The sequence below is a fragment of the Protomyctophum bolini genome (genome assembly GCF_963924005.1).
Source record: "Protomyctophum bolini genome assembly, chromosome: 22".
Taxonomy (NCBI): Eukaryota; Metazoa; Chordata; class Actinopteri; order Myctophiformes; family Myctophidae; genus Protomyctophum; species Protomyctophum bolini.
Genome location: NC_137883.1, coordinates 29,178,352 through 29,466,709, shown reverse-complemented (window position 1 = coordinate 29,466,709; position 288,358 = coordinate 29,178,352). Strand labels below are relative to the sequence as shown.

The 288,358-nt window shown below is 43.0% G+C and overlaps 11 protein-coding genes and 1 long non-coding RNA gene across 17 annotated transcripts; 7 read left to right on the top strand and 5 right to left on the bottom strand.

Annotated features, from left to right (window-relative positions):
- Positions 1-19,412: 19,412 nt before the first annotated feature.
- spina (spindlin a) lies at positions 19,413-27,548 on the bottom strand (the record flags this gene model as incomplete). Its single annotated transcript, XM_080755675.1, has 6 exons — positions 19,413-19,682; positions 19,987-20,241; positions 22,617-22,734; positions 24,192-24,336; positions 26,135-26,183; positions 27,356-27,548. 6 exons carry the CDS (start codon positions 27,546-27,548, stop codon positions 19,480-19,482), a joined length of 963 nt encoding a protein of 320 aa, XP_080611801.1. The 3' UTR covers positions 19,413-19,479.
- A 1,067-nt stretch (positions 27,549-28,615) lies between these two features.
- LOC308309758 (uncharacterized protein) lies at positions 28,616-38,151 on the bottom strand (the record flags this gene model as incomplete). The annotated part of the gene is made up of 18 exons (XM_080755674.1): positions 28,616-28,720; positions 29,062-29,166; positions 30,171-30,255; positions 30,814-30,914; positions 31,146-31,239; positions 31,523-31,571; positions 31,733-31,820; positions 32,177-32,262; positions 32,590-32,671; positions 33,275-33,360; positions 33,914-34,014; positions 34,743-34,794; positions 34,928-35,074; positions 35,946-36,034; positions 36,570-36,648; positions 37,294-37,336; positions 37,841-37,913; positions 38,090-38,151. The coding sequence occupies 18 exons, from the start codon at positions 38,149-38,151 to the stop codon at positions 28,616-28,618; spliced, it is 1,527 nt and encodes a 508-aa protein (XP_080611800.1).
- A 15,023-nt stretch (positions 38,152-53,174) lies between these two features.
- mfsd14ba (major facilitator superfamily domain containing 14Ba) lies at positions 53,175-68,261 on the top strand. The gene is made up of 12 exons (XM_080756258.1): positions 53,175-53,558; positions 55,397-55,495; positions 55,737-55,799; positions 56,614-56,741; positions 58,078-58,192; positions 58,963-59,181; positions 60,204-60,317; positions 61,225-61,296; positions 61,622-61,734; positions 63,804-63,901; positions 64,567-64,733; positions 65,102-68,261. Exons 1-12 carry the CDS (start codon positions 53,448-53,450, stop codon positions 65,363-65,365), a joined length of 1,563 nt encoding a protein of 520 aa, XP_080612384.1. The 5' UTR covers positions 53,175-53,447; the 3' UTR covers positions 65,366-68,261.
- Positions 68,262-73,993: 5,732 nt separating this feature from the next.
- LOC308310370 (uncharacterized protein) lies at positions 73,994-99,123 on the top strand. 2 transcript variants are annotated; one of them, XM_080756712.1, is made up of 13 exons: positions 73,994-74,080; positions 75,268-75,387; positions 76,130-76,365; positions 77,574-77,751; positions 79,883-79,999; positions 81,547-81,953; positions 82,752-82,877; positions 83,291-83,405; positions 84,141-84,257; positions 85,024-85,491; positions 85,944-86,178; positions 98,738-98,868; positions 99,010-99,123. In XM_080756712.1, exons 1-12 carry the CDS (start codon positions 73,996-73,998, stop codon positions 98,835-98,837), a joined length of 2,304 nt encoding a protein of 767 aa, XP_080612838.1. In that variant the 5' UTR covers positions 73,994-73,995; the 3' UTR covers positions 98,838-98,868; positions 99,010-99,123. The 2 variants fall into 2 exon arrangements, with proteins under 2 accessions (XP_080612838.1, XP_080612837.1); XM_080756711.1 differs by lacking the exons at positions 98,738-98,868; positions 99,010-99,123 and adding an exon at positions 88,267-88,687.
- Positions 99,124-109,141: 10,018 nt separating this feature from the next.
- fktn (fukutin) lies at positions 109,142-120,106 on the top strand. The gene is made up of 10 exons (XM_080756713.1): positions 109,142-109,369; positions 110,626-110,682; positions 112,686-112,889; positions 113,474-113,620; positions 113,819-113,949; positions 116,565-116,697; positions 117,839-117,968; positions 118,466-118,599; positions 118,686-118,810; positions 119,360-120,106. Exons 1-10 carry the CDS (start codon positions 109,268-109,270, stop codon positions 119,571-119,573), a joined length of 1,377 nt encoding a protein of 458 aa, XP_080612839.1. The 5' UTR covers positions 109,142-109,267; the 3' UTR covers positions 119,574-120,106.
- A 146-nt stretch (positions 120,107-120,252) lies between these two features.
- ufc1 (ubiquitin-fold modifier conjugating enzyme 1) lies at positions 120,253-123,406 on the bottom strand. Its single transcript, XM_080756714.1, has 3 exons — positions 123,202-123,406; positions 121,921-122,074; positions 120,253-121,224 (listed from the first exon to the last, which is right to left on the bottom strand). The coding sequence occupies exons 1-3, from the start codon at positions 123,278-123,280 to the stop codon at positions 120,957-120,959; spliced, it is 501 nt and encodes a 166-aa protein (XP_080612840.1). The 5' UTR covers positions 123,281-123,406; the 3' UTR covers positions 120,253-120,956.
- Positions 123,407-125,533: 2,127 nt separating this feature from the next.
- Positions 125,534-143,725, top strand: ythdc1 (YTH N6-methyladenosine RNA binding protein C1). Of its 2 annotated transcripts, none has more exons than XM_080756415.1 (16): positions 125,534-125,760; positions 129,303-129,404; positions 129,558-129,778; positions 130,201-130,567; positions 131,727-131,798; positions 131,892-131,992; positions 132,838-132,946; positions 133,152-133,269; positions 133,444-133,528; positions 134,047-134,303; positions 138,895-138,974; positions 139,922-139,958; positions 140,359-140,398; positions 140,597-140,659; positions 141,532-141,774; positions 142,428-143,725. In XM_080756415.1, exons 1-16 carry the CDS (start codon positions 125,733-125,735, stop codon positions 142,671-142,673), a joined length of 2,169 nt encoding a protein of 722 aa, XP_080612541.1. In that variant the 5' UTR covers positions 125,534-125,732; the 3' UTR covers positions 142,674-143,725. The 2 variants fall into 2 exon arrangements, with proteins under 2 accessions (XP_080612541.1, XP_080612540.1); XM_080756414.1 differs by having other exon boundaries at positions 141,532-141,780.
- Positions 143,726-144,177: 452 nt separating this feature from the next.
- LOC308309757 (uncharacterized protein) lies at positions 144,178-147,255 on the bottom strand (the record flags this gene model as incomplete). Its single annotated transcript, XM_080755673.1, has 3 exons — positions 144,178-145,352; positions 145,617-145,746; positions 146,857-147,255. The coding sequence occupies 3 exons, from the start codon at positions 147,253-147,255 to the stop codon at positions 144,745-144,747; spliced, it is 1,137 nt and encodes a 378-aa protein (XP_080611799.1). The 3' UTR covers positions 144,178-144,744.
- Positions 147,256-152,934: 5,679 nt separating this feature from the next.
- Positions 152,935-198,820, top strand: apc (APC regulator of WNT signaling pathway). Of its 4 annotated transcripts, none has more exons than XM_080755415.1 (22): positions 152,935-153,109; positions 166,671-166,823; positions 171,702-171,786; positions 173,465-173,702; positions 175,661-175,769; positions 176,003-176,116; positions 176,907-176,963; positions 177,906-177,956; positions 179,175-179,273; positions 179,828-180,005; positions 180,812-181,012; positions 181,270-181,365; positions 181,805-181,944; positions 182,482-182,559; positions 182,715-182,831; positions 185,974-186,188; positions 186,339-186,675; positions 186,966-187,577; positions 188,215-188,598; positions 188,815-191,976; positions 193,080-193,276; positions 193,888-198,820. In XM_080755415.1, exons 2-22 carry the CDS (start codon positions 166,689-166,691, stop codon positions 195,971-195,973), a joined length of 8,691 nt encoding a protein of 2,896 aa, XP_080611541.1. In that variant the 5' UTR covers positions 152,935-153,109; positions 166,671-166,688; the 3' UTR covers positions 195,974-198,820. The 4 variants fall into 4 exon arrangements, with proteins under 4 accessions (XP_080611541.1, XP_080611540.1, XP_080611543.1 ...); XM_080755414.1 differs by having other exon boundaries at positions 173,462-173,702; XM_080755417.1 differs by lacking the exons at positions 152,935-153,109; positions 166,671-166,823 and adding an exon at positions 169,544-169,638.
- Positions 198,821-216,705: 17,885 nt separating this feature from the next.
- Positions 216,706-228,583, top strand: LOC308309756 (sterile alpha motif domain-containing protein 3-like; the record flags this gene model as incomplete). The annotated part of the gene is made up of 9 exons (XM_080755672.1): positions 216,706-217,472; positions 218,609-218,746; positions 219,145-219,237; positions 220,495-220,761; positions 223,928-223,945; positions 226,144-226,227; positions 226,711-226,857; positions 228,042-228,167; positions 228,566-228,583. Exons 1-9 carry the CDS (start codon positions 216,783-216,785, stop codon positions 228,581-228,583), a joined length of 1,581 nt encoding a protein of 526 aa, XP_080611798.1. The 5' UTR covers positions 216,706-216,782.
- A 669-nt stretch (positions 228,584-229,252) lies between these two features.
- On the bottom strand, positions 229,253-245,637 carry LOC308309916. Its single transcript, XR_013963434.1, has 4 exons — positions 245,528-245,637; positions 243,099-243,238; positions 241,486-241,613; positions 229,253-231,224 (listed from the first exon to the last, which is right to left on the bottom strand). It is a non-coding gene; the product is annotated as an uncharacterized lncRNA (long non-coding RNA).
- A 4,247-nt stretch (positions 245,638-249,884) lies between these two features.
- LOC308309755 (uncharacterized protein) lies at positions 249,885-261,380 on the top strand (the record flags this gene model as incomplete). Its single annotated transcript, XM_080755671.1, has 5 exons — positions 249,885-250,059; positions 252,143-252,243; positions 253,008-253,084; positions 260,117-260,503; positions 261,330-261,380. The coding sequence occupies exons 2-5, from the start codon at positions 252,147-252,149 to the stop codon at positions 261,378-261,380; spliced, it is 612 nt and encodes a 203-aa protein (XP_080611797.1). The 5' UTR covers positions 249,885-250,059; positions 252,143-252,146.
- Between the last annotated feature and the right edge of the window lie 26,978 nt (positions 261,381-288,358).

Sequence of the window (288,358 nt, the reverse complement as noted above, 5' to 3'; positions counted from 1 at the left end):
TGAATGAGGCCTCAGGCTTTTGGCAATTAGTTTGTTTATTTTTTCTGTATTGTAAAGCGTCCTTGGGTTTCTTGAAACGGCGCTATATAAATTCAAGTTATTATTATTATTATTTTATTAATTTGGGTCGGTGCGATGCACAAATTATTTCCACATATGGATACACGCAACTTTTTTCACCACTGCTTATCATATGCGCTCCGTCCTCTAAACTCGATCTCACGATTGTTTTGTTGTAACTGGGTTTTTCCTGTGTATTCTGGCTGCATTCACAATGCATAATATAACAGAACTAACTAGAGTGCTGAGCTCTCAGCCTACAGCCAGGCTCATCTACACATTCCATTATCATCGTCTGTTGAGAAAATCAATTTATTTATTTGTAGAATTTATGCAGTATTTGGAAACTTTAGTTCTTTTGCCAATGGTTTGCTTTTCTCCAAAGAGTCATGTGGATTTAATCTAATTTCAGGACCATTTACGGTTCAAGTTCAACCATAAAGTTCCACATTTTGTCAATTTTAATTTGGCAGTTTTATCATATTAAGTGTCAACAACATTTGGCACCATACTCTTAGGCTGTTGTTAATGTTTTGCTGCAGAGTTTGTAATTAGTTTTTGTCACTCATGTATTCAAACAGATAAAGCAGTTGGCACAGGCAACTGACTGTATCAAAGCACATGACAGTCTGTTTGGAACACAAAGGGAACACTTTCGCTCCCTCCCCACCCTAGTTCCTGCACTGTAAATCCTCTACTAAGGGCTCATCTTTACTTTGCTCAAAGGATACTTTCATGCTCATTAAAAATAAGGTTACCAAAGGGTCTGACCACCACAAGTTCCCAATCTGTCAGTCTTCCTCTGAGCAGATACTGTAAAAAGCTACCTTGCCTCCCAGGCAGTGGCTTTACTATTATTCAGGCTATGGGGGAATTTCTTCAACTAGAAAGGCAGTTCCTGTAGAAACTGCGTGGGCTCGCATAAATTGCAATGTATAAAGTTTTTGCCGTGTCAAGTTTGAAACTCGGGGACCGGAGTAATAGTGTTCCCATTGGTGGTCTAAATCCATAATCAAAATTTCGGGACTGTAGCATATTGTAAACAAAAGTAGAAAATGTATTAAAGCTGAAGTAAAAGTTTAAAAAACTATGAACATTTGGAAAAACTATAGTTTAAGCATAAATAACTGCATAAAGCGGAATAAAGTATGTGGAAGTTGTAGAAGTGATCAATATTTCGGGACTGTAGCATATTGTAAACAAAAGTAGAAAATGTATTAAAGCTGAAGTAAAAGTAAAAAAAAAGTATGAACATTTGGAAAAACTAGTTTAAGCATAAATAACTGCATAAAGCGGAATAAAGTATGTGGAAGCTGTAGAAGTGTTTTTAAAAGTTTTTCTTTAAATGTAAAAAAAATAATCTTTATTAAAAAAATTCAAGTTTTTTCTTTTTAAGTAAAAAAAATATATATATTTTTTTTTCATAAGTAAAAAAAAAAAAGGTTAAAGTTTTTTTTTTTTAAGTTTGCATTTTTTTCAAAAAATTTCATTTTTTTCAAAAAAATTCATTTTTTTCAAAAAAATTCATTTTTTTTCAAAAAATTTCATTTTTTTTCAAAAAAATACTTTTTTTTCAAAAAAATACTTTTTTTTCAAAAAAATACTTCTTTTTCAAAAAAATACTTTTTTTTCAAAAAAATACTTTTTTTCAAAAAATTACTTTTTTTTAATTTTTTTGCGTGCGTGCGTGCGTGCGTGCGTGCGTGCGCTTGCGAGAGCTGTGTAAAGGCCAGCCAATAGGAAGACAGGGTGTGTGTGTGCGTGTGTGCGTGCTCTTGCGAGAGCTGTGTAAAGGCCAGCCAATTGCACAAATAGCAGACCTACAAGCTCACAAGGTATCGCAGAGCAACTCATTGAGATCTTGTAACTTTAATGTCAGCCCTGTAATTAAGCCCTTATATGTCTCAGCTGTGGACGTAAAAGACTTCCAAGTTCTATGCCAGTACTATGACTGGGAGATTATAATGGCCGTGAATGGGGGGAAACTATGCCCCGAACAAATTGCTCTATCGCAAAAAGTAAAAGTCGAATGCAAATATTTTTTTCGCTGTGAGTGGCCTGAGATATTGAGGTACACCATGTGCGATTGTGGTGTTGGTACGATTGAAAATGTGGTTATAAGAGCGAGTTAAGAATTGTCAGCGCGATAATTTCCTCGTAAGAATTATACAATGGAGGTCAATGAGCAGATTGACTGTTTTTGTGTCACTTAAAAGGCCGTAGTTCACATTCTGTATGTCTCTGTGCTTTGGTGGTCACATTGTGTGAAAGAGGACATGTGTGGCTACAAAATGACAAAAGAACATGCGTGTAAAATGAATACTTTGGCCGGGACGACAATTTGTTTGGTAAATTTTCAAGGAAAGAATTTCAGTCTCCACACTCTAGTCAAAAAGGCCCGCACTCTAAAATGGCACTAATTATGCGAAACGGCCTGCGATTGAACTGCGATTTCGGAAAAACCGTTCAACGTATTCGAATACGGTTTGAACCGTCCAGAGTCCAGAGTCGTGTGAGCGTTCTAAAGTTTAAATCACGTTTCTACAACAAAGTATGCCAGAGTAATGAGGCTGCAAAAGTGAGGTTGATTTAGAGATAAATCCCATACAAAGTCAATGGCAGGAAAAAACTATAAATAAAGTTAAATATTTTAAAAAGTATAAACTTTTTCAAAACAACTTTTTCACCAATGAAAGTTCAAAGATAGATGAACATTATAAAGTTTGAATGAAGTTTCAAAGTGAAAGTATGACGGAGTAATAAGAGCTCAAAAAAGTTAACTGTGAAAAATGGGACCTTTCTTCCATCGACTCTCATTATAAAGGATGTTAAAAAAAGTTAAAAAGTTAAAAAGTATAAAAAGTATAAAACTTTGTAAAAATAAAAATACAAGCACCCATCACTGCAAAGAGCTGAACAGTTTGAAGTTTGAACTAAATTTCTAGCATAAAGTATGTGGAAGTAGTAGGGTGCCAAAAAAAAGCGGCGGAATAAATAAAGAATAAATATAGGCTGGCAATAACTAGTGTGTGCTCGCTGTAGCGAGCCCACAATAACAGCCTGCAGATGGTAGATGGTATCGTGCTGGAGTGCCCACCGGTGGCTCATGGGAGTGACCAGACACCAGTGTTGATTTTGTCAGCAAATTCAGTTTTAGTCTTAGGGCCCTATCTTAGGGCTGCACTACCCGCTATTCATTATGTTTTAGTCTTAGGGTCCTATCTTAGGGCTGCACTACCCCGCTATTCATTATGTTTTAGTCTTAGGGCCCTATCTTAGGGCTGCACTACCCCGCTATTCATTATGTTTTAGTCTTAGGGCCCTATCTTAGGGCTGCACTACCCCGCTATTCATTATGTTTTAGTCTTAGGGCCCTATCTTAGGGCTGCACTACCCGCTATTCATTATGTTTTAGTCTTAGGGCCCTATCTTAGGGCTGCACTACCCGCTATTCATTATGTTTTAGTCTTAGGGTCCTATCTTAGGGCTGCACTACCCCGCTATTCATTATGTTTTAGTCTTAGGGCCCTATCTTAGGGCTGCACTACCCCGCTATTCATTATGTTTTAGTCTTAGGGCCCTATCTTAGGGCTGCACTACCCCGCTATTCATTATGTTTTAGTCTTGGGGCCCTATCTTAGGGCTGCACTACCCCGCTATTCATTATGCCGACTGCGTTATTTGCCTGGAGGTGTGGCCGTGTTGTTACGCTTTCCCTAAAATTGCTATCTTGCCCACGCACCGTTGGGAAAGTGTCTTGCTCTGTCATTCTAATTAATATTGTCAATTCCTTGTGTCTACATAAGAAGAAATAAGACAATTTGTGCCACACATTGCCATGTGCTCAAATTACACACTTTAGTTAAACAATTGCATAGGAAATGAACAACAGATTGCAATAATATATTCTCCATAATTAGTAACATGTGTGACTGTGGCATGTGTGACTGTATCAAATGCGTGATTGATACGTTTGATTTTTGCTTGATATTGTTTGATAGAGAGATTTCACCGATTTACGGGTATATATCTGCATGGGTATTGAAAACCTCAAGGGATGCAACCGTGAATTATTTACTGTGCGACCACTTTGACTTGATATTTACAATGCTAGCACTTTTCAGTAGTATATTATAGTACATTGTGGGTTGTATATTGAGATGGCAGGTATGTGACATTGAAAAGGACAAATCAAACATATGAGACACTCTGACACTTTATTAGAACACAAAGAAAATCGCTACAGCCTCAGTAATGGACCAGTGAAATGAGGGATTATGATGGGATTATGGGGAGGGATTATGATGATTATGATTATGATAATTATGATGAGGGATTATGATGCCTCTCATAGGGATTGCATTGGCAGCTGCAGTACACCGTTGAAACGGACCAAAAGTGGGGCCGCAGTCTCATTTGGGGGCGTGAAATTTGTATACCCCGTGTGTCTCTATATTGCCTAATAAAGGGCGAGGTCGCGCATCATTGCGATGTCGGAACATCATTGCGATGTCGGAACAGGCCAGCTCCATATATGGAGCATCTAGGGGTGATCTGGATTTGGGCCCTGTCCGGAGCCTGGGCAGAGGCTTTTGTGCTGGTTCTGGACAACCGGCGATCCGACGAACTTGACACCGCGCATTGCACTCCCTGCGGTGGTGTGGAACGCGTGTGTCAATCACGATTTATACACCAAATCCAAATATATCCCAAATCAAATCAAATATAAATGTATTCCAACCCAATGGCTCTTCCAAGGGCAGAGGGAGAGGGCATACGATTGCAGTGGGGATAATGGCTTGCACAGTGTTTTCTTAAAGGCAATGGCATCTGACCACAGTAATTTGTTTTAATATTGTAACTCCCAAACCACACCTATGCTTAATGTAACAGTTGGGTGTTTTAGGGAAGATAGCAACTTTTGCGGGGGAACGCCCTTTGCACAATGCTAAATCCTCAAATAGTGGCTTTAGCAAACTCGGCCCAAGATGAGGCCCATATCTTTTGAATAAAAGTCTGTTTAGTTTTAGTCATATTTTAGTCATCTGAAATGTTTTAACAGGTCCATCAGCAGGCGCCCTGGGAGGTACTTTGTACACCGTAGTCGACACATTTAACAGCACGTTGTGTATAATAGTGTTTTGGTGTCACAATTACCATTAACTTTGTTTACCTGCCTTTAATGTGGTTTTAAAGTGCCTTTAATGTCATGTGATACACATCATTGCCCTTCATGTGGTGTTTTACTATGAACCAAATGTTCAAATGTCGTAATTTCCTCCGCTGTGAATCACTCTGTCCACACTCTTCACCACAGCTTTACTGACTGACTAAAAGGTTCAAAGAGGTTATTCTGCAGTACATAACAAAGTATAGCAGTTAGACCTGTGACTGATTTCTAAAAATGCCTTCTAAATAAAAGAGTTTTCTGAAAAGAGGCTGAGAAATGAATAAAAATATATAGCAACATCTAAAACGACCGGAATGAAAGGTACTGTATAACGCCGCCGCTCGCCTCCTCACCGGCACAAATAGTTTGGACCATATCACCCCAGTCCTCGCCTCCCTACACTGGCTCCCTGGACCCGACCCTGGAAACCATTTATATGTGCATGCATGTGATGTTTGAAATTAAAACAAATGAAAAAAGCAGTGCTGGGTGGGTATCTGCAGAACACGCGTTGTGCTCAAGAGTAATTTCTTTGAGTATGTGATTCTGTGCGTACTCCGGCCATCATGCTTGTGTGTAGAACTAACTATCCCTGAGCCCTCTCAACCTCCATCCATTGGATTCTGCTGCATGCAGAGCAGACCACGTGGCCCTTCTTTTGGCCATATATCTCTCACTCTCTGATGTATCTATTTATGACATTTTCCCCCTGCCTTTCTCTACTGTGTGTCTGTCTGTCGGTCGTCCTCGACAGTTTTATCTTCATTGACCTTTTCAAGCTGCTCTGTGGTCTTACACTTTTGCATTGACCCGCGGGCTCTCTGCCAGCAACTGTCAGCTTGAGTTTGTCACGGCGCGTGTTGACGCAGATAGACAGTGACTGCAGCAGATTAGTCACTGGTCCACTCTGCACTTCTATGCCCATTTGCATGATGTCTATGTAGGGGATGGAAGGATCTCTGGGGAGATGGGGGCTCTTGGGTGTTTTATTTGGGTATTTATAATAAGGCTTATGTGTTTCTGTTTTGCCCTTTTGTCCCGTCCACAGTTTAAGTTAAGTTTATTGAGAAAACAAATAGAACATATTTGAAACAGAGACCAACAGTATGTCATATTGATTTTGTGTTTTTTGGTAGCGATGGCTTTAGAAATGCAACACTAACATTATGAGCGTTGTGGATAGTAGTAGATCTGTAGTATGTGTACGGTGTCCACTTGTAACAACAGGTGAAATCCCGGGACACGAGTGCACTGCACTGCACAAACGCATCTGTTACATAAAGTGTCAAAGAAGAATCCCAAACACTTCACAATGAAGCAGTCTTTTGGAACATGGCTCACCTCACAATCAATTCAGCGTGTGTGAATTTCAACCTGAAAACTCTGCCTTTCCTGCAGGTGCTGTCAGTGCAGATGTGCGTGGTGAACGAGATCGAGCAGGAGAGAGAGCGCTGCAGGAACGTCACCTCCGGGAACGTCACTTCAGGTCATTTCTCTACTCTCCTTTTTCTCACACGGTTTAATGTTTTTAGAAAGTAATTTGGAGAAACTAGGGAGCTAGGGAGTATGTTTGTAATATTATTCATGAAAATATTATTTGACCCACAGTGAAATTAGCTTTTTTGTTCCCAAGAAAGCAAATATAGGCCTACTGGAGCAAAACTTAATTCTGGGAAATTTGCACTAATGAATTCAAATTCAGATTTAATTACTTTTTGTCCAATCTGGAGACTACAGTATATTTCCTCTCTCTGGTACCGTTGGAATTGTAGGTCACCAGAATTCTTTGGATCATGACACACCTCAGGCCAATGTGAAAAGGGTTCCATTTATTCATACGCCTATGATGGCAATTGGATGATTTGAGGCATTTTGTTCCAAATATGTGTTTTGCAAAAATCCACCCGGGATATATTCCTCAGCCTATAGTAAGAAAATGTGTGAAAGATTTCACGTAAATGAAATTATAGCCAATAAGGGCCTTTCTTGGCCCCACCCTTCTCCCTTTGTTACTTGCGCAAGCAGAGCGTGCAAGTAATGTTTTTCGTCATGCTACGATGCGTAAATCCCGTACCAGCATATGACGTGATGAAGATATGTACCAATGCCAGGGTATAATTGGTTTTTGATGGTGACGTAATGATGATATGTTTCAGTGTCGGGTGGATTATATTCTGCTACGGGACATACACATCAAACGACCCAAGTAACCACAGTATATACATAATATACATGGAGGCATTTCCTTTAATCAACTGACACCAAAACATATCTTTTATTACATCACCAGTTATACACTGGCAAAGCTACATATCTTCATTATGTCATACGCAGCCATGGCATACGCATAAAACGACCTTAATTGGTTATTAATCACGTAAGAAGTCAATGTTTTTAAATCATTTAAAATGAATTGCGATCATTTACAAGGATCAAAAGAATCAAGGTTCATTGAAGAGTTGTCAATAGAATAGTTTCTTTCAGTCTAACAGATAAACCTAAAGAAGATATAAGAATTGAAGATGGCCTTCAATGATACAGAACATTCAAACAGTGCAGTGTGAGTCTAGAGGCGTGGCAACAATCATGGACATTCGTAATACCAAATATACTACCTTTTAAAATAGTTCAAATAGCCGATCTACAACCTCACAAGGTGTAGATGTAGATCGGCTAGTTGAACTATTTTAAAATGGTAAGAAATGGCAAATAAGTTTAGGGATAAGGGTGTCGCAAGATAGAGCCCTATGTCTATTGTCAATGGGAATTTAATGTTTGTGTAGGACAAAGTTTGTGGACAGACACCAAAAGCTGGATATATGTAGGAGCGCCCCTCAAAAATGCTTATACGTCAAATATTGATATGCGATTCATTTTGATGAATTAAATAATAAAGCCTCAAATTAATTCGATATAGTCCCAGCCCTAATTATAACATTATTGTATTGATCTCAGAATGGATGTTACTCCAGTAGAGTTGTGAAAGGGAGTTTGGTCTATGGACTATCGCCCATCATGATCATTTCGCCCCCATTACCTCCTCATGGAGGGGGTGAGAGGAGTTTTCCAGGATTGCCGCCAGCTTCCTCCCAGCTCTCAACGTCCAGTTTAGCACCAATGAATGGCGCTGGCCTTCTCCACCAGCTTGTTTAAGGTATTGGAAAGAAGAGGTTTAATTAACTCTCAGAAATTGAAAACGGGGTATGTGATCTGGCACAGGGAGGATAAAAAAACACACAAAAAAAAGAAGATGCGCGCGCATCCACTTCCATTCTAAGCCCTGCATTCTAAGCTCTGTATCTCAGAAACGACATTGAGGGGGCCGTTTCTGGTGAATACAAGGGTTTTCAACGGGCTATCGCAGGCGCGCTGACACTCGCGGTCGGGTTTTCGCTCCTATGCCACCAAAATGTGGAACGCCCTACCAACAGTCATTAAGACATGTGAATCCCTTGACTCCTTCAAAACCGCTTTCAAAGGGCACCTACGGACGGCTACAATTCGAAACTGGCCCCCGTGATGAACATATATTCTGTCCTTTGTCACTTTTTGATTATGCCTGAAGAAGGTCAGTAGACCGAAAGCTTGCCAAACAATAAATGTGATTATGCACAGATGAGTGTGCGGAGCTTCTCTTTATTTTCTCTTTGTGGCTCCAGCACCTCCCTTAAGTTTTTTTCAGCAGATGAGCGGTGGTTATTTTTAAATTTGTCGAAACTGGCCCCCGTAAAATCTGAATCACCGCCCACCCCTTTTCCCCCTCACTGTATATGTTTCTTTTCCCTTTTTACCTCCTTTATGATGAATTCCTGTTCTGTTCTTTGACTATATAGAAGTGTCTATTTGTACGTCTCTAAATGTTTTCATGAATTGAACAAGGTGGACCCTCTTGTAAACAAGTGTAATGCTTAATTGTGTCGTCCAAAGTTAACAGTCTTTGTATTGAGTTTGTGCTTGAAATGTACTGTAATTCTGCAAACTGTTAATAAATATTTCAATCAAAATCAATCAATCATGTAAGTACACATTAGGGGAGAGCAGGGTCGGTTGACGCGCATTTTACTAATCCCTCCCTGCACAGAGATTAATTAATTTCAAGTAACCAAACTTTTTTGTGAACAAGATACACTTGTCCTCTCCCATTACCCTGAGTGTTTTTTAATTTTGGTGAAACGAGTCGGACGCAATCGGCAAGCAAAGAAAAAAAACCTTTCGTCCTGTCAAAAGCAAGATCAAGGACGAAAGACGCGGAAGTAAGAGCGAGATCACTTTGCTTGCCGATTGCGTCCGACTCGTTTCACCAAAATTAAAAAACACTCGGGATAATGGGAGAGGACAAGTGTATCTTGTTCACAAAAAAGTTTGGTTACTTGAAATGAATTAATCTCTGTGCAGGGAGGGAATTAGTAAAATGCGCGTCAACCGACCTGTCTCTCTTCCAGTCTCCGCTACTTAAAGCGTGCAAAAACACAAAAGGGTCTGTAGCTCCGTCAATATTAGGCGGAAATGGATAATTTTTTGTCTGCGAGGCTTTCGGGCACTGTGGAATCGAATGACGTCACCGGAAATATGCGACGAAAAGGCGTTGTATGGTATCCAGTCCGAGGTGCAACCGTCCTACCGCACCAACTGACCCCGCTCTCCCCTACATCACGTTGAACACCAGCCTAGCTTCTCAGCTATTATGGCGGGCAGTAGCCCTAGAATGTCTCCTGTTGTTACATACAGTTTGTACAGTATTCCACATACAGTAGCCATAGAACACCCTGGTGTATTTCTGGTCGCGGCTCAAATGCGCGGCATAAATGTGATAAATGCTCCGTGTACTCGCCCATTAAATAATTCCAAAGACGTGGAGTGAAATATTGTCCTCTAGTTTCATATCCATGTGAAAGATCTAGATCTTTAGTCAATTATCTCCACATTTTCACGAGATGCACACAGACGTCTTTCTCTCCGGGCAAAGGGGCCCAGCTGGACTTCATTTATCAAAACTTCCTCTGATCACCACAAACGTCATCACCAATTGACCAGGGAAGCACAAATGTTTGGGACACTGGGGTACTGGGTAATTAATCACACCACTTGCCAATTGTGTGACCCAAACTTTTGTGTTTCCCTGGTCAATTGTTGATGACGTCTGTGGTAAACAACAGGAAGTATTGGTAAAATCAGTCCATCGATCATTCTGGGCCCTTTTGCCCGGAGAGAAAGACGTCCGTGTCCATCTCGTGATGGACCCCCCCCCCCCACACACACACACACACACACACACACACACACACACACACACACACACACACACACACACACACACACACTTTGAGTTGTTATGCTGATGTTGCCTCTTCTCTCCTCCTTCTGTCTGTGTGTAAAGAGGAGAGGCACCCCAGTCTGTTCCAGGAGGAACCACAACCTCCACAGATAGAAGAGGAACATGAAGAGGAGGCTGATGTGTCAACATTGACCTCAATACACAGGAAGAGCAGATGTGACGCTCTGTCAGGTAAATTATGGATCCATTTATTAGTAATGTGTCCGGGTAGCTCAGTCGGTAGAGCACAAGGTCATGGGTTCGATCTGCCAACTTGGCATTTGAGTATTGAGTACCACGTCTTAGGTGCTGCAAGGTATGCGGTAAGTAGGGGTAGGGCTGTGCGATATGACGAGAGATATATATATATGGACGATGTCTATCATGAAAAATTTGCTCTATCGTTTATATTGTCGTGTCGCAAAACAAGCGTTACGGCAGTATTTTACATCACTGAGCCAAGACACACTGCTAATCTATGCTACTATTTCATAACAAACATCGGAAGGGAGATGAGCGGGGTAACGCTAAAGTAACCAGCCCTTCACTGTTATAAATGCAGGTTTCATGTTGGGTCAAATTGATATACTGCGTGGGTGACGCAGTTTTCCACAGTGATGTTGTTGTACAAAGACAGAGCTCGTGTGCAAACACTTCTACCTCATTACTCCTACCTGCAGTTCTGCTGCGTGTCTTCTTGTTTCATTGTTCAAAATAAATTATTCCATCTGAAAAGTCCTTCATTCAGCAACAGCTTCCAACAACAACAACACAAGACGCTAACTGCAGTTGTGATCATGTTAAAAAAAAAAAAAAAAAAAACCATCCACTCGACCCAGCTGTGCATGCAGAGTTGACGAGTGCAACGCGTTATCCAACGCCTGTAGTCAATTAAAGTTTAACAAACTACACTGAGCAACAAGTGTTAGCTTTAGCTTTATCTTTATTATTATATTAGTATTTTGTTAGGTGTTTCAGTGCAGTTGCTTCTGGTCTTGAGACTCTTGATGTAGTGTTTGAGTGTTTTGGAGAGCATCTATGTTTTGTTGATGTTTAATGTATTGTTTTGTCTATGTACTGTATTCATTGTGTTGTGCCCGAGGACCCCCTCTAAAACGAGATGATACATCTCAAGGGGCTATCCTCTAAAGGAAATACATTTTCAATATATAAGTAACATTTTGAATCCCAGACCTTGAAATGAACTGAAACAACTTTGGAGCAGTGAGTGACATGAGGTATTTTTATTTTTTTTAGACAATGTAATGCAGACATGGGCCCGTATTTCTTTGTTTTCTTTTTAATTGTCATAATAATAATAATATATTTTATTTATTTATTATTTTATATTGTATTATTTTTGTAATTGCTTTAGGCCTGTCTGTGCATGGGCATGGCATCAGTATTATATCCATATCATTAGACTGGATATCGTCTGTGATTTTGGATATTGTAATTGGCATACGTTTTTGATATAAGTGTTTTTTTTCCTCTGTATTGGTAAGTAAGTACACACAAGTAAGTACTCGGCCTGAAAAAAAGAAAAAATAATAAAATCTATTTTTTGGATAGAAAATTGGTATCGGAAAAATATGCCATATCGTCATTATATCGCTATCGGGATATATAAAATATTCTATATCGTGATATGAGATTTTGTCATATCGCCCAGCCCCAAGTAGGGGTGCTCCGATCACGTTTTTTGGGGCCGATCCCAATCACCGGTTTCTTTTTTTTATGGTCTGCCGATACCGATTTATTTTCAGTACAGTATATCAGCTTTTTTGCTTCAATATATCAGACAAAGTGTTGCATGAATAGAGGCTTGAATACTACTACAGTAACTGACTGATTGATTGATTGAACATTTTATTTTACAGTATGTAGAATGGGTACATTTCAAACGAAAGCACAAGTCAATACAAAAACGGCTACATTTCAGGACGAAACCATGAAAAGCACTAAGACTTGTTTACTTCAGGGTCCTCTAATAAACAAAATTACAGTACAAACAAAAAACTCTTGACCTAGGTCCTAGACCTGACTGAGGTATAGTAGGCTATAGTAAAAGAAAAATAAATTGGGACATTCCATATATAATATGGAATAACTAGTCCAAGCTATGTTTTTCAGTTTCAGAAAACACTATCTTTTCCTAGATGCATTTGCTTGCAAAATTAACTTAGCAACCGCCGCCCTGCGGTCAGTTTCACTTTAACAAAACACAATGTTTTCATAGACCCGTTTGCTTGGAAAACGAACCTGGCAACGCTGTGAGTACTAGTTGATGGAGAGGCCGAGGAGGAGGAGGTGACTTACAAAGCATGGCTAATCTGAATACCATGGTGATCTGATATTACTGTTGGACCGGGTCTAAATATATTATTTGCAGATTGTCGGCCGATACATCGGTGCACCTCTAATGAAGACACTATAGCTATAGCTGATGCCCCCCATGCCAAAGCGCCAGTGCTCGCCCAGCAGTCTGCCGTCAACGAGGCGGATGCGTGCACGCGACCTCGCCCTTTAAGGGCCAGGTGGAAGTGCTTATTATAATCATTATAGACTCAAGCTTATACCGAAATATCTAGTTATTATATATTAACATAAAAATATTGTGATATCAAATGTAGTCCATAATGTGTGGCATTAATGCGGACATAGGGAAGTCCCTACAACCCATGTGACATTCAAGTTCTTATTCATGTCCAATCAAAGTTTGTATTATTTTATTTTATTCCTTCATTCCAGACCAGTGTGTGAAGTCCAGCCTGCAGGTGAAGATGAGTACTCCAGCCAGGACTGTTTATATTCAGCCTGTAGCCAGCACCTCAACTCAACACTCGGAAACAAAAGCTCATGTAGAGGACTGTGGAACATCACAACCAACTAGTGACAACCAGCACTGTTCTGAATCTGACACTGATGACTGGGAGGAGACCAGGGAAGGTCAGTTGGCTTCAAACACTCTGAAATCACAAAAGACACAACATGTGGAAGGACAAAGATTGTCTTTGAGCAATAAGCTGCCCCAGGACCTGAAATCATCAAAACAAACTCACTCCATGAGGAGTCATATAGGGAAGAAAAGCTTTAGTTGTGAGTGTGGCAAAATCTTTCATCAAAAGGGACATCTGAAGAAACACATCAAAACTCATACAGGGGAAAAGCCCTTTGCTTGTACATTTTGTGGTAAAGTATTTGCTGAAAGGGGTACTCTAAAAAAACACACAAGGACTCATACAGGCGAAAAACCCTTTGTTTGTACAGTTTGCGGTAAAGGTTGTGTTACCACAAGTAATCTACAATCACACATGATGACTCATACAGGTGAAAAGCCATTTGTTTGTACTGTTTGTGGTAAAGGCTGTGTTAACACAAGTAGTTTAAAAACACACATGAGGACTCATACAGGTGAAAAGCCCTTTGCTTGTAGAGTTTGTGAACAAAGTTTCAGTCAAAATATTTCCCTACAATCGCACATGAGGACTCATACAGGTGAAAAGCCCTTTGCTTGCAAAATTTGTGGTAAAGGCTTTGCTAAAATGTTTACTCTAACAACACACATGAGGACTCATACAGGGGAAAAGCCATCCGCTTGTACAGTTTGTGACCAAAGTTTCAGTTTTAGTAGTAGTCTAAAATTACACATGAGGACTCATACAGGTGGAAATACCTTTGCTTGTGCATTTTGTGGTAAAGTATTTGCTGAAAGGGGTACTCTAAAAAAACACACAAGAACTCATACAGGGGAAAAGCCCTTTGCTTGTGCATTTTGTGGTAAAGTATTTGCTGAAAGGGGTACTCTAAAAAAACACACAAGGACTCATACAGGCGAAAAACGCTTTGTTTGTGCAGTTTGCGGTAAAGGCTGTGCTACCACAAGTAATCTACAATCACACATGATGACTCATACAGGTGAAAAGCCATTTGTTTGTACGGTTTGTGGTAAAGGCTGTGTTAACACAAGTAGTTTAAAAACACACATGAGGACTCATACAGGTGAAAAGCCCTTTGCTTGTAGAGTTTGTGAACAAAGTTTCAGTCAAAATGTTTCCCTACAATCACACATGAGGACTCATACAGGCGAAAAGCCCTTTGCTTGCAAAGTTTGTGGTAAAGCCTTTGCTGAAAAGGATAAACTAAAAAGGCACACAAGGACTCATACAGGGGAAAAGCCCTTTGCTTGTACTGTTTGTGAACAAAGTTTCAGTTCTACTAGTAATCTAAAATCACACATGAGGACTCATACAGGTGAAAAGCCCTTTGTATGTACAGTTTGTGAACAAAGTTTCGGTTTGAGTAGTCGCCTGAAAAAACACATGCGGATTCATACAGGGGAAAAGCCCTTTACTTGTACAGTTTGCGATAAAGCCTTTGCTGAAAAGGATAAACTAAAAAGGCACACAAGGACTCATACAGGGGAAAAGCCCTTTGCGTGTACTGTTTGTGAACAAAGCTTCAGTCAAAGTAGTAGTCTAAAAACACACATGAGGACTCATCCAGGGGAATAAAACCTTTTGTTGAAGTTAGTGTCACATGCTTTGGTCAAAATCCACATGTGAAGATAATGAGGATTCATACAGGGGAGAAGTTGTTAAATATGCTGCCAGCCTTACCAGAGTTTCCTCCGAGGTGGAAGATACATGCTGGAGGACAGTGTGGTGAGACCAGCGGTATTCTGTAGTGTCGGTAGGCCAATCAGAGGCAGGCGGGGCGTTACCATGTCTATGCTCGGACGTAGAATAGATATACGCCCTCATGTGTCCTTCATTTCCTTCAATGCCTGCAGTTTCTTGTTCTTCCATTTTGGATGACTGGCTTCCGTTAACCACTTAAACCATGCATAATAGTGAAAATAGCTGATCTACAGGCTCAGAATGCATCGGCTGGAATGTTGTTTTTTGCCGAATGTTCCCTATTTTTAAGACATGGCTAGTGGCTACAATAAAGATGCAAGGCTGCTGCGGTTAAACTAACAATCCAGATTTTGTGGTGGTGGTGTACACTTTCGTAAGCATGCATGGATGCATGTGCGCACATGCATGGATGCATGTGCGCACATGCACACTGCTAGGAATGGGGGCTCTGTCACATTAGACATTACATATGTCTAATACATAGTTACGTATTAGACAAATGCAGAATGGGAAATAATTGGGGCATTTCTTTTCTTTTTGGTATATAACTTGTTAATGCTACTGACGTTTGTGTGCAACATCTTGAAAACAAAGTATTGCATTGTGGGTTTGAGCTGGCAGGCCCTTTTTGATGTCAATCAATCAAGTCACCTTAATTCGATTTTTTTGGTCTATTTATAGATTGTTTTTTCTTTAATTTCCTTTTTTTCCTTTTTTTCTTTTTACACATTTAGGACGGGAATGCATCTGTGTCACCTTGTAGCTTAACCACTTTAACCATTATTTTAAACTTCTGTTGAAAAATAGCAGATCTACAAGCTTGAAGATCTGCTATTTTAGAAGTTAAATGTGGAACAACATATTTTCAAATGGAGGTTGCAGCATCAAAACGTTTGAGCACCAATGACATAGAAACATAGGTTTTTCAGAAAACTGTCAGGATTTAGAAGACATTTGGTAGAATCTGTTCTCTTCTCAGGTCTAAATGGGTACCCATTTTTGGCGGGAATCCCTTTTGGTGTTTTAAGCATTACATTATATTTTAGCTATTGAAAAATAGCAGATCTACAAGCTCGTAGCGCGCCACTCGGTGGCTTTTTTAAATCGTGAAAATGTGGCACAATTCTTTGAGAATTGAACATATATTCTTTCAGAAGACTTTTTTTATTTATTTCGACGTCAGGTCTAGTTAATGAAGACGGGGTCAGATAAGGTAACAGGCCGTGGAACACGTCCTGATGTGGTTATGTAAGCTGACAGTTCTCATTCTGTCCAGGCCTGTTGTTTCCCATACGACACAAGCTCATTGGTGGAAGAAGTACGCAGATCCTTTTGTCTTTTAACCGGTGGTGGGAATGGGATCAAGTAGGCTACTCAAGTCAAAATGTCAATACTGCAACATAGAAATACTCTTTTACAAGTAAAAGTCCGGAATTTAACATTCACTTGGGTAAAAGTACAAAAGTATTGGCTTCAAAATGTACTTAAAGTACTCATTTAACATTTTCAAATGTATAATCTTTTGAAAATAGCAGATCTACCAACTCACAATGTGAGCTTGTAGTTCTGCAGTGAAGTGAAGTGGTTAATGTATGTTTTGCAATCATAATCAAAATCTACAAATGGTAACTAAAATGGTCAAATTATAATTTGTAGTGGAGTAAAATGTACTTAAATGTACGTATTTGTCTCTGAAGTGTACAGTATAAGGTGTAGGAAAAAAGTAAAAGCATAGAAAATTGGAAATACTCCAGTGAAGTCCTTGTTTGCTTTACTCCACACAAGCTGAGAAACTGAAGGGAGATGTTTAGAAACAATTACATTACAGCAGCCTATAATTGCTACCAGTGCAGTAACGCTTTCCTGCTGTCCTGTGGAAACCTCATTATGTCCAAAAAGAAACATTTCATTAGCAAAAAACAGAAGACGTGCAAATCCCTCAATGCGTCGCCATACGACGGGCTGAGAGCTTGCACGACGCACGTCTTCTGTTTTTTGCTCTTTTCTTATTTGTATGTCTTCCATTTCTTCATGAAGAAGGGCGTTGATTTACGCCATTTAAAAATAAATAAAAAATACGTTAAAATATGGAGATAAGAGGTTTCTGCAACCCAACAGTGAAAAACAGCATGTATGCCAATCAGGGGCGTTTTCTTTAGAACTTTTATACACACCTAAATTTCAATATTTAGAAAGTAGTTGCTTGTTATAGCAACCCTTTTTAGTGATGCTCAACTTAAGTACCCCTACATTTCTTGTCAGCAGCAGCACCACTGAAAAGAATGAATGAATGAATGAATGAATCTATATTTTTGTGTCTTGTCGTAAAAAGAATTATGAAACATAAGATATATCACACGTTTCCAAATGTGGGATATACATTTTTTGATTCAAACCCTTAATTTTGTTGCCGTCTTCTCAAGAAAAAGAAACTACAGTAAAACTATACAGCGCTCGGGGGTTCTCCATGTGGCGACACAATAACAGTAACAAGCTCCATCTCAACATCCACAAAACTAAAAAGACCATTGTGGACCAGTGGAGGGAAGCAACTTGTAGCCTATTGTACTTTTCTTGACACACTTTTACTTGATAGTTTCAATGTGTTGATACTTAATTCTTCTTACAGTTGATTTAGTCAACTAAAATGTGTAATGCCTGACTTTACACTTGCATGCTGTTGCATGCTGAAAATAGCGGATCTACAAGCTCTACAAGTGAGCTTGTAGATTGTCTATTTTTCAGAGCGCAACCAAACTTGTCTTTTAGTTCTACCGGATCTCTTCTCCACTAGTCTCTTCCTAACATTTTTGTCTGTTTTTTATTTGTTGACAAAATGGTCGATATATTCTTTTTAGTGCATCATTAGTTTTAGTTAGCATTAGCTTATAGTTTTAGACCCTAAACTATTTTGTTATCGTTGGATAAGATTTTGTTCCATAGGTGAGAACAGGCAAATTTATTTTACATTCTCTAATCGTGTACACCAAATGGACCCATAAGAGTCCATTTGGTTTCATTTAACACTCTCAAGAGTTGAAGATATAAGGGTCAATTTTGAAAACCACTGTCTTAGGGGAGGTGTGCATCTTTGTTGTTTTTTTCAAACAACGAGTCTTAACGTCATTACACACTGGCGAATTGGCGACGCGATATATTCGTGCGAATAATTCGCATTTAAAAAAAAACAATTGAAGTCCATGCAAGCTTCCACATCAGTGGCGAATGTGCGAAAATGCGACCGTTTTCGCTCTTTATTTGTTCTCTCTGGTGTCGTATTTTGCAGAGATTCGCAGGCGAACTGCAACATGCAATATTTCGCATTTTCAGATCGCTTATCCGCATCACGTCGCTAATTCGCCAGTGTGTAATGACCTTTAGGATGTATAAGTCGAGGCATTTCATCATCATCACCTTTATTTATACTAGGAATACAGTTGAGGGCAAGCCCTCATTTTCAATGTAGCCGAGGTTTACAATACACAAAATACAGTCAAAAAACAATACATCAAACAACATTATAAATCAAGATAAATTACAAAGGAACTTTATACAGAACAACCATCTGTAAAATAGATCAATTGAAGCAGGAGCAATCATGGTGAAAAGTCTTTGAACTGACCATAGGATGGCAGGGAGCTCAGTTTTAAAGAGTTTTGGAGTTCATTCCACAAAGTTGGGCCATTGACAGAAAAAGCTGTCTTGCCCAACTCTGTCTGGGCCTGAGGAACCCTGAGCCTTAAGAAATCACTAGAGCGGGTCTGATAGGTGCTACTGTTCAGTTCCATCATGGAACAAATATAGTCAGGGAGCATCCCAGCAATGGCTTTATATAAAAATAGGTGCCAATGCTTATCTCGCCTCTCTGTCAGAGAGGATAAACCTGAGTTCTCATAAAGTGCACAGTGTTTTTTTACGTTCCTTCCCTTTGTATTAGGCTGGCATCTAGCTCTGGTCCATAGCTGGTCCTGATGCTTTGACAAGGTTTTCTACTCTACTCTACAGTCTAGGCCTACAAGTTTGTTTTAGAGAACTCCAGTTGTCTATGGTTTAGGTAGTTAGTTGTATTTCTAATATACGACACAAGTAAAATAACTTTTAAATCAATCCTAGTAAAAACAACCGGGAGCCAGTGTAATGAGGCTAAAACTGGAGTAATATGCTCTCTCCAGAGGTCTCCTTAATGCTATTGGACTTTCAAGCCTCTGTGCAACCCTCAAGGCTGCACAGCCCCAAAGAGCAAATTATGGACGCATGCAGGTGGCACTTCCTCGGCTCTTACAGGATCTCGAGTCTCAGGACGCCTTGACCAGGTCATAAACGTAGATGAGAAAGTCATCGTCAAACATAATGAAGTAAACGGAGGGCTTGGCTTCGACCTGGTGGATGACCATGCCCGTCCGCTTCCCTCCGTCCTCTTTGGCGTACTCCACCTGCTTTCCCACCAGGCTGTCCACCACCTCGCCTGGCTCCGGCTCAGCCGGCACACTGCCGTCACCTGCATGGAGGAGAGAGAGGGTGTCTTGTGATAAGTGGCCGAAACACCCAATGAGGTCGGGGCACACAACTGAAGATGTGTCGTACTGGTGGCACCATTGACAATTCCACCCCACCCAAGAGGTCATCTCCAATCCATTCAATTGTGCTGAATATTTAGGGATCATTTAAACAACCAGTCCTATTAAGAATCCTAGTCATCGTAGCTTAGTTTCCATTTACTTTGTATTTAGTTTTCGTTAGTGAAAAAAGGTAGTCGACAAACATTTTTCTGCATAGTTTTAGTCGACGAAATCAACACTCACCGGAGTCGGGCATGATCCGGAGGTCTCCCTCCCTGTAGTCGTCCAGCAGCTGGTACATGTACAGCACGGGGTCCTTCTCGTAGGTGATGTAGAACCATGTGGGGGTCACGGCGACAGGCGCCCTGGCCAGCACCGTGCCCCTCCACTCCTCCTTCGGCCCGTCCCCCTCCCGCCCCGTCTCGAACATGTGCTCCACCGCCTTGCCAATCAGTGAGTCCGCCAGGTCGCCGGCGGCGGCCGCTAGCCGGGAGCTGACTGCAGAGGGATGTAATGTAATGGATGTAATGTAATGGAGCTGACTGCAGAGGGATGTAATGTAATGGATGTAATGTAATGGAGCTGACTGCAGAGGGATGTAATGTAATGGATGTAATGTAATGGAGCTGACTGCAGAGGGATGTAATGTAATGGATGTAATGTAATGGAGCTGACTGCAGAGGGATGTAATGTAATGGAGCTGACTGCAGAGGGATGTAATGTAATGGATGTAATGTAATGGAGCTGACTGCAGAGGGATGTAATGTAATGGAGCTGACTGCAGAGGGATGTAATGTAATGGATGTAATGTAATGGAGCTGACTGCAGAGGGATGTAATGTAATGGAGCTGACTGCAGAGGGATGTAATGTAATGGATGTAATGTAATGGAGCTGACTGCAGAGGGATGTAATGTAATGGAGCTGACTGCAGAGGGATGTAATGTAATGGATGTAATGTAATGGAGCTGACTGCAGAGGGATGTAATGTAATGGAGCTGACTGCAGAGGGATGTAATGTAATGGAGCTGACTGCAGAGGGATGTAATGTAATGGAGCTGACTGCAGAGGGATGTAATGTAATGGATGTAATGTAATGGAGCTGACTGCAGAGGGATGTAATGTAATGGAGCTGACTGCAGAGGGATGTAATGTAATGGATGTAATGTAATGGAGCTGACTGCAGAGGGATGTAATGTAATGGAGCTGACTGCAGAGGGATGTAATGTAATGGATGTAATGTAATGGAGCTGACTGCAGAGGGATGTAATGTAATGGAGCTGACTGCAGAGGGATGTAATGTAATGGATGTAATGTAATGGAGCTGACTGCAGAGGGATGTAATGTAATGGATGTAATGTAATGGAGCTGACTGCAGAGGGATGTAATGTAATGGATGTAATGTAATGGAGCTGACTGCAGAGGGATGTAATGTAATGGAGCTGACTGCAGAGGGATGTAATGTAATGGAGCTGACTGCAGAGGGATGTAATGTAATGGATGTAATGTAATGGAGCTGACTGCAGAGGAATGTAATGGATGTAATGTAATGGAGCTGACTGCAGAGGGATGTAATGTAATGGATGTAATGTAATGGAGCTGACTGCAGAGCGATGTAATGTAATGGAGCTGACTGCAGAGGGATGTAATGTAATGGAGCTGACTGCAGAGGGATGTAATGTAATGGCGTCATCTGTGAGCTGAGTTGATTCAGTGGTTTTCAACCTTTTTCATATCATTATTCTTTCAGCATGCATTTGCGCCACGGACCACTATTGTGATGAGATTTAGACTTATTGACCCAAAACTGAAGATTTCTTTTGTTATTGTTGGATATGATTTTGTCCACAATTCCATTCTCTTATATGTATCCTTCTTGTAAATTGAAGTAATGCAGACCATGTTTAACAATTATTTAACTGTGTCATTTTACAGTAGGCTACACTCAAAAGTTAAAGACCTAATAAACATCCATTTGGTTACAAACTCTCCATCATTTAGCTGGGGACCACCTAGAACCCCCTCAAAAACCACTGGTGGTCCCCAGACCACTGGTTGAAAACAACTGCTAAACCTTTAAGGCTGCGACCCCACCCCCCCCTCAAAATAATCATATTTGAACTGAGGATGCCCAAAATGTTTGCTTTGTAAAAATCCACCATAGACATTATGAGCTACTTCCTGTCAAGAAATTCCTTGCAGGTGATTTTCTTGCAAGTGTTGGAATTTGGAAGTGCTTGTTGAAGTCACTGAACGGCCCTGCGTAGTGCGTATACTACCTTTGAATTAGCATGTAATGTACTAATAACGAGCGCTTCCAAACTCTGACATTTAGAAATATAATCATCTGAAAGATGGAAAGATTCATGCTTTTCGTACAGCTGCAATGTTGGTGTGTTTAACGTTGGTTAATACAATCAGATAGGACTTTTCTGTTTGGATGAATGGGCTGTCAATGGCAAATTGCACCTATAGTTACCACCTTGCTGGTGTGGCATTGCACGAAAGCGGGAATTGAACCCGGGGCTCCCACTCGCCAGACCAACGCGCAACCCACTATATAATGTTGGCAGGGCTGTTGTGGGCTGGGTCTTGGCTGGGGGCTACAATCCTGCAGACTACGCCAGATTGTAGCATTGCGCGGGGATTGAACGTGGGGCTCCCACTCGCCAGACCAAAGTGCAACCCACCGTGACAATAGGGCTGAGCCCTATTGGCAGGGCTGTTGTGGCCTGGGTCTTGACTGGGGGCTCCACTGGCAAGATGGACGTGGTCTGCAAATGGTCAATGGACACCTGTGAGCAGAGAGTTGACTGTAGGTTTGTGGTAATGGGTTGGTGGTTGATTTATAGTGACGCTTAACAGGCAGCCTTACCCAGCCTGTCAGGGAGGACCTCGAGGCCCTGGACCCGTGGGTCTTTGTGGAGCTCCAGGCCAAAAACGCAGTCAAAGCCATCGTACTTTATCAGGTAGAGAGACGGGTTCACTGTAACCTAGTGGAGACAGAAAGACGAGAGATTTTATACATTTTTTATCGTTTGTGTCGGATATATTCAACGACTCAAACTGCTGTGTTTGTGACACAAACACTAGTGGTTTTTAAAAACACCAGGATAGTGTTTTTAAAAACACCAGGATATTGTTTTTTAAAACACCAGGATAGTGTTTTTTAAAACACCAGGATAGTGTTTTTAAAAACACCAGAAAGAAAGAAACACCAGGATAGTGTTTTTTAAAACACCAGGATAGTGTTTTTAAAAACACCAGAAAGAAAGAAACACCAGGATAGTGTTTTTTAAAACACCAGGATAGTGTTTTTTAAAACACCAGGATAGTGTTTTAAAAAAACACTAGGATAGTGTTTTTAAAAAAAACACCAGGATAGGAAGAGGAAGTTTTTTCGGTCGCAGCCAGCTGCCATGACAGCCATGACAGTCTACTAGACTACTAGACTAGAAGTGCTGGGTGGTAGTGGAATAATAACAACAACAACATGCTTTTAGCCATGAAAACCGCATGCGTCTATGACTTAAACAATGTAGGCTAAACACGTTGGAATTACGTTAAACATGGTATATCCTCCGTGGCGGCGTCATTAGGTGAGTAGCCTACTAATGAATTGTTAAGTTTCATAGTACCATTCATCATCAACAACAGGCTGTTGTTGATGCCCCCCAGGTTACACAGCCTACAGGATTCTCATTATGTTACTGTCACTGCCTGCAAGGATGGCCGCCGTGCCATTTCTTATAAAATATCTAATTCATATACGTGGGTCGTCGTGGGTCCACGTGGAGTTGTTGTTGTTGTTCATGCGTCGTACTGGTGGCACCATTGACAATTCCACCCCATAGTGAAAACTATAGAGTAAGCCCCGAAATTTTAAAGTTGGACCGGGGGGTTACCAAATCACCACAATCACTGAATGCTCCTTTAAAGGACTCATTGTGCAGAATGTGCATATACTGGAGTTTAAATGGCTGGCCACAGAAAGGACCAGCTGCTTCGGATTGTCTTATAAGCAGTTGGGTAATTGCCTAATTGGACTGCACCATGTCCCCTTTGCATGGGGATGGATTTATGTTTGAATTTATTAGTATTTTGAAGAATATCTTGATATTTCAGTTTCATCTTATTTTCTTTTGTTAATATGAGTTAGTGACGTACGTGCTCAGCCCTATTGGCTGGTAGGTTGAGCATTGGTCTGGAGAGTGGGAGCCCCGCGGGTTCAATCCCTGCCGCTTAATTAATGCTACACTAGCGCCACTCAAAAATATTTTTTATATGACCGCCCCAGCTATTTTTCTCAAAATGGGTGTGTTTCGAAAATAGCAGATCGGTTTTCAACAGCTACAGGTTTAAAAATAATGGTTAAAGTGGTTAAAAGCTAAGGTGACACAGAGGCGTCCTCGGGTCTAAATGGGGTAATACAAGACAAGTCAGGCGTTACCTGGTCCAGTACGGTTCCCTTCCTGATCACATGTCCTCTTCCCTCCCTCCAGACGTGTTGTATCCGACAGCCCACCATGTTTCTCGTGGGATGAGAAGACAGGGACATGGTGATGGTCTCGAGCTCACACTTACTCTTGTGTTTCCTGACAAGAGAAATGATTCAATCATTAAATTGTATGTTTCATTTGACAGGGAATATACAAAATATACTGGTACTATATTAAACCCAAGGCCGAATCTACAAATGTGACCAGATTTGACTGAGAGTAACCTCCAGTGTGCAACCTCCAGCTTTTCACCAGAGGAGAAAAACTGAATTTATTTATTTTTTTATCCAAAATGAGTTAATAGCACAGGCAGACTCTTCACATACTAGAGCTTCTAAATCCTACACAGTTTTCTGAAAAACGTATGTTGCAATATCAGTTAGTGCTCAAGCTGTTTCATATTGATGTTTCTGATTATATGTATTTAATGGTATTTAATCTCAAAATATTTTGTTCCAGTGTCCTCACTACTACTCTATAGCTACTGTATAGCAATATGAGTTTTTCAGAAAACTCTTAGGATTTATGAGGCATTTTGAGAAACAGCGCCAGAGAAATGCGTTCGTGCCGCGTTTCGAGCTTGTAGATTTGCTGCTTTTGCTAGTTTCTTTTATTTGAATCCTGAAAAGTAACAGTTTTGGACATAGGTTTCCACCTAGTCTCGCTTAGCCAGATAACTATTCTCCGTTCACGAAAATATATTTTAAAATATCTTTACACCTTATTTTTTATTTTCCATTTCTGCTAAGCAGCAGGCTTAGGTGGTTTCTATTCATATTAGGATACATTTGCGCGGCTGTAAAGACAAAAACGGAAGTGGGGAGGGGTCTCCACTTCCACTTTATATTTTACTCATGATGGAGCTTCTGTTGCTGTTGAGGCAACTGTATTGTACAGAATACAATACTTTTTGTCAGGTGAAACCTGACATAATAACAGCTCATGAAATGTAAGCGACCTAGTCATCAATGGGAGCCTGACCCCCATGCCGCCTAAGCCAATGAGAGTCTGACCCCATACTCATTTTTTCACCCTGAAATACTGTAGCCTGTCAGAAACAGTGGGCATCTAGACTCATTCACAACGTACAGCAGATGGCACCAAATATATTTCTTGGGATCCTTGTTCCTTGACTTGTGCCTCATAATGTTTTAATAAAGTGGTGGCTTTGCTTGTAAACTTTCTAGTCTTTCATGAACGGTCCACTAAAATATATTTCTGTATGATCTGCAACTCCTTAGTTTGACAGTTTGATCATGTGACATCATGAGCTATGAGTGTGCCCGATAAAACGTGCATGGCCAAGACTCAGGACTCAGGAGGAGCAGCTGTTCATTTGAGTCGAAGCTACAAACATAGAAACATACAGTGGTGGAAAGGAACTAGGTACATACCGGTAATACATTTACCCAAGTACTGTGCTCAAGTACAATTTTGAGAATCTTCCTTTGCTGGAGTATACATAATACTTTTACTTCTACTCCACGATATCTCAGAGGCAAATGTTGTGCTTACTCCTCTACAATTATTTGAAAATGTTCGTTACTAGTTATGTAATAGATTTTGATTATTGTTACAAAACATACATTTACCACTTCAGCCCTACTTAAAATAGCCGAACTACAAGCTTGTAGATCTATTTTCAAAAAATGATAACTTGTGAAACGGGACGTTCTGCATAATTTTACTTAAGTTTTGACACTATAGTACTATAGGCCTATAGTATATTGTGATACCGTTATTCAAGTAAATAAATATGATAACCAGACTTTTGCTTCAGCTTCTGCACGGCAGTGTTGATACTTTTACTGAAGTAAACAATGTGAGTAAATCTTTTTTCCACCACTGAGTAGCGGTGGTGTCTATTCTCTAGTAGCATGATCAACAGACTTACTTGTGAGGATTCTTCTTTTTCATAATGTTTGCAGAAACACCTGCATGTTCTGGGGACGAATACGCACCATCACAGTATATTAATAATTATACATGAAATATAGTGTACGCAAGCACACTTTCTTCTGTTTTACAAACATGTCAACTACGTAAGACCAGTAATATTTCTCGTATGGTGGATATCGAAAGTAGCAAGATTAGATCGTTTATTTTTTTTGTCATTGTTTCTCTGTTAATTAGTAGCTCAGCTGAGAGCTATAGCGAGTCTACTTCTCGCTGCCGTTTGTCCGTTGGGCTGGGCTCTGATGTTTGATAACATTCTTTGGGTTATAAAAATGGTTATCTTTATTGACCGAGTAATTAAATCATCGGTCGTGCGGTACAGTACAGTATGTATTAGTACTTTATTCAGTCACGTGACTGTTTATTGGTCTCGATGGTTTGCATGGGACCAAAGGTCAACACAGCGCGCTCCCTCATTGAGAGTGAAACGCTGGAAAGGATTATACAAAACTGTTTAAGTTGATTTATAATAGTTTGTGTTATTTTGTGAGTTTTGTCATGTGTTATGTGTCAGCTTATTATCACACAGCTAAGTGTTATAGTTTTTATTTTTCTGTAGACCACACTTACTCATCTGTATCAAACCAGAGGTTTTTTTTTTTAAATCTTTTTATTGTTTTTTTTTTTTACATTTTCCCCCTCCCATGGGTCCTTGTTCATGTCAACATACATTTGTGTATGTATTGTAATGCATAAATATTAGACACCCCTCATGTCCCACCCGTCCACCCACTATACCCACCCACTCTTCCCCAATGCAGAGACAATACTAGAGAAAGGAGAGGGGGGGGGGGGGACTACCGTCAGAGTTGTTATTAAAAGACACTGGTACCAGTCAGATCAGATATCATCATAAAATGATCACAGACAAGCCCAGTGGTGAAAAGTAACTAGGTCCATTTACTTCAGTATTGCACATCTCAGAGGCAAATCTTGTACTTGATTTGTAACTTTTGTTACTAGTTACTATTTAGCTTTAGAAAACGTATATTAACCACTTCAGCCTGTACATTTTGTCCTTTTCCTTGGGGGTTCCATTTCAGGGCTTGTCGGGTGATGGTTGTCGCATGTTTTCTGAGGGTGTGGCCAATCCAACTCCACTTTCTCTTTCGGATTTGTAAATCACTGGGATCCTGGCTTGTTCTTTTCCATTACTTACTTAATTGTCCCTCCACGAGATGTGGAGGATTCTCCTCAGGCAGGTTTTTGTAAATGTTTGCAGCCTGTGTGTTGTGAGTGTTGGTGTCCTCCAGGTCTCGGCTCTGCTGCAGCGCCTGTTTCACACTGGAGTTGAAGATGCGCATTTTGGTGTTGATGGAGATGTTCTTTGAGCTCCAGATCTCCCTGAGCATGTTAAACACCACTCTAGCCTTGTTGGTTCTGCTTCTTATGTCCGGAGATGGGGGTCCGCAGCCAAATACAGATAATTCTGGGGTCCTTGGTTGAGCACCACTGACATAGAAACATAGGTTTTTCAAAAAACTGTTTTAGAATCGGCCTCACAATAGCTTCAGGGTGTTCCGGCAATAATCGAACCAAAAGACAAACACTATACTGTACTATGTGTAGGCCTACATAAAATGTCAGCATTGCATGCTGCCCGGACTGCCAGCCAGATAAACCTTATTGTATGAAGTCTGTAAAACACAAAACACTGGGGAGAATTCATTCTAGTGGATGAAATAACGCATGAAAACAATAATATTGATTGATAATATAATTTCTTTTGTTGTCATGCCAAGCCCATGTTAGAAAAAAAGCTACCAGCAATAATATAAAGATTTTATATAAAGTACACATACCTTTACAAATAACACAATCGTGGTTTATTCAGTCAACATTTATTAGAAAGCCACATGATCTGGAGCCAGGCAACCTTTCAGCCTGTCAGCCGTGTCAGTCAATTTGTCAGATGGAGATCTATCACTCTGCATAATCTGTCCGTGTCTACAATCCGAAGCTACAATACATGTCTATCTTTACTGTAGCTGTCTGTCTGTCTGCACGCCAATTGCAATTCCATGCATATACACAGCTAGAAAACCCACAAATCTGTACATATACTGTACTATAGGCCTATACTGTATACTAATATATACTACTACTGATGTAGGCGTGGCTTTCACAAACACGTACTGTAAGTGGCATTTCACTGTGGCTGGTTCGGGCGGGTGAATTTGGGTTTTACACAGATTTTACACCGGTTTTACACCGATAGGGCCAGAATAGTAAAAAATACTATTCTGGCCCTGGCTATTGGTGTACAACTCGGACGGAGCTGAATCGGCTCTACCGAACTTCGCAACACTCGACACGGCAACTCGCCGGCCACTCAGTGGTGTCTCACGTGGCTCATATATTCGGTAGATATATTGGGGAGGTATTTCAGTGTCATATATGTACTGCTCGCCTGCCTGCCTCACATGCCTTTGAACTGCTGCATAATGGAGAGCAGATGCTCGCTGCGTTTCTGGATGTTGTTGTGTTCCTCCTTCAAGCGCTCCTGCTCCTGCACCACCTCCTCCTGCATGGGGAGAGAGGAGGAAACGGGTGTTTCAATGCATACGGTGTACAGCATGAGACGGGTGTTTCAATGCATACGGTGTACAGCATGAGACGGGTGTTTCAATGCATACGGTGTACAGCATGAGACGGGTGTTTCAAATTTTCAATGCATACGGTGTACAGCATGAGACGGGTGTTTCAATGCATACGGTGTACAGCATGAGACGGGTGTTTCAATGCATACGGTGTACAGCATGAGACGGGTGTTTCAATGCATACGGTGTGTGTGTGTGTGTGTGTGTGTGTGTGTGTGTGTGTGTGTGTGTGTGTCTGTGTGTGTGCGTGCATGCGCGAACTGACCCTCAGTTTGCAGAGTTCTCTCCTCTCTCGGTCGTTCTCCTCGGCACGGGCTTTGAGCCAGGCTTCATTCTGCACTCGATGTCTCTCTAGCATCTCCTGCACCTCCTATAGCACACATATACGTACATACAGGCATGCACAATATTTCACACAATCATATTCCACTGGTATATCAATAAACATACAAATACAGGTACAGTATATTGCATCTTATATGCCATCTGGACAGTAGCATTTTAAATAGCATTTTATTTACTGCGCTGTGTTCATAGTATAGGTGGGGTGATGATTTACTATTGTGTGCCTATCGGAATGCCAAGAGAGCAAAATTAGTGGCATACAAGTAGGCCTCCAACATGGACCATCGCCCATCGCTACTGCCAGCAGGACGGTGCTTGGGGTATAGTTAGTTAGCTACAGTACTCACATTTGGCTTGTCATCAAGTAAAGGGGAATACCACTCATTTTCAATATTGAACTATATGTCATTCAAACTTAGAGTTGTTAACATTAACCACATACATCAATATCAGTGCCAGTGTAACTGTACCAGTTATGCATGTGTGCGTGTGCTATAGGAGGCCTTTGTTATGTTTCATAAGTTTCAATTGAAACGGCCCTCTCTCTCTCACCCTGTCTCTCTCGCTCACTCTCTGCCTTCCTCTCCATAGATATTTAAAAAATATAGATGCCTCATTGGCCGCTGCAGTTCGTTGGAGCGACCTGCCTGAATCTTGAAGGCCTCTGATTGGCCCCTTCCGTTCTTGCGTTTCGCTTCCGCTATGCTTCGCAAGGAATCTGGGGAAAGCTTGCCAATGCAATCACACATTGCCTCCCTGTTGCTTTCCATTGAGATACAGACGCCCCAGAGACCTTTATATGTCTATGTTACTCTCTCCCACGCTGTTAAGTTACACCTATTTCCTGTTAATAACCTGGGTAAAATGTGCGGCATTGGGAGGTAAAGGGGAGACGCTTTATTGTGAAGGGACGACAGGATGAGGAGAGGGGTGGGGGGCCTCATATTTGGTCTTGAAACGGGACTCCAGATCCAGACCCTAAGGCCACCCCTGTGTGCGTGCGTGCTGTGCCGTGCACTGACAGTGTACCTGTTCCTGATGTTGTCTCCGTGATTGGTGGACTATCTTTTCACTCTTTAAAGCAGCAGCAGCCTGGGCAAGCTCCGATTTAGCTCTAGAAGAAATAAGAACTTCAATCGATTGAACAATTCATTAGTTATTTATTCAGCAGTCAATCAGTGAGTCAGATATGACTAAAAACTGTATGTGTTTACAAAACTAAAACTGAAATGATAGACTTAGTTTTTGTCAATTTATTTATAAGTTTAATTTGTAACTGAATATTTTTTTTAAATGCTATCTTTTCTTGAGCTTTTATTACACAATACTTACTCTTGCCCTTTTCAATCCTGCACCTGACCATTTTGTCAGGTCTTGAAGGGTGGCTCAAGGGTAGAGTGGCCGGTAGAGCAACCGAATGGGAACTTAAGGTTCCCAGTTCGATCCCGGGCTCCCCCAGTGTTGAAGTGTCCTTGAGCAAGACTCTGAACCGCTAATTGCTCCCGGATGTGCAGGTGGTTTCCTCCGCCATAGATGTGTGAATGTAATGCACAATCTATGTAAAGCACTTTTTGGGTAAAGGCGCTATATAAATGCACTGTCATTGACTGACAGACAGACATTTAACTGAACATGACATGAAGAGTTAAAAATGTAATTGATTATATAGTACCGATCCAGTTTCTGAAATTCCTGGTCCAATAGAGCGAAGGCTGCGTGGATCATTTTCATGGCCTGATCTCTCACCACACTGAAGTCTCTGTGGACATTCACCTATAGAGAGAATACTCATTATTATTACATAATATTTATTATCTAGTATTTATATTTATTTTATACTAACAATATTTTGAGAATGCGATCAATGTGAAAGTGTTGTTTCTGTGTGTTAACCTACAGGTCCATTAGCACCGTATAATTAGCAGTAAATTATCGTATAGCGATCTCTGTGCACGAGAAAAATAAGAAAGGGTGAGTGCAGTGTGTTTGTGAGAGAAGACATACTTCTGAGGAAGTGACTGTCTTCCTGGTCGCCACCGGCGATGTGGCCGCGTCACTCAGTCCATATTTGACGTTGGGGACCTTTGTAGGAGCAAACCTGACACAATGACAAATATATATATATATATATATATATATATATATATATATATATATATATATATATATATATATATATATATATACACACACCATGAATTAAAGCCTCCATGGGGTGAGTAATCGATAGAAAAAAGTAAACTCTTGAGATATGTTTTACTTCTATACTCCGCTACATCTCAGAGGCATGTATGTAATGTGTAAGCACGCATGCACACACACACACACACACAAACACAGATCTGCCTTGCCAAGTTGCCTGTGTAGTTGATTGCACTCACCCATGGCTGAGCCCTTGGAGACCAAACTCGGACAGAATCTCCTTCATTACTGGAGAGAATACAATAATGAAAACCATTTATTACATTTTTCGGTGTATGGAAAGGTCTGTGACAGACAGACAGACAGACAGACAGACAGACACTGTGACAGACAGACAGACAGACAGACAGACAGACAGACAGACAGACAGACAGACAGACATGTAGTACCTGGCTGCCTCTCGGAGGGGTTGATTAGTTTCATCACCTTGATGTCATTAAACTCCTGTTCTTCATTCTTGCCTCCAAAAATATACAGCTGTCAATCAAATGCAGAACAAACATAATCTGTGTTTGAGTTAAAGGGTGCATTGTGCAACATGAAAGTATCTACCAATAAACAGGGTGAATCTGTATTGTTAATAACAACAAGTACATAACATACTTTCTTGAAATTAGCTCTCTGCATTTATTTTAAAGTGGCACTATATAACCTTTTTATGAATACATTTACATTTTGGTCATGTCAATTTCTCCAACAAATAAAAACGACACTAAAATGTTAGGGACTCGTATAAGATCCAATATAAGTCATTATTTCACACTTGGTTGCATGCTGAACATGTGGTGCAGCGTGATGCACGCACACACACACACAGTGACAGTTCTAATTACATGGCTGTGCAGAATGAAAGCAGAGTGTCCATATCTGCGAGCTGGAGGGATTCCCACGTAGAGAGGTACCTTCCATTTCATCTTAGCTGAAGAGAGAGAGGGAGAATGTGTGTGTGTGTGTGTGTGTGTGTGTGTGTGTGTGTGTGTGTGTGTGTGTGTGTGTGTGTGTGTGTGTGTGTGTGTGTGTGTGTGTGTGTGTGTGTGTGTGTGTGTGTGTGTGTGTGTGTGTGTGTGTGTGCATGCATGCGTGCGTGCACATATTTGTATGGCGTGCGTGTGTGTGTGTGTGTGTGTGTGTGTTGACAGACAGAAAGTGTGTACAAATCACCACTTTTTTCAGTTTAGTCGAAAATTGAGCATCAGTTGATGATAGTCTTGTAAGACAAAGTATAAATGAGCCTTATACAACTTACCAATACTAAGCTTATGGATCTCATTGTTTGACGTAACACTTTCATCATCACCAGTGATGTTTCCACCAAACAAGTACACATCCTACAATAACAAAAAAACACAAAAAGTTTGACAGACTTTGCTCCTTTTTCTTTTTCTTTTTTTTATCGAAATGTGGACACCATGGTTTATGTGCGGGTAATTTAATTGCAATGTAAATTGTGATATAAATCAGACAGACTTGCATGTATTTAATTCAATCTGACCAGAAGCATGGAGGGATAAAACATAATGACAATGAATGACCAGAGGGGATATCAAAGGCAGAGGCAGGCATGGACCATCCTCAACCTTTCTCAGAGCGTTAGTTTGTTATAAAAGATGTAGGCCTACTATATAGTCATATGACATACCCAAAGTGCAGAGTTGTCTTGTGTGGTGTGTACATGCATTTGTACTGCTGCACATCCCAAAGTAGTATAGTAGCAACTATTAGCACCATTCAGGTGAATTATTTTTACTTGTATTATTGCCCTCATATGATATCAGTATTCCGATTCCGCATTTAGTGAAGGTGGATGCGGCCCCCGGGCCGCCAGTTACCCATGTATGTCCTATACACAGTATCATGGTAGTATACTATTATCATGGTGCGTCCTACACAGTATGGTAGTAGTTATCATGGTGTCCTATGGTAAATACTACCTTATCATGATGTGCTGACAGGGTTTGTCCTACACAGGCCTGGGGACACTCTCCCTTCACCTCCCATTTCTGCCACACCAGGCTCTCTGAGGACATAATTATAATGAAGGTCAAAGAAAAAACACAGTCTCACTGCTAATCTTACCACTTAAACCCATAGAGTGTATAGTCGCCCTCCTGCATTTTCTGTTTTCTGTTATTGTGTAAAAAGTAAGGCTGTAGGCCTAACTAAGTTATTGTGTGGAAAGCTTCTGCTGAAAATAGCCGACCGACAAGCTCACACGTTTGTATGCTTGTCGATCTGCTATCTCTGACGATCTACAAGCTCACAATGCAACGCATTCCATTCAAGACTATTTTCAAAAGACCAAAATGTATATAGGCCTGAAGTGGTTACTGAATGTTGTGTAGGCCTAATAATAATCAGATCTACAAAATAACTAGTAAATAGGTTTTCAAATAATATTTTAGTTGAGTAAAAGTACAATAAGTAAAAGTATTGACAATTGGAAATACTCAAGTAAAGTAAAAATGCCTCAAAATTGTACTTATATGTACTTAAATGTACGCCACTGTTCACAAGTGAGTGCAGTGATGGCAGTAATGTGAACACTTATAATCATGTTTGGCTTATCTTACCTGTGTTCAGAACATGGACATCTTTAAAGTATTCTCCATCAACTCCACAACCTCCATACATTATCACCTGCTCAGCAACCAGGGCAAAGCTCTGATTGTACCTACACACACACACACACACACACACACACACACACACACACACACCCACACACACATCCATCCCCACACACACACACACACACACACACACACACACACACACACATGTACGCATACACACACACACACACGCATACGCACACACACGCACGCGCACACACACACACACACACACACACACACACACACACACACACATGTACGCATACACACACAGACACACACGCACATGCACACACACACACACACACCAACAATGATATTGTTGGGGTCACTTTCAGAGCAAATTGATGAAAGTAAATGCATCCGGAAATGTACATTCAAAATTAAATAAACAAACATTTTTGGAATATTTGCCTATAGGACCTCTTCTGAGTTCAATAACACTGGGATTGTATTATATAGACTCTGGGTTATCTCTTATCTCTTACCCCTTACCCGTACCCCTGATCCCTAAACTTATTTGCTATTTTTTTACAATTTTGAAAAACCTTTTAAAATAGTTAAAATAGCTGATCTACAAGCTGACAACGTGTCGATGTAGATTGGCTAGTTGAACTATTTCAAAAGGTTTTTGTAAATAATGGCACAAGATAGCGCAAGATAGGGCCCTCAACCTTTTTAGCCTTCACAGGTGTTACTGATGGTACTAATGAAGGCTGATCTGTTGCATTTAGTGTATAGTTGTTCTCAGTCGCGGGATTGTCATTGAGACGTATAGTGTTACCGTGCAGAGGGCAGGGATCCTGTAGTCTTCACCGGAGTCCAGTTAAGTGACACTGAACAGTGGAGAGGCAATGTTTATTGAGACAGGTGACACCAAAACAGTAAGATTAGACAGACAGACAGACAGACAGACAGACAGACAGACAGACAGACAGACAGACAGACAGACAGACAGACAGGTCTGACCTGTGTTAAAGACCTTGAGGTCGTCGCTCGGCACACCACCGAGGATCCCTCCATAGACGTAGATGTTGTCTCCCACGGCAACGGAGCTGTGTGACACTGTCCTGAGGGCCACGCCCCCTGTCGCTAGGAGTTCCCACGTCAGAGAGACTGGGAGAGAAGGAGACGGTATAGTGGAAGAACAAGTACTCACAGTTGTTACTTATACCGGTATGTAGCCTCTCTCTCTCTCTCTCTCATGCACGGCCAGCACGCTCCACATTGTAATTATCAGGCAACAGTGCAACACTATCTCTCTCTCTCTGTTTCTACTTCCTAGCACAACAGCGCCACTTTTGCCCCTATTGGTACCCTAAACATAGGGACATAGGGATGGACGGACCAGGGACATTGCTGTACCTTGGAGTGGCTGCACCATGCACTCAAAAAGACAAGAAACACTTTCCTGATGGGGTTTTTTATGTGGCTAATATTTGTTTTTAGATATTTTAGTATTTCAAAGTGTCTGTGATGTCACAGACACTGGTCTCACTTCCTTCCTGGAAGCCCTCCCCGACCGGGATGACTGGTGGGGTGAGTGCACCAAAGCATTATGGTCATTGTAGTAATCCAACAATCCAGTCAAACCCTAGTCAAATACACACAGACTACATAATTTTTCTGCAAATTTCAAATTGTGCTACTTTTAATCTACTACAAATATCTCATCATAGGCAATGACGGTATGTGTGGTTGCCCATACTGTAGTGTAGGCAGATAGATAGGCCTACATAAAAGCAGAGCAGATACAGTAACATACTGTAAGTTCTACAACAGTGGTTCCCCAAACGTTTTTGCTTAACAGCCAAAAGAGAAATTAGACATTTGCCCGAGGCCCAAACTAGTGAAAATATCAGATCTACAAGCTGCCTTCGAGCCGTGTTGTGAGCCGGTAGATCAGCTATTTTCACTACTTCTTAAACATTTTGTTTTCTAATTTATGGAATTGGCAAACAATATCCTACAATATTCCTTTCCTCACCTATGTCGAAGCAATAAACTCCTGGGAGACATTCTATGGCATGAGGTTTGGACACTCCTCCAAACAGATAAATCTTGCCTTTCACCACACTGTGGGCAGAACAAAAGAGGCATGTGACCAGTGTGTCCCACCCTCAGACACATCTGAGCAAACATGTCACATGGAAAAAGCATCGATATCTCAACGACTACCGGGCCTCAAGGTGCTCTTGAGCAGAGCCTGCGTGCATTGAGATTGAATAGGGATGGGGCGATAAGGCGTTATTATCGTTTATAGAGGCTATGTGCGTGGCGTCAACATCGTACCCGGAGAGGTTATGCGGGAACGCCTATACTGACTGAGTGGCAAAAAACTGGCCTTGACAATTTACAATTTATAGGCATATATAATCCAGAGCGATTTACAATAAGCAAGAACAACATAAATACACAATTGGACATTACTTAATTGATACTCATTGTATAAATCTACACACTCACAAAGCACTACATTTAAATACTGTATGTGCATTTTGTAGCTGTTACTGTGTGTGTGTGTGTGTGTGAGTGGATGAAGTCGCAAGTGTTTTTTACGGTACTAATAATAGAGCACTTTGTTTGCTTGTGCACTGCAGGTATAGTTTACCAGAGAGTGTGTCCTTCTCTCGCTGAGGGTACAAGTCCAGTTTGAGGCATCACCTCCCACGTCACCTCGTCAGGTGACACTGAAAACATCAGTATACAAGGTGAGTTAGTTCTCATGTCTGGTCTGAAAACATCAGTATACGAGGTGAGTTAGTTCTCATGTCTGGTCTGAAAACATCAGTATACGAGGTGAGTTAGTTCTCATGTCTGGTCTGAAAACATCAGTATACGAGGTGAGTTAGTTCTCATGTCTGGTCTGAAAACATCAGTATACGAGGTGAGTTAGTTCTCATGTCTGGTCTGAAAACATCAGTATACGAGGTGAGTTAGTTCTCATGTCTGGTCTGAAAACATCAGTATACGAGGTGAGTTAGTTCTCATGTCTGGTCTGCTCTTAGTTTTCTTGTATTAGAGAGAACCCACACTGTCAAATCCTCAGTGTTGATTTAAGACGGGTCCATTTGGTTCCATTACACGCATTACAGGTGAGGTTGCATTCCTGAGCCAGTCGTTTGTTTGTTTGATTGATTGATTGATTGATTGATTGGCTTAGGAATGCGACAAATACTCCACAAATTCAAGGCTTTCAGGGGTGTACAAAAATAAGTCATTTTTTTGGGGGGGGTTAACTACTCATATGAGAGTTAAATGAACACTGATGGTTTTACAGTGTATGTTCTTATTGTATTGTATTCCTTTCTTTGCACTGAGGGTGCACCACGTACCAGTGAGCATGTAGAAGTCATTCAGGTAAAATGGCAGTTCTTCCTAAACAAATAAAAACAGTTAAGACCTCAAGCCGATTCAACAAATGTCTTCTAAATCATAACATCTGAAAAACCTGTTTCTATGTCAGTGGTTCTCAACCCATTTCATGTCAAGGACCCCAAAAAGTATATGTAATTGGCCACGGACCCCCACCTGAAAATATGTTGTTCCAGGAACCCCCCCCAGAAGCAAATATTTCAGTTAAAAACGTTCGTTGGGAAAGAATATATAATCAAAGATTTCCACTCTGTGCCACCCTACGAGCTTGTAGATCGGCTATTTTTCATCAGCTAAAGTTTAAAATAATGGTTAAAGTGATTAAAAGCTATAAGGCGACACAGATGCGTCCTCAGGTCTAAATGGGTTAAAGGCGTACTCATTGGTGCACAAGACGAGGACTTGTATGTCTGCAGACTCTCTACACTGTAGCCTATACTGTCAGTGTGTGGACATTTGCCCGCTCAAGCTATGAATTGCAGGGCCTGAATGAAAAAGAGAGTAAACCCCTGTATCGATGGTACACACTCCTCCAAACAAGAAAGCGATGTTTCCGGCAACCGCTAAACCATGGCCATGTCTATAGGACAGAGGAAAATGGTAAATTGTCACCTTTAATTGAGCATGTAATGTTATTAGTTGACCTTCAAAATCATGCAAAACTATTCTAATGAGGTTGCGCACGCACGCACGCACGTACGCACGCACGCACACAGAGAGGTACAAATAATATATATACCAGGATTTGTGACCCACCTAGGACATGGTGCTTCACCTTTAATCTCCTTTTCCATCCAGTGACCACTGGCTAAGGCCATCCTGCTGTTACACACACACACACACACACACACACACACACACACACACACACACACACACACACACACACGCACACACACACACACACACACACACAGACAATTATTACTACTGTATGTTCAGACTGAGCCGTCCTATGCCAAAGCATGAACAACCCTTCCATAAACAACAATATCCACAAAGCTTCTCATTGTGACTTACTGTTATGGATTCTACAGCCGCGTACACTCAAGTATTGTCCTTTTGACAGCTCGGCCTGTACTCACAGTCTGACATCTGGGGAGGAATGAATGAATCCACAGGTGAACGTCACTTCAACCACCCGACAGACTGGCTGTTTGGCTAGCTGCAAAGGTTGCCTAGCAACACCACTCCAAACAGAGCTCCGCGAGGAGGATACACAGACACCTCCGATGGGTTGAAAGGTATAACTGACTTATTGAAATGGTGGAAAAAGTGTCAATACTGCAATATATAGAACTACTCTGTTACAAGTAAAAAGCCCGTAATTCTCCTTAACTCCTGGAGTTAAAGTTAACGGATCATCAAAGTTAACGGATAATGGTCCATTTGGTTCCTAACAATCAATACTTTACCTGCGGGGCAGTGGGTACTACCCCCTTGAAACCAGATTTGTGTTTTAGGTCATTCGATTTTCAGCTTGAATTTGCATTTACTTTACTAAAAAAAATCTTTCCCCCAATAATTGCATCTTTTGTACCCAAAAGACTCACACTATACCCAGTTTGTTCTGGATGGTTTAAGGCCCGCCATTCCTCACACGTACAGACAAGTGCGCATCGTTTCCTTAGCCACCCTAGAGTCTGGATCTAGACCGAACCAGCAGCCTGCAAAGCAACTCCATCCCAACCCAGTCTGTCATTAATAAACACTCAAGCCCACAGTATACCACCAATTAAGGCACTTTTGGTTACTTTTGGAAAATAGTATAACATATTATAAATAATTATTGCTCAAAATGTTAAGTAATTAGTTATATTAATAGTTACTTAAAATATGAATATAATATTACTTTAAGTAATAAGATACTTTAGTTAAAGGGCCACTTTAACTAAACTTTAACTTTTGCAACCAGATCTTATTTTAATATGTTTAGGGCACAAGTAACACTTTCCTGGGGTTTTTATGTTGATTTAGTTCATGACAAAATTTGTCATGAAACTCTGGTCTCACTTCCTTCCTGGACTACATGTCACATCTCTACGCAGCCTCCCCTTCTCCACAAGGAGGGGCCGTGCAACTACAACGCTACTACAAATACTATTAATATGGAGTGACTGCAGTTCCTTCCAGCCATGAAATGTCCCTTTACGTGTTTTTTTATTGCCACCCACGTCTTTTTAAACCTGTGATCATGCTGAAAGCTAACTGTAAACATGAACACATAATACATAATCCACCACAAGGACATTGGGGGTCCCCATGACAACCAATGCAATATATTATAATGTAATAGAAACAAAAAAATATCTAATTTTGATTAGTACACGCACAGTGTACATTCAATTCAACATAAATGAGCTTGCAGTGCTTGAGTGTTTGACTAGCCCTGGATGACTTGCTGAGTTTGCATTATTCATGTGCCACTTGCGTAACTCGACCCAGCAAACAGCTATACTAAAGCAGTCACCTGGGAACGTATCAGCAAATTAGACGGCATTTGCTATATACACGGAGACGAGAAAGTCGTGTCTCCAAACTTTCCCACTCTGGAAGGTGGTTTCAAAATTAGCCATTTAAGTCCCCCAAAACGCCGTCTCCGTGTGGCAAAAAGGGCAGATCGGCTAAATACTTGCCCAGGTAACTCAAAATGCGTCCTCGTCTGGATGGCCCCTTAGATCACCTCTTGCAATACCACGACGTATATACCTTCGAGTGCTGCTAATTTAACTGTGAGCGTGTGCTAATGTGACCATCATTTGCATACTCTCAGAGTTACAAATTCTCCAACACTCTCCTTTCATAGTGGAGGAGCTTAGGGAGAGATAAGGGTGATGCAAATTGCCCAACATATGCAAGTTAGCATCTGGCAGTTTCTAAATGCTTGGGGAACCATACTAGACATTTTTGCCTTATATGCACATGCACATGCACATGCACATGCACATGCACATGCACATGCACATGCACATGCACATGCACATGCACATGCACATGCACACGCACACGCACACGCACACACACACACACGCCATGCATCAGCCTGTTTGCTGGCAGCACGTTCAGTGTCATGCTCAAGGACACGTCAACTTGATGCCAAAAGGAGCCAGGATCACTAGACTATACCTCTGTAACCTCCACTGACTGCCTGCGTGTGTGTGTGTGTGTGTGTGTGTGTGTGTGTGTGTGTGTGTGTGTGTGTGTGTGTGTGTGTGTGTGTGTGTGTGTGTGTGTGCGTGTGCGTGTGTGTGTGTGTGTGTGTGCGCGCGTACGCGCATCGTTCGATCAATTCCAAGGGCACAGGTCACAGCAGTGTTTACGTGCATTGCACACAAATGTTTGTAATGGATGTTTTATAGGAATAAGCATTGTGTGCACAGCACCTTTCGATTTACAATTTCATGGGCGCTCTTAATCCAGAACGATATACAGTAAGCAAGGTATAAACACAAGATCCCAGCTAACATTTCCCCGCTAGCTACCGCCTCCCGCTGTCGCCTTCACAGCGTAGCACGCCCGGGTTTTTATTTCTCAATTTACTTCTATATTTGTAAAAAACAAAAAAAATGAATAAACAGAACATTTAAAAAAAAGAAAAAAGGGTGAGTTGTCTTGTTACCTCACATCAAGTGTGATTTTCTGTGGTCACAGTTAGATGACATGGAGACACACTGTTCACTGTTGAAGAAATACTATAGGAATATAATATAATATCTGAACTATCTGCACGGTAGGTACGATGGGTAAGGTGTATAATCATGTGACAATGATTGGAGGCATTGGGCACATTTCGTTCCATCAGAGGAGGTAAGATGATGGAATGACATTTTCCCAAGGCCGTCGTCAGACGAGCATTTTTGCCCTTCCCCCAGCTCGCCCACTGGTAATGTTGAGAGAAGAATGTTTCCTGTCATTACTACATACGCTTCATTTTCTGTGCACGGTAGGTACGAAGTGTGTAAGGTGTAAAATCATGTGACAATGTCCACTTAACTGTATTGTTTTCAGTAGCATATTTGATTGTGTTTTCCTGGGCTCTTTGTAATGTCACTGCGTGATCTTATAATCATCTCGTTGTGTGTGTGTGTGTGTGTGTGTCATTTTACAGGTAGAGGCTGAACTCCAGAAAAAGGGAAGACGAATGATGGAAGGAACTGAGTGAAACGCTGATGTGAAGTCTGTGGACATGAAGGTGGACATGAAGCTGGGGAGAAGCCGAGGTATCAGTTCGGTCTGGAGGCATTGGGAACATTTCGTTCCATCAGAGGAGGTAAGATGATGGAATGACATTTTCCCAAGGCCGTCGTCAGACGAGCATTTTTGCCCTTCCCCCAGCTCGCCCACTGGTAATGTTGAGAGAAGAATGTTTCCTGTCATTACTACATACGCTTCATTTTCTGTGCACGGTTGGTACGAAGTAGATTTTGCATGTTCTCCCCAGCATGTTCACTTTGGGTTTCCTCACACCAAACGACATACAGTGTGCAGTGGACAGAATCTGGAGGAGTAATATAAAAAAAATTGTTTTTCAAAAGTCAGCCTCCTGGTAGCGCTATAACAGGCCGTTCTCGAACATTTCGGGTTGGCATCCAGGGAGTGTGTGTGCAAAATTTGGCATCGACCGGGTTAACGGTGGCCGGAGATTAGCTGGTTTGTGTTGAAAACGTTCACTCTGAAAGAATATATATTCAAAGATTAGCGCCGCATTTTCACGATTTCTCAAAAATAGCAGATCTACAAGCTCATAGTGCCCTGCTATGAGCTTGTAGATCTGCTATTTTTCAACAGCTAAAGCATGAAAAAAGGAAAAAACAACGCACACTGTCTTCAAATGCAGTGACATTTATTAGGGAAATAGCAACGTTTCGGCCTATGCGGCCTTCATCAGGCTATCTTTATGAACACAAATGAGAAAGCATCCTTTTTGTAGGCTGTCTGGCCTAAAGGTAAGCCTATCAGAACAAACGAAATGACATGACATCACTCAACTTAAGGTCACTGACTGAAATGTGGTTAAATGAGAACAAAAAAGTCATATAAAGAGCTCAATACACCCATGAAAAGTAATAAGAAAAAATCATTATAATCCAAATTAATCATGACAGTATACAAATGGTAATATTGTTAAATATAGTATACAAACATCATGATCAAGCAAACATATTGCAGGTTGAAACTTCATGAAAAACTGTCCCTGTGAAAGAGAAAAGGGAACAGTTTACTGTTCTCTTTTCTCTTTCACAGGGACAGACAGCCTACAAAAAGGATGCTTTCTCATTTGTGTTCATAAAGATAGCCTGATGAAGGCCGCATAGGCCCGAAACGTTGCTATTTCCCTAATAAATGTCACTGCATTTGAAGACAGTGTGCGGTTGTTTTTTCCTTTTTCAATTTTGGGACACCGTACCCTCTCCTACGCACCTGTCGTTTGTAGGTGTGCAAAAGCTTTGCTTTTCAACAGCTAAAGCATAACATAATGCTTGAGTTGAAACACCAAAAGGGGTTCCCGCCCAGAATGGGTTAAGACATTTCAAGCCACCTAGGAATGTGGTTCAAATCTGATCACAAAATGTTTTATTTCCATGAGGATTTACACCTTTATAAAGCAACTCTGATTGGCTGATTTTTGAGTTGTATTATGCAAGCAGTCTTTTTAATAGTGTTTTGTAATTGTTTTACTAGGCTTCTGTGGAGAGACACATACTGGCCAAGTATCTCATAGTTGACGTTCCTTGATTACGCCATGGTTCACTACAGGCCCTCTGAGGTCGCTGCTGCTTCCCTCTGCCTCTCTCAGCTGCTGCTGGGTGGCCTGCCATGGGTGAGTTGAATAGAATCATATGTTGGCTTATTATTACAGATAGATAGCTTGACATTTTGTCTTTTGATTTGAGTAAGTTTTCAATGGCTTACAGACTACTATGTTAACAGACAGATTGCACCGCACATGATGATCCTAATGATTGTTTTTCATGTGTTGCAGACTCCTACAGACCAGCATTACACGACATATGATGAGGCTCACCTGAAACCAATAATGCAGCACATCGCCAAGAATGTCGTTGTCAGCGAGGGGAATACAAATGTCCAGGTGAGTTGGCACACAAAGGCACTATAGGGTTGGGAACGTTAGTATAAATGTACCGTAGGTTAGATGGCATGTTATTCAGACAGATGCTAGGTTCATTTGTTTGGAGTGAGAGCCTACTCAAAATGAAAGAGTGATGCAGTTTGGATGCGTGTGATGCAGGATCCATGAAGGAAGTTTTGTAAAATGTGTCTGCTCCTTCAAAGTTGTCGGCATTGTGCAGCTGAAATGTAATCCAATCATTCTCACTTTAAAGTTTACTTCAAAGTACTTGTTGTCAACAAAATCAGTTTACTTGTTGATCCTGACAATCTCACAGACCAAGCAATAGTATTAGCCTTTATATCAGAACTGTACACGTCTCCTGTATACTGCTAGTGTTCTTTGCACTTCTAATGGATATTTAATCCCTCCTCGTGGAAGCACACGACAGCCAGACATTCATCAGTTCTTTTCTCTTTTACGTTTTTAAATCACTAATTCTACTCATTCTGTTTGTCAATCTACAAGCTCATGTGTTGAGACCTTGTAGCTGATGTGGACATGAAACGAAACATGAAATATGACCTTATAGGCTTACATCAACTAAAAACTAAAAAATAGTGACATCAATCCCCATTCTCCATACCTTCTCTTTAAATAGAACATTATTGCCATCTCTTGGACATGTGCGGTTACTGCAGCATGAAACCAGTCAAGTTTCTATGTCAATGGTGCTCAACCTTTTTCCCTGTTAAGGACCCCCAGAATTATCTGTATTAGGCCACGGACTGATCTATCTGAAAATATCCATCCATATATATTAGTCTCTCACCCTGACCTGTATTTTCTTTTACACATCTTAATGGCCATACTTTTGTAATATCTTGTCTATATTGCAGTGGTGGACATATTACTCTACTACGTTGAGTCTTTTATACTGAGTTAATGAACTGGAGTACTGGTACTAAAAAAAGTTATCCAATATTCTAATTAATTGAAGTAAATAAGGAGACCATGTCAAAACTATACCAAAAGTAATTTACAAATTCAAACTGTCAGTGTAATCAGGGAGGCCTATTAATATATCCTTAAGTGATTGTTTAAAATGTAGGCTACATTTGCACTTAAGCTTGGTCCTGTTAAATGAATATAGGCTACAGGAATGCTATTTTGAACAGACTAAAATATGAATGTCTTGAGGGGTTAAGTGGTTAATGTAGCATTGTAGCCTATTCACAATGTACTTTTTCCTTTCTAGAAATGTAGTGTAGTCAAAAGTACTATATTTGTCTTTGATATATTGTATAGTGGAGTGATTCTTTTTAATGTAAAAATTAAATGACTGTGTGTGTGTGTGTGTGTGTGTGTGTGTGTGTGTGTGTGTGTGTGTGTGTGTGTGTGTGTGTGTGTGAGAGAGAGAGAGAGAGTTACAGTTCATGGACTAGTCGAGGTCTGAAATAAATACAAATATGACATTTCCAGGCTTAAGTAAACTCCCAAAGTAAGATAATGTAACGCACATCCTCCAGTCTTGGTGCTGAGCCAAACTGTTAAACAGATAACAAAGTACAGTAGGGCTCGCAACTCACTTTGTAATGCTCCAGACCATTTTTATTCACAAACACAGCAGGCAGGATGTTTCGACCAGGAGTATATACGTCTTGCTCAAGTACCATATACATGAACGCTGAACAAATAATATATTGTTAATAGGTTAGCCCAGCAGCATACAGTAGGCCTAATTGAAATCATTGTGTCAAAAAAGTGATTAACACATTAAATGTATTGTACTGTATGCTACTAATTCTGATGCCAGACAGTATTTTGTACATTTTTCTCAAGTAATGTTTTTAAGAGAAACTACTTTTAGCCTACTTAAGTAAAACATTATGAACACTTCTTACACCAGTGCGTTGATTGATCTGAACACCATTGGCTTGATCGCAGCCAATGGTGCCAGAGATTACATCCACTCTCCCTGGATGCCACAGCTGAACCTGCCCCAAAATGTAAACGTATAGAGCCACCAGGAGGCCGATTTCTGCAAAACTAATTTGACAGTAACACCTACAGATTTTGGGGTGCACTTTTTGGAAACGATACTGCGAAAAGGGTTTGACTCCATTTCTACCCGTGCAGGGATACCCCGATACGTACAGCAACCTCTTCTCGGAGCTAAAGCGTAGATATGAGGTTCCAAGTAGAGCTGCCACTGTAGACACTGAGCATAAGAATCACAATGAAATATAATTTGGGTGTTAATAATGAAGGTGTCAAAGAAGTTTGAGAGTGGTCACTTGCTTTATCTGCTACCAGTTTTATAGGAAGAGTTAAATGATCTTTGCTTCTAGTTGTGTGAATTAAAAACACTCGTCTAAACATTAAGTACATTGGCTGCCAGTCTGCCACATGACGCCACTTGGACTTAGTCCATAGACTTGGCTGCTTTGACAGAATTTCCAAAAGACAGACGTTGGAGCGGCTAGCACCCCCCCCCCCCCCCCCCCAAATACAGAAGGGAAAATATGTGGTCACATATTAAAACGAGCAATTTAACACTTCCAGAGTTAGGGCACAATATTTTTATTGTAATCAGTGGCATCATGGCATGCAAGTAAGTCAGTAAGCCATATAAAAGTAAGACACATAAAATTATAAAAGTATAAAAAGTATAAATACTTTACAATTAAAATCAATGCATTCACAATTGAGAAACTGGTTTTGAGTTTGCCTTCTTGAGTCTGTTCTTGCTGGTAGTTTTGAACACTGGAGAATGCAGGTATTGGGTGTCTGTGTACCGATCTCCACGCCTCATTTTGCTGGTAAAAAAGAAATCACAATTTAGGAATCTTGTGCATTATAGTTCATGGAAAACACTGTAGGCTACTCCTGCTCTAAATATTACTTTAATCAGTATATAAATACACTGCTACGCTACCCTTCTTTATCAATTTAGGTCCTCACTTTTTGATGGGATTAGATTATATATTTTATTTAGCACGGAACAGTCTAAAATGGACGAAAAGCAAATGAGACTAGAGTAGTCAGCCACCTACACGCTACAGTACATACAGTTCAGTTAGATGGCTGCATTTTTGAGGGGCGCCTCCTATATATGACTTTAATGTTTGTTTTTCAACATTTGTTTAAGAAAACGCCATATACAATACAATTTGTAAACAATTAGAGAAATCTAATGTTTGTTTTGAGGACTTGAACCCGTTGCTTCAAACATTGTTGCAAGATGATAAGAGTGCCCCTCACTTCACATGGGTGTGATTTTTTAAATATATGCCAGTGGGGCTAAAGGACGTGCAAAATGACCTCTAAAGTGCTCCCCACGCCTTCATAATATTCTGCACAGGGGACCCTTGTATGGTGCATAGTAGTTTACTTTTTGACAATCTCCAAAGAACTTTCCGACAATAATACACAACAACCTACCTGCTGATAGATGGTTCCTTGTAATTTATAGGGACATTTCTCCTCCTTGGGCGCAAGGCTCCATCATCTGTGGCAATATCCTCATTCTCCCTCCCTGTTGTAGCAAACAAATTCAAATAAGCTTGTCAACTGGAATCATATGATCCACACATTTGGCTAAAACAGACTAGAATATTTTCTAAATTTCATTATGCTTCAAGTAGCATGTGATGTGTCAAACTAAAGGTTTTTCATTATTCTGAATCCAGTCCAAGCATTAGATTTAGACGAAAAACAGTCCTTGGGCTAAATTCGACCCTAGCCACTTTGCCCAAATGTGATGACTTCATCACATTTGTGATGACGGCTATGTTTTTAGTTTTTAGCCCAAGGAGTGTTTTTCGTGCAAAACGAATGCTTGGAATGGATTCAGAATCATGAAAACCCCATAGTTTGACATGTCACATGCCATTTAAAGGATAATGACATTTAGAAAATGTTGCCATATGGCAACATTTTCAAAATGTCATGGATTGGCCACTGTGGCGACCCCGAAGGTCGCCGGCTTGGGTGTACTAGCTAAATCATTAGAGCATGCCCTGAGTGTAAAATTTGGCGCTTTTAGACAAAGTAGCGTGAACTAATCCCTAAGCTCCTCCACTAATGTGGAAAGTAATTTCTATTGCATTCAATGACTTATTAAAAGTTGGGGTAGATCGGATGCTGCGTTTTGGGCATTTCTTTGAAAAACAAAAACAGAACATTTGACATTTTTGGCAATCATAGCAGAATGATACACATTTCTTCGTAGTAGAGCAAAAGTGTTTAAGAAAATGGGACTGCATTTTTTCAGGCCAAAACATAAGTGAGATCCCGATGTCAATGTAAAGACTGAATTGTACTGTAGAGCTAGCCATCAAATGTATTAGACACATGTGGTGTATGTAATAAAATGAAAAACTCTGATGATGTTTGAGACCCCAGGACGGGGATCTAATGAATAAAAAAATATATATATATAGCACCACCAGTAATGCCGATTTGAAGTGTCTGGGAGTGTGCAAGTGAAGTTCGACACCGATCGGTCCAGTGGTTTGCAAGATTAGCTGCAAAAACAAAATGGGATGGCAAAATTGATCTTGATCAGTAAGGAGGCATAAGCTCACCTGGAGATGCTTCAGCTGGAACACTAGGGCCTTTATATACAGTGTCACTGGCTGAAGTGAGGCTCTTTGGGACAGAGATCGGACAGTCCAGTTCTGCAAAGCTGACATCCAAAGGCGTGCCGTCATGTGGCCCGACTCCTGCTTCAGCAGAAAACGTGAAAGTGTCCTGTGTTTCCTCTAAGGCTGGGAATGCAGGAAGATTTTGTTGTTGTAGTACACCGTTTGGAGAGGAACATCCATGGTTTGGTGAGACAACAAATCTTTCTCTGCATCCACTTCTTGAATGAGCTCCAGTACGTCTCCTCTCTCGTTTATCTCTGGTCGTAGTGGTGTTAGTTATAGATTGTAATGTTCTCTCTGCCAAGACACAGGATGAAAGAAGATTTTTCATGTTTTACATAATGCTATAAAATCACAAATCAAACAAAGACCAGATTGTAAAAATAAATATTTTTTTATCACTCCTGAAGTTCTAACTATGTACAGAATAGAAAGTAGTATTAAATAGAACACATGTAGCATACAGTATGTTACCACACCTGGAAATGCTCCAGCTGGAAGTGCAGCAGGCACTTCAACCACTGCTTCTCTACTGGGAGTGGGAATCGGCATACCAGAGTCCTCTAGAATCTCTCTCTCTGATAAGTGTTTAGCACTTTCTTTGGCTCTGGAGCTCTTCGTGACTGGGTCCATGACATCCAGCACGGGTATGACGATGTTTGTTTCAGGGTTCCTCGCCGCCCCGAGACCACCTTGATCCGTCAAAGTTTTGCTTTGCTCTCCAGAATTCCCCACTTGTGTATCATTTTTCTTGGACGCAGGTTCTACAGTGTGTGTGTATTCTATAGTAATGGTGTCAGATGCAGTCAGCTCCATGTCTGTGTCCTGGACCATTGTGTTCTCTTGTTCAGCAGCAGAGTCACTAGATGCAGACTGAGGGAATTTCTGTGACACCCTCCTTAGCCTGTTGGACTAAAATATAATAAATTAATCATAATTGAATTAAAACAATGCAAAATAAAATGCCGACTCCTTTCAAATTGGCCACCCTTGGCAACCCCCCCCCCCCCCCCACCCAACTTTAAAAACCTGTGATGTAGAAAGAATACATTTAAATATCCTTACGTCATCTGGGAGGTCTGTTGTCATGCCTACATCATATAGGGTGTTGATGTCTTTGAGGAAGAGCATCTGTGGAGAACATGTCAAATACAAAATATGACAGCATGAACAAAATATCTTGTCAATGCTGTGTGCCTATATCACATCCAAGAATCCTTCATGGGAGGCAGATTAAGCCATGTTCAATTAATTTACATGACTGTTACAGGCCGTACTGTACGATTAAACACAAGGGTGACTTCAACACGGTAACCTTGAAGGAAATATGTTAACATACTTGGATTAAATTTCAAGCTCATTTATACATAGAAATGGCTCTTAAGTAATTCCTCATATAGCACAACGATTGTCGAAAATCAGAATGGCGTAGTCGTGGATCTCAAAGTGGGGTCCAGATACGCCCAGGGGTCCTTGAAGTTGAAGGGGTCCCAAAGAAAATCCGTTTTACCACCATCTTTAACCCCAATACATATACCAGCGACACAATGCAAAGCATCATGGATTGCTTGCTGATTTGCCATTCGCAGACAAACCTTGAAAAAGGTTAAACAAAATACTCTTTAAAACATTTGAACAATCCTAGCACAAATTATTTGAAGATGGGGATTATGGGGATCCGTGGCCATATTTTGGGGGTCCATGACATGAAAACGTTTGAGAACCAGGTCTGAAGATGACCATCCAAACACATGTTTAGCCTGTTTGAGAAACACTAACCAGCTTTCTCTCCTTGTGCCTCATGGTGGCTATATCAAAGCCTTGAGCCTCGATGCGTTTCTGCAGTTTAACAACGTGCATCTGCAGCCGCCTGTTCTTCATTTTCTGGGCAGCCAATTCAACAGCCAATGCCTTATTGTTGACCTTTAGGGAAGCCTTGAAGAAGGACGAGTTGTCTGGTGTGGTTAAGGTAACAGAAAAAGCATTATTTAGACAAACGACACAATATAGCCTCAAATCAATAGCTTATGTTTTTACGCAGTAATAAACGGCACACTTACTGAAATGTTTAGTCTTGATTTTTGCTGCCGCTGCTTTTGCAAGACCCTGCTTCGAGTTGGAAGGCATGTTTCTCTTGATTGAATACTTCAATAGACAGATATGTAAACAGCACGAGTATTCTACAGTCAGACAGAGATAAAAGGATTTAATACAAAAATGTCCTGGCCTACAAGCTAACATAAAGACCTATTAAAGTAAGAAGTGCTAAGGAAATTGACCTTTACATATACTCTAAGAAATTGACCGTTAACGATCGAGTTCAAGTTCATTGAATACTTTTACTTCTCTGTTATGGATTTCTGCATCAAGACTGAATATCCTGGGGACTGAATTCACTAGATAAATAAATAACGGTATTTACCTCAAATCATATCAAAGTTAAATGATTAATGACGGATCGTGGCTTATGTACGCTGGCTACTGCGTTCCACGCCCACCGTCACAGCTGTGGCTTGTTGATATTAATTACTCGACCTGCACGTGAGACGAATTCAGTTAGTCCCGCTGTCACAGTGTGTGTGTGTGTGCGTGTGTGTGGTGTAGCGTATGATGTAGTGTGTGTGTGTGTGCGTGTGTGTGTGCGTGCGTGTGTGTGTGTGTGTGTGTGTGTGTGTGTGTGTGTGTGTGTGTGTGTGTGTGTGTCTGTCTGTCATCGGTCGATGATCTCTGGGTGTTGCTGCTTCTGCCTTTTCTCGTGATCACAACAGTTCGATTCGTTCCCGACTTACTTCCCGTGCGAGTGGACAGTGGACTGAGCTGAGAGAGTCTGAAGTCCTAAGTCCACAGTCAAAGACAAAGTCAACGTAGGGATGTCGAAGAAGACACACAATAGCTGATCAGGTACAGTTTTCATCTGTGCTTCAGTCAGTGGTAACAATTAATTGGCAACTTTGGAGAGAGTGAGAGTGAGAGTGATAATGCATCAAATGCATAGATATAGTAATCTAGGGCTCAGTCTAAAGTTTAGACTGAGCCCTAGATTACTATCTCGATGCATTTGTTTTTGTTTTATACTGTTTAGACTCTAAACAGTATAAAACTTTTTTTTTAAATCTATAATCTGTACATTGACCAGAAGGTCAACAACTGAACCTATCCTGTCTACACAGCTATCTAAATTCCATTTTAGTGCTATAGTGCCATACGGGCTATGGAGTCTGAAGAGGTGAGTGTCGTGAGTCTTCACCTCCTTTAAGCACTGGGACAACGGTCAAGCTGTTCTCTTGCTTGCTGATTTTTCCTTTTCTTCCCCTCGTTATGTACGTTTATTTTATTCTTTGTTTAAAAAAAATCGAATGTAATCTAATCGAGAGCAACAGACTGACCTCATGCTTCCCTCTATGCATGAGGAGTCCAAGCCACTTATTTTCACCTGACAGGGGGATTTTCCCCAGTTGGACCTAGTGCGTGTGAGGAACACATTATTCCAACCAGTTCCTTTATTACCCTCCATCAGCTGGCCAGGGAGAGACAGTATAGAGACCAGGATTACTGCATGTTTTTGTGAGGGTAGGCCTACCTAGTACCTACCCTAGGGTAGGTAGTAGTTGTGTGTCACCTTTCTGTGTGGAGTTTGCATGTTCTCCTTGTGTACACAGGGAGAACATGCAAACTTTTGCCAATCCCACGGTTCCCACCCCAAGGGTGGGCACAATGAATACTTTAACATGTAGGCCTACATGCATAGGCAGTGTACTGTAAGTGACACTGATGACCTTGAATAAATAAGCTTAATACAATAAGCTTAAAGCTATTATATGGCACTGAATATGCAGCAGTGTTATGTATATCAAATGGTCAATGGGATTATGTTGTCAGAGTTATTATGCATTGATAAATGAACACTGAGGATTTTACTGTGATATCACGTTTTCAACATGTTTTATCCACCGACCCTCACTGACTACACGTGAGCCCCCCCCCCCCCCCCCCCCCCCCCTCTCTCTCATCATATCCCTCTAATCCTTCTGTTGCCAGACAGTTGCACACGTGCATGCAATGTAGCAGCGTGTCAGCATCACAAATCCACGAACACTGATATATGGTTCAATGTCAACACGCCACAGCTGAGCCTGACCGCAGTTCCTGCCTTCAAAGTAAAAGCATTCAAGTGTAGGGCCTATTGGAACCTCACTCTCCACCATAGGCTATACTATTTGCAAACTGTTAATAAAGTATTAAATCAATCAACCAATGCAACTGAGCCTATAATGGTTATAACCTACAAATCGGTCTCCGGGTGGTTGAAATTAAAAGGTTTGAGAGCCACTGATCTATGTCCAGGGGTTATCAACCCGTGGGTCGCGACCCCTAGGGGGGTTGCCAAATTATTTTGGCGGGTCCCCAAATTATTTTCATTTTGCAACTGAAAATGGAAATGGGGGGGGGGGGGGGGGGCGGGGGTCGCGAGACATGGCCAAAGCATTTCTGGGGGTCCCCAGCCAAAAAGGTTGAGAACCCCTGATCTATGCAAAAGCTATTATTCAGTTCTTATCCACTAACTTACTTATTTTTAATAATAAAGTTCAATCACCAAATCAATACTTTTGTACCTTTACACAAGTATATGTAATGAATACCTCAAAGTTGTGACAGAGTATTCCTTTAGTCAAATAGAATCCATACTGAATGTCTGAACTGCAGACAGTGGCACCACTGGACTGGTAAAACCCAGTTGAATATCAATGTTGGATTTCGTCGACTAAAACAATTTTCAGCAAGTGTAAAATCAGCCATTGACACCATCAAGGCCTGCCAAAATACATTTTAGTCGAATAAATCGACTGTACATTTAGTCAACTAAAATCTTACGATTATTAGTCGACTAAAACTAGACTAACACTAAAACATTTTCAGGTGATTAAGATATGAATCGATTTGAAAATCAACACTGTTGAATGAACTTGAATATTCTCCATATGTCCATGTCCATGATGCGATTTATTTTGAAAGTCCAACAACAGGAATTCGCCATGGTGTGTGTGGTGGTGGTTGAGTTGACACACGTTCCTAACCACGAGCAGCGAAATCCGCGTCTGTCCGGCCGGTCGGTGGAGAGAGAGAGGGAGGGAGAGAGAGAGAGAGAGATGAGAGAGAGACATTTAATTGCCCCGATCGGATCGTGTGTGGTGGTGGTGTTGGTGTCCATCTTGCTGCAGCATTCAGTTGATCACAATTCAACAGCTGACTGACTTGGATCATTTGGCTTTTTTTTGGTCGAGATTGAGACTAGAAAACTACGTGTTTAGTTTAATATTACATCCTGGAAGGCCTGGCGGAACCAAACAAGATCTCAACGCAGTATGGATTCTATTTGACTAAAGAGGAGACATTGATGATGATGATGCCGGCTACTCCAGAAGAGCCGGGCTGCGCCCCCGCGCCCTGCCCGACCAGCAGCCGTGTGGTGGTCGTCAAGAAGATTATCATGAAGGATGGACCAGCGGTATGTATGTGCATGCACGGGGGGAAAGTTATAATAAAAAATAAAATAAAATATATCCTGGATGTGGATGTTACTGATAGATGTAGGCTACACTATATGCTTGCTTTATTATTATTCAAGATAGGCCTACATGTATTTTATTAGAATACAGATATACAATCCATTAAGAATAAATATTGTAGGTGAAAACAGACTATAGCCTATTTATAAATAGAATTTTCCATTTTATGCATTCCGTAATATAATTAATTACCCCCATGTAGAACAGCATTCGAAGGTGAAAACAGGCCATTTATGATAGCTATTAATAATAGTGGGTCTACATTATGAAATGCTTTTACAATATGATCATAATACTAATAAAACATAGTGAGGTTATAAGAGGATGGATCAGGATGTCATGAGGAGAGGATGCGATCATTCAGCACTGCTGTAGCCGGTGCGCAACTGCGCACAAGCTTGCACTTAATTGTTTTTGTAAAATGTCGACTCTCGGAAAAAATAATAACGGTCATCATTTATCAATCATCTCGTATCTCGATCCAACAGTAACTGAGCGGTTGGTTTTGTGTGTCCTAGCTCTAGATTCAGGCTCATATGCGGCTCATTGAAGCCAGTATAATGTCTTTATAGGATGGACGGGTCCATTATCCATCCATTACATAACCATAACACTGTGTGTGTGTGTGTGTGTGTGTGTGTGTGTGTGTGTGTGTGTGTGTGTGTGTGTGTGTGTGTGTGTGTGTGTGTGTGTGTGTGTACTATTCTCACTATATGCTCTATAGCTCTGGTCCATATCCCATTATGCCCTTTGCTGCCGTTGCAAGGCAGAATTAAGCATTAGGGCTATGGACCAGACCTATCACTATGCATAATGTTGTCCCCTTTCAAGTTTAAGTTTTCATGTGTATAAAAATCTTTTGAAAATAGCAGATCTATACAAGCTCACAATGTGTCGTATCACGCATGGTGAGCTTGTAGATCTGCTATTTTCAAATGGCCAAAATATATGGGTAATGTATGTTTTGTCAAAGTAACTATATAGTAGCCTATAACTAAAGTTTTCAAATAAATGTAGTGGAGTAAAAGTACAATATTTGCCTCTGAGATGCAGTGGAGTAGAAGTAAAACTATTGGAAATTGGAATTACTCAGTAAAGTACAAATACCTCAAATTGTACTATTGTACAGTACTTAATGTATTTAGTTACCTGGCTGAAAGCCTGTGTGTCGATTTAAGCCCAGATGCACGCTGCAGTGTTGCATTGCATGCTGCAAATAGCACATCTACAATACAAGCTCAGTAGAGCCAATATGAGTCCAGTATGAGCTTGTGGATCTGTTATTCACTATCGATAAATCAAGCTGTACAACGTCATGTGGCAGTTCACATAACGAGTTCATTTATCACTGAGATTTCTATAGCTGTGCCACCTTCAGATGCTGCTGCAGCTGAATGTAGCAAATGAGACAAATCCACAGAGGGTTGCCCTGGGCTTTGGGCCTTGCCATAGCTGAGGTGTACCATTAAATGAGGCACTGATTGCCTACACCTGGCCTACAGGGCACTGCTCCATGGATTCTTCTGAATGTGGTTCTTTGGGTACATGCTATTTTTTAAATATTGTGTGTGTGTGTGTGTGTGTGTGTGTGTGTGTGTGTGTGTGTGTGTGTGTGTGTGTGTGTGTGTGTGTGTGTGTGTGTGTGTGTGTGTGTGTGTGTGTGTGTGTGTGTGTGTGTGTGTGTGTGTGTGTGTGTGTGTGTGTGTGTGTGTGTGTGTGTGTGTGTGTGTGTGTGTGTGCGTGCGTGCGTGCGTGCGTGCGCGCGCGCGTGTGTCAGGTCCAGCAGGGCATTGGAAGGCCCAGTGTGTATCATGCTGTAGTGGTCATCTTCCTGGAGTTCTTCGCCTGGGGACTCCTCACGACACCCATGCTTACTGTAAGTGCTCATTTAACACTGAGTGTGTACAATTGTCCTTCAATTTACTTCCATTACACTCTCAGAGTTACAAGTGCAGTTACTGTGTGTGTGTGTGTGTGTGTGTGTGTGTGTGTGTGTGTGTGTGTGTGTGTGTGTGTGTGTGTGCGTGCGTGCGTGCCTACTCACTCAACATCTCCTGGTCTGTCTGTCTGTCTGTCTGTCTGTCTGTCTGTCTGTCTGTCTCTCTCTCTGTTTGCAGGTGTTACATGAGACATTTCCCCAGCATACATTCCTAATGAATGGGCTCATTCAGGGAGTTAAGGTAAGAACTTCACGCTGTGTTTACCTGGTATCCCAGAGAGTTATTTTTGTATAGGCCAACCTAAAAGTTACCTTCATCACGGTTCCTACCACAGATTTCCATAACGTATTTTTTCTTTTCCCTCACTTGGTCGTTCAGACACTTGTATTGCCACGTGATAGGAGTCAGTGCTTGGTATGTGTCACGTCCTGTCCTAGGACGTACCACGCCTGGACCGCCGCCCCTACCTTTGCCCCTCTGTTGCCTCCCTTAATCCCCTGGCTGATTGTGAGACTGTGTCCACCTGCGCTTCTAAACTGAAGCCCAAGAGTGGGAGTTTATGTTATATATGCCCTGGGAGGGTTTTCTGAGTTTAAATAAAAGTGCTTGAGTGCAAGTCGTTATTATTCTGCATATGGGTCCAAATACTGAGGTGTTCCTGACAGTATGGCTACAGTTTTTGAGCGGTGCAGCCGCTCCAATGCACAGTATGTATACGTCTGTCTGACTGTCCGCTTGAGCACGGAATGTGCTCACATGATTGATCTTTGATAAGCATGCAGGTTCACTCAACGTCCATCTTATCGTTTAGATGATCTCGGGAAGTGGATCCCACCTTTGGTGGACTTATTTTCTAACAATTACACCCCAGGAAGCCTTGAATTCATGTATATGTCTGTCACATTCTTAAGCCAATCATTTGATGACCGGGGCATTGGTCAATACGAGACAGTGCTGTGTAATTGATAGAAAATACGTAGTCTTTTGGGTGAACTACTCCTTTAAAAGCCTAATTATATATGTATTAAGCCACGCTTCATCTCTTCCCATCCAGGGTCTCCTGTCATTCATGTCGGCTCCCCTGATTGGTGCGTTGTCTGACGTGTGGGGCAGACGCTCATTCCTGTTGGTCACCGTCTTCTTCACCTGTGCCCCGATACCTCTAATGAGGCTCAGCCCCTGGTGAGTCTAAATCCTGTAGATCTTGCCATTTTTGAGGGGCGCTAGCCCCTCTTATGTCCAGCTTTGAGGGTCTGTGTAAACACAATCATCGAAGACAAAAGTGTGTAAACACAAAAAGACAAAAGTGAGGACGCAAATTGTGATCGGCCAGAATGAGATGATGTATGATGATGTACAGTATGATAATAAGAGCGCCCTTCACTTCACACTGGTGTGATTTCTATTAGGAAGAAAACGAGAATTGGATCTGTGGATCCGGACCTTCAAATAGTAAAGTCAACAGTCAGGAAGTTAACATTTTTATCCACACTTTTCCTGGGCTGTGTGTGCTCCAGTTCCAGTCGATTTGATCCAATGAAAGCCAATGAAACTGGTCAGATGACCAATGATATCCAATGAAATCAACAGGAACTGGAGCACACACAGCCCAGGAAAAGTGTGGATAAAAGGAAAAAAAAACAGTACTGGGTTTGGTGATGTTCTATATTGTCTAAATCACCATTGTTTGTGTTTGTTTACGTACTAAAAGAGTGACTTTGAGAGCTGTTTCAGTGAAAATGTATTGTTTAGTGTTTATTGAATGTAATGTAACTATGCTCTATGAGGAGCATAGTTTGCATAGTTTGAATCACTGAAGCAATTATTTTGGATTTCTTGTCTACATTTGGAGATACATCATGGCAAGGTAACTACACAACCCAAACCTCTACCAAAGTAGTCTTGCACTTTAAGTAAAAGTATCAATACTGCAATGTAAAAGTACTGTGTTACAGTAAAAGTCAAGTGAATTGAGTGAAAGTACTAAAGTATTAGTATTTAAAATGTAGACTACTTAAACTCCCAAAAGTAGAAAGTACTGATTATGCAGAATGTCCCATTTCAAGTTTTCAAGTTTTAGTAATATGAATCCACATCTGCAAAGTAACTAATAACTAGGCCTAAGTAAAGTAAAAGTAAAAGTGCCTCAGAACTGTAAATGTATAGTTACTTTACATCACTGGATTTTGTCATAATTATTAATTATGTTCAATAAATTATTTCATTATGTTTTTTCAAGGATGCATCAAGGAGTCCTGTATGTCCATGAAATCCATGAAATACATGCATTATCATTTATTAATGTCTCCCCATTCATTAGGACAATATCAGTCACCAGAAGCAGGGACATGTTTTACAATGAGTCTAATTTGGAGTTTGAAGTTGAATAGGCTTAACCATGGCAACCAATGCAAGATATGGCAGAGGGCCTGAATGCTTGCGTTTCATCTCCCTGTGTAAGGCCTGTAATCTTTTTGTGTATATTCATATACATTTTGTGTCTTTGTCTCTCTTTCAGGTGGTATTTTGCCATGATCGCCATGTCAGGAGTATTTTCCGTCACCTTCTCCGTCATCTTTGCCTATGTAGCCGACGTGACGGATGAGACAGAGCGGAGTACCGCGTATGGTCTGGTAAGGACTGATCGCTAACCTTATGTTTTCTTGTACAGCATAAGCCAGCGGAATTTTCATTTCCGATTGTTTTCGAGTCTTATGAGCGAGTACAACAGTGCGTGAACCGTGAACAGTAATCGATTTATATTAAAAAAGGCGTGAAGCGGCGATTGTTTGGGGGAATTATATTCTGAGCATTTCACTGTTAAATTAGAATAAATTAAGCAAGCAACCTCACACCAACAACATTGTTCCAAGGCATCCAATTGTATAGCTTGATACCAAACACCTACGCTCTGGTTCTTATTTCTTCACCTGCAGAGTCACATCTAGTGCGCTTAACCCATTAAGGACGGGACCACATCTGTGTCACTTTAGCTTTTAATCACTTTTAGCCATTAATTTATACTTTTGCTGTTGAAAAATAGCAAATCTACAAGCCTGTATATCTGCTTTTTTTTAATTTGTGAAAATGTGTGCAATTCTTTGAATATTCTTTCACAGCGAACGTTTTTAACTCAAATATTTGCTTCTTGGGGGTCCCTGAAACAACATGTTTTCAGATGGGGATCGGCTGCCAATTACATACCGGTACAATTCTGGGGGTCCTTGACATGAAATTGTTTGAGAACCACTGACATAGAAATATAGGTTTTTCAGAAAACTGTCAGGATTTAGAAGACATTTTGTAAAATCAAATAAAATAATTCACTCACTCACACTTTCTTTCTGTCTCTCTTACTCTCTCACTCTCTCTCTCTCTCTCTCTCTCTCTCTGTCTGGTCCAGGTGTCGGCTACCTTTGCGGCCAGCCTTGTGACCAGTCCCTCGATAGGGGCCTATCTGTCGGCGTGTTACGGGGACAACCTGGTGGTGCTGGTGGCCACTCTGATAGCGCTGGCGGACATCTGTTTCATCCTGCTGTTCGTGCCGGAGTCGCTGCCCGAAAAGATGAGGCTCAACACCTGGGGAGCACCCATATCCTGGGAGCAGGCTGACCCTTTCATTGTGAGTATGAGGCCTACTGACCACCTTGAATGGGTGGGTGGATGGATGGATGGATGGATGGGTGGGTGGGTGGGTGACAGGAAATGGGGAGAGAGATGGGGGGAAGACATGCAGTAAAGGCCATTGGGATCGGGAGTCGAACCCGTGGCACACTGCCAGACTGGATTACCAGCCAAGGTGCCTGGACCATTGAGCCATGGCCCAGGCCAGTTTTAGTCTAGTTTTAGTCGACTATTCTACAGTTGATTTTGTTGACAAAAATGTATTTTGGCGGGCCTTAATGGCTGTTTTTACACTGAAAATAGACTGTGATGCTTTGTGAGCTTGTAGAGCTGCTATTTTCCGCGCGCAACCAACCATAAAATGACTCATCTTTTATTTCTACTGGATCTTTTCTCCACTAGTCCCTCCCTAACATTTTAGCCTAAGTTTTATTTGTTGACAAAATCGTCATTTTTCTTTGGTTTTTGTCGGTGAAAAAAGGTAGTCAACAAATATCTTTAGTCCTGGTTTTAGTCGATTGAATCAAGTAATGGATTGACTGGATGATTCATATGTCATCTAAATCTTTTATTTTTATTTTTATATATAATATTTGTTTTATTTGGAAAGTGCACTGCAATACATATAGCATTTTTACATATGACACAAGAGCAGTTCCCAAGATTTCTTTTTTTTTTTTTCTCCACCCCTCTTCCCTCCCTCATCCCCCCTCCATGTGGCACCATCTCCAATGTCTCTGTATTGTCCTTTTTCTACATATGACATCAAGTCCACACTCAAACAGGGACAGACAAGGCAATATCACTTCAGGTTGTACATTTCAGGAGGACAAAAATAAAAGAGTGGGCGGAAAAAGACTGTCATCTAAATCTTATGCAACAATAACAAAATGATATTGTTTTGGGTCTGAGAGCAGTGAGAGGCTATCAAAGGGTGGTCCGTGGCTAAAAAAATGCAGAATAGATAATGGAACTTGACATGACAAGGGTTGAAAACCACTGCTTTACACCACCTTGCAGGCTCTGAGGAAGGTGGGCCGGGACAAGACGGTCCTGCTCATCTGCATCACGGTGTTCCTGTCGTACCTGCCTGAAGCCGGACAATACTCCAGCTTCTTCCTCTACCTGAGACAGGTAAAACTATTCATACCAGTGTTGATTTTGGTAGCAAATTTTGATTTTAGTTTTAGTCACATTTTAATCACCTGAATTGATTGTGTTAGTCTAGTTTTAGTCGATTAAATAAATATTTTGGGGGGCCTTGATGGTGACGAAATGGCTGATTTTACACTTGCCAATTTCTTTCGGAACGTGACAACTGTGTGCAACCAAACATAAAACGACTTCTTCTCTACTAGTCCCTCCATCAGATTTTTGTTTATTTGTTAACAAAATTGTCAACAAGTTTAGCCTTAGTTTTAGTCATCGTAGCTTAGTTTCCATTTAGTTTTTGTCAGTGGAAAAAGGTAGCCGGTGGACATTTTTTGTCATAGTTTTAGTTGACGAAATATTGTAATAAAAGTATTGGTATCAAAATGTACTTAAAGTTACCAAAAGTAGAAAGTAGCCTACACTAGTGCAGGGGTCTTGCATCGTGTTTCAGGCCAAGGACCCCTTAGCTGACAGAGACATGAAGCAGGGACCCCCCCAACTACTACAAAGATTGTACTACCAAAACACACAGATTAAACTTTTACTGGCCTTTCTTCAGTCATGCGAGTGCTAGGGGGTCCCAGACCCCCTGTTGAAGACTGTATTTGTTTGTTCGTGGTAGATGAGTTTCTTGGCGTTCATCATAACCTAGAGATGTCTCTCTAAACAAGCAAAGAAAACAGACAGACAGGCATGGCATGGGCTGTTGTTGTGGGCTACCAGTACGTACACCTGACACGCCTGGTAAATCTCTTAACCCAAAAATATATTTAAAATAACCGAACCAAAACAAAGCCCAAAATCAGCACGTGTATTTATGTTCAGCAGCAGATATCACATATTTTTTGAAAATGTAGTCTGAACAATATCTTTCTTCCCATATCTCCAGGTCCTTAACTTCTCCCCCACAACCATCGCTGTGTTCATTGGTGTGGTGGGCATCTTGAGCATTGTAGCACAGGTAGGAATGAACCACTTCAATCCATTAAGATCTGACACCAGATTCTACAAATGTTTCTATGTCAGTGGTGCTCAAACTATTTCTTGTCAAGGATATGTATTTGGCTGCTGACCTACATCTGAAAATATTTAGTTTCAGGAACCCCCAGAAGCAAATATTTGAGTTAATGTTCACTTTAAAGTGTCCCTCCCTTTTAAGGTGTTGAACTACCTATCTCAGGCAAATTTGAAATCTCTGAATTGGCTTTCATAACCACTGGCTTCCTTTAAAACTTTAAATGCTTGTATTATTATAATAATCTCCCTCTCTGTCCATCTCTCTCCAGACTCTAGTTCTAACTCTGCTGATGAGGACTATTGGTAATAAGAACACAGTTCTCTTGGGTCTGGGCTTCCAGATTCTACAACTTTTCTGGTATGGCTTTGGATCAGAACCATGGTGAGTCTTTTCTTTTTTTATTTGTGTGTGTGTGTGTGTGTGTGTGTGTGTGTGTGTGTGTGTGTGTGTGTGTGTGTGTGTGTGTGTGTGTGTGTGTGTGTGTGTGTGTGTGTCCGCGCGCGGAATATTCCACTGTCATATTACAGTAAATATGACATGATCAAGTTTTACATTTAATGTCACAAATTGAGTAAGCATCCACACATTTTGTGGATGCTTACTCAATTTGTGACATTACATGTAAACTTGATCAATCATTTTTTTAATGTGTAACAGAATTACGCAAGTGATACCAAACGTGTCAAATGGGCCTGTGACTAACTTACTGTACAGAGGTCAATCAATATGTCTGTGGCAAAGACATTTTAGTCAGAAGTCTTAGAATGAATCATGACAGTGGCCTACAATGACTGTATGAGGCTGCTACTGAGAGCTCCAAGAAGCTCCAGTGCAAGCCAAATGTTCGTCAGTGTTGGGGTCCCCACCTGCTCTGCTGTGCTACGCAATCTTATGTATACATTTATGTGAAGAGTATCTGAGTCAGTAAATGACATCATTGATGTCATTTACTAACCTGATACGTAGTTCTGTCGGGTTCTCCTCCAGACTGTGGAACCATTGGCGAACTTGTTTGTATGTTCGAAACTGAACATGGTGGAACTCTTTTTATTGTTTATTTCTTTCTATATTATTATTTTTAATCTATTGTATTGTTGTTTTGTACTGTGATATGGATTCCCCTGAGTCTGCAATAAAGATTGAATTGAAATCACCAGACCTTTAAATTGTTTTTCCTATTCACTCTTACTTATGTGACCATTTTACCGTCAATCATTTCAACTTAGTTCATGTCCTTTGATATATTGCACTGTATTCTGATAGTAATCGTTGCTATACAGTGTTTGTTCAGTAACATGTTTTGTTACTGGTGCCCAAATCGAAAAAATGCGGAAGTAGACCGTTCTTCTGGGTGCTTCAAAACGCCACTGAGCAACTTCAAATTGAAATGGATAGCAGGGGGGCGGGGCAGTCCTTTATAACTCTATGGCCTGGAGGGGCCAAGCCCCCTATAGGGCTTCTACCGTATTTTCTTCTTCCGCCACTTTTGCAGTTCTGGCAGTTCTGTGCTGTCACTTTCCACGGAATTCGGCAACATGGGTCATGGGAAACGGTCAAGAACTGAAGCTCACATGTCATTCGTCAAAGGACCTCTGACCTTTATATCTCCCAAAGGACCCCCTGTTACTCAAAGTGTACAAATGATCATTGTAATTTGACAGTTACAGACCTGTTATGGTCATTCGGGGCTAGATCGTTATGTGTTTATGTCATAGAGGTATAAAAGGATAGAGGACCGGAGCTACAGCCCCGCCCCCAAGCTATTAATTTCAGTAGAAGTTGCTCAGTGGCGTTTTGAAGCACCCGGAAGACTGCCGGAACTTAAGTACCATTATAACTCAATGGCTCGAGCGAGCGGAAGTTAAGCCCCGACCTCAAATTTGAGGTCTGGGTTTTTCGCCAGTAGGTAGTGGCAGCTTCAACGTTGGATAGCCTTACTATGGGGGCTTGGTTTATGGTAATAGTATTGTATGTGTGGCAAAATCCCACTGTGAGCAGTGGTACTCACTGCTCAGGCATGTCCTTGAGGCCACTTCCCCCTAGTGGCAGAGGAGAGAATGGCTGCTGTAGTTTCTGGGCTCCATGCAGTTACAGTGCATGTGATTCATCATCTCTGGTGCTCCCAGTTTGCTGCTGTGGTGGTGATGATAACGGGCACCTGTGATCGAGTGTTCCTTTTACTGTAGGTCTGCAAACACAGTAGGTGTGTAGTGACATCCTGCGTGTGTGCGTGTACATCAACTGTAGATTTAGTCGACTAAAATCTTATGATATTTAATCAACTAAAACTAGACTAAAATGTCAAATGTGCTGTCAAAATCAACACTGTGTGTGTGTGTGTGTGTGTGTGTGTGTGTGTGTGTGTGTGTGTGTGTGTGTGTGTGTGTGTGTGTGTGTGTGTGTGTGTGTGTGTGTGTGTGTGTGTGTGTGTGTGTGTGTGTGTGTTACAGGATGATGTGGGCAGCAGGAGCAGTAGCAGCCATGTCTTCCATAACCTTCCCAGCCGTCTCTGCCCTGGTGTCCCGCTCCGCTGACTCCGATAAGCAAGGTGAGGGAAATTGCACTTAATTTGACTGTACTTAAAGCACACATTGCAGCGGTCACTCGATCCTGTAGGTTTACACTCTATAACATTCGAAGGATTAGACCCTTCCTCACCCAGGACTAGGAGTCAGCCCATCTCCTTTATCCAGTCATCAGTCATATCAAAGCTTGACTATATACCATATCTTAAAAGTCTGATCGGACCCTACAACACAGTAGTTTCATTGTACAGATATTCTACTGTTCTTAGGTTCCTTCTTGGTGACAATTAGTTTTATGTATTTGACGTATTACCATGTGTTGTTCTTGCTTACTGTACTGTAAGTCTGCTAAATGCCTAAATTGTAAATTGTAAGTACCGTACTTGAGTTCTTAGTTACTTTCCACCACTGCTACTGCTACTACTACTACTACTATAATTACTACTGCTACTACTATTATTACTACTACTACTACTATAATTACTACTGCTACTACTACTACTACTATAATTACTACTGCTACTACTATTATTACTACTACTACTACTATAATTACTACTGCTACTACTACTACTACTATAATTACTACTGCTACTACTACTACTACTATAATTACTACTGCTACTACTATTATTACCATTTTTACTACCCTGTAAGCGTTGTGTGTGTGCGTGTGTTTTGCACCCAGGTCTTGTCCAGGGGATGATAACTGGCATTAGAGGACTGTGCAACGGTTTGGGACCGGCTCTCTACGGATTTATCTTCTTCCTGTTCAACGTCGACCTCAACACGGACGTCGACCCGATACAAGGAGAATACATAGTGGACCCCATTCCCATAGACAGTCCTACAGAGGTTAACGACAGCATCACACGCTATGGGCACATTTATAAGCACACGTTAGGACTTCAGTTAGACACGTTCGTCAGGAATAATCGTCTATTGCGATGCTATTGCGTTCAGTTTGGATTATTTATAGGTATAGGTATATACTAGTATAGGATTATTTATTTGGTTAATAATTCGATTTATAGTTAATTATTTTAATATTGTCTAATATGATTATATAATTTAAAATAAGTGTACTTTTTTATAATACCTCATCATTTCATTAATTGAATGCAATTAAAGCTCTTCTTCACCTCAAGAGTTAAAGATCCCCCCACCCACACCCCTCTTGCATTTTGCATCTCACAGTTTTTTTTCCTTCTCCCTCTCCATAGAGAGCTCTCATCCCGGGTCCTCCCTTCCTGTTGGGCGCCTGCATTGTTTGCGTCGCCTTCCTGGTGGCTCTCTTCATCCCCGAGAAGCCCTCGCCGCCGCCCACCTCGCCGCCCCACGACAAGCCCCACTCGGACGGCAAAGACTCCATGTCGTCATTGGCCGGCGTCCACGTCAACACGCCCCTTCCGGGAAGCGACGAAGAGTCTCCGCCCTCCGCAAGCGACGAGGACTTTGAGCCATTGCTACACGATAGTACAGTTTGACTGACAGACACATACTGTAAAAAAAAAAAGGGCCAATGTTCTCGTGCCAGTGGGCTGGTTTTGAACGGGAAAGCGGGGAAAAGGCCAACATCAGATTAGCTGAAGGTCGGAGGAAGATATAGGAATTCTTCGTCCCTTGGGAGGAACTACCACTGTTGCTTGGACAGCACGGAGGGAAGCCAACCCTAGTGAGATACAGATGGGGGAATATAACATTTCTTTGACCAAAGGGAGGGACCAAAACATGGCAAACAATAATGCACAGCATTCTTTCGTTCAGAAGGAGAAGAGAGAGGACAGGACTGCAGCACGCTACCAATGACCACCTTGTGACTGACAGAGAGACGCGTCAATTTGAGGCTTCGATCGCTTTGCAAAACAGCGAGACCAACGCCCTCATTTGACTCTTTGATTAACAAAGAGTCTGACCAGGGCCATAAATGTGTCCTTTTTCATGGCTTACGTGAGTGTTGCGTGCGTTACGCCCGTATCTCCAGAAAAGATTGTGATAAAGTTAATTTAACTCTGAGAGCGTACAAATGACACGTGCTCCCATAAGGTTCCACTTGCACACTTTGCAGAGTTGCAAACGGATACATGAACACTTTTTACTGTGAAGAGATAGAGGAGGAAATTTGATTTCCTTCCTGTCCCTGCAAACATACACACGTACGCGTCATACACATACAAGAATGTTGCACACTTTGAAGCTTCTGTTTTAGTAAAACAGGAAAGGATGTGTTTTTACCTTAAATCGTATCATGTGTATACTGTATTGATTCTGTATTTTTATTTATACACTTTTCTGTACAAATGAAGCAATTCTCTAAAATATTACCAGAAGATGTGTTTATACATTTGTTTTTGCTTTGTTTTTGTATTTTTTAAGACCTGAATTTCTACTCTCTTTGAGTATACACAGTACTGCTGTACTGTACCTTACCTCCAGTGACGGTAGAAGTAAAAAAAAAAAAAAAAAAAAAGAAGAAAAGAAGAAAGAAAGAAATAGCAATACCACAATGCAGAAATGCTCTGTTACAACTAAAAGTCCTGCATTCACATTTTTACTTGAGTAAAAGAGTACTAAAGTATTATTACCAAACATAAAAGTACTCAGTATGCGGAATCATGTCCATGTCATGTCCATTCAGGCTTTAAGATTTATCCTACTAGGGTGCTTTTTGTTGACTAGTGTTTTTCCTTTTGCAAGTTCACAACGTCTCGCAAAGAGCAAAATTACAAATCAGGATTTTATGGCTGCTGGGGACAGGGATTCCATTCTCTGTGCAGTGACTCGTGAAGCGAGAGGCTTCATTCGCTTCATTTGCGGCGCAGTTGTAAGAATTTCAATGATATTTAGTCCCATCAATATCTGTCATGAGGATTACACTTGAACCCTAATACCCCAAGGGCTCTATACTAGGTCCGCTAGTATCAACTTCTACATGAAATATCTTTGCAAAGAAATAGCCGATCTATAAGTAGTAGTAGTGCTATTTTCACTGAATGTTCGTGGCAGAATAGTAACGCTAGGGTTTGAATGGTTAAGCGATGGGAAGGGTTCAGTGTGTGTGTGTGTGTGTGTGTGTGTGTGTGTGTGTGTGTGTGTTAGTGTCTGTTCCAGATTTATGAGATGACAGACTAGAGAGAAAGGGAGCAGGAATAATACTCATACTAGTCTCGCGTTGCCAGACTGTTGCCTCTTTCATTTTTCGAATGCTTCTGTCATACAGTCTGGAGCAACGGAAGCTCTATCATGATTAAGCGATAAAGCAGAAGTGGAGACACTTTTTGAATGAAACATTACTCAGATTTCGGGAGGTGTAGTTCCAGACTGAGATTGTGGAATAGTTGTCTGGTTACGTGAGACTATGCTCGTACCCACGCACTTTGTTTTGCCTCAACATCAACTCAACTGCCATGCACGGTGCATCAGCCTGAATCAAATGGTTCTGAGGTGACACACCCACACACACACACAGGGCAGAAAAACGAGATTACAAATGTATAAAATAAATCATTGTCTATATGTGGAAAGAGTATATCAAAAGATTCTTAGTGTTTGTATTTTTATGAGATTTGTGTCACAGAGCTTTGCCGAACCTTTGTACCAATTAAGCCTGTCAGAGAGAGAGAGAGAGAGAGAGAGAGAGAGAGATGATTATTTATGTGATGATAATGTGTATGGTTATGTGTCTGCATACTATTGTAATATATTATGTATTTATGTATGAAACACTTGACTCCAGACATGTCTCCTTGACTGCCGAATTATTTAGGAGCAGCTGATGATCTTGTTGGCCCTACACAGAAAGGAAATGCACAGCCCTCTATGTAACCTTAGTTTCATTGCATACAAACACATTGATTTTTGTTTCCCACTGTGGCCATGTTATAAATGTTTATTGATTTATGGTAGTTAAGATGTAGTAGAGTAGAGGGTTGCTCGCAGAGCCATTCTGCTCACTCCTAAAATGGATACGATTGTGTCTAGTTTGGTATTGCGTTGTTTATGATCAACATATGGATGTGGTGTGTTATATACAGTATATATAAAAAAAGGATGACATGATAATTATTATGTGGTCATGATGATACCCAATGTGCCTGCTAGAAATTGGGCTCAGTTCAGTTTTAACTCAGTTATTTGGAGCAAATACCGTAGTAGATGACAAAGATTGTCATTTCTAATCCATAAGAAGTAGGACTGAGTTTAAATTGAATGGAATTAAATCAAATTCACTGCCGATTTCTTTTGGGCTGTTGTGTATAATGGCTTGTGAATAATGGTACTTGTTCTAAATGGTACCAATATTTGAAGTAGCCTAGTTTTACACAATTTAAGGTAATCACAGGATAATACTTTTACATGACTGACTATCGGAAATGCTGTGTGTGTGTGTGTGTGTGTGTGTGTGTGTGTGTGTGTGTGTGTGTGTGTGTGTGTGTGTGTGTGTGTGTGTGTGTGTGTGTGTGTGTGTGTGTGTGTGTGTGTGTGTGTGTGTGTGTGTGTGTGTGTGTGTGTGTGTGTGTGTGTGTGTGTGTGTGTGTGTGTGTGTGTGTGTGTGTGTGTGTGTGTGTGTGTGTGTGTGTGTGCTCCAGCCAGTATTAGGTTAGCCCCATATGTGCCCTCTCCCTACGCTCATTCTGTAGCTACAGAATGAGCGTAGGGAGAGGGCACATATGGGGCTAGTATTAGGTCTACTATACTCCACCAGCTGTTAACTGGTTCTCAGCATTGGTCCTTCAAGATAAGGCCAACTTCTATTCTGCTGGCCGTTCATTGCATTCACCTGCAGTATTCTGGGTACCCTGCAGGACCAGAATTGAGAACCAGTGATTATTTTATTTTGTGTGCCAATGTGTTATTCCGGTTTGAACATTACACAGTAGAATTATCAGTGTTCATTTAACAGAGAGTGTACAAATGGAACAGCAAAGGGTCCATTTGGTCCTATATATTTGTGCACTCTCAGGGGTAAATGAACAGGATTTTTACTGTGTAGACTGTAGTAGTGGAGAGGGCATGTTCAACATGTACTGTATTTTGGTAGTCATTAATGTGGGCAACACCCATCATTTATGGATGTTGTGATAACATGGTAAACAACATAATATTGTCTAAGAACTAAGTAGTTCAACAATTGTACATGAATTGGATGATGGGTTTTCTGAATTGAACTGTAAGTGTAAATAACACCTCTGTCATGTCGACTGGAAATATGAGCGAGCTGTTCACTGTCACGTTCTGTGACGTGTCATGTTTTCTTGTGTACCCTGTTCTTGGTTTTTGTTATTGTTTTACCTTTCTGTTGTCTTCCTGTGATCTTGATGTTTTGTATTTTCCTCGTGTCTTAGTTTTGCCTTGCACTGTGAACCTTTATTTTGTAGTATCTAGTGTCTCTTGGTTTCCTGTGTTGCCCATGTTTACCTGCCTTGTCTAACCCTGTGATTAGTGTAGTGTTCCCCACCTGTGTCCTGTTACTCTCCCAGCCAATCCCTGTGTTGATTTGTCTGTTGTATTTCACCTGTGTCTAGTCAGTCCCTGTCTATTTATATGCCCTTGTGTTTTCAGTTCTCCGTTGGTTCGTTATTATTTGTCACTGTGAGTATTTGTGATAGTATCTTGTTCCTTGACTCCTCGTTTGCCCTGTATTTCAGATCCCCTAGTTTTCCCAGTTTAGTGTTTCCCCTTGTACTCCTGATTCTATGTTTTGACTGCCTGCTCATCAGGCTTGATAATAAATATCTTCATTTGAACCGAGCTGCCTCTGCCTCTCATCTTGCACTTGGGTCCTCCTACACTGTCTTGACTCGAACCGTGACAGAACGAACCAACCAACATGGACCCAGCAGATAAGGCAGAGGAGGATGATTTCACCAAGGTTCTTCAGTCGATGGTCTCTATTATGGAGTTTTGCAATCGTCCATCAACCAGTGCTGAACAGAAGATCGAGGCTCTGAAGCAAGCTCTCCGGGTGGCCTACTCCCGTCCAGACCTAGCAGGCAAGCTTGATGGCATTGTAAAGGGAATGTGGGCTGCCATGTCCAATGCACCTACCAGCCTCCGGTCTGCAAGCCGTCAGCCCACTTGTCCCCCTGCTCTTCAGCCAGAGATCCACCCTCCTTCCCAGCCTGTTCAACAGCCCTGCTTACCCTTTACCTGGAAGGATTTTGGTGTAACTAGGGAGGTGTTTTATGAAGACTCCGACTTCCTAGAGTCCCTTCATAAATATTGGAGGGGTGACTGTGTATTTGCCAAGTATTTGGCTTTCTTCAGATGGGAGAGCCGTGGTGCTTTGTTTCCTGGTCCCCAGGAGGCAGTCACTCCAGTTTTCCTGCCTCCCATCACGCCGCCGCCCGGCACTCCGCCGCCCGGCACTCCGCCGCCCGGCACTCCGTTGCCCGGCACTCCGCCGCCCGGCACTCCGCCGCCCGGCACTCCGTTGCCCGGCACTCCGCCGCCCGGCACTCCGCCGCCCGGCACTCCGTTGCCCGGCACTCCGCCGCCCGGCACTCCGCCGCCCGGCACTCCGCCGCCCGGCTCTCCGCCGCCCGGCTCTCCGCCGCCCGGCACTCCGCCGCCCGGCGCTCCGTTGCCCGGCGCTCCGTTGCCCGGCTCTCCGCCGCCCGGCACTCCGTTGCCCGGCTCTCCGCCGCACGGCACTCCGCCGCCCGGCTCTCCTCGACCTGCAGCCCCGTCTGCAGCCCCATTTCCTCGACCTGCAGTCCTGTCTGCAGCCCCAGTTCCTCGACCTGCAGCCCTGTCTGCAGCCCCAGTTCCTCGACCTGCAGCCCCAGTTCCTCGACCTGCAGCCCTGTCTGCAGCCCCAGTTCCTCGACCTGCAGCCCCAGTTCCTCGACCTGCAGCCCCAGTTCCTCGACCTGCAGCCCCAGTTCCTCGACCTGCAGCCCTGTCTGCAGCCCGAGTTCCTCGACCTGCAGCCCCAGTTCCTCAACCTGCAGCCCCGTCTGCAGCCCCAGCTCCTTGGTCTGCAGCCCCAGCTCCTCCGCCTGCAGTCCCACCTGAACCCCCGTCGGCTGTCCCCGCCGACGTCCTGCCGGACCCCCCCTCGGCTGTCCCCGCCGACGTCCTGCCGGACCCCCCCTCGGCTGTCCCCGCCGACGTCCTGCCGGACCCCCCCTCGGCTGTCCCCGCCGCCGTCCTGCCGGACCCCCCCTCGGCTGTCCCCGCCGTCGGTCCGTCTGAAACCACGTTGGCGGTCCTCGCCCACACCATGCCAATTCCCTTGTCAGCTTCCCCTGCTGACTCACCCGTCGAACTTTGTGAACTGTCACCCTTTGTCATGGCCGAAGATGAGGAGGAACCCCTGCTGCTTGACCCCGGGCCTGACCATCGGTTGTCAGAGCCCGGGCTTGCACTACAGCAGCAGAACCTCGGGACTGCACTCCAGCCGCTGGCCCCTGACACTACTTTCCAGCCACCTGACCCCCGTTCTACTCTCCCTATGCCCACGTCTCCTTGTTCTCAGGTACCCCAGTTTCTGTGTCCCCAGTCTGTTAGGGCCCCCCAGTTCCACTCCAGAACGCCCAGTCCTGTGGCCAAGGCTGTAGTTGGTCCTCCTACAACCCTGTTAGCAGATCTCCCTATGTGTTTATCTGCCTGTCTCCCTGTCTGTATGTCTGCGAGCGTGTATGCCAGTCTACTTGTGCGTCTGTCTACCCCCCAGTCCTTTAGTCCCCCTGCTAACCTGTTTACCCCCCTGTTATGTCTGACTGCTTGTTTGTCCGCCTGTTTGACTGTCTGTCAGTTGATCTGTCTGTCCCTCGGTTTGCCCCACCTGGTGTCTGTGTGCTTGTCTGTGTGTTTGCCCGCCTGCCTGTCTGTGTGATTGCTTGTGTAGTTGTTTCTGTGTTTTGACTGTTTTGCCCTGCCCAGTCCCTGCCAGTCAGTGTTTGGTCCTGTGCCCCAGTTTTTTTTTCTAGCCCCTGGTCCCGTGTCCCAGTGCCCCTCCTTCCAGACCCCCACCACCCACCCTGCTCGATGTATTGGGCTGTGTTTAGGGATGTCTGGAAGCCATCCCTTGAGGGGGAGGCACTGTCACGTTCTGTGACGTGTCATGTTTTCTTGTGTACCCTGTTCTTGGTTTTTGTTATTGTTTTACCTTTCTGTTGTCTTCCTGTGATCTTGATGTTTTGTATTTTCCTCGTGTCTTAGTTTTGCCTTGCACTGTGAACCTTTATTTTGTAGTATCTAGTGTCTCTTGGTTTCCTGTGTTGCCCATGTTTACCTGCCTTGTCTAACCCTGTGATTAGTGTAGTGTTCCCCACCTGTGTCCTGTTACTCTCCCAGCCAATCCCTGTGTTGATTTGTCTGTTGTATTTCACCTGTGTCTAGTCAGTCCCTGTCTATTTATATGCCCTTGTGTTTTCAGTTCTCCGTTGGTTCGTTATTATTTGTCACTGTGAGTATTTGTGATAGTATCTTGTTCCTTGACTCCTCGTTTGCCCTGTATTTCAGATCCCCTAGTTTTCCCAGTTTAGTGTTTCCCCTTGTACTCCTGATTCTATGTTTTGACTGCCTGCTCATCAGGCTTGATAATAAATATCTTCATTTGAACCGAGCTGCCTCTGCCTCTCATCTTGCACTTGGGTCCTCCTACACTGTCTTGACTCGAACCGTGACACTGTTCATATTGATAATAAATAAAATTAAATAAATGAATACACTAGTCCGAAGTTGATTGGGCTTCATTTACATTAGGCTGCTAGCCTCGGGAACCTGGGTGATTTGGTTTACTAGGCTAAATGGGACATTTTTATATAATATAGCGCCATAGACTGTGCATTACATTCACCCTGGTCCCTCACACACCGATGGCAGAGCAGAGGAAACCATGCAAGGCACCAACCTGCACATCGGGAGCAATTAGGGTAATTTGAGGCAGCGGTGGTCTTGATATCGGAAAGGTCGCTAGTTCGTATCCCCGGACCGGCACGTTAAAATTACCACTGCTGAAGTGCCCTTGAGCAAGGCATTGAACCTCTACCATGAAATGTTCTATGAGCAGGGCCTGGCTGTAAACAAGTTATTGAGCTTAGTCCAGTTAACCTGGGTAAACATAGTACCTTTCCTTTCCTTTCTTGCTCAAGGACACTTCGACAGTAACTCTGGGGAAGCCCGGGTTCAAACTGGGAACCTTGCGGTTGGCCATCCGACTACTCTACCCCTGAGCTGCTGGTGAAGAAAAAAAGGTAGGTGGTGGCTAGCGCACGTAGTTCCTGTCTGGTGCTGGACTAAGGTATTAAGTACAGTGAAGAGAGGAGAGGAGAGTCCGCACACAGGTTTGCTCCAAGGTGTTTGCTTTTTATTCAATACACCATAAATAAGACACAACGTTTCGGCCGTGAACGGCCTTCATCAGGTGAAGAAACAGATAGCAGAGACAACAGAGGGTGATGCATATCGGATCATTGTCTTAGGCTACATACCGGTAATAATAATGATAATAATAATAATAATAATAGTAATAATAATAATAATAATAAGGGTAATAATAATAATAAAAACACATGTGAATGACTTTAAAACAACAATGTGTTTATAATATGTATAACACAATTAAATATTAATTAAATATCCAGCGCCTTCAGGTTCAAGGTTTTATAGTGAGCACGAGATTTGTAGGACACTCACCATTTTGGACAATGTTGTATTTATATACACAGTAAAATTCCTAGTGTTGTTAATTTGTGTACACATTAAGTGTACAAAATGTAACCAAATGCTCCATTTATACAGTTCAATTCTAACCAAATCTTTAATTTCGGAGTTGTCCCATTTCCATTTTCAACAGCAAGGTTTCAACATCAATGTTGCCAGACAATGAACCACCAACCAATCCCAGTGCCGTCCCTCCCTTCTTCCAGACTATGGGACCTTGACTTCTGCACATAATCGGTCCGGGGGTCCAATTCACTTGCAGCTTGCTGAGCCGGTCTGGGTCTAGAAAGCGGATACGGAAACACTGCATGCATCTATCGTGTATGTGTGGAAACTATCGCATGCAGTAGGCGGGCTCTAGACCGGATCAGAGCAATTCTTCGACTTTCTGCAAACCCTGGTGACGCGAGGTGGGGGGGGGAAACAAAAAAAAAACACAGCAACAATGGAGGAGGTCGCCCGTTGCAGCGTTGCTTCAGAGAGATACTGGACAGAAGAAAAAGAGAGGGCACTGATTACGTATTACTCGAGTAAGTCAAACTATTAATACGCCATTTCACCCCCCTCGGTTAAATATAACTACTCCTGACAGTACGCCGTGAAATGCCGCATCATTTGCTGCAACAATTGCTTCCTTGCTTACGACAGTCATCACCAGCAACGGGCAATGGCGTAATCATAATAATGAGCAACCACCGATATTAAAGGAAATCAAACTTCGGCCCGACTAATGGGCTTCGGGAAAAGAAGGTCATGGTACATATGTTGTTTAGAACACCGAAAAATCTAAATATCATCATATATGCATGTTTTTGTGGCGATGTTGGCAAAAAATTACTTTAAAGATCACAGAACGGTTCTTCTGACCAATGTCAAGGGAACCACAGTGCTAGGATTGTTGAACATCCGGGTGAGGGTTTCAAAATAAAAACCTTTTTTTGTAGCCTATTATAATCCCTGTTGGAAAAATCATTCTGTAAATAGGCCTATGGTGTTACAACAATCCGCCACTTAAGTCACACTGAAATCTAGCACCAGAGTTAGCTATATAACTAGCCTATTAAGTCAAAGTGTGTCATTTCTTTTCTTCTTTGTTTCACACTTGAAGTGACAGATGTTTGCGGACTCTATGGAATTCAGAACCATGGACAGCGCTGTTTGTTATTAAAGCAGTGGTTTTTATTCAATTGGCATTTGAGCCACGGACCACCATTCAATTACATTCAGCCTCTCAAACCCAATATTTGTCGTTGGATAAGATTTTGTCCACAATTCCATGCTGTATTGATGTTGGTACCATTAGGAGAGATAACAGGCAAACGATCAAAATAACAATTAGAATACATTCTCTAATTGTGTCGGCTTCTTGTAAATTAAGTAATGCAGATGTTTAACAATAATTTAACTCTTGAGAGTGTAAGATTAAACCAAATTTGGACCCATTAGGGTCCATTTGGTTTCATGTTACGCTCTCAACAATGGAGGCGCAACACTCCTAGTTTCATGTTTTTGGTCAGACCATCAGTTGCACATGCAAAATACACAGTGGTGGGGAAAAAGTACTTGCATGTTTTACTGTGTCAATGCTGCAATGCTCTCTTACAAGTAAAAGTCAGGAATATATTTGGTCTTAGTTTTAGTCATCATAGCTTAGTTTTCTCATTTAGTTTCTCATAAAGCTACTATATCCTATCCTATGAACGTGTCGTTTTCCCAGAACACACCTGTCTGTGGAACCACAAGTCGGAGGGCTACAAGAACCGTCAGCTCAGATGTAAGACTCTGGAACACCTGAGAGTCATCCTGTCTGCACACCTTCCACCAGCGTCCTTCACAGGTAAGGAATGAATGGCCTGTCTGTCCCCAACAGTGTTTATATTTGAGGGGCGCTAGCCCTTCCTATGCACAGCTTTGTGTGTAGGGTGTGTTTGAGCACGTGTTTGTAGCACGGAATGTGATTATTTGATTGGCTGATGTATGATGATAAGGGCGCCCCTCACTTCACACGAGTGTAATGTTTTTATTTTTATTTATGTATTCAGAAACAACCCTTTGTTTTTATATGTTCAACCATAACTCCCTTCCACCCCCTCCCCAACCATCTCCATCCACCCACCATCCTTCCCCACGAGGCCCGACATACAAACAACAATATACAGTACATGTATAAAACCAATTGGTACATAAAATGAAATACAATTATCTTAAGTCTTAGTCATATTTTAGTCATCTGAAATGTTTTACCTTTAGTCTAGTTTTAGTCAACTATATCTACAGCTTATTTGGTTGACTAAAATGTATTTCGGCGGGCCTTGATTGCATGCGTCGTCTTACACTTGGTTGCATGCTGAAAATAGATGATCTACAAGCTCACAACGCGTCACAGTGTGGCGCATTGTGAGCTTCAATTATTTGGGATTTCAACCATATTATTTTACTACCAATATTGGATTCATTGCTCGTTTGGATTCATTGCTCGTTTGGTTTTTGAAAACCTTATGCCCATACTGTACGTAACAGCATGCCAAAACATTTCAGTCGTGAGATTTTATTTTTGCTTTTTTAATCCATGTGCACAGTGGAGGACATCAAGAGCAAGTTCAAGAACCTCCGCACCACGTTCCAGCGGCAATACAAAATGGTGAGTGCCTGCGGCGGCGGCCGGGCGTCGCCGTCCGACGAGGTCTTCGTGTCGCAGTGGAAGTACTTCCATGACCTGCTGTTCCTGACCAGCTACTCCCAGCAGCAGGACAGGAGCTCAGATGACCTGCTGTTCCTGACCAGCTACTCCCAGCAGCAGGACAAGAGCTCAGAGGTACTCACTTTTTTCTTTTTTACTTAGTTTTTTTCAACCAAGGTTCATGTTTTAGTTTGTTGTTAGAGAAACTAAAAGGTGAGTGTTAATTTTCTTTCATTTGCTGCTTTCTTTTGGGTATTTTAGCAGTTTTTGACATGGGGGCGGGGGCATTCGAGCATGGGGCTAAGTATGTATTTTTTTACAAAATATTATGGCGATTTATATTTTTATTATTTACTATAGTCCTAATAAACCCAAGAAATTACATCTGACCACAAAAGATAACAGGATCTATTGAATGTGACAAACTGACATATTGAGCCTATACACACACAGTATAAGCCTTCCCCCAGTAGGTAGATCACATTCAGTAGATCCTGTGATCTTCTGTGGCCAGATGTAATTTCCTGGGGTATATTAGGACTATAGTAAATAATACAAAAATAAATCACGATAAAATGTTGTAAAAAAATACATATTTAGCCCCATGCTCGAATGCCTCCGCCCCCCTGTCAAAAACAGCTAAAATCCCTAAAACGAAAGAAAGCATCAAATGAAAGAAAATGAACACTCATCTTTTACTTTCTCTAATAACAACCTAAAACATGAACCTTGGTTGAAAAAAACTAAAGTTGTCCTTTAACCCATGACCTGAGGTAGCCTGATTAGACCTGAGGTCGATTCTACAAATGTCTTCTTAAAACGACCAAGATGCATCCTCAGGTCTAAATGGGTGAAGTGGAAGTATCAATACTGCAATGTAAAAATGCTCTTGTTACAAGTAAAAAAAGTATTCAAAATTGACTTGAGTAAAAGTTGCCATCAAAATATACTTACCCATTGGGTACTTTCAGTTTTTAAAATGTATGAAAATCTTTGGAAAATAGCAGAACTACAAGCTTACAACTTGTAGATTGTAAAGTGCGGTACTGTAGGGCTGAAGTGGTTAATGCATGTGTTTTGTAATAATAAGTAAAATCCGCAAAGTAAGTGAGTTGTGACTAAAGGTTTCAACCAAAACATTTTTAGTGGAATGATATTTGGATCTGAGATGTAGTGCAGAGTGAGATGTAGTAAAAGTATTGAAAATTGGAAGTACTCCAGTAACGTAAAAAGATTTTTGGTGCAGGATACACTTCTATAGAAGGCACGCTGACTTCTATATGGAATCCAAATGACTGAAATCAGTCGTGGCGACTAGCGACTGAGAACTTTAATTCACGCAGGCGGTTCCACGGCACGAGGAAGAGGTGAAGATGGAGAACGAGTCCGTCCTTCTCGTGCTGCCTGGCCTCCCAGCACCTTCTTCCTCCTCCTCCTCCTCTTCCTCCTCATTCTCGTCCAGCGGGGGAAGATGTTACTGGACCGAGGAGAAGGAGCGTGCACTGATATCATTCTATGCCGGTGAGAGGAAAAAAACAGTTTGTTGACCATTTAGACCTGAGGACGCATCTGTGTCGTCTTATAGCGTTTAACGACCATTATTTTAAACTTTAGGTGTTGAAAAATAGCAGATAATCTGCTAAAAATCGTGAAAATGTGTGAAAATCTTTGAATATATATTCTTTCACAGCGTTTTTAACTGCTCCCTGGAACAACATACATAGCACCACTGACATAGAAACGTAATTTTTTCAGAAAACTGTCATGATTTCATGGCATATGTAGAATCTGGTGTCATGTCTAAATGGGTTAAACCCATTTAAAACCGGGAAAGTGTAAATGGTGCATTCTGGGGCATATTCAATGATTTGCGCCACATTTTCATGATTTAAAAAAAAATAGCAGATCTACAAGCTCGTAGCGCTGCACCGCTATGTGCTATTTTTCAACAGCTAAAGTTTAAAATAATGGTTAAAGTGGTTAAAAGCTATAAGGTGACACAGATGCGTCCTCAAATGTATGACCACTAGGGGGCAGAAACTGCTCATTTTTCTTTACCCAATATCAGACTGCTGGGGATTATTGAAACCAATATCAGACTGTCTGGCACGAATGAGTTGTTGACTCATACACATACGTGACAGGTACACTTTCAAATGTGTATGTTTCTTTTTACAGCTGGAATGTGTAATAATATTAATAATGCTTCTCGTACACTGTGTGCCAATACATCAGTTGATATTTAATCAAGGATGGGTCACTTCTGTCTAATACTGTGTATTCATAATGTATACATTGTACACACAAACTGTCTAGGGTGCTCACAAAACCCTGAGTAGGTGTGCAAATGATCCCAAACATGTGAGTGAAAGTTAAAGGACAACTTTAGTTTTTTTCAACCAAGGTTCATGTTTTAGGTTGTTATTCGAGAAAGTAAAAGGTGAGTGTAAATTTTTTTTTATGTGTCAAACTGACATATTGAGCCTATGAAACAGTGTGGCTTCCCCCCAGTAGGCTACCTTCACATTTAGTAGATCCTGTGATCTTCTGTGGCCAGATGTAATTTATTGGGGTCTAGTAGGACTATAGTAAATAATAAAAAAAGAAATCGCTATAAAGTTTTGTAAAGAAATACATATTTAGCCCCATGCTCGAATGCCCCCACTTCCCTGTCAAAAACAGCTAAAATCCCTAAAATGAAAGAAAGCAGCAAATTAAAAAAAAAAGAACACTCATCTTTTACTTTCTCTACTAACAACAAAGACGCACCACCGGAAGAGGAGGTGCTGGAGGAGGGCTGACAGCCGGTGACGGTCTCTTCTTCTTCTTATCCTTTTTCCCCCCTACAGCGAATCATCTGCATCCATCTCACCCTGTCCTCTGCCTCCTCTTCTCACACACCAACTAACTTCATGTCCTCTTTACATCCATAAATCTCCTTCCTGATCCTATCCATCTTTGTTACTCCCTCAACATTTTAGTCTCAGCTACCTCCAGCTCTGCTTCCTGTCTTTTCCTCGGTGCGATCGACATTCTTTCTGATACTTTCCTATCACACGTTTTCTCCACCCGTTCCAACCTGCTTGCACTCGTTTCTTCACCTCTTTTTCCACACACTCCATTGCTCTGGAATGTTGACCGTAAGTACTTAAATTCCTCCACCGTCTTTACGTCTGCTCCCTGTAACCTCACTGTTCCACTTGGGTTCCTCTCATTCACACGCATGTATTCTGTCTTGCTGCGGCTAACCTTCATTCCTCTCCTTTCTACGTCCGGTCTCACAGAGAATTGGGCGGTGCCCCCAGAGGCAAATTCAGTTTTTTCTTTTTTCTTTTCTTTTTTTGGACTGTGGGTTCCCAGATTGGGCAGAACCTAAAGCAACATCTGAAGAATATTATTACGCTAACATACCAAACTCCTCCTCCAAGCTCAAAACAAATGAAAACAGCATGGGCACATGGACAGTTTATGCTAGAGTTGTAATGAGGTATATGAGGAGAGATGGAAGCAAATAAAATGGCTAATAAAGAAGAAGTAACAGCATTGTTTACAGCATTAAATACTGACCGAACAGAATAACATGAAAAATGCAGTACTCTGCCCTTCACTCGGCCCAGATTTGTGGTAATTTTCTTCATGTCCGGTTTCTCAGAGCACGGCTGTTTGTGGAACAAGAAGTCTGTAAACCACAATAACCGTCAGCTCAGACTGAGGACCTTGGAGATTCTCCACAACCAACTGTCTGAAGGGCAGCCAGTGCCTTTCACAGGTATTTTATTAAATAGTCTTTGATGTTTTATTCTGCCCTGATTGCTTGATTGATTAATTTAATACTTTATTTGTCAGAAACCACTTAATTTAAATAATGATCAGGTTTCTCGTAGTTTGATGTTGAAGATTTAGATTTAGTTACCACTTTTGTGGGTGCTAATCAGTGGTGGAAAAAGGGTAACCGGAGAACTCGCCGGTTTTCTGACTCGCTACGGTTTAGTGCATTTTAGTTTTACTTCACCTTTATTTAAATTGCATTGAATTGACAGAGAGAGAGGATAGTTGTTTAGATTTAGACTAGATGAAGTAGTAATGCTTAAGTTTAAACACCATAGTACCGAAAATTTTTATTCATTAGTAAACAATATCCTGAAACTGGTATTCATTTGCATTGGTATTCAATATACTCACCTGTTTATCATCATCTAGCTGACCATTTACTGTAATTGCACAAAATCATTTTGGAAATGAACTATAACATTTGTGGGTTTGACATACAATACTGATGAAGACGCCATGTTAGCATAACCTTTTGCTGCGGCGAGTTCTCGGTTCCCGGTATTCGGAAAAGTACTTGCATATTGCACTTAAGTAAAAGTATCAATACTGCAATGTAGAATTACTCTGTTAGAATTAAAAGTAACGTAAATCCCCTAACCTCATATCAGTCTTAACCGGCCATGTAAGTCAGTTCCATGATGTTTTTGCTTCGGCGGCAGTTAATTTCACTTCTGCATTTTGTATTTGCCTACTCACGGTAGTACCGGTATGTGTAAATGTTCATATTGGCTGCATTGCAGAATCAAACTTTGTCACATTACAAGTAACATGGCTGAAATTCTTGTTTGTGCAGGCTCATCATTGCAGTTAAAAGAAAAAGTGCATGACTAATCTACATGGTACAATATGTATGTATAAAAATAAAATAAAAGAAAGTGTTGTAGCCTATGTGTATATATAAAGTAGTCTCTACTAAAAGGAGACTAATTCAGTTCAGTCTGTGTGGCGTCACCAGTCCTAGTTCTTGTTCAGCAGTCTAATTGTTGACAAGTAGAAACTGTCAGTTTCTGGAGGTGCTGCTCTTGATGCTCATGTAGCTTTGCCGGCCATGGGTGCGGAAGTGGTTTGAACAGGCTATGGCTGGGGTGATAGATGTCCCTGATAATAAATGCATGGTCTAGATAAGAACATAGTGGTGATTATCGGTTGATAACATTCGAAGCGGATGTAGTACTTCAGTAAATGTACTTAGTTACTTTCAGGCCTCTTTCTCAAACTCTGCCCGAACCCGCCCAAGTCCGACCAGGCCCAACCGACGTTTTGGGGCCGGGCCTAAAATGTATGCTAATCAAGGTCTCCATAAAAAAAATTAAAAACATATCGGAAATAACCATAGATGGACATTCATTTCTCTTCGAATGGAAACTGACAGTTGTGCAAAAATAATGTAATAATGCGGTGCTGTAATAATTGTGACAGGCCCCCCCCCGATTGCAATATACGCATTGATTGATTAACAGCGTGTGTTTGCTTTGCTTTTCCCAGTGGAGGACATAAAGAGCAAGTTCAACAACCTGCGGACGGTGTTCAACCGCGAGGTCAAGGCCGTGAGTAGGACGGAGCGTGACTCGGACCGGCCCTACGTCTCCCAGTGGAAGCACTACGACCAGCTCATGTTCCTGCTGCGCGAGTCCTCCTGCTGCGACGACGACGACGAGACAGAAAACAACCCGCCACTTCCCCTCGCTGCACAGGAAGTGGAGGAGGAGGAGGAGGAGGACCTGAAACCAGGAAGCAGGGGGGGAGCCCACCGACTTCCTGACGCCAACCTTTTGTCCTCGTGCAGCACCCAAATGGAGATCAAGCTGGAGGAGCCGGACTCTCCTGAGCCTTCCGACTGCCATTATCTTCACCCTGACTTCCACCAGAGTGACACTAAAACCCATATTCCGGTAGGCCTGTCATTACATGATCGCCTAATCGCAATTGTTTGCTATAATCTGCATTTATCTTTGCATAATCATGTGGATTTGTACACAATGCAGAAAATTGGTCATGCATTTGTGACGTGTTGTAAGCTTAAGTTGTAGATCAGCTATTTCCACTATTTAAGTATACTGTATAATAGTATGTGTGAGATATTTGTCATATCGTCCCCTGTGCAATTTGTGATTGTGAAGTTGTATGCACATGGGCCAATATGTTTAGGCCTGTCATTACATAATCGCCTAATTACAATTATTTCATATAATCGAATTTATTTTACATTTTGTGCAGATCTTCTACACAATGCAGAAAATAGTTTGTGATGTGTTGTAAGCTTGTAGATCAGCTATTTCCACTATTTAGTATACAGTATTATTGAGTGGTGCAACCACTCCTATAGACTGCTATGTGTGTCCCTGCATCCCCTAATGTCCCTGGCTGGGTCTGTCGGAGCACGAAAAAATCTTTTTGACCACAAAGTGTCACTGTTGCGCAGACTAACACACACAGACACACACACACACACACACACATATTAACTGTATATATGCCTCGCCTGAACCAGGCCAGCCCCCTGGGCGCGTTCCTGGGGGTCTGGATGTTCTGTCATTTCTTTACCGTTTCGGACACGGGGTGGCTCGCCGGAAACGGGCCGGTACCCTTTGCGTTGTATGCGCATGGTTCAATATGTTCAATGCGTCAAAAACAAAACACTCAAGCGTAATTATTTTGTGTGACAGTACTGATTTGTGATGGGTTGACAGGCCTATATCCCAGCCTCCACCGGTCAGTGTCAGCTGCGCGCCTACGAGAGACAGGAGAGACTTGGACTCGCCGCTCCCACCGTCGCCACCCTCCTTCCTCCTACGTGTCTGTCCAGTTTCGCACAGGTAGTGTTGATTTCATCGACTAAAACCATGACGAAAAATGTTCGTCGACTAGCTTTTATGACTGAAAAAAAACAAAATGAAAACTAAGCTATGATGACTAAATATATTGAGAATTTCGTCAACAAATAAAAACTAAACTAAAATGTCCTTTTACACTGAAATCGGCTATTTTCATCAAGTGTAAAATCAGCCATTACGATGCCATCAAGGCCCGCCAAAATACATTTTAGTCAACTAAATCAACTGTAGATTTAGTCGACTAAAATTGTATGATATTTAGTCGACTAAAACTAGACTAACACTAAAACATGCCAGGTGACTAAAATGTGACTAAAACTAAATGAAAACTATTCAAAAGACTAAATGAAAAGACTAAAATCTAATTTTGCTGTCAAAATCAACACTGCACACAGGGCAACAACACCGGCGCTCTAAACCGAACCCTGGCCTCGCTCGCGTTCCCTGCGATGAACACACGCTGCCACTGGACAGAGGCCAAGGTCTGTGAGCTGATCTCCTTCTACGCTGGTGAGTGGGAATCATTCTTCATTGTTTTGAGAGTATGTTTTGCAGCCTGTCCTTCCGTCGTCCGTCTGTGTGTGCGAGTCCGTTCGTCTGTCTCTGTATAGCTAATCTCCGGCACCGTTGGCCCGGTCGATGCCAAACTGTGCACACACACACACACACTCCTTGGATTCCAACAGCGAACCTCAAAGTCGTACGATTAGTCACACACGTGACACGTCACCGCAGTGAAATTTGTTCTCCGCATTTGACCCACCTCTTGGAGCGGTGAGCGCGGCACACGCTACGCGCTCGGGAATCATTAATTGATTTGACCCCCAATCCAACCCATTGATGCTGAGTGCCAAGCAGGGAGGCATTGGGTACCATTTTTACAGTCTTTGGTACGACCCGGCCGGGGATCGAACCCCCGACCTCCCAATTTCAGGGCAGACACTCTAACCACAAGGCCACTGTCTGGTCCAAATGTTCCAGAAGGACCTGTTACAGCGCCTCCATGAAGCAGATTTTTACAAAACACAAAGTTTTACTTACGTACAGTACTTGAGTAAATGTACTTAGTTACTTTCCACCACTGTTAGGTGGTACAAACTCCTGACAACGTTTTTTCCACTCTGGTGGACAAATTTGACAGTGTGACGTACACAGACGATAACGCCTCATTGCAATACTTTTATACTCGCTGCTTTGCGGTTGTTTTCATGAATGCATTATTAATATTATTGAGCTGTTTCTCAGACCACAGCTGCCTATGGAACCACCGGTCAGAAAGCTATCGAAACCGCGAGCGGAGACAGAACACGCTGGAGGAACTGAGCCGACGGCTGTCTCAACATAATCCAGTCCCTTTCACAGGTAATTAGAATGCTGTGAAATTGATTGATTGATTGATTGATTGAATACTTTTAGTATTAGTCAGAAATGTTGAACAGCACGTGGTACAGTCAGACATTTAGGCTAAAAGGATAACACAAAAAGGGCCCCGGGCCTGGCGTCTGGGGTTTCCATTGTGTTCCTAACTTCCTATGTATGCTATTCATCAACATGACATACAAAATAACAAAAAATAATAAAAAACATATAATCAATAAATACAAAACACTATTACCGGTATGTAGAGAGGAGAATGTCATCTCTTGAGGGCACTGCCCCTTTGACTATTTTAAATTCCAATTAGGGATGGATTTTTATACTATTCTTTGTTATTCATTTGATTTCTTTAGTTAACCATTATTTTAAACTTTAGCTGTTGAAAAATAGCAGATCTACAAGCTCACGCTATGAGCTTGTAGATCTGCTATTTCTTTATAATCGTAAACATGGGGCGCAAATTTGAATATACGGTATATTCTTTCACAGAAAATGTTTTTATATTTGCTTCTGGGGGGGTGGGGGTGTCCCTGAAACAACATATTTTCAGATGTGGTCGACGGCCAAATAAGCCTACATATTATTTTGGGGGTCCTTAATTGACATGAAATTGTTTGAGAACCACTGATTTAGAAACATGTCAGGATTTTAGACATTTAGTAGAATCTGGTCTCATGCTGTCCCAAATGGGTTAATCACTTCAGTCGTTTTGTGTTGTTTAAAAAATAAAATGTCCTCCTTCAACTCCCAGTGGAAGAAATCAAAACCAAGTTCCGTAACCTTCGCACCATATTTCAACGGGAGCACAAGACCCTGATGACCCTGATGAGCAAGACCAACAAAGGCTCCGAGGACTTCTGCAAGCCCAAGTGGAGGCATTACCGCCAGCTGTTGTTCCTCTGTGACTCCGAGGGGGACGAAGCCCTCCCGGACCCCGATCCGGGCCCCTACATCGGACACTTGCAGGAAGACGGTCTCCTAAAACTGGTGGTGCGGTCTCCGAGCGACCGCACCACCACCTCCTCCATGACTTCCACTCACCTTTTCCACCAGTCAGACCCCAGGCTGAGCGCGGTGGCCCACCACCACCACCAGCACCAGGAAGGCCCTTCTTCTCCGACGCCTCCCGCCTCCTTCCACTCCTCTCCGTCCTCTGGCTCTGGCTCCTCTTGTTCCCCCGCGGCCAACCACGTGCTGTCCTCCTCCCTCGCCAGTGGTGGTAAGCAAACTACGTACATTTTAATTAAGTACAATTTTGAGGCATTTCTACTTTTACTTCCAATTTTCCAATACCTTTACTTCTACTCTGCCACCAAACCAGATATTGTACTTGTACACTCCGCTACATTTATTCGAAAACTGCAGTTACTAGTGTGAATTTGGATTAATATTACAAAACATACATTACCCACTTCAGCACTATATTTCGGCCGTTTTATGCGACGCATTGTGAGCTTGTAGATCTGCTATTTTCAAACGATTTTTATACATTTGAAAAAACATGAAATGGATCATTCTGCATATCGAGTGAGTACTTTATACTTTTTGGTACTTTAAATACGTTTTGATACCAACACTCGAGTGCATTTTGAATTTCCGAACTTTCACTTATAATAATAATGGAGTAATTCTACAATGCAGTAAGAATTGTGAGTACTTTTCCCTTGGCAGATGGCAGCAGAGGCCCGGGCCTAAAGCGCCCCAACAGCCACTTGATGGAGCTCTCCGCCGCCCCATGCAACGGAACGACGGGCTTGCTAGGGACCTGCTGTCACGGCGGTGCCACTTCGCCGCACGCAGGCTTTCTGAAGTACGTCGAGGAGTGTCTGAACGAGACGCCGCCGGACAAAGTGAAGAGACTCAAGAAGTTGATCATCGAGACGATCCACAGCACGTCAGAAGAGATGTAAGGTTTTGTCAGGTTTGCCTCGGGGGTCTCCTCCCAGTGGGACGTTACTCGAGGACCTCCCTAGGGAGATGCTCGAAAGGTATCCTAACCTGATGCCCGAACCACCAGGGTGCTTTTTTTTCCTCCTCACAACAATCACATATAGCGCTTCCTTTGTGAAACACATCCATGTGCATATATCTCTGCTGTCGGGCAGAAAACGGATGACTCCAAAATGTTCATTTTTCAGGGAATGAGAAAACGAGATTTCAGGAAAAACCTTTTATTTTTTAAACAAATCAATACTGCCTCATCAAAGTTGACTTTATATATTGTCAGATACTTGCTATTATCACCACTTTACCACAAAGCCATTCTCTGTAATCTCCCATCTTACATTTGCTCTAAATTCTAACTTGTCCAAAACTATCTCAACCTCAGGTCAAATGCTTGGCTGCGCTCTGTTATGCCCCCAACTAAATCTGAGGCTAGGAATGAAAAGACTTGCGTTTTTTGGAGCTACAAAGCACAGAGTGCCGTGCTACGAGCTTGTAGATCTGTTATTTTTCAACAGCTAAAGTTTAAAATAATGGTGAAAGTGGTTAAGCTATAAGGTGACAGATGCGTCCTCAGGTCAAAATGGGTTAAATGGTTAAAATGGAGTTTAAAATGGTTTCTGCCCGACAGTGACGATATATTCAAAGCAAGGCTCAGCTGGGCCATTAGTCTGTTTCTGAGTGTAGGACTCTATGAGCCACGTTGACAAAACCTGTTTTGATTGTACAATGCTCGTGCGAATGTTTCCACAATCATGATTCTTATGAAATGCCGCATTGACCTATGCAATTGATTAACAAATATGCGCATCCAATATGAACAAGTGGCATACATTGGCACACAAATCAAGGCTGTACAGTCAGATACGGAGGAAACTAAAACATCAAAAATAATTATTAAAAATAAATGAAAACCCCTCACGAATTAGAAGGACAACATCAGTCACCAGAAGAAAAGGACGGGTGTTTTCGATGAATCCATCATGGTTAAAAGGGAGTTTGAAGTTACAATGGGTTTGTATAGGAAGGGGGCGGGGCAGCTACAATGAATATCAAATATCTAAATACTGAATCAAGCAACTTAAAAAATGTCTGGAGTGTTCACATAAGCCTGAGTAGACGATAAAATGCCCAAAATATTTTTTGAAAGAGAATTAACTTTCTGTTTTGTGTCAAATGTCCTTTTTTATAAGGTGTTTATTTTTCTCTGTGTTTTAATGTCGTATTGTTGCTTAATGGTTTGTGTAATTACACTGTAGCACTTTGATTTGCTTTGTTGTTGAAATGTGCCGTACAAATAAAACTTGCCTTGAGAAGAGGACACATTTTAAGATTTACTTTTTACACTACAGTCAAATATAATGATGTAAAAAGCATTTGAGTTAAATGACAGATTTATAAAATGTCATTGGTTTTAGTCTTTAAAAAAATGTAAACAAAAGGGAAACTTTGCTATTTCTGAATCTCGACTGATCAGTGCCTAATTCTTTAAGTTGGGTTTCATTATGTAGTCGTGTTCTTTTTTATCTTCTTTTTTTATACACCGGTCCAGATTGATGTCATGGCTGGAAAATGCTGCCCAGAAACCATGTAGCTGCCACTATTCTGTTAAGAATTAACATTTGATAAAAAAAATGATCTTACTCAGCAGAGGGAGTATATAGTAATAGGTTGAGGCAGTAAAATCTACTTGTCCATCTGCGGGACAGGTCCCACTGGAGTAGACCAATCTATAAAAAAAATAATATTGGAATTATTGTTAACAAAGAAATATAACAAATGCAAATGAATGGAATCGCAGTCCTATAGGTCGGTCGGCTGGGAGGTCGGTCGGCCCATCCCGCAATCACCGGCAGCTGCACCGAGTTGGCTCCTCAGGTAAAAGCTAAGTCCTTCTCTGCGCTCGTGTCGGCTGGTTCACCGTGGGCGCTAGACAGGCAGCGTGTACTTGACCTTGCATCGGGTGGTGAGTTCCCTAAACTTCTTTCCCCTCGCACTCGCACATTTACTGCTCAAAGTTTGGATGTTCATTGTCGCCCTCCATTTGTAGGCTTTTAGGAGCGGTACTTCCGAACCACAGAGGACAATGGCACGCTTGTATTGAGGAGAAACCTCGTATCTTACCTACCCCTGTGAAAAGAGAGGCAGAGGAGAAACCTCGTATCTTACCTACCCCTGTGAAAAGAGAGGCAGAGGAGAAACCTCGTATCTTACCTACCCCTGTGAAAAGAGAGGCAGAGGAGAAACCTCGTATCTTACCTACCCCTGTGAAAAGAGAGGCAGAGGAGAAACCTCGTATCTTACCTACCCCTGTGAAAAGAGAGGCAGAGGAGAAACCTCGTATCCTACCTGGCCAGCCTGCAAAACAGGTCGTAGAAAACCTTGTATCTTACCCGCTTTAGTGTTTCATTTGGAAAGGCCCTCGAAAATAAGCGAAGGTTAAAGACTTACTCTGAAGAGCCCGTTTCCCCACTACGTACCTGGTACACTCACAGTTTGCATTGTGAGTGTCTTAAATTACCCATTTACAATTGAAAACACACATAGCATCCCTTTTCATTGTGAATGTTTACAAGAGATCATTCATCATTTAAAAAGTATAAAAGAGTTTATTATTTCACCACTAGGGAGAAATATGTTGCATTCTAAACATCTGCCTCTCCCTATACTCCTCATAAGCTATACTCCCTCCCACTTGATGCTCTGGTGGGTGAGGCATAGAGTTATAAAGGATATAGTGTGGACAGACCCACCCACTGTTGTTCATTTCAATAGAAGTTGCTCAGTGGCATTTTTAATCACCCGGAAGACTGCCGGAAGTACCATTATAATGTTGCGTTCACACAGGCAGATGAAACGATGCAGTCTACCATTCACTGTCAATGGAAGCCAGCGATGTGAAGCTACGAAGCAGCTATGACGTGTGAAGCTGCCGCAAATGATGCTGTGATGCGTTTTTTGCATCGTTTCATCTGCTCGTGTGAACGCACATTACGCACATGGCGTCACTGAACGTCCGTCCAACTCCATGAACGCGCTACAGTTCCAGTTTTGGCCAGTAGGTATAGTGGCAACTTCAACGTACTAAATTAGTATGTGCGGAAGAGTGTGGAAATGCAAAGCAGGATCAGTGCAGATTTATAATCAGCGTGTTTCTCTCATACTCGCATGTCCCTTTTAAAGAAAACATCCAAAAAACACAATGGCATTCTCACTCGGGCAACTATCTTTCGTGTCCGATATGCAGTGGTGGAAAAGGTACTCACATTCTTTACTTAAGTAAAAGTATCAATACTGCATGTAGAAATACTAAAGTATTGATATAAAATGTACTTTATAGCAAAAGTAGAAAGTATACTCCTTATGCAGAAGGTCCCATTTCATGTTAAAAAATATATTTTGAAAAAGATATATTTTCAAATGGGCGAAATGTATATAGGGCTGAAGTGGTTAATGTATGTTTTGTAATAATAATTAAGTAACTTGTAACTAAAGTTTTAAAATAAATGTAGTGGAGTAGAAGTACAATATTTGGATCCGAGATGTAACGCAGTAGAAGTAAAAGTATTGGAAATACTCAAGTAAAGTACAAATACCTCAACATTATACTACGGTAAGTACAGTACTTAAGTAAATCTACTTAGTTACTTTCCACCACTGCATCCATATTACTATTGTCTTGTGCGGTCTTACTCAGGAACTCCTCACGGGGGCGCTCAAGTCCGCCTCTGACTGAACCCCTGCCTTGTTAGCTGTGGCTTTAGATTCTGATTCGTTGTATAGTGTTGATTTTGACAGCAAATTTTTATTTTAGTTTTAGTCATAGGCTCTTGAATAGTTTTCATTTAGCTTTAGTCACATTTTAGACACCTGGAATGTTTTGGTGTTGGGCTAGTTTCAGTCGACTAAAATCTACAGTTGATTTAGTCGACTAAAATGTATTGTGTGAAAATAGCCGATCCACAAGCTCACATAAAGCGCCGCTTGTAGATACTGGATCTCTTGTCCACTAGACACTAGTCCCTTCCTAACATTTTAGTCTAGTTTTTATTTGTTGAAGAAAGTGCCAATAGTTTTAGTCTTAGTTTTAGTCATCGTAGCTTGGTTTTTATTTAGTTTTCGTCAGTGAAAAACATTAGTCGACGAACATTTTTCGTGATAGTTTTAGTCGACGAAATAGACACTAGTGTACTTTTGACCCGTGATGAAAAGAGCACGTGACCTTTGACCTGTGATGAAAAGAGCACGTGACCAAGCGTCAGTATGTGACGAATCGATCGAGTTGGGGGTGGAAAACAAATTACAATTGTAATGGGCTTTTAACAAAAATAAATAAATAAATAGAATAAAAACACTTCAACTCAAATAAAAATATCCTTATAAAATAATTTAATTATAATAAAGATTTTACGCAAAATAATAAATAAAATAAGTATACATCTACAGTATACTGCATGTGTCCATTCCAATGCATCAAAAAGGTATGGGAAATAAATAAATACTGTACATCAAACATCAGCAATACAAAATAAATAATCTGAATAAAGCCATTTTCAGATCCCCACGGAAGCTGATTCGCTATCAGCGATTGGTCCTCCCCTCCTTCCTGAACGAGTGGCGACCCTGAGCGCTTGAACCCCACCATCCGTATTGTGAGAAAGTCTTTTGCTGAAGATAGCCCATAACAAGACGCGGTATACGTCACATTGTTGTGTGCTTTGTTCAGCGCAAGCTTTCCTCACAATAACAGAAAACAAAAAATAACCTACAGGCCTAGTATAGAGCCCTGAGGGACTCCCGTTAAGTGGTTAATATTTAGACTTTTTCCCCCATGAAGGATTCCCCCCCTCCTTTTCTACCACCTCCCCCCCCTCTCCTTCCTCCTCCAGTGACGATGATCTGACACCCGCGAGTCATGTGACTCCGCACATTCTCCCTGAGATGCTCCACTTCCTGTTTCAAGATGGCCGCCGTGGACGCCAGGTCGCCGTTGAAGCCCTTGAGAAGCGACACCTTGTCCTCCAGCCGGGTGATTCTCTCCAGCTTGCGCTTGCGACACTTTGAGGCTGCGATGCGATTCCGAAGTTTCTTCCTCTCCGACTGGAGAGAGAGAGAGAGGGAGGGGGAGAGGGAGAGGGAGAGGGAGAGCGGGAGAAAGAGAGGGAGTGAGAACAGAGACAAACTGAGTCCAGACAGAGAGAGGGATAGAGCAAGTAGCCTATAAGCGGTAGTAATACTAGGAGTAGAGTTGTTTTATTAGTGTGGTTGATTATAGGCAAGCAGACTATTGTTATTGCACTCCATCACCAAATAAATCGTGCAATAACTCTCTATTCTCCCCATCCGATTGGCCAGTGATTCGGAACTCTTCCCAAGTAAGCTATTGTTTGTCAGCCAGTACCATGTTTTCCCAATGCAATCTTACTGCACATGCGAACAGGGGTTGACTGGACTACATTTTTATTTAAAGCCTGATTTAAATACATTTATTTAAAGTAAACCCCAGACATTTTTTTTTTACATGCCCGCTTTAAGTTTATCAATTTAAAGCCTTGCGGAATCAATACTGCGAAAAGGGTTTAATCCACAGTTTGTGGACCTGTGTTAGTGTGTAGGGATATCACGGGTTGGAACCTCATCTCAGAGCTAAAGTGTAGCAGCGTAGATATTGAGGTTCCAAACGGAGCTAAGACGAGTTGACGTCACACACCAGACGTCATTTCAGAGCCCCACTAAATGCATCTGTAGTCAGTGAGAGGCTAATGCAGAGACGTTGAGAGTGATACAACACAAGCACATGAGGGTAACTTTTCGTTTTGGACATTTTGGAGGGATTTATGCTTCCCCCGAATAATTAAACCCCAGACCATGGGATATTATTTGGACAGGGACTTTAAACTCCCTGCTAATATGACCTGTCCCACCCCCAGCAACCCATTCACTCACACATGAAATGCACTTTATAGACCAAAACAATCACACCCGTGTGAAGTGAGGGGCGCTCTTATCGTACATCATCATGATGTAAATAGACACATTTGCTCATGACGTAAAATCCTCCATTCATTGTCAATGGGAATTTAATGTTTGTGTAGGACAAAGTGTATGGATACACACCCAAAAGCTGGATATAGGAGGGGCTATAGCACCCCTCCAAAAATCATACAACGTCCACTGATTTTGCATCTTGACTGTTTGGTTTCATGCACTCTATTGGCCCTTTTATGCGCTACCGTCCGTCCATTTTCCGTTACAGTATTTTGACACATTAAATCTGTCGTCTAGTCCCGTAGTATAGTCGTATAGTATTAGTATTTTTCATCGATATAGTATTACCTTGATCCTCTCCTGGTCAACCGGTGACGGGGTTGTAGACGACGAGGAGTTGTGGAGAGGAAGGGCGGGAAGAGGAGGAGCGTGAGGCACCACCTGCAGGGTTCCGGTGTCGCGGCCTCCCGGCCCCCCGGCGGCGCCCTGGTATCCCGCCTGGTGGTAGCCCATGTGGGTCTGGGCGCCATAGCTGCTCAGGTTGGTGTAGATGGGCGCGTCGGCGCCTCCCGTTCCTCCTGGGCCTGTCACACAATTAGGACATCATCGTCTGATCGCAATCGTTTGATATCAACGCAATTATTTGTCGGAAAAATAGCGTTGTCAGCTTGTAGATCAGCTATTTCTGCTATTTTTACATTTATACAAGTATAAAATGAATACATATATGCCAGTAATTTCTTTGTATATTTAAGTTATTTGTCATGTGTAAACAATTTAATCGCAGTTGTTTGTGTGACAATCGTCAACGTACATTTTCTTAAGCACGACAGCCCCACCTGTTCCCGGCACACTGCCGCCTCCCGTTCCAGGTGCGCTACTTCCACTTCCTCCTCCTCCTCCTCCTCCAATCAGCTGGTTCTGTTTGTGGAGGTCCGCGAGAGCCTTGACGAAGCCGTCGGCGAAGCCCTCCTGCTCGTTGGTGGCCTGCTGTGTGGCGCGGTACAGCAAGTGGCCTCCGGGGGGCCCCCCACCGCCGGGCAACATAGGGGCGTGGCCAGTCATAGCCAAGCCGTGGTGATTGGTCGCTTGGACCAACAGGAGGTCGGCGTCAGAGGCGGAGGAGGACGGGGGGGCCTGCAGCGACTGGCCAGCAACGCTGGCGGGGGGGCCGGGGGGGAGCCCATGCAGGGCGTTGGGTTTGACCCCCCCTGCTGCACCCAGCCCCACCGCCGGGCCTGAGAAGTAGGACGACGTCGTTGCCTTCTTTGGCGTGGCCGCCGCCGCCTTGCTACCACTGCTGCTCGGGTAGCGCTCGTAGTCGCCATGGAAACGGTGGGGGTACGGGTGATGATGCGGCGTGAAGGCCCCACTCATGCTGTCATGGTAGAAGGGTGTGTCCATCTGTGTCGACCAATCGCAGGCGAGTAGAAGAAACGAGGACCAGTTGAATGGGAAGGGGGAGTAATATAATATTACCAGTGGCAGTAGTGAAAGTAATATACCGCTATAGTATAGTAGTAGTAATATTAATAGACGTATTAGCAGCAGTAGTCATATCAATAGTAGTAGTAGCAGTATAGCAGCAGTAGCAATAACAAAATAATAATACATGTGTAAGAGTAGGCTACTAGTACAGTAGCAGTGGCATTAATAATAGTTATAGAACTAGAAATGGGACTATAGTATACTGTAGCCTAATAATTGTAACAGTAATAGCACAATAACAATTGATACTTACAAACAACCCTTTTCCTTTCTTTTGTTTGGGGAAAATACGGATGACAAGAAATGAAGGAAGAAAAACAAAAAAACAAACAAGATAAATTCACGGAGGACTCAGACGAATAAATTCCAGTCTCTCTCTCGCTCTCTCTATCTCTCTCTCTCTCAATCTATCTCCTTCCCTCTTCTGTATTGTCCCTGTCTTTCCTTAAGCTCTTTGTATATTTCATTTCTTGCATTTACAGAGAGAAACACGTCTCTCTCCTCTCTTCCCTTTGAGGAACTGCCATCTCTCTCTCTCTGCCCCCCTCTCTCTCTCTGCAGACTCCACTGTTCTCTCTAGTCTTCCCTTCCCTCTCACTGAGGAACTGCCATATCTCTCTCTCTCTCTCTCTCTCTCTCTCTCTCTCTCTCTCTCTCTCTCTCTCTCTCTCTCTCTCTCTCTCTGTAGTCTCGTCCTTCTCTCTATTCCAGGTCTCTTGTCGTTTTCTCAATATTTCTCTTATCTCCCTCCTTTCTCTTTGCTCTGGTTCTCTTAGTCAATTGTCCTCTCCCTTTGTCTCTTTTGTCTCTACTCTTTTTATCTCTCTTCCCACTGTCTCTCTATGAAATTATCCAATATTGCTTAACAGATGTCTCTTTCTTCTCTCTCTCTCTCTCTCTCTCTCTCTCTCTCTCTCTCTCTCTCTCTCTATCCCCTGTCTCTATAGTCTCTATCTTGCACCCTGTCTGTCCCTTATTAGAACACAAACGCCCTGATCTCCCTCTCTACACATTAATCCAATGTGGCTCAGCTCGTATCATGTCTCGTCTCGGTTCTGATGACAGATCACCCACACGCAGTGACCACGGATAAGCTGACACTAACGTTGTCACTGGACAATGAGATTCACATTTACTGACAGTATAGCAACCGTCACTCATTAGCCGCCTGTGCTCAGTTCAGTTTATTTGGGTGCATATAGATGCAAACAAAGTGTTCAAAACCAAACAGGCCAATAAGAGGCTCTCCCATGTAAGAACTCTAGGGAAGGTTGACCTACATGTCCAACATGACCTATACAGTATGCCCTACATCATGGAACCTTTACCCAAACTCCCTTCTCTCGCTTTCTTTTCTTGTGCTCTGTCATCTCCCAATATCATACCGCTATATTAGTAGTAAGGCAGCACACATACATTCATAAAATTGTTAAGAGTAACTGAAATTATATCGATTTAGAGAGAGAGAGGGAGAGAGACGGAGTGAGAGAGAGAGAGTGAGAGTGAGAGAGAGTAGGGGGGATTATGCTAATCTGTTAACCATGAAATGTGTCAGGGTGTGATTAAAACTGCAGTTTCATTTCTGCTGTTTCTGGCAAGAAGACTAATGTTGTCCTATTTAGAATACTATGACTGGTGCTCATATTTTACTACTGCAAGTATACTGCTATTCTTTTATTTCCGCTGCCTTTTAATGAGTGGTTAATCATTCCTTCCACACTAAAATATCATTTTAAATTGTTATCCGACTGTAAATTAAATCTCTGTATGGGCAGCTGCAGCTGTAGTTCACGAATCGCGACAACAGTCTGTCCGACCGACGTTAAAATCAGCCTCGTGCATCACTGGGTGCCTGCAGGCGTCTAGTTGGTCGGATAGGCTGTTGCCCACGGTGTTGATTTTGTCGACTAAAGCTATGACGAAAAAGGTTCGACTACCTTTTTGTCACTGACAAGCTAAATAAAAACTAAGCTACGATGACTAAAACTAAAATATACAGACAATTTCACATCAACAAATGAAAACTATAGAGTAAAATGTCTGACAGAGACTAGTGGACAAGAGATCGAGTAGAACTAAGAGTCAAGTCATTGTAAGCTTGGTTGCATGCTGAAAATAGCAGATCTACAAGCTGACAACACGCCGGGAGCTTGTAGATCAGCTATTTTCAACATGCATGCAACCAAGTGTAAAATCAGGCATTACGATGCCATCAAGGTCTGACTAAATGCATTTTTGTCGATAAAAACCAGCTGTAGACTAAACAAAGACTAAACTAGATCATACGACTAAAATCGTATAATATTTAGTATCTAGATATTTCGTTTAGACTTAAACTAGACTATTTCAGATGACTAAACCATTCCGGCCAATATGCTCCTGATAAGGGCATATCTATATATGCAGGGCATATAGACTAATGACATCAGGGATGTCCATATATGGGAATAAAAGGAACACGGACAGATTCCTACTACTACTACTACTACAGTATTATACTATTATTACTATACTTTTACTGCCATTATTAGTACTCCTAAGAGAGAGGAGAAATGAAAGAGAATTACTAAAACAACCTGTAATCACTAAACTAATGCTAATACATGCTTTTCAGATTCATTCCATCACACACACACACACACACACACACACACACACACACACACACACACACACACACACACACACACACACACACACACACACACACACACACAGAGAGAGAGACATACTTAACCCACTTATGTGGCTAATCTTGCCCTGAAGGCGTTAGAGTTACAACTGTCAGAGAGAATTAGCCATCACTACTAATGTTATGCTCGTGCGTTCATGCGTGCGTGTGTGCGTGTGCGCAAATTGTCTCATCCTGGCAAGGGAGTGATGACTTTGTATATGTACTGTACTAATACTAGTTTTGTTCTGGGGTATAATGGCTAGACCAAACTGGGCAGGGAAGGAAATGTATAGGTTTGGATCAGCAGATATAGGTACAGTGAAATGGAATGAGAGACAACTGGACAGAAATGCAGGCAGAAGGATTCTGTTTGACTACAAAGGGTAGAACCCAGAACCTGAAACCTTAGATAACCATCGGCGGCGCCAGCGGATTATTTCCGGGCCAATGGGGCCAGTTCAGGGGCCCTTGACCACCAGGGGCCTCAATGCTCAAAGATTTACAAATTTACAAAAGAATATATATATAGTTTAAACTTTAGCCCATCAAGAGCTAAGGCCGATTCTACAAATGTCTTCTAAATCCTAACATTCTTTTCTGAAAGGGAGATGCACACACACAATCAACTGATGAAAAGGCAGACGGTCTGAGGGACACACATTTTATATATTTTTATTTCATTCCCTGCAGTGTGTTTTAATATTCATGTGATTATTATTATTCAAAGAATACAGAATATTTCTGACAGATCCACTTCGACGTGTGAGAGTGCAGAGAGAGAGAGAAATTGTCCGTGTGTGGCCCTAATCCTCTCTCTCACACACACACACACACACACACACACACACACACACACACACACACACACACACACACACACACACACACACACACCTCCTTCATTTGTAACATTGTAAATGTTCTTATAGTTTACTGTTGAGAATTTTCTTTTGCAGATTAAGCAAATTATCTGGGGAATTATCTGGGGACCCCCCAAAATTATTTGGGTCCCGACCATAGAAGATAGATGCCTCATTGGCCGCTGCATTTCATTGGAGCGACATGTCTGCAACGAAGGCAGGAACTTCCTAGCAGCGAAGGTGGAAGTCTCCATGTTGCCTTCAAGAGACACGCACACGCCCCAGAGCCGAAGGAGGCGTCTACCTTTTTACTCCCTTATTTTGAGGAGCCTGGGAGTCGATGGGCGCTGATGGGACGCTTGTTTTACAGCACCGGCTACTACTAGTAGGGCGGGGTTACGGGTAAAACGCTCTCGCCAGAACACGATTTACTATTCTCTGCCTATCGGGTCGCAAACTCGAAACGGCCCTGAGTCGACTAAGCGAACTTCGCAACATTCGACACGGCAGCTCGCTCAGAGTCAGTGGTGTCTCACGTGGCTCAAATTCGCTTGAGATCGCAGTCTAGTTTATATACAAACAAGCGCCCATCGACTCCCAGGCTCAGCACAAAAGGAAGTCCCACGTTTTTATGACTATGGTCCCCCCCCCCCCCCCCCCCCCCTCTCTCTCCAGTTTGGGAACCACCGATGTAGATAGGTAGACCATACCATACTGCTATGGTGGTTGTTGGTATAGGTAGATATAGTTATAGAGGGATGCTATATAGGCTCTACTGTGCCGATTTCGTCTCATTTAGTTAAATTCGTTTTTGCTTTTATGCTAATATAATTTAGATGTTAGCTATATGTTGTTCAGACAGATGCTATAGTTTTATTTTATGCCGGTATCGAATTGAAGCAATACATTGTTGCCTTTGCATAAAACCATGACCGTTGTTTACAGGGTTAGTGCCATGATCTATACCCTTCTCATAAGAGAATCTGCTAAATTGTAATTGTATTTATTATTATTATTAGTAGTAGTAGTAGTAGTAGTATTAATTTGACCCAAATGGCCATTGATTCATTGCTTACCATTTGTTTGTTTGCCATTCATCTCATCTTCTCTCCTCTCCCTTTCCTCTCCTCTTTTAATTTATTCTAATTATATCCATATCCGATTTAATAATCTGGCCCATCATGCAGAAAATCAAATTAGAAGTGAGTCATGATGACATAGATATAAAACCCTAAGGGTGTTCAAATGCATTTTATTTATTTATAACCTCAGGTTCGGGAGGCATGGTCAGGTCGGGAGGAGATTATGTTTTCGTCTCTGCAGTCTGTGTGTCCGTATGTCCGTGTCTGTGCATATAGCTAATCTCGCACACTGCATAATTATGTCATACAAATGCTCCCTTGCGTCTTGAAGGCCATGCAACCCATGATTACACAACCCAACCTGGTGGAGACATGCACTTGGAGGAGCACCCATATTTATTGATTTATTTATTGATGCCTTTCATGCAGGTTCGAACCCTGCTTGGGGTTGACGTCAGCAAGGGGATGCGGTCGCATGTGTTTCCTAATGCCAAATCAAATGGGTTCAGATCTGAGCCAAGTCTCCTGAGGAGGCGCGTCTGAAGCCTGTCCTGGACAAGGTATCTTAGACATAAAAACAAATGCATTCATCTAATCGCAAAGGTTGCACGATATATATCTGTGACCTCTGACCAGATGGTATTCCATGTGTGAATGCAATGAACTAAAGCTATAGAATATTTTATACCCTTCCATTTTAGGCCTTTCCAGACCAGGACAGTGATTAAACACCCTGAACGCCCGAGGTTATTTAATCCGTTAAATCAGAGCGCCCAGTGATTTATAGCAGCGAAGGACCGGATGCTATCCCGGATGTAGCTGAAGTAGCTTGATGTAGCCAAAACACTCCCGAGGCGAACGACATCAACGGAAGGTATGATTAATTCTAACGCGACTAGCGACGGGACCGCGATGGGCCGTCTAACACATAATCTTTGCTTTGAAATGGACGGGATGATTTAGATCAAGAGTTACTCACGTTTTAAGGTTTTCTTAAAGCTGTCTCGTCTGCAAAAATGGGGGGGAACATTTTCGATGACGTCCCACTGGAAAATAACATCGAATGTTGTGCAACAGACACTCCCAGCCTGTGGAGCGATGCGATCAGTTTTGATATCAATAATCTCCGTCCTGAGCGCTGGGCGTTACTAATTGATTGAACGGAGAACTCCTTCCTTGCCGCACAGGGTGTTAAAATGTTTGAGAACCACTGTGCTACATTAAATGGAACAAAGCCTTGTGAAGGAAGTGATTGATTGATTGATTGATTGAAAATGTTATTAACAGTTTGTAGAAATACAGGTCAATACTAAATCTGCTAAGAGAATAAAATCTGAAAAAACACTAAGACTTGTTTACATCAGCGTCTTCATCAGAACATTTAAAGACTTACAGATATACACTTCTATGCCAAAACAAAAAAGGAAATCATCATACACGGTTAGAAAATAAACCTATAATAGTCATATAGAAAAATTGTGGGGCCGGGGGGGGACCTTTTTTAATGTTTGTGGCTTTCGCCTTTATTTTTTATATTTTTATAGAGGGATAGACAGTAGGCTGAAATGGTGAGAGAGATGGGGGGGGGGTGACATGCAGTAAAGGCCGTCTGGATCAAGAGTTGAACCCACGTCGAACCATGGTGCCTGGACCACTGAGCCACGGCCCAGGCCAGAGTACAAGTTGCCAGTGGCGGAAACTCCGTGGGTTCAGAGGCGCGATTGAACCCCCTGGCATTTTGGCAAAGGCGCGACTGAACCCACTGCATTTTGGCAAAATATATCTATATGCACTGCAGTAAATTATGCACCCACTGACTGTCCACTGAAATGTCCCCTCCCCAGTGGTCATGTTGTCATACACGTAGTCACAAGTGACATACCTTTACGAGGGGTTACAAGATAGGTGTTGGGCCGCCGCGCATGCCGCATTCAAATGCTAATAAGGTGGCTTTTGTTCGAAAAAACAAAACTCGTTTTTTTTCCACCGCTGGGGGGGGGGGGGGGGGGGGGGGGGAGGTGCTTGAACCCCCTGCCGTTATAAGAACTTTCCGCCTCTGCAAGTTGCTGTATACTTTGTCGTCAATCCATTCCAACCTATCAAAAGGAGCGGGGGTGAGGACCGGTGGCTTCTGGGAGTTATAGGCCAAGTCTTACCAGTTTGTTTTGGGATGTCTGGAGCCTTGTTTTAAGGGCATTTGAGGTGTTGTGGTACCATGAGGTGCATGCATGAAGAAACCTTGTATGAGGGCTCGTGGCTGTTAGGGTCTTCAAAGTATTTTTGCTGACCAGTGAGGCAGTGAGGAGATCTAGTACAGGAATCTTGTTCTTTGGTTGACCATTTTGATTACATTGGTAGCCATTTTATCACAGAAAAGGTTTACCTCCAGGATGGAAACATAGGTAGGTAATTTTGTCCTTTCTTGTGAAAGACCACTTTTACTGAGAATCCGTCTGCCTTGCTGAGATTAATATTTGATCCAAAGAGAATGGATTGAGAGAAGTAAGCTGGGAAAATCCCTAATTGAGAGTGTAGGCCTATAGCACCACACACTGCAATGATCTTAGCAAGAATTGCCAACTTATATCTAGCCATGCTAGATTATTGATCTTGTTTTAATAATGATATACTAAACAAGAGAAAAATGTATACTCAATTAAGCATTACACTTGTTTAGTACAAGAGGGTCCACCATGCATGTTCAATTCATCAAAACATGGGCTTGCTTTTCTGTAAAGTTACATGTAAATATTGGTGGGTTGCGTTTTTTTGGGGGAGTTGTTTCTAAAGTGTAATTATTGGCCGGGCTTCCTATCTCTAACCTAATCTAATCACCTCTTCTATCACCTCCTCCACTAGGGGGCGAAAGATATTATGGGACGACAGCGCCTGGATTCTTTATTGAATATACCTGAACCACGCTGTCACCCGGAAGTAACTGCGTGTTGTTTTGCGTGGCGGTGACTGAGCAACAATCTTTTCTAGTATATATTCTAAGGCAACAATACAAGAGCACTGTGGAAAAATGTCTCATGAAGGAGGTCAAATGTTTCAAATGGAGTCTTTACGGCTGTCTATAAATGAATACATGACGTCGGTGGGAGAGGAGATACTGGGTGTTTTGGAGAAACAGCAGCAGTGTGCTGCTGATGTTTGTGAAGACGCGAAGCTTCATCATGTCAGATCGTTTGTGTTGGAGCGCCTTAGTGCCACTGCAGAGTCGATGTGCAACTTCTTCCAGAGAGAGATGGAGACACTAAAAACTCTGCTGGAAAGACGAGGCAAACTGCTGGACGTGATTTTACAGCCACACGTCAAACTACACAGACTCAGAGCAGGTTTGTTGTTTAAGGTGCATTTCATACACATAGCCTATGTATGATTGATTACTTTATTGGCAGAAATGTAAAGCAGTCAAAGTACAGTCAAAACACATCCAAATCATCCAATCAAATTTTACACAGGTTTCAGGCAGTAGATATAGTAGCTACAATAAGCTTAAAGGGGCATGGTTTACATCAGTGGTGCTCAACCAGTGGTTCGGGGACCACCAGTGGTTCTTGAGGGGGTTCCAGGTGGTCCCCAGCTAAATGATGGATTGCCATGGTAACCAATGTACCCTTATAGATGTTTAACTTTGAGAGCGTAAAATGAAACCATTTTACGCTCTCAGGTGTTGTTAAACATAATTAATTTACAATAAGTCTACACAATTAGAGAATATAGAAGAATTGTTATTTTGATCATTTGCCTGTTATCTCCTAACGGTACCACATCAATACACAGGGCCGGCCCTGACTAAAATACTGCCCCAGGCTAGATATTTCCTGATGCCCCCCCCCCCCCCGCCGCCGCCGCCATGGTGCCATGATGCACTCTTCAAATTTTGACGCTTCAAATTCTTACCAGTTTGTTGACCTGACCTGAGACTCCTTAATGCAAGATCATGTAGAGTAATGTTAAAAATACATATTGTTTCTGTTGGGATGGCAACTAGGCTCTTCCCGACAGATTGATTGATTGAAATATGTATTAACAGTTTGCAGAATTACAGTACATTTCAAGCACAAACTCAATACAAAGACTGTTAACTGTGAGTGGACGACCCAAATAAGCATTACACTTGTTTACAACAGGGTCCACCTTGTTCAATTCATCAAAACATTTAGAGACATACAAATACACTTCTATATAGTAACAGCAGACATATGCAATGGACAAGTCAACATTAGACACAGACTAAAGCTTCTATATTGTTATCCATTAAAAACAGGTATTTTTTTTAATAATACAAATGTAATATGTACTGAACAGATTATAAATTGGTGGTAGTATTAAATAGGAGAGTGTTCCACAAAATGGTTCTCTATTGTGATCCTCTCTCAATTCTAAAAAATAATATCAGTATCATAGCATATAATTTTAATCACTGTAAAAAATATATATAATAATTAAACCAACCACCAAATGAACCCTTACAGGACTAATTTAAATTCAAAGTTACTAACTTTGAGTGTACAATTTGTTGAGATTGAAATTGAAACAATGGGCTGGCTTTGCTTACTGGCTAAAAGTAAACAAAACCATTTGCCCTCAGGGGGACAAATAAAGTTGGGCTCTTGGGAAATTATCAAATTAACTTATTTGACATTATATGCCCATATATTTACTCATTCTCAACTAAATAAGCTAGCTTCTGACAAGTGACAATGACAACACAACATGCAGTAGCAGCTAGCTTGTTGCTTGTTTAGCTCAAATAACTAGACAGTTTATTCATGATTAAATGTTTAGTAATCACATTCATACCTTCATTCATACATTCATACCATTTTTTTCTTTCTTCCCTGATGACCAGAGGGTTGGTTTGGCCTCTTGGACATCACAACACCAACAAAAAAAACACCACGACGAGTGGACAACACAGTACTTTATTTGTTTATTTTCCCCATCAGTGCACCATGCCGTTAGCCTGTAGGTTAGGCTGGGGGCGGGGGAGGGGGCATTCCACCGGCCACACCCCCCACCCCTGGCTGGCTGGATTTAGTAGCAGGGGTGGGGGGGCAGGCAGCAGAGCAGAACAGCCACAGCAACAGCGTCAGCTCAGCTGTTTTGCTGCGCGCAGCGCTTGAAAGCGAAAGTATCTGTGACTGGGCTCTGCTGCCCCCGTCCCCTCCTGATGCCCCAGGCTATTGCCTGACTTGCCTGATGGGAGGGCCGGCCCTGTCAATACAGCATGGAATTGTGGACAGAATCTTATCAGGACCATAACTATTCTTAAGTTTTAGGTCTGAGAGGCTAAATCTAAGCAAATGGTGGTCTGTGGCTCAAATTATGAATAAATAATGGGACTTGATATGAAAAGGGTGGAAAACCACTGTTTTACATGCAACCTTTATCTACAAGTCCTGCCAACTCTCAACCTTCACCTACAAGTCATGTTATATTAAACTAATTAAAGTCCTTTATTCTATTCCGTTCCGTTCCAGACCAGTGTGTGGAGTCCAGCCTGCAGGTGAACACAACCACCCAGACTTCACCCAGGACTGTTTCTGTTAAACAGGAACCTGAAGACCACCTGGACAGTAAGTTTAATGCTCTCTCTCTCTCTCTCTCTCTCTCTCTCTCTCTCTCTCTCTCTCTCTCTCTCTCTCTCTCTCTCTCTCAATTCATAGGCCAACTCTCAACCTTCACCTACAAGCCATGTTATATTAAACTAATTCAAGTCCTTTATTCTATTCCTTCGTTCCAGACCAGTGTGTGGAGAAGGATCAGAGGCCACAGCGAGTGCTCCTGTCCCAGATCCTGAAGCAGAGGCCGCCGCAACGGGAGCTTCTCTTGTCCCAGATCCTGGAGAAGAAGAGGCCACAGCAGGAGCGGCTCCTGTCCCAGAGTCTGAAGAAGCAGGAGAAGAAGAGGCCACAGCAGGAGCTGCTCCTGACCCAGAGTCGTCTGAAGAAGCAGGAGAAGAAGAGGCCAGAGCAGGACGACCTTCTGTCCCAGAGTCTGAAGAAGAGAAACGAGAACATCCAGGAGAACAAAGCCATGGTGAGTGTGAGACTGTTTGTGTGACACTCACACTCGCGGCCAAGCAGTGTGGTTCTCGTCCACTTTCACTGACAAACTAAATGAACAAACTAAATGAAAACTAAACTATGATGACTAAAATTAAGACTAGATATATCGACAATTTTGTCAAAGAAATAAATACTGGACTAAAATGTTAGGAAGGGACTAGTGGACAAAGAGATCCAGTATGAGTCATTTTACACTTGGTTGCATGCTGAAAATAGCAGATCTACAAGCTCACAACGTGCTGGTGTAAATGGAGTCTTGAGTGTGTAATGTGTCATTAGTGTTGATTTTGGCAGCACATTTCTATTTTAGTTTAGTCATGGTCTTTGGAATGAAACTTAATTTTGGTTTTAGTCACATTTTAGTCACCTGGAATGTTTTAGTGTTAGTCTAGTCTTAGTTGACTAAACGTCATGCGATTGGAATAAATTCCAAACCTTAAGGATCCCTGGCTAATAAGACAAATATGCCTTAAATCATTATACTTGCCCTCTATGAATATTTTTCTTATTTTAAAACACCAATATTTTATTTCTTTCATAAAGAGAGAATTTTTCAATCAATAGGGACTGCTCCCATCGCAGGTTGATGATATGTCCATGTGTGGTCCAGCCCGAGCTAGTCCAGCCCTATGGAATGCATATGCTAATAAAACAACTTAATACTTAATAATATATAGAATAATATGAGCATCAAAGCAATATTTAAATACTTTTTTATTAGCATGTGCATTCCATACATTCCCTGGGGCTGGACCACACATGGACATATGTCATATGACATCCTCAACTTGGACAGGAGCAGTTCCTATTGAGTGAAAGATTCTCTATTTATGAAAAATATAAATATAAATATTGATTTATTTTTTAGATATAGAGGGCAAGTATAGTGTTTTAAGGCATATTTGTCTGGCCAAGGATCCTTTTAAACAAAGAGAGATAAATCCCCGTTGGGATTAAACAAGTGAAAACGTTTACAATATGTCCAAATTAATTATTTTTCCAAGCTCACAACGCGTCGCAGCGCGTCACGTTGTGAGCTTGTAGATCGGCTATTTTCAGCAAGTGTAAAATCAGTCATTACGACGGCATCAAGGCCCGCCGGTGAACCAATATTTCTCCAGCGCTTGCTCCACGCACGCCCGCCCCTCTAGACCAGAAAGCACGCTGGCCGGACCAGGCTACATACAGGAGAGACAATGCACATGTGACGCTTTTAATTCTATTTATTAGGAATGTACTATTCTACTACTACTGTAAAGAAAAGAGTACTTAATACTTTTGGTACTTTGAGTAAAAATGTTTATACCAATACCTTTGTACTTTATACTCAAGCAAATTTAGACTTCTGTAATTGTACTTGTAACATGGTACATCTAGAGTACAATTTGCAGTATTCATACTTTCACTTCAAATAAAAACACGCCAGTACTTTGCCGTTGGGTACAGGTGGACGAGGAGGGCGTGGAAGCCGGCGGGCGTAAGAAGAGGCAGAGGACCGGCCACGCCCGCAAGATCGGGGACAAGGAGAAAGTACGTATCTCTCTCTCTGACCCCATCCCACCGCGACTAGGGATGTGTAAATGTGTCTAAAATGAAAATCGATTTGTATAATTCTATATTAACGATTCATCGTTTATTTAAAAAATAATCTGCCTAATGATGATGTCACTGGACCTGCCCACAGCCCTCCTATGAGGCACAGACTGAGTAGAAACAAATCGTGCCATTTTATCGTGATTATTAGTGAGGACCTATTATATGAAGATAGGTTGAAAAGTGGTGAAGTGGTCCCTTAACTATAAACTGCGTTTTGGGATGCAGAATGCAGCCTATTTTAATCTGTGTGTGTGTGTGTGTGTGTGTGTGTTTCAGGGCAGCTCGTGCCACCAGTGCAGACAGAAGACTCTGGACACCAAGACGGTGTGTCGCAGTGGGTTCTGCTCGGGGGCCAAAGGTCAGTTCTGTGGTCCGTGCCTGAAGAACCGCTACGGAGAGGACGTGGGCACGGTGCTGCTGGACCCGGTCAGTGGAGACACACACACACACACACGCACGCACGGACACACACGGACACACACACGTGCGACACAGGCCATCTGTGCGTAAAGCCATCTGAGCGCCGCTGTCTGTAAAGCATAATCATACAGTATTGTGTCTCACCGTAAATGTCTGATTTTTACATATACTCGTGCTCATGACCACTGCCACTGCCACATAGGTGTACACGGACATTGCTGGTTGTAGGAGTGGTTGCACCATACAAAAATAACCGTATTGTGTTGACACCAAGGGCTGCACAATGAATTAAAAAAAAGATTGTGATCTAGATTCACCTATGAGATCTAATTTCTAATTATTTTGCATGAATGGTGCAGCCCTAGTTGGCTGCTGTCCAATTAATTTTAGTTACTCTTATCTTTTATCTGTTTAAAGCCACAGTAGTTATGGCTCCAGGTGTTGTTTTTCAGCAACTACAGCCTGAGCATTGAGTGCAAGCATTGTGCAGCACTACTTTAGACACTAAAGGTCATTACACACTGGCGAATTAGCGACGCGATGCGAATAAGCGATCTGAAAATGCGAAATATTGCATGTTGCTCTCTGCAAGATACGACACCAGAGCGAACAAATAAAGAGCGAAAACGGTCGCATTTTCGCACATTCGCCACTGATGTGGAAGCTTGCATGGACTTCAATTGTTTTTTTAAAAATGCAAATTATTCGTCTCTCTCTCTATAGGTGTGGTCGTGTCCTATCTGCCGCAACGTGTGCAACTGCAGTCTGTGTCGTAAGAAGGAGGGCCGCTGTGCCACGGGCGCCCTGATGGGCCTTGCGCGCGTCAACGGCCACAACAACGTGCACGAGTATCTGGAGAGGTACGTACGTGGCCCGAGCTGATGTGTGTTAAGGGCCTTGCAAGCGGGCAGCGATAAAACGCGCCTATAGTTAATTTTCAATGAGACCTGCGTTTTTGCTCGGAGCAGTCGCGGTGTGACAACGCAAGCGTATTTACGCGAGCACGGTCCCGTGAATCTTTTGCAAGCATGCTCGTTCCGAGCACACGCCCCCCCCCCGCGACTCACCAGACCTGGATTCTGTTTAGCTTTTATTTTACGCTTGCGTTGTTGCGCCGCTCTTCAACAGACCTATCCCAAGTGAGGCTTGCGGAACTCGACTTCGTCTCGTTCCTGACCGCATCCCTGTCGTGGCAATAATCACGTTAACCCACACCCTCTCGTGTAATATTGCTTGAATCTCATGTTGCGCAGCTGCCTCTAGATTGCCTATGCCATAGAAAGCATGGGTGGACCCTCGGCTACTATATCAGTGGTTCTCAACCCTCGGCTACTATATCAGTGGTTCTCAACCCTCGGCTACTACTGTATATCAGTGGTTCTCAACCCTTTTTATATCAGGTCCATTCTTTATTCTGCATTTGAGCCACGGACCACCATTTGATGACATTTTGCCATTCAGACCCAAAACTTTGAAAATAAATCTTTCTCGTTGGATAAGGTTTTGTCCACAATTCCATGCTGTATTAATGATACTTGGTACCATAGTACTTATGAAAGCTACTATGAAAGCAGTGCTTTGTGATGATAATAGAACAGGAAACTGAGGTTAATAATGATGCATTTTCAGTTTTAAATGCATTACATTTTTTGCCGTTTGCCTGGGACGTCCTCATGACCGGTGCCCGTGTGTTGAAACACAGTCCGGCCCTCGACTTGTACCAATTTCTTTATTTTTGGCCCACTGTGTATTTGAGTTTGACATCCCTGGTTTATACAAATGAAAAGGCTGGGTTTATACAGCACAGGGAACTGGTTAACAGCAGGTGGAGCAGGAATAGGGAAGGAGAGAGTGTAAGTCGGCTCAAATTGTCTTGCAGCCTCATTTCACTAGGTTCCACCGAAATGACTTGTAGCCCGTCGCTTGGTTGCTGCCAGTGTGAACGCCCGTCGCTTGGTCGCTGCTAGTGTGAACGAACGTACCTCAGACCACTTAACACAGTTGAGAGAAATCTTCTGCTTCCCTGATGGTGCTGTCGTGTTGAAACAACTAATGCCGACCGCCGGTGTCGTTGTTGTTTTTTTCTATCTAATTTACAGGATTGAGAAGGAGCTGTCGTAGACTCAACAGGACACCAAGGCAGCGCACAGAGCAGAGTGCCCAGTGTCGTGCCCTGAAAATAGCTGATCTACAAGCGTTTATTTACCAAAGGCCTACCACTTGTTTAAATGCATAACCGTAGCATTTTAGGCCATTTTAGCTGCAACTCCTTGGCAACAAGACAAACCACACCAGCTGCAACTCCTTGGTAAACAAGACAAACCACAACATCTGCAACTCCTTGCAACATGCAAATTGGGAATAATGGTTGCAAGTAGTTGAACGTTGCGAGGAGTTGCACGTTGCGAGGAGTTGCACGTTGCAAGGAGTTGCACGGCAACCGTCGGGTGTGGTGAGGGCTTTAGACTCGTCATTCTTCTTGTTTTAAATGCACAACTTTTGCATTTTAAGCCCAAACCACACCAATGCAATTCCTTGCAACATGCCAATTGGGAATAATGGTTGCAACGTTTTATCCATCCATTTATCCTCAAACTGTTGTACACGGAGCCAGCCCTGCAAGGCCACACATTTACTCTATCTCAGCATCCTTCTCTCTCTCTCTCTCTCTCTCTCTCTCTCACACACACACACACACACACACACACACACACACACACTGTTTTGTTGGGCTTTTCCAGAAGCAACAACAACAACATGCGTGCAGCAGCAGCAGCTGTTAAAGTGGCTTTTAGTTCTCTAACAATGCATCATCTTCACCTCCGTCTCAATACTTGATTTGGGCTCAACAACAAACACAGGGAAAATGCCTCGAATGAATAAATCGGTCATACTCGGATTGCTAGTGGCTACCAGTACCGTGTTTCTACTCTTCCAGTTGTACTATTACAGACAGTACTCATACAAGGTGAGACTGAGACAGTAGCATTCCTATATGTATTTTATCGGTTTTGACGTTTCAATTCAAAGGAGCATTATTGGCACGAGAAAACATAGCCATGGGCTAGCCCAAGATTTAGACTCGTAGAGTTTGTTTTTCCAATTCTGACGAATCTCGTTGTCAGAATCGAAAAAACTCTACGAGTGTCTAAATCTTGTACTAGCCCTGGTCCAGCGATATAGCGAGTCTATAAGCACTGGACCAGGGCTAGAGAAAACATACTTTTACAGTGCTAAATGAAGCAAGTGTGAAAATATATAATAACTTCAGAACAGTTGAAAATGGGGAAAGTATACATGTTGGAGGGGGAACAGCATTGTGTAAACAGAGCTATTCAGCTAATCTAGTCAGATTGTGTATAATTATGTTATAGCTACAGGGTATAAATAGCAGCACTTTTTTTATAGTCACTTTGGGACCAATAGCAGTAATTTTCAATACAAAATTTAAATAGCATACAAAAAATACTAATACTAAATAGGAAAAAATAAATCACACAATGATTTGGCTATCTAGTTACTGTTGTAACTCCAAGGACCCTCTAGGGCAATAGTTCTCAAAGTGGGGTCCGGGGACCCCCAGGGGTCCATGAGGGAGTTCCATGGGTCCCCAGCTAAATTGTAGTTGACTCAGAGTGTACACAGAGTGCGGGTCCATTTGGTTCCATTTGTAGACTCTTAGTTAAATTAACATTGATTTTACAATATATATTAGGATACACATGGAAAATGGAGGACCCTGATCTGATGTAAACAAGTCTCTAATGTAAACAAGTCTTTAACTGGTGGGTGGGTGGGGATGACTGGGAAAGGAGTTGTGGGAGAAAATGTAAAAAAACAAAGAGTCATATTCTCTGTCTGTGAAAATTGCATAATGTCATACTCTTTGAATAAAATTTACTTAAAAAAAAAATCAAGTCATTAACTGTACCCATTCTACAAACTGAATAAAATGTGCGTGTTCTTGTGTGAGAGAGCGCGAGCAAGTGCCACTTGCAGGCTTTTTGTTAAATTAGTGTCACCACACATCCAATATTAAAAGACTGCCCCCCAGAATTTCATACACTGTCCAGTCGGTGGCTAGAAATATAATAATCCCCAATCCCAGACCCATACTGTATTTATTTCTTGTAGTATTTGCAGTAACGGTGTAGTATTAGTAGCAGTTCTAGAAGTTGTACCGGTACTAGTACACTAACTATCTCTCTCCCCTCTCTCTCTCAGCCTGGTTCTCACTTCCTGGGTAGAACAGGACACCTGTCCTCCAATGATGTGGCGTGGGTAAGTTAAGAGTTAATTTGTCTCATGGAGCGAGACAACTATTCCACAATCTCTGAATGCTACAGTATACAGAGTCTGGAACTACACCTCGCGAAAGGAAGCCGTCATCTTCTCGTCATTTCCATTCATGGAAATAATATTTTAAAACATTTTACCATTTTATTTTTGAAATAAGGAAATGATAAGCTGCAAGCTATATTCGCTTTGATTATTTAGATACATATTTGCGTGACTGCAAAGACGTAATGGAAGCGATGAGGATGCGTCACATACGCTTTACCTCCGGATCATTTTCTACACTTTCTAGTTCTACAACCTGAAATTAGATTTTCAATTTAACAATATATACACAAAAACATAGATACCGTAGGCCTACTATACAGACCATGGACCAGTGGGTATGTGGTGTCTTTCAAATAAGAGTTTTCTGAAACAGTTAACCTGAGTAAAAATGGCACTGATATTTTGATCCAAATCCTGGAAATTATCAACAAACAAGTAATTTTGGGTTGAAATATAATAATAAAAAATAAAACAAGCTCACAATGTGAGCTTGTAGATTGTCTATTTTCAAATGGCCGAATTGCATATAGGGTTGAAGTGGTTAATGTATGTTTTTTTTGGTAATAATAATCAAAATTACAACGTAACTAGTAACTAAAGTTTTCTAATTGTAGTGGATCCATGAATGTGAATCCATGAAAATATGTCTTTGTTCTGTAGTGGCTGAACATAGCCTGGCTCCAGCCCTGAATCGCTACAACAAAATGAAAATTCAGACTGAGTGTCAGGCTAGGCTGAACATATACTACATTCAAAATGTGGCACCTGGAGCCAAAAAAAGTGCTTGACCTTACACCTCTTAAAGTCTCTCTCTTAGTAGCTAAAACATAAGAGTCACTAAAATGAATTGGACAGTCAATTTCTTGGTCAAATTTAGACATTAGATCACATAGGTGTCTGAATCTATATCTAAATCTAGATTTCAAATTCGATTAATCATGCAGCACTAGTAAGTAAGTACATTTTATTTATATAGCACCTTTCACAGAGAGGACTCACAAAGTGCTTTACATGATGCAATAAAATACACTAGTAAAAGTATAATAATTTGCTGAGATGTATATAAGTATAAGTATAAAGTAGACTACTGAAAACTGGAAATACCGGTAAAGGAAAAAAAAGAAAGTACTTGAGCAAATGTTTACTATACATAAGTGGTTTTCAACCAGTGGTCTGGGGACCACCAGTGGTCCTTGTGTCCCCAGCTAGATGGTGGAGAGTTGGTAACTAAATGGACCATTATTAGATCTTTAACTCTTGAGAGCGTAAAACGCTCTCAAGGGTTAAATTATTGTTAAACATCTGCATTAATTAATTTACAAGAAGTCTACACATTTAGAGAATGTAAATAGTTATTTAGATTTTGCCTGTTAACTCTCCTATGTTACCAACATCAATACAGCACATAATTGTGGACAAAATCTCATACAATGATAACAATATTCTTTAGTTTTGGGTCAGTAAGGCTAAATGTCATGTGTGAACTGAGTGGTGCAACTCCCCTCTCCCCCTCCTCTCTCTCTCATTAGCAGGCAACAGTGCTGCACTGTCTCTCTCTGTTTCTGGCACGTCAGCGCCCCTACTGGTACTAATAGTCATACTCGTGCTCACAGTAACATAGGTGCATGGGTGGGTGGGTGGGTTAACGTCACATAGATAGGCGGACACGGACATTGCTGTTCCTTGGAGCGGTTGCACCACTCAAAAATGGGCCTTGATATGAAAAAGGCTGAAAACCACTGCTTTTACTACACCACTGAGGATGACGATGATAATACATCTCTTCGTCAGAACACGGTGAAGAAGTTCCTCAGCCTGGCGCAGCACTTCAACCTGCCAGTGTTCCTGATGATAATACATCCATGTTCCTGATGATAATACATCCATGTTCCTGATGATAATACATCCATGTTCCTGATGATAATACATCTCTTCGTCAGAACACGGTGAAGAAGTTCCTCAGCCTGGCGCAGCACTTCAACCTGCCAGTGTTCCTGGCGGACGTGGCCAGCCTGGCGCTGCTCTCCCAAGACCAGCCGCCGCAGCAGGAGGGCCGGCGGAGCAGCGAGCCCCACTGCACGGTCCTGTGCACCGGGAGGCCCATCACCTCCTTCGCCCTGCTGGCCAACCTCTGGAAGTACGACGTAAGTACAGTAGGCCAGTGGTTCTCGACCTCTTAAGGCTGCGACCCCCCCCCCCCCCCTCCCCCAAATAATAATATTTTGAACTGGGGACCCCCCAAAATAATGATATATGAACAGGAGACCCCCTCTCCCCCACTCTGACAAGCATTTGAAGCAAGTTGAAGCATTACATCTAAAAGCTTGCAATGCCTTGTGTTGCGAGACGCGGTGAGCTTGTAGATCAGCTATTTTCAAAATGTTCTTTATTTATTTATTTTTTACAATTTGGCCAGTGTTTGACCAGTTTGTATAATATAGCCTGTTAACCTTTTGATGAAGTAAGGGTTTTTCATCATTGAATTTCTATGGTTTCATGTGAGTGGTGCATCCACTCCTGTGTGTGGCTGGTGTCCCTGGGTCTGTCCCTGTGTTTGTTCACCACCAAGTGTCACTGTTGCACATCCCAACACACATACACAGACACACACAGGCCAGCGAGGAGGGCCAGCACAGCACAGCACAAGTACAGTACAGAACAGAACCACTCACTTCAGACGGGTCTAATTTTTTACTAACATAGAGTACAATACTTTTCATTCGTTTAGCCATCTCTGCTAGCGCTGGCGGAGGAGAGAGGCTTCGATGTGCTCGAGGTGCGAGGTGAAGACCCACGATTGGCCAGCATGGACGACCTCTCAGCCAACCAGATTCCACTGCACTTCCTGTTTCGCCACCGTGGCTATGTTGTCCAGGTACGCTAATCTCGGTTAGTTTGTAGGCTGAATTCTGATTAGGTTACATTGAGCCAGGAAAAGTCCACAAGATTTAATCCATTTAATATCTTCATTTTTTTTTAATGATTTAATTCTTGACAGTATATGCAATGTGGCCCTCTGGAGTGACTGTGGAAATGTAGTGGCCATTGTCAAAGTTGTCCACCCCTACACTAGGTGACACTGCTGTATGAGCGAAGTGGGAACTACCTCTGGCACGGTGCGCTGCGGCTCAAGGCGTCCGCCGACCGAACGTTTGCCCCATTCAGGATGCTGGACTACGGGCGCCACGCCGGGGCATACGACAGGTCAGTTAGTGCAATGCTCCCAGGTTAACCCTTTAAGAATTATTTTATACTTTAGCTATTGAAAAATAGCAGATCTGCTATTTTTGAAAAATCGTGAAAATGTGTGCAAATCTTTGAATATATATTCTTAGTTGGTCTGATCGAGGGTAGCTACTGGGACGTAAGTCGGGACTTGATCACCCCGGCTGGGTCACCCGAGTGAGGGGTATGATGTCCGCAAGACCGGAAACCCTGATGACCTTGAGATACATCACTGAGGATACGTCCCAGTTGCATCCATGCAATGTATTTTCGTTCTGAGGTATTCTATTTATAGTGACTCAGTCAGGAATAGACTATGTGACAACCAGGTATAGTCTGGTGACCACCGGAGAGACGGGTGACAGCCGGAATGTAGACAGCACCCCGGGAGCAGTATGGGTTAGCGCCCCAGCCTGCATCCTCCGTGAGGCCTTTAGGAGGGCCATTCGAGCCGCAAGTGGAGCCTGCAGTACTACCATTGCCCAGTGGTGGAGCCTGCAGAACCACTGCGGCTCAAGAATCCACCACTCCTGAAGGAAGTGTCTGGTGCTGGGAGTCTGGTGCAACGCACAGGTCCTCGCTGTACTCCTGGTGAGAGCAGGAATGGACCTAGTGAGACGTAGGAGGGGCCCGGACAGGAGTCAACCCACAGAGCCTAGTCCCTCCACATACCAGAATTGTACCTCTCAGTCCCGGCATAGTAGTTCCGGACTGGTTCCAATGGATTGTGTGGCCCTGGTCTTTCCCTAGTGGGTCTGATCGAGGGTAGCTACTGGGACTGGGACCCCGGCTGGGTCACCCGAGTGAGGGGTATGTAGGGCTGACCTTCGATTCCGTATTTGATGATCGATTCAAAATCGATTCCCGCGTTTCGAACGTCGACGCTTCGAAACGTCAACGGGGGGGGGGGGGGGGGGGTGCGCGCGCGAGCGCAGTGACTCTTTGGCTTAAACAACGATATAGCGGAGAGAAAGGCATGCTTGTATTGGTCTCATTTATTTTAAACAATAAGCAACAACTGTAGCAGGCTTGCAGCCTTCATGAAAGCAGTGACGCACAAATAATTTGGCTTAATAAAACATCCGACCGTAACAAGTCAACTGCCTGAAACAGGCATTACCTCTCCATCAAATAAAAATATATATAATCCAAACTCCTCTGTCAATTGTAAACGAACGGTAACATGAATGAACTTTTCAAGCCTGACACTTGTCAGAAATAAAATCAACCACGGTTGATTTGATTGATCATAAAGTTAATGTGACTGTGAGTGTGCGTATGGGAAAAAATATATAAACTTCACAGATTATAGATCACTTGGAATTATAACAATCTGAGTATTGCCTGAATAATGCCACTAGTGAAATCCCATTTTTTTATCGACATGCGATGCCGATGGAGAAATCCCACATAGTTAAATTTACCTCATAGTCATGCTGCATGCGCTGTTGGTCGATGAAGAATTATAATCCAAGGTTTGTCAATCATATTATGGTTTATGGTTGAAAGTAAACCATAATATTAAAGTAAACTCTAAGAAGAGATCTGCAGACTGCAGTGCAGAATGCATGCAGCTCCACTTGCTAATTGAGTTGACATTTGCGCAACTTCACTGCATTACAGTAATTAGTTATTTGCCAGCACCTGCTCCAATATAGGCCTAAATCAAACTTTATTTATATAGCACATTTAAAACAATAAAAGCTGACCAAAGTGCTGTAGGCCTGCAGGCTGAAACAAGTGGAGCATCGCATCACCATCGGCGCAAAAAAAAAAAGCATAATTAAAAGACAAAACACAGGCAAATAGTATATGCTACATTATTACAATAATACGATCAGGTGCAATTAAATGCCAAAGAGAAAAGGTGTTTTGGTCTGGGTCTGTAGGAGCAAAAAATATCAATTCTTCGGTGCACTGAGCGCACTCACCATGTGAATCCAAGCAGCGTAATGGCTCATTGATAAAAGTTGAGATTTTATAGTGGCATTATTCAGGCAATACTCAACAGATTGTTATAATTCCAAGTGATCTATAATCTGTGAAGTTTATATTTTCATTTTCGTGTAAGTAATGTTTTTATATGACTTATCAAACAAGGTAGCCTATATTTAATGTCCACTGAGCTGTGGTGCATGCGCTTGCCTTCCTTGTTAACACGGGGAAAGAGGAGGCGTTGCGAGGTGCTGCGAGGCGCAAGCATGGCTCGCGGACCAAATGGGGCCGTCTCGCGGACCAAAAGCGGACGCTTTTTTTTAAATGACTATTCGATTCAAAATTTAAAAATCGATTCCCGTGCGTATCGATTGAACGTCGATTAATCGATTTTTTTGGGTCAGCCCTAGGGGTATGATGTTCGCGAGACCCAAAACCCTGATGACCTTGGGATACGTCACTGAGGATACGTCCCAGTTGCATCCATGTGATGTATTTCGGTTCTCACCGTGAACGTTTTTAACTGAAATATTTGCTCCTGGGAGGTCCCTGAAACAATCTGAATAAGCGTGTGTATTATTTAGTGTTCTGATGTGTTGTGTGTGTGTGTGTGTGTGTGTGTGTGTGTGTGTGTGTGTGTCTGTGCGTGTGCCACTCAGACCGGCGCTGGTCTTGACCACATTGGACGGCCTCGATGTTCGAATTCCACGCAATGTCTCACGCTTCTTGTCCGAGCGGCACAGCGCGCGCTACGTCGAATGTCGACACAGGGAGGCGCGTGACTTCTACCGGGTGAGTATAATGTTAGTTAGGCTTCTGCAGTAGGATTTTTTTAGGGGCTCTAGCCCCGCCTATATCCAGGTTTGAGGGTTTGTGTAAACGCAAACATTGAAGACAAAAGTGAGGATGCAAATTGTGATTGGCCAGAATGAGATGATGTATGATGATAAGAGCCCCCCCTCATAGCCTGTTTCCAAGATCACAGCGCACATCACATAGAGATGATCGCGACATGTGAGCTTGTAGGTCGTCTGTTTTCACACTGTTTATCCTATGATGAAGTGTCAATCAGGCATAAACTCAAAGTCGTATGATTTGTCACACACGTTACCGCAGTGAAATTTGTTCTCCACATCTGACCCATCTCTTGGAGCGGTGAGCCGCAGCCAAGGAGCGGTGAGCTGCAGCCGTGCTGCGCTCGGGAATCATTTGAATAGTTGATTTGGCCCCCAATCCAACCCAGTGCCAAGCAGGCAGGCATTGGATCCCATTTTTATAGTCTTTGGTATGACCCGGCCGGGGATCGAACATCGACCTCCCAGTTTCAGTTTAGACACTAACCACAAGGCCACTGATAAACTCAAAATACTCCCAAACAGTGGCTAAAGCATTTATCGCGTGCTGTATAGAGACGACTTAAATAGCCTGGGTACTGAGGCTGTGCTGTATGGTATGGTGACTGATGGTCTCAACCCATCTCGGACCGCCCTCTGGTGGTCAATGCCGTTCACTACAATAAATTGCATCAATACAGAATCTCCATATGGGTTTCAGTGGAAATATGAGCAATGGTGTTGAAGCTCATACTGTCAGGCTTTCGAAATACCCTGGTATAGCGCCCAATCCAAGTATATGTAGCTCTATTCTTACTATCTTTATTAGGTGTCTATCTATGCTAACTCTCTGGCCATTCATTGTGTATGGAGCTCTATGCTTAACAGACATTGTTTACCGGTATGTATGTATGTAGCTCTATGCTACCTCCATCTCCATTGGAGAGGGAGATTGTCCTTATTTATGAAAGAAACACATTTTTCCAGTGCAATCGATTTCGACGTGTTCAACAGCCTATGATACAAATCTCTCATTAAGTCTCAACTCATGTTCTCAACTCACTGTTGGGTTTTATTCCTCCCTTCCTTTTCTCCCCTAGCTCTACCCAGACGATGGCGGGCAGGAAGCGATAGAGTTTCGCAGACGAGCAAAGTCGCTCCTCCACCTTTCCGCCAAGACTCTGAACGATCTTTCCATTCCATTCTGGCTGAGCAGCGGTACTTGCCTGGGTGAGCTGGGCGTACTGCTAAAAGTATTGGACACACACACACACACACACACACACACACACACACACAGTTCTGGTTGAGTCATTGATTGTACTGCAACAATTACAACACGGTGATGTTACCAGGTACGATTTCTGCATGTCTGACGCATACAGAATCCATCGGAGGGTGCACCATATTTGAACTGTCTCATAATGCTTCATTGTGAACAGAAAATCTGTTCATTATAAAAAATAAATGAAACAATAATATACCAGAGATGATCGGCATTTAGTTTGACCATCTGCAAGATCTGTCATTGTGGCACTGCAACTGTGACCAAATGGGCCTTTATGGGTTAAATGTGTGAAGACATATTAAGAGGCATACCGTCCGCTCTGACATATTGTCATATAATACCTATTATTAGGTATTATTATTAGACACATTAGTACACACCGTACAAGTGCTAGTGATGCTAACTGCTCCCTCCCTCTGCTCCGCTCTCGTCCAATCAGGGTGGCTCCGGCAGTGTGACATCATCACGTGGAGCCGAGACGTGGACTTGGGCGTGTTCGCCCGCGACTACCGACCTGAGATCGTCACGGCGATGGCGCACGCCGGCCTGCCGCTCAAGCACAAGTTTGGAAAGGTTTGCATGCCAACTCTGAGCATTTGAAAGGGACTCTGCATTGGTTTGCATTGAAATCTCTCTCTCTCTCTCCCCCCGCCCATCAGGTAGGGGACAGTCTAGAGTTGTCCTTCCAGGGGCAGGAAGTCAAGTTGGACGTCTTCTTCTACTACGAGGACGGCGACATCATCTGGAACGGTGGAACTCAGGCCCGAACCGGCAGGAAGTTCAAGTAATAACTCTAGTAATTCTCATGCATGGATTCAAGTTCTTAGTCGCCACAACTGATTTCAGTCATTTGGATTCCATAAAAGTCTGCATGTCTTCTATGGAAGCATGTTCCACAGCAAAAACAGCCTATGTATAAGCTCACAACAAGTCGCGCGATTGGCTATTTTCGGTTATTAGTTATTTTAAGATTAAAGGGCATTTGAAAGCGATCAAACCAGCAATAGAATGCATGTGTATGAATTTATACACATTCTGGTCTGCAGTGCATTGTCTGTGTTTAAATGCTTCCAAAGTGGGGCACCCACTGGCCTAGTGGTCAAGGCACATGCCACATATAGGCTCTGGCCTGCGTCGCAAGTACCGTTCATTTCCATCTTTGCTGGGTGTCTCCCTGTCTCTTTTCCTGTCAATCTTCACTTGTATCTATAAGCCCAAAACAAATCTTTAAAAGAAATGCTTCCAAAGATAGGCCTTGTATGCACAGTGGTACTGTCTTCTAATTTTTTCTATCTTGTCTTCTCTCTCCTCTTCCCTGTCTCTCAATCTACAGGTACGTCTTCCCTCACTTCTTGCTGTGCTGGACAGAGCTCCTAGACCTGCGGGTCCGAGTCCCGTGCGAGGCGCACACCGTCATGGAGGCCAACTATGGCCCCGGGTGGCAGTCTCCCGTGCACACATGGGACTGGAAGACGTCTCCCAGCAATGTGCGCGACAACGGGCGCTGGCCGCCCGCCGAATGGGACGAAGTTGTCCAGGTGTACTGAACAGCCCCATTGATTTGAATGGGAAGCCTGGACACCCATGCTAACAATGATCATATTCCCGTCAGTTTGAATAGGGAAGGAAACTTTTGATGCTAATTGTCACTAGGGTTGGGATCCAGAACCAGCTCCAATATTGAGGAACAAGGAATCGGTTCCATCATGTTTGGGACCGTTCCTGGAACTGGGATTTATCACACTGTCAGAGCTGGCATGTGGACTTCACGGCTGCTATACAATTGCAATACTGGTGGTTCTCAAACTTTTACATTTTAAAGCAGTGGTTTTTCAACCAGTGGTCCTTGAGGGGGTTCCAGGTGGTCCCCAGCTAAATGACAGAGTTGGTAACCAAATCAAATGGACCCTTATTAGATCTTTAACTCTGCTTAATGTAAATTGCTCTGGATTAAGAGCGTCTGCTAAATGCCTAAATTGTAAATTGAGAGCGTAAATTAAACCAAGTAGACTTGGTTTCATTTTACGCTCTCAAGAGTTACATTATTGTTAAACATCGGCACTACTTCATTTACAAGAACTGTACACAATTAGAGAAACCTTTAAAGGGGGGGGGGGGGGGGGGATAATCCTCCCTACTAGAGTGTGCTGACCATATAAGAAGTTTCTCCCTGTCCCCAGTTAACCCCTGGGGTCAAACAACCTTAGGTTTTGTTTTTGGCTAGGGTTAGCCAGCCTTCATCCAATCAGGATATAGCGTGTCTACGTCCACATCTTGTTACCGGGGCGGACCAGGGGGTTTTCCAAATCACTGAATGCTCCTTTAAGTAGTCGGACTGTTAAAATACGAAAGGTTCCCAACCCTAATTGTCTTTGTTTTATATGGGGAGGGAGGAGGGACACTTAAACACTGGATGCTAATTAAAGAAAGGAAGCAAGTTTGAAGTTGGATGCTAATTAAAGAAAGGAAGCGAGTTTGAAGTTGTATAGGTATAAAATGGGTCAATGAGGTGCTAAGATTCAACATTTATTTTTTAATTGTCACAATGTAGTTGTTCAAATTCTAGAGCTGGAGAAGACCCATTGACATGCAACATTTAGTGTCATCTGACATTTTGGAACTGGAAAACGGAAGAATCCCAACAGAATTTTCCTCTCAACTTCAACCTTTCCATCAAGTCAGGAGCGATTTTAACATTAGCACCGATTTGAATGTGAGAGCTACTACAGTAATGGCCTTGACTGATAACTGGATTGTAAATACAACAAATACTGCAATATTTCTTTAACAATAGCAATGCTATAATTTATTTTATTTATTTGTTTGCATTTTTGTACATTGGCATGTTAGCATTTTAGCTGCTGTTAATGATGTGGTTTTGCAATAAAGCAACCTGTAAAAAAAGATCATGCTAAAGAGGTTCAATTCACTCATTGATCTTCCTTGTGGATAACGATTCCTCTAGCGATTAGGTCTGGGATTTCGACTGCCAGCCAGGGGCCAAGTCCGAGGGCCACCAGTTGGGCCAGTCCAAATTTGGGCACATTCCGGGCCCAGAGCGGTTTGAAGTGGTCCGTCAGGCAGATCTTGCCCCCTCTGTACATTTTGGCTGTTTTTCCGTCTAGTTCTGGGATGGCGATTTCGGGGGCCGTCGTGGGGTAGGTGACCGGTATCTCAAACTCCATGTCGAACTCATACCTGCGTAAAGCAAGGCAAGTTATTGATATTATAGCACATTTCAGATGCAAAGCAATTTGTGTTACCCAAAACAAACAATATTTGTGAAATAGTTCTATAGCCTATTTAGATGGCAATCATTGCTGTAAAGTGTTTGTTTAGAACAGCTCTTTAGTAAACAGAAAATAACAGTGATAAAAAATAATATGTACCAGTATAGACCATTGTTACCAGATAACTATATACCGGTAATATACTATGCCACCAACCATGTGACATACATACTCAATGGTGTAAAGTACTGAGTAATGTACTCAAGCAAGCAAGCTTATTTTTTTACTTCAGTATCTACAATTTTCAATACTTTTCACTCCACTACAATTATTTACTTTGTAGATTTTCACTTTGTAGTTTGTAGCCCACATATTTTGGCCATTTGAAAATAGGAGACAATGCGTCACATTGTGAGGTTGTAGAACGGGCGGCCATTTGAAAATTAGACATTTTTAACTTGTGTGGGCCATTCTGCACACTGCTGAGTACGCGTGGTACTTTTAAGTGTATTTTGATGCCAAACGATACTACACTTTTATTCAAGTACATTTTTAATACTGGACTTGTATTCGTAACAAGCCATTTCTACAACAGGGTATTGATACTTTGACTTTAAGTAAAGCATGCGATGCGAGTACGTCTTCTTCCATCTCCGACACGTACTTGAGAAGGTCGTGGATGTACCAGCACTTTCCGAACCAGCGCGTCCCTTCCTTGTTGGACTCCAGCCGGAACCAGTCGTTGTCGGCCACCTTGTTGTTCTCAACGTACTTGATGAGGGACATGTACTCCTCCTTCAGCCTCTGCACCCACAGCTCTGCAAACGTGCACTGTCAGTGTTTCAGTAAGACAACATATTTCCACACGTAACTAACAACACGATTGTGTACTGTACATTAATAATAATTTATATTGTGACTAGTCAACCTCGAAATTGGCTATTTGGTTCGTTTAAAAGTCTGATGATGATTAAAGTTTCTTTTATTAGGAAAAAGACCCCTTGAGATGTACCATCTCGTTTTCGAGGGGCTCCCAACACAGTTACATGTCACAACTTTTTTGTACATGTAAACAGTAAAACAAAACAAATTACATACACCTAACATGGACAGGACAAAACATTAAACATTTAAACCTTGAAAACCTTACAACCTCATTACGGCTTTGAATCCCATAATATAATGTAGCACAATATGAAGATTCTATGTCCTATACAGTGAGTGCAAAAAAATTAATAGATAAAATAAAATATAATTAAATAATGATAAGGTAATACAAAATAAAATAAAATAATTAAATAAAGGAATAAACATGGTGATATAATGGCATATTTACCGAAAGCAAGAACATAAGACTTTGAAGTAGGAAGACAATGCACTTTTGAAAACTGGGAATGATGAGATGGATCTAATGTTATTTGGTAAAGTATTCCAGTCTGACGGGGCTTTAAAGGAAAAGGCATATTTACCAAATTCAATACTGACCAAAGGAACATTAAAATAAACCTGAGTGGAGTGTCTGGTACGTTGTGTTGAAGGGATAGAAGTTAAATAACGTTTGAGGTAAATAGGATAATTGAAATAGATACATTTAAAAACCAGTTGAAGCCAGTGCATGTGTCTTCTTATATGTAAAGGTGTCCATTGAAGTCTTTCATACATTATGCAATGGTGTGTGAGAAAAGGACAGCCAAGGACAAATCGACAGAGTCTATTGTATGCAGTGTTAAGCGGCACAAGATCTGATTTTGAGGCATTTTGGTAAACCACATGATGATGTAATGCGTGTTCCAATCTCTCTCTCTCTCTCTCTCTCACACACACACACACACACACACACACACACACACACACACACACACACACAGCTGCCAACCCTCATGCAGTGTAAAGCACACCCTTATGTGTGAAATAGACCAAGTCTACAGTACTGTAATAATTATACCTTTATCTCTGGGACCAGAGTTGGTCTTCAGCAGAGGAATCTCAGACACCACTTTCCGCGTGGCCTCGTCGGCTGACATCCTTGGTTGTGTCTAATTTGAATAGTATATTATATAACTAGTATATTAAGCAAAGGAAAATAAGAATGTGAGCGTTCACTTAAGTGTCTGTACAGTTTATCTAGTCCTGACGTGTGTTGCAGAAAGATTAACCCGGAAGCGCAACCCGGAAGCAGTAGTGACTCTGTTTTTGTTTTTTCTTCCATTATCCATAGTCACTACTGGTTCCGGCCATAGATATATATATCTATGGTTCCGACCCCGACCCGAGGTTCCGACATCACATGCTACATTTTGTATTTAGCATTGATTTTAGCTGGTACATATCAGTCTGCTTTTCCAATTTCGGCCTAAATCCGTCTCCTCCAGCCTAAATCAGATCACACTGGAATGTCGGAGAAAGCCCCCCATCTTGTGACAAAGCGGAGGTACTACACACACGTTTCGTTTGTACTGTAATATTTCCCGAATTTAGTAATGCATTTCACGTGCTGCTTGAGTGGATACTAAGCCTTTAGGGCACATCAAACAGTCTCACACACAATTATGCCACATTACTGCCATTAGTATGTCTGGAAAATACTATTTTAGACAGTATTATGGAATTTGGGGTTGGCAGAGGACAGGGTAGACAATGAGGCGCGCTAAGTGACATCAGAGGCTCGAGGTGCATCCTGGGTGCAGTGTTGCCAGGTCTTCTTATTATAAGTGACTTTAAGTTTGGGCTTGTATTTGTGGAAAATTGCTTGCAGGTTTTTGGCCTTATGTCTAAAGCAGCTGTGGTTTTCATTTTCAACCGGTGACGGTGACCATTTTCATACCAAGGCCCATTATTTATTTGGATTTTATGCCACGGACCACCATTTGATGAGATCTAGCCTCTTACACCCACCAAAACAAAGAATATTACAAAGCACAAGAGTTCTTAAAAAGTTCTATACCTTGAGTCAATTTCACTGTGGATTCTGTGGAAGGAGGTATTAGGTGGCAAACTTAAAAGCGGGTCCAAGGCAGCTTTGTCCAGTTGAAGTAGAACAAATCCTTTATTTCATTCAATATTAAAAGCAAGGGTCATCAGGGTCAACTTCTTCCTTCATTTTTTTCTCAAATAATATTACTTGTCGTTGATGTTGAATATGATTTTGTCCACAATTCCATGCTGTATTGATGTGGTGCCATAGGAGAGATAACAGGCAAACATTGACACATTGATCAAATTGTGTAGACTTCTTTTTTTTTTAAAACAATAATTTAACTCTTGTGAGTGTAAAATGAAACCAAATTTGACCCTTTAATTTAACACTCAAGAGTTCAAGATCTAAAACTCTCCATAATTTAGATGGGGACCACCTGGAACCCCCCCAAGGACCACTGGTTGAAAACCATGTGTGTTTTTCTAAAGTAGGTTAGTTGCTTATTTGGGGTTTGATTGTTTCTAATGTTAAACTAGCACCTTTTGTATAAACTCGTAATACTTTAAGGCCGTTAATTAAAACAAGGCTCCAGACTTACCAAAACAAACTGGTCAGGCTACTACTTGGCCTCACTCCCTGAACCCACCTCACCCCTGCCCACTTTGACAGGCTGGAATGGCTTAGAGTTGATGACAGAGTGCTTCATCTTGCAATGGGTCTGGTCCACAAGATTCAATACACCACCAAGATACCCTGGATGTACCTGTCCAAATACTTCCTTAATGTCAACAAAGTCCACACCCACAACACCAGAGGGAGCTCAACAAACCATGTGCAACTCAGATTTGGCACAAACAAGGGAATGCGAATCCCTTGACTCCTTCAAAACCGCTCTCTACGGATGGCTGCAATTCGAAACTACTGGCCCCCGTAAAATCTGAATCCCACCCACACTTTTCCCCCTCACTGTATATTTTCCCTGTAAAGTTTTATTTTCCCTTTTTCCCTCCTTTATGATGATGATTTCCTGTTTGTTTTGCTATATAGAAGTGTATATTTGTATGTCTCTAAATGTTATGATGAATTGAACAAGGTGGATCCTCTTGTAAACAAGTGTAGTGCTTTATTTGGTCGTCCACTCATAGTTAACAGTTTTTTGTATTGAGTTGTGCTTGAAATGTACTGTAATTCTGCAAACTGTTAATAAATATCATCAATCAATCCACTGTCAAAAAATAAGTATTCAATCAATCACAATCTCATGGGCTTGTTTTCCTAGACCTGGTTGCTTATTTCTTGCACAATCTGGCAAGTGGCAACACTGATCCTGGGGTGGGGGGGTAAACTGCAGCAAGAAAAGAAAGGGGAGTGAAGAGAAGAAGACGGAACTCCCATCGAGGACCAGGACAAAGAAGAACACATATCTGATCAATTATTTAAACCATAATATTATCAACAAATCTAACAAATCAACAGAGGAGGTGAAGTCGGAAAAACACGACAAGAGTAAGAAGAAAGGAGGCAGGATAGCAGGAGGAGAGAGGAGAGAACGACAGAACATGGCGGTGGACAGGCGAGACGAGAAAGGTAATGCTAAGTTATGCTAACGGAGGCTAGCATTGTCGTCTTAATGCTGGATCTACGACGATCGACCAATGATGATCTAATCACCGAGCTTAATGCTGCTAAAATTACTGTCTGTAGACTAGTAGGCATACCCGCTTCTGCTTCTAATAACATGATGCAACCCGGAATTTGTTTTATTTGGTATATTGTTTTATCTGTATCGTATCTGTAATCTTATGTTTAGTAGAGCATCTTCTTAACACAATGTAACTCAACTGGCACATCTGATTCTACTGTGATTGGAGGTGATCTCTCTGTAGTCTGTACTCGTCTCTTCCATTGAAAGGTGGTTTCGGGTAGGACAGTGGTTCTCAACCTGTGGGTCGGGACCCTCAGTGGGCTCCATACATTATTATTTTTGTGGGGGGGGACGGGGGACGACGACGACTTCTAAGAACTTCTTAGATCTTTAATGCCTCTAAACTGCATCCGTAATCAACAAACTATACTGTAAAACTAAAAAGTGGTCAAACATTGGCCAAATTGTCTAATAATATAAGGAGGTAGCTTCAATGTGCAACACCAGCCATTGACAGACCATACATCCAGCGAGAAATAGCCTCTATCTGAATCTGAAACAATGTTAAACTCGCCAACATTACAGCTGTCCGAAAAGCTTGTCCCCTTCTATCTGCAAAGTGTTTGTTTAATACAAATCACACCTGTGTGAAGTGAGTGTCAATGGCATTTAATGTTTGTTAGGACAAAATTTGTGTTTACACGCACACTAAAAGCTGGACCCTGTAGACATGTTATGAGCTAGTTTCTGTCAAGAAATTCTGTGGAGGACAGGTGATTCTTTTTTTATTAAGTGTTGGAGTGTGGAAGCGCTCGTTTTCATTGATTGAGATCAGAAACTGCTGATCTGCTCAATGTGCGGAGTCAGGAGGAAATGCGAATCCTGAAAACAAAAATGAAAACTAGCTGTTGCAGGTGTAAAGAATACGGATTCCGCAATGTCATGGCATATTTAGCCCTAAAATGTATAAGTCGTTTACAATGCATGCTGCCAGAAACTAGTAGCCAGGGACTAATTTTCTCCTGCCCCGCTGTGAGCTCTTTCGCCGGGCAAGACTGCTGGGGGACACACTGTGCCTGTACGTTGTGTACTGTGCAGTGTGCACACACACACATGCTCACATGTGCTTTCGGCAGAGAAATGTCTGTTTCGAGAAGAGAACCACATAAACGCAGAAGTGAGTTGGTCTACGCAGCGGCAGAGTCTGGCCTGTTGGTGCGTTCACACTGGCAGACGCAACGGCGCAAAGACACCTTGTGAGTTGATTTGGAGCAGCTACATGCATCATTGCAACGTCATGTCGCTGGCTTCAGCCCAACACACACCGGGTGCGCAAAAAAATAGAACTGTGGCGTATCGGAGCATCAGGCGAGGCGTGAACGTGCGTCGGACGCCGCCGGTGTGGGATAGGAAAATAACGGAGGCGGCTCTTTTGACGCGCGGCGTTTCGCAGACGATGTGTGTAGGGTTCCATTGACAATGAATGGTAGACTGCATCTTTTACATTTGCCCGTGTGAACGCACCATGTCTCTCTAGTACTCATCAGCAATGAAAGAGTGGGACAGGGAAACCACGCCCCTAATACAAATCTATATGAAACAAACATAAATATTAATTAGATATGCCTACGTCACGTCGCAGAAATCTCAAGAGTAGCGCCAAATATTTATTTTCTGACCAGAAACCTGGAAATACACAGGTGGCTACAGAATAATATATGGCTACAGAATATAAACGCTTCTAGAGAGAGATGAGATGTGACAGCCCGAGGTAGTAATGGAAGATTTCACCTCCCATTTTTTGGGGGGTAAATACTAAATAGAAGGCGGGGGCTTTTCAGAGTAAATTCTGCCCATCTGCTTGGTACTCTAGCACCTTTTTTATTCTGAAATTTTCCACGGCAAAGTAAAGGCCTATTCATAGTCTGGATTTTCGGTGGTGAGGTGACCACCGCTCCGGTGGTGAGCTGACCACCGGAGCTGAAATAACGTTGAGCGGTGGTGAGTAAAAACAGAGAGAAGGGCTGGAGCAGTGGTTTGCTCTTCACCGCGGCTCGTGACGTCATGTTGTAGTTCGGTGGTCACCTAACCACTGAAAATCCAGACTATGTATGAGCCTTTAGTGTTAAGCAGTGATGTCATGTGACAGCCACAGTGGGCGCCCCTCACTTCACACAAGTGATTTATTTTTCTACTTTTAAAACATAATCACCTGGCTGGGTCTCCGAGGCTAACGGGTCTGTAACTTTGAGAGTGCACAACAGGTCTATTTGTATCTTTTATGGTGGTCTTTGAAATGAAAAAGTTTGAGAACCACTGATGTAGGAATAAATAAAATAATTTTGGGGGGGGGTGTGTGTGTGTGTGTGTGTGTGCATATATATATATATATATATATATATTAGGGCTGTCAGAACGAATTTCATAATATGAAAGAAATTCGAATATTAAAAAATATATATATATTCGAAAGCTAAAATTGCCATTCGAATGGAGCTTTTATAATTTATTAATTCTATTTAATATTTTTATTTTGTTTTATGTTATTTTATCCGCTCACTAAATGTATTGAGTAACGCATCTACCGCTGTGAAATCTCCCCGGCCGCTTCCACTGCATGTGAAAAGGTGCACGCCGGTCACGTCGCAGAAGAGGTCATTGATTGGCTAAAGTAGGGCCAGATTTCAGGGTAAGCCAATCAGAGACAGTCTACAGGGTGGGCGGGCTTACTGGCTGTAGCCCATTTATTCACAGACACACAAACCCTTGTAACACATACATAGATACTAGTATACTACGCAGACAGAAATCGCCGGTAGAACGAAAATCATAATACAGTTTCACGACGCAACTTTATTGCACATCTGTGCTTGCCTTTCATCCACGCTTCTATAGCCTTTTAAATCTCATTTCCCATCCACGGGCACAAGCAAAGTGATATCAGCATCTTCCACCCGATCTGTGTGGTGTTGTTTCTGACGAGGGCAGCAACTAGTTAGCATGGGAGCTAACATTAGTCCATATCGTTAGAAGCCAAGGAGTCCTCCTTAATAACACACTCGATGCTGCGTTTACACGGGCAGACACAGACGAATGCTAATATCATTTGGAGCAGGCCGAGCAGCTACTGTACACGTCTGTTTGCATCAACATGTTGCTGGCTTCACAATGAATGATAGATTTTATCGTTGCCTCTGCCCGTGTTTAATGGTCAGGATTTCACTGTCCACAGAAGGCAGACCTGTCAAAACTATGCACTTCCCAAAACTCACAAGACATGCCAGCCACGTGTATTATTATAGGCTAAATATGAGCAAAAATAAACAATGTAAATATTCGAATATATTCGAAAATTACAAATAATTAAGCAATGAAATTCGAATTGGATTATAGAGGTGAACTGACAGCCCTAATATATATATATATATATATATGAGGAAAGGTCCCATGGTATTAAATATACTGCTGTACTTTTTGCTTTCAGAGGGGGAGCTGAATGTCCTCGAAGACATTCTGACAGAAGCTCCTGACCAAGATGACGAACTGTACAACCCAGAGAGTGAACACAATGTCACTGACAAGAAAGGTACAAAACAAAAATACTTATTACTAAATAATAAAATGTATAGTTATAAAGTTATATGAATACAGTCTTTCATTTCATTTAAAATACTAATTGAATATTAAATTATTTAATCTTTCTCTCCCTCCCTCCCATCTATTTCTTTCTTCCTTGTAGTTTTAAAGAGGAAGTCAGACGGCCAACATTCTGACGGTCAGGAGCACAAGAGGGCCCGTCAATCCTCAGGCCACACCCCCCGGTCACAGGCAGCCAATAAGAGGGCTCCGCTCCAGAAGAAGGGCTATTACTATGAAGAGCGCAAGGGTCACGGGGGCAGGAGGAGGGGAGAGGAGCATCGGATTAAACCTCTCCTCCTCCCCTCTGACATAAAGACAGAGGTGAAGACCATAAACTAACTAGTATTAACTATCTTCTCCTGGTAATACTACTGGTACAGAGATGGTGCAAACAGCAAATGGTAATCTTTTTTTGTGTACCAGCTCAATGGCCTTGGAGTTAGAGAGTCCACCCTGAGATTGGGAGGTCAGGGTTCAATCCCCGGCCGGGTCATACCGGCATAAAAAAGAGACTATAAAATAAGAAAAAATGGGTCCCTCCCTGTATGGCACTTAGTAGCATCAAGGGTTGGATTGGGGGTTAGTCCCTGCAACACACTAGCGTCATGTCCCGGGGGTGTACTTTTACATCAAGCTGCCTCGCATTACAGGAACAGGAGATATAAATAAATGCGAGAACATTTTTAAATGAATACTAGTATTGATGATAATTATTAAAATTGCTTTTATGATCTTTTCCCCAGAAGGTTCGCCGGCCGAGTGCTGACGAGCGCCGCCCGAGTCCCGCCATCAAGCAAGAGGACAACCAGTCGGACGAGGCTGCAGAGGACGAGGACGGGGCAGGCGCCGCCTCGGAGGAGGGCGAGTCGGAAGGCTCGGCCCGCTCCACCGACGGCGAGGAGGAGGACGAGGAGGAGGAGGATGAGGGAGAGGAGGAGGAGGAGGAGGAAGGCGAGGAGGAGGAGTACGAGATCGAGGAGGAGGAGGAGGAGGGCCGAGTAGCGGGGGGCTACGACACGAGGAGCGAGGCCAGCGACTCGCGCTCTCGCTCTGGTAGCTTCTCCGACGGGGACTCTGTGAGGACTGATCAGTCCGACTCTGACGGCTCAGGTACTACCGGTAGTGATAGATTATTTTCTTTGGGCATTTGAAAATGGCAGATCATTCTGAGGCTATTTTCAAAATATACTTTTTTATACTTTTTGAACTTTGACATTCTGTACACATTCTGCACAATGAGTACTTTTACTTTTGGTACTATATTTTGATATCAATAGTTTTGTACTTTTACTCAAGTAAATTTTGAATTCCAGACTGTAACAGAGTACAAGGTCACGGTCAAGGTAAACTTTATTGTCCACAAGGGGAAATTTGTCTTGGGCTTTCACCCCAGCTACAGCCACACATAAAACATCAATGACAACAAAAATACATTACAGAGGAAGACACAACATTACACAATTGCACACATGATGTGGATAATCAGGCCTCACGTAGTTACCGCTGTTTCAGAGCCTCGTTCAGCATCTTAGTTGATGCTGATACAAACTATTTTTAAAATCTAATGTACTTCCACTTTGGTTCTTTGTATCTTCTCCCAGAGGGCAGAAGTACAAACTCGCCATGTAAAACATGGGTAACATCACTGACAATTTTTTGAGCCTGTTTTAATGTAGCCTGCTCATAAATAGACTGAAGAGAGGGGAGTTGTCTTACCCCTATGATCTTCCCTGCAGTCTGCACCAATCTGAACAATTTGGACCTCAGTTGCACTGAGAGGTTACCGAACCAAACTGTGATGCCAAACCTGACCAGGCTTTCCAAGACTGCTCGATAGAACACTAACATAAATCTTTGGTCAACACCATGAACCCTGAGACGTCGGAAGTGCAGTCTTTGCTGTAGTTTACTACAGAAACTGTCAACATGTGTATTCCAAGTCATTGAGTTGTCAATACAGATCCCCAAGTATTTATATGAGGTGACCTGTGAGATGGTCGAGTCATGGATGACCACAGGCCTGTGGTCACCAATACTCTTGGGGTCAAACACCATCTCCTGTGTCTTCTTAACATTAAGAGTTAGGTGGTTGTCATCACACCACTTAACAAAGTTCTGTACCTCTGAAAAGTAGTCAGCTACGTGTCCACTTTTACTTAAGTAAATGTGAGCAGTTTTTCCACCACTGGTAGTGTTGGTACTTGATTTAGTTCCACAACTACTTGAACCAGGCAGCACGACTAAAGTTTGTTCTTTTTGTAACTTCCAGGCTCCGAGAAGAAGCGGGAGAAGCTGTCATCGTCTGTGCGTGCCGTGCGTGCTGTGCGCAAGGGCCTGGAGAGTAAGTGTTCTAAAGTCACAGTTCACATGCACACTACACACTACACACTTGTGTTTGTTTACAAGTGTGTACTTGCTCCTCTCCTCTTTGCAGACCAGAGTCAGACCAGCAAACTGAAGTACATCCTAAGAGAAGCTCGATTCTTCCTCATCAAGAGCAACAACCATGAAAATGTATCGCTAGCCAAAGCAAAGGTTGGTGGCACTACTAGCAGAGTTGTACCGACACCAGTACCGGAAAAGCTGCCGATACGGCTTAGAATCTGTATCGGCGAGTATGCCTTCAAAAAACATTTTTCACATGATTTAGTCTTTATTTAGACTGTTTATATACTCTTACTGTACTATTTTACACTATACATTTACTAAATTGTAGCTGCACATTAATAATTATTAATGGCATTTTGATGTGGTTCTCAAACCTTTAAATTTCAAGGACCCCCATACCTCTTACCTACAGACCTGTAAGGGTGCATTTAGAACCCCCTCGAGGAACTCGGATGGTACCTGGACCCCACTTTAAGAACCACTGTCCTAGATTTAAATTATACACTGTATCGGTTCGTTACTCTGCATCGACCCATATGCAATTCATGGGTATCAGAATCCGTATCGAGAGAGAGATAATTGTATCGGTACATCTCTAACTAACTACTAGTTATCTCTGAGATAAATGGGACATTTCCTTTCCCTTATATTCCTTTGATATATGGTTCTCAAAGTGGGGCCTGGGACCCCCCAGTTTTATTAGACCTCTGCTGTCAGGCAGAAACTCCAAAATGTAAAATTTTCAGGAAATAGAAAGGGAATAGTTTACTGGAAATTAAGAATTATATACTGCCTCTTCAAAGTTGGTTTTGTAATTTGTGACTTTATATATTAAGTATTTGCATGAGAGGGGGCGAGGTGGTGGGGTTAGCTGCTTTCTCAGACAGTTTGATGGTCCAATGGAGTTAGGTGGTTTAGTCAGCACTTTTAATACATTTCATTGGTTCAATTATTTTTATAACCAACGACCTCTTTTCTCCTTCCCATCACAGGGCGTGTGGTCGACCCTCCCAATGAACGAGAACAAGCTGAACGCTGCATTTCGTTCGGCAAGGAGCGTCGTCCTTGTATTCTCCGTGCGGGAGAGCGGCAAGTTTCAAGGTACTATTTTTATATATGTACTTAGAGTGTGTGTGTGTGTGTTATTTATATACATACATACACACACGCACAGTTTAGATTTATTTTAAAAAATCAAATCACAACAGAGGTTACCTAATGGCACTTTTCATATTGAGCAGGCCACCAAGTACTAAATTGTTGATTATTGCTGTTTTCTTACATTAATTGTAACGTTGTTTTCCAGGTATGGCCCGTCTGTCATCGGAGTCACGCCACGGTGGATCTCCCATCCACTGGGTCCTGCCAGCCGGCATGAACGCCAAGATGCTCGGCGGAGTCTTCCGCATCAACTGGATATGCAGGTCAGTGGTTACTGGTTAGCTGTTGGTGTTTTCTAGTGTTTTCCAGCTTTTAGCCCTAAACACACACACACACACACACACACACTACTATTATTATATTGATATTGTGTACAGCATGAGTGGGGCTCCCTGCTTCATCACTCTCAGCTAAGCTTGTGCCACCATGCATTTCAGACGGGAGCTTCCATTCACTAAGACAGCTCATCTGTTCAACCCCTGGAACGAGAACAAACCAGTTAAGATTGGACGAGACGGACAGGTAATATCCTCCCTTCACTCCTTCCTCCTTACCGTCAGTGTTGTCAACTTTTGCGAGAGAAATTAGCAACCAGGCCTATGAAAACAAGCATACATGAAGCGACTAGGCTATGGCTAATGGTGGCCGACAAATACAATACTGGTACATTCATCTGAGTCCTTCACATGAAACTGTTTGAGAACCACTGGTTTTTACAACATTACACTGCAAGCCCAAAAGACATGTCATTTTATGCATGGTTGTATAAAATAAAAAAATAGCACATTTACATGCTCACAACGTGTCGTGTTGTGTGAGCTCGTAGATCGGCTATTTTCAGCATGAGATGCAACCAAGTGTAAAATCGGCCATTACGACACCATCAAGGCTTGCCAAAATACATTTTAGTTGAATAAATCAACTAGTTTTATTTCAGATTGCTAAAATATGTCGATCTATATATTTTATTCAAAAGACTAAAATTAAATCAACATTTTGCTGTCAAAATCAACACGACACTGGTCGTTTTCCCCGCCTAGGAGATCGAAGGAGAAGTCGGCTTCCAGCTGTGCACCCTCTTCCCCACCGACGACAGCGTGGACCTTCACCAGCTCATGCACCGCATCCATCGCCACAAGCACCACCAGCAGCGCCACCATCCGGCCGCCAACCCTGCCGTCGCCTCCGCCATCGCTCCGGGGGACGCCCCGCCCCCCCATAACCACCATCACCATCGCGGAGGGCGCCCACCTCCTCACCGCGGCACCGGTCCCGCCCCCCACGGTGACCCGGGAAGGTTAGCAGCGATCCTAAGATCCTATTGGACACCTAGGACCCTCCCTCTGTTTTCGAGGGGTTGCTGGCGGATAACCCCCAACCCCCCTCCAACCGCTGTTTTCGATCGGAGCCGCAGGACAACTTGGACTCCCCCCTTTAGCGTTCTGGGATTCCGAGTTGCCTCGGACACCCAGTGTTTCCAGGTTTTGAAAAGGCCCAGGTTTGAATGTGGTTCGAAGTCCATCCAGACCTAAGTAGGTTTGATCGAGGATATCGATGGTTCAGGTCTAACGCTTGGCTTCTGTTGAGTTACAAGTTATTGTGGACTCCTAAAAGTAGCAGCTGAAATGCTGAGTTCATTGGTTTAAACCCCCCAATTCAAGCCATGCTTCTGCATTTCTAAGGTAATCCAAACCCACTGAACTTAGCTACGGTTTGGTTTAGAGTCCATGCTAGACCTCTAAACAGTGACTTGAAGGACATGTGTCAGGCGGAGACGATAGTGGTTCAAATTGTTTTGTGTCTAAGCTTACCGAGTCAACTCGGGGGGGACCAGAGTCAATGGAGAAAAAAAAAAAACTACTTTTCGTTGACCGGCAACTATTTTTTCAGGTAAGTTTGGTGACGTTCAAACGACTGAGCGAATCCTAGAAAAAGAATATCAAACCAGTTGCTAAAGCTAGCTCCCTGTCGTGTTCTTGAGCTACCGGGAAGGGGAGGCTAGGCTAACCAAAGTTAGGCTAGGCCTCCGAGCGCTGCTCAGCGTCACTACCCCTAAAGAAAACGGTTAACTTCTTTTAGGTGGCAGGAAAGTTGTTTTCCGCACACAAGGTTAAGAGTTGTGTCCTGTACCTGCTAGGAGGTTAGCTAGAATACCTTTCCATTGCACCACTTTTCTTTCTCCCTCTTCTCCCCTTTTCTCTCATCTGTTACCTTTTATTCTTTCGCTCTTCCTCCTTTCCTTACCTCTTTATTCTCCTCTCCTATACTCCCCTCTCTCGTGCTCTTATCCCCCCTTCTTTACTTCCTTCCCTACCCTTACTTCCTCTCCTCTCCTATACGCTCCTCTCTCGTGCTCTTATCCCCCCTTCTTTACTCCCTTCCCTACCCTTACTTCCTCTCCTCTCCTATACGCTCCTCTCTCGTGCTCTTATCCCCCCTTCTTTACTCCCTTCCCTACCCTTACTTCCTCTTCTCTCCTATACTCTCCTCTCTCGTGCTCTTATCCTCTTCTTTACTCCCTTCCCTACCCTTACTTCCTCTTCTCTCCTATACGCTCCTCTCTTGTGCTCTTATCCCCCCTTCTTTACTCCCTTCCCTACCCTTACTTCCTCTTCTCTCCTATACTCCCCTCTCTCGTGCTCTTATCCTCTTCTTTACTCCCTTTCCTACCCTTACTTCCTCTCCTCTCCTATACTCCCCTCTCTTGTGCTCTTATCCCCCCTTCTTTACTTCCTTCCCTACCCTTACTTCCTCTTCTCTTCCTCTTTCATAACCGTTCTTTGCCTGAGTTCTTTATCTTTCCAGGAGTTTCCCACGGAGGCGTTCGGTCGCTAGCTGATTGGACGGTGGTTGTGAGGACGTTGACCGACTGATTATCCCATTTTCCCCAAATAAGAAAATTATTGAATAAATTAGAGACAGAAGGAGAGATGGTGGGAGAGGGAGGGGTCTTTCAGCTCTAAGCCCCTCCTAATTCCTCCTCCAAGCTCCTCCCCTCCTTTCAGTTCCACTGGCAAGTGAACGGGCCCTCCGGTTGGCCTGGTTTTGGACTACAGACTTTGGTTTATCAGGGACCCTTGAGAGAACGAAAGGAAGGAAGGGGCGTGGCTTGCAAAAATGAACTTGTGTTCGCGGGGCGGAGAGATGTTTTGAGGTGGGCTGCGTTTTGGGCCTAGTGAGCCAATCAGAATGTGGGATTTGAGGACTCATTGAAAATCCCAGATCTGCGATACCGCTTCCCGGTCCCACGAACTGAGAAATAAGGGTTGAACTGTTGGCGGGAGAGTTGCCTTATGGGAGATGAGGAATTTCGCAGGGTTTAACGTGCTTTAGGTGTGTAAGTGCTTAAGTTGCCAGTTAAAGTCTTTGATGACGTGTTGAACCCAACCCATCCACCCACCCTGTTTGAACAGTTGCATTGTGGGAAGTTAAAATATTGGGAGGGGTGTGTAAATCTCAAAAAACACGACAAAAGGAATGTCATAAGGTTTTTTTGCATACAAACTGAAAAGAGAATACGTAAAGGACTGAGGGATAAAAAAAAGAGTTTGTGCAGGATTCATAAAAAAAAAAAAGACTGAGGGGTACGAAACAAGGGGGGAAATGAAAGGAAAAAGGTTGACCTGTCATGTTCAAGGGTCAAGGGTCGCTCCACTTTGGACTGGAGAGGGGGGCTGTTTCCCGTCTCACAAACTGAGGGATTTCTCTCTCTCTCTCTCTCTCTCTCTCTCTCTCCAAAAAGAAGGGATGGAGGGGGGGAAGAGAGGGAGTCCTCCCCCCACCCCAAACACCCACCCACTGTCTAGCGATGAGCAAGGAACTGTGGGTAGCTTTTATCCACTTCCTGTTTTTCCATGAACTGAGAAATGCCCCCCCTCCCCTTTCTGTGTGAAAAGAAAGGGAAGGAAGGGGGAGAGAGAGAGAGAGGGAGAGCTCTACTGCCACAAATGGACTGATGTGCCCCAGCCCCCCTGTCTGGTTTTTGCCATTTATTCCTCTTCTGTTTTATCATTTTCCTTTTTTTTAATTTGATGGACAGTTGGCATCTCTGCTGTTGGCCCCTCCCCCTTTTCCTAAGCTCCCCTCAAAAAGCCACAGCAGTTGTAAAACCGGGTTGACAGACGGAAAAAGGGGGAGAGATTTGCTTAAAATGGACTTAAGGTGGTGATGATGTCACATTATGAACTGTTTCCTGTTTTTCTTAACGCAAAAAGTTGCAACAGGAAATGCGGTATGTTGTCACTTTTCAAAAGATTGTGTGTGTGAGAGTGTGTGTGTGAGTGAGTGAGTGCTGGGAAGTAGTTTTTTGAGGAGTGTGTGTGTGTGTGTGTGCACTGAAAAATGAGAACCTTTACAGAAAGTAAGGTTTTTGGATTTGATTTACTGCTTGTTTTGAAACAACAAGCAGATTGTTTTTAAAAGACAAGCAAGATAGAAATATTAGATTTTTTAAATTTTGGGTAAATACTCATTTGTCATTCTCTAGATTAGAATGTCTTATTTTGGAGAAGGGGAAAGATTAAAACTAAAATAGAATTAGGTTGGTGGGGGCAAAGATTTTAGATTAAACGTATACAGCTCCATCTCAATGAATTAGAATATTGTGTAAAAGTTCATTTTCTTCCGTAATATAATTCAAAAAGGGAAACTTTCATATATTAATTTATTGTGCATAAAGTGAAGTATTCAAAACCTTTTTTTAAATCTTGATGATTATGGCGTACAGCTCATGCAAATCAAAAAATCCTATCTCAAAATATTTGAATATTTTACGATACCACTAAAACATTTATTTTAAGTGAAATGTCTGCCATCTGAAAAGTATAATGTATGCACTTAATACTTTGTCTGGGCTACATTTGAACAAATTATTTCATCAATGGGGCGTGACATGGAGGTGATCTGCCTGTGGCACTGTTGAGGTGTTCTGGAAGCCCAGGTTTGCTTTGATAACGGCCGTAAATGTATTTGTATTCAGTCTCATGTCTCACAACTTCCTCTTGACAATACAACCTAGATTCTCTGTGGTTCATGTCAGGCCAGTTGGCTGGTCAGTTAAGCACAGTAATACCATGGTCGGTACACCAGTTACTAGTAGTTTTGGCTCTGTTGGCAGGTGCCAAGTGCTGCTGGAAAAGGAAGATCATCAGCATCAACGTAAAGCTGTCAACATAAAGCATAAATGTTTCACTTTTTTAATTGTATTGCGCAAGAAAATTTACTTTTACACAATATTCTAATTCATTGAGATAAAGCTGTAGATATACAATATGAAGCAGAAATATTTACATTTGTAGTTTTATTACCAAAACAAGGTTTAAAATGAAATGGTTTATTTGGGTGAGGAACAGGAAAAATCCTTGAGTGGGACGCACTCGGAAACAAAACTCCATAATTTATATATTTCCATATGTCTCATATTGACATGGATGGAAGAAACGTTTGTCATCCATGTCAATATGAGGCTTATGGAACAATAAAACTAATGGACTTTTATTTCTCAGTCCGAATGAGTTGAACACACCATATTGGAGTTGTAGTTATTTTGAGGAGGTGGTTGGCACAGCCAAAAGAACAGGACAGTTTCATTGGGTGTGTGGGAGGGGGGGGTGGGCATTCAGAAATGTCTTTGAAACCACTGTATTTTACCATTTACTTAAGGTTTGAAGGTATTTTAAATAACTTTGAACTTCAACTTTTTGAAGTGGTCCGAATGTAAATGGTGAAATTTTACTTTTAACGATAGATATTAATCATACAATTGCAGGTCAAATGGTTGTATTATGTGCATACCATGCTTGTAGCCTTGTACTAGGTGTTTGTTTTATTTTTTTGTCGGGAGTGTTGTTGTTTTTCTCCTTGTCTTACTTTCCCACCTGTTCACGTAGGCGTCGGCCAGAAGAGTACGACATTCATGGAAGGAAGCGGCCGCGTGTTGACTACACACCCGACTTCAACCCTAGACCAGGTACGGGAATACTACTTTGGACTAGGTCTATTGTAGCCTGGGCAAAATTCCTTTTCGTGTTCAGGCCTGATGACTTCAAAACAATGACTACAACATGACGTAACATCCACTCCCGACCGGATCACACAGCAATCTAGTAACACAGTACAGACCAGGCTTTCCTTCAAGGTGGAAAAGCCTGCTGACGTCAGAAGGTCTAGTGGTACGGCCACGGCCCCCAAAGGCATCATATTTGAACTGGGGACCCCCATCCTCACAAACACTTGGATTTGTGGGGATTTGGGCATTACATTTAGTTTGACTCTGTTCCACAGATAAATATTGTAGAAATAGCCGCTCTGCATGCTCGTAACACTTTGCAATGAGAGTCGTGAGCTTGTCCAGCTATTTTCTCAATTTGTGCCTCTTTCTTACATTATTGTTTGGCCATTGTTTCACCAGTTTTTATAGTATGGTTTGATTACTTTTGATGCCGTGATTATTATTATTATTTATTTAGCTATTTAAAAGATCTTAAATTGTAACTACTGTCATCTGGGGACCTCCCTGAGGGTCATTTTTTTTAATTGTTTTTACTTGGCACAGACTGGTTTAGTTAAACACTGTTTTATTCCTTTTTAATATACTTGCTGTTTAATGTATGTTTTAGTAGTTAATTTACTCAGGCCATTTTAATGTAAATTTTAACTTGACAGAAGTGGCTGACGGTGTTTTGAAAAACAAACGTTGAGCTGTGTCTAAAAAGTATTCCAGTTTGCTATGTCGCTAAATGAGCGTTATACTCTTGACTGGTTGCTATGCATATATGCCAGGGTAGATCAGAACCATTAACCACTCAACAGATCGCAGGTCTGGACTTGTGTATATATATATATTTATACTGAAATTGTGGACTGGTTTGCACACAGTTTCAAATCTCTCCCCCCCCCCCCCCCCCCCCCATCCAGGTTTCATCCCGGACCCACGCAACCCACCGGTAGACAGGTAAACACGCCTTCCACTTAGTATTTAACATTAACCTTAAGTTCACCACTAGCCTTTAACATTCAGCACAAAAGGTTAACCTCCAGTTATTGTTGGGAACTACTGTTGGGGTCTACTATTGGTAAAGGTCGTGAGTGACACGCAGCAAAGGTCGTCGGGATCAGCAGTCCAACCCGTAACACGCTGTCAGGCTAGGCGCCCACACTGCTACAATAGCCGCCCGGGCCAGATCTCTTCATCTTTTTAGGAAGAAAATGTCTTTTAGGAAGATCTCTTTATCTTTTAGGAAGAAAAGAAGAAAACATCTGTTGTCTTTTTAGGAAGAAAACATCTCTGTTTAGGAAGAAAACATCTGATCTATCTTTTAGGAAGAAAACATCTCTTATCTTTTTCTTTTCAGGAGATTCTCGGGTGTCCGACGTGACGTCTTCCTGAACGGCGTGAGTACCAACGTTCTAGCTTCAGAATCCGTTAAGACCTGTTTTTTTTTATGTTCAAAATGTACACGCTCGCAGCGTAATATAAAATCAAGAATTATGCACATACTTTCCCGGTTGAACGTTTTAAGTATGCATTTTTCTTTTGCATTTTACATCATGCCGTGTTAAGTGATATATATTGGTTTGTGTTGCTTTCAGTCGTACGACTACATGAGAGACTTCCATCACAACATGGGCCCACCTCCGCCTTGGCAAGGAATGGTAGGCCTACTCGCACTAAACACTGTACTCTCCCTAAAACCTCCACATTGGCAAGGAATGGTAGGCCTACTTGCACTAAACGCTGTACTCTCCCTAAAACCTCCACATTGGCAAGGAATGGTAGGCCTACTCGCACTAAACACTGTACTCTCTAAAACCTCCACATTGGCAAGGAATGGTAGGCCTACTTGCACTAAACGCTGTACTCTCCCTAAAACCTCCACATTGGCAAGGAATGGTAGGCCTACTCGCACTAAACACTACTCTCTCTAAAACCTCCACATTGGCAAGGAATGGCAGGCCTGCTCACAGTAAAGGTCCCTGCGCACAGAGCGTGTTTTTCGGATTCTTAGCTGCGTTTCTTCCAATTCTAAGCAAAGATTAGATGGCGCACCACGGTCCCGACGCTAGTCAGCCACATCCTCTAGAGTGTTTTGGCTACATCTAGCTGCTTCAGCCACATCCTCTAGAGTGTTTTGGCTACATCTAGCTGCTTCAGCCACATCCGGGATAACATCCGGTCCGTCGGTAAAAGTGCTCCGCTGCTATAAATCGTTGGGTGCCATTATTTAACGGATTAAATAACCCCGGACGTTCGGGGTGTTATTTACCAGCTGCATTGTTCATATCTTCCGGGAGTCCGCTATAACTGCCTCTGTCCTTTTCAGCGCAGTAGTTTAGGTAGGAACCAAAATTCTCTAAGGCAGAAGTATTGTGTTCTGAGTTGTTCATTTCTGCCTGGACATTTGCGGTGCGCACATACATCAGTCTAGCTTGCACATCGATGATAGACACAGCTTGCTATGCATAGCAGCAGGTAAAAATCTAAATGTCAAAATCAACACTGGCTCTCTCTCTCTCCATCTGTCCAGGCTCCTTATTCGGCGGTCGAGCCCCAAGCTCCACCCCCGCACCACCACCACCACCCCCACCACTCCTCCCAGTACTACCACCACCACCAGTCGGCCGTGGCCTCTTCCTCCTCCTCGGCCCCGCCCCCCCACCACCACCACCCCTATCCCCCCCAGGGTGCGGGGGGGCCCCTGGGAGCCCACCACCAGGCCTACCGGGAAAACAAGCGCTCCTCCGGCCCGAGGACCCTGTCCTCCAGCCTGGTGAGTGTGAGTGTTGTCTTTTTATTGATTTAATAGTTTATAAATGTACAGCAACAGAGGACAGTCAAACATAGTCCTTGCGGTCTTGTTTCCATGTAGGCCCTATACAATAAATTCATAGACATGACAAAATCAACATCAATGTGGTTAAATGTGCACAGTGGTTCAGTCGGTAGCGCTGTCGCCTCACAGCTTAAACCCGCTGTTGGTGCAGGGGGTATGTTCTCTCCTCTGCGTCATCAGTGCCCATACCCTGGGTGGGGTTGGCAAAAGGGCCTTTCTGTGTGGAGTTTGCATGTTCTTCCCGTGTCCCCCTAGGGTAGGTACCCTCACAAAAAAACATACAGTAAAACTGCCTCCCACTGGCCAGCCGGGGCGCCTGGTGGAGGGGAAAGGAACTGTTTGGAATAACGTGTTCCTTCCAAGCGCCAATTGGGGAAACTCCCCCCGGTCAGGTGCAAAGAAGCGGCTTGGACTCCTCATGCATAGAAGGAAGCATGAGGTTAGTCCGTTGCTCTCCCCAGGTTGACCGAGGGAGTGTAGAGCCCAGGATTACATTAGATAATTGACGTTGGGTGAAAAAATAGGTTGCAAAATCATGGGATAAAGAAAAAAGTGCTGTCAATATCAACGCTAGTTCTCTGCTTTTGCAGCACGACTACGACATGCGCGTGGACGACTTCCTGCGGCGCACGCAGGCGGTGGTGACGGACAGCCGCAGGTCCCGCCCCCGCGAGAGGGACCGCCCCCGCGAGAGGGAAGGCGGAGCCTCCTCCCGCGACGGCGGCGGGAGGCGCGACCGCGAGCGGGAGAGGGAGAGGAGGAGCGACCGCAGCGACAGAGAGCGAGAGAGGCCCAGGGAGCGAGGAGACAAGGAGAGAGGGAGGTACCGGAGGTAGGCGAGGAGAGTAGGGAAGGAAAATGGAAGACAGGCGAGCTTAGCCCATCAAGACCTGAGACCACATTCTACAAAATGTCTTCTAAACAGTTTTCTGAAAAACCTTATGTTTCTGTGTCAGTGGTTCTCAAACTACCCTATTGGCCTGAATATAAGACTATGTTTTTTTTCCAATGGAAATATCCTAAAAAAACGGGGTTGTATTATATATGATGTATGAAAAAGGGGGGTCGTCTTATAATCAGTGGTCATATATTCGGGGCAATGCGGTATTTCATGTCAAGGACCCCAAAAATGATATTTAATTGGCCGCCGACCCCCATCTGAAAAAATGTTGTGTGTCGTCGTCGTCCCCCTCCCACCCCCAGAAGCACGTTTTGCGCGCGTTTTCAACTGCTTTTTTTTTAATAGCTAAAAGGAGTCACAGATGTGTCCTCGGGTCTAAATGGGCTGGGGAAGGAGGCATCTTTCTCGTTCAGAACTGAACACACCTCAGAAGAATTCAGTTTTTCCAGGAAAAGCGGATTGGGCCGGAGTCAATTCTGTTGTTTCCCTATCCGTCGTTTCTGTGTTTTTCACGTTCTTTTCGCCACAACTTTTTTTTATTTTTTTTTATTTTTTTAAGCAAGCAAAGAAGGAAAATGTATGCAGTTCTTAATGTCTATATCCATACAAATAATGTCCATACTTTTAAAAATATTAATGGATCTGAGATCAAAAAGGACGAAGCAAGGTCTTTCGGTATGTTTGTGAATAGCATAGTTTCTGTTTGTGTGACTTTTTCTGGCGATATTTTTCAACGTATAATGAGCTTGGACAAACTTTCCCTCTTCTCGTTAATGGCCAGTGTCATTTCTGTAAAAATTACACCACAGGGTTTCTTCAGTCAACACTTTTAGTCGCATGTTTTCTTGTATTTGGTTCGTTCTTTTTTTGTTTACGATGGTTCTTAGCAAGTGGTTTAAAAACACAAATCAAGAGAAATGTAAAAAGTCAAGTTTTGTTTTGTCCATATGCTTGAATGTTGACATGAATAAAGTTTTTTTTGTATGGAAAAAATCATAGTCTGTTGTGGTTCATGGTTGGTTGCATTTTGTAGTTCTTTTTTTTGCGGCTTACGCCTTTTTATTGGTTTTTTGAAGGGTCGAACCCGCGGCACACTGCAACTGGATAACGGATAATAGTCGGGTGCCCAGACGGTTACACCACCGCCTGGGCCGCAAAAACTAATACGAGACTACACACAATTGTAGGGCTTATAGTGTTGGTACCAGTAGTAATTGTCTATTCACAATAATACCAGTAATAAAGTATTAGAAATAACATTTCTGAAACTACACAGACATCTTGCTCACACTGTCACACACACTATATCAATGATTCCTATAACATGCAGATGATGCTGTAATTGGAGCACTACTGCAAATACAAAGACAAAAGGAGAGGGGCCAGAGAGCTCTTTTTGCTGCATGAATAATTTTTTTATTTTATGCCATCAGGTGTCACCTTAAAAAGGTCCTCCAGGATCCCATGAGAAGATCTACACCTCACCCAGACTAGGCAGGATGAAGGTTTATACACTGAACCCATTATCAACACAAGTGAATGCTATTTCACAATACCATACACCTGATGAAAAATCATAAATGCAACAATTGAATTAAGTCAATGTCAGTATTTTTCTGTATTTTTATACATTGTATACCTTTTATTTGAAATAACGTTCATGTGAAGTGCATCATTTACATTAATTCAGGGGTAATTGCCATGCTGGCTTGTGGTGGACATTTGTGTAAAAAAAAAAACTATCCATGGTCATACAAAATGAGCGGACAATAATATAACCAGAAACACAAAGAGCTGTCCCTGGCTTAGGCTGTAGGTCACCTCCTGCCCCCATGTTAGGCTCCTTTCAGTCCCCCTACCCACCTTAAAACTAAAGGTGACCTCTTTCTGTTGTTGCGACTCTGGAACTAGCCTCAGTACACAGTCTTTTATTTTTGTACTCTAGAACAATCTTCCATCACAGGCAATTGACTTCAGTGACCAGGGAGAGGGCGGGGGGGGCAACCTTACTGTTCTTGTGCCACTAGAAGGCTAGCCTGGATCCAGCTCAAAGCTGGATCCAGGTCAGACAGTTCTGATTCTGTCAGCTGCTGACTCTGAAAACTGTCCATTTCAGTTTCTGTCTGACTCTGAAAACTGACATTAGACTCTTCTATGCTCTCCTGTGCTGTGGCAGGTGCTTCTCTTTGAGCTTTAAGCTCGTGTAGATCTTCTCCACGGATGTGTGACATGGCTTGTTGTTTAAGGACTGCATTGGCATGTGTGGTGGTGATGCCCATCCTGCTCAAATGCTCGAAGACCGTTTTTGTACCACCGTACTGCAGCACACTGTTGATGTAGTATGCAAAGGCTGAAAGATGGTAATCTCTCCCTCGAAGGGCAATAGCAGCAGCTGCACAGGCTTGGTTTGTTTGCTGTCCCGATATGGTGCAGATCATAGAGAACATGAACGGTGCCATCTGCTCCAAATCCTTCTTAAGGTTGTGTAAGGAGAATTTTTTCAATTCTTCTGGGGAACTCTTCCACAGCACGAAACCATTTCTTTGATGGCATAGACGCTGGCACTCCTTGTCAATAATGTCTTCCATCACAGGTTTGAGTGCACCCATGAGACCTGAATAGAATAGAATACTTTTATTGGCAATTTTAAAAATCCCAACAATATCAAAAATAAAATGCATTGCCCAAATGGCAGTTGCAAGGAGTTTGGTGTGGATTGACATTAAAACTGTTTTGTAGCAAGGAGTTGTGACTAGTTGCATTGGTGCGGTCTGGCCTAAGAAATAAGAATAGAATCCAATGCAGCCAAAAGGTGCAGGCTATCAAGGAAAACAATCTAACTATGACCAGTTAATGTTGAGATGAAGCCATGATTTACCTGCATGCTGCACCATCAGTCTGGCTGCTGTGGTGAAGTTGCTCTTTGCCAGATTGTTTATGACTCCACTGATGTCAGAGTCACATTTATGCTTCTCTGCGTTGGTCTTACTGGGGTAATTGATGTACACCTAAAAGGATGAAATAAAAGACAGACTTTAATAGGATCGTAGTCAGAATGAGTGCCACAGACGGAAAGACCCATACATTTAGCGGTTACATTTTAAGCATAGTAGGCTAGTATCAAGCCATCCAGGGTCCTGGTGAATCATGTCCATAAAACATTTGATTCTGTGGTGTCACCACTCCTTTAAAAGAGACTTGACAAGGACAACTCCTCACACTGATGAAGGCTGTATAGCCAAAACGTTTGTCCTGAAATAAACCTCTTGAAAATTGATTATTGGTGTGAGCAACCTCTTCACCTACTCTACAATGTTATTGTATTTATTACATATATAGTATAATACAATTAAATATTCAAATATTGAGTCACCACCAGGTGCCTGGATGACTTTGTTCCAGGCTTAAAATAATGTATCTAAATATCATTGGAAATCTCTATATACCACAACATGTCTGCCAAAATGACACTGCTAGAGTTTAGATATAACATTTACATATACTGTATCATATAATAAACTACCCAATTATGTATGTGACAATAATGACAGTTAATTATGGTTATATTAGGGATAATATAATTGTAAAGTGCTTGGGGACATAAAATGTGGATGAGGATTATAGAGGAGTAGGCAGAAAAGTCCACAAATATCTAATTTTGAATGAACATTTCCTTCTACATCAAAAGGTGGGTCTTTAAATACACAAGATAAAAAAGATGAATGGGCTAAAAGAGATGAGTTCTATGCATTTACTTTATTGTAATGTATACAATGGAAATCATAAAAAGGGTGGTTCATTATTAAAATGATGATAAACACTAGAAGAAACATTTGTACGTCTCAATGTTATGATGAATTGAACATGGTGGACCCATCACCCTATTGTAAACAAGCGTAATGCTTTATGGTGTCGTTCACAGTTAACAGTTTTGGCTTGAAATGTAATGTAATTCTCCAATCCGTTAGTAAATACTTAAATCAATCAAACAGTACGAGTCAACTACAGTCTCACATAGCCAGACCTTTCACAGCTCAATGGACGTTGAGAACAACTAAAAACTAGTCATTTATGTTGCATTATTGACACGTTTCAGCATGGCAGTGTGTTGTGTTTACCTCTGTTGTACTGACACGAGATTCTGGGTTGAGACTTTTACAAAGTTTCTTTTTGCGTGGGGTCTCCGTTGGTGTGTCACGACGACTGTCCCTCTTCTCCTCTCTGCCAGATCCTCCGTCTGTTTCGGTCCCGACGTTATGCTTCCATTTATTAAGAGTACTTATGGACTCTTCTACCCTGACAAGTACTCTGTAACATGCACTGCAGATCCTCCCAGAATAGATGCCGGGTCGACACTGGAGAACGACTCCGATATCTTTGAAACGATCGCTTAAGAGTTTCTCTGCCTTTACGCTGATAAATAACACTCGTGTGTTTGTTATAACCCCCTTAACTTCCACGTTTTTGTTACACAGACGGCACGTCTTCTCTACCTCCCATTTGTCGTTGTTCGCCATTGTTTTTATTCTCCTTATTTATACTTATTTAATGTTGTTTTGCCTCCACTCATAAATCCCTCCTAATTCAAGTGTGATTCACGCATGCGCAGCAATGTGGGCGCCCGTGTCGCCTGCAAACGACGTCAGATGAAGGTGGATCTGTGGCTATCATGTGATTGGTTGAGGGAAATTCTAATCCCCTCCCCCTTAAAATCGCTCAGACAGGAGACATTGTCAGACTGCGGCATTGCAACATGTATAGAGGAACCAGTTGCTTCTATAATCTCTGAGCTTTCAAAATCACAGCTTTCATGAATGGTTGTTAAATGTCAGAAGATGCCACACGCCACAGGATCACATCACAATTAACCCTACTGATTTAGATTCTATTCTATATCAGCAGTCTCAGCAGAGTTTGCTGGGGACCCCCTCAAGGACCCCACTTTGTGAACCACTATAAGCTCTAACAGGATAACTGTTTATATACCCAATATCTTCACTTTGTCAGGATCATTTTCAGGGGCGTTCAAGAGAATACATTCAATATTTGTATGTAATTGCATTAAGTAGTAGTTACTTTGTACTATTGAATACTTAACAATAACATACTGTAGTTGCATAATACACAATATATAGTAGGCCTATATACATATACAAACAACGTCAATCGCAATTTCTGTGAAGTTATATCCCCCAATTTGTGTTTGGCCGTTCACACGTATACAGTATGTGCAAAAACACATAGCAGAGTCATGGTTTGAGCAGGTCTGAGAGGCCGGCTAGAACCAGTTCACAGACAATGCACAATGTTTATCTCTATTTGAAATGAGGTCGTAATTTGCAACATTCAGGTATGAGGCCTGCATTGGAGATTTATGGGGTGGGGGGTGGGGGCAGTTTTTGTATGAGTCACAAGGTGAAACCACAACACCTTCTATGTTAACTGTGGCAGCGGAATCTGAAGGTTCCATGCAGGTTCGATTCCCACTCCTCCTGGCAAAGTGTCCATGAGCAAGACACGTACTGAACCGTACTCAACTGGTCCCGATGTGCAGGTTGGCCCCTTGCATGGTTTCCTCCGCCAGCAGTGTGTGCCTGGGTGAATGTGAAGTGCATTGTAATGTAAAGCGCTTTGGAGAAAGGTGCTGTATAAATGCAGTCAATTTACCATTGATGGTTATATAGGAGCCAAATGGACCCCCTTGTACCAGCCAGGTATGCAACTCTACAAATTGAACCAGTGTGTACACTTGTTAAATCAACACAGAGGATATGTTACAGTTACACTATAGATTGGGGTCCCCCTTCTGAACGCTTGCGAGTTGCAACCAGCAGGGCCCTGGTCTGACTCGGGCCCAGGTCTGAACTGCAGGGCCCAGTTCTAGGAACCTGGTAAACCATTCCGTTCTTGTTTCTTGTTCTGGCAGAACACACAACCGGGACGGTTTACTACCAGGCTACATGGGTTGAGCCCAGGGGTCATCGCCATGTTGGCTTGTGGTGAGTCGTGGACATTTTTGTCAAAATTCAATTTTTGCCACAGACATACAAAATGAGCAGAAACACATAGCCCTGAATGACCATAACAAGTCTGTAACTCTGAGTGTGTACACTCTCAGTCAGAGTTAAGGAGGTCCAAATAAAATGTTTGAGAACCACTGGTGGACTCTATATATGCCATAGTGTGGTAGTAATAGGTGACTCTAAGGTAAGGGGTCAGATTGGGCCAAACTGAAAGCCCACTGTGGCGATTGCCTTGATGGTGAAATTCCTGAGCCAGCCCTGCCCGGTAAAAAGCTACAACATTTGCTACGTGTTCTCTTACATGGCTCTCTCACACGTTACGTGCCCATTCGTCACTGAAAGTCATCTTATACTGTAAGTACTGGAGGAGGACTTGTCTCACAAACAAGTCTTCCAGTATCTTGCCTTAACGTTTCAAGCAGAGGAGAGCCAAGGTAAGAGCATGTTCTTACAGTTGCATGTGAACCTGTGATGTTAAAATTCTTCAGTTAGACTTTAAATGTATTTCTTTTATACTTTTACATTTTCAACAGGCTTGTGTGTGATGATGTACAGCATGCATTCCATGGCTGTTCTCATGGCATTCATTCCAGCTCCTGGTATGAATGTGGACGTGGTGTCTACCGCGTACAGAGGTAGGCCTACTGTCCCTGGTTATTGTTTATTCAATAACCAGAAGACTTGCATCAAACTTTAAATGCTGGCATAGTTCATAATTAGACAACCTTACTATTCTCTCATATTTGTCATGATACCACATTCTGAGCAGCATGACCATACCTTACTGTACAAAGAATACTGCATACATGTGAAAAGAAATATTGCATTTGGTGTACAACAGCTTATCCATGGTGTCTTGTGTTATTGGTTGGCAGCCTCGATAGATGCACCTCATGGGCAAGTGCACTTCTTCGGGTCCTTCCAAAACCAATGTAAACCTTTCCCACCTGGGGGTTTCTACACAGTCTCTGCCGTGTACTTCCAGCACATTGTGGAGGAAGTGGTTCCAACTTCCAACTGCTGTCGTGCTCTTGCTGAAGGACTGCAGTGGATTTGACATGACGGGACAATTAACCTACCTCCTTCGAGACGGGTAGGTCTATGTGTGTAGATGGCTTGTGTGTGTGTGTGTGTGTGTGTGTGTGTGTGTCCTTCCTTAACTATAGTAGTGGTGGACAGTAGTAGGCTACATTGATTTACTTGAGTATTGCAGGCCTACTAAAAGCCAGCATGTGACTCAAACTTTCACTATTTTTGGAAAATTCCTGAGAATCCTTTCGATACACATTGACGATGAAGGAAAAATGTACTTTGCAATTAATACTTTTTGAACACTTAAGTACAGACCTCTACATACTTTGTCTAATATAGAGTGAAAGAATGAAGGATGAAATAGTAAGGTAGCACGTGGGGCCCTGCCTTTCTTCTCCCCATATTATTTCTGGTGGACAACCTTTGATGTTATGGCAAATGCAGGTTTCCTTAAAAAAGGGTGGGTTTTCCCCCTGGGTACCATGCAGGTGTCCTGCCATCCCTGAGGTGACGGTGCTGGAGAATGGCGTTTCCCTCAGGCTCGTTTCTCTGTCCTGGCAAGCGTAGAGCTGCTCCAGCGCATCCCGGCAGGCCTACTCAACATAACCTGCACCTTTTGGATCTGTGACCCGGCAGTCTCCATCTGTTCTCCTGTAAGCTTACACACTGACAACACACAGTGAAGCACAGCATGTGAATATATTGTAGTAGTGCATGTTTTGAAAGTGTGTAGTGAATATTGTTCTCCATGTGTTCTCACTGCTCGCCAAGGTTATTATATTTAACTAAAACGAACGAAAAAACTAAAAGTAAAATAAAATAAAATACATTTTTGTTAACTGAACTAAATAAAAACTAGAAAAGGAAAAGAGAAGCGGTAACTATAACTGAAACTGTATTGTGTGTTTACAAAATAACTAACTAAAACTAACTGGAATTATGGACATGCCCTTAGTTTTCGTAGTGTTTACTGTTTACTTAATCTGTAATGTTCTTTTTTTGAACAGTTTTTTTATCTGTTCTTGAGCTTTTATTACACAATACTTACTCTGGCCCTTTTCAATCGAAAAAGGCTGAAAAAACTAACACTAAGCGTAAAATAAATAAAAACTATAGCAAACTCACTCTAAAAACGAACTAAAACAAACTGAATTAGAAAAAAATAAGTCAAAACTAACTAAAACTCAACTATAATGAAAAATCCAAAACTATTATAACCTTGGTGCTCGCTCCATTCACAGGTTTGCCCAAAGCCAAAGCGGACAGATGACGTCTGTGAGTATCTATACGTTAATATTGTGAAATACAAGGATGGATTTGAAATAAATTGTGAAATAAATTTTGAAATAAATTGCGTTTTCTCTCTTCTTCAGTGGTCAAAAAAGAGCTGTAGAGGGCCTGCCCTCCTGCCTGCCTGCATGTGTGGTGGAGAGGAGAGGGACGTGATGACGTCACCATTGCTCACCAGACCACTACCCAAATGGCCCCACAGATATCTTTCTTGAACTTAAGAAGATAATGTAGGATAATATCTACGCAACATTTTAAACGAGACCTCCCTCACTTTGGTGGTAAGAAGATATTTATATGGAAGATTCCAAGTCAATTCCCAGTTCAAGTTATTAACAAATCTGGACCAATGAATAGGATAGGCTACTACATATGAACTAATCATATTTTTCTGGAACAAAGTCTGTATGTACTTCTAGTGTTTCAGCTGTGTAGATGTCATTACAATCTCCCCTCCCCTCTCTACTGTACTCTCCTCTCTTGCTCCCCTCCCCTCCCTTGATGCAGTTTGTCTGTATTCTTTGCAGCAGAGGGCAGTAACAGCTTGATAGTCTGCATGGTTATTATTTGTTTATGGTTTCCACAAAGAGGAAAATCGCACAAACAAATAAAGGAATATACCACACAATGGGATGGACATTATCTGCATTCAATAACGTCATCATTATGCCTTAATATGCATACCAAACTAAATTAATATAGCCAAATCAACAGAATATATGTGAAAATAATAATTGTAGTATTGGAAAGTAATCAATTAGCAACAACTGTATATTATATGTCACTATGAGCTTGTAGATATGCTTTTTCTTTTAAAAACATTGTGACAAATCTTTGAATATATATGGCCAAATAGACCCCACATGTTGGGGTCCTCACATAAGTTTTTCAGAAGACATACATTAAATTATAGATTCTGCCTCAGGTGTAAATGGACTATTTCACAACATATTCACTGTTATGTGTAAGTTAATGATCTGTTCTCCTTGCCTTGCTTTTTATGGAATGTAAGGGAGAAAATGGTACATTTTTACATTCTTTTTGGGAATGTACAGTGGTTTTTCCCCTTATGGAAAGAGGTCCTGGGGAAACTTGGTGAATGCCCAAGATCCTGTCTCCTGGGAGATAGCACACTTTTGCCACAAGGTGTCACCAAGGCACAACATGCATTGGTGACTGCAGGCAAGCCTTATTATCACTGCAGCCAGGCAGTGGACCCAATTTATGAAACTGCAACTTATAAGTATTCAATTGCCAGAAAGAACAATGTTGAAAATGAAACTAAATGAAAGTTCCATTTCGTGTGGGACTACTTTTATTTATATAAAGGATTGGTGCATAATGCATTATTAACAATTTGTAAATATTACAGATATGACAATCACTATTGTTAACAAGAATGTAGAGGGGTGTTGTCCATTAGTTACTTTTGACTGCGTGCGTGTTGTGTTTTGTTTTTCGTCTTTTTATTTGTGTATTCTTATTTTATATATTGAAAAATCTATTATAAAAAAGACCAAATGCTTTCCATTAAAAGTAGGCCTATAGTATATATGCAATATGCAGGTGAAAGTGAAAGCCACCATGCACCCATGCCCAGCCCTGGATCAAGACAAGTAGGCAATGGAAACAAGACAAGTGCAAGTGATAAGATCTTCTCCACACACTTTAAACAGTAGCTGCTGACACTACAGCTACTGTGGCTACAGCATATTATTATTTATATACTGTGCAGTGTGCAGTAAACAGTTCCAATGGAGTACAGTACAGCATATTGATTGGAGAGGAGGCCTTAGCGGGCTTCTCGCGATGTCTGGCACCTCCCTCCCTCCCTGTCTAGAGAGTCACTCACTCATACAATATGGCTTCCAAACAGCCAAAGTAAAAATGAATAGTGAATACCCAATAAAGTAGAAATGAGAAAAGCTTCGTAGTATTTCTCACAAACATGGACTTTTATTGGGATTACTTTCGGATTCCGTGAAAAAGAAACAACCGGATTCCTTTCTCGGACGCACGTGGAAAGGTAACCTTTTTTACCCTTCTTTTTGTGCTTTGTTTTGTTTGTCTTTGTTTGAGAACATCTATCTTTAAAGCTTAATAAATTAATATATACAATTGTTTTTCTCTGGAAACGGCACAGTTCGCCTCTTTAAACTAAAAACGTTTTTTTACGCGCATATCCAATAGCTCTTATATCCTCCAAAAAGAGAGAGAGAAAAAAGAGGCGAGCACAGAGCGGCTGGGAATTGTTTCTTCGCTGTTAGCCTAGCCACTTAGTTTGCAACGATTACAAAGAACCAAAGCTTGTATGTTTACGTACATGGTTCATGTACGTTCTGTCCGCGTGGTGTGTTTAAATGGTCGATTTAATACGACAGCACACAAGTGTCAGCAGTACGAGTTTGGCATGAGTTGTTAGCCAGCCTAGCCACCGGCCGGTTAGCCTGCTAGCTAAAGGTTGATGGTTCCACTCCCGAGGGAGTGCAGTATCAGTGCTCTCCTCTGTGTCTGTCTGGCTGTCTGGTACACGTGTGGTGGTACCTGCTGTGCATACGTTCAGGTACCGGATGACGAGATAGTACATAAATAATTAGGAAGTGTGTATTGCTGCTACAACCACTTGACTACAGTACTATCACTACTGTTATTGTGAGTGGCTGCTACTATGGATAATTTGGAAGTGTTCGTACTGCTTTGCTGCTATAGCCTTTGACGATGAAGAGTGGAGACTATCATAGATGTATTTTTTATCGATTCTGGCTTTTGTTTTCAGACTAGATAAAATACATAGATAGCTTACTACTAGCATTACTACTATTACATTACTATCACTTCTGGTATTGTGACGGTTTCTACTTTACTACTATTACTGTTGTTATTGTGACTGACTACTATTACAATACTACAGTATTGAATGGTCTTATTTGTACTGTGGCCACGTTCAGGTGTTTAGACAGAACTGACAGTTGGGTCCAATCTCAAACGAGCCTTTGCGAGCAACCTGCCTGAAAGTTTTATTTACCTGCCAGAGGCAGGTGGGCAATCCTTATGGCCTATTCATACTCCAGCTTTAGGTGATAAGTTGACCAACGAAAACTACAACATGATGTCACACCGCAGTGGTAAACGCTTCACCGCTCGCCCAAACACATCTGTTTTTACTAACCACCGTTTCAGTGGTCACCTTATCACCTACAACTGGAGTATGAATAGGCCTTTAGTGTCAACGCCTGTGCTATTACTACTGCAGTTCTACTGCTATTACAATGGTCCTGCTACTGTGCTGCTATTACACTGTCCTTATTGTGACTGCTGCTGCTGCACTGTTTATACTGTGACTGCTAATACTACCACTATTACAATGTTACTACTATTTCTATTAATGTGACTCGTTACAATACCGATTGTTTCTAAACCCATAAATACAATGATGATGCTTGCCAATAGAATGTGGTTCCCCAATTAGCTTTCCCCAAGGGGTATGCAGTAAGCAGCATGCACTATGCACGCACAACGCAGATTAATTCATTCATTTTAGAATTTATGTAGATTAGAATTTAAGAGCTATTTGACAGTTGCAGAAACATAATTGCCTTCCTTGATGCATTAACAAGCATCAACAAGACACACACACACACACACACACACACACACACACACACACACACACACACACACACACACACACACACACACACACACCCTCTCCTCTGCAGTAAAGTCTAAAGTGACTGGAGTCTCATTTCTCTCCAAAAGCCATTGACTATGATGGAGTATGATTAAGGATGACTATGATTATTATGGTAATCTATCACACACACCATACTTGTAACTTTCACAAAAACAAAACAAAAAACAAAACAAACAATTGGACAAGTACAGATGGTCTCCCCCCCAGGCCGCAAATGGTCCGCATGCCGCCTATTGGAGAACCCTGCATGCATAGATGTTGGCTTATAGAACTTGTTCTTAATTTATAGATTTGTAGTACAACTGTGACACCATTGCATTATGTATTATGAAATATGAATAAGCTTTAGGATGGAAGATAGTTATCATTGATAACTAAACAAATGATTGTTGTGTTTATTGGTAACCATTACGTTTCATATCCCACACAGTATACTGCCCACAATTTACAATTCAGGCATTTAGCAGATACTCTTAATCCAGACTCCAGAGTGATTTACAGTAAGCAAAAACATGGTAATGCATCGATTCATATACATAAAAAATTTAAATAGTCATCATGAATCATACCAGTGGAATATCTACCGGTATATAATTAAACTATGCGTATATAGTATATACTATAGAGTCAGTGCTATGTCTATATAAAATGCTATCTAAGTTACATAAGTTGAGCCTTTGCATATGCCTGTAAGGTCGTCGAGGCTAGGGCAAGTGCTACATGGAGTCTGAAGAGGTTGGTTTTCAGACTACGGTGGAAAATTGGGAGTGACGGCTGTAACTTTTAACTAGCCAAAGAGAAATTAATTAAAAAATAATAATAATAATGAGAAAAAAGTGCACTCAGTGGGGCCCATAGCATCAACCCAAGTTAACCCAAACCATGTCCGCGCCTAAATCAGGCTGATCCGGTGCGTCTCAGGAGCGGACACAATACTTGAATAAAGAAGGCGCCAGAGCAACTCGGGATGATTGGAGCCTTTTAATTACTTTTAATAACAGGATGCAAAGCAAAATAAAACTACGTTTTAATGTCACGTTACATCTCCGTCAACATCGAAACATTGTCGCTTTCTTACTTTGCACCCTGTAATTAAAGTATAAGGCCCCAAATCATCCATGTTGTTGGACACTTGCAGTAAAATGACTACTAAGTAGAGCAGTGGTTTTCTACCCTTTTCATATCAAGGACGATTCTTTATTTGGCATTTGAGCCACGGCACGGACCACCATTTGATGACATTTAGCCTCTCAGACCCTAGACTTACGATCTTTTGTTGTCGTCCACAATTCCAAGGTGTAATGATGGTGGTACCATAGATGAGATATCAGGCAAACATTTATCAAAATAACAATTATTCTACATTCTCTAATTGTGTAGACTTCTTGTAAATTAAGTAATGCAGATGTTTAAACCAAATGGACCCATAAGGCTCAAAAGTTAATTTTACGCTCTCAAGAGTTAAAGATCTATAAGGGTCCATTTGGTTACCAACTATCCATCATGAACCCATTTTGACCTGAGATCAGATTCTATAAATGTCTTCTACATCCTGACAGTTTTCTGAAAAAGTTATGTTTCTATGTCAGTCGTTCTTCGATTAAAAAAAAATAGCAGACCTACAAGCTCGTAGCGCTCCACTCGGTGGCGCGCTATGAGCTTGTAGATCTGCTATTTTTTTTATAACGTATGGGTGTCAAGTCACAGATTCATAGAAAATAAAACATTAGATTTTAGTATCAGTGACTGGGGTAAACAAACGTACTGTATGAATCACAGAGATCGTGGGCAGACATATTGAGAAGACTGTTATTGTGCAAAACATGGCCCTTCAAGACAAAAGAAAAAGAAAATAAATTTCTCCCCTTCAAGTCCCAATTTATTATAGCCAATTCCCAATTCCCCAGCCTCTCTACAAGCACTCCATCTCTGCTAACCCCCACAATCAGTCATTGGGAGGGTGAAGAAAGCCTCAGGTCTCCTCCGATACAAGCCAACATCTTCTTTCCACCCGACAGTGAAAGGTCTCACTAGGGGGGCGTAACGCATGTGGAGGTACACGCTATCTCCCCCCACCTCCTCCCTCCCCTGAAGATTTGCAATTTTTCAATAGCTAAAGCATAACATAATGCTAACACCAAAAAGGGGTTCCCGCCCTAACTCGCTGAAAACCACTGAAGTAGAGGAACAATGTTAAATCCCTATATATATATATGAAGTAGAGTCCAGTCTACTTCATATATTGCCCTATTAATTCAATTAAATAAATGTATCAAAGGCACTGCTTCACACTGGGTGTAATTTTTTTATTTATAGCAAAGCATACCCTTCTGGGACATTCCTATGAAAGCCATATTGCCTATGAGTAATCGGGCGTGCTGTAGCAGCTGCCCGTCTTGGTTCTCGTACCTCTGCGCCTCCGGTTACAGCAACAACCGCAGCAGCACTTTGCTCCTCTCCTCTCCTCTATGCTTTTGTCCTGCTTCTCCTTCACTTCCACTGTTCTGGCGTCCACTCCTATCCGACTTAGTGAGTTTCCTTGCCTGACCGCCTGTCCTGTCCAGTTAGAGAATCGGTCAATGAAATTGTATTTAAAACCACTTTAAAAATGTCCAGTCCAACTCTATTTGGTCCCCATATAATTACACTTTCAGAGAGAGAGAATAACTCATGCTTCTTTACGGGAATCGTACATGCGCTAATGTCTCTCTGAGAGGGAGTCTGAATCTGTCAGTTGTCATTGAGATTGATAGCTGTCCCACATCAGTGTGTATAGTAAGGTCTGCCTCCAGGAAGAAGGCAGATTGCATATTCCTATGGTTGCTGTAACCTTAATGTGCGCCGATAGCCTATGTGAAGTTCCAGAACGTTTTCCCCTCCCTTCACGGAATGATACACCAGGATCTGTGAATCCTGCTGGCTTCATTGACATCTACCCAATGCTTGTTGTTAATGTGCTTGCTGACTGCTGACATTATCGGGTATCTTTTGTGAATGATGACAATTCCAATTGAACATTGATTCAACATTCACGTGACACAATGTGTTTGTTGTATCATCTATTTCTCATTGTCGGTGTGCTGTCTGGGGTTGAAGAGAATGTAAAGACTAGCTAGACAAGATCATCTGTGCCTTCTTGCAACTAGCATTGCATTATTGCCTGCTCTGAGTCTGTACACTACTCTGTGCCAAACGACAGTCAAGACATGAAGACAGTAACTGATTAAATAATGATTTGTAGTCCATCATTATGCTGATCTACCAGTTCTCAATGTGTTTCATTGCGAAGCAAGCAGCAACCTGCTAATCAGCATCACTTGAAGTTCGGGCCAAGGGGTAGACATTTGAGGACATTTTATTTTTATTTTCTTATTAGGGTTGCATCCATCATACAACGATGTAGCAGATAAAAAACTAGTAGATCTGCTATTTCCGGCCTGCAGCCTTGTATGACCAAATATAAATCAGGCTTTGGGTTTCAGATTAAGTCACAAGGTCCTGTCAGCTCATCATGATTGTGTAGGCAATGGATTCGATTAGCAATGCCTGGAGGAGGCTGCAGTCTGTGCACTAGTCTGTGCTTGTTATGTGTGAGCTGTAAAATTACTGGAGTTATCGTTTCTACGAAGAGGATATCTTCTGAAAACGCTACACCACTGACACTACATTAGCCTCTAGATCTGTCCTTTTTTAGCAAGCAGCACAGTTGTACTACTACTCACAGTTGAGCATAACTTGAGCTTACTTGCATACTCTGTTACACAGAAAATAAATCATCAATGCATCAAAAGTAATCAACAAAATACAATAAAAACTGGTCAAACATTGGCCAAATTGTCAAATATAAAGAGGCAATTGTTTTTAAAATAGCTGATCTACAAGCTTGAAGATCTGCTATTTTGACTATCTGTCTATGCCTGAGAACTGAGTGAAACTAAGTGTGTGTGTGTGTGTGTGTGTGTGTGATAAAGTGAAGAACTACAGTTGCACATGCCATGAGTTTTACACACAGAATACAAGTTCAAGTACAGCATCAAGAACACAAAGCACAGTTAATTTCACCCTAACTCACACTTCTCCTCTCCCCCTCTATCTGTTCCATCTGCAACTCCACCCAGTGCTCTTGAACTTGAACGTGTAACAGCATAACAGGGTACCTCTCGCTCTCCTCATCTTTTGCCTTTTTCAAGCCTATATATATATTTTTTAAATTTGTGCAAATCAGACATTTCTGTATTTCATAACAAAACAGTGTACAGTAAGCAAAAACAACACACGTTAATACATCAAATGCATAAAAAATAGTCGCCAAGAATCATGAGGAAGCTAAGAACCTAGCATTTGTCTAACCGTAGAAAAACTGTACAGTAAAGCTATAAGTATACACTATTCTAGAGTGCAATGTCTACATGAAATGCAATCTGAATTACATGAGGCTAGTGCAAGTGCTACAGGCTAAGATGGAGTCTGAAGAGGTGGGTTGTCAGTCTGCAGTAAATGATTGCAATGGGAAGTTCATTCCATAGTTTTGGAGCCAGAAGGGAGAAGAGAAAACGTGCATACAATGAACAGCAAGATGTCTTTTCTCTGCTGGAGGTGTAAAAACAGAGAGGGACTTTGTTTCATCCATATGCTCTGGTCATGCAGTGTTTGTGTCATCATTTTGGCACTAAATTGAAGATGCAGTCTCATCCTCCTTGGGGGTTTCTGTTTCCCATTCCCCCTCGCCTATGCCTTTTGGGCACTGGGGGAACACAACAGACACGAAAAGCAATACATTGACCTAGCTTCTATAGCAGCAAAGAAATGTATCACAATACTGTACATTGGACGTCTTCTATCCCTCCTCCTATTTCACATTGGTTAAATTAACTATCCAGACACACACCCCTCCAGATAATGCCCAACCCCCCAGTTTTTTTCTTGTCCCTTCTTTTGTGATTATCATTATTTATGAGGATATTGAGCTCTAGTTTGTGGCATTGTGCTAATTGTGGCTTTGTCCCCAACCCCTCAGCCCTCTGCTCTGTATACTTGCATCTGTTGTCTTGTGTGTTATCTTGCTGTTGTGTCTGTTGGGCAGCTCAAAGGGAAAAAAGAAAAGTGCACTGGGAATTTCATGTTTTAACAATTGAGCTGTCAGAATGTTTGCACTGTGAATGAATACATTATTAAAAGTAGTAGTAGTAGAAAAAAAGTAGTGGTAATTAGAAATAGGAATACTATAGTCTTAAGTCTTCATAGCCATTAAGTTCTTTGGAATAGTTTCATCCCTCTTCTATTTGCATGCAAGAACACAACCCTTTCTCTCATTCATTCCTCTCCACGACAATTAACATTCTGGTCATTTACTGGTAGCATCCACACAGACTTAGAACTCTATAGCAGTTGGCTACTTCTGGTTGTTATAACACTATTAGTAGTAGGAGTACTAAGAACTTAAGAAGTCATTAATAGTTGTACTAAAAGCAGAAACAATTCTGGTTTTCATTTTAACAGTCAGCACTATTTCTAATGCTATACTTAGTAGCAGCAGTAAAATAAAATGTATACTTATACAGATTATGGTATTAATGTAATTAATAGTTGAGCAGTAACATGAATATGCAGTAATGTAATAACAGTAGTTGCTAAATAGTATTAATAGAAAAGTACAAATCATTTGATTAAGATAAATGTCTAGAAATACTCATGCATTTTGCCATTTGTCATTTTGATGATAATAATAATAATTTCTTATCACTGTTACTTTTGACTATTGCTTCTTTTTGTTTTAGTTATGGTATTTGATATTGTTTGTAGGCTACTGTTTATTAGTTTATTTCTTTGCACTCACTGTATTATGTACTGGGAAAGCTTACTAGGAAAAAGAGGAAGAAACAAGAGTGCATTAAGGCTTGCATGTCCTACTCAGCTGTCAAATTGTTGTATTATATAATAACTTGATGTACGTTGTTAAATAAAAAAATAATCCCAATCCATTAGACTCTCCTCTCCTCTCCTCTCCTCTCCTCTCCTCTCCTCTCCTCTCCTCTCCTCTCCTCTCCTCTCCTCTCCTCTCCTCTCCTCTCCTCTCCTCTCCTCTCCTCTCCTCCCCTCCCATTGGCTGATCCTGTGGTACCACATGACCCCCGTCTCTCTCTGTGTGCCGATGGTTAGACTAGAGAGAGCTAGAGAGGGAGAGATAGAGAGAAGTGATGGATGCTGATCTGGCGATGGGGTAAGAGATCTCTTCCTCGTTCCTCGTTCTTTTTTTTATCGAATGCATTCCCGCCTGCTATGGTCCCTTCTTTGGGGAGGGATGGAGAGTCCAGTGGCGGACGGAGGAATAGACAGATGGTGCAAGCAGAGACAAAGGGATGAGTGGTTTCTCTCTCTCTGTCTCTCCATCTTTGGTGAAAGGAGGTTAATGGATTCAGGGAGGGAGAGACAGAGGGAGGGGTCGCCGTGGCGATACTCTCTGGGTTTTTTTCTCCCCCTGTCTGTTGCCGAGGAGAGAGGGATGAGAGAGAGAAGAGGAGAGAATCAGGGGAAGGGGGGATGGGTGGAAAAATGGTGAGTGTGGTGGGGGGAGGTGTGGATCCATTCACTCTGCAGTCTGATCGGCCTTTGCTGCACTGTTACTAAGGAGGTTCTCGGAAGCGCTTGAATGTGCTTGGGTTCAGTGGCGTTTGATTGGACAGGGTTAGGTAGTGTTGGATATAACACCGAAGGAAGTCTTTGAATTTGACATGCAGGGGCAGTGTCTGAGGCGGCGCCATTTGGTGTTGAAACCAGACATTTGAAGTGCTTGATTTTGTTTTTTTAGGGGGGGGGGGTGTTTCAGTCAAGCATTTAGGGCTGGGATGCTTTGAGGAAGTGCTGGAGAATGCTGGAATTTCATGGCAATTTTTTGGACCAGATGAGACATGACCTCTTCCTGTTATGTGCTCAAATGACATCACTAAGTGAAGGTGCTTGGTTAATTAATTTCATTACTAGTTGTTAGGCGGTGAGAAAGTGCTTGGCTGTTTTGCGTAGATGTTGGAGGTACTTGATTGCTTGTGCTTGTGTCTACAGTATATCATTGATGGAGGGCTCCTTGTGCTTTATTTACTCATGTCTTTTGCATCTAAATCATATACATTTCTAAATAATTAGTTTAGTCACGTAATTATATAAATATAACACTAAGTAAATATCTAAATATTCTGAAATGATGAATGTTATTATCTATAGGTTTTTATTGTATTCGTTATAACGTATAAAGCCTGACATCAGACAGACTCTATTTTCAACTGACAGCTGAGTCAAATTCAAAATGGCCGTTCTCTTCTCTTCTCTTCTCTTCTCTTCTCTTCTCTTCTCTTCTCTTCATATTTGTAAATTGTTACTATAGTATTGTTGCCACTACTAGTAGTACTACCACCACTACTGCTAAGTATTGTTGTTACTACCACTACTCCTGTTAACTGTTACTACAATATGGCTATTTTGGCAAGCTGTGAGCATTTATTCCCTATCCTTGGTATCAGATCTCAGTTTACTCCACTAGTTTGGTCAATGTCAGCACTAGTTTTTACTAGTTGTCATTGAACAAAACATCTTGCAGTACACTAGTCAGTCTTTTTCAGCAACTAGTGGCACATTTGCCCAGCACACTATTAACGTGAAAGTCCCACCTATTATTAGTCAGCTTGTTGATGTGCTAACCAGCTCAGTGGCCTTGTGGTTAGAGTGTCCGCCCTGAGACTGGTAGGTCGGGGGTTCAATCCTCGGCCGGGTCATACCAAAGACTCTAAAAATGGGACCCAGTGCCTCCCTGCTTGACACTCAGCATCAAGGGTTGGATTGGGGGTCAGTCCCTGTGACATACATGTGATAGCCCTAATTAAATTGACCTTCCTAGTTACAATAGCGAGGCTACATAAATGGGGACAGGATTGATTGATTTATTGATGGATTGATTTGAAACTTAATTAACAGTTTTCAAAAGGTACAGCTGTACAATTATACAAGAATGTGAAATGGACAGCACAAAAATCCCAGAGGGCTTGTTGTTTCCATTGTGGTCCTTTGCATTCAATTCAGGATAGACTAGTTAACGACGTATCTAAGGAACTTTGAGATTTGAGTATGGTTGTATTTTGTTCAAATACATAATAAACATACGGTATGGTAGGTCTTGTCATCCTTTTAGACCGTCTATCAGTTTCCCGCCAGTAGTACATTGTTACACAACTACTGGCGGGAAACTAACGTCTTTGATGTCAAGGATATGGATATTAAGACCTGAGGACGATTCTACAAATGCCTTCTAAATCACTCTCAAGAGTTTATTTAATTTTTTTGACAAAGTGATACGCTGTGAGCTTATTTCTTTTCAATCTAAAATTATACTTCATGGTTAAATGCTCAAACGACTTGTCATGCTACTAAAGATGCTACTACTAGAACACTAGTATCTAGTTTCCCAAACAATGGGACCCATTTGTGGGTCACAGACGCATTTTATGGGGTCCCTTATGTTTTGATTCTTAATTTCTTACATTATCTTTTAAAGGACCACTTTTCAACCACCACTGTTCAACCTATCTTCATATAATTGGTTGTCATGATAAAATGCTACATACCATTTGTGGATAGGTTGTTGAACTGCCCACAGCCCTCCTATGAGACACAGACAATTATTGTGGTATTCTTTTCATGAACATGACCAATTATATGAAGATAAGTTGAAAAGTGGTCCTTTGGTAATTATTTCTTTTTTTTTTCAAAAAGCGTTCCAAAAAAGGAAATTAAAAACAAATTCAATTCTTGTTTTCAGTGAAGAAATCAACGAAAAATCTAAAATTCCATAAATTAGGAAAAAAAATTGTAGTGAAAATAGCCGATCTACAAGCTTACAACACTGCGCAACTAAATAGTTTGGGAACCACTGTACTAGGACTACTACCAGTACAATGCAAGTACTAATAAGTTATAACCTTACCTTTCCTGCAGTTACTACCATACTGCTATTAGTACTACTACTATTCTACCACAACTTCATGTACTAAACTACTAACTTTCCAACACATGATCATCATACGACACATCACCACAAATCCTATGTAATTGAATCAACGATGCACCATGAAATGAATCTCTCTCTCACACACACACACACACACACACACACACACACACACACACACACACACACACACACACACAGAGATTCAGTGTTTGTTTTGTTCAAGGCCACTGAGAGCTCAAAACCAGGAGCCTCATGGCTCCCAGACGAGCACGCTGCCTCCTGAGACACTCCTAGTATTACAACATTATGTTCTATCATTATTATCATGTACAGTTTGTACACTGTATCTTAAACACTGGTGTGGGAGTCGTGGTACCCATTTGCGGGTCGCGGACACATTTTAACCCATTCTGACCTGAGATCAGATTCATACGAGGTTTCCACTGGACACACACTGGTCTGATTAACCCATTCTGACCTGAGATCAGATTCTAAAAATGTCAGTCGTTCTTCGAATTTTTCAAAAATAGCAGACCTACAAGCTCGTAGCGCGCCACTCGGTGGCGCGCTATGAGCTTGTAGATCTGCTATTTTTCAATAGCTAAAGCATAACATGATGCTAACACCAAAACGGGTTCCCGGTCAGAATGGGTTAAAGGCGTACATTTAAAAAATAATAATAATAACAATTTATGAATTAAAAATAAATTCAATGATTTTTCAAAATATTTACATGAATTCATTAAAATATAATATAAAAAAAAAACGATCTAAGAAATTCCATAAATTAGAAAACAAATGTTTAAGGAGTAGTCCAAATCTACAAGCTTGCGGTGCGAAGCTTGCTATTGTCACTAAACAATTGTTTCGCTATTTACATTGTTTTGTTGTTTTTAGTATTTTGCACATAATACTAGTAGTACAACTAGTATTACCCCACAAACCAGCAAGCGAACAGAGCCTTCAGTGCAGCAGCCCACGGCCCCCACCCTGTGCAACTCAGGGACTGCCTATAAGTCTGACCTACGAGGCCGGACTGAGGTCAGGGTTAGCGACCTACGTGGCCGGTTAAGACTGAGGTCAGGGTTAGCGACCTACGTGGCCGGTTAAGACTGAGGTCAGGGTTAGCGACCTACGTGGCCGGTTAAGACTGAGGTCAGGGTTAGCGACCTACGTGGCCGGTTAAGACTGAGGTCAGGGTTAGCGACCTACGTGGACGGTTGAGACTGAGGTCAGGGTTAGCGACCTACGTGGCGGTTTAAGACTGAGGTGTGACCGGTTAAGACTGAGGTCAGGGTTAGCGACCTACGTGGACGGTTAAGACTGAGGTTAGGGTTAGCGACCTACGTGGACGGTTGAGACTGAGGTCAGGGTTAGCGACCTACGTGGCGGTTTAAGACTGAGGTGTGACCGGTTAAGACTGAGGTCAGGGTTAGCGACCTACGTGGCCGGTTGAGACTGAGGTCAGGGTTAGCGACCTACGTGGCCGGTTGAGACTGAGGTCAGGGTTAGCGACCTACGTGGCGGTTTAAGACTGAGGTCAGGGTTAGCGACCTACGTGGCGGTTTAAGACTGAGGTGTGACCGGTTAAGACTGAGGTTAGGGTTAGCAACCTACGTGGCCGGTTGAGACTGAGGTCAGGGTTAGCGACCTACGTGGACGGTTAAGACTGAGGTCAGGGTTAGCGACCTACGTGGACGGTTAAGACTGAGGTCAGGGTTAGCGACCTACGTGGCCGGTTGAGACTGAGGTCAGGGTTAGCGACCTACGTGGCGGTTTAAGACTGAGGTGTGACCGGTTAAGACTGAGGTTAGGGTTACCGACCTACGTGGCCGGTTGAGACTGAGGTCAGGGTTAGCGACCTACGTGGACGGTTAAGACTGAGGTGTGACCGGTTAAGACTGAGGTTAGGGGTAGGGTTTGGGATAGTGTTAGTAATCGGTCAGACTAACGGGAGGTCGGAACAACTACATGTTACCTTGGGAGTTGGGACTCTCTCCCAATGGAGTCACAATTCTATTTTTTAACAAAATAAGATTCCAGACAAAATATGATTGCATTTTGACAAAAAATAATCTCTTTCCTCTTCTATATAACCACAGGTTGTAGTTAATGTATGTTGTACGGCAGTGTCGCACATTAAAATATATTTTCAGGCTTTGTGTTTGAGTTTAAGTTACAGGGTCAGACTCGGGTCATACTGTGTACTGTAGTCTTTTTGGTGACATCAATGGTGGTCATCCGTTATAATTGCCATCCCCAAAGGACCATTAAAAATAAAACAAAGCTGGATTTCGACTGCAGCTTTTATGTCACCGGAAGCAATTCCCCGAAACATGTTTTAAGCTGAGGAAAGAGGTGTGAGAAGGAGTGGTTCTGCAGTCCTGACTGAAAGGAAAGCGGTGATTCTAGTCATTCCACAAATAGATTTGCCAAAAATAGCAAATATACTGTACCAGCTCACGGATTGTAGATCGGCTATTCTTTTTACCTGCGTTCCCCCAGAATAGGGATGCTGGGGGATCAAGTGGTTAACAAAAGTGGCATTTACATATTAATATTTTGATTATCGTTAATCGCAATATGTTTTGCCACAATAATCGTAATTGTCATATACAATTACATTTTCAGAATAATGCATAATAATAGTATAATTGATCCATTATGGGCAGATCATATATCGGCCTGACATATATCGGTCATGCATCCATAAATAGGTTTGTATTTAAAATCGTTCCACCGCTCGCGTGTCATATCCCGAATGGAACCCATTCCGGTTTCTCTATGTTGGATCCGGTTCCTCCGGATCTGGATCCAACATTCCCAACTCTAAACAATAAACATACTGCATAGTGCATCAATCTAACTAACCAGTAACCTTTCTGTGTGCCGCAGGTCAGCAGGAAGTAGAAGATGTGTGCTGCGTCTTACGATCAGCTCCTCAGGCAGGTTGAGGTGCTGAAGATGGAGAACTCCAACCTACGACAGGAGTTGCAAGACAATTCCAACCATCTGACCAAACTGGAGACTGAAGCCTTTAATATGAAAGTATGTATACCTGGTGCTGTAATACTGTTGCTGCAGTACTATTACTACTGCTGCTGACACTCGTAGTACTGCTGTAGCCAATACAGCAGTGGTTCCCAAAGTGGGGTCCAGGGACCCCCAGGGGTCCTTGAGGGAGTTCCAGGGGGTCCCCGGCTAAATTATAGTTTGGAACCAAATATGCTTTCAAGTGGGGCTCCGCGGGCTAATTAGTGTCAATTTGGGGGTCCTTGACATGAAAAGGTTTGGGAACCACTGCACTACAGTACTATCACTACTGTTAAAGCTGCACTAAATAACTTTCCATATTTGAACCCGGTTTCCTGTGCAAGTGCTGGCATTTTCACCATTGAGCTAATAGAGCCAGCCTGCTTGCTCAGGGAATAAATTGAATCTTGACCATCAGGTGTCAGACACTGTCTGGCCGGGGAAACTCCCCTGTCAGGTGAAAAGAAGCAACTTGGACTCCTCATGCATAGAAGGAAGCATGAGGTCAGTCCGCTGCCCCCCCATGTTGGCAGAGGAAGTGTAGCGCCCATTATTACTTTTAGATAATTGACACTGGGTGAAAAAATGGGTTACGAAATCGTGGGAAAAAAAGTGGTGATGAGCTCACCCTAGCACATCTCTCTGTTTTTACTAACCACAGTAAGGTGATATTACCTAAACCTGGAGTGTGAACAGGATCCAATTTTAAAACTTTTCATTTGTTCAATATTTGTAAAACCCACACAGAGATGTTGAATAGCACTGATTTATATATAAAGACATTTGAGTTAGCTGGGTTTATGCCCGACAGCCACGTATAACTCATAGACTCTAGAAGTGTTACACGCTCATTCTGTTTTTCAAAGTGACGGTCAGCAGTTATCAGACTGGATTCGGCACACTGATTGGTTTTGCATGCGTTTTCTAACATGCAAACTGCTTTGATGTGTCGGCGTGATGAGTGATGCTGGTAGTGACTGAAAGAACCAGTTCTCAACAATCGCTGTGAGACGGACGCCAACGTCAACTTGTTGGATTTGTGTATCAAATATCCAATGTTGCTGCCTTGCTGGCATCCACAAAATCTATAATATGAGCCCATTAACCCATTCTGACCTGAGATCAGATTCATACGAGTTTTCCACTGGACACACACTGGTCTGATTAACCCATTCTGACCTGAGATCAGATTCTAAAAATGTCAGTCGTTCTTCCATTTTTCAAAAATAGCAGACCTACAAGCTTGTAGCGCGCCACTCGGTGGCGCGCTATGAGCTTGTAGATCTGCTATTTTTCAATAGCTAAAGCATAACATGATGCTAATACCAAAATGGGTTCCCGTTCAGAATGGGTTAAGACCTGAGGCCAATTCTAAAAATGTATTTTTTACTACATGTGGTGCTGACATGGTGTCAAGGACCCCCAAGATTATATTATGGCCACTGACCCCCCTCTCAATGGGTTTTATTAATCTAAATCCAGTAAGCTGAAATATTCTTTTTAATGCCTCATCTTCTGAAAAAAATAAAAGCCTTGCCATAGCCGATAGACATCGAGCAAAAAAAAAAAAACCTTAGCAGTGGAAAACATTTCCATAAAGAACGTGCAGCGTGCCATTAAACTTGTCCTCTCTGTCTGTAATGAGGAGATCATGGCTTCATTCACTACACTGCTGCTAACAGCAGTTCAGTTCCTTCTGTAATGAGGAGATCATGGCTTCATTCACTACACTGCTGCTAACAGCAGTTCAGTTCCGCTACATGTTATGATACAGTCGCTGTGTCCAATGATGTGCACTGCAATGTTAATTTGTTTACTCTTAACCTCACGGAACAGTTAACTGCATTAAACCATTCAACACGAGTACAAGGAAATGTGTAAACAAGTGTCCAAGAAAATGGCCCAACTATAGCAATGTGACCCATTATTTTAGCTGGGTTGAAGGGTAAAGCCAGCCACCATCATCGTGGCTGATGGTGAAAGAGGTTTTCAGGTTCAATTTAGTTTCACCCGTGTATGACCAAATGGTATAAAAGTGTTCAAAATGACATGCTGGTGGTGGAACTCAATGACACTCTCCCTCCCCGAAGGTCCTCGTGAGTTGTGAGACTCGTACAACAAGAGTCGTTGTTTGAGACAAGCGCACACGCATGCGCGCGCACACACACACACACACACACACACACACACACGCACACACACAATTAATGTGACTAGCTTGTGATTCATTGTCTGTGTGTGCGCTTGCGCCCGTCTGCCTGAGTTCGGCCATCCTCCTCCCATCCTCTTCCTGTATTTTTGTGTTCGAAGAGAAGAACTCAGTATTTATTGTTTTTCTTTTCCCTGTTGTGTTGACCTGGTGACATCATCAGAGTGTGTGTGTGTGTGTGTGTGGGGGGGGGGGTTTAAAGGTCTTACTACACGCACACAGACACACACAGACACACACACACACACACACACACACACACACACACACACACACACACACACACAGACACGCACATACTCATATTTGGTGTTAGCCTGTCACACAAGCTAGCTATTGTGTTTAAAATAGAAGGGAAATGCTTTTATTTCCGTATGTATGTGGAAATGCAGGCTTCCTTCCTCAGGGTGGAAGAGAAAGAGGGAGAGGTATCTGGTGGTGTTTTCTTCGGGCCGGTTGACACCAGTACAGAACTATAGTTCAGTAGAGTAGTTAGTTAGTAGGCCAAGAGACAAGAGTACGTTCACTCTGGCTCTCTGAATCACCAGAATGGATTTGAATCTTTACAAGAGATGCCGATTTATGGACTTGAAACTTTATAGGAGATGTCGATTCATAGTGGTGAGTAACGTTTTGATAACTCTTCGACCCATTAAAGCTGGGGAATCTGTGCAATTAGATTTTCACCACTTTAACCATATTATATACTTTTATATTCAAAAACAGCAGTTATACAAGCTCATAGCCGGTACTTTGCGCCACAATATAAGCTTGTAGATCTGCTACTTTATGTTTTATTATCATGACAATTTGTTCAAATCTGAAAATATTTGTAGAACAATAATTGTTCATGGGTTAAATCGATTCGTTTTAATAACCGTTTCATCTTCGATCGCTGGTAGATCAGAGGAGTACCTTTAGCACTAGTAGTTGTACTAATGCTAGTATATTCTGTATTAGTAGTAGTACTAGTGTGAAAGTACTAGTAGAACACAGTGACCCTTGATTAGATTCTTGGCTCCTGGCTTAGTGTAGAAGTGTCGTTGGTCCTTGAGAAAGACGCCAACATGTCTGCTTATAAGCGACTTTGGTCTTGTTTTTCCTGTAAAAGCACTGGTAAATATTGGTAGATGCGGTCTGCATTTCTTTGAGGCTTGTTTCTAAAGTGTAGTTCCTAGTGGCCTAATGCTATTTATTTTAACCAGTGGTTCTCAAGCATTTTCATGTCAAGGACATTATGTATCTAGTATTGCTCCTAATTGGTAGATCTAGACTAGAGCTTGTAGATCTTCTATTTTTGAAGAGCCAACGCTACAATTTAAAATTACACTGATGCTTCCCGGTTTTAATGGGTTGAATGCAAACGATGAATTGAAGGCATGTGCAAATCCATCCATCCATTACATCTTGATCCGCTTATCTGTAGTCGGGGTCGCGGGGGCAACGGCTCCACCAGAGAGCTCCAGACTTCCCTCTGTACTTGCAAATACTTAAAGTGGACACATTTATTCTTATTTTACTAAAAGATTGCTAATAAAATAGTTTTAGGGGAGTAGTTATGTTTTTAATTAAAAGTACTCTTAATACTAATGGGTAATACACAAGTTGCTATAGCACAAATGTAGTAATCGATATTTGTCTGTGTGTGTGTGTGTGAGGGTTGTAATGACCCCTCCTTCCTGGAATGCGACCCCAATCAGCAGCAGCTGCAGGGGTCAATAGGTCGTACTCAGACATGGGGACATACAGACAAACAGACGCACTCCATCACTTAAAGGAGCACTTGGCACCGCTCAAAAATAGGGACACCATGTTGAAAGTGTTTTAAGACTGCACTATGTAACTTTCCTGTTCTACTCCAAATTTGAACCCGCGCGCAAGTGCTGATATTTTCACCACCGAGCTAATAGAGCCTGCCTGCTTGCTCTCGGGAGGAATATACATTTCTAAACATTAAATAGAAGGGCAGGGAGACTAAATTCAGCCACCCCAATAAGGGCCTTTCTCGGCCTCACCCCTCTCCCATTGTATATACCGGTATTGTGTTTAGGATCCATATTTAACCAATTAAAAGTATTAAAGCTGCACTATGCAGTATGTAACTTTTCTCTTCTACCACCTGATTGAACCCGGTTTCCTGTGTAAGTGCTGACATTTTATTAAAGCTTTGAATAGAGCCGGCATGTGGCAAAGGATACATTGAATCGTAACCATCAGGTCAACATTCGTGTCGGATCCTGTGTGTGAGACATGACCTTTGACACGATTATATTGTATTGAGAGACAGATAAAGATTGGACAAAATTACATTTTATTCGTTATTATTATTATTATTTTTTTTACATAATGTTTTAAACAATAGGGTTTGACTAAATAACGACATTGGATCCATTGGAGTACAGCTTTTTTATTTGCCATTTGCTGAGAAGTAAGACATACAAGATTTCCACCCGATATTGACGATATATGCTTTTGTGTTTTATATTGTGTGTGTGTGTGTGTGTGTGTGTGTGTGTGTGTGTGTGTGTGTGTGTGTGTGTGTGTGTGTGTACTGTGTGTGTGTGTATATATATATATATATATATATATATATAATATACTGTGTATATATATATAATCTTGCATATACCGTACTTTATTTTATGATGCATATGATGCATCACTTCCTCTTCCTGTCATTACAGGAAGTCCTCAAGCAGCTACAGGGCAGCATCGAAGAAGAGCCAAACGAGGTGGCCGGCCAATCAGAGCTCATTGATCGACTGAAAGGTGAGTGCACGCCACCGTAAAATAGGAATATAAAATCTGCACTCTCTGTAGTAGTCTAAGGGCCGATTCATACTCCTATTTTACCGCTGTTTCGGCGCTGTAGTGCTCGTCAGAAATTTTCAGTAGCACCGAAGACCCGACTTCAGGACGGTACCCCCCCCCCCCCCCCCCCCCCCGAACCTCAAATGACGTCACATTGTAGGCTCTACAGCGCCGAACCGACTTTTATTCGGCTCTAAAATAGGAGTATGAATCGGCCCTCAGGAGTCTTGTTTAATATAATGTTTTAGAATCCGCAGCAGCAGTCTACCAAACAGAGACGTTTGGTCGCTTCGCGCCACATTGTGAGCTTGTAGATCGGCTATTTTTGCTATTACTAATATTTGTTCTAATCTATGGATTCTTTTAGATTTTTCTTTAATTTCTTCACGACATTACTTTTTTTTTTTTTTTTTTTAAACATATGTTTATTCATTTTCTTTATATTACAGAAGTATTTTCAACAATTGACATATATTTTTCCCCCCCCACATCCCTCTGGCAGCACAAATACAAACAAAATCTTAAAACGAAATGAATTGACAATAATAAATACAAAACAAAAATAAATAAATAATGACAAAACAAAAAATAAAACGAAAATAAAACACATTACATACAGTTAAACAGATTCACAATGTCCATCACAGTTCCCTACCCCCACCCCCCAGCTGACTACTCAGATAACCACTATACATCCAAAGCCTCTTCAATATCACCTCGCCTAATGAAGTTCAAGAAATTCTCCCATATCTTATAGAATACCTCAGGTTTCTTCCTAATTACATAAGTTAGTTTCTCATGTGCCAAACTGGTTGTTAAATTCCTCAGCCAAAAGCCGATCGTAGGGGCATTGACATTCTTCCAACATAGCGCAATTGAGCGTCTGGCCTGTAACAGGCAGAGGTCGGTCATTCTTTTTTCATTACTATTTAGTGTACAATTTAATGGATAAATACTGAGTATACATAATTTAGGACAAAGAGGAACTGGACCTGACGTAATCTGAGAGACATAATGGACCACGGACCTCCAGAATATTTTAATCTCCTCACATTCCCATAAGCAGTGGAACAGTGTACCTTTATGTTCCCCACATTTATAACATAAATCAGGAATGTTTGGATCAAATTTATTTACTTTCTCCGGGGTTATGTAAGTTCTCATTATCCAATTATACTGAATTAGTCTTAATCTAGTATTGATAGTTTGCGTTTGTGCCTTGGAACATATTAAACCCCAATCAATTTCTGAGATTTCCACTTGAAGATCTTGTGTCCATTTTTGTCTTATTTTCTCCGAGTCATCTTTATGAAACCCTTCTAGTATACCATACATTTGTGAGACCAACCCCTTTTCACGACATTACTGAAAAAAAAAAAAAAAACTTTGGATTTTGTCATTAAATTCATGAAAAGTTTAGGCTTTTTCTGAATGTTTTTTGAAAATGTTTTGAAATAATAATAATTAAAAACCAAATGTAGGAAACAAAAAACAAGGGGACACATAAAAATGTGTCCACGACCCACAAACAGGTCCCGACCCACTGTTTGAGAAACCACAGTATACACATGAAGATCAACAAATAAAGTACACCCAAATATATGCCCTAAATAAATGCCCTCTCTCCTCCTAGCAGAGATGAGCATGGACCCATCCGGAGGCTTCCAGGGAGCCAAGCTTCGCTCCAAGCCCCAGCTCGGTGCCTTGTCGTCAGGCAACAACCCCCAGGGCTCCGGGCCCTCGGCCACAGGCTTCCCCAGGAGAGGGATGCCTCTACCGCCGGGCAGGGAGGCTCGAGACCCCCCGACACCCGTGGTTAGGGACCCCAGAGACACGCCGCAGCCTGGCTATCTGGATGAGCTGGAGAAGGAGAGGTGAGCTTCACGCTGGGCCAGACCTACGCTGTAGACGGTATCGGCGGAAGTACCGCCCAAGGAAATGACGTTGACGCTTTACATCTGTTTACATTCTCCGTGGATGAAACAAGAAAAATATCGTATCCGGAGCAAATACATCTGATGGATGTTCCGGCCTAACACTTCCCCCAATACACTCTTTGCTTTAGGCTTTTCTCTTTGCAGATGAGTAAGACTGGGACCGAAATTCCAATGGTTCGGCCCATTCGACCATTTTGCTGCCCCTCTCTTCCTTTTTTTTTTACCAACTTTTTTTGTTTTTGTTTTTAAGAAACCCAACAGACATTACAGGGTAAAAAAAACATGATGTATAATTGTGTATATATATCGCACAATACATTTCTTTTTTACAAAACAATTAAATGGAAACCAAAACTAAACATGACTGTTATTGGACGCTCTCTAAACTCAGAAGGGAGGAAAAATCTCAATCTCTTATCAATCTCTGATGCAGAAGTGCATGTCCAAGAGAAGAACTCCATTATGTTCAACCTAATGGAGTTCTGATTTAACCTTCTGTGCCACAGTAAGTAAAGCTTGGATAGAATCCGTCCTCCAATCTCAGAACCTCATAGAAGGACAGCTTCCAACGACGGATACTGAGGTTATGAGGAGGTTTCCATCTCATTACCACCATCCTCTTTGCTGCCGTTAAACTGGCCAATAACACTCTTCTTATGAAGTGCTAGGCTTAGAGATGAATCATCATTTAGTAACAGAATGTGTGGTAAACAAGGTATTTGTCTCAGTTATGTCAGACAGGAATAATGCAACCTTGGCCCAAAAAGCTAGTGCTCTTGGACAGTCCCACATCATGTGTACGAATGTTCCCACTAATTAACATAGAGGACTTTGTACTATTTTGATTTGGCAGAGTTCCCTGGGTGTTGAATAAAATCTTTGCCTCCCTCTTCCTAATGGGCTATAAGCACACATGCCATTTTGGAAATAACTTGGGCCCCTTCCTTAATTCCTTCACAGTTGTTACTGATGATTCTAGTGAAGGCTCTGTTCCATTCTGGTCAAACAGAGTCAGGGTGCTGCTATTGTGCACGTTGGCTCACTGGAAACCCTCTGCTACACCAGTGGGAATCAAAGTGTCCTTGAGTGGGTTCCAAATGACCTCACACGTGTGTGTAACTCTGAGAGTGTACAAATGGAACCATTTGGTTCCATTTGTACACTCAGACTTATGGGGGGTCCTTGAAATTAAAAACGTTTGTGAACCACTGCACACTAAATGGAACAGAGCCTTAATTAGTATCATCGGTAACGCCTGTGAAGTAAGCAGGGAAGCGGAAGTTCCATGAAATACATGGCAGTGGATGGGACAAGCTCATGAAACACTATTTATGAACCATTGAGACCTTTGTTATATACTCTGTTCAGGAATATAAAAGAAGACGTATCGCATGTTGTTTTCTTATCACTTGCTTTTCGATGTGCACTACATCATTTTATTGAGGCATCTAAACGGGTATAGTTTCTGTCTCTGAGGTATCGCGAGATTTTGTTGCCAGACAGGAAACGGTGGATAGTCTTGCGATACTTGGCACGTTCAGAAACTAGTTTGTGCTTTTTAGATGCCTCTATAAAATTACACAGTGTACACATCGGAAAGCAACACAGCAGACAATAATGTGCTACAGTATGTCTTCTTTTCTATTCCTGAGCCGATTATATGACAAAGGTCTCAATGTTTCATAAATAGTGTTTGTTCATGAGCTGGTCCAGCCGGCTCCATTCACTGCCATGTATTTCATCGAACTTCCGGTACGAGGTTCAGGTTTGTCACCGAGAGCGTCATGGCGCAGCCCTGTCACGTGACCATGATTTATCCTTCTGTAAGCTGTTATTCTGTGTGCATAGAGTCCATTGGCTAACATCTGTGTCTGTATGCGCCCCCCATCCCCCAGGTCGTTGCTATTGGCCGAGTTGGACAAGGAGGAGAAAGAGAAGGATTGGTATTATGCTCAACTGCAGAACCTCACCAAGAGGATCGACAGCCTCCCTTTGACGGAGAACGTACGTCACAATTATTACATGACCAAATATTTCAAATATTTCAAATCGCAATTATTTGAGATAATCAATCATAATTATTTTGTCATTGTTTCCATGTTGAAACATTTTCATACATTACAAAAGCAGAAATCCTTTCTTGTCTGCCTTCCTCTTCTCCTCTGCTCTCCTCTCTCCTCCTTATCTCTCCTCCTCCTTCCTTCTCCCCTCCTTTCCTCTCCTCGTTACTCCATCAGTTCTCCATGCAGACGGACATGACTCGGCGGCAGCTGGAGTTCGAAGCGCGGCAGCTCCGTGCTGCCATGGAGGAGGAGCTGGGTACCTGTCAGGACATGGAGAAGAGAGGACAGGTAGGAGAAGAGTGCTTCATTTCGTCAACTGAAACTAGGCTATGATGAGTATAGCTAAATAAGCGCCAATTTTGTCAACAAAGACAATATGGATTTAGTTTATCAAAAAGAGAAAAACCTTCCAAGGAAGGGACTGCACACTCCAGGGAACAGAGACGGACAACTTACTGCATCAACTTATTTATTAGCACGACGCGTTTCGGCGTGAGCTTCGTCAGGTGCTATGATAGATTTATTTATAGATTTAGTTTAGTTCAGTAGAACTAAAGGTCCCTTACAGACTGCTGCTTTTTCAGAAAAAGAAAAAGAAAAACTCAGAAAACCTTGGAAAAAAAACGCAGCAGTCTGCAAGGTTTAGACGAGTCATTTTATGCTTGGTTGCATGTAGGTTTCTATGCACTGCCTACGGAACTCGCCTATCGGCTCGTTCATGCAGCAATGCAGGCGTGCCTTTAATGACTGTAAAGCACACCCTCTCGTGTAATATTGCTTAAATATACAGTACATAGCATGCTGAGTGTTTAACACACTTGCCTATGTTCTTTGTATTATTGTGTAATCTTGTGTACTTTTGTGTATTCTGATCTACCTTCATCTGTGTTTGTGCACTCATGTACTGTAATCTACATTACACATGCTTTTGTGCCATTTTGTTTGCACTCGTGTACATTTGTTACTCATGTGTGCTGAACCGCACCCCCATACCCCACCACCCCCATACCCCACCACCCCCATACCCCACCCCCATACCCCACCCCCATACCCAACCACCCCCATACCCCACCACCAGGCCCGAGTGGCTCGCATCCAACACATCGAGAAAGAACTCCGGCAACACCGACAAGAGGTAATACTGGGCAGAATGAGGAATAGGGCAAAACTGAGAATAACTGAGAGAGTGGAAGATTGAGAGAATGTGAAAGAGAGAGATTAGAGTACCTGAAGTCCTGACGTCACTCCTTCATCTCCTGGGTCGTGGAGGTTTTTCTCTATGGAGAATAACATTCGGTCATCTTAATATCATCTCATATAAGCATCATGGTCCAAAAATAAACTGTCTCTGCGATATTGTCGGGGAGGTGGCTCTGTCACTCATATTTGATACAGTCTGTTTCTAGTGAAAATGTAATTTGGCGGCAGTAACATTAGCAGGTTTTTTTTATGAGTGAAATCACCGGGATCATTCGTTTATTTTTGGAACACATTTTTGGAACACAGTACATGCGATATAAGAAAAGTCTGTGGGAATTCAGAATGGGGCAAAAAAAACATGACCCAGGTAGGATGTGTAAATTATGTCAGACTTCGGTGCTCTATAGAGTGTGACTGTGAAGTGATGATTTTTGACTAATACTGACAAAACATGTTCGTCGACTACCTGTTTTCACTGATGAAAACTAAATGAAAAGCTATGATGACTAAAGCTAAGACTAAATATTGACAATTAATTAATTCATGAATTAACAACGTTAACAAATAAAAACTAGACTAAAATGTTAGCAAGGGACTAATGGACAAGAGATCCAGTATAATTCATTTTACACTTGGTTGCATGCTGAAAATAGCTGATCTACAAGCTCACAACGTGTCGCAGCGCAGATTGTAGATTGGCTATTTTTAAGTGTAAAATCAGTCATTACGATGGCATCAAGGCCCGCCAAAATACACTAAAACATTCCAGGTGACTAAAATCTGACTAAAACGAAATGAAAACTATTCAAGGGACTATGACTAAAATCAAAATTTGCTGTCAAAATCAACTCTCTCTCTCCATCAATCTATTTTCCAGTCTCCTTCCAGTGCTACGCTACAGGTTGACGGAGTGAATGCAGACTCTCAGGTAAGATCACTGCTATTCAAGGAAAATGTTTTTTATACAGGATCATACTGGAAATTCCTATCAATCTACTATATACTAGGTGCGTTTTGCATGGACAGGGAGACCCTCTCTACTAGGTGCGTTTTGCATGGACAGGGAGACCCTCTGGAAGCTACCTGCTGCGTTATTCAATTAGCCCTTCGCTAAGTCCCTCACCAGCTCAGTGGCCTTGTGGTTAGAGTGTCCGCCCTGAGACTGGGAGGTCGGGGTTCAATCCCCTGCCGGGTCATACCAAAGACTATAAAAATGGGACCCAGTGCCTCCCTGTTTAACACTAAGCATCAAGGGTCCCTGAGACATACTAGCGTCATGTCCAGGGGGTGTACTTGTACATCAAGCTGCCTCACGCTACAGAAACAGGAGATAGGCTCCTGCCCTATGGGCTACTTACTTAAGTCCCTCCCCAACCTGTCCTTGTCCAATAGGCCCGTTAGCAGTGAGGATACATGGCAAGCTGTCCTTCTCCCCTATAGAGATGCATGTTAAATGACGGGATTTCTCCATATAAATAATGGATAATTTCAGTAGAAAAACCTTCATAGCAAAATGCCGATGCACACCTCAATAGGCTGGTGCGTAGGGCAATAGAGCATATGATGATCTTTGACAGACAAAGAAGAGGTCCTGCACTCTGTCAGACACTTGCCAAAAAAAGTTGCTCTTTATTTGGTCGCCGTTTCGGGCGCTTAGAACTTCATCAGGACAGACAATGATTGTCTGTCCTGATGAAGGTCTTTCAAAAATACCCTTTTCATTAGTAGCAAAACGTTCTAAATCTAGTCAACCAGGCCTGGAGTAGACTTTATTTCAATAACTAGAAATACGAGGAAATGACAGTGTGAGAAACAGTATCCAACAATCAACTTTAACGACCGGCGAGAGTTTTCATGTTGCACGGTAAGACTATGGTCATTAGTATTATTGCCATCACCTGGGAGACTTTAAGACGTTAAGCTGTGTATGTGTTCAACAACACAGCCATGCAAAATAACACTGACAGCTATAAGGTGACGAAAGCTTGCCCAGCTTAGCAACGGTTGCTAAACTATCTGGATTGGCATTGGAACAATCACTTTTTGGGGTGGGATTTAACGAAGGGCTAATTGTGACTAATATCCGACAATTCAGCGTTCATTTCAGGACATTTTAAAATGTCTGTTATGCTTTCTGTCCGTCCAGGTTGCTGGCAGCCGATTGGAGCATGAGCCGTCAAACGAGATCAGCTGTGTGGGGGGTTACCCCGCCCCTCGGCGACTCACCAGTCACCTGGGAACCAAGGTGATCATTGTAAACCCTAGCAGGCTTCTAGCTTTTACCACCAACAGCCCCATCTGGTGTCTGAATTGTGTACGCCAGGACTGCCACACATTAATTTTCTATTGTGAACACCTTTATTTTGAAAGCCGTTTCACTCAGAAACCGAGAGTCAGGAAGTCAATAATCGTTATGTAACGGGTCCCGCGAATGTTATTTCATTCTCCCAAAACCATCCCCGGTTACATTTTGTAACCGAGGATCGTTTAGAGAAATGAGGCTCAAATCAAGCTTATTTTGAGCCAAAAAGAAGAATCTGAGATTCTAAAAACTGCGTCCCCAAAGACTGCATAAGCCAGTGGAATTGTGACTTTTATTTTTTATCACACCCGAAACCAGGGTGTTACGAGCGCATAGAGAACACAGTTGTGAACCGTAATCACTTAATATAGGCATCAAAAGGCGATGTCGGCCGGGAGTTAGTTTTGACCAGGAGGCGTCAAATGGGCGATTTCTGTTGTACATGTCTCCATTTACTATAGTAGTAGAAGTACTAAGTAATAATAATGTGTTACCAGGTTGAGATGGTGTACAGTCTGTTGTCCATGTTGGGGACACATGACAAGGACGACATGTCTCGCACTCTGCTGGCGATGTCCTCGTCCCAGGACTCGTGCATCGCCATGAGACAGTCAGGATGTCTCCCGCTGCTCATTCAGCTCCTCCACGGCAACGACAAGGACTCCCTGTTGCTAGGTAACGATCCATTTACAGCAATGCTAATGATATAATCAGCCAGCATGATTGCGGGAGAAATGGGTGTGCGCCTTTTCTCTCTCTCTCTCTCTCTCTCTCTCTCTCGTCTCCGACGCATTGAGAGCGTGTAGATTTTCTTGTATTATGTAGGAATAGAAAATGGGATTTTTACTTGAGTCGTGACCCATAACAATTGGTCATTGACCCACAAATGGGTCCCGGCCCACTGTTTTAACGGTGCCCCAAAGTGTGTAAATCTAGCCTGGCTTGGCCAGCGTGGAGTCACTGAAGCTTTCTCCCCGCATATGAGTCTGGACTTCGGCCCATAGGCAGCATGAAAAGTGGGCCTTAGTAGTTGCCTTGACAGACGGACCCATCTAGCCAATCAGAGTAACACACAGTGTGCTAGTCTGCTCCTCATGCATGAAAGATACCACGCTAAAAACAACACGGTCTGTTTAGTTTTTACTTTCTACGTGAGCGAGATATGTGGGACCTATGTCAGAGTCTATATCTGAAATGACTGCTGGTCTTATCGTTTCTGTTTGAAAGTACTGCAGCATGAATGTTACGTCACCATATACACATGAACCAATCAGAGTCTGCTTTTCACTGTTGTACGGAGAAGCCGTTTGAAACGCAGTCACTGATTGGCCCTGATCATTTTCTGATTTCTCTAGCTTCCGCATGCTCTCTGCCGAAGTCCAGACTCATATGCGGGGAGAAAGCGGGGAATCCCCCCCCCCCCATTTTGAAAGTGAATTTCAGGTCCCCACCTAACCACGCCTCCTCCTTGTCCAATCAAGGTAATTCCAGAGGAAGCAAGGAGGCGCGTGCGCGCGCCAGCGCCGCGCTCCACAACATTGTGCACAGCCGTCCGGAGGACAAGCGCGGCCGGAGGGAGATCCGTGTGCTGCATCTCCTGGAGCAGATCCGCGTCTACTGTGAGGCGTGTTGGGCCTGGCAGGACGCCCACGAACAGGGCCTGGACCAGGACCACAACCCTAGTGAGTTCCATCAATTCAGAGTTTTTATAAATATCTCTGACCTTTCCCGATCGCTAGTACAGCTCTGTGACCCTCTGTAGAACACGGGAGATTTATTACTTTCGGTTCAGACATGACAACAACAGCTCTTCTTCTCTGCTTATTTCGTCCATTTCTCTGGCACTTTCTACCTACCGCCCCCTATGGTAACCGGTGTCCAAAGTGTGCCATGATTGAGTACTTTTTCCACCACTGTCTGTCTGTCTGTCCTCTTTCAGTGCCGTCTCCGGTGGACCACCAAATCTGTCCAGCAGTGTGTGTCCTCATGAAGTTGTCGTTTGACGAGGAACACCGGCACGCCATGAACGAACTGGGTACGATGTTACAATTATTACATAATCGTCTAATCGTTGTTATTTGAGATGATCACAGTTAATTTTGCATAATCGTCTGCCATTTTCCGCTATTTTGAATTTTTTGGGAAAGACAATAATATTACATGCGTCAGTGATTTCTTTATTTGTGTTGTAAAGTGTAAAATCAGCCATTACGACGTCATCAAGGCCCGTCAAAATACATTTTAGTCGACTAAATCAACTGTAGATTTAGTCAACTAAAATCTTATATTTAGTCGACTAAAACTAGACTAACACTAAAACATTCCATGTCACTAAAATGTGACTAAAACTAAATGAAAACTATTCAAGAGACTGACTAAAACTGAAGAAAAAAAAAATTGCTGTCAAAATCAACACTGCTTGACCGTACCTTCTCTCCCCCCCCCTGGCTCATGGTTGTCCCATTGATCCACAGGCGGTCTGCAGGCCATCGGCGAGCTGCTCCACGTGGACTGTGAGATCTACGGACTGACCAGCGAGCACTACAACATCACGCTGCGCCGATACGCAGGCATGGCGCTGACCAACCTCACCTTCGGGGACGTGGCGAACAAGGTTGTAGTCCTATTCTGCTCGGTTCTCAAAAAGGGTTCTCAAACCTTTTGGGCCACGACCCCTCAAAATAGTCATATTTGAACTGGGGACAACCCCCCCACACACCCACCCACCCTGACAAGCACTTGGAACTGTAGGCATTCTTACATTTAGTTTGACTCGTTTTCACAGATAAATATTGTCAAATTAACTGCGCTTAACAGCGCTATGAGCTTGTAGATCGGCTATTTTCGCAAAGTCTGCCTCTTTTCTTACGTAATATTTGACAATTCGGCCAATTTGGTATTGAAACGTTTGTAAAAGTTCTTAAATTCTCACTTTTAGAAATGTGCAGATACCCTGTATACACTTACTGTATACTGTATGTTGTTTTGTTAACGGTTGAGTGAGAAAACAATGTCATCTGGGGACCTCCCAACATAATTTGGGGACCCCCAGTTTGGGAACCACTGATCTGTCTGAGCCGTGCATCCATCCATCTAGCTAGCTTATCCATCTGTCTAACCTGTGGTTTTTGTTCTGCTTTTTCCCCATCAGGCCACACTGTGCTCCATGAAGGCATGCATGCGTGCGATGGTCGCTCAGCTCAAGTCGGAGAGCGAAGATCTGCAACAGGTACTCTATGCACGAGGCTAATGGAGCCTAATAATCTAACCCATTGAGACCAAGATCAAAAACACTTCCATAGAAGACACACTGACTTCTATGGAATCCAGATGACTGAAATCAGTCGTGGCGACTGAGAACCTGAATCCATGTGTGTCCTGCAGGTTATTGCCAGTGTCCTGAGGAACCTGTCCTGGCGAGCCGACGTCAACTCCAAGAAGACGCTGAGAGAAGTCGGCAGCGTACGTGCGCTGATGGAGTGTGCCCTGGAAGTCCAGAAGGTAGGAATGTGGCGCCCATAATAATAATTAACAAAGAGGTAGGAGTGCACACCAATATAGTGGCTGACCCAAGCCCCCAGTAAGGCTATCCGATGTTGAAGATGCCACTACCTACGGGCGAAATGTGGAATTGCAGCACTTTAATGGAGGTGGACGGACGTTCATGAGTCTATGACGTCGCGTGCGGAAGTTTAGCCTAGCCCCGGGGCTAGGCTAAACTTCCTGCTCGCTCGAGCCATTGAGTTATAATTATACTTCCGGGTGCTTCAAAACGACACTGAGCAGCTTCCACTGAATTGAATATCTCGGGGGTGGGGCTAGCGCTCCGGTTCGGTCTCCTATCCTTTATAGCTCTATGGGCTGACCACGGGAGACAAAACTTGGACAGAGAAGAGAGGTCACACAGCTCGCAGTCACGATGCAAATATACTTTATCTTGGAGTACCAACGTTTCGACAAAAAATGCCTTCTTCAGAGTATATCTATTCTTCTTCTTCTTATTATTATTATTATTATTATTATTACTCTTATTATTATCATCATCATCATCATCATCATCATCATCATAATAATACAGAACTGTTACTATCTTGGGTATATTGTATTGCTGATGTTGAAGTCTTGCAGAACATTGTCACACAACATCTCACTGCATGTACGTGTAACAAAACATCAGAAATCAATACAAACTAAATAAATAAAAAGGCAGGGAGTACCTCAGTCTCTTTTGCAAGTAGCAGTAGATATTACATTTGTATGAAGTGGCTAATCCTAAGCAGCTCCCAAACTGGTATTCTTAATGTGTCCACAGAAAAACAGCATTTTAACACTTTCTGTACACTTTTTATTTTGAAAGAATCTTCCTTCATAGAAAATAATAGCCAATGATCATTATTTAGGAGGAAATAGGATGATGGCATTCCTCCAGGCCCTGTAAACACTTTCAGACCGTACAAATTGGATCTTTTTGAGATGGACATCACTGCCGGTTTCCGTGGCAGGCAGGCTTAACACGATTTAAATGACAGCGTTGCCTCATATGCTGTGTCTGTTTCAAATTATTCCTTTACTTCTACCTAAATCTATGTTCCGATATCTTGACAGTCACATCTCTTTATTTTTGGTGGAATATATCCAACACATGATGATCTAAAAGAACCCTTCTAGAACTGGTCAGCAAATAGCTGATATAATTACTGGATCTCCTTTAAAAAATACAATAAAAGCCCCACCTGGGCTCTTATGGAGAATTGGAGATGCTGTCTAATGCCAATATTTATCCAACCTCCATTCCATATTGAGTTCTGCACTAACCAGGGAAACTATCAAATGAGGATAATCCTGTGTAAAAAAACAAGCAAAACATTTGATGCCAATTTACTTAATTTCAATACTACATGTGGCCATTTACACATGACTACACATGGCACATAGTCATCTTTATATCTTATCTGGTATGGGAATAATGTTATTGAATGACAAAGCAGAGGAAGCCTGTATCTCCATACAGTGCATTGTATTGTTTGTTAATACAGTAACCTTTGCGGATTGTTCTTTTCATTATTTTGACCGTATATGCTCCCAAAGTGAGAGAAACCGTCAAAATGTATGACCTGTATTAGGTGCCACTTTGAAGCCAGACACATTTGTCCATGTTTTGTAGCTTCATTCCTCTTATAAGCCTGAATCATTTCACAAATCAAATCAAAGAAGTGTGATTCTTTATTCCCTCACAAAAACTGAGACATTAGCCTGTCCCAATTTTTTTATATATATAATTCACTCTTCTACCTTTTTCCTAAATTCTATATCAAATCTGGTAATTCGGCCTGGGTGAGGTTTCACTTCCACTCAAAACAGGCAGGTGTACTGCACTGCTGCACATAAAGGTTTTGTTTTACTGTCTACACTGCCCTCTGAAGGCTGATCACAGTAACTACATTTTAGAGTATACCTGCTATGCTATTTTTGTGGTATGCATTAGCATTGTTATATTAGCCACACGTTTAGTTACTATAATCTAAAAGAAGCACATGTTACTGTTTTTGTTGCTGTTTAATTCTATTTAATTTCAGCCTTTATTTAATTCTCAGAAAACACACTGAGAGGGCTGGGACCTTCTTTTCCAGTGATGCAGAGATCACAAGTTGGAGAAAAAACACAATACAAAATAGAATTACAGGATTTAAAAGAAACTTGCATCACATGATTTATCAATTAAAACGGGTGCAATTTAGCTTTACCAAAGTTGATGCATCCAACTGAAAATGACCAAGAGGAACAAGAGAGTTGTACATGAGCAAACCCTGTACAAAACTGAAAAGCAGACTTTCTGAACTCACAGCATGAAACAGTCCCGACATGTGTGTTAGGTACTCGTTTTCCAATTTCAAAAGGTCATTTAAGTAAGGGTATAAACTACCAATTCAGACTTTATAGATGAATAAAAACGGGGCCAACCTACCCTATTGTCCGTGTTGGTTTCGTCGACTAATACTAGGATGGAAAAATCGATTACCTTTTTTCACTGACAAAAACTAAATGCAAACTAAATGAAAACTAAGCTATGATGACCTAAAAGTAAGACTAAATATATCGACAATCAACAAATAAAAACTAGACTAAAATGTTAGGAAGGGACTAGTGGACAAGAGGTCCAGTATTAGTCATTTTACACTTGCATGCTGAAAATAGCAGATCTACAAGCTCAACGCGTCACAGTGAGCTCGACTAAAACTAGACTAACACTAAAACATTCCAGGTGACTAAAATGTGACTAAAACTAAATGAAAACTATTCAAGAGACTGACTAAAACTAAAATCCAAATTTGCCACCCTCTCTCAACACTGCTACCACTGCAAAGTGTGGTAGCATGCACATACATCCCTAGTGTACAACATACATACCCATGTCTGCCAGTATTTAAAACACCCTTGGCGTGGTTTAAATCCCTGTTCAATAAAATAGATTCCTAAAATAGATTTACAGTACCTTCATTGTCATTTAGTATTCCAGTATATACAATACTGTTGGGAATAATATAGTAACTATACATGTATAAAAATAAAGAATTTACTATGAAATCTCCCTCTTTCCCTCCTCTCTTATCCTTTTCTCTTCCTCTCCGTCCCATCGCCACAGGAGTCCACCCTGAAGTCCGTCCTCTCGGCCCTGTGGAACCTGTCGGCTCACTGCACCGAGAACAAAGCGGAGATCTGCCGGGTCCTCGGAGCGTTGGCCTTCCTGGTCGCCGCCCTCTCTCATCGTAGCCATAGCAACACGCTGGCCGTCGTGGAGAGCGGAGGCGGAATCCTGCGAAACGTCTCCAGTCTCATAGCGACCAATGAGGACTACCGGTAATAAATGCCATTATAGTTTTACGACCAGTGGTGGAGAAAAAGTATTCACATGCTTTCAGAAATATCATGATTTCTTCAGCTGGTCGGCCCTAAAACATCATTACATTTCCCAGTCTTGAGATTTTATTTTTGCTTTATTCCATGCAGCCAGATCCTCCGCGACCACGACTGCCTTCACGTGCTGCTGCGCCACCTGCGCTCCCACAGCCTCACCATCGTGTCCAACGCCTGCGGCGCCCTGTGGAACCTGTCTGCGCGCTGCGCCCGCGACCAGGAGGCGCTCTGGGACGCCGGTGCCGTCTCGGCGCTCCGCAACCTCGTCCACTCCAAGCACCGCATGATCGCCATGGGCAGCGCGGCGGCGCTCAGGAACCTCCTCGCCAACCGGCCGCCCAAGTACAAGGACGCCAACGTGGTGATGTCGCCGCCGGGCGCCGGCGGCGCTGGCGGGGCGCCGCAGCCGTCGCTGCATGCCAGGAAGCAGGTGACTGAGAACGAACAATCCTCATCCATAAGCGCCTATTAACCTGAGGCGGAGAATACAAATGTCTTCTAAATCCTGTCTAAAAACTGTTTTCTGAAAAACTTGTTGTTGTAGATCAGTGGTTCTCAAACTTTAAAAATCACGATAAAAAATCAAGAGTTGGACAATATTGGAAATGTGGATATCGACCAAAAAAGCCAATATATTATCGAACATCCCTAATTTCCATCCTTTCCATTTCCTCTCCCTCTCTCTCTCCAAATGTCCCTCACTCCGTTCCTCCCCAACAGAAAGCTCTCATTGAGGAGCTGGACGCCCAGGACCTCTCCGAGACCTTCGACAACATCGACAACCTGAGCCCCAAGATGCACCGGGGCAAGGCGGGCGGGCGGACCGCCAAGCCCGGCACAGGCGGAGGAGGCGGCGGCGGCGCTGGAACGGGGGGCTACGGGGATTACGAGGCGGTGACGGGGAGCCCGAATGGCCCCGGCGGGGGACGCTCGCCGTATGTCAACACCCCTGTCCTGTCGAGTCCTTCCTCCCGAGCGGGAGTCGCAGAGAGAGACCGAAGGGGAGGACGGGGAGGAGGAGTGGAGAGGGAACGGCGAGCGGGGAGCGGAGGAGAGCGACGAGGCGCGGGGCCGTTCCACATGGACCCGGACGCCAAGCGGAGCGGCGCTCCGCCGGACCAGACCAGACCACCTCCTGCACCGGTCGCCGTGACCTCTGCGTATGCCCGCGCTTCCAGCGACAGCCTCAACAGCGTCACAAGTGCCGACGGCTATGGCCGGCGGGAGCGGGCGGCGGCGGCCGACTCCAACTACTCTGAGGACGATGACGCAGGTTCCACGTCGGGGAGTCGCCATGGCTACAGGAAGTACCCCCCAGACCTGCCGCACAAGGTAGGTCGAGTTATGGGTAGGACTAGCTGTATGAATAGCAATACTAGTAGCACTAATGCTAGTAGTAGAAGTGCTAATTGTGGAAGTAATACTAAGTAGTAGTACTAGTATACTAATGGGAGTACTAGTGATAATAGTTGTACTAATTGTTCTAGAAGCAGTAGAACTAATGCTTTCTTTTTGTCTGTTTTTAATGTGACAAGCACCAGGAGTTACGGAGAGCGCTATTTTGCTCCCATGTATGCTAAGTATGTATTATTATGGAAGTGACAATAAAACACATTCAGTACAGTGGACTTTTCAGCCTAACCCTAACCCAAAAGAGAGATTAGACGTTTACCCAATTATTATTGTTTATTTGTTTTGAAATTTATAAAAGTATTAGAATATAGCTACCGGTGTATATATATATTTAATCATATAATATTATTTTTTTTCTTCAAATAAATGGGATTTTTACTCGAGCCGTAACCAATAATTATTGGTCCGTGACCCACAAATGGGGCCCAGCCCACTGTATGGGAAAGTGCAGTAGAGTATTAGCAGTAGTAGAAGTATAATACATAGTCCCATTAACTCCCATATATGACCGTGTTTTCCCACATTTCCTCCTTTATCACCGTCTACTTAATTCCAGGACGACGAGGTCTCGGCGTCTTCCGGCTCCAACGCCTCGAGCGGCGTCCGCTGTGCGGCGTCCTACCGGAAGTACCCGGCCGACCTGGCGCACAAGATCCACAGTGCCAATCACGACATGGAGGCGGGCGAGGGGGCGGAGCTGGACACGCCCATCAACTACAGCCTCAAGTACTCGGACGAGCAGCTGAACTCCGGGCGCCAGAGCCCGACCATGGACCACCCCGCCGACCGCTGGGCGACAGCACCGCCTGCTGGGGGGAGGGCGCCGGGCAGCCCCGGGTACCGCCCCACCGCCCTCTACCAGGACAACGGCGCCAACGGGCCGACAGTGGCCAACGAGGGCGAGGAGAAAGTGCTGCTCAAGAGGAAGTACCACCTCCAGGTTCTTAACGATACTTTTCTTTCTATCGTGATGCTATTAATCTGTTGTTTCAGTAATCTGTTTCCGTTAATCTCTTGTTCCTTTACTCTGTTACATTGACGTATGCGAGAGTTAAGACCATACAGTCATGTTGAAATAAGATAATAAAGTCACGAGCAGAATTTAATTCCATAGATTATCATTAATCAGTGACACGTTTCACCCCTATACGTCCAGGCCCCCTTCAGGTCCTCGGACCCCAAAAAGACCTCGCCGCAGACCCTGACCGCCTCCTCCTTCGACGACGATGACGACGACAAGCCCATCAACTACAGCGAGCGCTACGACGAGGAGCGCCAGGAGGGCCGAGACGCAAACAACCCACAGCCCATCGACTACAGCCTGAAGTACAGCGACGACCACGGTCACACCGTGCCTTCCCAGAAGCCCCAGCTGTTCCTCCGTGGCGGAAAGCATCCGCCGCCTCCTCCGGCGGCAGGCGCCGCCACCGTGACCTCCAAGGAAGAGGCCTCCATAAAGAGCTCGGCCAGGAGGCCCAAACAGCCTCCTCCTCTTCCCGGCGGCCAGGGGGGCGGGACCGGCAGGCCAGCGGCAGCCAACCATGAGACCCTCCAGACGTACTGCGTGGAGGACACGCCCATCTGTTTCTCCCGCGGCTCGAGTCTGTCGTCGCTGTCCTCGCAGGAAGATGAGGACGGCGAGGAGCCGACCGTCCGTCCCCTGGCTCCGAAGGACGGGTCCGCCAACGCAACACCCTGCCCCGCCTCCTCCTCCTCCAAGGAGCACGGCAGGATGAAGGCTCGCCACCATCACCATCACGCTCCTCCCGGCTCTGGCCACCCGCACTTGGTCCTTCCCCACAAGACCAGCCCTGGCTCCCAGACCCCGCCTCATCCGTTGTCGGCCACATCCGGCGGCCCCCCTGCGTCTTCCCAGCCTCCTACACCTCTGGCACCTTCCGCACACGAGCACGAGACGCCGCTCATGTTCAGCCGCTGCACCTCCGTCAGCTCGCTGGAGAGCTTTGGGACGCACTCCATCGCCAGCTCGATCCCGTCGAGCGGCGATGGGGAAGACGGAGCGGGCGGAGGCTGCTGCAGCGGCCTCATCAGCCCCAGCGACCTCCCCGACAGCCCCGGGCACACCATGCCCCCCAGCCGCTCCAAGACGCCTCCTCCGCAGCCCGCCTCCCCGCCCACGGGGGCCCCGGTCGGTCAGTCGCATCCCTCTGACCGCGGCCCCGAGGGCTACCGCGACCACCTCCCGGTGTGCCACAAAGGCATGCCGAGGCCGAGCAACAAGAAGCCGGCTGGAGGCGGCGAGCGGGCAGACCGGGAGTTGCTCCCGTCGGTCGGCGGCGGCGGGCCCCGTCTGCTCCATCTCCAGGAGGAAGAGGGGCGGGGAGGAGGTGTGGGTGGAGACGCGCTGCTCCACTTTGCCACGGAGAGCACGCCTGACGGCTTCCTGTCGCGCTGCTCCAGCCTAAGCGCGCTCAGCCTTGACGAGCCGTTCATCCGCCGCGACCCGGGGGGCCTCCGGACGCCGCAGCAGGTCCGCGAGGCGTCAACAGCTCCTCCTCCTCCTCCCCTCCGTGTCCAGGAGATGAAGCAGGCTCCGCCCCAGCCACCACCGCCCCAGCCTCCTCCTCCTCCTGCCCCTCTCCTCCAGGAGCCCGATCACCTCCTGGACGATTCGGACGGCGACGACATCGAGATCCTGGAGGCGTGCATCAACTCGGCCATGCCCACGCGCTCCTCGCGGAAGCCAAAGAAACCCCCTCCCGCCAACAACTCCTCCGCCGCCGCCTCCACCCGCAAGCTTCCTCCTCCGCCCAGCCAGCTCCCTGTATACAAGCTCCACCCCTCCTCGCGGGGCGGCGGACCCGCTCCTCCCTCCTCCACCTCCATGGCGGCGGTTTCAGGAGAGGAGCTTCCCCGCGTGTACTGCGTCGAGGACACTCCACTCAACTTCTCCACGGCTGCCTCGTCGCTCAGCGACCTCACCATCGAGTCGCCGCCCAACGAGCGGATGCACGCCGTGGCCGAGGGGACGGAGGAGGAGCGGCCCTCGCTGGGCCCCGCGGCGCACCACCACCCCCGCCGGCCCCGCCCGGACAGCGAGGCGGCCGGCCACGATGACATCCTGGCAGAGTGCATCAGTGCCGCCATGCCGAAGGGCCGCCCTCCTCCTGCCGCCGCCCACAACCTCCCGAGGGGTCAGCCCACCCCCTCGCTCCCCCACCACCTCCACCACCACCACCACCACCCGCCCTTCCACCGGCCAGAAGTGCGGGAGGAGGACCGGCGGCGAGGCAAGCCCACCTCGCCGGTCAAGCCCATGACCCGGCCCCGCCGCGACCTTTCCCCGCCGACCCACCCGCATCCGTCCCTCCCTCCTCCCTCCTCCTCCACGCTTCCTCCTCCCCCTCCGGGGGGCGGGGCCAAGCGGAACCCGACGGCCGCCGGCTTCTCCCTGGACTCCCCGCACCGCTACACGCCGGTGGAGGGCACGCCCTGCTGCTTCTCACGCAACGACTCGCTGAGCTCGCTGGACTTTGACGAGGACGAGGAGGACGAGGGCAGGGCGCCGCGGGAGAGGGAGGAGCGTGAGGACAGGCGGGCGGACCCTCCCTTCATCACGCAGGTCTCGAAAGCGGACGCCCGCCCCCAGCAGCAGCCGAGCAGGGAGGAGGCGGGCACGGACGGGCCCCACTTCTACTCCCCCTCTTGTCAGCTGAGTGACGTGGACCAGGAGAACAACAACAGGGAGTCGTCTCCCGGGTCACGTGGGCCAGCGGCGAAGGAGGTGGACAGAGCGGACTCCTCTCCTCTGTCGCCTCCTTCTCCCTCCGCCCTTCCTCCTCCCGACAGCCAGGCCCCGCCCCCGGCCTCCTCATCTCCTCCTGCTCCTCCCACCTCCTCCTCGGCGTATGCCCCGCGGGCGTTCAACGTGGAGGACACGCCCGTCTGCTTCTCGCGCAACTCGTCGCTGTCGTCGCTGAGCGTCGTGGACTCGGAGGACGACCTGCTGCAGGAGTGCATCTCCTCGGCCATGCCCAAGAAGAAGAAGAAGACGGCGGCCAATTCCGCCAAGGTGCCGCCGCCGCCGCCCAAGCGAACCACGCCGCCTCTTCCTCTCGCGGGAGACGGGGCGCTGCCGCGGGGCGCCGCTCCTGGAAGTAAGGAGGAGCAGGAGGCGGAGAAGGAGGACAAGCGAGCACTCCGGGACGCCGGGACGCCGCCGGACGATAGGGAGGCAGAGGAGCAGCAGGAGGAGGTCCGGGCAGAGGACGAGGAGGAGGAGGAGGCGACGGAAGGGGAGGAGGAGGAGACACGGGCAGAGGAAGAAGGGCCTCGGGAGACCCAGGAGCACCTGGAGGTAGGCCCGTCACAGTTAGTACATAATCGCCCAATAGCAATTATTTGAGATAATTGCAATCATTTTTGCATAGTCGTCAATCGTTTCCATGTTGAGAAATAACCATGCATTTAAAAAAATTATAATCAAAAATATCACTTCGTAAGATTATAGATCAACTGTTTCCGCTATTGTACATTTTTGTAACGAAAAACAATTAAAAGCTATTAAATGTGTCAGTGATTTCTTTATACGCTCTTTGTCATATCTGCCCCTGTGCAATTTGTGATTACGAAGCCCTAAAGGGCAAACAGAAATACAAAGTAACGTTCCAGAGTTCAATGCAAAAACAAAAACAAAACAAAAAACACAATTCATAATCTTCAGTCACAATTATTTGTGTGACAATTAATGGTCAACTTAACCATCTATACCTGTGTCGCCTTATAGCTTTTAACCACTTTAACCTTTATTTTTAACATTATTTTTCAGTCCACAGGAAAATCAGAGAACGTGTTTGATCCTAATTATTCAGAAAACCCCAGACCACAGAAAATATACTGAATGTCCAATGTTCAGTTTTTTTGGGTGCAATTGAGCTCAGAAAACCTAAAAAATGAAGAAACTTGTTTTTATGTCACGATCCCTTTAACCGTTTCCCTGCGGTGATTAAACAACCGTGTTCCAGATCTCCCATAGTTTTCACTAACCTTAGAAGAGCCACTGCGCCGACTTGATTGTTGCTTGTCATGAAAATCCGCTTTGAAGCGGTGTAATCGATTGTCGTAGTGTTGAGAAATATTCCAAAGTAGCGATCACAACAACAGACCGTGCGCTGCGTGGCACTGCCGCCATTGTAATGCATTGGGCCTCAATTTCCCAGAATCCTTAGCATGCTTTTTTTTTTTCAAGCTTTTTTTTTGCGATGACGTCATCAAAACACGTCACCTACCAACTCTGTCCGATGGAAACTCAGTATGACTTAAAAACGTATAAAAAAATGCGGATTAAACAATAAAAACATAACTTGTGTAGCATTATCGGGAGGGAAGCTGTTCTACAGTCAATGAACTGGTGTTAGAGAGGGAAAGTGTTAATGTGTGTAACGTTGTGAACCGTGCCAGGCGTACGTGGTGCATCTCCAGGACGATGAGGAGGCGTTGGACTGGAAGGCCATCCAGGAGGGAGCCAACTCTGTGGTGTGCAGCCTGCACCAGGCCGCCACGGCCACCGTGGGGAGCCACAGGCGCACGTCTCACCGCTCCTTCACCGACTCCGTCTCCTCCTCCGACGAGGACTCGGACTCGGTGCTCTCACTCAGGTCAGTGTTTTCTTTCAGACTATTTTTATTTAGTCTTAGTCCTATTTAGTCTTCTGAATTGGTTTAGTCTTAGTTTAGTCTAAAGAACAAAACCACATCAAAGGGTCGCCATGCAACTCCTTTGATGTTTGATGTTAACAAGATTAACTCTGCCTCAGGTTAGGGGTGGTGGGGACCTTTTATTGCAAAGGATTTACGTTCATATTCGGTCGTGGAGAGCGACGGATTCCGGGCCATGTTACACACTTTGGAGCCACGCTACATCGTCCCATCTCGGGCCACATTTCACAGACGGTCGATGGTGTGAGTTTTATCGAGTTCTCGTGTCCCCTCAACCTCATACAATCCAAAATGTTCCCTTTCTGTCATCTTTTTTTCTCTTCCCCTCCACGTTGGTAACTCGTTCTGTTTTGGTTGTTGAAAGCTAAAGCGTGTGCGAGCGCTGTGTGTGTCACTAAACGGTCCGGTACGACGCTGCAGTGCATCGATGAATTATCGTCCATGACGGCATCGCTACTACCACTAATCGTGATACTGCGTGAAAGAATATCATGAATCGTGGTAACATATGGTGATATTATATTTTTCCATTTCGCCCACCCCTACCTCAGGTCCTCCATCGGCTCTCCCTTTCACCTCCCCTCCTCGTCCAGCGGCAACAACAACGCTGCCCAGGAAACCTCCAAGCTCCCGCCGCCGCCCCCCTCCTCTCTAACCGCGGCACCGCCTCCAGCTCCTTCTAAAGCAGGGAACGCGGGCGTGACGGTCGGCGTTCCGGGAGCTCCCGGATCGGTGGGAGGCCCCCGCATCCTGAAACCGGGCGAGCGGAGCTCCCTGGAAGCCCGGCGGGTCGAAGAGAAAGATAGTGCCGCCGCCGTGAAAGGAGGGAAGAAGGTCTACCGGAGCCTGATCACCGGGCGGCCCCGGGAATCCGTGCCCACGACGGCCCCTCCCCTGCTGGGGCCCCGGGGCCGGAGCAACGCTCACCTCCCCGGCGGAGCCGGCCGGAGCTCCTCCCCCAGCACCTCTCCCGTTCAGAAGAAGCTTCCCGTCAAGCAAGCACCTCCCGCCGGCTCCCCCTCGGCCAATCAGAACGCCCTGAGAGCCGTGAAGCCCATGCCCGGGCCTACGGGGCCCGCTGGCGGCAAAACCAGCCTCCGACCTTCCTCCTCCTCCGCTTCCCCTGGGCGGAACCAGAGCCTCCTCGCCCCGCCCCCCGCCTCCACCCCGGCCTCCAAGCTCTCCTCCACTCAGCTCCCTCGCACCGCTTCCCCGGGAGGAGGGGGCGGGAGCTCTGCCTCCTCCACCAAGTCCCTGTCCTCCGGCCGCATCTCCTCCTCCTCCTCCACCCACCACCCCTCCCCCGCCCGCCAGACCTCCTCCCCCTCCATCGGCAGCACCGCCTCCTGCAGCGGGATCCCGCGCAGCGAGTCCACGTCCAAGGCCCTGGGGGGAGGAGGGGGAGGGTCCAGGAAGACCTCATCTTCCGCCGCTGGCTCGGCCACTTCTTCGGAGCGCTCGGACAGCAAGCCCCCCGGCCTGGTGCGCCAGTCGACCTTCATCAAGGAGGCGCCCAGTCCCACGCTGAAGCGCAAGCTGGAGGAGTCTGCCTCCGTCGAGTCGCTCTCCTCAAGCCCCTCCCTCCCCGACATGTCCCCCGTCCCCTCGTCCAATAATCAGCAGCCGCCGCTCCTCCCCGGCGGGACCAAGCCCTCGTCCACGTCCAACCAGGAGAAATCGGGAGGAAGCAGCGGCGCTAGGAGAGGAGGTGGAGGAGAAGGTGGTGGCGGTGGCGATCCCAACCGCTCGCATTCGGAGAGCCCCTCCCCCCGACCGAGGCCCCTGGCGGGAACCTGGAAGAGGGAGGGGAGAGGCAGAGGAGGAGGTGGTGGCGGCACCAACAACCCTTCCTCCTCCACAACGTCCTCGCTGCCCCGCGTGGGCACGTGGAAGCGCGCCGGCAGCGCCTCGTCCATCCTGTCGGCGTCCAGCGAGTCGAGTGAGCGCGGGGTGCGGAGCGAGGAGGAGGAGGAGCGCAAGAAGCAGCGCAAGGGCACGTGGCGACGGAAGACGACGACGCGGAACGGCCACGCCGCCACCTCGCCCATGGACACGTCCTCGTCCTCGTACAACCGGGAGGACGTGTGGGTCCGCATCGAAGACTGCCCCGTCAACAAGCCGCGCTCCACCCCGGCGGTGACGACGGGCAACGCCCCTCCGGTCATCGACGGCGTCTCGTCGTCCTTCTCTGAGACCAACCTCAATCACGTGCTGTCGGAGCGGCGCCGGCTGGCGCGGAGCAACCCCTGCATCGTCTCGGACCCGCAGCCGCCGCAACAGGTCCAGCAGCAGCAGCAGCAGCGCTCCAACCCGTTCGCCGCTCCAACCTCCTCCGCCGCCTCCTCCTCCTCTTCCGGAGGCGCCAGCCAAGCGCTCCTGGCCGCCCGGGTGAGCCCGTTCAATTACACGCCGAGCCCCCGGAGGGGAGCGGCCGCCACGGGAAGCGACGCCGGTCCACAGAGCGTCGCCGGTCGGCCCTCGCAGATCCCCACGCCTATCAACGCGGGCGGCGGCAAGAAGCGAGACGCGGGCAGCGAGAAGGCCGGTAGCGGAGGAGACAAGGGGGGAGGGGGGGGCAGCGGAGCGGAGAGCGTGGCAGGTGGCGAGAGCGGCTCTTACATTGTGACGTCGGTTTGACGTCACAATGTAGGGGGAGAGAGGAGAACGGGTTTGGAGACAGTGTTGATTTCCTCGACTAAAACTCGGACGAAAAATGTTAGTAGACTAGTGGAGAACTAAAATACAAGTCACTTTATGTTTGTATGCGCTCAGGTGAAAATTCCAGATCTCTTACAACTCTCTCACAACGGCTTTTAGCTATTTCCAGCATGCAACCAAGTGTATAATCAGCCATTACATTTTAGTTGACTAAACTAACTGTAGATTTAGTCGACTATAATCTTATGATATTTAGTTGACTAAAACAAAAACTTTTCAGATGACTAAAATGACTAAAACGAAGGAAAAAAATTGTCAAGACTATGACATTTGTCGTCAAAATCAACACTGTTTGTAGAAGAGGGTAAAGTTTGCAGTGAGAGTATTCCATTATTTATTTAAGTTGTTCTTAACTCTCCGTCTGCCAGAGGGCGTTCCCGAACAGCCTGTCATCGCACTCCTCCCCGTTTTATTTTCATGTAGTATTATACATTTTCAAATAAAACAAGATGGAATATCATCGGTTAATAACTATCATCAAACATGGCGGACCTCCCATTGTGCTTATTTTGAAAATGGTTTCCCGTTACTTAAATCGGCGGTGTATCAGACCCCTCCCTGGAAGACGGAACAGTTTGTAAATATTAATACAACAGCCAATCACTGCTGTGGGACGGCCGAATGGATTTGGGGTGAGGTAGAAACTCTCGGACAGGAGAGGAGTTCCTCATGTATGTAAAAAAGAAAGAAAATAAAAAGCAAGCGATATTTATGCTGACCCGTACATGGGAATCGTTTGCTGTACAGACATTACTTATTTAAAAAACCACAACTCCCACAGTCCTCTTTTGTTCCCCCTCCATATGCCCTTCTTTTTCGTTTTTCGCTCCCTCTCTGAACTCACTTTCTGCAACGTGCGTGTGTGTGTGTGTGTGTGTGTGTGTGTGTGTGTGTGTGTGTGTGTGTGTGTGTGTGTGTGTGTGTGTGTGTGTGACCCCCCCAACAGCAGTCTCTCACTGTCTTTCTCCACTTATTTTTCTTCGTAAGAAGAAGGAAAAAAAAGTTTGGCCAATGTAATTTCTTTGTTTTCTTTTTTCTATATATATTTTTTTTAGGGAACATGCGTCATGGACACGGGCCAGCTAGCTCAGTCTCTTAATGACTTGTGTAAATAAATAGAAATATTATGCCGCATGACAGGGAAGGATTTAGCTTTTGCCAATATTCCGACATTAATTTATTTCTGGCGTTTCCGTTTTCTTTAGGATTAATTCATAGCGTTATTGGAACAATCCTAAAATCCATGTACTTGCTAGCTTAGATCCCACTTGAGTAGCACATCTCACAAGACTGTCATCGCTTGTCGATGACATCGGGACGTCCGCTGAATGAAATCCTTCCCCCTAAAAATGACCGATCGTATCCGCTGCCTTGTTTTTCAGTCACTTTACTGTCTTGTCTGAAATATTTTAATGAAGCCAAAATTTGTCTAACGTCTGTCAAGAATGTTTTCAGCTTAATAACACCCTGTTCTGTAATTTACCCAGAGTTCAACAGTAACAGTAGGAATAGTAGCTAACCCACCACCACCCCCTCGTCAAGGCCAAAGAGCAGTAACCACCTGAGACAAATAATTATCCTACGTATAAATATGGGGTCTCATTTCAGGGCCTAAATTGTTCTGAATTGAGGTGAAATCCCCCGACCTCTAACCTTTTTCTTAAAAACTAGTGGTTACCGCCATTTTGCGGAGGAGGGGCAGAATTTGAGGTGTTTTTTTATATCTTGAGAGTATTCATATGGTAGACATGAAAGTCGTATGAGCGCACGCTATGCTAGGCTAAAGCTAACAATTGCAGGAGGAAAAAAAACGACGTTAACGTAGTGTTAAAATAATGACTTGTAAAAAAAATAACTTATTGCTCGTATAAAAGTTTTGAATTTCTTTCGTAAACACTTGTTACACCTTCTTTCTCCGTCTGTCTGTCTCTCTCTCTCTCGATCACTGTTAAAATTTGCAAAGCACATGAGAGCAGTGGGGTGTCCAAGGGGTGGCCTAAGGTGGCACGGGCCGTCCCTGGAATCTGAACAATTCATGAGTGTTGCGCTCTGGAGCAGCACACAATGACCACTCTGAGCAAAAAGCCAGGTTGTCTGATGTGCGTCTGAACATTTGTGATAACGGTGATGGATGACATTGCAAAATGTGATGTTTGTGAGTTCTTTGGTCCTCTATAGACTAGAGTTTTCAACATGCATATAGTATGTGTAACGGGTTAAACCGGTTGTAATTATGTGTATAGATGGGATGACTTTATGTTCATTTGAATGCATTTCAAAAGATGGAAATGGCAACGTTGAGCATCGACTGACTGTTGGTAAATTAACATAACAGAGCACTCTATAACGTCAACACCAGAGCACTATGGAATCTGATTCAGAGCATATGAAACTTGAAACACAGGAATGTAAGACACTGTAATGTTAGTAATTAAAGTAGAAATGGGTTGTGGAGACAAAATAATGGTAATAATGCGGCGCATGTGTCCACTTATGTGCGTGCGTCTATTTATGCACATGTGCTCGTACTTCATTCCACCCCGCATACAGAAGTCAGTGCCTCACTTGGGCCACCCCAGTCAAAAAACTCTGGACACGCCGTTGCATGAGATTAGGAAAAAAAAGGAACTGACTCGTTTCCTTTTTTCTTTTTTTGCCAAAAAAGGAACAACAAAAGGTCTCTTATTTTCTTTCCCGTTTGCTAATTTTAAAATGAATAAATGGTGAGTTCGTTTTACCAAATGTACAAATAAATAAAAGTGGTGGTTGAATTAATAAACGTTGGTTTAAATAAAGGTTGGTTGAGTCATTGTTACCTTGGAAACATTTATTTATACCTTACGCACATGTATAGGTAACCCTTTTTACGGTACGGTAATTACCAGGTAATTACCTGGTAACTACATGGCAATAGTAAATTTTACATGGTAAGTACCCAGTAACTACTATGTAGTTATGCGGTAATTACTAGGTAATTTACCTAGTAATTACCAAGTATTTTCCTTGACAACTACTAGGTAATTACCCTGTATGTATAACAATTTACTGTATAATTACCTGGTAATTACATGGAACTTACCAATAAGGCAACTAGAAAGGTCGCAATTTTGAAAAATTGCAGAGTGTGGTTGCCGCGGCGGCTTACATGTATACCCCTCCCGCTGATCTCGCCGGCCTGCTACGGTTTCGAGTCACGTCTCAGGTCGCGTTATTATTCCACACCTGGAGTAAGACAAAGTTTGGCGCCCTACAACAACAAGAAGTTTTGACTGTACGCACTTGAGCCATATGTCAAATTGACTGGAAAAATCGGGAATCGACCGCTTGTACTGTGCGAAGAGAAATGTTGTATATTTTATTTGATATGAATTTATTAGTGAATTAAATTTCCCCATTGACATGAATGGGGAAATGCAAAAAAACACATTCAAGTATTTTTCCCTCTGAGACTGTAAGCACTATAGTTACAAAACTTTCAGGGATATTTCCTAATTATCACTAAAATTAATTAAAAATATATTTTTTTAGGTCGGCCTCATGGTGGCGCTATAACATCCCACTTTACCTTTTGGCTCATAACTCTTGAACCGTAGGTCGTACAATCACAATTATTTTCACCCTGGATTCCTTGGGTCATGACGCATCTCCCCATATAGGCCACGCCCTTTTCCGCCATGATGGATTTTCCGCCATTTTGAATTTTGTCCAAAACACACTTTTTGCTTTTCCCACTACAGATTTTGTCCAAATGTCACAGAAATCGGCACACGTGACCTCTGGACCCACACGATTAAAAAACCGACTTCGGAATTTAGATAGTGCGTATCGTTCGGCCGTAACCGTCGTCCGAAGTCAGTAGGAGGGGCCTATATCACGAAAAACACCATAAATCACGAACGGAACGTCCAATCCATCCGGAATTCGAATCGCACGTCCGGGGTGGTTCGTTCGACCGAGTTCCGAAAGCAATTCCATTTTCATCCACAGGGGGCGCCGCAAACGTGATATATGTAACCGTCTGTCGGGAAAACATGAATTTCGGGGGTCACATCCCCTCAGAATTACTTACACGCGACCTGAGACGTGACTCGAAACCGTAGCAGGCCGGCGAGATCAGCGGGAGGGGTATACATGTAAGCCGCCGCGGCAACCACACTCTGCAATTTTTCAAAATTGCGACCTTTCTAGTTACTATTTTGACCCTATGGGTCCATTTGGTTTAATTTTAAATTGTTGTAAAGCATCTATTTACAAGGAGTCTACTAGTCTAGACAATTGGAGAATGTAGCAGAATGGTACCATATTACTATGGTACCAAATCAATACAAAATCTTATCCAAACAAAATATCCCGTTTTGGTTCTGCGTGAGAGGCTAAATGTCATCAACAGGTGGTCCGTGGCTCAAAAGCTGAATACACGATGGGCCTTGATAAGAAAAGAAAACCTAATAGGAATGCCCTGACGGATTCGTAACTCTTTTGTTGGTTGGATGTGTTTTTTTATGTTCCCTATATAGCCTGCTTGCTGCGACTCCCACAGCAGCTGTTGATCTGCATAGTGGCGATGGAAGGGAATAAAGGAACACAATCATTTTTAACGGAGACGATAAGTTGTGCCCTGGCACCGGTCCTTAGCTGCTGACAACTGATTTGTAGCCTACACAGAGAGAGAGAGAGAGAGAGAGACACACACACACGCACACACACACACACACACACACACACACACACACACACCTAAAGATATGCAGATTAATATGCATACAAATGTACAGATGCAATCTCTCTCACACATGTGTACACACACACACACACACACACACACACACACACACACACACACACCTACAGATATGCAGATTTAGATGCATACAAATTTACAGATGCAATCTCTCTCACACAGGCGCACACAGACACACACACACCCTCTCTTTAACAGATGGAATGACAGTCACACAGATAATGGTGCTGGCGTCATGCATATGAACACACTTCCTTAAAGATGCAGTCTCACATACGCAGCGGTTCAAAGAGACACATCGGCTAAACTTCCTGTCTTTAATATGTTCATACAACAAAGTCCATTGTGGACAGAGAGAGCGAGATTGAGGGACAGAGAGAGAGTAGTCTGGGGAAAGGGAGTAGTCTCTAGGCCCTAGACTACTCTCTCTCTGTCACTCCCTTTCTAGGGGAAAGGGAGGGACAGAGAGAGATAGAGAGAGAGTAGTCTAGGGGAAAGGGAGGGACGGAGAGGGGGTGTGTGACATGAAAAGTCTAATTCTGGTGCTATGGTTTTATTTTAAATCGATTGACATATGCCAATATGGCAAGTATATGCAAAATATAGCCTATCCTGCATATATATATTCCATATTCAGGTTCATATATGTGGATAAATAGGAAATGTATGTCTCTATATAGCTTATGCAATTTATATTTCCATGTGGGGGGTGTGTCAGCTAGTTCGGGAGGTAACAGGGGGTGCATGGCCAAAAAGGTTTGGGAACCGCTGGTCTAGGGGAAAGGGAGGGAGAAGAGAGTGATACGAGGACATGAGGAGCGCTGACATGGCAGACTTTTTAAAGTCAAGGTTCTTTCTGTCCTATTAACTGTTTTTAGTCATCTGTCTATTTCAAGCTCTCTCTCTTTGGCTCTCTGTCTTGCCACCCGCCGGGTGCAGGGAACCATTCAAGGTACCAACCTGCTCAACGGGAGCAATTTGGTGTTCAGCAGAGTTTTGCTCAAGGACACTTCGACTCTAACTCTGGGGGAGCCCACAGGGATCGAACTGGGAATCTGGCTGCTCTACCCCTGAGCCACCCCCATTGTGTAGATAGATAGAATACTTTATTGGCAGTTTAAGAAAATTACAGAAAATGACGCCAAATGGACTTAGACACAAAAAAGCTTGTTTCCATTGTGGTCCACTTTGTAACATGAAACTATACACATACATACTGTACAGACAAAACAACCATGGAACATATAAGTGCATACTTGCTTGTTGCACACTAGTAGGCCATAAATGGCATTTGCCTTTAGCCCACATGATATGATAGATAACAATTCTTGCCACCACCCGGTGTATTCAGCGAGCCTTATTGGTACGTGTGGTAAGTATGGGAGCTGATGGTATAGGGTCATTGTAAGTTCTGAGAGCTGATGGTAGGGGTCATTGTAAGTTCTGAGAGATGATGGACTGGTAGTGGTCATTGTAAATTCTGAGAGCAGGGGTCATTGTAAATTCTGAGAGCTGATGGTTGGGGTCATTGTAAAAAGCTCATTTCATACTCTAGTTTTAGGTGAGTAGCAACTCACTGTGTGTAGTTTTCAACAATTGATTGATTGAAATTGATTGAAATATTTATGAACAGTTTGCAGAATTACAGTACATTTCAAGCACAAACTCAATTAAGCATTACACTTGTTTAGTACAAGAGGGTCCACCATGCATGTTCAATTTTAACATGGGCTTGCTTTTCTGTAAAGTTACATGTAAATATTGGTGGGTTGCGTTTTTTTGGGGGAGTTGTTTCTAAAGTGTAATTATTGGCCGGGCTTCCTATCTCTAACCTAATCTAATCACCTCTTCTATCACCTCCTCCACTAGGGGGCGAAAGATATTATGGGACGACAGCGCCTGGATTCTTTATTGAATATACCTGAACCACGCTGTCACCCGGAAGTAACTGCGTGTTGTTTTGCGTGGCGGTGACTGAGCAACAATCTTTTCTAGTATATATTCTAAGGCAACAATACAAGAGCACTGTGGAAAAATGTCTCATGAAGGAGGTCAAATGTTTCAAATGGAGTCTTTACGGCTGTCTATAAATGAATACATGACGTCGGTGGGAGAGGAGATACTGGGTGTTTTGGAGAAACAGCAGCAGTGTGCTGCTGATGTTTGTGAAGACGCGAAGCTTCATCATGTCAGATCGTTTGTGTTGGAGCGCCTTAGTGCCACTGCAGAGTCGATGTGCAACTTCTTCCAGAGAGAGATGGAGACACTAAAAACTCTGCTGGAAAGACGAGGCAAACTGCTGGACGTGATTTTACAGCCACACGTCAAACTACACAGACTCAGAGCAGGTTTGTTGTTTAAGGTGCATTTCATACACATAGCCTATGTATGATTGATTACTTTATTGGCAGAAATGTAAAGCAGTCAAAGTACAGTCAAAACACATCCAAATCATCCAATCAAATTTTACACAGGTTTCAGGCAGTAGATATAGTAGCTACAATAAGCTTAAAGGGGCATGGTTTACATCAGTGGTGCTCAACCAGTGGTTCGGGGACCACCAGTGGTTCTTGAGGGGGTTCCAGGTGGTCCCCAGCTAAATGATGGATTGCCATGGTAACCAATGTACCCTTATAGATGTTTAACTTTGAGAGCGTAAAATGAAACCATTTTACGCTCTCAGGTGTTGTTAAACATAATTAATTTACAATAAGTCTACACAATTAGAGAATATAGAAGAATTGTTATTTTGATCATTTGCCTGTTATCTCCTAACGGTACCACATCAATACAGCATGGAATTGTGGACAGAATCTTATCAGGACCATAACTATTCTTAAGTTTTAGGTCTGAGAGGCTAAATCTAAGCAAATGGTGGTCTGTGGCTCAAATTATGAATAAATAATGGGACTTGATATGAAAAGGGTGGAAAACCACTGTTTTACAACCTTTATCTACAAGTCCTGCCAACTCTCAACCTTCACCTACAAGTCATGTTATATTAAACTAATTAAAGTCCTTTATTCTATTCCGTTCCGTTCCAGACCAGTGTGTGGAGTCCAGCCTGCAGGTGAACACAACCACCCAGACTTCACCCAGGACTGTTTCTGTTAAACAGGAACCTGAAGACCACCTGGACAGTAAGTTTAATGCTCTCTCTCTCTCTCTCTCTCTCTCTCTCTCTCTCTCTCTCTCAATTCATAGGCCAACTCTCAACCTTCACCTACAAGCCATGTTATATTAAACTAATTCAAGTCCTTTATTCTATTCCTTCGTTCCAGACCAGTGTGTGGAGAAGGATCAGAGGCCACAGCGAGTGCTCCTGTCCCAGATCCTGAAGCAGAGGCCGCCGCAACGGGAGCTTCTCTTGTCCCAGATCCTGGAGAAGAAGAGGCCACAGCAGGAGCGGCTCCTGTCCCAGAGTCTGAAGAAGCAGGAGAAGAAGAGGCCACAGCAGGAGCTGCTCCTGACCCAGAGTCGTCTGAAGAAGCAGGAGAAGAAGAGGCCAGAGCAGGACGACCTTCTGTCCCAGAGTCTGAAGAAGAGAAACGAGAACATCCAGGAGAACAAAGCCATGGTGAGTGTGAGACAGCGCGTCACGTTGTGAGCTTGTAGATCGGCTATTTTCAGCAAGTGTAAAATCAGTCATTACGACGGCATCAAGGCCCGCCGGTGAACCAATATTTCTCCAGCGCTTGCTCCACGCACGCCCGCCCCTCTAGACCAGAAAGCACGCTGGCCGGACCAGGCTACATACAGGAGAGACAATGCACATGTGACGCTTTTAATTCTATTTATTAGGAATGTACTATTCTACTACTACTGTAAAGAAAAGAGTACTTAATACTTTTGGTACTTTGAGTAAAAATGTTTATACCAATACCTTTGTACTTTATACTCAAGCTAATTTAGACTTCTGTAATTGTACTTGTAACATGGTACATCTAGAGTACAATTTGCAGTATTCATACTTTCACTTCAAATAAAAACACGCCAGTACTTTGCCGTTGGGTACAGGTGGACGAGGAGGGCGTGGAAGCCGGCGGGCGTAAGAAGAGGCAGAGGACCGGCCACGCCCGCAAGATCGGGGACAAGGAGAAAGTACGTATCTCTCTCTCTGACCCCATCCCACCGCGACTAGGGATGTGTAAATGTGTCTAAAATGAAAATCGATTTGTATAATTCTATATTAACGATTCATCGTTTATTTAAAAAATAATCTGCCTAATGATGATGTCACTGGACCTGCCCACAGCCCTCCTATGAGGCACAGACTGAGTAGAAACAAATCGTGCCATTTTATCGTGATTATTAGTGAGGACCTATTATATGAAGATAGGTTGAAAAGTGGTGAAGTGGTCCCTTAACTATAAACTGCGTTTTGGGATGCAGAATGCAGCCTATTTTAATCTGTGTGTGTGTGTGTGTGTGTGTTTCAGGGCAGCACGTGCCACCAGTGCAGACAGAAGACTCTGGACACCAAGACGGTGTGTCGCAGTGGGTTCTGCTCGGGGGCCAAAGGTCAGTTCTGTGGTCCGTGCCTGAAGAACCGCTACGGAGAGGACGTGGGCACGGTGCTGCTGGACCCGGTCAGTGGAGACACACACACACACACGCACGCACGGACACACACGGACACACACACGTGCGACACAGGCCATCTGTGCGTAAAGCCATCTGAGCGCCGCTGTCTGTAAAGCATAATCATACAGTATTGTGTCTCACCGTAAATGTCTGATTTTTACATATACTCGTGCTCATGACCACTGCCACTGCCACATAGGTGTACACGGACATTGCTGGTTGTAGGAGTGGTTGCACCATACAAAAATAACCGTATTGTGTTGACACCAAGGGCTGCACAATGAATTAAAAAAAAGATTGTGATCTAGATTCACCTATGAGATCTAATTTCTAATTATTTTGCATGAATGGTGCAGCCCTAGTTGGCTGCTGTCCAATTAATTTTAGTTACTCTTATCTTTTATCTGTTTAAAGCCACAGTAGTTATGGCTCCAGGTGTTGTTTTTCAGCAACTACAGCCTGAGCATTGAGTGCAAGCATTGTGCAGCACTACTTTAGACACTAAAGGTCATTACACACTGGCGAATTAGCGACGCGATGCGAATAAGCGATCTGAAAATGCGAAATATTGCATGTTGCTCTCTGCAAGATACGACACCAGAGCGAACAAATAAAGAGCGAAAACGGTCGCATTTTCGCACATTCGCCACTGATGTGGAAGCTTGCATGGACTTCAATTGTTTTTTTAAAAATGCAAATTATTCGTCTCTCTCTCTATAGGTGTGGTCGTGTCCTATCTGCCGCAACGTGTGCAACTGCAGTCTGTGTCGTAAGAAGGAGGGCCGCTGTGCCACGGGCGCCCTGATGGGCCTTGCGCGCGTCAACGGCCACAACAACGTGCACGAGTATCTGGAGAGGTACGTACGTGGCCCGAGCTGATGTGTGTTAAGGGCCTTGCAAGCGGGCAGCGATAAAACGCGCCTATAGTTAATTTTCAATGAGACCTGCGTTTTTGCTCGGAGCAGTCGCGGTGTGACAACGCAAGCGTATTTACGCGAGCACGGTCCCGTGAATCTTTTGCAAGCATGCTCGTTCCGTGCACACGCCCCCCCCCCCGCGACTCACCAGACCTGGATTCTGTTTAGCTTTTATTTTACGCTTGCGTTGTTGCGCCGCTCTTCAACAGACCTATCCCAAGTGAGGCTTGCGGAACTCGACTTCGTCTCGTTCCTGACCGCATCCCTGTCGTGGCAATAATCACGTTAACCCACACCCTCTCGTGTAATATTGCTTGAATCTCATGTTGCGCAGCTGCCTCTAGATTGCCTATGCCATAGAAAGCATGGGTGGACCCTCGGCTACTATATCAGTGGTTCTCAACCCTCGGCTACTATATCAGTGGTTCTCAACCCTCGGCTACTACTGTATATCAGTGGTTCTCAACCCTTTTTATATCAGGTCCATTCTTTATTCTGCATTTGAGCCACGGACCACCATTTGATGACATTTTGCCATTCAGACCCAAAACTTTGAAAATAAATCTTTCTCGTTGGATAAGGTTTTGTCCACAATTCCATGCTGTATTAATGATACTTGGTACCATAGTACTTATGAAAGCTACTATGAAAGCAGTGCTTTGTGATGATAATAGAACAGGAAACTGAGGTTAATAATGATGCATTTTCAGTTTTAAATGCATTACATTTTTTGCCGTTTGCCTGGGACGTCCTCATGACCGGTGCCCGTGTGTTGAAACACAGTCCGGCCCTCGACTTGTACCAATTTCTTTATTTTTGGCCCACTGTGTATTTGAGTTTGACATCCCTGGTTTATACAAATGAAAAGGCTGGGTTTATACAGCACAGGGAACTGGTTAACAGCAGGTGGAGCAGGAATAGGGAAGGAGAGAGTGTAAGTCGGCTCAAATTGTCTTGCAGCCTCATTTCACTAGGTTCCACCGAAATGACTTGTAGCCCGTCGCTTGGTTGCTGCCAGTGTGAACGCCCGTCGCTTGGTCGCTGCTAGTGTGAACGAACGTACCTCAGACCACTTAACACAGTTGAGAGAAATCTTCTGCTTCCCTGATGGTGCTGTCGTGTTGAAACAACTAATGCCGACCGCCGGTGTCGTTGTTTTTTTCTATCTAATTTACAGGATTGAGAAGGAGCTGTCGTAGACTCAACAGGACACCAAGGCAGCGCACAGAGCAGAGTGCCCAGTGTCGTGCCCTGAAAATAGCTGATCTACAAGCGTTTATTTACCAAAGGCCTACCACTTGTTTAAATGCATAACCGTAGCATTTTAGGCCATTTTAGCTGCAACTCCTTGGCAACAAGACAAACCACACCAGCTGCAACTCCTTGGTAAACAAGACAAACCACAACATCTGCAACTCCTTGCAACATGCAAATTGGGAATAATGGTTGCAAGTAGTTGAACGTTGCGAGGAGTTGCACGTTGCGAGGAGTTGCACGTTGCAAGGAGTTGCACGGCAACCGTCGGGTGTGGTGAGGGCTTTAGACTCGTCATTCTTCTTGTTTTAAATGCACAACTTTTGCATTTTAAGCCCAAACCACACCAATGCAATTCCTTGCAACATGCCAATTGGGAATAATGGTTGCAACTTGCAAGTAGTCGCTAGGAGTTGCACGTTGCAAGGAGTTGCAACGTTTTATCCATCCATTTATCCTCAAACTGTTGTACACGGAGCCAGCCCTGCAAGGCCACACATTTACTCTATCTCAGCATCCTTCTCTCTCTCTCTCTCTCTCTCTCTCTCTCTCTCACACACACACACACACACACACACACACACACACACACACACACACACACACACACACACACACTCTTGCTTCTGTCTGATTTACATTCATGCCAAATCTTTCCTTGATCTGCCTCCTTCTCTCTCTCTCCCCCTCATCCCATCCTTCCTCTCTTTCTCTCCCAATCCTTCCATCTCTCTCACTCTCTGCTGTATAGTCAGAACAGAGCTGCACGGGGCGAGCAATTGATTTAGTTTGAACAATTGATTCGTTAAGCAATTTATTACAGCCATGCATCGAGTGGCCTGAAGTTATGCGACGTGGTATCCCTACACCTATAGGACTAAAGTCCCAGATTAACGATGCATCTGGTACTTAATTAGGTGATCTTCATTCAGAGACAACTTTTATATACAAATCTAATTACACACAACAATGTACTTTCTTATTTTCTGCTATAATCTGCTGGTCTGTGTTTTTCTATCAATCTGCTGGGTTATGTGTTTTTCTGAATGAAGAAAAAAGTGGAACGTCCGCACACAATATAATTCTGTTCCCTGTCTTTTTTATTTCAACCTTTTTTTCAACGTTTTGCCCCTCCAGGCTTTCTCAAGTTCTATGTGTTTTTGAGTGGTGCAACCACTCCTACAACCAGCAATGTCCGTGTCTACCTACCACCTATGTGGCCATGAGCACGAGTATGACTTATTAGTACCAGTAGGGGGCGCCAGAAACAGAGAGAGGGATAGTGCTGCTAATGAGAGAGAGAGAGAGGGAGAGAGGGGTGGGGGGGGCACCACTCGGTTCACACGGGTGTGATTTTTCTATCTTTAAGAAGCCATTGAGTTATTTTCCACGTTCATGATATGGCTGTGGTACAGGCTATTGGTGTGAATCTATGAATACCAAACGAGTCTCCCCTTTACCAACTTGCCCCGGCGTACAGTCGGCGGAACTGCGTGGCCTGGTATTCCTAAAGTAACCTAAGTAAATTATGCTTTTACAAATTTGTAAAAAATAAATAAATTGCGAGTACTTTTTCCACCACTATCAGTGATTGAGAAGCCCCGCCCCAAGGCTCACCTAGGCTGATTGAGTGATTGGCACTCAGAATGTTTGTGCCAGCTGGGGTGTGTGGAAGAACAACGGAGACAAGAACACGACGATGGTTAGACTTACCACTACTTACACATAATTTGGCAATTGACCTTATGCACACCACCTCTTTCAATCTGTAATGTTTTAGTTTAATACAAATCCACTTTAGACATGCATGTTATGAGCTACTTTGTAAATTTTTATTATTATTACAAAACATACATCAATCACTTCAGCCCTATTATTTCGGTCATTTGAAAATAGCCGATTCACAAGCCTGCAAATGCAGAGCACTGAAGATCTTTTTATTATAAACAGGTCGTAAAATCAAAATTATTTTTACCCTGGATTCCTTGGGTCATGACGCATCTCCCCATATAGGCCACGCCCTTTTCCGCCATGATGGATTTTCCGCCATTTTGAATTTTGTCCAAAACACACTTTTTGCTTTTCCCACTACAGATTTCGGAAGAAATCGGCACACGTGACCTCTGGACCCACACGATTAAAAAACCGACTTCGGAATTTAGATAGTGCGTATCGTTCGGCCGTAACCGTCGTCCGAAGTCAGTAGGAGGGGCCTATATCACGAAAAACACCATAAATCACGAACGGAACGTCCAATCCATCCGGAATTCGAATCGCACGTCCGGGGTGGTTCGTTCGACCGAGTTCCGAAAGCAATTCCATTTTCATCCACAGGGGGCGCCGCAAACGCGATATATGTAACCGTCTGTCGGGAAAACATGAATTTCGGGGGTCACATCCCCTCAGAATTACTTACACGCGACCTGAGACGTGACTCGAAACCGTAGCAGGCCGGCGAGATCAGCGGGAGGGGTATACATGTAAGCCGCCGCGGCAACCACACTCTGCAATTTTTCAAAATTGCGACCTTTCTAGTTGTGGGCTCGCTACAGCGAGCACACACTAGTTATTGCCAGCCTATATTTATTTATTTATTCCACCCTTTTTTTTGCCACCCTACTACTTCCACATACTTTATGCTAGAAATTTAGTTCAAACTTCAAACTGTTCAGCTCTTTGCAGTGATGTGTGCTTGTATTTTTATTTTTACAAAGTTTTATACTTTTTATACTTTTTAACTTTTAAACTTTTTTTAACATCCTTTATAATGAGAGTCGATGGAAGAAAGGTCCCATTTTTCACAGTTAACTTTTTTGAGCTCTTATTACTCCGTCATACTTTCACTTTGAAACTTCATTCAAACTTTATAATGTTCATCTATCTTGATGACCTTTGGGATTCTTGTTGTTTAGAATGTGGGCTACTTGGTGTCAATTTGGGGGTCCTAACATGAAAAGGTTTGGGTACCACTGCCGTAGGTAGCCGCAATTTGCAACTCTAGATTTTTTTAATAATGGGATGAATCTAGAGTTGCAATACCCTCCATTGACTCCCCACTCATCTTTTTTGGTTTGCTATCTGCTTGTCTCAAACAACGTTAAACTCACCAACATTGCAGCTGTAGTCCAAGCTTGAATTATCCTCTTTCAATCTGCCGAGCTTGTTTTTCATAAAAATCCACCATAGAGATGTTATGAGCTACTTTCTGTCAAGACATCCTCTGCAAGTGATTATTTTTCTAAGTGCTGGAGTTTGGAAGCACTCGTCGTACGTCACTGAAATGCCCTGCGTTCCACCTGTTTCGAATTTGCACATAATGCAGGAGGCAGCAGCGCGACCCGTTAACAAAAACGAGTGCTTCCAAACTGCAAACTTTCGCTGTGCTGTACTTGTACTGTACATTGACAATAAATGTAATCTCATCTCTCATCTCATTGTATGTACTGTAACAGCAGCAACACAGGTTTTAGAATGACATCATCTTACAGACTGTGTTCATTGTGTATTTAGGAATGACAATACCTAAACATCCACATACTACATCTTACATACTCTGTTCATTTTTTGTTTCACTAATCGGATTATGGGACAAAAGCGGTCCGTTGTTGAAAGTCATGAGGTTTTCTGTTGCTTCTGTTCCATGTGAAGATGCTCCCCTGTCAGCACACCTTCCACCGGCGGTGCCTCCAGGAGAAGGTGCTGAGCTGCAGCCAGCCAGCCTGCCCTGTGTGCCGCACGCCGGTGGAAGGTGTGCTGGACGCCCTCCCACAGAACCTGCTTTTGGGCCAGGTGCTGGACTCAGGTCTGTACTGCTTTTATATATTATATATATATATATATATCTTTTTAATTATATTTTAAGTTTTAGTTACATTTAGCCTACTAGACTATATATTTTTTTTTAAACAAAACCTTTTAGATTGGCTTTTTTGTACTACTTATTCATAGAGGTGATTCATATTGGATTCAATTTGGGGAGAGCTAAATCGTTTTGGGAGCCCCTCTTGATGCTTGATGCTTCCTGATCCCAGGAAGGATGATCTAATTCTAGGGCCATGAGTGTCTATTTCAAACGGAGTGTTTTTTGACTGGGGGGGGGGGGGGGTGCCTGTCATAATTAGACCCCCCCTGTATTAGGATGTTGATATTCATTCATCAGACAACACTCTCCTCTCCCACTGACAGGTAGTCAGAGAGGACTAGGGTCATCGGTAGGCTGCCAGACGGAGGGGCTTCGTAAGTACTGTTTTATTTACTGCTGGCGTAAACCTGTAGTCAAGTTGTACAGGGTAGCAATAGTGTTTTTATTAAATACAAGAATGCTCTGGTAAAAACTCTGTCACGGCGCAGCCCATGCCCTATACACACACACACACACACACACACACACTCACACACTCTGATTAAGGACATTGCACGCACGCACACACCACACAGACTGTGGGGCAGACAGGTCCTAGCATCGCTGACTGTTTTTCGAGACTTGGCCCTCGGGCAACTTTACACACTGATCTGTCCTTCACTGGCTGTAAACCTGTCCATCTGTATATTGCACTTAACCATTTACTTATGTCCACACAAAGGAGATGCATACAAGGACATAAATAATACAGTTACACTTATCATGGCATGTGTTTTCATGTTACAATAGGCACATGCCACTCAGCATCTATATACACCGAGTGGAATAGTAAGAGTGGAGACATGCCGCAAAGCGGGTGCCTTTGGGCTATAGTTCCAAACATTGGAACTATCCCATTGAGATAGAATGAGCACTTCCGCATTCCATAATTGTTACAATGGGAGTCAAGGTTCAAGGTGTTTATTGTCGCACAGATGTACAGGTACAGCATTGTGAAAAACTTTGGTTGGTTGATGCTCCACAAGTAAAAAAGTAAATAATTAAATAACGATACGAAGTATAAAAGTTTAAAGAACTCAGATCAGTATATCTGCTTGTGTTGGCTTTGATACTCTGGTACCTCTTCCCCGAGGGCAGCAGCCTGAAACAAACTGTATGGGGGTGTGTGGGGTCCTTAATGATCCTCAGGGACTTCCTGAGGCATCTCTGAGTGTACAGTTCCTCCATGCTGGGCAGCCGACACCCAGTGATGCGCTCGGCTGAGCGCACCACCCTTCTGAGGGCCTTGGGTGGTGCGCTCGGCTAGTGTCGCCACTCTCTTACTAGATTACTCTGGGTATACTGTAGGTATGGCTGCCAATTATAACAGACACTACAATGCTAGGTCATAAAGGCTTCCTCTAGGCTGTGGTCAAACACATACTGTGCGCTAAAATACATTAATACTCTATATAAAAAAATCACACCTGTGTCAACTGAGTGGTGCAACTCCCCGCTCTCTCTGTTTTAATAAAGTCTTTATTCCTGTCACATCAAAGTCGTTATTATTAAAGTCCTTATTGTATTCTTTCATTGCAGACCAGGGTGTAGCAGAGCCTGTGGCCTGTGGCCAGTCATCACAATCAGACTCTGATACAACAGACACTGACAGTGATGACTGGGAGGAGGCCAGGGAGAGTCGGTCAGGTAGTCTGAAGACACACCAGCGTGTCCACACTGGAGAAAAACCTTTCGGCTGTCAACGGTGTGACAAGAGTTTCAGTCGGGCAAGTCATCTGAAGACACACCAGGGTGTCCACACTGGAGAAAAACTTTCCCCTGCCAACATTGTGACAAGAGTTTCAATCGGTACGATAGTCTGAAGAGACACCAGCGTGTCCACACTCGAGAAAAACCTTTCGGCTGTCAACGGTGTGACAAGAGTTTCAGTCGGGCAAGTCATCTGAAGACACACCAGGGTGTCCACACTGGAGAAAAACCTTTCCCCTGCCAACATTGTGACAAGAGTTTCAGTCGGTACGATAGTCTGAAGACACACCAGCGTGTCCACACTGGAGAAAAGCCTTTCGTCTGTCAACGGTGTGACAAGAGTTTCAGTCGGGCAAGTCATCTGAAGAGACACCAGCATGTCCACACTGGATAACCATTTAACGATGGAGTGCTGTGATTTTTTTCTTTTTGAGGGATGACTTTTCTGTTTGGATGTATGGGCTGTCAATCAGATAGGACTTTCCTGTTTGGATGTAGTTCTTAGTGTCCCTGGTGCACAAGTCGGATAGGACTTTTTGGTTTGTCTGATTGATGATATAGCCTATTTTACAGCATACAGTATATATGGTGTGATTTATTACCATTATATAGTATGGAGTGATATTTATTATTTGTTTGTCAAATTACCAGAATCTAATTATAGATTAATTGTGTTTGTTACTGCAGAACTGCTGAATATAAAGACTGTGGAATACTGGAAGTCAAGTCTCTGTCCATTATTGCATCCTGACTAGGGATGCACCGAAAAGGGAAATTCTTGGCCCGAAACCGAATATAGGAAACAGTCGGCCGAAAACCGAATATCCGAATATGATTAATATTATATATATATTTTTTCCTACCATTGCTGTCATGGCCGTACCTTAAAGCTACCTGATTTATGGCAAAATAAATGGTTATGGCAAAACGTAACTTAAATAATAATCACTTATGGGTCCATAAAACATTTATTCAGCTCTTTTGAATGCATAAATTGCATACACTATTCGGTGATATATTTTCTGCCTATTCGGGCCGAAACCGAATAGGCCGAAAATGCATTTTTTAGCCATTTTCTGCCTATTCTTTTCTGCGGCCGAATATTCGGTGAATCACTAATCCTGACCGATGCACCATCTTGGGTATTGCTGACAGACATATAAGAACCAGTACTCGGCCTCATACTAGTATTTTTCAATGGTACTGTGAGCATTTAAGATCTTACCAACTTGTCCTCAGCGTTGAATGAGTTTTTCCCATTATCTTCATACATTTTTTTGAGTGGTGCAACCACTCCATCACACAGCTACGTATGTGTGTCCCTGGGTCTGTCTGTCTGTCTGTCTGTCTGTCCATGCACGAAAATAGCTTGTTTGGTTTTCACCATTACTCAACCATTTCGGACGTGGGGCGGCTTGCCGGAAAGGCGGAAACGGCCCCCTGGGTGCATTCCTGGTGGTCTGGATGTTCCGTAGACCCCCACACGGGGTCAACTATTTCGGACGCGGGGTGGCTCGCCGGGACCGGGCTGGCACCCTGTGGGTCTGGAATCTCCGCGGGCTCCCCGGGGACCCCCACACGGACTTGCACCACTCAATTCACACGGGTGTGATTTTTCATGTCAAGGATGTATCTGGCTGCGGGGCTCCTACTCAAATATGTACTGTACACATTTATTTTGTAAATTATTGAAAATGTTACAAGCCAATCTAGAAGCTCAGTGACACATTGTGAGCTGGCAGATCTGCTACTTTTTAATATCCTAAATAGAAAATGGGGGTTGAACAGAACGGAGTGTGCCGTTATATAAAATAATGTTTTGTTACTTGGACCCCCAGACCTCACTTTGAAAAACCCTGTGCTAAATGACTTATTTCTTTCCCCCCGCAGATGCCTGTACGAGACCCTGTCCCCCCGCAGATGCCTGTACGAGACCCTGTCCCCCCGCAGACGCCTGTACGAGACACTGTTCCCTCGAGGCAGATGGCCGTACTAGGCCCTATCCCCCCGCAAAATCCTGTACGAGGCCCATTTACCATGAGGATGTATCTCTCGGCGGGAGATCTACGGAAGCTGACGATGACACCGGGACCCGACACAGTCGGCGATTTGATTGGCTGGCTCAAAGGCATTCTCCAATTGAACAACAACTTCTCCTTGCAATACGACGACCCCGGTTGGGGACTGTGCAACCTCGACGATCTCAAAGAGCTGCCAGAGAAGCCGACCATCCACGTCATCCCTATACTTGAGCTGGAAACGATACCAACGGCCAGTGTACAGCCTGTTTTTGATCATCCAACCAGTGTACAGCCTGTTTTTGATCATCCAACCAGTGCACAGCCTGTTTTTGATCATCCAACCAGTGCACAGCCTGTTTTTGATCATCCAACCAGTGCACAGCCTGTTTTTGATCATCCAACCAGTGCACAGCCTGTTTTTGATCATCCAATCACGGCACAGCCTGTTTTTGATCATCCAACCAGTGCACAGCCTGTTTTTGATCATCCAATCACGGCACAGCCTGTTTTTGATCATGCAACCAGTGCACAGCCTGTTTTTGATCATCCAACCAGTGTACAGCCTGTTTTTGATCATCCAATCACGGCACAGCCTGTTTTTGATCATCCAATCACTGCACAGCCTGTTTTTGATCATCCAACCAGTGCACAGCCTGTTTTTGATCATCCAATCACGGCACAGCCTGTTTTTGATCATCCAACCAGTGCACAGCTTGTTTTAGATCATCCAACCAGTGCACAGCCTGTTTTTGATCATCCAATCACGGCACAGCCTGTTTTAGATCATCCAACCAGTGTACAGCCTGTTTGTGATCATCCAACCAGTGTACAGCCTGTTTTTGATCATCCAACCAGTGCACAGCCTGTTTTAGATCATCCAACCAGTGTACAGCCTGTTTTTGATCATCCAACCAGTGTACAGCCTGTTTTTGATCATCCAACCAGTGTACAGCCTGTTTTAGATCATCCAACCACTGCACAACCTGTTTTAGATAATCCAAGTCCAACCACTGCAGTACCCGTTTCATATAGTCCAATCGGTCAGAGACGAGTTTTTGTAATTCTCACGGGGAACCGCACAGCCTCCCGCACCCTCCCCGCCCCCCCCACCAGAACAGCATTTGACTGCCTGAACTCCAGAAATTCTTCAAGGGGGCCCACGACCAACACCCCCCACATGCGTGTCGTCCCTCTACTTCAGCTGAAAAGAATACCAACACTTCAGCTGGAAAAGATACCAACAACCAGTACAGGCCCTGTTTTCAATAATCCAACCAGTACAGGACCTGTTTTAAATCATCCAACCAGTACAGGGTCTGTTTTCAATAATCCAACCAGCGCAGGGTCTGTTTTCAATAATCCAACCACTGCAGGGTCTGTTTTCAATAATCCAACCAGCACAGGACCTGTTTTAAATAATCCAACCACTGCAGGGTCTGTTTTAAATCATCCAACCAGCACAGGACCTGTTTTAAATCATCCATCCACTGCAGGGTCTGTTTTCAATAATCCAACCAGCACAGGACCTGTTTTAAATCATCCAACCAAGGAAGAACCTGTCTGCGATAATCCAATAACTGCAGAGGATAATTCCAGTGACATGTACAGCCAGGAAGACGGAGATATCTGGTCCAACTCCCCTCTAGTTAGAAACTCGGCGTGGCCAGAGGTATTTCCGATTCCCTATTTCGGTGTGGATGTTGAGTACAGACTGAGAGAAGGTAACCTGCAGTACATGCAGGATCAAACCTGCCTCAAAATGCAGAAGGAGCTGAAACACAAAATCCTGCACACACTGGCTCAGACCATGTATGCGTTTGATCCGTACCCCGGCCAAAAGGACCGCAAGGCGGTTGCAAAGGCCTTACTGGAAAGACACCCGTGTCTTGGAAAGTGTAGCTGGATGTCATGGAAGTTCAGTCTGGACTATAAGATGGGAAATTACAGAACAGACATGCGACGGATGGGTCGGGTTGATGTGTCCGTCAATGCCGGTAAACGTGGGAGAAACGGAAGCGGAAAGGGCCGTGAACCTCCCCACAAAGGCATCAAGAAGGCGAGGAAAGGGGAGCTGAATTTCCTGCCCCACTATGAAAAGAAGCACGAGCCAAAAATGGAAGAAATTCGCCAGGCTGTGTTCGGTGAAATGATGACGCAAAACCCAAATGGGAACCTCGTTAAGAAACAGATGGACATCACGTTTGCTTTCAGGAGAAAAGACATCGTCAAAGACGAGCCTGACATCAGCCAGGTGTTACAGCGATGGCCAGCTCTCTTCACAGAAAGCCAGGTAAGTTTTTTTGTAAATGTTTTTCAAGATTCCCTCTGCAGTTCTCTCCCGCGGGCCGGCACCACTACAAGCACTTTGGTGTGCGTTAGCATCTTTGTACATACAAGTTTTTAATGTTTACAAAATAAATAGACTGTGTGGCCTTGTGTTTTTGAAATATAATGTTCAAAATGCATTTGTGCATCATGGTACAAAATACATTTCTGTTAAAGGACCACTGCATCACTTTTCAACTTATCTTCATAATCTCCCGGTCGCTGCCCGCACAGAATACAAAACTCTGATGCTGGCATTCAAAGCAACCAAAGGTATGGCTCGCCCATATCTTGCAAGTATGATTGAACCCTACAAACCCTCCCGCGCACTCAGATCAGCCAACGCAGGGAAGCTGGAAGTACCCTCACTAAAAACGCCGGGACAACGCTCCACACGTCCCAAAGTCTTCTCCCTTCTGCCATTGCAGTCAGAACTGCAGCATCACTCCCAATCTTCCGCCGTAGTCTGAAAACCCACCGTTTCAGACTCCATCATGGCCCATAGCACTTACCCCACCCCCTTAGATAGCATTTCTGTAGACTTAGATAGCATTTGATACAGACTTATAACATGTTATGTAGACAGCACTATAATTGCATTGTATGTAGTCATAGCACGTCATAGTACATATGTATAGCATAGTAGTATATATGTATAGTTTATATGTATAGTTTCATTATATAGATATTCCACTGTTACTTTCTTAGCTTACGCATGTTTCATGATAAATGCTTTTATGTGATGTATTCCCATGCTTTTATGTTCTTGCTTAATTTAAATCGCTCTGGATTAAGAGCGTCTGCTAAATGCCTAAATTGTAAATTGTTATAATGTTGGTCCGATGTCACTGGTGGACGGGTTTCTGAACTGCCCACAGCCCTTCCATGAGGCACAGACTGAGTAGAAGAAAATTGTGGCATTTTATCGTGAACATTAGTGAGGACCAATTTATATGAAGATAGGTTGAAAATTGGTGAAGTGGTCCCCTTTTAATTAAGTACTGGTTTTAGCTTTTGCCAATTTACTATCAGTTGTAAATCTAGTATCTGAGGGTTACAGGTTTCTATCCATGGGCTCATACAGTATGTTTTATGTTTCAGATTTGGTGCGAGTTTTCCAGGCTGGTCGGGAGAAATCTCCAAGAAGACTTCTTTGCCTCGCTGGACCAGCTGTCCTCGAGGCTGATCGACCTCTTCGGGAACAAGAAACGTCTGACTCACCTTTTATTTGAGACCAAGGTGAGTTGTCTACACTAGTCTACTTCCTCTCTTCCCTCCATCTCTGTTCCTTTTCCTTTTATCATTTGAAAACGTCAGACTTCTCATGTCAACTATTCTCATATGTCCTCTATCCTTATCATTTCCCCACCCCCGTGAAATCGTACATTTCCCGTCAGTCACTCAAACTCCCCATACATGGGGACGCCCCCCAGATCCCTGATGATGTCATAGTAAATGTGACGTGCTGTCGCAATGAATCAACATGAGTTAAGACATGTTCGACATGTTAGACAAGAAATATCAGTTTGTTTTGGATACGTTTTCTCTGTTTTGTGAAAATCCTGTCTGTCTCCCTGCCTGCCTGCTCTGCCTACTGCCTGTCCTGCCTACTGCCTGCCTACCCACCTGCCTTCCAGGCCACAGAGCCAACAGCTGTCAGGTCTCTTTGTCTTCGCGGACTGCCAGTCCTCTTGGGGGACGATCCGACTGTCTTCTTCAAGTTTTGCTCCGTAAGTAACTTAATTTGTCGTAAATGCTGCAGGTGTTTTTAAGAATAAAAATATCAGATGATTGATTATCTTAGATACCAAGTTGTAGCAAACCATATTTCTCATTTCATAAAAAAAGTACATTTATTATCGGTATTATCAAATCAAATCAAACTTTATTCATAACGCACAAACGACTGTCATCGACCAAAGTGCAATACAATCAAATAAAATCAATACATCAATGTCAAGTGGGTACATATGAATATATTAGACACTACGGTAAGAGGTGCTCAAAAAATGGGTTTCAAGCAGAGACTTAAAAGTCTCAATGGACTGTGCGGATCTGATGTAAAGAGGAAGGCTATTCCACAGTAAAAGCACGGTCTCCCCTGGTTTTAAGTAGGGCTGTTTTGGGGGTCAATAGTGAGAGGTGCGCTGACCTCAGGGCTCTGACCGGCTTATGGTGTTGAAGTAGTTCTGCCAAGTAAGAGGGGACCCAGTCCATTGAGGGATTTAAAAGCAATTATCAAGATTTTAAAATCAATCCTAAATTTGACAGGTAGCCAGTGGAGTGAGGGCCAAGACAGGGGGAGATATGGTCACGCTTTTTTGTGCCTGTGAGGAGGCAGCGTTTTGGACTAGCTGCAGTCGTCTGACCAAGGACTGGTCGATGCCAGGGTATAAGCCATTGCAGTAGTCTAATCTAGACTAAATAAAAGCGTGAATTAATGTTTCAAGTTGTCTTTTTTTCAAGTTATTATAGTCCTTTTAATAATGAATGTGCCGTGTATATTGTGCAATTCTTTAGATTATATATTTGCACAGCATTATCTAACGCAGTGGTTCCTAAACCTTTTCATGTCAAGGACCCCCAAATTGACACTGATTATCCCGCGGACCCCCATTTGAAAATACATGCCTGCAGGGACCCCCATAAGAGAAGATCTTTACATCTCTAGCAGTGATTCTCAACCCGTTTAATTTCAAGGACCCCCCCAGTTTTGCATGCATTAGTCTATGTATTTCTAGCTCTGGGACCCCCAATTTGTATTATAAAATCAATGCTAATTTTACTCTGAGAGTGTACAAACGGGTCCATTTGGTTCCATTTGTACACTCTGAGTTACAGACCCATAAGGGTCCATTTGGTTCCAAATTATCATTTAGCTGGGTCCCCCCCCTGGAACTCCCTCCTCAAGTACCCCTGGGGGACCCCACTTTTGGAACCACTGATCTAACGGTATGATTATGTCCTGTCCTTTGTTTTTCCGTTAGGATGTGAGTGAATCTTCTCAATACAGTGAGACACCAGTGGGAATCCTCAGCATCGATTCTAAAAGTCCCCAGCCCGGCCCATCCAAAGTGGGGATCATCTTGGAAGGGAGTGTGGTGATGGAGGTGGCCGACCTGCCTCAGGCCTTCTGTCTTCTCTTCGGTCTGATTTATGCCCTCAATCTGGAATACCCGACGCGCATGAAAAACACATGCCACTTCGTACAACAGGTGATGCTCAACCTGGGTAGAAGTGCACTGCCGCCCAAGGTTCAATCCTTGAAAGAGCAGCTAGAATGCGTTTTCACTTCGACGTCGAAATCCTCGACAGTTTTCTGAAATACCTCATGTTTCTGTATCGGTGGTGCTCAATATTTCATGTCCACCGACCCCCCCCCCCCCCATCTGAAAATTATGTTATTCCAGTAACCCCTCGGAAGCAAAGATTTGAGTTAAAAACGTTCGCTCTGAAAGAATATATATTCAAATATTTGCAACACATTTTCACGATAAAAAAAAAAAAGTAATTAGCAGATCTACAAGCTCGTAGCGCGGCACTCGGTGCCGCGCTATGAGCTTGTAGATCTGCTATTTTTCAACAGCTAAAGTATAACATAATGCTTAACTGTTATTCACAGATCAGCTGACCGTGTAAAAGGGCTTGTAAATAGTTCTACACAAAGCACTTTATCTTTAGCAGTAGTTTACTGTTACGTTTATAATATTTGCTGTACTGTCGGTGTGCTTTTATTTGATATACTTTTATATAAACACACTGTTTACACACTGTTCATACACCAAGTACACACAAAGTATATACTCATACAGTATAAGTCTGTTACATACGCATTGATGGGAGTACAATATGAAAAGACAAAATGCATCGTAGTACCCCAAACCAATTTGACATGGAATCCGGTCTGTATGTATGCGCACTATTTATGCTCGTCGTCACTTATTACTGTAGGCTCTTACAGTAGGTGGCAGCATAGGCTGCAGCATACTGTATGTGTGTATAAACGTGTTTGTATTTGGTGCACCTTTTTAAAGTTTTATAAGCTTTGTTGCCTTTTAGGCACGTTCCATTTGAAGTCACACTGAAGTCTGTGCGTGTAATGTATTGTTGCTGTCGGGCGGGTTATATCCTTGTATCTTCATTTTCCAAACCTTTACGTTTTAAGGCCATATTTTCATCGTAGGAAATTGTCACGCAAAAGTAGTGAAAATACCCGATGTACAAGCTCACAACTTGTCACATCCGCGCTGTGAGCTTGTAGATCAGCTATCTTTTAAAAGCAAAAAAAAATTATAATAAAAAGCAAGCATTTTGAATATTATGAGGCCTCCACCTGATAGCAACAATATCAAACCAATGATGTATTTAGTGTTTGTGTATTAGGGTCAATGAATCACACAGTGTACATGTATATGTGATTCATTGAAATATTGACCCTAATACGGGCTTTAGCCTAGAGTGACATACTATTGGTCCGACTGTCATTAGACCGACAACCTACTGTACCTCAAACCCTAACCGCACGCACGGGAGCGGCGCATGTTCGAACCGCACGTCCGTTGTTTCCGCAACGGTCCGTTGGTGTATCTGATCTGCGCGCGCATCACCCCTGATAGGTAAAAAAAGAAGGAAAAAAATGTAGCTGTGTGCATTTACATTGTTTACAATAAAATGTATTATAGATATACTTGTATATCATTGCTAAATAAAGATAACCTCTAGACCAGACAGTATAAGAAACATCTATATCCTAGGCTGCATGTCATGATGCTTACTGCTGTTGCTGCTACGACACCAGAAGAAGCTGACTAAACACATTTGGGGGAGGCAATATGTAATATAACATATAATATAATATATTACTCTTCATTCTAAGTAATAGAATATTATTACTTTTTAAATACATCAAAGCTGCAATTATAGTCCATTTCTAATGGCTGAATGCATGGAATAGAGGTCATCAGGTGGTCACCAACCTTCTGTGAGTATTTCAACCCTCAGCCACTACACTCTCCAGTTGGCGGGTCAGCAGTGATTGGCTGCCGCTCTCATCCAGGATATAGATTAATCCAATAGGGAAGCCACAACCGAGCCAAATCTGGGTTGCACGTGGTTTATCTCAGGGATACTCAAATAGATTTACCTGTGGGCCACATTACAAAAATGGCAAGGGGCCAGGGGCCAGTAGATAAAATTACGACATTAATGATACTTGATAACTTCTCTCTTTCAATTGCTTTATTTTCGCAAAATGTATCAAAGTACAATGTGCATGCACACAATATGTAAATAAATAAATGTGTTACATTTTCTTGCATAAACACAAAGAGCTGTTTCCATAACTGCACAAATTATTGCACATAACATGAGTAGCTGTTATAACATAACATGAGTAGCTCTTTGCCTGCCTGCCTGCCTGCCTGTCTGTCTGTCCATGAGTAGTTATTTGTCTGTCTGTCAATGAGTAGCTGTCTTACTGTCTGCCTGTCTATGAGTAGCTGTCTGCCTGCCTGTCTATGAGTAGCTGTCTGTCTGCCTGCCTGCCTGTCCAATTGTCCATGAGTAGCTGTCTGTCTGCCTGTCTGAGTAGCTGTCTGCCTGCCTGCCTAATTGTCCATGAGTAGCTGTCTGTCTGCCTGTCTATGAGTAGCTGTCTGCCTGCCTGCCTAATTGTCTATGAGTAGCTGTCTGTCTGCCTGTCTATGAGTAGCTGTCTGCCTTCCTGCCTGCCCAATTGTCTATGAGTAGCTGTCTGTCTATGAGTAGCTGTCTGCCTTCCTGTCCAATTGTCCATGAGTAGCTGTCTGTCTGTCTATGAGTAGCTGTCTGCCTTCCTGCCTGTCCAATTGTCCATGAGTAGCTGTCTGCCTGCCTGTCCAATTCTCCATGAGTAGCTGTCTGTCTTCCTGTCTATGAGTAGCTGTCTGACTGCCTGCCTGTCCAATTCTCCATGAGTAGCTGTCTGTCTGCCTGTCTATGAGTAGCTGTCTGCCTGCCTGCCAGCCAGCAAGTTGGTTAACAGAAAATAAATTGTTATGGCTGAGTAAAATAAAATACAATTAACACAATTTGCCTGAAAATAGATTACCCAGCTATGACCTTTTTCATGAAAAAAATGAGTAGTGATATGGCTGACTGAGTAAAATAAAACAATCTACCTGAAAATGAGAAGTCCCGTCTACTACATTGTGCAAAGGGAGATCAGTAGAATGATATTTTAAAGCTGTGCGGTAACCTTTGTGTTCACGTGAAAAGTTTGCCACCTGCTGGCGTGTTTTGATTTGCAACTCACTCATTTTCTTAGCAGCCTAATTAGTTGGATAATTCAGCTTGGTGTGTTTCAGTGTGCTGCAGTGTGTGTAGTCTCTCAAGACAGACATATTGTCTTTCACGTGTCTTTTCTGCCTTTCTCTTGACCAGAAGCAGACGGCCACATCTGTAAGTTTATTGTATAATTTTGTGATTTTGTGTCATAGTGTGTATGTAAATGCTATATCATTTATTCTGGGTGCCTGCCATGCAATGGCAGAAACACAGTTTGAAACGCGCAACCAATACTTAATTAATTATGTTCCAAAAACTTTGACCGCTATGGCCGGCCGCACGGTTTACCAAAGCCCCACAATATATACATCGAAACGTGCGGCTCGGCCGGGAATGGTGTGCTTGTGCTTTTCTTTCCATTTCGGGTTACCGTGCCGACGTAATTCGCAATAAACGACGCGAAAAATGCCCCATGCAAAGTCAATGGGGAAACGCGGGTAAAAACAGAAAACGACACGTTACTTTGGAGCCACATTGCTCTGGCATACTGTTACGTAGAAACACGATTTAAACCTCAAACAGCACACGAGGCCATCGACTTTGTCGTGGTTCAGACGGAATTCGAATACGTTTCACGGTTTGCCCGCTATCAAAGTGTGTGTGGTCTGAGCAAAAATCTCGACTTAGAGCGGGTCAGAGTGAGACGCCAGTGTGAAAACTGTACCGAAATTCTCCGAAAAAATCGTCCTCACGGCCAAAATATTAACTTTACACGCATGGGTTTCGGTAATTTTTGTATTTTGTATTTGTTAGTTTTACCAATTTGTGTAAATCTTCAAGTAAAGATGAAAGTCGACGATGCGCCCGCATGGTTTGTCTTCTTGAACCTTTGAATGGTTAAAGCTGTTGGATCACCTGTGTAAGGAGGCCAATAACACAACACGAGTTGATTCTATTTTTTTTAATACATGCTTGACTTGCTATTGCCGGTATCAAGTCGGGCAAAACGGGCTGATACCAGTTTAAAATAAGCTATTGGTGTTGATTATGACACTCCATCCATCCATCTTCAACCCCTTATCCGTATTCGGATCGCGGGGGCAACAGCTCCACCAGAGAGCTCCAGACTTCCCTCTCCAGATCCAAGGACACATCATTTCTGTCTTCTTCCCACTAAATTGTCTTTCAATATGGATTATATCTATGAAAAGTCAGTCCTTTACATTGACACTGGTCTAATATTGTTCAGAGAAAGTAATGGACCATGGCAATTCAATTTCATTTTAGTATTTTTGTTTTAAACATTTTATGAATACATGTAAAAGAAGAGCCAGAAACAGCCTAGAATAGATATGCTATTTTCTCCCTAGTCACTGGGTGACTAGGCTACTAGTTGTGTGATAGATCACATTTTGTGGTGTCACTTAATGTGAATATAATATCATATTTTTGTGAATATTTTATTATGTCCCTGGCTGTGTATGCCAATACTCACAAGTTCTCTGTGTTCAAAAATGTTGCCATTGATGAGTGCATTGTTGTTTTTACTTTGAAAGCGAGATTACAGGTTCTACCTTCTAAACTTAATCTCTCCATCTGGTTTCCAGGCAATCATGCTCCTCACTATCCATCATGGCCATGAACAAATAGCTGAAACCATGTCCCACATCTTAAATGGTTGCCATGTTTACAGGGGCCTTTACATAATTATGTAGGCATGACAGAATAGTGGATTTGATATCGAAAGACATCTCTTCCATTTTCAGGTCCTCCATCATGCTTTATAAGCATTCTACTGTGAAGCCGAGGATGTTTAACCTGTGTAATGATGATTCTGTGTTGTCTAACATTTCAGCTAACACCCCTGATGTTATTGTTGTAAATGAAAACCATAGAGGTGTTTATTCTCGAGGTCGGCTGTACCTTTGACTATAGCCTGGAAGAAGCCTTTCTTTTTTTCTTTTCTTTTTTTTTTTGCCTGGTTGAGTCACCATTATAAGGAAATGTGCCCATAATTTATTAAATGTGTCTGCTTGCTCATACATACAGTAAGTTACAATGAACAGCAACATGATTTTAATATGGAAGGTTAATTTTCCCCCCACACCACGCCCATATCCCCCCTCCCAACACAACAGTGGTCCCCAGGTTGATTCTCAGTCAGGGTGGTGGTCCCTGGTTCATAATCAGTTGAAAACCCCTGATTTACACGTTATACTTATACATGCATACAAGGATTGTAAAAATAATAATTTATATAGTACAAAGAACGTGACAGAGAATATACTGTAGTTTTGTGGTTGCCATACTGTAAATATAATAATGACAAATAATAATATTAAATGAACACAACATCTTCCTGTATTCTGCAGCGCTGTTTCACCTTGATGGACAGAGGCTTTGCCTTCAAGCAGATCAACAACTATATCAACTGCTTTGTGCCTGGAGACTCTAAGGTACAGTGAGAAAGAGCAGTTAATATAAGGAGAAACACATGGTATAATGTTTTGTAAAAAAAGAAAAACGTGTTTTCAGAAGTAAAGAAAGGTTGGTCCCAAATATTTGGGGCCTTGATGGGATTACTTGATGGGATTACTTCTTGAATGATCTTACACTTGATGATGGAATTCATTGTTCCACTGCTGATCTGACCCCTGCATGGATGTGTAGTTAGCAGAGATACAGTATGAGTTGATTCAAATTTTTATTAAATAGCTTGACATACAGGTATCAAGTCGGGCTAAACGGGCTGATACCAGTTTAGAATAAGCTATTGGTGTTGATAATGACACTCAATTCTATTACGAAACCAAAAAAAAAAGAACTTTTACGAAAATTCTAATTAATTGAGATGGACCTGTATATGATGAATTTATACTTTTATCAAGTTTGAGGAATGTCCTATAAAGACAGGCTCTTTTATTTCTCCTTTCCCACAGACGCGCAAGATGTCTTCAGCCGCCTCTTCCTCCTCCTCCTCCTCCTCCAACAGCACCGTCCAGCAGGGCGCCCGGCCACTCCCTGCTTGGCTGGAACCCCTGCTGGAGTGTGCCGTGTGCCTGGAGCAGAACGACAGGACGGCTAAGGCATGTATTAAAGTTCTCATCATCATCATTTTTCATCATTTATTTAACTCACGAACATGATCACATGGTTTGGAGCACAGATTCATAAAAGTATACAATCGAAAGTATACAATACATTACAGATTACACGATATACATAGACATATCGGAAGGCTTCCCCTATTTGTACAGTGGAAGAACATTTTTCAGAAAAGCACCCAATTTATAGATTTTTGTTTTTCAGATTTTAGTAATTAATTTAAACATAGAAGGGTAGGTAAAAAAATAAAGTGGCAGGTATTTTTGCCTGAAATTCATAATGCCAGTATTCTTATATTCCAACAAAACATGATACTCATCTCCAATTCTGGCTTCATTACATAGGTTACAAATCCTCTGACTTCTTTCCAATCCTTTATATCTACCGATGACCTTTGGGATTCTTGTTGTTTAGAATGTGGGCTACTTGGTGTCAATTTGGGGGTCCTAACATGAAAAGGTTTGGGTACCACTGCCGTAGGTAGCCGCAATTTGCAACTCTAGATTTTTTTAATAATGGGATGAATCTAGAGTTGCAATACCCTCCATTGACTCCCCACTCATCTTTTTTGGTTTGCTATCTGCTTGTCTCAAACAACGTTAAACTCACCAACATTGCAGCTGTAGTCCAAGCTTGAATTATCCTCTTTCAATCTGCCGAGCTTGTTTTTCATAAAAATCCACCATAGAGATGTTATGAGCTACTTTCTGTCAAGACATCCTCTGCAAGTGATTATTTTTCTAAGTGCTGGAGTTTGGAAGCACTCGTCGTACGTCACTGAAATGCCCTGCGTTCCACCTGTTTCGAATTTGCACATAATGCAGGAGGCAGCAGCGCGACCCGTTAACAAAAACGAGTGCTTCCAAACTGCAAACTTTCGCTGTGCTGTACTTGTACTGTACATTGACAATAAATGTAATCTCATCTCTCATCTCATTGTATGTACTGTAACAGCAGCAACACAGGTTTTAGAATGACATCATCTTACAGACTGTGTTCATTGTGTATTTAGGAATGACAATACCTAAACATCCACATACTACATCTTACATACTCTGTTCATTTTTTGTTTCACTAATCGGATTATGGGACAAAAGCGGTCCGTTGTTGAAAGTCATGAGGTTTTCTGTTGCTTCTGTTCCATGTGAAGATGCTCCCCTGTCAGCACACCTTCCACCGGCGGTGCCTCCAGGAGAAGGTGCTGAGCTCCAGCCAGCCAGCCTGCCCTGTGTGCCGCACGCCGGTGGAAGGTGTGCTGGACGCCCTCCCACAGAACCTGCTTTTGGGCCAGGTGCTGGACTCAGGTCTGTACTGCTTTTATATATTATATATATATATATATATATCTTTTTAATTATATTTTAAGTTTTAGTTACATTTAGCCTACTAGACTATATATATTTTTTTAAACAAAACCTTTTAGATTGGCTTTTTTGTACTACTTATTCATAGAGGTGATTCATATTGGATTCAATTTGGGGAGAGCTAAATCGTTTTGGGAGCCCCTCTTGATGCTTGATGCTTCCTGATCCCAGGAAGGATGATCTAATTCTAGGGCCATGAGTGTCTATTTCAAACGGAGTGTTTTTTGACTGGGGGGGGGGGGGGGTGCCTGTCATAATTAGACCCCCCCTGTATTAGGATGTTGATATTCATTCATCAGACAACACTCTCCTCTCCCACTGACAGGTAGTCAGAGAGGACTAGGGTCATCGGTAGGCTGCCAGACGGAGGGGCTTCGTAAGTACTGTTTTATTTACTGCTGGCGTAAACCTGTAGTCAAGTTGTACAGGGTAGCAATAGTGTTTTTATTAAATACAAGAATGCTCTGGTAAAAACTCTGTCACGGCGCAGCCCATGCCCTATACACACACACACACACACACACACACACTCACACACTCTGATTAAGGACATTGCACGCACGCACACACCACACAGACTGTGGGGCAGACAGGTCCTAGCATCGCTGACTGTTTTTCGAGACTTGGCCCTCGGGCAACTTTACACACTGATCTGTCCTTCACTGGCTGTAAACCTGTCCATCTGTATATTGCACTTAACCATTTACTTATGTCCACACAAAGGAGATGCATACAAGGACATAAATAATACAGTTACACTTATCATGGCATGTGTTTTCATGTTACAATAGGCACATGCCACTCAGCATCTATATACACCGAGTGGAATAGTAAGAGTGGAGACATGCCGCAAAGCGGGTGCCTTTGGGCTATAGTTCCAAACATTGGAACTATCCCATTGAGATAGAATGAGCACTTCCGCATTCCATAATTGTTACAATGGGAGTCAAGGTTCAAGGTGTTTATTGTCGCACAGATGTACAGGTACAGCATTGTGAAAAACTTTGGTTGGTTGATGCTCCACAAGTAAAAAAGTAAATAATTAAATAACGATACGAAGTATAAAAGTTTAAAGAACTCAGATCAGTATATCTGCTTGTGTTGGCTTTGATACTCTGGTACCTCTTCCCCGAGGGCAGCAGCCTGAAACAAACTGTATGGGGGTGTGTGGGGTCCTTAATGATCCTCAGGGACTTCCTGAGGCATCTCTGAGTGTACAGTTCCTCCATGCTGGGCAGCCGACACCCAGTGATGCGCTCGGCTGAGCGCACCACCCTTCTGAGGGCCTTGGGTGGTGCGCTCGGCTAGTGTCGCCACTCTCTTACTAGATTACTCTGGGTATACTGTAGGTATGGCTGCCAATTATAACAGACACTACAATGCTAGGTCATAAAGGCTTCCTCTAGGCTGTGGTCAAACACATACTGTGCGCTAAAATACATTAATACTCTATATAAAAAAATCACACCTGTGTCAACTGAGTGGTGCAACTCCCCGCTCTCTCTGTTTTAATAAAGTCTTTATTCCTGTCACATCAAAGTCGTTATTATTAAAGTCCTTATTGTATTCTTTCATTGCAGACCAGGGTGTAGCAGAGCCTGTGGCCTGTGGAAAAAAAAAAGAGGGCGGCCCAGGCGGTCCTTAAACATCGCCAAAAAATAAGGGCGGATCCTGTCCTCTGGGAGGCAGCAAAGAGAATTGACCGGGACAGGTCAGAAATACTGTAATATATACTGTATTATCCTGTCACATAGTGGATAAGAGATGCCATTGGTTCTCAAGCGCCTCTAGGCTTGCTGACGATGGGTCAGTTTTCATAGCACTAATTTGACGGAGATTATCAATCTGGGCCGATCAATAAAGGCAAAAACAATATCTCTAAAAAGGTACGAGGGCATTGAGTGCAAGGCTGCAGGGCTAGGGCACCTCCTCCTGTGTATTCATCTATAGTTGTTGCACTGAGCTTTGTGTTGACTGTCCTACAATTAAGTGTTTCTGCTTCTCACTTGCTGTTATATCATAATTACATATTGTTGCCAACATGTTCAATTAATACAATGTTTTATTAAGTTAATGATTAAAAGGAAAACAAAGTTGACTTGTTAACCATGCTATGGAACTATTCAATTGTTTGATTGTAGGAAAGGGAATGGACACGTACCAGCAGTGTCAGTAGTAAGTCTGGAGCCTCAAAAGAAAGTTCCAGAGAAGAAATCTAATGGCTTAAAAGAAAAGCCTGCCCCTTCTAAGAAGTTGGTAAAACCAAAGTAAGTTTAAAAAAAAAGAAAAAATCAAATGTCATATGGTCATTGATTGAGTGGCCAGACCACTGGGGGATATTGTTGTTGACAATATCCACCGACTACAGCTTTCTTTTTCGGGGTGTTCCGTGATTCAACATGATCTGGAATAGTTTTGGGCGCATTGGAGGCTTGCTTGTTGAAAAGGCAATCTCCTGTAAAGTATAACAAACAATGAGTCATTAAATAAATTCTCCTGACTCCTCAATCTCTATTACGGTTGGCACAGCTTTTTAGAAATGCTGCAGTTGAGTTGATGTCTCCGCCCTCTTTCACAACATTATCTTGTCATAGAAGTGCAGGGCTGTGTTATGATGTCATGGATGGTAAATTGGTGTATTGCTTCCTTTCCCACAGGGTACAAGGCTTCATAAGTGGACCATCCTCTATGATTGCACTGGAAGCTTATGAGGATACATGTACGTTTTAAGTATTGTAAAAAAATAATTAACTTATTTATCTACCATGTCAAACAATTGCTAGACATGCATGTATCTACCTTCTGAGTTCTGACATAATTAATGGAAAGGCCATTTAACACGGTTTTGCTTCTTTCAGGTCTCCCATCGTCTGTGATCCATTCAGCCTTGTCTGCCACAGAGTTGTGTGTGTTTCCTCTTGCACCGGTGGCTCTGCAGGCCAGGGATGAGGAAAACCTAACCAAGTGGTTCAGCATCTGCTGGCCTGCCATTGTGAAGAGTAAGCAAATGTGTGGTTGTTATTCAATGTCCTGACCTTATTATTTAAGTGATATAAATGGCTTTGTTGTATAATGGATGCAATTAACTACCAATACAAGATTTAATTTAGCGTAAAGTTGCAAGGGTATGTTCACACTTAAGGAACAGATGTGTGTGTGTGTGTGTGTGTGTGTGTGACACAATAATTTGCATATAATCAGATTACGAGTGTTTCCATAAACATATTATTATTATTAGCTGAATTAGTTTGTTGGTACACTCATGTGCCACGTATATGCGTTGATTGCATTTGGAAATATACTATGAAGCCACACAGAAGGCCTTATTCTCTATGCAAAATCTATTCCAGTAGTGCCAAATGTTAAACCAATTGCATCCAAAAAGTGTTGCAATATCAGTGTCGTTAGCTGCATTGTCCTGCGTCTGATTATTCCAAAGGGACGCTTGCTATTGATGTGTCCCCTGGATGCACAATGTTTTAGCCCAAAACTAATTTATACCACAGATTAGAGATGAGACTTATTTTATTTTTTTAAAGATGGAAACACCCGTGGATACAACTTGACAAAATAATGCGCATTCGGTTCAAAATAATGAGAAAGAAGGGATGTACTTCTAGTTGGGAGGGGGCGGTGCTCAATGCCTGTTGCAGCTGAGAAAGACACTGTACACAGGCTTGAGGGCATACCCTGTATATAAAATGTGTTTCCTTTTTGGCTTTGACTTCTGATAGCTGCACCCCAGATGAACACGGACGTGTTTCGGTGGTTTTCCTATCGATACAGGATGATCGGCGTATGCGAAGACCTTCTCCACGACAACTGGTGTGTTGGGAAGATGATACTGGGCTCCCATGCGCAGAAGCCCCTCTGGGTTGATCACAGTGCTACAACGGTGAGAAGTCTCCCTGCCTCCTTTGTTTTTGTACTTAACGGGTATTAATTACTAGAATTTCGTGCGCGCTACGCGCGCACTCATCCCAGAGCGACTTTGCCACGCACTATGGGAAGAAATAAATGGCGGGAGTTGACTCCACATGTAGTAACGAATGGGTTATTGGAAATGTACCATTGTTTTGTCCTGAATATTTCCACAGCCTAAGTACTAAAGGATTGTGACTGTGGGACAGACATACAGTCTGACATACAATAGGCTACACGTGTGCACAGTGAATAAACAATGACCTATATGCCCAGAGTTCTTAAATTAACATAGTTGGATTTTAACAGAAAGACAATGCCATAAATCAGTCAAAGTAAGTGACAGACTCAACAGTAGCACACAGCATGCAAGGCAGCGATGCATGCATGCAAACATGTTTGTCCAGCTGAGATTTAGTGTCTCCATCTCTCTGTGGAAGAGGTTGCACATGACCTGTACGGCCACACTGAGGCGCTCCAACACAAACACAGACACAAAACAACACCACGCTGTTTGTCCAGTTGACCCAAATCAACACCAATACCTAGCCTGTTTGTCCAAAACACAGTATCTGCTGGCCACGTGTCTACTTCGCCACAACCTAATGTTAGTAACAAATGTAGGGGAGAGCCGCCAAGGTTGTAACGCTTCACGGTTGTAACATGGACGTTATATCTTGATTGGTCAACGCCACCATGACGCCATCGCGTCAGTATGTGTACAGCAACGTACTCTACGTGGCCAGGAGTTTGAAGTTTGAAGTGTTTACCTTCAAAATGCGTCTAATTTTACACCTGGAGTATATGTGTGGTACAATTTTTGTCTTTGGTGTTGGTGAATAAAAATCCACATGGATGTGTTCATGCTTATGTTCTTCATTAGTTTGCATCGTGTTTAGACGGAATTCACGTTCATTCTGGTCTGTAAGCAACTGCAAAGAAAACTTGCAAAAGCGGGTCATTTGTAACATGTGTTACAAATGGTCCGCTTCCATTCAATGCCATTATATGTAATATTTACATATTTGACATATTGGCCAATATTATATGTTCTGAAATGGTATTGTATCGTGTAGTGTATTCTGAAATTAGTTTAGGGTTGTATAACGTTGTACAACTCAATCAATCAAACGTTTGTTTAATCAATGTATTGCCCCATTGAAAAAAAAGAAATGGCCAAACTGGTACTGGTACACCCGATACTATTTAATATTTCCCTTATGTTTGATACATTTTCTTATCACATCCATGGTATAAAAACAATGCTAAGGAGTTGCTTCAATGAAATGTAATTGCTTTAAGCTGAGAACGATATGTTTAATGGTGTTTTTTAGCGTTGTTACATTTATCATGCATGCCGTTACAATTGATCCGATATGCGCAGCAAATGTAACACTGAAACAGCGTCCACGTTCGGTTGAATAACTCCCGACCTGTTTTATCAAAAAAATAACTTGAAGTGGTTTATGGTAGCTGACATGTGTAGGTCCGTTGCCTGAAAATATTACATGTGTAGCTAAACGGATCTCTGAGTAAAAGAATGAAACGTGCAAAATGTTACATCCTTGGCGGCTCTCCCCTATTAGTTTACTCACAGCACAGCACCGTCACTCCTGTCAGTTATTTCGTCCTAATAACTTGAAGTGGTTTATGGTAGCTGACATGTGTAGGTCCGTTGCCTGGAAATATTACATGTGTAGCTAAAGGGATCTCTGAGTAAAAAAATGGAACGTGCAAAATATGTTCTAAAATTGTATTGTATTGTGTAGTGTATTCTAAAATTAGTTTAGGGTTGTATAACGTTGTACAACTCAATCAATCAAACGTTTGTTTAATCAATGTATTGCCCCATTGAAAAAAAAGAAATGGCCAAACTGGTACACCCGATCCTATTTAATATTTCCCTTATGTTTGATACATTATCTTATCACATCCATGGTATGAAAACAATGCTAAGGAGTTGCTTCAATGAAATGTAATAGCTTTAAGGTGAAAACGATATGTTTAATGGTGTTTTTTAGCGTTGTTACATTTATCATGCATGCCGTTACAATTATTCCGATATGCGCAGCAAATGTAACACTGAAACAGCGTCCACGTTCGGTTTAATAACTCCCGAGCTGTTGTGTGTATTGCGTGGTGAAAAGGCCGTGTGTTTGTGTTGTAAACAACTCATGTTATGTCTGCGCACACTGTATGTTGCTATGGCTGCTGACGTTAGCATGTGTGCTATCAGGCAAAAGCTGAGATAGATATGCAACTACTACTGGGGAAAATGCCATACAAAACACAACACCTAATTTCGGAATGTTATTGTGACCTATTGAGCACAATCAGACCATCATGATTTGCTTGCTGGACCTATAATTAATTTATTAGCATTAAATGTCCACTCGCCCATCCAAAAGAAAAGCAAGATGGCTGCGACAGATTGTGAGCGCGACGGACTACGGAGGCCAGGAGGAGCAGAGCTGGTGACGTAAGAGGCAGGCAGTGTTGCCAGGTTAGCGAATTGTAAGCGAGTTGCAGTGTATGCAAGTAGCGTGGTTAAATTCCTTGTTTCTCGGCGTGTTGTGGCACCCGTTTATCTGCTGGCTCGATCGTGATTTTCATAAAAGTAATATTTGCAGAGTAAATAAGAAACTTGAACGGCTAAAAAATAGGCTATGTCAGTTCGGGGAGGGTGGCGAATTTATTTTGCATATAGAGATGTGTGGTAAAAGTGTGGTTCGGTCGGAGATAGAGCATGAAGAATGAGTATGGGTACACCTTTTCACTTGTATATAAGATGTTGCCTGTTTTACAAACACATGATATGATGTTATTATCCAAAGTGCCCTGGACTCTGCATGGCAGGGGCGACCTCCTCCCTGAGCCAAGCTTGCGCCTAACCGCATACCTGAATGGGACTGGTTTATAACATCAGAAACCTTATTTTGTCGACCCATGGGACTCATGATTTTTTATTTCTTTCTTTATTTGACAGGGACAAAGCTCATTAATCAGCAGATATGTGCAGTTTTCACCTCAATGTAAATAAGCCAGAGTTAGCCAAAGCTACATTTTATCTGTAGTCCCTAAGCAGGCTCTTAAAAAATGAATGATAAAAGAAAGACGGTGTATAGTGTGCCAGCACACAACATCATGCGTTGATGCCATGTGCGCATATGTGCAGGCACCCAACACTATGTCCATACAAAAACACAATACAATACAGGAACAGATCAACATGGTACAGGGGACAGAACACAAATGACACCGGTGATGAATACTAAATAGTGCTGATAGTTACTCATGATTACATATTTGAATTGTTTTTAGCCACCTTTTCAGGTTGAATTTGAAGGTCAAATAGTTGGAGGTCTCTCTTACTTCTGTAGGGAGACTGTTCCAGTGATGGGAGGCTCTAACAGAGAAGACTGTTTTCATCCAGGTTTTCATCAATCATAGCATGCATGTTTTAGCAGCGTCTGTTGTGAGTTATGGTCGTATTGTGTCTGAAGTTAGATAGATTGAATTTGATTTTATTGGCTACATTTTTTATCTGTTTTTTTCAATCACACTAGTTTGAGTCTAGTGTGATTCCAAGATATTTAAATTCTGATACTACCTGAATGCTGTTACCCTCGATAAGAATGTCAGGGTCTGTGATTCATCACAATTTGAATGTGTGTGGTGTCATTCCACGGTTTACAGATTCTCAATAATTATAATACTGTAGAAAAGGTACATTTTCACTTCAGAAAGTGAAACTTGCATGTATTCTAGATTTAATTGCGCAAGTGAAATATGTAAAACCTCTGTTTTAATCTTGATGACTATGGCATACAGCTCATGAAAATCAACTCAAAGAAATGAGTGGAAATGTTAATGTTCTATTATTTTATGTCGACCATCTGAAAGTATGTTAATTCATGCACTCAATTATTGGTCTGGGCTACTTTTGAACAAATTAATTCAATGGAGCCGAGCGTGTCATGGAGGTGATCAGCCTGTGGCACTCTTGAGGCGTTCTGGAAGGCCAGGTTTGTTTTCATAGCCTTCCTTGTGGCAATGCAGCATAGATTACTTGTCAGGCCAGTTGGCATCTCCATAATTCTTGTCTACCAGGATATTTTAGAGCACATTGTCAAGTTTGTCACTGTGATTTTGGGGTGCCATCTGCTGGTGTTGGTCTACTGTTTTATCAAGTCCAGAGCCAATACGGGCAAGATATTTTAGAGCACTTTGTGGTTCCATATATTGACGAGCCAACTGTTCTGTACCCTGACTAACTTGTGCATTTTCTTTCTGCATTAAGGTATATAACGTCTTGACCAGCGCTGTGAGTGTAAAGATTGATGGCGTGGTCTCCCAGTACAACCCTGGACTATCCTTCGCTGTGCCATGTGGTAAGCATAACAATTCATGGCATCACAGTAATTATAGTTTTCAGTGACACGGTAATTGCATTTTATTTACCAGTTCTTGCAATACTTATATTTCACAGTGGTTTGTTACAGTGATGTGTTATTTACTAGTTCCTTATTGTATTGTTCCATTCACACAGGGCATGCACACAGCATCAACAACCTTACTGTTGAGCCTGCAGTTCTCACCTTTAACAGGCAGCGCAACCAAAATGCAGATTAAATTTGTCAGGGACCACTTCCCATCCTACAAACAGTGTGATAGAAGGGGGCTGATTTGTTGACCGTCGCCAATTCATTATTGTATACATTTTTTTATATATAGATTTGCTTTGTATTGTTTTTTAATAAAGATTGAATTAATGCATAATACTAGTAGGTCCTCAATGCTATTGTTACAATAGTTTAGCATTATTGAATAATGCACTTTTGTAAATTGTGACACATTTGTATAAAGATCAGGCAGTTTTAAAACATTATTGACAAAGTGAGGTGTTTTTTTTTACGTCCAAAATTGGCTCTGAATTGGTCTTCTGTTTAAATGTCCTCAAATTGGATGTCCGTTTAACACTGGTTTCAAGGCTGTTCCACTGTGTGGCGTCTATATAAATGTGCCTTTGCCCACTTTACTTTTAAAAGCAGGGAGCACCACATCTGCAATACTGGCTCTGGTCATTCTAGCCATTGTAACCTTGGGTTCTACTGGGAGCCAGTTCAGCTCTCTGAACTGGTTCCTTCCTATATGGGTTCTGGGTTACATCCCTAGTATAACCCTGATCAGTCTATTTTGAGCTGACTGTAGCTTTGTTTTAAAATACTTAATCAAGCCCTCGAACCACGATGTACATGCGAAATCAAAGTGGCACAGGATAAGGGAGTTGGCCACCACTAATTTTGTCTCCCTATCCATGTATCTTGCTGTTCGAGCTATAGACCTTGAAGGTCTATATGCCTATTCAAACCATTGTGTATCTCCTCTCTGGAATAATCCTTATGCTTTCTTTCTATGCTGTAAAGAAAAAGGAGTCCGTGTTGCAGAACTGGTGAATGAATAAACAAAAAATAATTCAAAAGAACAAACATGATCAGCCAGGGTTCTAATTCTGTATCAACTCTCAGTAGCAAACAAGCAAAAATAAATATCTCTCTTCCTCTGAATAGCACAGAACTGAAAGTAAACACAAGATATCCCATAATACTGTATATACCTTAGGGTTACACCGTTGGTTCCATGACTACCTAACGCTAAAACCCTTCCCCTAACACACTGGCGCCTCCCCTTTAGGTAGTCATGTAACCAACGGTGGGCCATATTAACCAGAACGACATTGTGCTGCTAGACTGGAAAAGAAGCACTGGTCAGACCCGCTCAAATGACTGGCTTACACTAGAGCAGTGGTTTTCAACCAGTAGTCCTTGAGGGTGTTCCAGGTGGTCCGCAGTTAAATGATGGAGAGTTTGGAACCAAATGGACCCTTGTTAGTTCTTTAACTTTTGATAGTGTAAAATGACACCAAACAGACCCTTACGGGTTCATTTGGTTTTGTTTTACGCTCAAGAGTTAAATCATTGTTAAACATCTGCATTACTTAATTTAGTCTACATAATTGAAAATATAATGGGCCTCGATATGAAAAAGGTTAAACCACTGCACTAGAGGTCCCATCTGTATAGTCTGACCTGGGAAAATCTGCTTTCTACTTCGATGCCCCTATTTCATACATTCTACAACAAGCTGTTTTGACGCGCGGCGTTCGCAGACGGTGTGGGAGGCCCTTCAGTCAGTCACTGCTATAATGTCTATCTATCTATCTATCTATCTATGCTCAGACCCAGCCAGCCAGCCAGCAAGCCACACACAGTGCTCAGACCCAGCCAGCCAGCAAGCCACACACATAGTGCTCAGACCCAGCCAGCCAGCCAGCCAGCCACACACAGTGCTCAGACCCAGCCAGCCAGCAAGCCACATACATAGTGCTCAGAGCCAGCCAGCCACACACATAGTGCTCAGACCCAGCCAGCCAGCAAGCCACACACATAGTGCTCAGACCCAGCCAGCCAGCCAGCCAGCCAGCCACACACAGTGCTCAGACCCAGCCAGCCAGCAAGCCACATACATAGTGCTCAGAGCCAGCCAGCCACACACATAGTGCTCAGACCCAGCCAGCCAGCAAGCCACACACATAGTGCTCAGACCCAGCCAGCCACACACACCTCCGTAAGGGAGTGGTTGCACCACTCAAAACATCTTCAAAAAACTGAAGAGGCTACTGGAGATTGGAGAACCTGATTTGGACATGATCTGATGCAGGACAATGTCACTATGACAGAAAGAGAAGATGGGTCTTCACACATTCTCACACACACACACACACACACACACACACACACACACGACTTTGTCCTATGCACGGCACCGTTCTACTTCATCATATCACGCAAGAGACGCCACACACCAGTATGGAAGAGAGATAGTCACTTACTCACTTGTTGTAACTTGTAGGGATGCCACAAAGTGAACATCAGCCAAATTGAATAGTCGACAGCTCTGCCGATTAATAATCGATTAATTGAACCCACCCCCCATATTAATCAATATCAGATAAAACGTATAAGATTTTATATTATGCACATGCCATGGTCACATAACCATTATGTTGAGTGCATGCTTTGATGGTTACAGTTATATAATCAGTTTTGATGAGTAAACCTTTGTGGAGATCTTCTCAGTTCTCATTGTATGCTAGTTACTGCCATTCAGGATGGAAAATGAAATCCATTTGGATTTGGGGAGAAGTAGTTTCATAAGGGGCTGGTATGAAGTACTTGATATAAAGAGAACATGTTCAGTTCACTAGTCTACACTCTACTCTACACCTGCCTTCATTTCATCTGATTGTCTGTCTGGCAGGCACTGTGTCTGTTAGAGAGAGGGGCAGAGAAGAGTGGCTTTGCTCAACTTGATTTATACTTATATTCTCCACTCTGATGAAGGTACATGTTCGATATATCATGCAGCCTTACTTCTAAGCCTATATTTTGGCTATTTAAAAAAAAAAAAAAACGTTTTTTTTTTTTTTTTGCTTGAGGCAGGCGGGCCACATTAAATGACATGGCGGGCCACATTTGGCCCGCGGGCCTTGAGTTTGACACCCGTGTCGTACGGCATACTATAGCACGCCGTTTTTCATCATTTTTGAGGATTTGACAAAAATGAAAAAATGAAAAAAACGTAGGGATGGGTATCGTTAGGATTTTTTTGAGTCCGGTACCGATTCCGGTTCTGCTTATCGATTCCGGTTCTTAACGGTTCCCTATTTCGGTTCCAAAATGATATAAAAGAGGTCAAATGTTTAACAAAAAAGCTCAATGTCAGGTAATGTGTATGTTAGTGCTGTCAGGCAATTAATCGCAAAACCTTTTTTGGTCTAAATTCAATGATGAACTGAAAGAAAACGCTGTATTGTAGAGATGCTCTGATCAGGTTTGACGACATTAATGTTACTTTTTTTATTTACCTTTTTTCCACATGACGTATGAAAACACAAGTGCAATGTGCATTTTTTATGGCTTGCCCATTTTCTCTCTTTTGAATAATTCTGTGCAATTAGCACATTCAACACAAACAACTGTTTCCATAAAACAAACTAACATAGGCTACTTCTCTATAAGCAGAATCATGAATAGGCCTATTTAATTTATACAAAAGGAGAAGAGAGAGAGCAATGTGTTTGTGGCTCAAACTTTGTCTAATATTGTTTTAGAGCAGTGGTTCTCAAACATTTTCATGCCAAGAGCAAAGGACCCCCAATACTTTTTCAATCTACAAAAATAATCCCCAAATCGCTTATAAATTAAATTAAATTAAATTACTTACTAATCGCTTATTTGGCAACACTGGCCAGAAACGACCAGTGTTGCTTCTTTTTGTCTTATTTTGTATAGACCTAGGTGGCTTGTTTCTGCCATAGAGTTATACTGGCAACACCTGGCTTCTGCTGCTGCTCTCTCGTCTCTGTGTGTACTGTCAGTCCCAGCTCCGTGACTGGGAGATGGGACTGTCGATAGTCTGGATAGAACTTTCTGTTACAATTAAATCAATATAAAAGTACCACACAACTGAAAAGTATTGCGACTGTGACGGCGATCATGTTTGGACATCTATGGACAGCTATTTTGGACAGCTATTTTTCGTGGCACATTATGTTTATTCACAACAACGTCACGTTTACTTTAGCTCCTCAATGTTTGGGTCGGGACATGTATGTGTCTACGTGCGCTCCAGTGTTAAGCATTAACATTTCAATGGCCGAGGATCGTTAAGAGTCTATTGTTCCGTGTTGTTGTTATTAGACGTGTGACAACGCAACAATAGGAAGCGATTACCACGGTCCATTCTGTTGCTGGCTCTCCGAGTAAAATTATCTGATTATAATCAGCTGTTTTATGTGTGTGCGTGCAGGGTGTCACCCAGGAACCGATAGAGAGAACCGAAATTGAATTATTGTAATGGGTACCCGGTACTCGAGCATGTTCGGTTCGGTACCGGATTGGTCCCGAGGTTCGGGACCCACCCCTAGTTATAGCCCATGTTTTTTGAAATTTTGAAAAAAAAGGTTATCCTCGTTTCTCATCATTTTGGACCATGGGCTACAGCCCATATCGTACGGCATACTATAGCACGCCGTTTTTCATCATTTTTGAGGATTTGACAAAAATTAAAAAATTAAAAAAACGATGGGTTATAGCCCATGTTTTTTTTATTTTGAAAAAAAAGGTTATCCTCGTTTCTCATCATTTTGGACCATGGGCTAGAGCCCATATCTTACGGCATACTATGTAAAGGACAGCACACGTTGGCTATGACACAGACATAATGTGGATTGAAGGAAACACTAAATAAATAAATGTGTACCTTTTTTGTCTGAGGATGGTGTTGTAGTATCCATTGTGGTATCCATGAGTCGCAGTGGTGTAGAGGATGTGAAGATAGCGTGTTGGGCAGGTACACAAACTACACACGTTACTGGCTGCAGGGATGGTCTGGGAAGTACAGAGCAGTATGTAAGGCAGTGGAGTTGTGTATTGACTATTGACTTGATTTAATCAGTCATTTGCAGTAATGTAATAGATAGTGAACAATTATGAAGGTAATAGGGGTGATACACGGGCTGCAGGGATGGTCTGGGAAGTACGGTATGTAAGGCAGTGGAGTTGTGTATTGACTATTGACTTGATTTAATCAGTTATTTGCAGTAATGTAAATAGTACATAGTGTTGGCACACACACACACACACACACACACACACAGATGTAACAAATATACGTGGAGACATTTGAAAGGTGAAGATGACTGTGGAGCCCCCCATTGAATGGCATTTGTATGTCTGTTAAATGTGAGAGTGTAAATGGGTCAATTGTATACGCTGTCTCTGAGTTACATGAGACCCCCATTACTATTGTAAAAGCAATGTTAATTGAACTGTGAGAGTGTAAATTAGTTAATTTGGTGTGGTTCCATTGGGTTCTAAATTATAATGTAGCTGGGGACATGGGGGAACTCCCCCCATGCATTACCGTAAACTATGATGTGGCACAGTGGCTCATTCTCTACACACACACACACACACACACACGTGCGTTGCGAAAGTAGCGAAACACACACACACGCGCATGGCGAAAGTACACACACACACACACACACACACACACACACACACACACACACACACACACACACACACACACACACACACACACACACACACACACACACACACACACACACACACACACACACACACACACACACACACACACACACACACACACACACACACACACACACGCGTTGCAAAAGTATAGCTGCCTGGAAGGAATTATTTACCTGGGCTGGTACCTGGCGGAACTTCGGAAGGCAACGTGTGTGACCCATGGCTCCGTCAGTGTGTGACCCACGCACGCGTGCGTTGCGAAATCCGTGAAAGAAAGTGTGTTGCACTGCATGCTGTGTACTGTATGCCACTGTTGTTGTGTTGCGGCGGTAGGTGTGTCGTGTGTGTGTGTGTGTGTGTGTGTGTGTATGTATGCGCCGCCAAATTGTATAGGCCACTGTTTGTTGTGTTGCTGCGGTAGCTAGAGGAAGCATGCCAGTGGGGTAACAGTGAGAACGGTGGCCTGTGATGCAGGTGTCGCTAAGGGGCGGAGGTGTGTGAGGGTGCGAGGTTGGTAGGTGCGTGTGTGTGTGTGTGTATGTATGCGCCGCCAAATTGTATAGGCCACTGTTTGTTGTGTTGCTGCGGTAGCTAGAGGAAGCATGCCAGTGGGGTAACAGTGAGAACGGTGGCCTGTGATGCAGGTGTCGCTAAGGGGCGGAGGTGTGTGAGGGTGCGAGGTTGGTAGGTGCGTGTGTGTGTGTGTGTGTGTATGTATGCGCCGCCAAATTGTATAGGCCACTGTTTTACTTTGCACATTCTCAGAGTTATGGAAGTCCTTGAAATACATGTGTTGTTTTTTGTTGTACTCACAGGTTGCTGTACGAGGTCCAGTCAGCCTTGCTGAGCGAGGGTCTGGTGGTCAGCAGGGCTGAGGTCAGATGAGACTGGCTGAGCAGCAGGCCTGATCCACTGGACACTGGAGTCACCCGATGACCACTGTCCTGGAGACCCTGCAACGCACGCACACGCGCACAGGCGCACACACACACACACACGCGCTCACAAAGTAGAACATAAAAATAGGGTTTATTTTTTGCCTCTTGTCTGAGCACGGCAACCACCCCTGTAGACCAGACATCACACAGGGCTGGCTATTATGTGAAATAATGCAATGTATGTAACAGACATTCTAGGGCTATAATTAGTCACATCTGCCTTGTTGTGCAACATGTTTTTTATGAAGCCTAAAAGCCATGAAGAAATTAAAAGTTTATATTCATATGTGACCAGATTTCACTGAGCCTGCACATCCCAGCTTTTCACCCGAGTAGAACTTTTTGTCAGCCCGCAAAATGAGTTAATAGCACAGGCTGACTCCTCACATACTTGAGCATGTCTGAAATAAGTGTCAGAGCTGAAATCGACATGTAAATATGAAATAAATGCTTCACAGAAATAAATGCTTCACAGAAGTAAACCTGTCAAGTCTGTTTTCTCAAAACTCGCCGTTTTCTGCAAGACTGTTCAGGATAGTGCGTTACAGTGGAGATGTAATGGAACTCTTAGACTCGGTAGACTATCTTTAGCCTTGTAGGCATATGTACCGGTATGTATTTATTCAAGCGGCAATGATACGTTGCCGCTCTGCTCTGTAGTAGGTTCCATCCTGGAGGCCAATCTTTCCGGTGATAAAATGGCCACCAACGTAATCAAAAAAGTCAATCAAAGAACAAGATTCCTTTACAGTTTACAGGATCTCCTCACTGGTCAACAAAAACACCCAGAAGACCTTAACAGGAGCCCTCGTACAAGGTTTCTTTGACTATGCATCCACCTCGTGGTACCACAGCACCTCAAAAGCCCTTAAAACAAGGCTCCAGACCTAAAAAAAAAATATATGCCGGGCTCCTACTTGGCCTCAGCCCCCGAACCAACCTCACCCCTGCCCACTTTGACAGGCTGGGATGGCTTAGGGTCGACGACAGAGTACAGCATCTTGCAATGGGTCTGGTCCACAAGATTCGATACACAACCAAGATACCCATGTAACTGTCTAAATACTTCCTTAATGTAAACGAAGTCCACACCCACAACACCAGAGGGAGTGCAACAAACCATGTACAACCCAGATTCGGCACAAACAAGGGACTAAATTATTTTCGCTCCTATGCCACCAAAATGTGGAACGCCCTACCAACAGTCATTAAGACATGTGAATCCCTTGACTCCTTCAAAACCGCTCTCAAAGGGCACCTACGGATGGCTGCAATTCGAAACTGGCCTCTGTAAAATCAGAATCCCCCCCCACCGCCCCCCCCCTTTTCCCCTCACTGTATATGTATCCTTTCCCTTTTTGCCTCCTACATGATGAAGAATTCCTGTTCTGTTCTTTGACTACATAGAAGTGTCTATTTGTATGTCTCTAAATGTTTTGATGAATTGAACAATGTGGACCCTGTTGTAAACAAGTGTAATGCTTAATTGGGTCGTCCACTCACAGTTGACAGCCTCTGTATTGAGTTTGTGCTTAAAATGTACTGTAATTCTAACTGTTAATAAATATTTCAATCAATCAATCAGAATAACATCATCATACCGGAACAGGTAGAAATGTGACAGAGGTATAGTCAGTGACACGCACTGCAGGTAACATTGCCCTCTGTAGGACACAATGAGTAGGAGCGCATATAATGTTACACTTAACAATGATTATGTTGTTATTGTTATTATAATTTGTGTGTGTGTGTGTGTGTGTGTGTGTGTGTGTGTGTGTGTGTGTGTGTGTGTGTGTGTGTGTGTGTGTGTGTTTTTCTTCCGTGTACACAAGAGACAATGGGTACATCACACATCAGGGGGATAATTTCAAGTAATAGTAGAGATAAAACAAAAAAAATCTTTATTGTTACATCCTACATACCGGTACAGTCCGGTACTTGTACACAGCGTAAAAAATATTGTGTTTTCCGAGCTCTATGTGTTCAACAGCAGTAGATAGGAGTTCAACATAAATGTTTAAAAGTATTTTGTTGTGATTTTACATTGAAAGAAAAAGGGATGTAGTGATATGTGCTATAACAGTCACTAGATGGCAATGATGATTGTAGCGGCTCCTAGCCAGCAGAAATATGACAATTCTCTTAAACACAATGAAATATGTACTATGAATGTCCTTGTTCTAACTGTTGTCGGTCAATCATGACTTCCGGATTATATGTAAACAAACACAATGAGACGTACACAATACAATCAAACAATCGACGGAACTACAAGACTGTTTACAAACAAAGAAACCAACATACCGCGTGCGCCTTCTGCCGATTCTTTTAGGAGAGCTACTTTATATTCTCTTATAATTATCATTTAAGGACGCTCTTTTTTGACGATCGCACCCCTGCAACTCAGCTTGTTCTGACTGAGCTCACGCCGGTGCAGTGTTGCCAACTCTCCAGTGACGGAAGTAGCTAGTGGCTCCTCGAAAAGTAGCTAAAAGTCGCCAGGGGTGGGATATGCGCGCGCGTAGCGCGCGCCGCCCCTAGCGACTTTTTTGCGTCCCTAGCGACTTTTAGGCGCCCCTAGCAACGAAAATATGTAGCCAGCCCAGAAAAACATTTGTCATATGTGCACTTAGTTTGTATCATCTCTTCATTTGATAACACATCGTTTAAACTCATTGTAATATAAAAAAAACATACCTCAATTCAACTAATGTTTAGAACGCTATTTTGTTCCGATCCATACAGGAATTAGAAGGTTAATACTTTATGCATCCGAGTGTGTATTTTATTTTTACTAGCAGACTAAACTGAGCTGCCAGTACTTCCTCCTTTCTTGCTCTGTCGAGCTCGAGGGGCGCGTTCGGAAATACCGCACCGGAGCGCACTCGCCTAGGCAGAGCAAGAAAGGAGGAAGCACTGGTAGACAGTCTGTGCAGTGTGCACATAACCGAGCCGAGGAAGCCACTGAGCCTGCTGTGACCTGTGAGCCAGACCAGACGCGCCGACCACTTTTAGTTTTGCCAATTTAGCGGATTTGAGGCTGAGAAAAAAAAAAAAATGATTTTATCTCTGGCGCATATCTGGCGCCTGTCAACACGATTTGTCCCCAATTCACCAGGGGAAAAAAGCTAGATTTCTCGCCAGAAGCTTTTCACTAATTCAGTCGCTAGGGGGGTCTGAAGCTAAATATGACGACAAATCCGCTAAGTTGGCAACACTGCGCCGGTGTAGTGATGGGCGTCTTGTGCTGAAGCGTCGACACACGCTCCGATACGGAACTTAATTTGCATATGAACCAGTGCTTCGGAGCTTGCTTCACTGGGGGGAAAAATCACGTGACCATGACGTCCGAACCAGTAACTGCTTCATTCCTCCCACTGAATCAGCAGACTGGTTCACGGGTTCACGCCCACCTCATACCGGTTCGTTCTGTGAATGAATCACCTGATGGGTGCCATGCCCTTTTAATACTCTATGGTGCCATGCCACCCGGTGCCACCCACCTGTGCCAGCTGAGCCCACCCCTCGATTCTGACAGGTTGAGACAGTTTGGTTTTTAGCGCCTTCCCGTCTTTATAACCGTCTCAAACAATGCACAATATGTGGGTTGCAGTAGTAGGCGTTTGCATAGTAGTTGTTGTTGAGTTGTTGTTATATGATCATTATTACATTGCGTTTGCTTGTTGTATTGATCGTCGATCGTCGTCATGGAGCCAGCGAGGAAGAAGCCAGCTTCTGCTCGATCTGAGATGTGGCAACATTTCGATATTATCTCTCCGGGGAAGGTAGGCTAGTGTGTTATTACAACTCATCATGGCTGTTTAATATCTTTGCTGTTTGGAGGAAACCATCTAGCTTCATTTTTTTAGTTTTAGATTATTACTTTTTGCATGAATCAGTGATTCTTAGATTTTTTTATATTTCTAGATTGTCTATATGAGGACTGTTTTTATACCATGGTATCACTCCTCATACTGTAGGACCTATATGCACTCAATATTATTATACTATCTATAAAGCTAGGAATAACCAAATGCTGGGACATGGTGATCTTTCGTTTTCAGGGGGAAGTTACATGTAAAAACTGTACAGACGACAATGAAAACCTTTTGTATTTCAATCTGTGTTAAACTGTGGAACAGTATGTGAAAACTCAAGCACAAACCAATTAATAAATGTTTAAATTGTATGAGGTTCAGGGATATTAAAGGGCACGAACATTCATTTGGTGTTTAGATGGATTACCGTTATTATTCTGTTATTTTTTTTTAATTCATTGCATTTTTGTTTGGATGATATATTTGGTTTATAAATAATTTTTTGGTTAATGTGTATAGACCTAAATATACAGACATTGTACATAAATTGCAGAGGAATTGGATTAGATACATTTGGACTTCTTCCTAGTCCTTTTCTGACTTTTCAGGACGACTCCAATCAAGTGACCCCATGAAAGCCTCTGTGAATTAACACAGGAATGTCCTAGGCCAGGAGTTCCCAAACGCTTTCATGTCAAGGACCCCCAAAATGATACTCATGAGGGGGTCCCCATATTTGAAAATATATGCCAAGGACCCCCATAAGATAAGTTTTACGGCTCTACCAGTGATTTTCAACCATTTTCATTTCAATAAATCACACGTGTACAACAACTGCATTGTGATTGAGATGAAAGACACCTTTGGAAAAATCACAAGTCATTTGACTTGACCTTCAGCCAGCCTTCAACTGAGAAAAGTAAAGAAGGAACTGAAAAATATTAACATCTGTAAAAATGCAATACACTGTCATGCTCACTCTTTGAATACATTTTGTTAAAAAAAAGAGAGAACAAAGGAAGGAACAGAAATGTGTAGGCTACTATATACATTAAAATGTGCTATAGTCTGCCCAATATATTGAATTCCTGTTGTCTCGAGTGATTAATTACTATCACAATATAGGGGTATAACACTTACATTACAAAAACATATATTATAAATATAATCATCACCTTTAACTATACCTGCACAGCCTTTGTGATCTACTTTACTGGTAGATCACGCTTTACCTTTTGGTGCACCCCTGATTTAGATGTACATACATGGGTATCTTGGTGCTGTATGGTACGGTGTAGCCAAGACCAGATCCATTGCAAGACATGGTTGGAAATAGATTAAAGAAGTTAACGCCCTATTATTATTATTTTTCTCCATTGAGTTCACTGAGGAGTTTGAGTAGTGTCATTCCTTTCATTTTCACAGAATGTAAACAGACATTTTCAATGCCTTTAAATTTCGTGCTATGGTTTCAGTGTGGTGGCTGTTTCACATCCAGGCCACTAGAGGGCGCCTACGGTTTTGGAATCATAATGCTACAGTGGTGCAACTCCTCTCTCTCTCTCTCCCCCCCTTCTCTCTCTCTCTCTCTCTCTCTCTCTCTCTCTCTCTCTCTCTCTCGCCCAGGGTCCATATATGGAGCTTGCCTGTTCTGACCTTACAACACAATACTCCATATTTGGGCATGCCTCACACAGAACTCCATATATAGGAATAAAGGGATACAGAAACCCGACATCATATTGACGCATTTCCAACTTGCATCATTCCGAGTATAGGCCAGTGCCCAACAACGGGCACCGCCATAGAGGCCCCATAGGCACCTCTCTAGTTAATGTAAATGAGTGTAATGAATATGTGTTTATTTTGAGAGAACATGGGAATGTTTGGTTATATAAGAACAAGGAAACATGACAGATGAGGTTTATTGCATTATTTTCATAGAAGACAAAAGCTGTTTCTTTATTTTTATTTTGGTAATGTTGTGAGGATCGGAGGACCATTCACGTGAATACAGTATATATAGGCCTACGACTATAGTGCCTTTATTGTTTTCTAAAGTGAGAAACTGGGTGGGAGAGAAAGCATTCTATATTGTGATGTTTATTTTTGTTCAATAATAGCCGAATGCTTTGTATTTACTGGGAATACTGTGATGGAATGGTTCTGTAAATGAGTCTGAAATATGTGGCCAAGCCAATACATTGTCTGATAAGCAATTGCATAAGTGACTGTTATGGTTCTAACTCATGGGTTAAATGGCCATATAAAGTTGATATTTGAAATTAAGAGAATAAATCCAACAGTGAAAATAATGTTTTTGCCAGTGTGCCAACTGCCAAAGGCAATTTTCCATTTTGTCCAAGATTGGACAATGGACACTAAAAGTGTTCTTATCTTACAATTGTATCCCCAGCCCTTCGTTGAAAAAAAAAACAGTTATCGTGTGTGCATGTGTGTGTGTGTGTGTGTGTGTGTGTGTGTGTGTGTGCCCCAGTCCCCAGAGTAATCTAGTAAGAGAGTGGCGACACTAGCGTTTCACTCCCATTGTTACAAATTAATGCGGAAGTGCTCAATCTATCTGGGACAGTTCCAGAAGAATTCCAGCCATAGGAGCAATGTTTGGAACTATAGCCCATAGGCACCCGCTTTGCGGCGAGATCAAAGCGTGTCGCAACTATCCTACTCTTCTACACTCTGGGTTGCCCGCGCGCGCATGCCGCAATCGGCCAATCAGAGGCGGCGTCGGAGAGAGAGGAGGAGCTGTTGTGTCTTCACCGCCAAGCCGAGTTGTTGGCTTTTTGCCGTTTTGGTGGTGAAAGTTGGTCAATGATGATGTTTTCTTTGTTGCGCGAAGCTTTAATTCAAGCTTGTTGTTATAATTTGTGTCGGAACGCATGCATGCAGAGTTCACGAGCAACTTCCAGAGAGAGATAACGTCAACTTAGTAACACTAGAAACTCACCGAGAAACAAATCAAACTGCTGGACAGTGGACACTGATCTACACACACTGCAGGTTAGTAATCACAACGGAGATTTTTTGAGTTGAACACGAGCTTAGCTAAGAGCTAGCCGTAGCTCCTTGCCAGTACTATGAGAGTGACCACACTAGCGTTGACTCCCATTGTAAATGTAATAATGGAATGCGGGAATTGCTGGTTCTATCTCAAGAGAGACATAAGCAAGCGTGCTGCTTGCTTATGTTATGGATATACATAGCCCCTCTCGGAACCCCCTGGGTCAGCCCAATCCGAACCGAACCGGGCTGACCCGTAGGGTCCCTGGTCAAGCTAAGATTTTCCAATGCGATTGTTGGAACGCGGATATAAAAAACTCAACCTTTCTTCGATCTGCTCGCTATTACCGCGCTTTGTATTGTGTTTGATTACGGATGTGCGAACTATAAGTACCTTACATACCTCTGATAAAATCTCCTGTGTCGCGGAAGCCGTTAAGTATTTTTAATCCATGTTTGATTAAAAATGTCGCTTTGATTTCTTCTTGTTTATTTACCGTTTATTGTACCGCCTCCCGATGTGCGGTTGGCTTTGCGGGCAACGTCCCTGCCTTTGATCTGCTCCGTCATAGCTGTAGCACCACTAGCTAGCCAGATAGGCGGTACAATGAGGTGTCAATAAACAAGGTAGGAAGAAGCGACATTTTTAATCAATCATGGATTAAAAATACTTAACGGCTTCCGCGACACAGGAGATGTGTCGGTATGGTATGTAAGGTACTTATAGTTCGCACATTCGTAAGTCAATACATGAATAACCATGGTAAAAGCGCGCAGAAGTCCGTCTCATGGGGTGTTTACATTGTATTTGTTTGTGCGTAACTGGCGACAGCCCCACGTGAAGCAGGACCCAATGCAGTAAAGTCATAAAAGTGTCAGAAACTTTACTACATTCGGGTTCTGCTTGCGGGGCTAGGATATACATAGTGTTGACTTTGTCATCAGAAATTCAACAAAAAATACAAGCACAAATAATAATAAATTGCATTAAAACAGTGCTGCTGCTGCACAGTGGGTCTTGCTGCAACCCTAGCAAAGACTCGCTAAATTGAGTTATATCAACAAGGATAGGATGATTAAAAAAGGCCTATGTAGGAGTTGATGTTGTTGTGAATGCATGCATGGGACCCGGATGGAAACAAGACCGCAAGCTCTTTCTTCGGTGATGTCCTTTTGGCCAAATGTGCATTACTGTACCCTGTACTGTTTTGCATCTTATTGTCTTAATAAAATGATCAAACAAAAAAGCTGCAGCCTGCAGGCTAATCAGAAATGACTTTGGCCAGATGGAAAACACGTTAGTTAAACTTGCTGAGAGACAGATTACTTTACCTGGGCGACATGAAATAATAATCCAGACTTTCATTTGCGTGAATGTGACAAAATAGTGGGGCCATGGGGGCTGCAGGGCTCATGGGCCCCTTGGCCTGGGGGCTGCAGGGCCCCTTGGCCTTGGGGCCTCATGGGCCCCTTGGCCTGGGGGCTGATGGGCCCCTTGGCCTGGGGGCTGCAGGGCCCCTTGGCCTGGGGGCTGCAGGGCCCCTTGGCCTGGGGGCTGCAGGGCCCCTTGGCCTGGGGGCCTCATGGGCCCCTTGGCCTGGGGGCTGCAGGGCCCCTTGCCCAGTTGCCCTGGGGGCTGCAGGGCCCCTTGGCCTGGGGGCCTCATGGGCCCCTTGGCCTGGGGGCTGCAGGGCCCCTTGGCCTGGGGGCCTCATGGGCCCCTTGGCCTGGGGGCTGCAGGGCCCCTTGGCCTGGGGGCTGCAGGGCCCCTTGCCCAGTTGCCCTGGGGGCTGCAGGGCCCCTTGGCCTGGGGGCCTCATGGGCCCCTTGGCCTGGGGGCTGCAGGGCCCCTTGGCCTGGGGGCTGCAGGGCCCCGGTGCATTGAACCGCTTGCACCGTCGATATTTTCACGCGTGCGTGCGTGCGTGCATGCGTGTGCGCACAATTGGAAATCGGCACAATGACTAAATTGGGAGATAATAAAGGAGGAAAACAAAAAACAATCTATCAAGATATAATGTTTCCTGCCATCTGTGTTTTAAATGTTTTGTGTATGTGTGTGTGTGTGTGTGTGTGTGTGCAGCAACATGGCCAGTTTGGCCACTGAGTTTTTCATGGAGTGTGAGGAAGAGGAGTTGGAGCCATGGCAGCACGTTGATGGGGACCGGGATGTGGTGGGTGGTGGTGAGTAAAACGCCGGGACAACGCTTTACGCTCCACACTTAGCCAATTTAGCACTCACAGAATGCTTTTTTTGTTGTCTCTGTCGCAGCAGACCATATTTGTATTGCTTATTATTATCATAATAGTTGTTGTCTCAATGTAGTGTGCGCACTAGTACTTCCTTAAGTTCCTTCCTTACTAAAGTCACCGTGACTCAAGGCCTCCCACTGGCCGGAGGACAAAAACGGGGAGAGTGGGGGTGATTTTAGCCTAAAGCACTTTTCGTAGCAAGTGCATGTTACTGCAGTATGGTTTACATAAGGTGTTCTTTTACTCTATAGTTTCATTATATATACCACTGTTAGATTATTAGCTTATCTATGATTCATGATGATTATGTTTATGTATTTGATGTATTACCATGTTCTTTGTTATTGCTTACTGTAAATCGCTCTGGATTAAACGTTAATGCATTGTGAGGGAGATTACTAGTGCTGTGTCAGAAAGTACTGTAACATGATGACACTTTGTGCTAAAGATTGACCCCTAGGAACTACTAAAAGAGAGAGCAGCAGCCTATCTACACGGAGAGTTTCCACTCTGTTGTTGAATATGTTGTGGAAAAGGGCAAAAAAACCCACTTGCATATTATGTTCCCAATGTGCTCCCGAAGTTGCTTAATAGAAGTGACGTGTTGGACAAAGTGCAAGGGGAATACAGATCATATAAAGACTTTAAGATTTTTTTTTGCCGCTGATAATCTTGGTGCCCACTCTCTCTTGCAGGATTCCTCGAGAGCTTCAGCGTTGAGAAGTCCTGCAGATTCTGTTTGGCAAGCAGTCGTGGCGCTCAACAACAAGAGGTATGTACCGTAATTTCCGGACTATAAGCCGCTACTTTTTACCCATGCTTTAAACCCATCGGCCTATACAGAGGTGAGGCTAATCTATGGATTTTTACAGCTAACGGCCACTAGGGGACCTTCTAAATCTATCTCTATGGCCGGTCCACGTCCCCCACCTTTAAGCGGCGGGTTCCAGCAGGAAAGAGTGAGACAGGCAGTTCGCGCGAACAACGAAAGCAAAAGTGGAACCAAATGCAGTACGAGAGACAGAACGAGAGCAAGACAGACATTGCGAGAGCGAGACAGTTTGCGCAAAGGACGTTTTCATGCACAAACCCTCATTATGGAAAACAAACGAAGAACTGCATATGATGCAGCTTTTAAGTTGAAGGCAGTCGATCTGGCTGTCAAAGAAGGAAATAGAGCTGCTGCACGTACCCATGGCATCAATGAATCAATGGTGAGACGTTGGAGATGCCAGCGTGAAGAACTGGCTCAATGCAAAAAGGCGAAAAAAGCTTTCAGAGGTAAGAAAAGCAGATGGCCCGAACTTGAAGACTTTCTTGAAGATTGGCTGAACACACAGAGAGCGGACGGCCGAGGTGTTTCCACCGTGCAGATCCGACTGAAAGCCAAAACAGTCGCCACCGAAATGAACATGGAAGACTTTAGAGGTGGACCATCCTGGTGTCTCAGATTTATGAAACGAAAAGGACTGTCCATCAGGGCGCGGACGACTGTGTGTCAGCAAGACAGTGACGAAGAGGAGTTTGTTGATTTTGAGAGCGACAACGAAGGAGAGATTAGGAGTGCGGCTGTCGAAGCCACCCTGAGGCTGTTCGTTTCCGATACTGAAGAAGAGGACTTTGCTGGTTTTAGTACACAGGACGAAGACGAAGATGAGGATTAATGACTGACTTTTCTTGTTACAGCCTTACTGCACAATTTACTATTTACAATTTAGGCATTTAGCAGACGCTCTTAATCCAGAGCGACTTACATTAAGCAAGAACAAAAGCATGGGAATACATCACATAAAAACATTCATCATGAAACATGCGTAAGCTAAGAAAGTAACAGTGGAATATCTATATAATGAAACTATACATATATAAACTATACATATATACTACTATGCTATACATATGTACTATGGCGTGCTATGACTATATACAATGCAATTCTAGTGCTGTCTACATAACATGCTATAAGTCTGTTTCAAATGCTATCTAAGTCTACAGAAGTGCTATCTAGGGTAGAGTAAGTGCTATGGGCCATGATGGAGTCTGAAAAGGTGGGTTTTCAGACTACGGCGGAAGATTGGGAGTGATGCTGCAGTTCTGACTGCCATGGGAAGTGCATTATTATGCACCTTATCCTAAAAGTTGAAGACGAGGATTCATGACTTCTGGTAGGCTGGTTATATTTTAAGCAGCTTAGTTTACTGCACCTGTAGGCCTACTGCCGTGTTACAGGCACTTTTAATTTAGCACTACATTTTACATTTAATTTTCCCATTGATATTGCCTCTCTAAGTGATGTGCTGGGAGCGCGCCATTTATTTCTGCAGTGTAGCCTACACGTTTCTTCGAATGCTGTTAAAGTTTGTTTCTGAAACGCTATACGTACAGTTTACACAGCACAGTACAGTACATGTTCTGTATTGCACTACATAGTAACACTTGAATAAGTTATGCAAATATGCAACTTGTTTTTTAAAATGTTAATAAAATGGAAGCTTCCACCAACAGCCTTCTCTTTAATCCCCTCTGTGCACGGAATACCAAACTACTCGCCCCCGCAAAGTGTTTTAATGTTAACTAAATTAACTAGTTAACAGTTAATTTAGTATTCTGAAAAATCTGAAATCTGAAATGATCTTGTATACAGATTTATTTGATTGTATAGTAGTCGATCTCTATACTCTTTAAAATTAAGAAAGAATAACATGACACTGCCGTGACACTGCTTAATTAAATTAATTTAGGACATTCCTTCTAGCAGTTAATTTCATTTTATTAAACACATTTCTCCTGATTTAGCCCATTTTTTGTAATGGCATCATCATGCTATTACGCCCGTGGATATGCAGAGTGAACTTAACAATGATAAATTAATATGATGATACTTATTTTATATAATCAGTATAATAGTGGGGCGAGATGGAAAAGGGGCGACCGTACCTGGTGCGGAAACCTTTACATTATGGTAATTGAACATTCAAATTGAGATTGTCTTCTTTGATCCCCCTAGTGACTTTTAAGAGGATTGCCTTGGGCACACTCTCCAGCCATTGCTCCTGCTTTGACGAGTAGTAAATGCTGTGATCTTACTTTTATAGTAGCTTAGTAGTTTCATGATGTATTGTTCTTATTAGTCTTTTCATTCACTCTCCCTGGTAGAAGGTTTTTGGTATTACGGATGTCATATGTTTGCAGTGTTGTTTTTTTCAGAATATTTAGATTTAGTCTTAGTCTTAGTCTTTTGAATAAGACACATTTAGTCTTTAGTCCCATTTAGTCTTCTGAAATTATTTTTTGTTTAGTCTAGTCTTAGTCGACGAAATATCAAAATAATTTAGTCTTAGTCTAGTCTTAGTCTTTTAGTCTTAGTCTTAGTGGTTTAGTCTTAGTCTTTTAGTCTTAGTCTTGATTTTTTAGTCTTAGTCTTTTACTAAGGGGGGGCACTTTGGGGGGCACTGTCTGGGGAGGCACTGGGGGATACTGGGGGGCACTGTCTGGGGAGGCACTGGGGGATACTGGGGGGCACTGTCTGGGGAGGCACTGGGGGGATGCTGGGGGGGCACTGTCTGGGGAGGCACTGGGGGGATGCTGGGGGGGCACTGTCTGGGGAGGCACTGGGGGGGCACTGTCTGGGGAGGCACTGGGGTGGCACAGTCTGGGGAGGCACTGGGGGGCACTGTCTGGGGAGGCACTGGGGGGCACTGTCTGGGGAGGCACTGGGGGGACTTGGGGGGGCACTGTCTGGGGAGGCATGGGGGGGGGGACTGGGGGCCCCACTGTCTGGGGAGGCACTGGGGGGCACTGTCTGGGGAGGCACTGGGGGCCAGTGGGGGACACTGGAGGGGCACTTGGGGGGTACACTGTCTAGGGAGGCACTGGGGGGGCACTCAAAATTGAAAATACAATGTTCATTAGTCTTAGTCTTATGATTTAGTCTTAGTCTTAGTCTTTTGAAAACGCACATTTAGTCTTTAGTCCCATTTAGTCTTCTGGAATTCTTTTTTGTTAGTCTAGTCTTAGTCGACAAAGTGTCAAAAACCTTAGTCGACTTAGTCTTTAGTCTTAGTCGACAAAAACAACACTGTATGTTTGTCTTTGTAATGTCCTGTATTTGTTGTTACTGGCATGGCAGAGCTGTGTAACATTTATTTGCCTCTTCTCTTGGCCAGTGCGCACTCGTAAAAGAGACTATGGTCTCAATGTGATTTTACTGGTTAAATAAAGGTGCTGTTAAACACGCTATGTGATACAGTACAGTTTACACAGCACAGTAAATGTTCCGTACTATTGCACTAAATAGTAACACTTGAATAAGTTATGCAAATAGGCAACTTGTTTGTTGAAATGTTAAAGGACCTATAACATAAAATTCAACTTTTTCAATTCATCGTCATATCATCATATGTGTTTTCTAGCCCCACAAATAACCAATTTTGAACAATCAGGCTTTCATATCATATGGGTGCTTTAATGGAAATTGCTCTCAGGAACAGCTCAACGTGAGGTCATCGATGTTACCCTACTTTGTATAATTCCTCCTCTTCAGTCTTCAGTTCAAAATTTGCATTCCCACTTTGTTTACAATGTCCGCCATTGTTGATTTTCCAAGCTGGCATGGAATGGAAACAAGCCTGGTTTTATCTAGCATCAGTATTATAATGACTGAAATATTAAATAATCCCCAGTTTCCCCACCACCTCAGGACATTGTGTGGTACTGCAGCTAAAACTGCTTTCAAAGTCCAGAAAGAAATGCCATGGACTGGTTATATCAGAGTGGTGATTGAGGCTCAAACCATTAGAAATAACTTTCAGTGACATAGCCAATATGATATTAAATATTAAAAGCTGTTTTAAAATGCATGTTATTTGCGCTAAAATGGAAGCTTCCCCAAACAGCCATCTCTTTCCTGATAATCCCCTCTGTGCACGAACCCTTACATCATATTATAATTCAGCAAATGTCTGAATGAATGTCCCTGACAGCGCTTTATCTCAACATTGGCTGGCCCAATCACTCCCACTTTTCACACAGGCATGGACCATAATTATATGGAGGTCTTAATGGAGCCCTTTTTCCGATTTGACACATTAATGATTTATAATGAATTTATTAGTGGATTAAAAAATGCAAAAATGGGTATTGTACTGTCAATATCACATGAATATGAATGCAAAGTAGCGGTCCATGTGTGGACAGGCTACCTGTCGCCGTTGTGCATGGTGAGATGTGTGCAAACCGTGTAGTTTATCAGGAGAAGAATACCAAAGGATGCAACATTTATCAGTGAATTAAAAACACACCGGGCGCAGTACCCCCCCACGGCCACAAGAGGGGGGCAAATATCTCACAACGGGTAAGGGCTAGTAATGGTAATTAAACATTAAACACCTGCGGCTTATGGTCCAGTGCGGCTTGTATATGTAAACATTTGTTTTTTTCCCCTAAATTTAGCTGGCGTGTCGGTCTCGCGCTATCACGGCATCCTGCACGTGAGTGAGATGTCAAAATGAATTGGAATGAAAACAAATAGCCTATAGGTATCAGGTCTGGATCGCATTTGAGTGAACTCTTGCAGTGTGTGATGCTTATATCCAGCTATCAATCGTTTGGTGTGAAAGCCACACAGATAATGACAGTCAATTTTTTTTAAAGACTCCTGTAGTGTGAAATACATAACGATCTGATGACTCGCTGACAACTTTAAAACTCCTACAGTCTGTAGGGGCCATAACACAGACATTATGTTTGTCTGCAAAATAAAAATGACACCATGGTTGTTAAAAGGGGCCAGGACTGTGGGTGTATGTACCTTTAATGCTCGGGACAGGTTACCATAGTTACAACAAGGAGTGACGTAGTCACGTTACGTGCCTCAGCCTGGCTTAGAGTATGGCCTCAGCCCGCGAGAGGGAAGGAATGTGCTCGACCCCTTTTGTTCCAAGTGAATTAAGTTTAAATTGAAACTATTTTGAGTATATTACCTCCGTGGCTCCGTTTGTATCATCTGAACTAAGCTCCAGTATGTTTTTCACAGGCTTTGAGTCAATGACGAAAGTTAGTGCATGAATATGTTGATAATTTGTCGCGTTGTATGCCCTGTAATAACTAAGAGATGCATGAAGATTTACTAACGTCTAGCCCCATGTGTGCCCTCTTATGGGGCTAACTAACGTCATGGTATATACTGCTCATAACACGTGTCCGGACTCTGGAGTTACTGTGGTGGTTTGTCAATTACTACTTTGAGTGAAGTATGGTGTATCACCGTTTTTTGGCACCAGTAAAGTGACCAATTCTGGCAATTCATAGCATTCATTCCAGGCAGTTTTTACATTTATGTGGCCACCAGGGGTCATCCCTTCAATAATATCTGACAGTTCAGTTCCCTGCAAAGCAGATGATGTCTTTGGAGGATGTTAATTATGAACTTGTGTTCAAAGTGAAAAAGGAACACTACCAATGTCTACAGATGCAGTTTAATATTGAGCATACAGTATATATGGTGTGATTTATTACCATTATATAGTATGGAGTGATATTTATTATTTGTTTGTCAAATTACCAGAATCTAATTATAGATTCATTGTGTTTGTTACTGCAGAACTGCTGAATATAAAGACTGTGGAATACTGGAAGTCAAGTCTCTGTCCATTATTGCATCCTGACTAGGGATGCACCGAAAAGGGAAATTCTTGGCCCGAAAGCGAATATAGGAAACAGTCGGCCGAAAACCGAATATCCGAATATGATTAATATTATATATATTTTTTTTCCTACCATTGCTGTCATGGCCGTACCTTAAAGCTACCTGATTTATGGCAAAATAAATGGTTATGGCAAAACGTAACTTAAATAATAATCACTTATGGGTCCATAAAACATTTATTCAGCTCTTTTGAATGCATAAATTGCATACACTATTCGGTGATATATTTTCTGCCTATTCGGGCCGAAACCGAATAGGCCGAAAATGCATTTTTTTGCCATTTTCTGCCTATTCTTTTCTGCGGCCGAATATTCGGTGAATCACTAATCCTGACCGATGCACCATCTTGGGTATTGCTGACAGACATATAAGAACCAGTACTCGGCCTCATACTAGTATTTTTCAATGGTACTGTGAGCATTTAAGATCTTACCAACTTGTCCTCAGCGTTGAATGAGTTTTTCCCATTATCTTCATAAATTTTTTTGAGTGGTGCAACCACTCCATCACACAGCTACGTATGTGTGTCCCTGGGTCTGTCTGTCTGTCTGTCTGTCTGTCCATGCACGAAAATAGCTTGTTTGGTTTTCACCATTACTCAACCATTTCGGACGTGGGGCGGCTTGCCGGAAAGGCGGAAACGGCCCCCTGGGTGCATTCCTGGTGGTCTGGATGTTCCGTAGACCCCCACACGGGGTCGACTATTTCGGACGCGGGGTGGCTCGCCGGGACCGGGCTGGCACCCTGTGGGTCTGGAATCTCCGCGGGCTCCGCGGGGACCCCCACACGGACTTGCACCACTCAATTCACACGGGTGTGATTTTTCATGTCAAGGATGTATCTGGCTGCGGGGCTCCTACTCAAATATGTACTGTACACATTTATTTTGTAAATTATTGAAAATGTTACAAGCCAATCTAGAAGCTCAGTGACACATTGTGAGCTGGCAGATCTGCTACTTTTTAATATCCTAAATAGAAAATGGGGGTTGAACAGAACGGAGTGTGCCGTTATATAAAATAATGTTTTGTTACTTGGACCCCCAGACCTCACTTTGAAAAACCCTGTGCTAAATGACTTATTTCTTTCCCCCCGCAGATGCCTGTACGAGACCCTGTCCCCCCGCAGATGCCTGTACGAGACCCTGTCCCCCCGCAGACGCCTGTACGAGACACTGTTCCCTCGAGGCAGATGGCCGTACTAGGCCCTATCCCCCCGCAAAATCCTGTACGAGGCCCATTTACCATGAGGATGTATCTCTCGGCGGGAGATATACGGAAGCTGACGATGACACCGGGACCCGACACAGTCGGCGATTTGATTGGCTGGCTCAAAGGCATTCTCCAATTGAACAACAACTTCTCCTTGCAATACGACGACCCCGGTTGGGGACTGTGCAACCTCGACGATCTCAAAGAGCTGCCAGAGAAGCCGACCATCCACGTCATCCCTATACTTGAGCTGGAAACGATACCAACGGCCAGTGTACAGCCTGTTTTTGATCATCCAACCAGTGCACAGCCTGTTTTTGATCATCCAACCAGTGCACAGCCTGTTTTTGATCATCCAACCAGTGCACAGCCTGTTTTTGATCATCCAACCAGTGCACAGCCTGTTTTTGATCATCCAACCAGTGCACAGCCTGTTTTTGATCATCCAATCACGGCACAGCCTGTTTTTGATCATCCAACCAGTGCACAGCCTGTTTTTGATCATCCAATCACGGCACAGCCTGTTTTTGATCATGCAACCAGTGCACAGCCTGTTTTTGATCATCCAACCAGTGTACAGCCTGTTTTTGATCATCCAATCACGGCACAGCCTGTTTTTGATCATCCAATCACTGCACAGCCTGTTTTTGATCATCCAACCAGTGCACAGCCTGTTTTTGATCATCCAATCACGGCACAGCCTGTTTTTGATCATCCAACCAGTGCACAGCTTGTTTTAGATCATCCAACCAATGCACAGCCTGTTTTTGATCATCCAATCACGGCACAGCCTGTTTTAGATCATCCAACCAGTGTACAGCCTGTTTGTGATCATCCAACCAGTGTACAGCCTGTTTTAGATCATCCAACCAGTGCACAGCCTGTTTTAGATCATCCAACCAGTGTACAGCCTGTTTTTGATCATCCAACCAGTGTACAGCCTGTTTTTGATCATCCAACCAGTGTACAGCCTGTTTTAGATCATCCAACCACTGCACAACCTGTTTTAGATAATCCAAGTCCAACCACTGCAGTACCCGTTTCATATAGTCCAATCGGTCAGAGACGAGTTTTTGTAATTCTCACGGGGAACCGCACAGCCTCCCGCACCCTCCCCGCCCCCCCCACCAGAACAGCATTTGACTGCCTGAACTCCAGAAATTCTTCAAGGGGGCCCACGACCAACACCCCCCACATGCGTGTCGTCCCTCTACTTCAGCTGAAAAGAATACCAACACTTCAGCTGGAAAAGATACCAACAACCAGTACAGGCCCTGTTTTCAATAATCCAACCAGTACAGGACCTGTTTTAAATCATCCAACCAGTACAGGGTCTGTTTTCAATAATCCAACCAGCGCAGGGTCTGTTTTCAATAATCCAACCACTGCAGGGTCTGTTTTCAATAATCCAACCAGCACAGGACCTGTTTTAAATAATCCAACCACTGCAGGGTCTGTTTTAAATCATCCAACCAGCACAGGACCTGTTTTAAATCATCCATCCACTGCAGGGTCTGTTTTCAATAATCCAACCAGCACAGGACCTGTTTTAAATCATCCAACCAAGGAAGAACCTGTCTGCGATAATCCAATAACTGCAGAGGATAATTCCAGTGACATGTACAGCCAGGAAGACGGAGATATCTGGTCCAACTCCCCTCTAGTTAGAAACTCGGCGTGGCCAGAGGTATTTCCGATTCCCTATTTCGGTGTGGATGTTGAGTACAGACTGAGAGAAGGTAACCTGCAGTACATGCAGGATCAAACCTGCCTCAAAATGCAGAAGGAGCTGAAACACAAAATCCTGCACACACTGGCTCAGACCATGTATGCGTTTGATCCGTACCCCGGCCAAAAGGACCGCAAGGCGGTTGCAAAGGCCTTACTGGAAAGACACCCGTGTCTTGGAAAGTGTAGCTGGATGTCATGGAAGTTCAGTCTGGACTATAAGATGGGAAATTACAGAACAGACATGCGACGGATGGGTCGGGTTGATGTGTCCGTCAATGCCGGTAAACGTGGGAGAAACGGAAGCGGAAAGGGCCGTGAACCTCCCCACAAAGGCATCAAGAAGGCGAGGAAAGGGGAGCTGAATTTCCTGCCCCACTATGAAAAGAAGCACGAGCCAAAAATGGAAGAAATTCGCCAGGCTGTGTTCGGTGAAATGATGACGCAAAACCCAAATGGGAACCTCGTTAAGAAACAGATGGACATCACGTTTGCTTTCAGGAGAAAAGACATCGTCAAAGACGAGCCTGACATCAGCCAGGTGTTACAGCGATGGCCAGCTCTCTTCACAGAAAGCCAGGTAAGTTTTTTTGTAAATGTTTTTCAAGATTCCCTCTGCAGTTCTCTCCCGCGGGCCGGCACCACTACAAGCACTTTGGTGTGCGTTAGCATCTTTGTACATACAAGTTTTTAATGTTTACAAAATAAATAGACTGTGTGGCCTTGTGTTTTTGAAATATAATGTTCAAAATGCATTTGTGCATCATGGTACAAAATACATTTCTGTTAAAGGACCACTGCATCACTTTTCAACTTATCTTCATAATCTCCCGGTCGCTGCCCGCACAGAATACAAAACTCTGATGCTGGCATTCAAAGCAACCAAAGGTATGGCTCGCCCATATCTTGCAAGTATGATTGAACCCTACAAACCCTCCCGCGCACTCAGATCAGCCAACGCAGGGAAGCTGGAAGTACCCTCACTAAAAACGCCGGGACAACGCTCCACACGTCCCAAACTCTTCTCCCTTCTGCCATTGCAGTCAGAACTGCAGCATCACTCCCAATCTTCCGCCGTAGTCTGAAAACCCACCGTTTCAGACTCCATCATGGCCCATAGCACTTACCCCACCCCCTTAGATAGCATTTCTGTAGACTTAGATAGCATTTGATACAGACTTATAACATGTTATGTAGACAGCACTATAATTGCATTGTATGTAGTCATAGCACGTCATAGTACATACAGTACAGTATAGCATAGTAGTATATATGTATAGTTTATATGTATAGTTTCATTATATAGATATTCCACTGTTACTTTCTTAGCTTACGCATGTTTCATGATAAATGCTTTTATGTGATGTATTCCCATGCTTTTATGTTCTTGCTTAATTTAAATCGCTCTGGATTAAGAGCGTCTGCTAAATGCCTAAATTGTAAATTGTTATAATGTTGGTCCGATGTCACTGGTGGACGGGTTTCTGAACTGCCCACAGCCCTTCCATGAGGCACAGACTGAGTAGAAGAGAATTGTGGCATTTTATCGTGAACATTAGTGAGGACCAATTTATATGAAGATAGGTTGAAAATTGGTGAAGTGGTCCCCTTTTAATTAAGTACTGGTTTTAGCTTTTGCCAATTTACTATCAGTTGTAAATCTAGTATCTGAGGGTTACAGGTTTCTATCCATGGGCTCATACAGTATGTTTTATGTTTCAGATTTGGTGCGAGTTTTCCAGGCTGGTCGGGAGAAATCTCCAAGAAGACTTCTTTGCCTCGCTGGACCAGCTGTCCTCGAGGCTGATCGACCTCTTCGGGAACAAGAAACGTCTGACTCACCTTTTATTTGAGACCAAGGTGAGTTGTCTACACTAGTCTACTTCCTCTCTTCCCTCCATCTCTGTTCCTTTTCCTTTTATCATTTGAAAACGTCAGACTTCTCATGTCAACTATTCTCATATGTCCTCTATCCTTATCATTTCCCCACCCCCGTGAAATCGTACATTTCCCGTCAGTCACTCAAACTCCCCATACATGGGGACGCCCCCCAGATCCCTGATGATGTCATAGTAAATGTGACGTGCTGTCGCAATGAATCAACATGAGTTAAGACATGTTCGACATGTTAGACAAGAAATATCAGTTTGTTTTGGATACGTTTTCTCTGTTTTGTGAAAATCCTGTCTGTCTCCCTGCCTGCCTGCTCTGCCTACTGCCTGTCCTGCCTACTGCCTGCCTACCCACCTGCCTTCCAGGCCACAGAGCCAACAGCTGTCAGGTCTCTTTGTCTTCGCGGACTGCCAGTCCTCTTGGGGGACGATCCGACTGTCTTCTTCAAGTTTTGCTCCGTAAGTAACTTAATTTGTCGTAAATGCTGCAGGTGTTTTTAAGAATAAAAATATCAGATGATTGATTATCTTAGATACCAAGTTGTAGCAAACCATATTTCTCATTTCATAAAAAAAGTACATTTATTATCGGTATTATCAAATCAAATCAAACTTTATTCATAACGCACAAACGACTGTCATCGACCAAAGTGCAATACAATCAAATAAAATCAATACATCAATGTCAAGTGGGTACATATGAATATATTAGACACTACGGTAAGAGGTGCTCAAAAAATGGGTTTCAAGCAGAGACTTAAAAGTCTCAATGGACTGTGCGGATCTGATGTAAAGAGGAAGGCTATTCCACAGTAAAAGCACGGTCTCCCCTGGTTTTAAGTAGGGCTGTTTTGGGGGTCAATAGTGAGAGGTGCGCTGACCTCAGGGCTCTGACCGGCTTATGGTGTTGAAGTAGTTCTGCCAAGTAAGAGGGGACCCAGTCCATTGAGGGATTTAAAAGCAATTATCAAGATTTTAAAATCAATCCTAAATTTGACAGGTAGCCAGTGGAGTGAGGGCCAAGACAGGGGGAGATATGGTCACGCTTTTTTGTGCCTGTGAGGAGGCAGCGTTTTGGACTAGCTGCAGTCGTCTGACCAAGGACTGGTCGATGCCAGGGTATAAGCCATTGCAGTAGTCTAATCTAGACTAAATAAAAGCGTGAATTAATGTTTCAAGTTGTCTTTTTTTCAAGTTATTATAGTCCTTTTAATAATGAATGTGCCGTGTATATTGTGCAATTCTTTAGATTATATATTTGCACAGCATTATCTAACGCAGTGGTTCCTAAACCTTTTCATGTCAAGGACCCCCAAATTGACACTGATTATCCCGCGGACCCCCATTTGAAAATACATGCCTGCAGGGACCCCCATAAGAGAAGATCTTTACATCTCTAGCAGTGATTCTCAACCCGTTTAATTTCAAGGACCCCCCCAGTTTTGCATGCATTAGTCTATGTATTTCTAGCTCTGGGACCCCCAATTTGTATTATAAAATCAATGCTAATTTTACTCTGAGAGTGTACAAACGGGTCCATTTGGTTCCATTTGTACACTCTCTGAGTTACAGACCCATAAGGGTCCATTTGGTTCCAAATTATCATTTAGCTGGGTCCCCCCCCTGGAACTCCCTCCTCAAGTACCCCTGGGGGACCCCACTTTTGGAACCACTGATCTAACGGTATGATTATGTCCTGTCCTTTGTTTTTCCGTTAGGATGTGAGTGAATCTTCTCAATACAGTGAGACACCAGTGGGAATCCTCAGCATCGATTCTAAAAGTCCCCAGCCCGGCCCATCCAAAGTGGGGATCATCTTGGAAGGGAGTGTGGTGATGGAGGTGGCCGACCTGCCTCAGGCCTTCTGTCTTCTCTTCGGTCTGATTTATGCCCTCAATCTGGAATACCCGACGCGCATGAAAAACACATGCCACTTCGTACAACAGGTGATGCTCAACCTGGGTAGAAGTGCACTGCCGCCCAAGGTTCAATCCTTGAAAGAGCAGCTAGAATGCGTTTTCACTTCGACGTCGAAATCCTCGACAGTTTTCTGAAATACCTCATGTTTCTGTATCGGTGGTGCTCAATATTTCATGTCCACCGACCCCCCCCCCCCCCCATCTGAAAATTATGTTATTCCAGTAACCCCTCGGAAGCAAAGATTTGAGTTAAAAACGTTCGCTCTGAAAGAATATATATTCAAATATTTGCAACACATTTTCACGATAAAAAAAAAAAAGTAATTAGCAGATCTACAAGCTCGTAGCGCGGCACTCGGTGCCGCGCTATGAGCTTGTAGATCTGCTATTTTTCAACAGCTAAAGTATAACATAATGCTTAACTGTTATTCACAGATCAGCTGACCGTGTAAAAGGGCTTGTAAATAGTTCTACACAAAGCACTTTATCTTTAGCAGTAGTTTACTGTTACGTTTATAATATTTGCTGTACTGTCGGTGTGCTTTTATTTGATATACTTTTATATAAACACACTGTTTACACACTGTTCATACACCAAGTACACACAAAGTATATACTCATACAGTATTCTGTCTGTTACATACGCATTGATGGGAGTACAATATGAAAAGACAAAATGCATCGTAGTACCCCAAACCAATTTGACATGGAATCCGGTCTGTATGTATGCGCACTATTTATGCTCGTCGTCACTTATTACTGTAGGCTCTTACTGTAGGTGGCAGCATAGGCTGCAGCATACTGTATGTGTGTATAAACGTGTTTGTATTTGGTGCACCTTTTTAAAGTTTTATAAGCTTTGTTGCCTTTTAGGCACGTTCCATTTGAAGTCACACTGAAGTCTGTGCGTGTAATGTATTGTTGCTGTCGGGCGGGTTATATCCTTGTATCTTCATTTTCCAAACCTTTACGTTTTAAGGCCATATTTTCATCGTAGGAAATTGTCACGCAAAAGTAGTGAAAATACCCGATGTACAAGCTCACAACTTGTCACATCCGCGCTGTGAGCTTGTAGATCAGCTATCTTTTAAAAGCAAAAAAAAATTATAATAAAAAGCAAGCATTTTGAATATTATGAGGCCTCCACCTGATAGCAACAATATCAAACCAATGATGTATTTAGTGTTTGTGTATTAGGGTCAATGAATCACACAGTGTACATGTATATGTGATTCATTGAAATATTGACCCTAATACGGGCTTTAGCCTAGAGTGACATACTATTGGTCCGACTGTCATTAGACCGACAACCTACTGTACCTCAAACCCTAACCGCACGCACGGGAGCGGCGCATGTTCGAACCGCACGTCCGTTGTTTCCGCAACGGTCCGTTGGTGTATCTGATCTGCGCGCGCATCACCCCTGATAGGTAAAAAAAGAAGGAAAAAAATGTAGCTGTGTGCATTTACATTGTTTACAATAAAATGTATTATAGATATACTTGTATATCATTGCTAAATAAAGATAACCTCTAGACCAGACAGTATAAGAAACATCTATATCCTAGGCTGCATGTCATGATGCTTACTGCTGTTGCTGCTACGACACCAGAAGAAGCTGACTAAACACATTTGGGGGAGGCAATATGTAATATAACATATAATATAATATATTACTCTTCATTCTAAGTAATAGAATATTATTACTTTTTAAATACATCAAAGCTGCAATTATAGTCCATTTCTAATGGCTGAATGCATGGAATAGAGGTCATCAGGTGGTCACCAACCTTCTGTGAGTATTTCAACCCTCAGCCACTACACTCTCCAGTTGGCGGGTCAGCAGTGATTGGCTGCCGCTCTCATCCAGGATATAGATTAATCCAATAGGGAAGCCACAACCGAGCCAAATCTGGGTTGCACGTGGTTTATCTCAGGGATACTCAAATAGATTTACCTGTGGGCCACATTACAAAAATGGCAAGGGGCCAGGGGCCAGTAGATAAAATTACGACATTAATGATACTTGATAACTTCTCTCTTTCAATTGCTTTATTTTCGCAAAATGTATCAAAGTACAATGTGCATGCACACAATATGTAAATAAATAAATGTGTTACATTTTCTTGCATAAACACAAAGAGCTGTTTCCATAACTGCACAAATTATTGCACATAACATGAGTAGCTGTTATAACATAACATGAGTAGCTCTTTGCCTGCCTGCCTGCCTGCCTGTCTGTCTGTCCATGAGTAGTTATTTGTCTGTCTGTCAATGAGTAGCTGTCTTACTGTCTGCCTGTCTATGAGTAGCTGTCTGCCTGCCTGTCTATGAGTAGCTGTCTGTCTGCCTGCCTGTCCAATTGTCCATGAGTAGCTGTCTGTCTGCCTGTCTGAGTAGCTGTCTGCCTGCCTGCCTAATTGTCCATGAGTAGCTGTCTGTCTGCCTGTCTATGAGTAGCTGTCTGCCTGCCTGCCTAATTGTCCATGAGTAGCTGTCTGTCTGCCTGTCTATGAGTAGCTGTCTGCCTTCCTGCCTGTCCAATTGTCCATGAGTAGCTGTCTGTCTGTCTATGAGTAGCTGTCTGCCTGCCTGCCCAATTGTCTATGAGTAGCTGTCTGTCTATGAGTAGCTGTCTGCCTTCCTGTCCAATTGTCCATGAGTAGCTGTCTGTCTGTCTATGAGTAGCTGTCTGCCTTCCTGCCTGTCCAATTGTCCATGAGTAGCTGTCTGCCTGCCTGTCCAATTCTCCATGAGTAGCTGTCTGTCTTCCTGTCTATGAGTAGCTGTCTGACTGCCTGCCTGTCCAATTCTCCATGAGTAGCTGTCTGTCTGCCTGTCTATGAGTAGCTGTCTGCCTGCCTGCCAGCCAGCAAGTTGGTTAACAGAAAATAAATTGTTATGGCTGAGTAAAATAAAATACAATTAACACAATTTGCCTGAAAATAGATTACCCAGCTATGACCTTTTTCATGAAAAAAATGAGTAGTGATATGGCTGACTGAGTAAAATAAAACAATCTACCTGAAAATGAGAAGTCCCGTCTACTACATTGTGCAAAGGGAGATCAGTAGAATGATATTTTAAAGCTGTGCGGTAACCTTTGTGTTCACGTGAAAAGTTTGCCACCTGCTGGCGTGTTTTGATTTGCAACTCACTCATTTTCTTAGCAGCCTAATTAGTTGGATAATTCAGCTTGGTGTGTTTCAGTGTGCTGCAGTGTGTGTAGTCTCTCAAGACAGACATATTGTCTTTCACGTGTCTTTTCTGCCTTTCTCTTGACCAGAAGCAGACGGCCACATCTGTAAGTTTATTGTATAATTTTGTGATTTTGTGTCATAGTGTGTATGTAAATGCTATATCATTTATTCTGGGTGCCTGCCATGCAATGGCAGAAACACAGTTTGAAACGCGCAACCAATACTTAATTAATTATGTTCCAAAAACTTTGACCGCTATGGCCGGCCGCACGGTTTACCAAAGCCCCACAATATATACATCGAAACGTGCGGCTCGGCCGGGAATGGTGTGCTTGTGCTTTTCTTTCCATTTCGGGTTACCGTGCCGACGTAATTCGCAATAAACGACGCGAAAAATGCCCCATGCAAAGTCAATGGGGAAACGCGGGTAAAAACAGAAAACGACACGTTACTTTGGAGCCACATTGCTCTGGCATACTGTTACGTAGAAACACGATTTAAACCTCAAACAGCACACGAGGCCATCGACTTTGTCGTGGTTCAGACGGAATTCGAATACGTTTCACGGTTTGCCCGCTATCAAAGTGTGTGTGGTCTGAGCAAAAATCTCGACTTAGAGCGGGTCAGAGTGAGACGCCAGTGTGAAAACTGTACCGAAATTCTCCGAAAAAATCGTCCTCACGGCCAAAATATTAACTTTACACGCATGGGTTTCGGTAATTTTTGTATTTTGTATTTGTTAGTTTTACCAATTTGTGTAAATCTTCAAGTAAAGATGAAAGTCGACGATGCGCCCGCATGGTTTGTCTTCTTGAACCTTTGAATGGTTAAAGCTGTTGGATCACCTGTGTAAGGAGGCCAATAACACAACACGAGTTGATTCTATTTTTTTTAATACATGCTTGACTTGCTATTGCCGGTATCAAGTCGGGCAAAACGGGCTGATACCAGTTTAAAATAAGCTATTGGTGTTGATTATGACACTCCATCCATCCATCTTCAACCCCTTATCCGTATTCGGATCGCGGGGGCAACAGCTCCACCAGAGAGCTCCAGACTTCCCTCTCCAGATCCAAGGACACATCATTTCTGTCTTCTTCCCACTAAATTGTCTTTCAATATGGATTATATCTATGAAAAGTCAGTCCTTTACATTGACACTGGTCTAATATTGTTCAGAGAAAGTAATGGACCATGGCAATTCAATTTCATTTTAGTATTTTTGTTTTAAACATTTTATGAATACATGTAAAAGAAGAGCCAGAAACAGCCTAGAATAGATATGCTATTTTCTCCCTAGTCACTGGGTGACTAGGCTACTAGTTGTGTGATAGATCACATTTTGTGGTGTCACTTAATGTGAATATAATATCATATTTTTGTGAATATTTTCTTATGTCCCTGGCTGTGTATGCCAATACTCACAAGTTCTCTGTGTTCAAAAATGTTGCCATTGATGAGTGCATTGTTGTTTTTACTTTGAAAGCGAGATTACAGGTTCTACCTTCTAAACTTAATCTCTCCATCTGGTTTCCAGGCAATCATGCTCCTCACTATCCATCATGGCCATGAACAAATAGCTGAAACCATGTCCCACATCTTAAATGGTTGCCATGTTTACAGGGGCCTTTACATAATTATGTAGGCATGACAGAATAGTGGATTTGATATCGAAAGACATCTCTTCCATTTTCAGGTCCTCCATCATGCTTTATAAGCATTCTACTGTGAAGCCGAGGATGTTTAACCTGTGTAATGATGATTCTGTGTTGTCTAACATTTCAGCTAACACCCCTGATGTTATTGTTGTAAATGAAAACCATAGAGGTGTTTATTCTCGAGGTCGGCTGTACCTTTGACTATAGCCTGGAAGAAGCCTTTTTTTTTTTTTTTTTTCCTTTTTTTTTTTGCCTGGTTGAGTCACCATTATAAGGAAATGTGCCCATAATTTATTAAATGTGTCTGCTTGCTCATACATACAGTAAGTTACAATGAACAGCAACATGATTTTAATATGGAAGGTTAATTTTCCCCCCACACCACGCCCATATCCCCCCTCCCAACACAACAGTGGTCCCCAGGTTGATTCTCAGTCAGGGTGGTGGTCCCTGGTTCATAATCAGTTGAAAACTCCTGATTTACACGTTATACTTATACATGCATACAAGGATTGTAAAAATAATAATTTATATAGTACAAAGAACGTGACAGAGAATATACTGTAGTTTTGTGGTTGCCATACTGTAAATATAATAATGACAAATAATAATATTAAATGAACACAACATCTTCCTGTATTCTGCAGCGCTGTTTCACCTTGATGGACAGAGGCTTTGCCTTCAAGCAGATCAACAACTATATCAACTGCTTTGTGCCTGGAGACTCTAAGGTACAGTGAGAAAGAGCAGTTAATATAAGGAGAAACACATGGTATAATGTTTTGTAAAAAAAGAAAAACGTGTTTTCAGAAGTAAAGAAAGGTTGGTCCCAAATATTTGGGGCCTTGATGGGATTACTTGATGGGATTACTTCTTGAATGATCTTACACTTGATGATGGAATTCATTGTTCCACTGCTGATCTGACCCCTGCATGGATGTGTAGTTAGCAGAGATACAGTATGAGTTGATTCAAAATTTTATTAAATAGCTTGACATACAGGTATCAAGTCGGGCTAAACGGGCTGATACCAGTTTAGAATAAGCTATTGGTGTTGATAATGACACTCAATTCTATTACGAAACCAAAAAAAAAAGAACTTTTACGAAAATTCTAATTAATTGAGATGGACCTGTATATATGATGAATTTATACTTTTATCAAGTTTGAGGAATGTCCTATAAAGACAGGCTCTTTTATTTCTCCTTTCCCACAGACGCGCAAGATGTCTTCAGCCGCCTCTTCCTCCTCCTCCTCCTCCTCCAACAGCACCGTCCAGCAGGGCGCCCGGCCACTCCCTGCTTGGCTGGAACCCCTGCTGGAGTGTGCCGTGTGCCTGGAGCAGAACGACAGGACGGCTAAGGCATGTATTAAAGTTCTCATCATCATCATTTTTCATCATTTATTTAACTCACGAACATGATCACATGGTTTGGAGCACAGATTCATAAAAGTATACAATCGAAAGTATACAATACATTACAGATTACACGATATACATAGACATATCGGAAGGCTTCCCCTATTTGTACAGTGGAAGAACATTTTTCAGAAAAGCACCCAATTTATAGATTTTTGTTTTTCAGATTTTAGTAATTAATTTAAACATAGAAGGGTAGGTAAAAAAATAAAGTGGCAGGTATTTTTGCCTGAAATTCATAATGCCAGTATTCTTATATTCCAACAAAACATGATACTCATCTCCAATTCTGGCTTCATTACATAGGTTACAAATCCTCTGACTTCTTTCCAATCCTTTATATCAGGGGTAACCAACCCGGGGTTCGCGATCTACCAGTCGATCGCGGGAACATTTCCAGTCGATCGCGAAGTGTTAGACCAGGGGTAACCAACCCGGGGTTCGCGATCTACCAGTCGATCGCGGGAACATTTCCAGTCGATCGCGAAGTGTTAGACCCATTGGAATAATGTCAGTGCCGCTCGTCACATGCAAATTAATTTTGAGCAGAGCGCTGTGGCTCTGAGTTTGAGAATAGACCCCATCGTCCAAGGGTGTGTGTGCGTGTGTGGTGGGAGGGGTGGTATCTTAGCAACACTGAATGACCTGTCCCATTGGTCGTGTGCTCGTATCATGAGCCAATGGCTGCAGCTCTGAGCTTCCCAGACCCAGGTTCACATACTACACTACACAAGCCGTAAAGCGAACTGACAGGTACCATATTAGCAGCTGTGAGCGCTCTTCTCTTCTCGTGAAGAAAGCAGGACAGAGTTGTCAAATAAATCCCGCCGTCATTCATACTGTATTTATTCTCCGACCCGACATTAAAATACGGAACAACGTGCGTTCATTACGGGGCTCGTGACAGGCTGCAGACACAGATAGATAGATAGCGCCGCTGCTCCTTCAGTTTTCGTTGTTCGTTGTTATAATATTTTTTATTATTGGGATTTGATCATTGATGCAAATTCTAAACATATGGATGCAGCTGCAGAAGTTGTGTTGCTTAAAGGAATGCATAGTTGCGTTCTCCTCAACTGCTGCGCACTGTGCGTAGCAACAACAAAAATATAAAAATGAGAAAAATATACTGAATATACCAGTCTGCAATGCAAACTAATAGGCGAGTGCACTCCAGGGCATATGCAAAGGGAAAGAATGACTTCCGTCCGTGACAATAATCAATGCTACAGTTTGAATTCTGTACACATGCACACATAGAGCAAAAAATATGATAAATATGAAATATGAAAACTTGTTGAAGTACAACGCATGAGTCAAGTAGCTGCTTTTGTATCAAACCCTTTCCTCTTTACTGAGCCTACTGTCATTGAACTGCTGTCCGATAAAATGCAGGATGTGTTTGCATTAACTTCAGATATTTAAATGGAGATTATTGGATTAGTAAGTGACTGTCACCTGCAGGTCAGAGCTAAAGAGAAGGAATTTTGGTCTCTTGTGAGCAGAGAAGTATCCCCTGATTGTGTCGTGTGCACTGAAGCTGCATGCCTACTTTGGTTGCACGTACTTATGTGATTGTGAAATGGCCTTTTCACAAATGAAAATAATAAAATCCAAGTTTAGAACTCGTATGACTGACTCACATCTTAATGACACCCTCAGACTGGCAATCACTAAATATGAACCAGATTTCAAAACGCTTGCAGATAAAGTGCAGTCACAGCAGTCTCATTAAAGGTGGGCTGACCCTGAGAGTATGTCACCATATCTGTGCAAATATATATGGTCATGTTATGCCTATGTCATTTGAACATCTGCCAATGTGAATATTCATTGAAATGAGAAACAAAATATTTCTAATACTAATTATTTCTAATTTGTCTTAATATTATTTGACATTGATAATATAACTTACTATAAGTATTTATTCTAATTTAAGCTTTAGTCTTTGTGTGGATGTGTGCACATGCATTGAGCCTGTCAGAAATAGCAAAAAAACAAGTGTTTTTTCTAACACGTTTTAGTGGTAGATCTTGGCTTACAATTGGGAATAAAATGGGCTCTTGGGCTTGAAAAGGTTGGTTACCACTGCTTTATATCTACCGATGACCTTTGGGATTCTTGTTGTTTAGAATGTGGGCTACTTGGTGTCAATTTGAGGGTCCTAACATGAAAAGGTTTGGGTACCACTGCCGTAGGTAGCCGCAATTTGCAACTCTAGATTTTTTTTATAATGGGATGAATCTAGAGTTGCAATACCCTCCATTGACTCCCCACTCATCTTTTTTGGTTTGCTATCTGCTTGTCTCAAACAACGTTAAACTCACCAACATTGCAGCTGTAGTCCAAGCTTGAATTATCCTCTTTCAATCTGCCGAGCTTGTTTTTCATAAAAATCCACCATAGAGATGTTATGAGCTACTTTCTGTCAAGACATCCTCTGCAAGTGATTATTTTTCTAAGTGCTGGAGTTTGGAAGCACTCGTCGTACGTCACTGAAATGCCCTGCGTTCCACCTGTTTCGAATTTGCACATAATGCAGGAGGCAGCAGCGCGACCCGTTAACAAAAACGAGTGCTTCCAAACTGCAAACTTTCGCTGTGCTGTACTTGTACTGTACATTGACAATAAATGTAATCTCATCTCTCATCTCATTGTATGTACTGTAACAGCAGCAACACAGGTTTTAGAATGACATCATCTTACAGACTGTGTTCATTGTGTATTTAGGAATGACAATACCTAAACATCCACATACTACATCTTACATACTCTGTTCATTTTTTGTTTCACTAATCGGATTATGGGACAAAAGCGGTCCGTTGTTGAAAGTCATGAGGTTTTCTGTTGCTTCTGTTCCATGTGAAGATGCTCCCCTGTCAGCACACCTTCCACCGGCGGTGCCTCCAGGAGAAGGTGCTGAGCTGCAGCCAGCCAGCCTGCCCTGTGTGCCGCACGCCGGTGGAAGGTGTGCTGGACGCCCTCCCACAGAACCTGCTTTTGGGCCAGGTGCTGGACTCAGGTCTGTACTGCTTTTATATATTATATATATATATATATATCTTTTTAATTATATTTTAAGTTTTAGTTACATTTAGCCTACTAGACTATATTTTTTTAAACAAAACCTTTTAGATTGGCTTTTTTGTACTACTTATTCATAGAGGTGATTCATATTGGATTCAATTTGGGGAGAGCTAAATCGTTTTGGGAGCCCCTCTTGATGCTTGATGCTTCCTGATCCCAGGAAGGATGATCTAATTCTAGGGCCATGAGTGTCTATTTCAAACGGAGTGTTTTTTGACTGGGGGGGGGGGGGGGTGCCTGTCATAATTAGACCCCCCCCTGTATTAGGATGTTGATATTCATTCATCAGACAACACTCTCCTCTCCCACTGACAGGTAGTCAGAGAGGACTAGGGTCATCGGTAGGCTGCCAGACGGAGGGGCTTCGTAAGTACTGTTTTATTTACTGCTGGCGTAAACCTGTAGTCAAGTTGTACAGGGTAGCAATAGTGTTTTTATTAAATACAAGAATGCTCTGGTAAAAACTCTGTCACGGCGCAGCCCATGCCCTATACACACACACACACACACACACACACTCACACACTCTGATTAAGGACATTGCACGCACGCACACACCACACAGACTGTGGGGCAGACAGGTCCTAGCATCGCTGACTGTTTTTCGAGACTTGGCCCTCGGGCAACTTTACACACTGATCTGTCCTTCACTGGCTGTAAACCTGTCCATCTGTATATTGCACTTAACCATTTACTTATGTCCACACAAAGGAGATGCATATAAGGACATAAATAATACAGTTACACTTATCATGGCATGTGTTTTCATGTTAAAATAGGCACATGCCACTCAGCATCTATATACACCGAGTGGAATAGTAAGAGTGGAGACATGCCGCAAAGCGGGTGCCTTTGGGCTATAGTTCCAAACATTGGAACTATCCCATTGAGATAGAATGAGCACTTCCGCATTCCATAATTGTTACAATGGGAGTCAAGGTTCAAGGTGTTTATTGTCGCACAGATGTACAGGTACAGCATTGTGAAAAACTTTGGTTGGTTGATGCTCCACAAGTAAAAAAGTAAATAATTAAATAACGATACGAAGTATAAAAGTTTAAAGAACTCAGATCAGTATATCTGCTTGTGTTGGCTTTGATACTCTGGTACCTCTTCCCCGAGGGCAGCAGCCTGAAACAAACTGTATGGGGGTGTGTGGGGTCCTTAATGATCCTCAGGGACTTCCTGAGGCATCTCTGAGTGTACAGTTCCTCCATGCTGGGCAGCCGACACCCAGTGATGCGCTCGGCTGAGCGCACCACCCTTCTGAGGGCCTTGGGTGGTGCGCTCGGCTAGTGTCGCCACTCTCTTACTAGATTACTCTGGGTATACTGTAGGTATGGCTGCCAATTATAACAGACACTACAATGCTAGGTCATAAAGGCTTCCTCTAGGCTGTGGTCAAACACATACTGTGCGCTAAAATACATTAATACTCTATATAAAAAAATCACACCTGTGTCAACTGAGTGGTGCAACTCCCCGCTCTCTCTGTTTTAATAAAGTCTTTATTCCTGTCACATCAAAGTCGTTATTATTAAAGTCCTTATTGTATTCTTTCATTGCAGACCAGGGTGTAGCAGAGCCTGTGGCCTGTGGCCAGTCATCACAATCAGACTCTGATACAACAGACACTGACAGTGATGACTGGGAGGAGGCCAGGGAGAGTCGGTCAGGTAGTCTGAAGACACACCAGCGTGTCCACACTGGAGAAGAACCTTTCCCCTGCCAACATTGTGACAAGAGTTTCAGTCGGGCAAGTCATCTGAAGACACACCAGGGTGTCCACACTGGAGAAAAACCTTTCCCCTGCCAACATTGTGACAAGAGTTTCAGTCGGTACGATAGTCTGAAGACACACCAGCGTGTCCACACTGGAGAAAAGCCTTTCGTCTGTCAACGGTGTGACAAGAGTTTCAGTCGGGCAAGTCATCTGAAGAGACACCAGCATGTCCACACTGGATAACCATTTAACGATGGAGTGCTGTGATTTTTTTCTTTTTGAGGGATGACTTTTCTGTTTGGATGTATGGGCTGTCAATCAGATAGGACTTTCCTGTTTGGATGTAGTTCTTAGTGTCCCTGGTGCACAAGTCGGATAGGACTTTTTGGTTTGTCTGATTGATGATATAGCCTATTTTTCTTAATACTATGCAGATAGCTCCAAGACCTTCATGTATTGCTTTACTATAAAGAATATCTGTTTGCACGGCGACAAATTTCTGAAATCGAAAGCCATCATTTTTACATCTGTTGTATTTTATCAGACAAACATCCTCCTGAGCCTTGATCGGCCCAAAACATTGTGTTCATTGTCATAATTTGTTACGATCCGAGTTGGCTTTGTCCGCGGCGTAACCGTCTTTAAATAAATTATATTAGAAGTGCCGATGGGAGAATGCATTGGGGTTTCATTTCCTGGGCCACTCGTTTTTCTGAAAGGGGGAGGGACTGCGGCGCTCTATAATGTAATGGATTGAATAACCCCTGGCGTTCTAGGTGTCACATGTGTTCGCGTTAATTGTGATATTAACAAATGTACATTCTCCCAAAATGAAATGCATGAAACCCCCCACCTCCAACAGCACCGTCCAGCAGGGCACCCGGCCACTCCCTGCTTGGCTGGAACCCCTGCTGGAGTGTTCCGTGTGCCTGGAGCAGAACGACAGGACGGCCAAGGCATGTATTAAAGTTATCATCATCATCATACAATACATTACAGATTACACGATATACATAGACATATCGGAAGGCTTCCCCTATTTGTACAGTGGAAGAACATTTTTCAGAAAAGCACCCAATTTATAGATTTTTGTTTTTCAGATTTTAGTAATTAATTTAAACATAGAAGGGTGGGTAAAAAAATAAAGTGGCAGGTATTTTTGCCTGAAATTCATAATGCCAGCATTCTTACATTCCAACAAAACATGATACTCATCTCCAATTCTGGCTTCATTACATACCGTAGGTTACAAATCCTCTGACTTCTTTCCAATCCTTTATATCTACCGATGACCTTTGGGATTCTTGTTGTTTAGAATGTGGGCTACTTGGTGTCAATTTGAGGGTCCTAACATGAAAAAGTTTGGGTACCACTGCCGTAGGTAGCCGCAATTTGCAACTCTAGATTTTTTTATAATGGGATGAATCTAGAGTTGCAATACCCTCCATTGACTCCCCACTCATCTTTTTTGGTTTGCTATCTGCTTGTCTCAAACAACGTTAAACCCACCAACATTGCAGCTGTAGTCCAAGCTTGAATTATCCTCTTTCAATCTGCCGAGCTTGTTTTTCATAAAAATCCACCATAGAGATGTTATGAGCTACTTTCTGTCAAGACATCCTCTGCAAGTGATTATTTTTCTAAGTGCTGGAGTTTGGAAGCACTCGTCGTACGTCACTGAAATGCCCTGCGTTCCACCTGTTTCGAATTTGTACATAATGCAGGAGGCAGCAGCGCGACCCGTTAACAAAAACGAGTGCTTCCAAACTGCAAACTTTTGCTGTGCTGTACTTGTACTGTACATTGACAATAAATGTAATCTCATCTCTCATCTCATTGTATGTACTGTAACAGCAGCAACACAGGTTTTAGAATGACATCATCTTACAGACTGTGTTCATTGTGTATTTAGGAATGACAATACCTAAACATCCACATACTACATCTTACATACTCTGTTCATTTTTTATCACTATTGGGTGGAGGAGGAGGAGGGTCTGCTTTGCTTTCACACTGTTTCACTAATCGGATTATGTGACAAAAGCAGTCCGTTGTTGAAAGTCATGAGGTTTTCTGTTGCTTCTGTTCCATGTGAAGATGCTCCCCTGTCAGCACACCTTCCACCGGCGGTGCCTCCAGGAGAAGGTGCTGAGCCGCAGCCAGCCAGCCTGCCCTGTGTGCCGCACGCCGGTGGAAGGTGTGCTGGACGCCCTCCCACAGAACCTGCTTTTGTGGCAGGTGCTGGACTCAGGTCTGTACTGCTTTTATATATTTTTTTAATTATTATTTTTTACGTTTTAGTTTCATTTAGCCTACTAGACTACTATTTTTCTTTTTTAAACTAAATCTTTTAGATTGGCTATTTTGTACTACTTATTCATAGAGGTGATTCATATTGGATTCAATTTGGGGAGAGCTAAAACGTTTTGGGAGCCCCTCTTGATGCTTTTGCCTTAAGTGCCTCTTTCCCCTCCAAAATAAATCATGTAAGGTTTGCTGAATGATAAGCAGAAGTTTTTTCTTCTGGTGAATTCCACAGAGCACCACAGGGAGGTGGCATGCCAGACGGAGGGGCTTCGTAAGTACTGTTTTATTTACTGCTGGCGTAAACCTGTAGTCAAGTTGTACAGGGTAGCAATAGTGTTTTTATTAAATACAAGAATGCTCTGGTAAAAACTGTGTCACGGTGCAGCCCATGCCCTACACACACACACACACACACACACACACACACTCACACTCTCACACTGATTAAGGACATTGCACACACCACACAGACTGTGGGTAGTGGGGCAGACAGGTCCTAGCATCGCTGACTGTTTTTCGAGACTTGGCCCTCGGGCAACTACACACTTTACACTTTACACAGTGTCCTTCACTGGCTGTAAACCTGTCAATTTGTATATTGCACTTAACCATTTATTTATGTCCACACAAAGGAGATGCATACAAGGACATAAATACAGTTACACTTATCATGGCATGTGTTTTCATGTTACAATAGGCACATGCCACTCAGCAAAAGTCTGTACTGTTTTTCTTTTACCGTTTTTCTTTTTAAATGTTTTGTTGACTACAACTTTTGTACTAAAACAAGCAAACAAATCCCAAATGTTCTCAAGGATTAAGAAAAATAAAAAAATCTCAATGTTAGAAAATAATTGATAAGTGATTCATAATGCAATTCTGGGAGAGCTAAAACATTTTGCGAGCCCCTCTTGATGCTTTTGCCTTAAGTGCCTCTTTCCCCTCCAAAATAAATCATGTAAGGTTTGCTGAATGATAAGCAGAAGTTTTTTCTTCTGGTGAATTCCACAGAGCACCACAGGGAGGTGGCATGCCAACTGAAGCAGCCTGTACTGAAGTTGCACCGCATCCGTAAGTACTGTTTTATTTACTGCTGGTGTAAACCTGTAGTCAAGTCGTACAGGGTAGCAATAGTGTTTTATTTACCATACCATACCACCTTTATTTATATAGCACATTTTAAAACAAAGTGCTTTACAGTAAAACATTAAAAAACACAACTTCATTGAAAAACCACAAACAACATGCACAGTGTCACATTAAACATCAAAACATCTCATACTGTGCTTGGAAATGCCAAGGAATAAAGGTAAGTCTTGAGGCATGACTTAAAGACCTGGAGGGTGGGGGCTTGTCTTATGTGCAGAGGCAGCTCATTCCAGAGCTTGGGAGCTGCCACTGCAAAAGCCCGGTTCCCTCTGAGCTTCAGCCTGGTTTTAGGCACCACCAGGAGAAGTTGGTCAGAGGACCTGAGCGTCCGTGTCGGAGCATAGGGTTTCAGCAGTTCAGATAAATAAATGGGTGCCAAACCACACTGAAAGACAAAGAGCAATACTTTGAAGTCAATCCTGTATCGCACAGGAAGCCAGTGGAGGGAGGCTAGTACAGGGCTGATGTGGTCTCGCTTACGTGTGCCTGTAAGTAACCTCGCAGCTGCGTTCTGGACTAGCTGTAATCGAGAGATAGAAACCTGGTTTACTCCAATATACAGGGCATTACAGTAGTCAAGGAGGGATGTCATAAAAGCATGAATTACAGTTTCAAACACAGAGCGGGATAGACAAGACTTAACCTTAGATAGCCTCCTAAGCTGGAAGAAGCTCTTTCTTACTACCTCATTTATCTGTTTGCCCATCTTTAGGTCAGAGTCGATTTTGAAACCTAGATTTAAATACAAGAATGCTCGGATCAAAATGGCACATACACTGTGATCTGTCCTTCATTCTGTATATTGCACTTTCCCTCCAAGCTTACATACTTAAAACACACATTTTAACCATTTATGTCCACACAAAGGAGATAAATACAGTTACACTAATCATGCCATGTGTTTTCATGTTACAATAGGCACATGCCACTCGGCATCTATCTATGGGTATACGACCAGTGGAATAGCGCGGCGACACGTTTTGATCTCGCCGCAAAGCGGGTGCCTTTTGGGCTATAGTTCCAAACATTGGAACTTCCGCATTCCATTGTTACAATGGGAGTCAACGCCACTCTCTTACTATAATTTACTCTGGGTATACCGTAGGTAACGGCGTCTCCGCCAATTATAACAGACACTACAATGCTTGGTCATAAAGGTTTATGTAGGCTAATCCATTTGTGCACAGTATGAGCACAGGGTGATATCTGTCTATACAAGTATATGTTATACCTTAGAATAGACTTATTTGACAGAACACGAGAGACACACACACACACACACACACAGCATGTCTAATTTCTCTCCAAAAGCCCTTGAATAAGAATAAGAATATAATTTAAGATTACTGTCATTATGATAATCTAGCACTTTATATATCGCACACATCATACCTGTGTGTGTGTGTGTGTGTGTGTGTGTGTGTGTGTGTGTGTGCGCAATATATATCCGCCTGGGTGACAGCAGATTACTGGGCGAGCGCTGGCGCTTTGGCGGGGGGGGGGGTCAGATCAACATATGGAATGAATTCTGTACTGGTCATACAATTTTATTTGGGGGGTGGCTGACAATCATAAGAACTGCTTAAAAACACCACATAATGCATTCCTATACATACTGTAGATATAAGAAAGCTAGATGGCTCACCCGTGCTCTGGCCAATGGCTACGTGGCGGCCATCTTACCGAGGGGCAGCATAACATTGTGTCTATGGGGCATGTACTTTTTTAATAACCATACCTTGCTCAATTTTCAACCGATTTTAAAAATTAAGCAGATAGGTAGACGGTGTGTATTAGTGATGGGAGATTAATCGGTCAACATATCGGTATTGGCCGATTGGCCTTAAACCAATATATCTGTAATCGGTATCTGTTTTAGCAGATATTTTATTTTATAATTATGTTGAAAAACACCTGAAAAAGCCTTTTGTGATGATGAAAACTGTAAATTATATCAGTGCTTTCTGGGGGAGCTTTCAAAAGAGTCAACATTTGAACATTCTTAAAGGGATTGTGACATTTAAAACACATTTTTGTAGATATTTTGTGTTCTTTGGCTTTTCTTGACATCAATTTCACCAAAAAAAAACCAAATTTGAACATTCAGTGTATTCTCCGCTGTCTGGACTTTTGTGAATAATTATGCAAATATGACTCGTGGTTTGGACGGCGGAGGCCTACGTAATGTAACGCTAAACCCCGCCCCCTCTCCTCTGCTCCCTGCTTACCAATTCTACTACCCGCCCCTCTCCTCTCCTCCACCTGATGCTCTCCTCTCTTCTTCCTCATTCTGACCGCGACTTTGTTTCAGTATAATAATAATAATGGCTTCTAGAGAAAAAGCAATCTGCTCCGTTGTCGGCTGTGTCAATCAACACAAGTCCTTGCACTTTCCACCAACTGGCCTAGATGAAGATTCACGCTCTAGGTGGATGCATTTTATTTTTGACGGTAACGTTCCAACCAAGTTGTCAAAGAAGCGACACATCATTTCACCCCAGAAAGTTTTTCAAATCTCGGACAAGTTCAGAGTGGATTTGCAACCAAACTTTTTATGAACCCAGGAGCAATACCAAGCATTCGTGTCCCAATCTCAACTATAAGTATTTATACTGCAATGATTTGTGTTAAATTGTTGTGCAGTACTATTTGAGTGGACTCACAATAAAAAATCAATCGCCTGCATTACTCCGAAGTGCTTCATGGTAGCCTACTTTTAATTTATAGTCAATCACTGCCACTACCCGCATTAGCTGTGTGTTTGACTATTATTAATCTTTGATTCGTGGCGTGCACAAGCTGTTGTAGATTGCATGTGCTCATTATTGTTCTTGTAATGCGATACAGTGGAATAGCAACGCAGCCAACGCTCGGGTGATATAATCCACGTTAAAAGTATGGCGAATAATGATAGGCTATAGTCATTGAGTATGATATCGATGACGATGACATTACACAAGTTTATGTCGACGTGGTCGTTGGGTGAGATATTGCAGGAGTTTCATAGGCGCGTTCGGAAATAGCGCACTGTGCAATGCAAACTAATAGGCGAGTGCGCTCCGGTGCGGTATTTCCGAACGTGCCTTATTTGTTTACCAACTGTTGCTCGTACGATGACGTTGAATAGAGAATACATGTTACAAAGGGAGTCTACCAACGCGCCTCAAGCCTAAAACGGCTGATCCGGTGCTTCACAGGTGCAGGGACATCAAAGTTGCAAAAGGAGAGGAGACTGGAGCAACACGGACATTTAGAGCCTTTTACGTTTCGACCTTGCGGACGGTCTTCATCAGAGTAAGACCGCAAGGTCGAAACGTTAGTCGTTTTGTATACTCAGCACCTTAATAAAAGGCTCTAAATGTCCGTGTTGCTCCAGTCTCCTCTCCTTTTGCAGCAGAGAATACATGTTGTTGTCCATCCCCTCGATCAGTACATACATGCAGTGATAGTCTTATTATAAATAACATTTTATATAAACTATAAACAAATAGTTATAAAAGTAGAAGAAGTTGCGTGCGTTGGCACTGGCAGCGTTGCTATGGCTGAGATGCTGTGAACTTGTAAAGGAGAAAAAAAAAGAACAGTCCCTTTCTCTGAGGGGGGCGGAGAGGTATGGAGGGCTTGAGGGGTGGGGGGGCGGAGCTGGGTAGTGATTGACAGGAAAGGGGGAATTACCGACATCTACAGGCTAAAATAATGTGTTTTTCTATGCCTTCTCAGGATGCATATTACATACACACAAAAACTCCTGGCAAGAAATACTGGAGTGGAGATTTCTGTTCAAACTTTTTAGACACGTTTGAAGGACCATGGCCAAGACTTTTAATGTTGTTAAAATTATGTTAAAAATAATGTCACGATCACTTTAAATAAAAATACTACATTCAAGCTGTTTATGTTGGGATATGGGCTAACATTTCAATAACTGTTCATTCCTAGTTTTGGAATAAAAAGGCATTGCTTTTTATCAAATTCAGTGTTTATAAGCTGGAATGGCCAAAATTATTATGTTTTTATACAGAATGAGATCATATTGATATCTCTTTGCGGCCATCGGCCAAAATGTCTCATCCTAGTGTGTCCATACACATCCTAGTGTGTATGCATGTTCATGACATTATTACTGTATAATGGATGTGCAAGCATAATTACTATTATTGATTTGTCAATTTCCCCTTCAGGTGCGCCTCCCCCTGCTTCCATTGGAATTCCTGACAGGGACGGTGGCCAAGGAAGAGATTATTAAAACTAATCTCAACTGTCGGGACCTTCTGGACGAGGCCAACTACTACCACCATCTCCTAAGCAACAAGGTGGTGCCTGACTTTGAGTATTCGGTCCGCACTACACCCAGGAAACACACTGCAGGTAGGACTCACAAGGTGGACTTTGGCTTTACTACATTTGATCATCATGTGACATTGATTGTGCTAACATTTTGTTATTTAGTTCCTGATGTAATAAAGTATTTTATTTTTCTTGAGACAAAAACACGTTGGGAGTTTGGGTTCGGCATAAAGGTTTTTACTACCTTTAAATTAAGCAGATAGGCATCCTGAATCATAGCCACGTTTACAACGTTTGTAATAAACCAACCCGTTTGTAAATCCGTCAAGATTTGAGGGAGTTATGACTTATTTTAGTTTGAGCTGTCATTGAACATAATTGTACTGTAGCCCCTCAGCAAGATGGCCGCCGGGTGAACTACGTCAGAGCCTTGAGCCATCTAGCCTTTATATATGTCTATGTTCCTTTGGACAACTGTGTGCAGCGCTCGCTCTGCACCAGAGCCTGTAGCTTTCAAACGGATTGTTGCGTAGGCCGGGATCAGGATCATTTTACCTAGGTTGGTGGAAAAACGCTCTGAATCCTGGCAGTCAATGTGTTTTAATAGTCTTTATTCCTGTCACATCAAAGTCGTCATTATTAAAGTCCTTATTGTATTCTTTCACGGTGCAGCAGAGCCTGTGGAAAACAACCCATCCATCCAGCTCCTGTCATCAGACTCTGACACTGACAGTGATGACTGGGAGGAGGCCAGGGAGAGACAAAGACTAATTCCCCTGTTTGATTTGTGACAAGAAATTCCGATTTAAAGGTAATCTGGAGACACACCAGGTCGTCCACACTGGAGAAAAACCTTTCCCCTGCCAAAGGTGTTTCTTTCCATTGTTACGCTGATGACAGCCAAATTTATTTGCCTCTAAAGCCTAACAATCCTGACTCTTTAAAACCACTCCTTGCTTGCCTCGAGGATGTAAAAGCATGGCTGGCTTTAAACTTCCTAAACTTCAATGACAGCAAAACTGAAGTTATGGTGTTTGGGCCCACACAAGCACATGTGTCCCCTCCTGGTGTTTTAGGCCCCCTTGAGCCCTTCTTGAAGCCTACTGCCACCAATCTAGGTTTCAAAATCGACTCTGACCTAAAGATGGACAAACAGATAAATGAGGTAGTAAGAAAGAAATTCCCCTCTGTCAGGTGAAAAGAAGCAGCTTGGACTCCTCATGCATAGAAGGAGGCATGAGGTCAGTCCGCTGCCCCCGCAGGTTGGCAAAGGAAGTGTAGCGCCCAGGATTACATTAGATAATTGGCACTGGGTGAAAAGAAAACTGGGTTACAAAATCGTGGGATAAAAAAATAAAAAAAAGAATAATAATAATCTTTGAATTGGTTTCAGTCTACTTAGTATTTCAATCTTATATTTAGTATTTAGCTTTTCTATAGTTTTTACGTGTCTTGCTGTCCGTTTGTTTCATATTCTGTTTCATATTGTCTGCTCGCCGTCATTGTAAATGAGGGTAACCTCAATGCCTTCCGAGCATACATAAAGGTTTAAAATATTTGTTGAGTTGCCACGTTACTTTTCCTTTGTGTATAAGGCGTATTACGTAATCTTCTTACATTGACAGCTAACAGAAAAGTCCCATCTGACTGTAATAATCAACATTAAACGTTTCAAAGTGTTGGAGTTTGGAAGCGTGGCCCAGCGTATCGCCTGTTTTGAAATTGTGCATAATGCAGGAGGCAGAAGGAGGTTGTGTAATTGAAAACGAGCGCTTCCAAACTCCCAACACTCCAAAAACATTATCACCTGCACAGAATGTAATGACAGAAAGTAGCTCATAACATGTCTAGTTTGTCTACGGTGGATTTCTATGAAACAAAATAATTCAAGCTTTCCGTACAGGTGCAATGTTGGCGAGTTTAACGTTGTTTTAATACAATCCGATATAGGACTTTTCTCTTTAGATGTATGTGGGCTGTCATTAGTTGGTGTTGCAACTTTAGATATAACATATTTAACCCATTCTGGGGCGGGAACCCCTTTTGGTGTTAGCATTATGTTATGCTTTAGCTATTGAAAAATAGCAGATCTACAAGCTCATAGCAACCTACCGGTATTTAAAAAATAATCTAGTGTTGCAAATTGCGACTACGGTATGTAGGACAGCTAGCCTGTAATATGGTTGGACAAAGGCAATAGGCCTACTACTAGGCTATACTTTCACCAGGGTTTGGCTTTTGTTTGATTTGGGACCACCTCCCCATCGCATAGTAGCCCAGGACCACCTCCCCATCGCATAGTAGCCCAGGACCACCTCCCCATCGCATAGTAGCCCAGGACCACCTCCCCATCGCATAGTAGCCCAGGACCACCTCCCCATCGCATAGTAGCCCAGGACCACCTCCCCATCGCATAGTAGCCCAGGACCACCTCCCCATCGCATAGTAGCCCAGGACCACCTCCCCATCGCATAGTAGCCCAGGACCACCTCCCCATCGCATAGTAGCCCAGGACCACCTCCCCATCGCATAGTAGCCCAGGACCACCTCCCCATCGCATAGTAGCCCAGGACCACCTCCCCATCGCATAGTAGCCCAGGACCACCTCCCCATCGCATAGTAGCCCAGGACCACCTCCCCATCGCATAGTAGCCCAGCTTTTAGTCAGTCATGGTAATAATAAACTAGGACTTTCACTTATAGTGATTCTTGCCTAGTTTACTAGTCGACTAGTTGTTTTAAAAAAAAATAATAATAATAATATATATATATATATATATAATTTGTACATTTAAAAACTACATTGGTGAGACTAACTATAATCTTGAGGCCTACAAAAACGGGGGTGGTGGGGGGGGACGATCAACTAGTTGAATTGTTCCCCATTCATATTTGTATTAATAGGTTCATAGATTTTATACTGCTATTGTTGTTTTGCCAGATTTGAGGACCCTTTACTTATTCAGTGACAGACATTGTCCAGTATATTATCTACACTCTACAGTATATGGTTAATGGGTTTATGATCCCCCACTCCTCAACTGTATGAGTCACTTCCTTATATATATATATATATATATATATGTCTAAGATGTGCCAAATTGGCAAGTGTAAATGTACTTGCAGAACTTGCAGGAAAGAACACCATGGACTTCTAATAAGCAATGCCATCTTAGCCCACTAGAGGCCACCGCTGCTCTACCTGCTGTAGAGCAGTAACGTGTTTGTGGACTGGAGGCACACTGCTGTGCTAAGAGCCACTCTACCCTCCATGCCCTCAGTACCCACTTACTTGACTAATTACCTCAAAAAAGTGAGCAACACCCACAATACGAGAGGGAGCGTGAACAATGATCTGGTGCCACACAACAAATATGGGTAAATAAACCTTCGACAGCACAGCTACTTTTAAAGCACTCCACACTTTATCCCTCCTCCTCCTCCTCCTCCGACTTACTTCGACCCCAACCTGTAGTGTACACAGATTCCATGCTTTTGAGACATTTACATTTTTGCTGTTGTTTTAGAATTATTGTTCATATCATGATTGTGTGTGTGTAAGTGCATAGGACCCGAATGGAAATGAGACCGCAAGCTCTTTCTTCGGTGTAATCCTTTTGGACCTAATGCTTGAGAGTACCGTGCTGTTTGCATTTATATACACTATCTTTTAGTGCATTGCTTCCCAACCTTTTTACACTGAAGTAGGAAAATATTTGGCTCTCCATGTACCACCATAATAAATAACATTTATGTCGT

What these genes read in the sequence shown, in the direction of transcription:
- mfsd14ba (XM_080756258.1), top strand. Translation starts at nt 53,448, where the DNA reads ATGATGATGATGCCGGCTACTCCAGAAGAGCCGGGCTGCGCCCCCGCG. An exon ending in TCATGAAGGATGGACCAGCG is followed by an intron (nt 53,559 to 55,396) that starts GTATGTATGTGC and finishes CGCGTGTGTCAG; the next exon opens with GTCCAGCAGGGCATTGGAAG. An exon ending in CCATAGACAGTCCTACAGAG is followed by an intron (nt 64,734 to 65,101) that starts GTTAACGACAGC and finishes CCCTCTCCATAG; the next exon opens with AGAGCTCTCATCCCGGGTCC.
- LOC308310370 (XM_080756711.1), top strand. Translation starts at nt 73,996, where the DNA reads ATGGAGGAGGTCGCCCGTTGCAGCGTTGCTTCAGAGAGATACTGGACA. An exon ending in GCTGATCTCCTTCTACGCTG is followed by an intron (nt 83,406 to 84,140) that starts GTGAGTGGGAAT and finishes GCTGTTTCTCAG; the next exon opens with ACCACAGCTGCCTATGGAAC. An exon ending in CTCCTCCCTCGCCAGTGGTG is followed by an intron (nt 85,492 to 85,943) that starts GTAAGCAAACTA and finishes TTCCCTTGGCAG; the next exon opens with ATGGCAGCAGAGGCCCGGGC.
- fktn (XM_080756713.1), top strand. Translation starts at nt 109,268, where the DNA reads ATGCCTCGAATGAATAAATCGGTCATACTCGGATTGCTAGTGGCTACC. An exon ending in ACAGACAGTACTCATACAAG is followed by an intron (nt 109,370 to 110,625) that starts GTGAGACTGAGA and finishes TCTCTCTCTCAG; the next exon opens with CCTGGTTCTCACTTCCTGGG. An exon ending in ACCGTGGCTATGTTGTCCAG is followed by an intron (nt 113,621 to 113,818) that starts GTACGCTAATCT and finishes CCCCTACACTAG; the next exon opens with GTGACACTGCTGTATGAGCG.
- ufc1 (XM_080756714.1), bottom strand. Translation starts at nt 123,280, where the DNA reads ATGTCAGCCGACGAGGCCACGCGGAAAGTGGTGTCTGAGATTCCTCTG. An exon ending in CTCTGGTCCCAGAGATAAAG is followed by an intron (nt 122,075 to 123,201) that starts GTATAATTATTA and finishes GCACGTTTGCAG; the next exon opens with AGCTGTGGGTGCAGAGGCTG. An exon ending in TACATCCACGACCTTCTCAA is followed by an intron (nt 121,225 to 121,920) that starts GTACGTGTCGGA and finishes TGCTTTACGCAG; the next exon opens with GTATGAGTTCGACATGGAGT.
- ythdc1 (XM_080756414.1), top strand. Translation starts at nt 125,733, where the DNA reads ATGGCGGTGGACAGGCGAGACGAGAAAG. An exon ending in TGTGCGCAAGGGCCTGGAGA is followed by an intron (nt 131,799 to 131,891) that starts GTAAGTGTTCTA and finishes TCCTCTTTGCAG; the next exon opens with ACCAGAGTCAGACCAGCAAA. An exon ending in CGACTTCAACCCTAGACCAG is followed by an intron (nt 138,975 to 139,921) that starts GTACGGGAATAC and finishes CCCCCCATCCAG; the next exon opens with GTTTCATCCCGGACCCACGC.
- apc (XM_080755414.1), top strand. Translation starts at nt 166,689, where the DNA reads ATGTGTGCTGCGTCTTACGATCAGCTCCTCAGGCAGGTTGAGGTGCTG. An exon ending in AGAGCGAAGATCTGCAACAG is followed by an intron (nt 182,560 to 182,714) that starts GTACTCTATGCA and finishes TGTGTCCTGCAG; the next exon opens with GTTATTGCCAGTGTCCTGAG. An exon ending in GTGCCCTGGAAGTCCAGAAG is followed by an intron (nt 182,832 to 185,973) that starts GTAGGAATGTGG and finishes CCATCGCCACAG; the next exon opens with GAGTCCACCCTGAAGTCCGT.